Here is a 268678-nt window from a genome sequence, read left to right as displayed (position 1 = left end):
TCCGTCTTCGCCTATCTGCAGCAAGATGAATCCAACAGCGATATTGGAAGTATCGACTGCTAGAATGACTTCGCGCTCGCTATCATAGTCGATGCGCCTTAGCGCGGGCGATTCTAGAATTGAGTCCTTGAGGGTCTGCATGGCTTCGCACTGTTCAGGTCCAAATATAAATGGCGCGTCTTTCCTGGTAAGGTTAATTAGTGGGCGCACGATGCACGAGAAATCGCGAATGAATATGCGCAGGACACCGCAAGTTCCCAAAAATCCGCGCACTTGCGACTGATTGGTGGGTTCTGGCTAGTCGCGAATCTTCTGTACCTTGGATTCTTCTGGTATGCGCCCTTCAAACGTGCATTTGTGTCCAACGATAATTGCCGTAGGCACGGCTAGAACAAACTTTGATGCGGATACGGTTGCGCCTACGTTCTCTAGGCGCTGTAGGATGCGATTGACAATGATGCAATGCTCCCAGATGAAGCGCCGGATTCCTGCATTTTCGGGTATTGTCTCGTATGAACCGTCTTCGCGCTGATAGCGCGTTCGCACTGATTTGATCGGAACATCATCCACGAATGGCGACGTGAATTCTGGAATCTCGTGTTGCAGGATAAACGCGGTATCGCCTTGGTAAACCTGTACAGCATTAGCATGTCCTTGAGGAAGAGTGGTTAGCCGATGGGGACCCAAAGGCGTTCCAAAGGTCGTCAAGTCGCGCGAGTCTACATGAAGTGCGCGCTGGTCATAACCTGAATATAAGTCCAATATTGCGTACACCGCGTAACCAGTGAACGCTTCCGCGAGAAGTTCAACAAAAGGCGGAAGCGACGCGTCGCAAATTGTTACCGCATTGAGCGGCTGCAAGTCATGAACTAGGCGCAAGGATTTTCCATCTTTCTTTACTACGCAAAACCAGCGCGAGCGATACGCGGCCGTTGATGGCTCATATACTCCCGATGAGATCTTCTCCTTGATGATGCGTACTACTTCATCTAAGGTGGCTGGCAGGATCGGAATATTGCGCTGAGACCATGGCGTGTGCGGGACCACAGGAATCTTGTATGGCGGGAAGTAGGTCTCGTTGAGGCGCCCACGCTCTGAGGTGTCCCATGCGAATGCGAGTTCGTGTACGCGCACAAGCCAGCGCACTAACTTGAGTTCTTCTGGCCATAGCCAATTTGCTGGGTCAAGGTCTAGATTATCTGCGCGCGCCTGCGTAAAGCGCGCGCCCGGCGTGAATTCTGGGGGATGGGTGGGTAAGTCGGGTAATCCTGCTAACGGATCATCTGGCAATTGGCGCACTACCCTATACTCTGTGGGCATAGTGGTAGGTACCATGCGCACTTTCTTCGCGACTGGTTTATAGACCAGCACGTGAAGTACGTGATCATAATAATAAAAGGAATTAAAGGCGTCGATAGTCGCCTGATCTATAATGGTCTGTGTGGATGTTAGATGCACGTAACGCGCTGAATACTGCGGAAGCGAGGATGAAGAAAATTGATGCATAGAAACTAAAGGCGATGCGTTGTTGCTCCTTAAGAGCGAAGAATGGGATGCGCTATCCGTGCGCGCTATGCGTGGCGCGTTAGGCGTGATGCGAAAATGCGAAACTTGATGTGATAAGGAAGATATTTGGGAAGACAAATGCGTATGGGCTTCTCCCCGCGAATGTTGCAGATCATCGATACTTAAAAACCCTGTTCCTCCTCCTTGAGCGCGTGACTCGCGCACTTCGCGTCTCTTGCGAGCTGTCGCTTGACCCAAGGTAGGGTTGGAATGCGCAGTTCTTTGCGCGCATTAGGATCAGTTAGTATGAGATCCTGCTCTCCGTCGGGCAGATCAAATGTGCGACATGAGGTAAGCTTAAAGAATGGGTGCCCTAGTAAAACTTCAAAGGTTGCGCGCTCGATGACCTGGACTTGGAAGTATAAGGGTCCTGCGCCAAAATCAAGCGGGACATTCTCTATGACTCCTAGCGTTGTGTCGCGTGATGTGTTCACCGATTCCATATTGAGGCTATGGTCTGACCTGAGTGGTATGCCGAGCTCTTTCCATACTTCCCTTGGCATGACTACTACTTCTGCACCTTGATCTAAGACGCAGGTGAGAGTGCGCCCTTCCAATGTCTTAGCGCGAATACAGCGCAAGGGCGCGAAGTGATCCGCGACAATTTTACCGTCGTCGCTTCGCATGCGCACATCCTCGTATTGCTTTAGCCATTGGTCGGTTGCGGGATGCCCTGATAATTCGTGCACCGATACTGCGCCTACTGTGACGCGCTTCTTGGTTGTAAGTTCGCGGAAATGTTGGCGAACATCGGGAGATACAGCTAATAATTCCCTTACTGGGATATTGAGATTGGAATCGAGAAGGCGCTCGACAATGCGTTTGTCGGCCTCTTTGTCTTCAAGCACGAATGCATAACGATATGATGGTGACTGTGCTGGTGCTTGGGTTGGTGTTGATGACGACGATGGTGGCAATGCTGAAGATTGGGATGGGGATGACGATGACGACGATACTGGCGTGGACGATGATGGTGTTGACGATGAGGGTGAGGCGCCCTTAGGAGGCGCCTTGGCGCTTGTTGGTGTGCTTATTGGCGCGCTTAACGGCACTACTTTCGCTATCTCCTTTCCTTGACCTTTGTCAGATGAAGCTTGTATTTCGGGAGAGATTATCTCCTCCTCTACTGTGGCTTGCTTAGATGCAGGTCTCGGGCGTGCGCGCGTTTCGCTGGGTATTTCTACACCGTCGAAGCGCACATTTTTACCTTTGGCATTGCACTTCTGGTCGCGCCTTGCAGCTACATAGGCTATCGCTTCAGTCATGAGATCCACCGTCTCGTCGTCCTCATCGAGTTCTGTTTGCGCGACTGTGTGCACGAACACAGATGAGCCTACTTCAATTACCGCGTTGATCTCGTCGGACGCGCGATAGAATAGTCCCGCTGTCGCGCCTGTACTGGTGGTCATATCCGGTGTCGTGCGACTTGCATGATGTCGATCTAGTCGTTCCTTGAGTAATCCTCGGCCTGGAATCCAGTCACCATTTGGCAAGACAAGCTTGTGCATCTCTTCGCTAACCTTACATTTACCCACGTCAATATACCTTTGTTTCTCCACGCAACGAGGGTAGTAATGTTCGAGACTGCCGCAAAAGGCGCAGTCATTGAACATTGGCACTTCGCGCTTATATTCGCGCTTGGTTACTGTACCTTGCGCAGGTGATTGCGCTGATATGGTAGCTGTGACTAAGTTAGTGAATGACGTTGCCGTAGGCGCGCTAGGCGTCGCGCTAGCTGCAGGCGCATTCGTGGGCAGAACGAAATGTCCAGCTGTAAAGACGTCCATGAACAGGTATGGATCCTGCGGGTAGTGATCAGGAAATTTGATCATGAGGCGTGTGCGTATTAGCGCCTGAGTATCCTTGGGAATCCCTTCCATGAATATGCGATCGCGCTTGGCTTTACCAATGCGATCTTCTGCCAATAGCGGTTGCATGACCTTCTTGAATGCGCGAAGGTAGTTGCTTAACTCCTGGTACGAGGACATTGTCTTGTTCGCGTATTCGCGCGCGATGGCTTGTAGATCCGAAAGCGCGCAGCGCCTTTTGCCATCCCGTCCGGGATACATTACCTTAACCTCTTTCATGAACGCGTTGTAATCGCTTACTTGCGCCTCCGGCATTCCGCCCCATAGTTCTCGGTCATTGCGCTCAAGGTAGCGGATGATACCCTTAATACAATCGAGACCTTGTAGACCTACATCGTCTGCGAGCTGCTTGTATAGGTCGATAAAGTCGGCGAGGTTGTCGGTTGTGCCATCAAATTTAGGCGTGTCCGTTGTTCCACAGACAGGCATTCTGGTTCTTACTGTGGACATGACGGGCGGTTGGGAATTTGCAGGCGCGGGGATCTTGTGACTGACAGGTGCTTGGCGCGCGTACGCGAAGGGAAGGTTTGTTATAACGGTACCGCCTGGAATTGAGAATGGTGCGCGTGGGGTTTCTAAGGCTTCTTGCTTGATCTTTGGTATTCCCGTTGTAGGAAGCGCGTTCTCGCACGCGGGTACTACTGGCGCGTTAAGTGGAGTGTCGCTAGAGTCGTCAAGCTCAGTTAGCGTGCTTAGTGCTGACAGATTAGAAGTATTAAAAGGAGGTTGATTGGGTGTGTGGAGGAATGCTCCGGGAAGTTGGCTTCTTGGGTTATCTATTGCTTCGAAGCCGTCGGACGACTCTTCCTTGACGGATTCTTCAGGCGAGGGCGTGACTGGCGATATCAGTTGTCTAGGCGCGCGCGCGAAGAGTGCTGGATCTGGTCGCGGTGGTTCTGATATATTGCGCGAACGACCGCGCATGTGTTGAATGAATAAGGGTCCTGGTATAATGGATTCTACCGCTCTGTCGAATGCGGCGATGGCTTCTTCTCTGGCTATGCGGCGACTGTTGGGTCTGAGGCGCCGACCTTCTATCTCAGAAGTGTCCCTCACGGTGGGCTCCAGTTGTAGATGAGGAATCTTGACTAGACATGAAAACACTTAAAACAAAAGGGTGCTCAACAGCAAGACCAGGATACGAGACAATGACTCGACCCAAGGGACAACCACTGAGAGAAGTTCCTCGAAATAAAGTGGAGGGAAACTCTATGAGCTAGGCGGGCGCTAACAGGCACGAGAAGATAATGCACTGAAGGTACAACAATTCAGATGGTGAGTCTGAACAATGTTGGGTCTTGCAGAACCTAGCTGCTATTCGACCCTAAAGGGTTTCAGGACTAGGCTTAAGGCTCAGAGGAGAGGAAATATCATAGAAACTTGCTCAGCACTCAGACTCATACTGGTAACTGGTGAAAAGATTGCTTGCTTATGTAAGCTACAAAAGTGCCAACATAAGGTAAGGTAAAAACAGTCTCTACAAGCCCAGCCAGAAATGAATCCCTACAGCGCGCGAGATGCGCACGTGAGCGGGAGGTTCGAGAATGCGTGCGCACGAAGCGAAGGCGCGCCTTGAGCATTAAGGGAAAGGTCCTATTGAGGAGTGAACACCCAGATGGATGATTGACAGGAGAATAAGATCTTATAACAAGTGAGGAGGTGATCTATACACTTTCCAGTACACAAAGATAAGGGGAAAGTAAGTACCAGAACCAAAGGAAACCCTTCTGTATTTAAGAATGGAGATTGCGCTAAGCGGTGCGCTTCCGAGCACGCTCCCGAACCGAGTAACCATATCAACTCTAATTATAACTAAGTTTAAATAGACTTTCTATATGTAGCGTGGACGTCGGACCGAAGATTTTATTAGTTCAATGGACAAGATAGGAATAACGCACCAGCGAATCAGTAAGGACATGGGACGAATGGACGGACAATAGCATGAAGACCTAGGAGAAGGCGCGCCTAAGTGCGCGCGAGTACGGATAAGGCGCGCGCGAGTGCGCGCGAGACTGGTCCTTAGGATTAGAGCTGTCGCATATAGGAATGTATGGGTAAAGGCCAGATATTCGGCATTGAGACGTGCGAGTCTCTACACCAGAGACTTCGGCAAGGTACGCATCTACAACATCTATAACCCTTGTGACCACAATCGCACTATCCATTTCCTGGAACACCATATGACAACTGAAAACCAAAACAGAACACTTAGAAGCTCTAACGGGGCCGAGTCAGAACCACCTACTGTTATAAGTAACATCAGCTACATGGCCCCCCTATCATTTTTCCCTTCGTCCTCGCCCTCGTATGCCTCTGGCTCATACTTCTCTACCGACTATCTGTTGACCAGATCCTTGGGACCGTTCCCGTCCCTCATCCCCCTCCTATCGCACCAACGTGCGCACGTGCCTTCGGGCTATGACTCGTTCTGACTCGTGCCACCAATGTGGCTTTCCTTATCTTGTCTTATCTTTCCTCTGACTCATGCGTGCTGCGCATTGTATCATTTACCGTTGGCTCGTTCCAATGTTTCTCGGTCTCATTCCGCATTTGACCTCACATCACTAATCAGGCTCTGCTACCAGCGTACCTATACCTTTTCCATTTCCCCTTTGCCCTTACCTACAGTATGGTAGCCTTGCCCTTAACCCTTTCCACTTAGTATAAGTAGTCGGTCACTCTGTACTAGATTCCCTAACTTGAATCTACTCAATCTTCCCTCGAACATACTTCCCTCTGAAGCCCCCTCAGCTTCAGTCTCTAGTATCTTTTCTTAGGTGCTCATCGCGCCTAAGTCTACCTTGATCGACTACTCATTGTTCGGACAAGACTGTCCTTACTTTGAGAATGTCAGTGACTTTGAAGACATCTGTCTTAGAAGTCACGTGACACGCACGTCTCTGATATCTGCCGACTCGTCGTCGCCAGTCTCAGTCACTACACCGGACCCTTCCGGTTACGTCACGAATGTTAGTGGACGACGCCCCTCTTAGGGCTCCGCATAACAGATCTATTTGAGTGCGTAACAAAAGATTCAAGTTTCCTTTTTGCGCCCTGCCATCTGCACGGCCCATTAACCAACAGACACCACGACTACCTGGATCCCGAAGTACCCTTGGGAACGTGATCCCAACACTCCAGACTCCGAAGAAGAAGAATCGGAAGAAGACCACACGTCCTCCGACGAGTTTCCCGACGAACAACCGTACGGCAACCTCAACTCGAACCCTGGAACAAGAATGTCCGGAGGCCCCACCCAACAACCGACAGTGGTTGTATCCAGGCCTGAACTAAAGGCTGGAGTACCACAGAACTATGATGGAAGCATCGATGATTCCGAGCGCTGGATGTACTTGGTGGAGACATACTTCCTCATCAACCCGACGATCTATAACTCCGACCAAACCAAGGTCGCTGTTGCACTCCAGTATATGAACGATGGAGACGCCCGCGTCTGGGCCGACACCTTCTACAGAACAGCCTTTGACAAACCTACCATCGACTTCAGTACCTGGAAGGACTTCAAGAAGGCTTTCATCGAATCCTTCCACCCGATCGACCGGATGACCGAGGCTCTAACCAAGCTTCATGGTTTGAGTCAAACCGGCGACGTGATGCCTTACATTGCGACGTTCAAAACCCTGTCATCCACTGCTAGTCTCAAGCAGGACGTCGCCCTCATCCACTTCTTCGAACGAGGGTTGAAACCAGGACTTCGAACCGCCATCTACGGGAAGGAGGTCGTCCCCACCACCATCGACAAATGGTACACTGCCGCGACACAGTTGGAAGCCAACTACAAGCGATCAAGAGCAGTTGTGTCCAACAACAGATCGGTACGCCCTTCCGGCCACCGGCACGTCCCCAAGCCTCAGGTCCGCCAACACGATCCTGATGCTATGGACGTCAATCGTTCCCTCACGCCTGAGGAACGACAGAAATGCTTCGATAAAGGCCTTTGCTTCAAATGCAAGGAGAAGGGCCATCGAGCAAACAACTCCCGGTTCCACCCGAAGGTGTTCTGAGGAGACAAGAACGACGAAGAAGACAAAGGCAAGAAGCCAAGCAAGTCTGGCGTCCGCCAGCTTGACGAGGAAGACATGGAAGTCAACCTTGTCAAAAGAAAGGATTTTTAAAGAGAGGGCTTGTCGAACGGTCAATTCCCTCTATCTGCACATTGTATACTAAAGCTGTTGGTAAATCCAACGAGTTTTGTGTCCCAGTGACACTTTTCTCTTCTTGCAGTGCCAAAACCATTCAGTCGACCGCAATCATCGACTCAGGGGCAGGTGGGACTTTCATTAGCTATGACTTCGTCAAGCGAAATGGGATCCGGACCCACCTACTCAAGAAACCCTTCCGGATCACCACAGTAGACGGAAGCACGTCCTCGGCAGGACAGGTAACCCAATACTGCATGCTATTCATTCGTCTCGATCGGAGACTTATGTATGGAAAGTTCAACGTAACGAAACTTTCCAAGCATGATGATCTACTTTTTGGAAAACCTTGGCTTAGTGCCATGATGCCCAATATCAACTGGAAGGCCAACATGATCTCCCTGCCTGCGACCAATAGGTCAAAGGAGGTGGAGAGGGAACTCAACGCCTCTCGACGAGAAAGCAAGGCCAAGCCATATCTCTTTCGTGGAGAAAAGGCTGTCCTAGAAGAACTCGACGACGAGGACTTTTCACCCCTCAAACGACTCCCCGAAGGCACTCAACATTGCCTCGAAGAAATCAAGAAACACAAGAAGCGTAACAAGAAGACGGTGCCAATCATTGTGCCCTTCGAAGACACCGACTTCAACACTATGGACGATGTCTGGGTCGGACAGACCCATCTCGCAGATAAAGTTGAGGAGATCTCCACTTATCCCCTCACTGATGATGAAGTTCTAGTGGAATATGCTTCGGACAGAACATCTGTCTGGATCATCGAGAACATCTCTTTTGACACCCCGCTCACCAAGGACGGGACCTCGAAGAAAGAAATCTGGAAGGCTCTCCACAGATGAGCAAAACCTCTCCAGAACCTCTGGATCCTCGCTTCTCAGCAGGACTACACGAAGACCTCCAACAAAGCTCAAGAATTTGCTATGGAGGACACACAGGAGAAGAAGAAGAAATCATTTGAAGAACTGGTACCTTCCTATCTTCATGATTTCGCTGACATCTTTGCAAAGGACAGTCTGAACAAACTCCCCCCCTCATGGCCGGGAGTAGACCACAAAATTGAAACGAAGGAAGGCTTCATTCCGAAGTCTTCTCGAGCCTACCCGCTCTCACCAAAGGAAACCGACGCTGTCAAAGCATTTTTGGATGAACACCTCACCAAAGATTTCATCCAACCCTCGAAGTCTCCTCAAGCTGCTGGATTCTTCTTTGTCGGCAAGAAGGACGGATCTCTGCGCCCCTGCCAGGACTATCGATACATCAACGAATGGACGATCAAGAACGCGTACCCACTTCCTTTGATACCACCCTTGCTTGCGAAACTCAACAAGGCGCAATGGTTCACAAAAGTCGATGTACGCTCAGGATACAACAATATCCTCATTCATCCCGACGACAGGTGGAAAGCCGCATTCTCCACCTCATATGGGCTCTTCGAGCCCAAGGTAATGTTCTTTGGATTGTGCAATTCGTCCGCTACCTTCCAAGCTTACATGAACCAGACGTTTTCAGAAGAACTGAACGAAGGATGGTTAATCGTCTATATGGACGACATCCTAATCTTTTCAGATAACCTGGACGAACACCGGCAGAGGACCCGCCGAGTGTTGGAGAAACTCCGCAAAGAGTCTCTCTTCCTCAAACCCGAGAAATGTACCTTCGACACTCAAGAAGTCAAGTACCTCGGTATGATCATTCGACCCGGATAGGTCGCTATGGACACTGCCAAGCTGAAAGGCATCAGCAAATGGCAACAACCTTCTTCGGTCAAAGACGTGCGGTCTTTCTTTGGATTCTGCAACTTCTACCGTCATTTCATTCCCCACTATTCCGACATCGCACGCCCTCTCCTAGACCTAACCAAGAAGGAGGTCCCCTTCTCTTGGTCCGATTCCACCGAAGCTTCTTTCCAGCATCTGAAGAAGCTATTCACCACCAAACCGGTTCTGCGGAACCCCGATTCCTCGCGACAGTTTGCACTTGCAACTGACGCCTCGCTCTTTGCGACCGGAGCAGTCCTGCTCCAGACAGATAGCAATGGGGATTATCACCCCTGCGGCTATCTCTCCCAGTCCCTCAATGCGGCCGAATGGAACTACGAGATCTACGACCGGGAACTCCTCGCCATCATCCACGCCCTTCAGGCTTGGAGGCATTTCCTGGAAGGAAACCCCCATCCGGTTGTCGTTTTCACCGATCACAAGAACCTGATCTATTTCCAATCGGCGCAATGATTCACCCGACGACAGGCCCGGTGGCACCTCACGCTCACCAACTTTGATCTGGAACTTCACCATGTTCCTGGAACAAAGCTCGCTGCACCGGATGCCTTGTCCCGCCGTCCGGACCACGCTATAGCTGGTCAGGATAACGAAGATCGTATCCTCCTCCCCGACGCCCTGTTCACCCGTCTCATTGACGCCGAACTCGCAGATGAGTTTCAACGACTCTCTGATGACCCCTCCGACCAGACTGTGAAAACAGCCTTGGACGCTCTCTCTGGGGTGTGCGCACCCCTCATGAAGTCTGCACTTTCCGATTGGAGGTTCACCGATGGTGTTCTCTTCTATAAAGATCGTGCCTACGTTCCCCCCAACCTCAGGCATCGCGTGCTGTCTCTGCATCACGATCACCCAACTGCCGGGCACCCCGGGCATTCGGGTACCGAATGGAACATCAAGAAATCCTACTGGTGGCCCGGCATGGGCTCCTTCATTAGGAAATATGTCGATGGCTGCGCCATGTGCCAGCAGATGAAGGTTAACACCCACCCCAAGACACCTCCCCTCACCCCAATACCCTCCTCAGCCCTCCGGCCCTTTGCCCAGGTTTCGGTTGACTTAATCACCGACCTCCCCGAGAGCGCCGGCTACGACTCTGTCATGGTCGTGGTAGACCATGGGCTTATGAAGGGGGTAATTCTCTGCCCTTGCAGAAAAACCATCACAGCGGAAGGAGTAGCCAAACTTTTCTTCAAGAAAGTGTTCATGCGCTTCGGACTCTATGACAAGATCATCTCAGACTGAGGCCCCCAATTCGCCTCGAAGCTAGCAAAAGAGCTAGGATGACTCCTCGACTACCAAGTCGCACTTTCCACTGCCTACCACCCTCAGACAGATGGCCAGACCGAACGGCTCAACCAAGAGCTCGAAACCTACCTCCGGATCTACTGCCGGATGACTCCCTCCGAATGGGCAAAGCACTTGCCTATGGCCGAATTCGTTCATAACTCCCGATGACACTCCGCCAGAAATGCCTCCCCCTTCTACCTCATGATGGGCTATGAACCACGAGGCATCCCCCATCTCTTCCCCGACTCTACCCTACCAACCGCCGAAGACCAAGTCAAGTCACTCGCCAAGATCCGTGAAGAAGCCCTTGCATGCCACAGCCTCGCGCAGCAACGCATGGCTGATCGTTCCTATGGCCAGCGTTACAAGCCATGGAACATTGGTGATAAAGTATGGCTATCCGCCACGAACCTAATCACCGGATTCCCTTCTAGGAAACTCGCCCCGAAACGATATGGACCCTTCCCAATCCAGAAGGTCCTCTCCCCATCACGTTCCAGCTAAAGCTGCCTGCCAGCTGGTGTATCCACCCCACGTTCCATGCCTCGGAACTTTCCTCCTATCAGGAAACAGACGTGCATGGACCGAATTTCACCGAACCTCCTCCTGATCTTATCGATGGAGAGGAACACTACAAAGTGGAAGCTATCCTCCAACACAAGGGTACCGGATCGCGTCACCGGTACCTCATGTCTTGGGTTGGCTATCCTGCCTCCGAACAAACGTGGCTCCCCGAAACAAAATTGAAGTCCGCAGCGGAGCTCCTGAAGGCATATAAGAAGCGACTCAAGATCACTTCAATCGCCATCTCATGTTGATCAACAAACACCACTGCAACTTCTCCTACCGCCCTCACTACACGAGGGCTGATCCCACCGAAGAACCCATCCACACCAACACCAAAACCTTCCATCGCCAATGAATCCGCAATCGCCACCGCCCCACAAAACCCAAACCCATCGACAAACAGAGACCCGTTACCCAATACCCCACCTATGCCACTACCCAAGGAAAGACGCTTCACTATGTCGGTCTCAGCGTCGTCTGTTTCCTCGCACCGATCCGCTACCTCTTGTACAAGCTCTCCCACCATTCATAGCCACACTCGAAGCATCCAACACAAAAAATCACACAAGGCCAGACAATGTATTCTGCTCCGCAGAAATTATAGATATGTTCACCCAATGCTCTGTTGAATACCAACTACGCCCTGTTATCACTGACCATTTCCCAATTATCAGCACCCTAGACCTCAGCCCCGAACGCATAACCTCCACCCCGAAGTTCAACTATCGCGAAACCGACTGGAAGAAATTCAACACAAAACTATCAACAAAACTCGAACCCAACCTGCAACCCCAAGAAATCACGACTCAAGCCCAATTCGAAGAAGCCTGCACCCAACTCACCAATGCGATTGCCGAAACTGCGAAGGAAGAAGTCCCAATTGCAAAACAATCACCCTATGCAAAACACTGGTGGACAAAGGAACTCGACATCAAATGCAAGCACATCAAGAAGCTCAGACACAAAGCCAGACAAAAGCTCCCACACAGAAACAACCCAATCCATGAGGAACTCAGAATAGCAAGGAACAAACTCTTGGAACACATCAAGAATGCAAAGAAGGACCATTGGGAAGAATGGCTCGAGACACTGACACTCACAGGTACATGGGACTTCCACCGCTACGCCTCAAGCTGCCCCGATGACCAGTTCCACACATGAATCACGATGCTACAAGACCCAGAAGCAAACACCGCCAACCCCAGAAATGTGACTCAAGACAATGCACGAAAGAGTGAACTTCTCTACAGCACCTTCTTCCAACAACAACCAGAGAATGACTATGTCGACCCAGACACTAACTACCCTCCCCCCATTTGTGTTACAGTCACTACGTGAGCCCCCAGCTACACGACCAGCCCTCTGCCACCTCGCACGGCAACGACACGATAACCGGGCCTTTAGGCCTTGATGATAGATGATGAATAGAAGAGAAGTCCGGAAGATGCCGGATTAGGTAAGCGATCTGGATCGCTTACATGATATGACGACATAGGTCTAGAAGACCTATATATGTTATCAAGATAGAAGGCAAGCCTCGTGTTGCCTCATGTACTGATAGAAGGACGCCTCGCGGTCCTTATCCTAGATAGAAGCCTGCCTCATGCATGGTATCTCTGACTCGATAGATAAGCAGATTAGAACCCAGCTTCAAGCTGAGCTTAGATACGATAGAGTAGCCTTATATAAGGTCGACGATTAAAGTAGATGTTCCTTACTTTAATCCTACTGGGTTTTACCTCGAACTCCTTGTCCTGCTAAAGCTACCTGCTTGACATCAGATCCGCACCTTCGGAAGGACTTGAGACCCCTTCCGCCTGTAAACCGCTATCATCGTTCACCTCCGTGAACGTACGCAACTTCCGCTCTTCTGTGGAAGCCGACCTCGGACTCTCAGCACGAGATATCACTGTCGTGATCGTCGCTGTTAGATCATCCCAGTCCGCACGCGACACACGTCGTAACAATTTGCTCATTCGAGAACATCACTGACGCGCAGATCTACAGAGCCATAGTAAAGCTTTCCCCCTTCAAAGCCCCAGGACTCAATGGAGTAAGTAACTGCATTTTCACAAAATGTGCTGACACTATCATCCCTTTCATGGGCCCAATATTCCGAGCCACATTCGCATTAGGTATCTACCCAGAGGATTGGAAGAAGTCCTCGACCATAGTATTACGCAAACCCGGATGTCCCAACTACAGCCTCCCCAAAGCCTACCACCCCATCACGTTACTAGACACCATGGCAAAGATCCTCTCATCCTGCATTGCTGACGACCTAGTCTATATAGCCGAACAACACAACCTCCTCCCCCCAATGCACTTTGGCGGATGCCCAGGCAGATCAACTGTAGACTCAATTCACTTGCTAACCAAATTCACAGCTGATGCATGGGCCTCGAAAGACAACCACATATCAATGCTCTTCCTGGATGTGAAAGCAGCTTTCCCCAGCGTAGTTGTCACGCGACTCCTCCACAACATGCGAATGAAAGGATTCCCAGAAGAATATGTCTCATGGTACCAGCACCGTCTCAACAACCGCTCAACAACCCTTGTATTCAACGACTATGTATCAGCAACATTCAATGTTGAGAATGGAGTAGACCAAGGATGCCCCCTCTCAGTAATCGCTTTCCTCATATACAACTCTGATGTACTCGAAGTTGCAGATCCCAAACCATCCCGTGGAGAACTCAGCCTAGGCTCTATAGACGACATAGCACTAGTAGCTAAAGGTAAAACATTCGAGGAAGCTAACGAGAAGCTCAAGCATATGATGGAGAAGCCGGGCGGCGCCCTAGACTGGAGCAGAGCCCACAACGCAGAATTCAAGCTAGACAAGACTGCCCTAATCTGCGTCTCAAGAAAATGCACATCAGATCCCTCAAACTGAATGAAGACTATTCCCATAGCGCGCCCTGCAATCACCATATGCCAACACACCATTCAGCCCTCCAAATCCCACAAGTTCCTCGGAGTGATAGTAGATGAAGAGTTGCGCTTCAAGGAATACGCGTCATACGCATTAGCGAAAGGGACTAAGTATATGTTGGCCTGTAGCAGAATGACTAGACCCACCAAGGGTATCCATGGATGGCTCCTCAAGAAGTTATATGAAGGTGTAGTCATACCAAAGATGTTATACGCAGCTGATGTCTGGTCTTAGAACGATCTGCTACTGCACCACGCTCCGCATGGCAACACCCCTGCCACACCATCCGCTATTCAAGGGAATCAAATCAGCACATGCAAACTGCACCACCCACAACTTCGAATCAACCAGGAAGTTCCCCTCACCGATACATTCTCTGCTGAGAGCATTCTGAACCAACCCAAACAGAATGGAGAAGATCTTACCAGTGAGGCACTACACTAAGTGGCATCCTGACGTGATGACGGAGATAGCTGAAGACTCAGAAACCACACTCAGCGCAGATGAACACGCACAGGAAGACATACACGTCTACTCAGATGGATCAGCGATAGACGACGGAGTAGGAGCAGCAGCAGTCCTAATGAGAGGAGGGGTAGAAGTTGAGGCTCTAAGATTCCATCTCGGTTCAGTAAAGAACCACACCGTATACGAAGGAGAGCTCATAGGGATGATCCTAGTGGTAGAGCTGCTAAGGAGAGAGGCGGGAAGAAGGAACTCAATGGCTTTAGGCGCAGACAATCAGGCAGCTATCCGAGCAATGCAAGCCTTCAACTCGAAATCAGGGCACTACCTTATGGACATTTTTCACGATGACCTCCACACCATTATTCCAGAATTCAACCAATGAAAACTCACCGTACGCTGGACCCCAGGACACTGCTGCATCCCAGGGAATGAAGCAGCCGACATACACATGAAATGCGCTGCAAGGGAAGAGACATCAGACATCGGCAGCCTCCCTAGATCCCTCAGACTATACACCACGCCCATATCACTCCCCCGCAGCAAGGCAGCAGCCAAACAGCAGTTCAACGATAGAATAAAGAATGAAGCTGCCATGGTGATGAAGAAATCCCTGCACTATGAACGTCTCTACAAGATCGTCCCATCCGTCCCATCCAAACACTTCGCCTCCCTGACTGCCAAACTCCCCAGACGCCATAGTTCACTCATTTTCCAGCTATGAACCGGTTACACTCCGCTGAACAAGCACCTCAATAGAATCAACAGATCCCCCACTCTGAAGTGCCCAAATTGCAAAAAGAAGAAACCACGCACCATTTCTTAATAGCATGCCCTGCATATGAAGGACACAGAACCGCACTCATTGACAAGATCGGAACACAAGCGTGAAACCTGAAGTACCTCCTCAACCACCCCAAGTGTATCAAACCCATGCTCAGTTTCATAGCCAAATCCAGACGCCTAGAAACCATCTTTGGAGACATGACTCCACCCGCCGATGACAAAGAAGAAGAGGAAGAGGAATAGAGAAATAGAGGAAAAGAGAACAAGAACGAGACAAAACCACCCCCACTCCATATCGCCTTCAGTTGGCCTTAATGCACCCCAAGAGGGAGCCAATACATAGTACATATATCATTTCAAGCTACATACATACATACAGACTGACGCAGCATGTACTGTCTACCATAGGGCACGGCCCCAGTGGACAATAAACAATGATCCAAAAAAAAAAAAAATTCCAGTCACTCTGCCGATGGATCCCTCTATTCCCTTCGGTCATCCAACAGATGTTCACCCTCACATTGACAACGTCCAGACAGAATACTAAAAACTTGTCAGGGAACTCCTCTATTTAACGATGTACACATGTCCTGATATTGCGCTGACAGTCATGCACCTTGCCCAGAACAACATCTCTGCAGGCCCAGAGCATTATGCCGCAGCCAAACATGTCCTATGTTATCTTGCTGGAATCATCCACATCCATGTTCACTATGGAGGTGACGGTGTCAATCCTGAACTCCATGGCTTCAGTGACTCCAATTGGGCAACATGCCCCAAGGACCAGATCTCTATCACCGGTGTAGAAACAACAATACAGTGAGGTGCGAACGAGGCTCCTGACTGTATCTATAATAGTTATAAGGTCGCACGTTGCCTAGTCTGCCATACTTGAGACAATAAGTGTGTTTGACCCTAAAGGGGAAGCGAGTACAGCAAGAATCTAGAGGTATGCACAGTGCAGGTGCGTGCAAGGCATGAAGGCGCAGGAACGTGCGTGTATTGCATGAAGTGCAGGAAAGTGTGCACATGTATGCAGAGACGAGAGAGAGTAACACATCGGGGTGAACGATATTTAAAAGAGGTTTATATGTTGTACAAAATGTGAAGACAATATTTAATATTTAAACTAACATAAAGATGGGTGCACGACTTCAAATTTTGGTGGTGTTTTGTGTGTAATCCAAAATATCAAATATTCACAACCATATTCCCACAGACAATATGTCAACAAACATAAGAAATATAGTCAGATTTTTCATGTCTGCTTCAACTTAAAGTTCAATTTCCATGTAAAACTTTGGAGAAAACTTGAAGTTTTACAGATGACATGACATTAAAACTCGATTTAAATGTCAAGCTTTGGCAAAACTTCAAGTTTTCTCCAAAGTTTTATGTAAGAATCAAACTTTAAATTGAAGCAGACATGGAAAATCTGATTATATTTATTATATTTGTTGACATATTGTCTGTGGGAATATGGTTGTGAATATTTGATATTTTGGATGACACACAAAACACCACCAAAATTTGAAGTCATGCACCCATCTTTATGTCAGTTTAAATATTAAATATTGTCTTCACATTTTGTACAACATATAAACCTCTTTTAAATATCGTTCACCCTGATGTGTAAGAATAAGCTTGCTTAAGTGATGATATGATGCCAGACAAGAGATGAGAGATGCGATGTGCCAAGGAATAGATTTCTACTATGTTCTGCTAGGTAGATAGTGGGTGGAAAGTCAAGTCAACCAAAAGGTACCTAATAGTATGTACTGCTGGCGCTGATATAGGGTGCCTAAGCGCTGTCATGCGGAGCTGAAGCGCTACCAAGTAAGGTATGTAAAGATATATATAAGTAAGGGTCCATGATAAAAATAAAAGTGGAATGATATGCAATTAAGGGAAATGGAAATATACGCACTAGAGAGCTTGGTGGACAGTGGATGGATGCATCTGGATGGCTGGCGCTATAGGGTGCTCAAGCGCAGGAAAGCATGTACACATATATGTACATCGTGAAGTGCGGGAAGTGTGTGCGCATGGCGTGCATTGCACAGGAAAGCTGTGCCTCATATAGGAATAGTTGTGGATAGCACACAGAGTGGTGCTGCAAGTTCGTGCCATGTACTTTCTAGTGAAACTGCCATATCAAGCAATGAGAGGCACAAGTCTCTATACCGGGTATGTCTGGTTTCTGAATGGAGGACCTGTGTCGCACTCTGTGAAGAAACAGACCACACACACCCTCTCCTTAACCAAAGCTGAGTATATGGCACTCACTGGCACTATTCAAGATGGCCTTTGGCTGCAGTCCTTCCTAGGCTGCCTTTCCATCCCACTGCTGCTCCCTGTCCATCTCTTCGCTGACAATGCTGGGGCCATTGTGCTGTCAAAGGAGGCCACTAATTATATTCACATGAAACATATTGATTTATACTACCATTTTATTCGTCATCACATCAAATCAAATACATTCATTTCAGTCTGGGTGTCAACTCACCAAAATACCGCAGATATCTTTAATACACATGAAGATAGTGGAGTATTACATTTGATTCTGGTCTCCATGCCTGAGCCCATGTCTGGAGATGCACTGAATGTACAAGAGTCTTTTCCACTCTTATCATAGATACAGCACTTGTCTCTGCACTTTAGGTCTTTAATGTTGAGAATCAGCAGTGCAAAACACATAGAACAGGAGTGAAAAGACTAACAGTGAAGACAAAAAACTCTTGTTCACCTTTTGGCTGTAGTTTACTTAGTGCTACCAAAGTCTGGTTCAGTCTGGTTCTTGGGCCAAATTTTCTGAGCACCAAACTGAACTATACATTTGGTTTAGCTGTTTGGTCGAACCCTAGACCAAATATGTTCAGGAGGTCTGGTTTGTGTTCGAACTGGGTTTGACCAGGCTTGCAGACAATGGGCTGGAGCTCCATTACACCATTCCCAACACCACAAACACCTAGTACACATCAGCAACTGTTGACATGGCTCAAATGAGTGTGGACAACAGATGCGAGTAGGAGGAGGAAAGAAGATGAGGAGATCTCATGAAGGGTAAGTGGGCATTAGGAACATGGCAGTGTCAGGATGGTGCTCTAGGGGACTTGACCTGATCTTGTCACTGAGATGTCAGACAGATGACAACAAGGGAATAGCTGATAGACATAGTGTTGGAGTCTGAGTTTGGGTCAATATCAGCAGGTTCAGGGTTTCTCTCTTGATAGAAAAGAAATTCCTGAAAAGCATTTAGTTATGACAAATAATAGACATAAGGTAAGTATTCCTAAGGATGCTTACTGATCTACAAGCTGTAAGTCTTAATATAGATGACAGCATAGTGTTGTCATTTCTCCAGTTGCCCAAAGCTTCACTGAGGGCATCAGCCTTTGCGGGATGCTTTATAAGCATTCTGATGTGCCAAGTATCTGTTGATCCCCATAACATAAATCATTATTGAAATATCATCAACAAAAAATTGTCATGAGCAGCAGATAAACACACATATGGTTTGCATGAGACTGCACAGTGCATGAATATTCTCAGTGTTCTCTAAGTCCTCTGTCAGCTTGAAGACTATCTTCGCAGTATATTTCTGCTAAATGCTTAGTGGTCCATTGTGAGGGATTTGATAATCTGATGATAGACCTTGCACAGAATATACTTATATATTCTCTTCCTAATTAGACCCTTGCAAATATATATATTAAACAGACCTTGTTAGTGACAAACTTGAGGCTCTTGAACAGAAACAACGGTGCCAGTAGTGTCATGTGGATGTTGATTCATCTACCAGAGATGATGGTGCATCCACATGGCAAGGATTGCAAGAATCAAGACCTAAAAACTATACATGAGTATATATGTTGAGTATTGTTAGTAGGAACACATAGCAGGATGTGTATACATATACTCATACAACATGTTATGGTAAGAGTACCAGAGTGAAGAACATCAATGCTTGGTCAAAAAGGGTATTTGATATATTGATGCGCCTGGAAGATCAATGTGAAGATATTTACTACTGTATGATGTTAAAAGATAAGGAATGAATTGTTTTTTTAGGATCATCTCAATGATTTGAGCACATAAATGACGCACTAATCTGCATTTAGACACAACCCATTACTCTGTATTGGAGTCTGCATGTGATAGCATCCACACAACAGACTTAATTCCAGATCTCCCTTAGTATCTGAGCTAATCCTCATCCTGATGTTGAGATGAGGGAGTTAAAGGTCTAATGAGACATATGAGAAAACGTGAGGTTGCTCATGATTAGTGGTCACACAACTCTTGGTTGGGCTGGATGAGTGGCAGTATATGTCAAATTAGAATGTTATTGAGTCTATGAAAGTCTATAAAATTGATATTAATGAGGGACAAAAAGCCTTGGCTTGAGCTGCTGAGCTTTTTAACACCTCAAGCTGAACCCTAGGCCATAGTTAGGCCCTGACTTGGGCTTGGCTCAGCTCAGCATAATTAGGCTTGGCTTTGGCCGGCCTACAGCCCATCTATACTATTTGATCCACTCTCTTTGCAAGTACTTTGGCTTCAGTTCATATTGAGTCTTAACTACAGTACACCTCAACTTTATACATAAGTGAATAGTGGTCAGATGGCTCTTTTGAATCTTAGCCTTGGAAAATGTGTATTCTTCCTTATTCCCCAGGTTATTAGGATCAAACTTGAAAGTTTGATGTAGAATCTGCTCTTCTGCTTCAATCAAGTTAAGACCTTTGGACAGAATTAAATTGCCCTTGTACTTATCATTCCAAGTTTGCATCAAGAATAAAAAAAATCAACAGTGACCATGCTATTGAAAGAACTGACAAAATGCAAATGAATGTGCCGCGAGGATTCACTTCTGAATGAATTCATTGGAAGTGCATCTCACTGGTCTTAGCCAAGCAGTTGATATGACAGAATCTAAATCTGTCTGTGTGGGTTCAAAACCTACCAAAGATCAAATTGCCAAGTAATTACCAGAGTCAAAATCTGTTTCTCTTGGATTGTGCGGGTTTAAAACCTGCCAATAATAACATATTTATTCTATGAAATTGCACCTTAGCATTTCCTTATAATATATATATATATTTGCCAGTTAGAGCACACCTTTACATCAACTCATGTGTACTTTCCTGAGAGCTTCTTATCACTGGTCTTAGCCAAGTAGATGTTACAACAAAATCAAAATCTGTTTCTTTTAAACCATGCAGGTTCGAAACCTGCTTGAAAAATCTTAGACCCAAGTGCAAGAAAATAGGGACAGTTAGACATTTTGACGTATTCATCAAAGTGATGTCATTCATGTCTGTTTTATCTTTTTCAATGCAGCCCAAGTGTGACTACTTTATACTAGTTTTGCAGCAGAATGTAGCAAGAATGCTTCTCTTGCATCTATACATTGTGGTCTGTAGATGGTAGTATCCTTCACCATAACATAAAAATACAATGATGAAAATATACCAGCAGTGTTGGATTGGACAATAGATGGATATGTAATATAGGGTGCACACAAAAATACAGTGCTTGGTATAGGACAGGATGTGATTTCATGAAATAAAAATATTATCATTAGCAGGTTTCAAACCTGCACAGTCCAAGAGACACATATTTTGACTCTGAGAATTACTTGTGATTGCATCTTTGACAGGTTTTAAACCTGCACAGACACAGACAGATTTGGATTCTGTCATATTAACTGCTTGGCTAAGACTAGTTAGATGTGCTCCCAATGAATCCATTCAGAAGTGAATCCTCAAAGTACATTTATCCTGCCTTTTGTCAGTTTGCAACATTTTTTTTCTATAAAACCACACTCTGAAATATGCTTATGTTTGGTTTGCTTGCAAGCTGATCAAAGTTGTGTTTAGCCAAGTGATTATTATAACAGAATCAAAATCTGTTTCTATTGGAATGCAGCAGGTTTTCAACCTGCTGAATGTCACATTTTTTCTATGAGAATGTGCCTTGAATGTTTGCTCATAAACAGTATCTTAGACATTGATCTTCATTGGTCTTAGTCAAGTTGTCGCCAGAGTTAAAATCTGTCTCTTGAATTTTGCAGATTTGAAACCTGCTGATGATGATATTTTCATTCTATGAAATTAAACCATAATATTTGCTCATGGATAGTTTTCTTCAAAACCCATCATAACTGCTCTTTTCCATATTATTGCCACAATAGATTCAAAATATATTTCAAACAAAGCCTACAGGTTTGCAATCAGTCAAATGATACATATCTTTTTCACATTGCAACATGCTCAATTAACTATTTACTCATAAACAATTTCTTAGACTTTGATCTTCATTGTTGCTAGTTCAGGAGTTATAAAAGTCAAAATCTGATTTTCCTGGACTGAGCAGGTCAAAAACATGTATCACTCAGTGTATTTCAAGCATGCACAGTCTAAGATAAACAGACTTTAATTCTGTTGTAACAACCACTTGACTAAGACTGATTATAATGAGTTTTTGAGACAACAATCCATGAGCAAATGTTTGAGGTATATTTCAATGAACAAAAAAAAATGCAATTATATAGGTTTTGAACCTGCTTAGTCCAGGATAATCAGATTTTGAATCTATTGTGGTAATAACATGGCTAACACCATTTAAGATGAGTTTTTGAGAAAACTCTTCACAAGGTCATTACCACACATACTGCTCGCTTTCCCAACAATTACTACCAGTCCTCATCATAGTTTCCCATAACCCACAAACCTAATGCCCACTGATCCGCTAATCCAAGAATATTAGATCCAACACTTTGGTGTCAGACATCATAGTTATATCTTTGGACATTGCTTCATACTTCTAAATTATTGACCATCCATCATATCACTAACATTCAGACTGCTTCCAAACAGCAAAATCCTTGGGTCAAATGCACTTGTCTCTGAAGTATAGCAGACTAGGCTGGTAAGATTATTATATTATATTTGATTGGGTGCTTACTTTATGTAGTGTGCAGCTATTGTTGTATTTTTATAACAAGTTGGATGCACTCCCAATGAATCCATTTAGAAGTGAATCCTCAAGGTACATTTATCTGCACTGGGTTCAGATGCATGTATAGGCTTAGTGACATGCGTGGGCCCATGATGTTTGTGATGCCTTGGTATTAATGACTGGGTCTGTGAGTGACAATTAACAGTGGAAGGACCATATGGATCAGCCTAGTAAGTGGAATGCACCCATGTCTCTCTTGAGTCAATTCAAGTGCTTAGTGTTAAGAAGTGGTTATTGCATAGCAGAATTTAGACTTAGAGTTGGAAGATCTATAAGATGGTGGTGGAAACTTGTTAAGAGGTAAAGAATATATGCATCAGGAAAAAGAATTATTGCTATATTAGCTCATATAGTGCTATATATGGATATATAGCATCTATAGACATCATAGGATTCAAAGCAATCCTCCTCTCTATAGAGAGAACATATAGTCACATATATTTAACTGCCAAAGTTTGGAGGCACCTTAATTTTTTTCCTCCAGTGCACTATATTTGCATTTATATTCTTAGTCAAAACACCAAAAAGGTGAAAATTCAAGTAATATTTCAAGTAACTACTACAACAGATGTAAACTAATAACTACAAAAGAGGCAAAATGCAAAAATTAAGAGAGGAGGAGGAGAAGGGCAGAAGGCTACTACTATAAGAGAGAGTCAGAGAGGAAAGATAGGAAAATAAAAGGGACTTACTAAATAGCCAAAAATGCGAAAATTGGAGAGAATGAGCCTATAGTAGGAGGAGCAGGAGAATAGGAGAGCAAGAGCAAGAGAGTAGGAGAGCAGACCAGGAGAGCAGAACAGACTCACCAAAAAGGGCCAAAAAGCAGAAATATAATCAGAGAAGAGAAGAGAAGAGAGGTAGAATGCTCACCAGGACTAATCCCAAGCCTTACTCAGCCCTACACCAGCACCAGCACCAGCACCAGCACCAGCACCAGCACCAGCACCAGCACCAGCACCAGCACCAGCACCAGCACCAGCACTAGCACCAACATCAACCCCAGCATCTAACTTGAATTAAAAGAGAAGGAAAAATATCAACAAGGAAGTTGAAGAGTGAAGGCAGAGACAAAGAGAAAGAAAGAAAGACTTATGGTTGAAGTTGGGTGAGTTTTTGCTTATGTAAGCTCAAAAGTGCGAAAATCCTTCTAAGTCCATTTGCTAGTAACACAACATTAGTTATACTTCTATTGACTCAAGAGTATATATATATATAGCATTATAATAGAACATAATAGATGATTGATTTGATATATATTCAATCCAATGGCTGAACAGATTCAAGAGATATCACAATTTTGATGTTTTCAAAGTATTTAATAAAAATTAGCTTATATCTCAAACAATTTTTTGAGCAGTTTTTTGCTTTCTATTACATCTGGTGCAGAGCAATCAGAGCTACAATCTGATCTAATTTTTGTACAATTTGGTCCACAGGGTCAAGGGATATCACACTTTTATGATTGTATATTCCTTTCTACTATTATTCTTTTGTTCAAGTTCAGATTAGATTATTATTACTTTTAATAAGGTCAATTGTTGTCAAGATTGAGATACATTAAATGAGAAAATACCCTTTTTTCTAAAGAGTCTGACTATATATCATTCAAGTTGCAACTATAGCATTATGACATATATTCAAATATAGCTCATTGTGGCTCTATTTGAATATAAAGCCAAAAATGGTAAAATCCCTTTTTTCTGATGTGGTGTTATATAAGTAATTCTAAGCATGCTCACAAGACATGGAAGCAAGTCAGAAGCAAAGCAAGTATATAAGTAAGGATTGTCACTCACAATGTTTTCCCTCAGCCGAACAGATAAATTAAATACAGACTGCAACACAACACTTTCAAAAAGCAAGAGAAGAGCAACACAATGATAAAAGGTCTCAAATACAGTACACTTCAACCTTGTACATAAGTGAATGGTAGCCTGATTGCTCTTTTGAGTCTTTGCCTTGAATCTCAGCCTTTACAGATGTGTATTCTTCCTCATTCCCCAGGTCATTAGGATCAAACTTGAAAGTTTGATGTATAATCTGCTCTTCTTCTTCATATGAAGCAGGTGTTTGGGAGTGCATCTCACTGGTCTTAGCCAAGCAGTTGATCCTACAGAATCTAAATCTGTCCGCATGTATTCAAAACCTACTGAAGATGAAATTATCAAGTGATCACCAGAGTCAAAATCTGTTTCTCTTGGAATGTGCAGGTTTGAAACTGGCCAATGATGAAATTTATTTTCTATGAAAACACATCTTGACATTGTCCCATGAATGATTTTTTCAACAACTCATCTCAACTGATGTTAGCCATGTCATTGCTACAATAGATTTGAAATCTGTTTCCTTTGAAGTCTATGGGTTTGAAGCCTGTTGAGTGACACATTTTGTGCATTAGAACATGTCTTGGATATCTGCTCATATACAGCATTTCAAATGTTGATCTTCATTGATCTTAGTCAAATTGTCACCAGAGTCAAAATCTGTTTCTCTTGAACTGTGCAGGTTTGAAACCTGTCAATGATAACATTTTTATTTTTATTCTATGAAATCACACCTTCACATTTTCCACATGAATCTTAAAATGAATTGGAAGACCTCAAATTTCTGGTGGCATTATGACTTTCTTGGAAGAGAAACCAAAAAAACTCAAAGCTGGTGTATCGAACCATGTTCCACTGCTATCCTTGCAGTAACTTGTTTTATGATCCATGTCAACTGTTGAACATTGTCCGAGTCACTCTCTATCAATGATATCAGAGACTGTCTATGATTCAATCTTCAAGGCATGTTCTAATACAAAAAATGCAGCATTCAATGGGTTTCAGACTGTCAATGTGCATTTTTATAAAATAAAAATATTATCATCAGCAGGTTTCAAACCTGCACTGTCCAAGAGAAACAGATTTTGACTCTGATGATTACTTGACAATTTCATCTTTAGCAGGTTTTGAACCTATGCAGACAGATTTAGATTCTGTCATATCAACTGCTTGGCTAAGACCAATAAGATGCACTGCCAATGAACTCATTCAACGGTAAGTACTTAAGGTGCATTTATCTGCATTTTATCAGCTCTTTCAATAGCATGGCCAGTGTTGATTTTTTATCCTACTCTTATTGCAAAAGACACAGACTTTCTGCTAGGGCTCTTGACTTTAAGACCTGTTTATCTAACAATTTCCCTGAAAAAGTGCTGATGGAAGACCACCATGGTGGTTCATGAGTGAAAACTGACAATGAAAGGATCACATAGTGTATTTTTGACAGAGTTCAATATATGACCGAAGTCTTGATGCAAACTCAGAAGGATAAGTACAATAATAATATAATTCTTTCTAAAGGTCTTGACTTGGTTGAAGAAGAAAAAAAGCAGATTACACATCAAAATTTCAAGTTTGATCCTAATAACCTGGGGAATTAGGAAAAACACAAATCCATTAAGGCTAAGATTCTTTATTGTGCTTATTCAAGTAATTGCCAGAGTCAAAATATATTTCTCTTAAACTAAGCAGGTTTGTAATCTATATAATGATGTGTCTTTTGCATTAACTCATGATTCATCACATTCCACCATTCTGTATTTCATAGAATAAAATGTTGTTATCGGCAGGTTTTAAACCTGCACAGTCAAAGAGACACAGATTTTAAATCTGGTGACAACTTGACCAAGACCAATGAAGATCCATTTCTGAGATGCTGTCTATGAGCAAATATTCAAGACACATTCTTAGAGGAAAAATATGACATTCAACAAGTTTCAAACTTGTGGCACTCTGATGGAAACAGATTTGGATTCTGTCATGACAGCCACTTAGCTAAACACAACTGTAATCAGCTGGCAAGCTAACTGACCATAAGCAAATTTTTCAAGGTGTGTTTTCATAGAAAATAAAATTTATCACTGGCAGGTTTCAAACCTGAGTAGTCCAAGAGAAACAGATTTTGACTCTGATGATCACTTGACAAATCCATCTTTAGGAGGTTTTGAACCCATGCAGGCAGATTTAGATTCTGTTGCATCAACTGCTTGGCTAATACCAGTTATACACTCCCAATGAACCCATTCAGAAGTGACTTACATATTTTGCCTATTTGCTGCACTTCTGACTTGCTTCAATGCTCCAAGTGCTACCACCGGAGTTTCACCATTCTTCGCCAATAAGGGTTATCACCTGAACATTTTCATACATAGATTCAAGGCAAAGATTCAAAAGAGCCATCTGACCACTATTTGCTCATGTATAAGATTGAGGTGCACTGTGTTTGAGACCCTTTCATCATTATGTTGCTCTCCTCTTGCTTTTGAAAGTGCCATATTGCAGTCTATATTTAATTCATCTGTTCAGCTGAGGGAAAACATTATGAGCAACAGAGAATGGTGGACTTGCCTTATGAATTCACATCTGAATGTTTTCTTGAAAGATGCTTCTGACTTTTCTTCTTGATTCTTCTGTCAACTTCTTGATTATTATATTCCAATAGCTACTATCTATGGCTCATAATGATGAACCATACAGTCATAGTGCACTGTAGAAAGCTAAGTTACAAAAACCAGAAACAGAGGCACATATGCCTCACTAAACATGCTCCTACAAGGCACATATCATTCAGGACAAAATGTCAAGGTGTGATTTCATGAAATAAAAATGCTATCACTGGCAGGTTTCAAACCTACGCAGTCCAAGACACACAGATTTTAACTCTGATAATCACTTGACAATGTCATCTTTAGCAGGTTTTGAACCCATGCAGACAGATTTGGATTCTGTCACATCAACTGCTTGGCTAAGACCAGTCAGATGCACTCCTAATGAATCCAGTCAGAAGTGAATCCTCAATGTATATGTTAAGGTGCATTTTCATCAAATAAAAATGTTATCATCAGCAGGTTTCAAACCTGCACTGTCCAAGAGAAACAGATTTTGACTCTGGTGATCACTTGAAAATTTCATCTTTAGTGGGTTTTTGTTAAGACCATGCACAAAGGGTAGGACTGATTCTGAGGGGCTTGGCTTCAGCTCGTGCGCTGCACCTCTTATCTGAGTATGTGCCCTTAATTTCAGATTGGTGTCCGAAGAATGTCCGAAGACATCCGAAGAATGTCCGAAGGTGCAGAAACTTCGGAAGGACTTTCTGGACGGGTGCAAGTAACTTCCGGATGAGTGTGGGAAAGTTCCAGAAATTATAATGAGGTTTTGTTCTAATACAGATACATGTAATGGTTACTTGGGACTTGTCCTGAGTAGATGCAAACAGAGGAGAGGCTGCAAGGACAAAGTCCGAAGCAGAATAGGTCTGGAGGACCGCAGGACCGCAGGAAAGATCTGGATAGACTTTCAGAAACTTCAGATGAGTGGAGGATCGAAGCTCTGGCCTACGGAGAAACTCCCTAGGCTTAAGACAGATAATGACTAAGTTGAAGGACTGGAACTTGATACGAGGATTTAGTGTGAAGACTAGTGCGAGGACTAATATGATATTCAGACTGAGGAACTACAAGACATATACAAGAGTTTATATACTAAGTGACTATCGGAAAGATCAATAAGCAAAGGTCCGAGGCTATGTACAAAGCATAAGCAAAGTTATCAAACATGAGTCGGAGATGAAGCATAGGTTAATGGATCAGTAAGCATACTGGTAGTAAGTATAACTGAGATACCAGAAACAAAGAATACCGGATAGGCTGTGTTAACGTTATATGCACAGGAAATGAATTAAGGAGCTTATCGTATATCAGATAGAAAACGGATCTATACATCGGATCAGATCAGATTGGATATGGTCCAGACAAGATGCGTGGATATGTGAGATATGGTATTAGGGTGATAGGATAAAGGATGAATGATGTAGGCTAGCTGCAAAGGTAAAGGGATCTGGACGTAGATGTGCAGAGGTGCAGGGATCCGGATGGGTAGAGGACTGGAGACATGGATAGGACATCCAAAGGTCCGGATGAGGCATGGGAATATTATCGGATGTAGGTCCGGAATACGGGATATGACAGTTTTGAACCTATGCAGACAGATTTAGATTCTGTTGTATCGACTGCTTTGCTAAGACCAGTGAGATTCACTTCCACTGAACTCATTCAGAAGTGAACCCTCAAGGCACATTTATCTGCATTTTGTCAGTTCTTAAATCACATGGTCGCTGTTGATTCTTTTATCCTGCTTTTATTGCAAAAGATATCAGACTTCCTCTGGGACTCTTGACCTCTTGACCTGTTTATCTAGCAATTGCTCTGAAAAAGTGCAGATGACAGACCACCATGGTGTAGAGACTGACATCTCTGTGGCCTCATAGAGGTCTTATTCCCTAATGTTCCAATCACCTTTCAAGTACAGCGCAACTCATATCTCATTTCCATGCTCTTGGCACTTCATCGGCCACCTGCACATACAAGCGCTTCTGATGCGCATCAGCACATGCATCCTCAGTTCCATCACTTGTCCTCCATCTATCCATTCCATGTCTGTTCAGTTCGTTGGTGCATATTCTTATCATATTTCTGTTTATTCTGACATATCTCTGGCACTTGCATATGTTGTGTTATGGACCCTTATATTACATGCTATCATGTACTCGCTTCACTTTAGCACTACTTGGATAGAATATATATACTCCTGTCTCGCTGTATGATGATTATCTTTTTCTCCCACACATCATTGGAGTCTAGGTCTAAATTCTCCATAATAAACCACCGACCGACACTAAGCACCTGAATATATATATATGAGCGCCAGTTGTGCATCTCACTAGAACCTCTGTTTACTTGTCTTTTAATTTAGTTAGAGTTGCTGCACTCCAACCACCCAATGAGCGCTATTACACTTCATCGCTCAGCAGTGCTTCACAGTGCTCTCACTCTTTTGCATGCCTTACCAGGCTCGACTAAACCGGTTGAGTGTTTTCCCTCCATTATATACATAGAGGAACCTTCTCAGTAGCAATCCCCTTGGGCCGACATTAGCTCATGCACAGAGGACCATCTGAGTGTATCTCATATCACCCATTTACCTATCCTTCACATTCCTCATCTACAATGGTAAGTCCATGAGTGAAAACTGACAATGAAAGGATTACACAGTGTATTTTTGACACAGAGTTTAATATATGAACAAAGTCCAGATGCAAACTCAGAAGGATGAGTACAATAAGAATATAATTCTTTCTAAAGGTTTGGAAAATAAAAAGAGCAGATTACACATTGAACTTTCAAGTTTGATCCTAATAACCTGAGGAATTAGGAAAACATTACAAGTAAAAGGTAATGGTAGACTTGCCTTGCAGATTCACTTCTTAATGGTCTCTTTAAAGATGCATCTAACTGGTGTTAGTCATATATATATCAAGGTGCATTTTCATCAAATAAAAATGTTATCATCAGCAGGTTTCAAACCTGCGCTGTCCAAGAGAAACAGATTTTGACTATGATGATCACTTGATAATTTCATCTTTAGCAGGTTTTGAACCCACACAGACAGATTTGGATTCTGTCACATCAACTGCTTGGCTAAGAACAGTTAGAAGCATCTTTCAAGAAAGCATTTAGATGTGAATTCATAAGGCAAGTCCACTATTCTCTGTTGCTCACAATGTTTTCCCTCAGTTGAACAGATAAATTAAATATAGACTGCAATACAGCACTTTCAAAAGCAAAAGAAGAGTAACATAATGATGAAAGGGTCTCAAACACAGTGCACCTCAACCTTATACATGAGCAAATAGTGGTCAGATGGCGCTTTTGAATTTTTGCCTTGAATCTCAGCCTTTACAGATGTGTATTTCTTCCTTATTACCCAGGTCATTGGGATCAAACTTAAAAGTTTGATATGTCTGCTCTTTTTCTTCAACCAAGTAAAGACCTTTGGAGAAAATTAAATTGCTCTTGTGCTTATCATTCTGAATTTGCATCAAGGATAAAAGAATAAACAGTGACCATGCTATTGAAAGAACTGACAAAATGCAGATAAATGTGCCTTGAGGATTCACTTCTGAATGAGTTCGTTAGAAGTGTATCTCACCGGTCTTAGTCAAGCAGTTCATGTGACAGAATCTAAATCTATCTGTGTGGGTTCAAAACCTACCAAGGATCAAATTTCCAAGTGATTTCCAGAATCAGAATGTATTTCTCTTGGAATGTGCAAGTTTAAAACCTGCCAATGATATCATTTTTATTCTATAAAATCACACCTTGACATTTCCTCATGATTGATATATGTTTTTTTCCTGTTAGAACACACCTTAACATCAACTCATGTATACCTTCCTGAGAGCTTCATATCACTTGTCTTAGCCAAGTAGATGTTGCAACAGAGTCAAAATCTGTTTCTTTTAAACCATGCAGATTCAAAACTTGCTTGCAAAATATTTTGCAGTGTATAGATTCTCAGAGACCCAAGTGCAAGAAAATAGGGGCAGTTAGATATTTTGAAGTATTCATCAAAGTGATATCATTCATGTCTATTTTATCTTTTTCAATGCAGCCCAGGTGTGACTGCTTTATACTAGTTTTGCAGCAGAATGTAGCAAGAATGCTTCTCTTGCATCTATACATTGTGGTCTGTAGATGGCAGTATCCTTCACCATAACATAAAAATACAATGATGAAAATATACCAGCAGTGTTGGATTGGACAATAGATGAACGTGTAATGTAGGGTGCACATAAAAATACAGTGCTTGGTATGGGACAGGGTGTGATTTCATAAAATAAAAATGTCATCATTGGTAGGTTTCAAACCTGCCCAGTCCAAGAGAAACAGATTTTGACTCTGATGATCACTTGCAATTTCATCTTTGACAGGTTTTTAACCTGCACAGACAGATTTGGATTTGGTCGGATTAACTGCTTGGCTAAGACCAATTAGATGTGCTCCCAATGAATCCACTCAGAAGTGAATCCCCAAGGTATATTTATCCTGCATTTTGTCAGTTTTAACATTAATTTCTAACATCCCCCTTGAGTAGTGTTGCTGCGGTTCCGGCTTATGTCTGGCTCTAGCCATGAGCGGAGCTGTAGTTAGTGGAGCTATGTAACTAGTTATAGCTTATGTCATTTATGGTCTGGGCCAGTCCATGGAGCCATGTTTATGGCCTTCAAGCTGGCTCTGGCCATATTTATAAATTACAAGCAATCCAATGATGTGTTGAACATTGTAGCATAAGCTTGACAAGAGGAGGTAGGCATCATTGGATGATAATGCAAATGTATGTATGACCAGTCAGGGCATAAACCTGCTCACCCTTGCATAAGTCATATACATAAATTTTGTTGTCTAATGCACCAATATAAAGGTTCAGCCCATCCGCACTCTATGCGACACATGTTGCTGGACATCTGAGTTCAAACACTACAATGCTGCTCTTCAAACCATCTTTGCCACCCTCCCACACACATACTACAGTTCCATCGTCCGAGGTGGTAGCAATGAGCTTGGATATCTTGCATGGCATTGCTCTTGCATAGCTTTTCGGGAGTGATATAGCAAATGTCGTGTTTTTGCTGGCTTTGAAGGCAACATATGACATCCTGCGAGTTGTCTACAATTCTTAGACAGTCAACATTAATGTGCTTCTCTCGCAAGGATGCCACTTAATTGGCAATGAGTGCAACAAGTGGTAATATGACAAATGTTACTCACTGGGTCCTATCATTCTTACAGACTGCCAGAAGTTGACAACAAAGACTTTTCTCACCACCGGTGGGTGTTACGACGAAGACATTTTTTCCATCCAGTATGGCGTTGATAACTTCAAGTTGGTTTTGCCTAAAGGAAGACAGCCCAAATATGCTCTTCAAGACTGAAACTACCTCAGCATAATAAGGGGTTGATGTATCTGCACAATTGAGCATCAGAGTAGTAGAGGTTAAGGTATCCAGTTGCAATGTTGAGGGCTTGTCAAGGCCAGATCATTGCTGACAGGTACAATTAGGATCTCAGCCAATACAGCAGTATCTTCTGGCTCAAGCGGGGGCCATTGACATCGATACTTTCTGGTTTGAGGACACTTTTAAACTCAGTAGGCACAGACAGCACAAGAATAGATATGGATGGAGCTAAAGCTGGCTCGCTGATAGGGTTGAAGTGAGTCAAGTGTTCTTGGAAAGCTTGAATGTAACCTTTGATGTGAACCCTACATAGATTGAGCAGGGAAGTTCACAAAGTACAGTACACTCACAATTTCGAAAATGTCTAACAGTTTGTTCCTGTGTTCTGATACCAGCAGCTAAAAAGATGGTAAGTTGCACGCAAGAAGTCAAATGGGATGACACTAACCTTGTACAATGCATGCCCACTCTTGATGTCCCAAACACACACCATCCAATCCGCACCACCAACCGCGATCCATTGTCCCCCATCTGTTCTCCAAACCAGCTGAAGCACCTGCGATGTATCCTCATTGGCGAGGGCAAAAATGGGCGTACATCATGAATAATGATATGAGAGGTGAGACACAAGCTCATGGTGGTAGCTAAAAAAAGAGGAGTGAGATAGGGCATGACAGTCATTGTATGGGCAATACCATGTGGAGTCTGGACCAATCAACCAATCGATCAACACAGCCAACTACGAGGGTAGCGAATCTACCACAATGTATGAGACCCACTTGTAGACTGAGGTAGCAGGGAATTGCCAAAGGAGGGGTAGAGTGACACTGAGATGAGTATGATATGATCCACAAGTCAGAAAAGTGTGAGAGAGATCACCAATGAGAGACGCACAATTTTCACAGGTCCAGATCTCATATCAGTGGGTGTTACAATCGCTCTACTTTCTTTACTTCTCACGTATCTGCCATTACGCCTTACATTCTTAGCAGCTTAGCTTTCCTTTCTTGGTCTTACTTCCGTATTCGACCTTTGTACTATTATCTCACCGTAGCCTTGGTCCGTGCGCATATAGTTTCCTATTTAAGCACGTGTACTTTACTTAGAAACGTCACTTCAATCTTACTAGGTTTTACCCTGAAAACTTCCTTCGCTTAAGACCACCAATCTTAAGACGTCTGAACCGATCTCTTTGTCAAAGCACTCCTTTGACTAAAGTCCACGAACCTCTTCTTATCTGAAGAGCTATACAAGATCTCAACAACGTGAACGCTCTGTCGAGCCTTTGTTGTTAAGAACTATCCTAGTTCGTAACAAAAGATTGAAGTCCAGAAAGACACCTATATCCATACGTGTCAAAGAAACTTCGAAACCAGAACAGAAAGATCCTGACTGAGCAAGACAGCTAGTGCAGGCGAAGAAAAAAAGGCGACAACCTGACTTCACTCACCCCTACCTTCCAAGCCCTGAACCTTGGTACTCCTGTACCACCATTGAACATGTCGGCCTCATCCAAGACAACAGAATTCAAGATCAACCATCCTCCTACATTTGATGGCGACAGAGACAAGTCCAAGTCATTCATGCTCTCATGCAATGCTTACATTGATATCAACTCGGAAATCTATAAAACCGACACTCAGAAAGTGATCTTTATCTCCTCGTTCATGAACGAAGGAAATGCTAGGTCATGGAAAGAAGAATTCCTCGCAGAAGCCCAATTCATCGACTCAACGGGACAAAAGAAGGGCTATGGAACCTTGAAAGAGTTTAACGAAAGCTTTGACAAAGCCTTCGGACCGATTGACCCATCCGGGACCGCATTGGCACGACTCCTGGAATTAAAACAAGGCCCAGAAGGCCTGCAGACGTACATTGCAGACTTCAAAAGGTTGCTTGCCCAAGCAAAGATCAAAGAAGAACATATGATGATCTATCATTTCGAAAACGGCCTCAACGGAGGACTTCTAACCAAAATGTTCAACGCGGGAGGGGTACCCAAGAACCTCGATGACTACATCGCTGCGGTAGTCGATCTGGATAATTGCTACGCAAGATTGCTAGCTCGGAGAAGCAGGTTTCCTTCCCGACAAATCCAGAAGAAGAACGGTCGCGGAGATCAAAGATATATCCCAGCCAGAGATAGGGATGCCATGGTTATTGATCGGATCACCGACGAAGCCAAGCAAGAATACATGAGGACAGGAAAATGTTTCAACTGTCACCAGATCGGACATCGGGCACGGGAATGTCCGCAGAAGAAGAAAGCCCCCTACCCAGCAGTGAGGAAGGTAGAGGAAGAAGAAGAAGCTAGAAGAATTGATGAGGATTTTTAAACAGGAGACCTATATCGACAATAGCATCTCCAGCAAAACCTGTACGCCTAATACGAACAGTTGGTGAAAAGAAAGAACTTCGTGTCCCCATAACCCTCGTATCCCGAACGCGTCAGAAAAATGTCGAAACCACCGCAGTAATTGACTCCGGAGCATCGGGAACCTATATCTCCGAGGACTTCGTGAAGAAACATAACATTGGAACCAAGAAACTCGAAAACCCTTTTTACATTAAAACCGCCGATGGAAGCTACTTCAGCAGCGGACCAGTAGAACGGTACTGCACGCTAATCGTCCAAATCGACCAAAGGATGATGATAGGAAAATTCAACATTACCAAGTTAGGAGACAAGGACCAGATCCTACTAGGGATCCCCTGGCTTCGAGCCATGAACCCCGCTATAGACTGGACCAAACAAACGGTATCCCTTCCAGCAACAGAAAAATCTGCCGAAATTGAAAAATATGTCAAGCAAACCTCTCGACCACAGAAAACCTTCTTCACTAAGAAGTTCAATACAAAAGAAGACGCTTGGAGTACGTCACCATCATCCCTAACCGAACTTACGGACGAAGGAGAATATCTCCGACAAGTCGAAAAATCTTCCAAGTTTAGTAACAAAGCACAGGAGTTCGCCTCTGAAGAAAAAGAGAAGAAGAAAAAAACTTTTGAAGAATTGGTACCGAAGTATCTCCATAATTTCTCTGACGTATTCGCAAAAAACGGCTTGAACGAACTACCCCCCAAGAGACCCGGTATCGACCATCGTATCGAAACGAAGCCCGGATTTATTCCCAAGACGTCCAAAATTTACCCCCTTTCCTACAACGAACGAAGCGCAGTAAAAAGATTTATCGAAGAAAACCTTGCCAAAGGGTTCATCACGAAATCTAAATCCCCTCAAGCAAGCGGATTCTTTTTTGTAGGAAAGAAAAGCGGAGAACTTAGACCATGCCAGGACTACCGCTTCTTGAATGACCAGACTATCAAAAACGCGTACCCCCTGCCACTCCCATCATCTTTGGTTGAACGGTTACATGGCGCAAAGATATTCACAAAAATTGATATTCGATCCGGATACAATAACATTCGGATTCATCCGGATGACAGGTGGAAAGCCGCGTTCATCACGGAAGAAGGACTGTTTGAACCCACGGTCATGTTCTTCGGATTATGCAATTCCCCCGCCACTTTCCAAGCGTATATGAACGATACGTTCAGAGCTGAACTCAACGAAGGATGGCTCGTCATCTACATGGACGATATGCTCATCTTCTCCGAAACAACCACTGAACACCAACAACGAACCTGCATCATTCTAGACAAACTTCGAAAAGAAAAATTATTTGTTAAACCGGAGAAATGCACGTTCGATGCGGAAGAAGTGGAATACCTTGGAATGATTATCAAACCAGGAAGCGTAGAAATGGATAAAGGGAAGACGGCAGGCATCAAGGACTGGCCCACCCCTGAAACAGTAAAAGATGTTCGATCTTTTTTGGGCTTTTGCAACTTCTACCGAACCTTCGTTTCCCACTACTCGGATATAGCTCGACCCCTTATCGACCTAACGAAGAAGGATGTCTCATTCTCTTGGACGCCCCTGTGCCAGCAAACGTTCGAGAAGCTAAAAGAATGCTTCACTTCACACCCTGTTCTTCAGAACCCTGATCCCCACCATCAATTCGCCATCGCTACGGATGCTTCTCTTGTCGCATCAGGAGGAGTATTGCTGCAGACTGACACTAATGGCGTCTATCACCCGTGTGCATACCTATCGCAGTCGTTCAGTCCTGCTGAAAGGAATTACCCCATTCATGATCGCGAGCTGTTGGCTATTATCCGCGCCCTCACCCATTGGCGACACTACCTCGAAGGACATCCACAACCGGTTATTGTGTTTACTGATCATATGAACCTCCTCTATTTCGCAAAAGCAGAACGCCTATCTAGAAGGCAGGCCAGATGGCAACTACTCCTCACTTCTTTCGACTTAAAGTTATATCACGTTCCCGGTACGAAATTAGCAGTTCCGGATGCCCTTTCTCGCCGGCCGGACCATGGCGACGGATCAGGAGATAATGCTGACGCCGTCCTCCTTCCTGATTCCATGTTTATCCGGCTAATCGATGATGAATTACGAGCAGCTATTGCTTCCACCGCACCCCTTGCCGACCCCCTCTTCTCTGCCGCACAAGATGCCCTTAATGGCCTATGTTTGCCTCCTATGAAATCATCGCTTAGCGACTGGCGTATCGCCGATGGTATTCTATTCTACAAAGATAGAGCTTATATCCCTCCCGCACATCGCCCGCAATTACTCCGGAAGCATCATGATCACCCTTCGGCAGGACATCCCGGACGCTTTAAAACCGAAGAACTCGTCAAGCGGGAAGCCTGGTGGCCCAGTATGGGCACTTATATCCGCAATTACGTCGATGGCTGCGCTACGTGCCAACAGATGAAGGTGGACACTCACCCTGTAACTCCACCTCTACACCCTATCAGTACTATGGCTACTCGCCCCTTTTCCCAAATCTCTGTCGATCTCATTACTGATCTCCCCGTTTCATCTGGCTTTGATAGTGTCATGGTCGTGGTAGACCACGGACTTAGTAAGGGGGTGATCATTACTCCTTGCCATAAAACAATTACCTCGGAAGGAGTGGCAAAGCTATTTTTAAAACACGTTTTCAAAAGATTTGGTCTCCATGACAAAGTAATCTCCGATCGTGGACCACAGTTCTTATCCAGATTCTCGATCGAACTTGCACGACTCCTAGATTATTCTTTAGCCCCCTCCACTGCCTACCACCCACAAACCGACGGACAGACCGAACGGTTAAACCAGGAACTCGAGACGTATCTTCGAATGTATTGCCAGAACAATCCTTCTGAATGGGTGGAACATCTCCCTATGGCAGAATTTGTTCACAATCACAGAAGACACTCCGCAAAAGATGCATCCCCTTTCTTTATCATGATGGGATACGAGCCGAAAGCTCTCCCATACTTACTTCCGGAATCGGACGTTCCCGCTGCTGAGGAACGAGTCAGAATTCTTCAAAAGATAAGAGAAGAAGCCGTCTCCTGTCATAACATTGCTATGCAACGCATGGCGGAAAGATCCTTCGGACAGAAGTACGAACCATGGAAAGTCGGAGATAAGGTATGGCTGTCCGCTGCCAATCTGAGACTAAAGCTCCCATCCCGGAAACTGGCACCCAAGAGATACGGCCCGTTCGCTATCACGGCTGTACTATCCGCTATCACGTTTACACTCCAGTTACCACCGCAATGGAAGATCCACCCTACGTTCCACGCTTCGCAACTATCCTCCTATCGCGAAAATGACGTACACGGTCCGAACTTCCTAGAACCACCACCTGATATTCTCGAAGAAGAAGAAGAATATGAAATAGAAGCAATCCTCGCACATAAAGGAAACGGAAATCGCCGTCGATATCTCGTATCATGGAAAGGGTATTCTTCGGCTAGCAACGAGTGGATCCCCGAAAAGAATCTGGAAAATGCCGAAGAGACCCTTAGAGCCTATAAAGCCAGAAACGCGCTTTGAGGTTACTCAGTACCTCGACGACATCATTCTTACCCAAATACAAAACCTACAAACAGAATGCCCTTCCCCACATCCACCTACACGCTCCCATACCACTCCACCTTCGATACCGCCCCCCTTGATTCCAACGACGAACGATACGAGACCTTCATCACCCAAGCTGAAGACCTCACCCTCATCGAGGCAGCACTCCTCTGCCCCCAACATGCTATTGAACTCACCAGAGTTCTCTTCGGAAGAAACGCCCATTCCATTAACCTCCTCATCAACATCATCCGAGCCACTGAAATCATCGAACGAGTCTGCCGCCTCGTCGAAGACAACACAGTTCGCCACAGCCTCATGCATATGCAGAGGCGCATACGCAACTTTGCTTTGCGTCTTATTCCTGAGGAAGTTAAGGATGATATTAGAACAGTCATCCACATTGTCGCAGAGCAGACCGCAGGGGTTGCTCGCCCGCCTTCTCCTACGAACCCCGCAACCACAGATGGAATCCCTCCTCCCTCTTATCAAGACGCCGTACCTACTCTTCCCGCTAACGTTCCTAATGAGCTATTGGCTGCGGTCAATAATCTTGCGCAGACAACGGAAGCCATAATGGCATCCCTAAGAGAAGAAAGTCCCCAAGCAATTCCCGTCCCAGCTCCCGCCGTAGAAACCATCGAACATCCTCCTCATCTTTATACTGCATTTTCCGCCACCCGCGAAGAAATCGCTGCTGACCCAAATCATCAGTACCTCTCACACTACGAGGTGCAAGATCTAGCCGACGCACTGGCTACACTCCATATTCATCCCCCGCTCGTCATCCCGAACTCATTATCTTCGCATACCTTTACGGATGGGATCGTACCGATACAAGCGTTGGGAAGAACCCAACCTGCCACTTCCGCTGAGCTAATCGCGGAGGCAGAACGACAAGATGTTGCCGTCCACCATCCTATACAACGAACCGCCCCATCCAGAAAAAGAGTACGAGGCCAGCGTTCCCGTACTGATAAAGGGAAGAAACGCGCCACCAGCGCCGATGAAGCACTTAGCCCTAAACCGGGTCCATCGCCCTTACGAGCAACCTCCTCTAACCCCGATGAGAATCGCGTTTGCAGATACTGCAAGACGCTCGGGCATAGGCAAGTTCATTGTCCCGAATACTACTGCCGCGTCTGTCGAGAATTATCTCCAGGCCATCTTTCGCTCTACTGCCCGCACTACACTGGGGAATCCCCCACTTCCTTAACCTGGAAGGACGATGGATTCTACCGAACCCTCGCACTCTGGGAGAATGATTTGGATGACGCATATGCCGCCCAATGTAGGGAAGAAGAAGCGCTCTATGAGTTAGAACGCATGAAAGCCGGACCAGACGAAGGTCCAGATGCCCTCGATTACTCGGACGATCCTATCTACTACGCTAACCAGGATGATTGAATCCGGTGGCTTCAGCCCTAGTAAGGGGGTAATGTTACAATCGCTCTACTTTCTTTACTTCTCACGTATCTGCCATTACGCCTTACATTCTTAGCAGCTTAGCTTTCCTTTCTTGGTCTTACTTCCGTATTCGACCTTTGTACTATTATCTCACCGTAGCCTTGGTCCGTGCGCATATAGTTTCCTATTTAAGCACGTGTACTTTACTTAGAAACGTCACTTCAATCTTACTAGGTTTTACCCTGAAAACTTCCTTCGCTTAAGACCACCAATCTTAAGACGTCTGAACCGATCTCTTTGTCAAAGCACTCCTTTGACTAAAGTCCACGAACCTCTTCTTATCTGAAGAGCTATACAAGATCTCAACAACGTGAACGCTCTGTCGAGCCTTTGTTGTTAAGAACTATCCTAGTTCGTAACAGTGGGACTGGTCAATTGTAGTTATAATCTGAGAGATTCAGAAATGGCAGTCAATCACCAAGCAGGAGGGCCACCTGTTTTTCACGTCCAAAGCTACAGACAGTGAGGAAAATGTAAGAGACAACTGTAAGCTACTTTGAGACACAAATATAAACATACAACTCAAAAGCTCTGGGGCGATCAAGCTTGACTCGAAACTAGCCAGAGTCCTGGGATACTCTAAAATCATTATCAAACGGATATCAACAATTAACATCAATCGCAAGTCAGTATGAGTCCACAAGCAAATGTAGGTGAAATTCTCAAACCAACGTTCAGAAAGCTAAGTTGAAATAGCTATACAGCAGCACTTATCATGGCCACAAGCTTCGAGAAGAACAAGACAAAATTAAGAGAAGGATGAAGGCTTTCACAGCCAAAGACCAGGGAAGACAGAGGTTGCAGGTGTCAAATGGCCGATAAAGAAATGGCTAGGTGTGGTGTTGAAGAAGTTGGGTTGGAAGCAAAAGCGGAAGTGGGAACAGGAGCAAGAGGAATAGCATGGTGAGTATCTGCATCTTTGCTTGGTTTACAATGAATACTTACATTTACCAGGAGTCAGATGTAAACATGAAGTACGGGTTGCAGTTGTGTGGTAGTTGTAGCACTGCGCACTGCCTGTAAACACAAAATTAGTATATGTTCAAAGTATAACCCCTCCTGAAAGCCCCTCCAATCAAAATATAATTGAAGTTACCAATGATTCTCCTACTGCCTGTACCTAATCCCATGCCTGCAGTAACAGTAGCAGTCACAGTGATGCTTGGGCCTGTACTCCAACCCGAAATTACACTAGTACCAGCACCCTTAACTGAATTTGCAGCAGTGGCAGCAGATCCCAACATCAAGCAAAGTGGAACCAAGCCTATTGTGCACAAACTCTGGTACAGGGTGATGGGCCATGCTTGACCGCAGATTGGTGCATCATCAGTATGCTCAAATTATTGAGACAATCCTAACAAGCCATTTCTCACTGTCAAAAAATGACCTCTTCATACGTGCATTGAGGCTCGGTCATTGAAGCACTGGTAGTAAACTGACAATCTTCCAATTAGTGTGAGTCTCACAAAGACAAAGACAAGGTAGCTGGTGCTTATGAATATATAGTTATAGTTAGTAGAAGGAGTGAGCTTGAAGAGTGAAGTCAGGTAGTTGGTTAGGGGCAGGAGATAGGGGTAAGAAGTGTGAAAAGTTCACACAGGTTAAAAATAGACGGTAAAGAATAGTTTACGATTGAAATGGTAATATGAGAAGATGTCAGGCAGCCAGAATAAAGGTAGTGAAACAAGGAACAAAAAATTGAGCAGGGAAAGCACATCACAAATTGTAGGTAGTAGAAACATTGTCGACATCATCGCACTCCTCCTCTGCGATAGCCCTGAGAAGAGTATCACATACATCACCTGTAACCTCACTGCTGGAAAATGTCAAAAGATTGTGAGTTTTATCTCCTTCGTCCACCATATTATTCTCCATGTCCTTTTGCGATGCTGCCCAACCTTTCATAAAGTCAAGTCGCTCTTTTTCAGCAGGAACTTTACCATCTGCAGGGCCTCCATCAAGACCGGGCTCATGTGATTATGTTTCTTCGTGTCAGTTTCACCACTGGACGAAAATACCCGCTTACACAGAATGGCAGAGGCCTCTATTGGGATATAGTCCATTGCAATACCATAAATTGTCACAAATGAGGTCTGTGAGACCTGGTCAACATGGTCAATGATGAAGATTCAACTTGTAGGGATGTGGGATGCTCACCACCCAGAATGTGAGTATATTTGTTCCCTTGGGGCTAAGATTAGCCATAGTGTAGGCCTTGAACTCTTGCTTGACTGTTTGGGCATCACCATTGTGATGTGGCAAGATGACAACATCAGGAAGTCCATAAAGGTGAGCCTAGCATGTGTGGTTGTTGTTGAGGTATTGCTCCATTAGCTAGAGGCTCTGCAGATGCTGAGCCATCTGTAGTTCACTTTTCATGCATCTACGTGCGATAATATCAGTTCAAATTTGCATTGTTATGTGTTTAATAAACGTACCAGATCAATTATATGTTTCTCCACATCTTTGACAGTCAGTTCCTCCCAATGAATCCAAGCCCATAACATTTGGATTGCAGGATCAACAACTATAAATGCAATCATGAGCAACCAAACATTGCTAAAAGATACTATACTCACACATGCTGACTGCATAGGCTTTTGTAGCACCCATCTTCTTGTTGTACTGATCTGCCCAAGTTAAATCTCTCTGAACGAGAGGCTCACAGTGTGGGACATGTTTTGCCAAAAACTTCCACCACTCAATCAATGTTTCGAATGCTGGAAATGCACCACTCAGGCTGGGAGTACGTTCACTTGATATGCATTGTTGGGCAGCATGGGGCACCTAATACAAAATGATGAAATGAAAGATGAGTTTTGAATATGATAAAACTTACTTCCAGGATTACTTTGACATCCTGTAGAAACTGTCACTCCATCAGACTCAGTTGATGGGGTGTTGAGTGAGAGAGTCAAAGAATAAATATATTGCCTAGATGACTATCAGTTTATGGCAGATGTTTAGTAAGTAATGCCCTACCTGGCGAAGGGTTTGTAAATGATTGAGCATTATATAGATCAAATCCTAACAAGTTGCCTCATCAAGCAGGAGTTCAACAATGGGGAGCTGCAGTTTCTCACCCGTATCATCTTGAAACCACTCCTTCTCATTACCAGTGATAATAGTGTCCCTGAAGGAATTGTGTCACTGGTTTGATGCACGAAGTGTGTGCACAGCATACCTAGCTCTGTTGAGAGCTTTCCCTGTTATGGCTTTGACATACTCCACCTTGATCACAGTGCAATTACTGATTAGCCAATGTTCATCCACAAGTGAAAAGTCAGCTTTATGATAATCATCAATAATGTGTTTCACACATATATTGATGATGTGAGGAAAACATGGTATTCTGCGGTTAATGGGGTGGAAATTGATCTCATGAGACTCCAGTTTCTGTGGAAGTTCTCACATAGCAACCTGATTATTGGTAGTGTTGTCCAAGGTGAAATGACTAGTCTAAACAAAGTTAGAGCATATTACATGGTGCATTTAAATGCTGACCTTTTCGGTCACACCAGCATGATCAAGAAGATGCAATATTACCGATGCTAACAATTTACCTGTATGACTTCCTGGAACATAGTGAAAGCCTATTAGGGCTGCCCTCAAAATGAGTGTTGAACTACGGTCTGCCCTAGCAATCCAGTGGGCAGTAAGGGCCATGAATGGGCAAAGGTTCAAATCTGACCAGAGGTCAGATGTGAATGAGACTTTTCCCTGGGCGGCCTGAAGATATCAGGCATTTGTAGGGCTCTGGACAACTGTAGACCTACTGCAAGATCCCTCTTCAAAGCATTGAAGTACTCATGGAAAGCATCAATGATCAATTCACAAGCTTTAGTACGATGGAATATATTGGTCTCATTTACCGATGGTCGCAGAAGACAGATTAAGTGGTGAAATTCCGGGCATTCAATGATATTGATTGCCTGAAGATGATTATTAACCATAGCACATAGAAAGTGTGAATCAACTCACCTGATCATCAGCAATAATAAATTTCACAATGTGTTTGTGCATCTTGTCCAAAGTGAATGCAGGCAATACATTGTCTGGAGCTGACATGCTGGTTCTAGGGTGTAAGCCAGGACTGGGAGGAGTACAAAGTGAGTCTAGTGTGTAAGCTGAATACTTCAGCCTTTGATGCATGGTTGTGATTGTCCAGCCTTCATCCAGAAAAGTGTTCAATTGTGATGATTTATGGAGGACATGCCAGTGCTGATGCTCTGCCTCCTCCAAGTAAATGTCAGTATGCTCAGTGAAGGCATGTGCACGACAAGTTGAAGTCCTTGTACTAGAAATGTATGATGCAATATGGTAAGTATCATCAAGATCGTGAATTTTTCTGGCAAAGGATGTTAGAAAAAAAGATAGACTTTAGACAAGTACTCACTCGCAGGCTTTGCAGATGTTGCAATGAGTGGTAGGGTCCTGTCTCAAGAAGAAGTGAATATCGGCAGAGAATTTCACGGTTTTACCCGGCCACCAGTGGCCAGAGGGTTGGTTATGGAAGTAGTCATGGCCGTATTCATAGCAGTCTGCAGTGGGCTATGGCTTGCAGCAGGTCTAACTATGGGTGCAGGTGAGACGACCACCTCATCTTCTTCATCCCCAGAGACGTTCTCAAGGTCAAAGAATTTCCCTTCATCTCCATTGTCCTGCCTGAATCTGAGGGAAAGCTGATGGTACCTTTGAGGATTATGAAGGATAGTTGCATTCACTGCAGCAGCAACAGCAGGAGTGGGAACAATAGCGGGAGTGAGAGTAACAGTGGGAGTGGGAGCAACAGAAGCAGCGACAGGGACAGGAGAAACAGGTGTAGCAATGGGAGTAGCACCAGTAGCTCTGGCTACAACCCGGGAATTGTTCTTGTGTCAAGGAGGCATATTGGTGGTACTGGCGATGAAAATGATCTAATATATTATATATCTTCATCTGTGGAAACCCCAGAACATGCTGATGCTGTAGTGATCCTAAGTCCTTGATGGAAAAGCCCCAAGAATGATTAGCATGAGACTCGCAATCACAACTCACAACTCATAAATGCTTCATGCAAGGCTTGGCACTGAGTAACTGATTGATTGATTCCTGACTCCCAAACCACAAGCGAAATGAGAGCAGCATGTTGGCACAACCCTTTCAACTTCAAGTATGATTGAATAGTTGAGTGAATCAAAAGTCAGGTCGTCAATAAGTATTCGTTGAGTCATGTAAATAGAGATTCTGATGGTTGAGGAAGTTGCCATGGCCCATGGGTGCCTCATGAATTGTGAAGGGTGTTGCATGGGAATTGGAGAAAACTTAATATTAATAGAAGGTGCTGCACTATTATTATGTCGCATACCATGTACAAATAATAAATAATGTTGTACAGTGTCATTAGTGTACAGGTACTCAACAGCGTCACAATCTAGTGACTAGTCTTTTTACGGTGTGGAGTTGAAGAAGTAGTTGCATGCAATGGGAGGCCATTATGTGGGTGTAAACTTGCAATTATGGTTCATAAAGTAGCAACATGAACAGACTACTCACATGTGAGTTGATCTGCAAGGCAGTGGGCATGGAGACACTGCCTTGATTACCTAGGATTTACTGGAAGATGGAGTTATAACAGGTACATCAGGCTGGTTTAAATCCAGTATGCATGCAGTTGGTGCAGAACAAAGGATATGAAGCAATGAATGGGGGTGATTATAATCAGGACCTTCTGAGAATGCGAGAGAGCGGGTATAAATGAGAATCATTGTGAATTCAATAGGAATGCCACAGCACAAATTTTCAATGGTTGTATCCACTTTGTACTTGAGTATGGAAGAGCTGGAAAGTTTTTCTTCATTGTTGGTTAACCATGGAAGGGAGCCCTGCAAGAAGTATATCAACATGTAAGTAAGTGACTCAAGATCGTCATGACGACCTGGTTCAACTCCTAAGTGTGTATTAATAGAAGCAAATGCCAGAGTGCCAGTGAGACATTGCCCTTGGCAAAATGGTATATGGAGACTGGCTGCTGTGTTCCAAAATTCCTTTGCAATGCCAAAATCTATAATGAAGGCAGTGTCTTTCAAATCACCAAGCCCCACAATAACATTCTGTGGTTTAATATCACCATGAACATAATTATGGGAGTGGATATATTTGAGACGCGAAAGCTAGGAAAAGGATTAGCATTATGCAAATGCGATGGCCTACACACTGAGTAACTAACTGGTCTCCTATATTTACAACCATGTTAAGGCTGAATTTTCAGTTATGGGCGAGGAAGAGATTCTGAAGTGATGGCTCAAGGAGGTTGAGAACAAGAGCATAATACATTGATTCCCTACTGAACCAGATGACACGGGGAATACCAACACCGCCTTCAAGGTGTTTTAGAATATGGTATTCGCGCTGCACAGAAGATGAGTGGGTGATGGGTTCCAGTTTAACGGCAACTACAACATCCTTGATGATGTTCTGTGCATGATACACGACAGCTAAATAGGGTCCAAATGTTGAATCAGAATCAATATGTAGCCAGTACTTACTACGTGAATAACATACTGTATGAACCAGATCCCAAAATGTTTCCTAAACTAAATCTTCCATCAACTTGAACAGGGACCTTATCCATGGTGTATACAATAGTAGAAAAATATAAGTACACTGAGAGTTTGAGACAAGTGAGACACGACAAGAAAGCACCTAACTACCACATTTGTATTTCAGGTTGAACTGGCTTAAGCTGGCTTAAAGAGGTTCGAACTGTGGTTCATAAATTTTTGGCTTATGAAAGTTGCAACTGATTTATATGGCTAATGAGTTGAACCAAGTGATGAATCAATGGTTTGGTTCACAGGGATTGCCGAACTTCCGGCATAGCCATAAATACCAAACCAGAGAAAACTGTAGCCAAGCTGTGGCACTACTACCCTTGAGCCCAACCATACACAATCCTTCCATTGTCAGTTGTCACTTAACCCGCTGATGATGATATTTTTATTCTATGAAATTAAACCCTGATATATCCTCATGGATAGTTTTCTTCAAAACCCATCATAAATGCTCTTTTCCACATCATTGCCACAATAGATTCAAAATATGTTTCAATCAAAGCCTACAGGTTTGCAATCAGTCCTAGTTCAGGAGTTATAAAAGTCAAAATCTGATTTTCCTGGACTGAGCAGGTCAAAAACATGTATCACTCAGCATATTTCAAGCATGCATGGTCCAAGAGAAACAGACTTTAATTCTGTTGTAACAACCACTTGGCTAAGACTGATTATAATGAGTTTTTGAGACAATCATCTATGAGCAAAGGTTTGAGGTATATTTCAATGAACAACAAAAAATGCAATTATATAGGTTTCAAACCTGCTTAGTCCAGGATAATCAGATTTTGAATCTATTATGACAATAACATGGCTAAGACCATTTAAGATGAGTTTTTAAGAAAAATCTTCACAAGAAAATGTCAAGGTGTGATTTCATAGGATAAAAACTTTAAGATGAGTTTGTCAAAATCTGTTTCTCTTTGAACTGTGCAGGTTTGAAACCTGCTGATGATAATATTTTTATCCTATGAAATCACACCTTGACATTTCCTTGTGAAGAGTTTTCTCAAAAACTTATCTTAAATAGTCATAGCCATGTTACTACTATAACATCCTGCGCAACACTTGTAAACCTTTAACACCTACTAGTACTTCCCATCATGTAGCTTACCTTTTCAGCCACAGTCAAACAATTTATCAAAATGACTGGGAAGGCCAAAGCTGCTCTAGAAGAGCAGACTATCAGAACTTTGTCAAAGAAGCATAAAAACAATAGCAATGGAGATAGTGGGAACATGAACCTAAAAAGGCCAAAAAAAACCCTACTGCCTGGTAACACTCCCACCAATGGTGCAGGATCTATGAATGAAGATGAGCCAGTTGACAAAAATAGGCCTGTAACAGCACCATTATCTCCATGTCCAGAGTTGATTTCTAGTCAGTAGGCTGTTGTGCGTACTAAGGAAGAAGAGAATGCATTGTACAAAGATGATGATATGGCAGAAGATGAGCTCTGTATGTGCAATAACCTTAATGCAAATATCATATTAATCAAGTACAAAACAGACCTTATGAGAGATTTGAACTCACCAGTCTACACATTTTTTGATCCAACACCACAGATTATTGAAATGAATGGCCGCTGTGCTCATTATTTCAAGTGCCAATGGCAAAGAGAAAGTTATGTACTCCAACCATCAACATTCAAGGATGATAGATGAGGCATATAATGAAGACAGATTTGTTGACAAGGCTGAGTTGTTGGATGAGGGTAAGTATGTTGCATCACACTGAACAAAGGGATTCAAGCAGTCAAGTTAGTGCTTGTCAAGGTAAGTGCATGCAAGAAAAAGAAAACTCACCATTGAATTCAACTGATTCCTCAGGTGCACAAGCTTGCATAAAAAAACAAAAAAAAATAACAAAAAAAAATCAATATCTGAGATACTGTCTGTGAGCAAATCTGAAAGCCATGTGCTTATAGAAAAAATGTGATGTTCAACAAGTTTTGAACTTGTTGCACTGCAATAGAAACAGATTTTGACTCTGTTATAACAGCCATATGGCTAAACATGACTTTGATCATCTTGCAAACAAACCGACCATAAGCAAATTTCAAGGTGTGTTTTCATAGAAAATGAATTTTATGATTGGCAGGTTTGAAACCTGCACGGTCCAAGAGAAACAGATTTTGACTCTGGCAATCACTTGGCTATTTAACATTAGGTAGGTTTTGAACCTACACAGACAGATTTAGATTCTATTGTAATGACTGCTTGGCTAAGACCAGTGAGATGCACTTCCAATGGACTCAATCAGAAGTGAACCCTCAAGGCACATTTATCCACCACACAAAATGGTGGGATGCAATGACTCATGAGCTTGCATTCAAGACAAGTTTTAATGGCAAAAGAAAAACCATGTTATTATACAGGTTTTAAGCCTGCTTGTGTTACAGTAACATGACGTGAGCCCCTAGCTACAGATATGCCCTCTGCCACCTTGCACAGCAATAATACGATACCTGGGCCTTTAGGCCTCGATGATAGATGATGATTAGAAGAGAAGCCCGGAAGATGCCGGCTTAGATAAGCGGTCTGGACCACATATGATGACATAGGTCTAGAAGACCTATTCTTGTTATCAAGATAGAAGGCAAGCCTCATGGTTGCCTCATGTACTGATAGAAGGACGCCTCACGGTCCTTATCATAGATAGAAGCCTGCCTCATGCATGGTATCTCTAACTCGATAGATAAGCAGATTAGAACCCAGCTTCAAGCTGAGCTTAGATATGATAGAGTAGCTTTATATAAGGTCGAAGATTAAAGTAGATGTTCCTTACTTTAATCTTACTGGGTTTAACCTTGAACTCCTTGTCTTGCTAAAGCTACTTGCTTGACATCCGACCCGCACCTTCAGAAGGACTTGAGACCCCTTCTGCCTGTAACCGCTATTATTGCTCGCCTTCACAAGCGTACGCAACTCCTGCTTGTCTGTAGGAGCCAACCTTGGACTCTCAGCATGAGGTATCACTGTTGTGATCGTCGCTGTTAGATCATCCCAGTCCGCACACGACGTACCGTCATAACAGCTTGGTTTAACAGAAATAGATATAGAAAATGTCCATGGGCAAATGATTACTCAGAGGGATTTAGGATCGACAAAGACAGACCTTCAAAGTGTGTAGAGTTCAAAAAGTGTGCAGACCAGAGTTATGGCGATGACATGGCTAAGATCATTTAAGATGAGTTTCTTAGAAAACCAGATGGGTTTTTATAGAAAATAAAATCTATCATTGACAGGTTTTGCACCTGCATAGTCTAAGAGAAACAGATTTTGACTCTAATTATCACTTGGCAAATTCATCTTTAGCAGGTTTTGAACCCATGCAGACAGATTTATATTCTGTCATATCAACTGCTTGGCTAATACCAGTTGAATGCACTTGCAATGAACCCAATCAAAAGTCAAGGCAGTTCTTTCAATAGTATGGTTGCCATGATTGATTATTTATTTATTTCACAATTATTGCAAAAGACATCAGACTTCTTCTGGGGCTCTTGACTTCAAGACCTGTTTATCTAGAAATTGTCGAGAGTAGAGTCGTCGGACACGCCGGAGTGAAAGGTACGAGCGCATCCGTCATGCGGACGTTTGTGACATCGGCCGAGTACAATGTCTTAAAGTCATTTAGTTTTTCTTTCCTCGTTCTTCCGATTCTCCCGCATGATAAAATAGCGCGTCGTTTGCAGAAACATCTCAGTGCTTGTCCCCAAGACTGAGATGTAAGTTACTTGATGTTTTCGTACTGTTTACCAAGCTCACAAGTATCAATAGCATTTGTCCTATCTAGGTACATATCTAATATACCAGAGTGCTTGTCCCCAAGACTGAGATCATTTGTCCTATCTAGTCGTTGCTCTCTTGTCCCGCTCGCACCAAAAGTCTACAGGTTATGAGCCCTGACATGGCTACTGACTCCACGCTCCCCGGCACCACGTCCGCACTATTCAACATTCCAAAGTTAGCCGAAGATGGCAGCAATTGGATAACCTACAAGGAACGCATGTTGACGGCGATAGGTGCGAGAGGCTTGATGCGTTATGTCGACAGCCGTGCCAAACGACCCATCCCCTACAAGGTGGATGCAAAGACGGGCGTTGCGTTGAAGCCAGATGGCTCCATAGCTACCCAGGCGGAGGTCGACGATCTAGACAAGAAGATAGATGAGTACTTCCAAAAGGACGTGCTCGTAAAGCAGCAGATGTTCAGTACGATCACGGATCGACTGTTGCTGCACATGCAGAAGCTCGAGGGCGCTGCATTAATATGGGAGGAGATTTGGAACATCCACGAAGGGAAGACCGAACTCGTCCAAATAGACTTGAGGCGCCAACTCCAGGATCTGCGATGTGAAGAGGGTGGGGATGCGAAGTCTCACCTGAGCGAGCTCCTATGCTTGCGCGAATCATTGGCTGGAATGGGCGCAGATGTCGAGGATCGCGACTTCTACGCCATTATCATCGGCTCCCTCCCAGAGTCCTATAGGCTGCTGCTGTCGTCGATAAATGCAGCAGCGAGAGTCACACAGACACCCATTACCCCCTACGAACTCATCAGTGTCGTCAGCGAGGAATACGAGCATAGAATGCTCACTGAACGTCGTCCCACTAAGAAGGGAGGAAACTCTGCCCTAGCAGCAAGGTCAACGAGCACTAAACCTCACACCTCGAACAACTCCACCGCGGCCAATCCAGACATCACCTGCTTTAATTGCGACCGCAAGGGTCATTATAAGCAGGATTGTTGGAGGAAGGGAGGTGGGAAGGAGGGACAGGGTCCCAGGCAGAACCAAAGGAAGGGAGGACGCGGTCCAAAGGAAGGTGCTAATGCTGCCAAGCAGACCAGCGCGCAGGATGAATACGCATTCGCGACGTCAGACTTAGCTGCAATAGCGAAGGATCTCGATGTACCTGTAAGCCGGCGCGGAGCCATCATCGACTCCAGCGCTACCTCGCATTTCTGCCCGGACCGTACCAAATTCTCCAATTTTGTCTCCATCCCACCGCAGGACATACACACCGCTGATGGATCAACCGTCAGTGCTATAGGACGTGGGGATGTCCAAATAGACTTACCCCTGGGAGCCACACACACCTCCGTGACGCTGAAAAGTGCCCTCTATGCGCCCAACATGGCGTTTACTCTCATTTCCACCAATAGAATCACTGCTGCAGGGTTAGCAGTCCATTTTGAAGGGAATAAGTGCAAGATACTCTCACCTGGCCCCAAACGAAAGCTCATTGCGGAAATCCCACAAGTGGATGGTCTCTACAGTGTTAAGACGCGTCAGCAGGAGTGCGCAAACGTAGCGAAGGGAAAACTTACGCTATACGAAGCCCATCGTGTACTAGGGCACATCTCCCAACCGGCCGTCCAGCATCTTGTGAAGGAGGGTCTTGTGGAGGGCTTGGATGTGGACATATCCACTGATCCAACTTTCTGCGATACCTGCGCTAAAGCAAAGTCAGCGCGAGCCCCTTTTCCCAAAGAGGCTACCAGGAGGGCAAAAGGATACAGCGAAGTCGTACATACCGACCTCTGGGGCCCTGCGCAGACTGAGAGCATTGCTGGCTCACGGTATTACATGAGCTTCACCGATGACTACTCCCGGGAGACTGTCATCACGTTCCTGAAGAGCAAGGGTGAGGCACTGAACGCGTATCGGCAGTACCAGGCCCAACTCACCACGCAGCATGACGTGCGTATCAAAACGCTATGTTCGGACAGGGGAGGAGAGTACCTCAGCGCGGACTTCGACGCCCTCTTGAAGGAAAACGGCACCAGAAGGGAGCTAACTGTACACGACTCTCCTCAGAAAAATGGCGTGGCCGAAAGGTTAAATTGTACCTTGGTAGAGCATGCACGTGCCATGCTGATAGCACGAGGACTGCCGAAATATCTCTGGGCCGAAGCCATCAGTCACGCAACATGGCTCAAAAACCGCCTACCTTTGAAGGCGATCCCAGGCCATACTCCATATTCCCTGGTACATGGCGAGAAGCCAGACCTGTCTGTGGCGAAAGAGTTTGGGGTGCCGTGCTACGTCCATGTTGGCGACGTTGGGAAGCTGGATGCGAAGGCAGGAGAGGCCATATTCATGGGAGTGAATGCCCAGAGCAAGGTGTTCCAGGTATACTGGCCGGGGAGGAGAAAGGTATCCGTCGAGCATAATGTTACCTTCCCACCTTCGAATGTTGAGGTGGCTGCTGATGTACCAGCCGAGGGGGAGTCCAGACCTGCCCAACCTCAGCTTCCTAGTGGCCAGACACCAGCACCACAACCCCCATCTACTCCACCAAGAGCCTCCCACCAACAAGAGATGCCACCGGCACCTAGAGCCACAAGGATGCGGCCACCGCCAGGGTACTACTCGGCGCTAAATGAGGGGGAGATAGCCACACTGGCAGCCCAATCAGCAGGATACGAGGAACAGATTACTCACCTATATGCGCAGGCAGCTGTACAACCCGAGCTGACCCTCCAACAAGCTCTATCCGGTCCGGATGCTGAAGAATGGAGAGAGGCAATACAGTATGAGTTGAGTCAGTTGGAGAAGTTAGGAATGTGGGAGCTTGTCAACGCACCTGACCGTGTGAATTTGATCCCGTGCCACTATGTACTGGCGACAAAGCGTGGCCCAAGCGGAGAGAAGTTGAAACTCTGTGCACGACTGGTGGCAAACGGACAGCGCCAGAAATTCGGCGTCGATTATTTCGACACTTTCGCGCCAACCTCCAACATGACGACAATAAGAGCCGTACTCACCATGGCAGCCAAACTCGATTGGGAAGTCCACCAAGTGGATATTAAGAGTGCGTATTTGTACGCTGAACTGAAAGAGGACATTTACATGCGCCCCCGCCTGGATACTTAAAGAGTGGTGATGAAGGCAAGGTCTTGAAGCTGCGGAGGAGTCTGCCCGGCCTGAAACAGGCGGGCTATGAGTGGTCTGAGGAGTTAGCATCCGCATTCACCAAGATGGAGTTTACCCGTTCCCAAGTCGACCAAGCCGTATTCTATCGACACATCGAAGACGAGCACACTGTCATGACCGTCTCCGTCGATGATATGGCCGTTACGTCGAAGCACTTGCACCATATCATCAAGTTCAAGGACGATCTCACGCAGTACTTTGAGATTTCGGACTTAGGTGAATTGAATTGGTTGCTGGGTCTAAAAGTAGAATGAAACCGTGCTATGCGCACCATCCTGCTCTCTCAGAAAGCTTACGTCAAAACCATCCTGGAACCCTTCAATCTCACTAACGCTAACACTGCTGCCACGCCCATGGATACGGGCACAGCACTCAGACTCACATTCTCCCTCTACTCATGCTCAAGCCAAAGCAATGGAGAACGTCCCTTACCAGTGTGGTATCGGCTCGCTCATGTATGCTGCTACCAGCACGCGTCCGGACATTGCATTCGCAGTCTCCATCCTATCTCAGTTCATGTGCAACCCAGGACCTGCACATTGGGAGGCCACCAAAAGAGTGATGAGGTATCTTAAGGGTACGTCGGACTATGGGATCACGCTCGGCAGGCTGGATACAGGCTTAGAAGCCTACATTGACACTGACTGGGCGTCCCAAGCTCATAGGCACTCAATGACTGGCTACATCGTGCTACTAGCAGATGGTCCGGTTGCCTGGAGTGCCTGCAAGCAACCACTCATAGCTCTATCTACCACCGAAGCCGAATACATCGCCCTGACCACCGTAGGTCGCAAGATCATGTACCTACAGCTGCTCATTGAAGAGCTGTACAAGTCCCCATCCCCTCCTACACCAGTGTACTGCGACAATCAGGCCGCGATAGCCCTCGCGTCTAACAACAAATTCCATTCGCACACCAAACACATCGACCTATGCTATCATTTTGTCCGGTTCCATGTTCAGAACGGCACCTTCGCGCTCACCTACTGCCCTACTGAGGAGAATGTCGCGGACGCCCTCACCAAAGCCCTACCACGTCTCAGACTCGAGAAGTTAAGAGGATTGATGAAGCTGGAATGCGCTCGAGGGGGAGTGTCGAGAGTAGAGTCATCAGACACGCCGGAGTGAAAGGTACGAGCGCATCCGTCATGCGGACGTTTGTGACATCGGCCGAGTACAATGTCTTAAAGTCATTTAGTTTTTCTTTCCTCGTTCTTCCGATTCTCCCGCATGATAAAATAGCGCGTCGTTTGCAGAAACATCTCAGTGCTTGTCCCCAAGACTGAGATGTAAGTTACTTAATGTTTTCGTACTGTTTACCAAGCTCACAAGTACCAATAGCATTTGTCCTATCTAGGTACATATCTAATATACCAGAGTGCTTGTCCCCAAGACTGAGATCATTTGTCCTATCTAGTCGTTGCTCTCTTGTCCCGCTCGCACCAAAAGTCTACAGAAATTGCTTTGAAAAAGTGCTGATGACAGACTGCCATAGTGGGCCAATGATGTTTGTGATGTCTTGGGATATTAACAGCTGGGTCATGAGTAAAAACCAATAATGGAAGGATCACATATGATTGGACTCAAGGAGGATATTAGAAGCTAATACTAGAACTGACAACATGCAGTCAAATGTACCTTAAGGATCCACTTCTGAATGGGCTCATTAGTAGTGCATCTAACTGGTCTTAGCCAAGCAGTTGATACGACAGAATATAAATCTGTCTGTGTAGGTTCAAAACCTGCTAAAGATGAATTTGCCAAGTGATCATCAGAGTCAAAATCTGTTTCTCTTGGACTGCTCAGGTTTACAACCTGCCAGTGATAAATTTTATTTTCTATGAAAACACACCTTGAAAAATTTGCTTGTAGTCGATTTGCTTGCAAGCTGATCACAGTTGTGTTTAGCTAAGTGACTGTCATAACAGAATCAAAATCTGTTTCCATCAGAATGCAACAAGTTTGAAACTTGAACTTGTCGAATGTCGCATTTTTTCTCTAAGAACATGTCTTGAATATTTGCTCATAGACAGCATCTCAGAAATTGATCTTCATTGGTCTTGGTCAAGTTGTCATCAGATTTAAAATCTGTTTCTCTTTGACTGTACAGGTTTAAAACCCGCCAATAACAACATTTTTATTCTATGAAATCCAAAATGGTAGAATGTGATGCTGCACAGTTCAAGAGAAACAGATTTTGACTCTGGTGACAACTTGACTAAGACCAATGAAGATCAACATTTGAAATGCTATATGAGCAGATATCCAGGACATGTTCTAATACAAAAAGTGTGTCACTCAATAGGCTTCAAACCTGTAGACTTCAAAGGAAACAGATTTTGAATCTATTGCAGCAATAACATGGCTAACATCAGTTGAAATGAGTTGTTGAGAAAATCATTCATGAGACAATATCAAGATGTGTTTTCATAGAAAATAAATTTCATCATTGGCAGGTTTCAAACCTACACATTCCAAGAGAAACAGATTTTGACTCTGGTGATCACTTGATAATTTCATCTTTAGCAGGTTTTGAACTCACGCAGACAGATTTAGATTCTGTAGAATCAACTGCTTGGCTAAGACCAGTGAGATGCACTTCCAAAGGACCCATTCACAAGTGAATCCTAAAGGCAGTTCTTTCAATAGCATGAAGGATCACATATGATTGGACTCAAGGAGGATGTTAGAAATTAATGTTAGACCTGACAAAATGCAGATAAATGTACATTGAGAATTCACTTCTGAATAGATTCATTAGGAGTGCATCTAACTGGCCTTATCTAAGCAGTTGATGTGACAGAATTCAAATCTCTCTGTATGAGTTCAAAACCTGCTAAAGATGAAATTGTCCAGTAATCATCAGAGTCAAAATCTGTTTTTCTTGGACTGTGCTGGTTTGAAACCTGCCATTGATAACATTTTTATTTTATGAAATCGCACCTTGACATTGACTCATGTGTACTTTCACATTGTAGCTCATTGTCTTGCTGGAAAATGATGTCTTCTTCATCAACACCTAACTCCTGCATGCTTCTGAGCAGACACTCCTCTAGAATGGAGACATACTACTCTGCATTCATCCTCCCCTCCACCTCACACAAAATCCCCACTCCATTCCATCCCATACAGCCCCATATCATCAAGTTTCCCCCTCCAAACTTTAGTGTGCCTTTCACCTCTCTTTCTCCTAGTGGTTCTCCTGCCTTTTTCCATACATATTCCTGACCATCTGACCCTAGTCTATTGATTTTGGTCTCATCTGACCAAATAACCCTCTTCCAGTCCTCAATAGTCCAGTGTTGGTGCTTTAGAGCAAAGGCTAGTCTCTTCTTCCTATGAGCTGGTGAAAGAAGTGGTTTCTTCTTCTTAGTTACAGTTTTTAGGTTAGCTGCCTTGAGAGTATTTCTTACTGTTTGGGTGGAGACAGTGGAGGGGATGATAGAATTAATGAGTTTGGTGGCTTGAACAGCATTTGAAGCTTCTCCAGATAGAATAGAATGGACAATAGCTCTTTTGTCATGAGGGGTGAGCTTAGAGGGATGTCTCATATTGATATTTTCTTTGTTTGGAATAGACTTCTTGATGACTCTAGCAATAGTAGCCCTGCTAAGACCAGTTTTGGAAGCAATCTGTCTAGTAGATAGACCAGAGGAGGTATAGATTTCATGAGGATTATGAAGGATTTCATGGTTTAGCTTGTACTTACAGTGGCTCAAAAAAGTGTCCCAATGTTTGTAGGTTTTTATGTAATTGTGTTATTGCGAGCCAGGGTGTGAGAATCTGACTAAGTCAAAGGGAGGTCCCAAAACGCTCCACTTCTCGGCTACAATTATGTCCCCTATAGTGTGAGAATCCATTGACGCCGTGCGAAGATATGGCTATTTTAATTAGGTGACTCATTAGGACACTTTTTTGAGTTTCTATTAAAATATGAAAATCAGATCATTTAGATATGACACCATTTACAAATATATATATAAATGATCCCATATTGACAATATGGTCTCATTTTAATATCCTGTACATATATAAACCCTTCCAATAACATCATGTCTCTCATAATCAGCATGAAGTCTATTTCCTCTTCTCAAAGAGATAATATCATTTTTCTCTCCACCTCTGGTCTATCTATCAGGCAGATTGCCTCCAAAACTGGTCTGGGGAAGTCAACTATTGCCAGGGTTATCAACCAGAATATTCCCAACAAAGAAAATGTCAAAATGGGTCGTCCTTCTAAACTTACTCTGCATGACAAAAGAGCTCTTGTTCATCATATTATATCTGGAAAGGCCTCTACTGCTGTTCAAGCCACAAAATACATCAATTCCATCATCACTACCACTGTCTCCACTCAAACAGTCAGGAACATCCTCAAGGAAGCCAATCTTAAAGCTGTAGTCAAGAAGAAGAAACTCCTACTGTCACCAGCCCATAGGAAAAGGAGACTAGCGCTTTAAAGCACTAGCACTGGACTATAGAGGACTGGAAGAGAGTTATTTGGTCAGATGAAACTAAAATCAATAGGATGGGGTCAGATGGTCAAGAGTATGTTTGGAAAAAGGCAGGAGATCCACTTGGAGAAAAAGAAGTGAAAGGTACTCTTAAGTTTGGAGGAGGAAATATGATGGTGTGAGGCTACATGGGGTGGCATGGGGTGGGAATTCTATGTGAGGTGGAGGGGAGGATGAATGCAGAGCAGTATGTCTCCATTCTGGAGGAGTGTCTGCTCAAAAGCATGCAAGAATCAGGTTTTGATGAAGAAGACATTATCTTCCAACAAGATAATGACCCCAAGCATACCTCAAAGTTGGCCACCAAATGGTTTGAGGACCATGATATTACTGTCCTATCATGGCCAGCACAGTCTCCAGACCTCAATCCCATTGAACATCTTTGGGAATTACTCAAGAGAATGCTTGCTGCCTATCAAGACCCACCTAATGAACTATTTCAGTTATGGGAGAGAGTTGTAGTAGAGTGGGGAAAGATTGCTAAGGAGGAGTGTCAGAAATTGATAGAAAGTATGCCTAGGAGGGTAGCAGCAGTCATTAAAGCTAAGGGAGGAAACACTAAGTACTAGAATTATAGAGATTATATATAATTGATTCAAACTCAAAAAAGTGTCCCAATGAGTCACCTAATTAAAATAGCCATATCTTCGCACGGCGTCAATGGATTCTCACGCTATAGGGGACATAATTGTAGCCGAGAAGCGGAGCGTTTTGGGACCTCCCTTTGACTTAGTCAGATTCTCACACCCTGGCTCGCAATAACACAATTACATAAAAACCTACAAACATTGGGACACTTTTTTGAGCCACTGTAATTTTGTGGAAAATGACATAAATGGGGAGCACCATATCATAAGTGCATGAATTCACTAAATGCTGAGCTCTGATATTTTTGTAATCACATTAGGAAATGTCAGGGTGTAATTACATAGAATAAAAATATTACTACTGGCAGGTTTGAAATCTGAAAACTGCAAAAGAAACAGATTTTGACTCTGGTGACAACTTGACTAAGGCTAATGAAGATAAATGTTTGAGATACTGTCTATCAGCAGATATTCAAGACATGTTCTCATGGAAAAAATGTGTTATTTGATAGGTTTCAAACCTGTTGACCTCCAATGAAAATAATTTTGGTTCTATCAGAAAGACCACTTGGCCAAGAGAAACAGATTTGGACTCTGATAATCACTAGGAATTTCATCTTCAGTGGGTTTTGAACCAACACATGCAGATTTGAAACAGATTTATATTTTATTACAGCAACTGTTTGACTAATACCATTTGGATGCATGTTTAAAGAAAAAATTCAAAAGTGTGTCTGCAAGGCAAGTCTACTATTCCCTGTCATTCACATTTTCTCTTAGCTGAACAGATGAATTGAATACAGACTGCAACACAACACTTTCAAAAAGTGAGAGGAAAGCAACATGATGATGAAAGGGTCTCAATACAGTACACTTCAACCTTATACATAAGTGAATGGTGGCCAGATGGCTCTTTTGAATCTTTGCCTTGAATCTCAGCCTTGACAGATGTGTATTCTTCCTCATTCCCCAGGTCATTAGGATCAAACTTGAAAGTTTGATGTAGAATCTGTTCTTCTTCTTCAACCAAGTCATGACCATTGAAGAAATCTGTTTGTGTTCAGATGCACATTCAGTTTTGGTCAGCACTACAATCACACTGCTGGCATCACTTTCCTAACCCTCTTAAGCAGTGAGTACTTTTGGATAGTATAAAGTTTTCTCAGAGTGCATCAACAAAGCCTTGTGGATCAAAGATGGAAAACACATTTGCACCATGTGGTAGTGGGATGAAAGCTATACAACCCCAAAGCATGATTTGAGGCATTTGTGCTCAGGATGTAGAGCCACATCACATGGAGCCCAGAGATGTTCTTGAACACATAAAAGTGCATCCACAAACATCATATAAAGTAGTTGTTTGAGAGATTGAGCTATAACATGAAAATATGCATGAGTCAATGTCAAGGTGTGTTCTAACAAGGAAAAACCATATATCATTCATGAGGAAATGTCAAGGTGGGATTTTATGAAATAAAAATGCTATCACTGGCAGGTTTCAAACCTGCACAGTCCAAGAGAACCATATTTTGACTCTGATGATCACTTAATAATTTCATTTTCAGCAGGTTTTGAACACATTTCCACATGAATCTTAAAATGAATTGGAAGACCTCAAATTTCTGGTGGTATTATGACTTTGATAACCACTGAACCAGGACCAATGAAGATCAAAGTCTGAGAAATTGTCCATGAGCAAATATTCAATTGAGCTACAAAAAATGCAGCATTCAATGGATTTCTGACTATCAAGGTGCATTTTCATAAAATGAAAAATGTTATGATAACATTGGCAGGTTTCAAACCTGCACTGTCCAAAAGAAACAGATTTTGACTCTGATGATCACTCAACAATTTCATCTGTAGCAGATTTTGAACTCACACAGACAGATTTGGATTCTGTCATATCAACTGCTTGGCTAAGACCAGTCAGATGCACTAGCAATGAATCCATTCAAAAGTGAATTCTCAAGGTATTTTTTTCAGTTCTAACATCAATTTCTGCCATCCCCCTTAAGCCCAATCAAACGATACATTTCTTTTTCAAATGTCAGGGTGTGATTTCATAGAATAAAAACATTAGAGGAAGTCAAACTTGGCGATTCACGCACCGATTCGGACGGCGATTCGGATGTCGATTTTCGAGCGTCAGAATCGTGCAGAATCATGAATCACCCGGAATCGTTGAAGTGGCTCCAGAGCCGCTTCAACGATTCGTTTCACCTTGTTTCACCGCTGATATATCTACATTGGGATTTTTTTTATAAATTAAATACATAGTGATGAAAAACATATGATGAAAATAAAACTACAAACGAACAACGACGCCCGTCACTGATATCCCAGTTCTCATGGCAAAAGCAAGTAAAAACACACCTGCAAAATCCACTAGCGAAGGCAAGAAGAACTCGAAGATCACCAAGACCGGTAGTAAGAGAGGGTTGAAGGGTCGTGAAAATAGCGCGAGAGAAGAGGATGGTGATGCTGTGAGCCTCGAGCCACCCGAAATCGAGTGCGTGGATTCTAGTAGTGTCAATCAGTGTATTCTAGTCTTGCAACAGCCGTTGGGCATGTTGCTGACGTGGGGTGTAGCGAGCCATGATGTCACTAGTAGTGACTAGACATTTCATTGCATACTTATCTACATATATTTGATTATTTAAGTGCTGTCGACTCAGATGAGAATCATTCGAGAAACGAGTTGAATCAGTGATGAGAATCGGGGGTAGTCAACCTTACAATCGATTCATGGTCGATTCAGGTTGAAGAATCGTGTCGAAAATCGGAGTCAGAATCGAGGCGTGAATCACCAAGTTTGACTCCCACTATTATCATCTGCAGGTTTCAAATCTGCACAGTCCAAGAGAAACAGATTTTGACTCTGGTGACAACTTGACTAAAGACCAATGAAAACAAATGTCTGAGATGCCGTCTATGAGCAAATATTTGAGGCATGTTCTTATAGAAAAAAACAAAGTGATGTTTCACTGGTTTCAAACCTGTTGCACTCCAATTGAAACAGATTTGGATTCTGTCATGACAACTATTTGGCTAAATACAGCTATGATCAGCTTGCAAGCTGACCAACCATAAGCATATGTCAAGGTGTGCTTTCATAGAATAAAATTAAAAATGGTATCATTGGCAAGTTTCAAACCTGCACAGTTCAAGAGCAACAGATTTTGACTCTGGTGATCACTTGAAAATTTCATCTTTAGCAGGTTTTGAACCCACACAGACAGATTGAAATTCTGTTGTATTCACTGCTTGGATAAGACCAGTTAGATTCACTTCCAATGAATCCATTCAGAAGCTTTATCTGCATTGTGTTAGCTCTTTCAATAGCATGGTCACTGTTGATTTGTTATCCTACTCTTATTGCAAAAGACACAGACTCCTGCTAGTGCTATTGACTTCAAGACTGGTTTATCTAACAATTTCCCTAACAAAGTGCTGATGAAAGACCACCATAGTGGGTCCATGAGTGAAAACAGACAATGAAAGGATCTGTTAAGACCATGCACAAAGGGTAGGACTGATTCTGAGGGGCTTGGCTTCAGCTTGTGCGCTGCACCCCTTACCTGAGTATGTGCCCTTAATTCAGATTGGTGTCCGAAGAAAGTCCGAGGACATCTGAAGACGTCTGAAGGCGCAGGAAACTTTGGAAGGACTTTTCGGACAGGTGCAAGTAACTTCTGGATGAGTGCAGGAAAGTTCCAGAGGAACTTCCGGAAATTACAATGAGGTTTCATCCTAATATAGATACATGTAATGGCTACTCGGGACTTGTCCTGAGTAGAAGCAAACAGAGGAAAGGCTGCAAGGACAAAGTATGAAGCAGAATAGGTCCAGAGGACCGCAGGAAAGATCCGGATAGACTTCCGGAAACTTTGGAGAATCGGATGAGTGGATAAGTGGATGAGCAGAGCATTGGAGGATTGGAACTCCGGCCTAGGGAATTCCTCCCTAGGCCTGAGACGGATAATGACTAAGTTGAAGGACTGGAACTTGATACGAGGATTTAGTGTGAAGACTAGTGCGAGGACTAATACGATATTCAGACTGAGGAACTACAAGACATATACAAGAGTCAAAGTTATCAAACATGAGTCGGAGATGAAGCATAGGTTAATGGATCAGTAAGCATACCGGTAGTAAGTATAACTGAGGTACCGGAAACAAGGAATACCGGATAGGCTGTGTTAACGTTATATGCACAGGAAATGAATTAAGGAGCTTATCGTATATCGGATAGAAAATGGATCTATACATCAGATCAGATCAGATCGGATATGGTCCGGACAAGATGTGTGGATATGTGAGACATGGTATTAGGGTGATAGGACAAAGGATGAATGATGCAGACTAGCTGCGAAGGTAAAGGAATCTGGACATGGATGTGCAGAGGTGCAGGGATCCGGATGGGTAGAGGACTGGAGACATGGATAGGACATCTGAAGGTCCAGACGAGGTGTGGGAATATTATAAGATGTAGGTCCGGAATATGGGATATGACAGGATCATACAGTATGTTTTTGACACAAAGTTCAATATAAGACCAAAGTCCTGATGCAAACTTGGAAGGATAAGTACAATAACAATATAATTATTTCTGAAGGTCTTGAGAAGACAAAGAGCAGATTACACATTGAACTTTCAAGTTTGATCCTCATGACCTGAGGAATTAGGATATTAAGACTAAGATTCTATATTATGCTTATTCAAGTGATTGCCAGAGTCAAAATAGATTTCTCTTGAACTAAGCAGGTTTGTAATCTGTATAATGATGTGTCTTTTGCATTAACTCATGATTCATCACATTCTACTATTTTGGATTTCATAGAATAAAAATGTTGTTATTGGATCAACGAAGATCAATGTCTGAGATGCTGTCTATGAGGACACATGATTAGATAAAAAATGTGACATTCAACAAGTTTGAAACTTGTTGCACTCTGATGGAAACAGATTTTGATTCTGTTATGACAGCCACTTAGCTAAAAACAACTGTGATGAGCTGGCAAACCAACCGACCATGAGAATATGTTGAATTTTATCATTGGCAGGTTTCAAACCCACACATTCAAAGAGAAACAGATTTTGACTCTGATAATCACTGGGAATTTCATCTTTAGCAGGTTTTGAACCCACACTTATGGATTTAAAACAGATTCCAATTCTATTCCAGCAACTGCTTGACTAACACTAGTTATTAAGATGTGAATATGCAAGGCAAGTCTACCATTCCCTGTTACTCACAATGGTTTTTCTCAGCTAAATAGATGAATTGAATACAGAATGCAGTACAATACTTTCAAAAAGTGAGAGGAGAGCAACAAGATGATGAAAGGTCTCAAATACAGCTTGAATCTTTGCCTTGAATCTCAGCCTTGATAGATGTGTATTCTTCCTCATTCCTTGGGTCATTAGAATCAAACTTGATGTCATCTGCTCTTGTCCTTCAACCAAGTTGAGACCTTTGGAGAGAATTAAATTGTTTTTGTACATATCATTCCGAGTTTTCATCAAGACTTTGGCCATACATTGAACTTTGCATCAAAAATGCACCTTGATATATGCTCATGGTTGGTGTCATATCCTGTATTCCAAACCTACATCTGATAATATTCCCATGCCTCATCTGGACCCCCGGACCTCCTGTCCATGTCTCCAGACCCAATCCTCTATCCGTCCAGATCCCTATACTCCTGCATCTGATATTCGGACACCAGATCTGATATCCACATCTCCGGATCTCCGGATCCAACCTATGCTTCATATCCAAACACCAGAGTCAAAATCTGTTTCTCTTGAACTGCATAGGTTTGAAACCCACCAATGATAATATTTTTATTTTATGAAATTACACCACCAGTGAGATGGAGCACTCAGGAAAGTGCACACAAGTCCATGTCGAGGTGTGTTCTAACAGGAAAAAAAAACATATATCATTCATGAGCAAGTGTCAAGGTGTGATTTCATGGAATAAAAATGTTGTCATTGGCAGGTTTCAAACCCATAAAGTCCAAGAGAAACAGATTTTGACTCTGATGACAATTTGACTAAGACCAATGAAGATCCAGTGAATACAACAGAATTTCAATCTGTCTGTGTGGGTTCAAAACCTGCTAAAGATGAAATTTTCAAGTGATCACCAGAGTCAAAATCTGTTGCTCTTGAACTGTGCAGGTTTGAAACTTGCCAATGATACCATTTTTAATTTTATTCTATGAAAGCACACCTTGACATATGCTTATGGTTGGTCAGCTTGCAAGCTGATCATAGCTGTATTTAGCCAAATAGTTGTCATGACAGAATCCAAATCTGTTTCAATTGGAGTGCAACAGGTTTGAAACCAGTGAAACATCACTTTGTTTTTTTCTATAAGAACATGCCTCAAATATTTGCTCATAGACGGCATCTCAGACATTTGTTTTCATTGGTCTTTAGTCAAGTTGTCACCAGAGTCAAAATCTGTTTCTCTTGGACTGTGCAGATTTGAAACCTGCAGATGATAATAGTGGGAGTCAAACTTGGTGATTCACGCCTCGATTCTGACTCCGATTTTCGACACGATTCTTCAACCTGAATCGACCATGAATCGATTGTAAGGTTGACTACCCCCGATTCTCATCACTGATTCAACTCGTTTCTCGAATGATTCTCATCTGAGTCGACAGCACTTAAATAATCAAATATATGTAGATAAGTATGCAATGAAATGTCTAGTCACTACTAGTGACATCATGGCTCGCTACACCCCACGTCAGCAACATGCCCAACGGCTGTTGCAAGACTAGAATACACTGATTGACACTACTAGAATCCACGCACTCGATTTCGGGTGGCTCGAGGCTCACAGCATCACCATCCTCTTCTCTCGCGCTATTTTCACGACCCTTCAACCCTCTCTTACTACCGGTCTTGGTGATCTTCGAGTTCTTCTTGCCTTCGCTAGTGGATTTTGCAGGTGTGTTTTTACTTGCTTTTGCCATGAGAACTGGGATATCAGTGACGGGCGTCGTTGTTCGTTTGTAGTTTTATTTTCATCATATGTTTTTCATCACTATGTATTTAATTTATAAAAAAAATCCCAATGTAGATATATCAGCGGTGAAACAAGGTGAAACGAATCGTTGAAGCGGCTCTGGAGCCACTTCAACGATTCCGGGTGATTCATGATTCTGCACGATTCTGACGCTCGAAAATCGACATCCGAATCGCCGTCCGAATCGGTGCGTGAATCGCCAAGTTTGACTTCCTCTAATGTTTTTATTCTATGAAATCACACCCTGACATTTGAAAAAGAAATGTATCGTTTGATTGGGCTTAAGGGGGATGGCAGAAATTGATGTTAGAACTGAAAAAAATACCTTGAGAATTCACTTTTGAATGGATTCATTGCTAGTGCATCTGACTGGTCTTAGCCAAGCAGTTGATATGACAGAATCCAAATCTGTCTGTGTGAGTTCAAAATCTGCTACAGATGAAATTGTTGAGTGATCATCAGAGTCAAAATCTGTTTCTTTTGGACAGTGCAGGTTTGAAACCTGCCAATGTTATCATAACATTTTTCATTTTATGAAAATGCACCTTGACAGTCAGAAACTATCACCATCAGCAGCTTTCCTTTGACAGTAAATACTGTATTGACAACTTGACCCATCAATGTCATGGCCTATCCATGTACCACTGATGTCTGCCATCAAACATTGCACCTTTGTTGAAGTCTATAATATTGATGCACCAGCAGATGGTGATTATATTCCACTCTTGGTGCAAACATGCTTCTGTTGTCCAGGTGTGGAGATGGAGGAGTAAGATAAAGTGGCACTGGTGTTGCCTAGACACATGTATGAGCTGATGGAGAGAAGGCAAAACCCAGCACTGTTTCTGTGACCTGATTCCTGAGTTCGATTGAGATTGGGGCTTTTGGTCCTAAAAATAATGAATGATATGAGGTAAGGTAGGGCTACTACAAAATCAACCAACCTCATGTGACAAATTTATGGAAAGCATGACAGAATTGCAAAACTGATGAAGGTTCTGGGATAACATGGAGGAGAGAAAATCAGAAACTTGTGGATGATGGGGCACACTATATAGTACAGTTCACAGGGAGCCAATTCCTTGAAAAGTGCATGTAGTGTAACTTATGGACATTAGATGGGATTGTGGCATTATCAGAGTAAGATTGCCAAGAATTTTGCACCACCATTGGCCATTGATTACCTCATCTGGATTCCAGTTCTGTTACTCTCACCAAGATCAGCAAGAGGAACCATGCAAGCATTGTAAATATTCAATGCAGACATCAAGAGCTGGGTCTACGCGAGGCAAACAAAGAGAAGAAAGGTTTAAACAGAAAGCAAGTAGCGTGGGCACACAGAAAATATCAAGGTCACCGCACTCTTCCGGACAGTATTTTACAAGAACTTGGTGACAACCACTGATCACATATACTCAACTTGACTTGGAATGACATAGTTAATAGCTAAAAAGTACCACCTGGTTAGCCCAATTAGTAAGCCTTATTAGGCTTAATGATCTTGTGCCTCGCCAACTATACTTAGGCTTGGGTGTAGTAATATCCTGACACCAGCATTAAACCTTGCCCCAAATCATCTCCTATATTCTCTATACCACTACGATAGCTAGTGCCTATCCCGCCCCTGCCTTTGATTCCGGCACTTTCCGCAGGTGCACCCGCCTTTGTCATGGCTGTTGATCTGGTGGGTTCTCACGCTTCCTTCCTCACTGCGGACCATCGCTCCTGCCTCTATAACCTAGTAGCCACTATTCTGGCCCTCACCGTGCTCTATAACGACCACTCCCTTCAAAACTCTGGCACTCAAGTGGTCTGTGTGCCCTCACAAGTTGCCCCCAGGCACTGCCTGCCTGCCTCCATCATCATTCTCACCTCTGCCTCCTTGTCCCACCAGTTCCATTGCTCAAGTAGTCTGTACGCCCTCATAAGTCACCCCCAGGCACTGCCTGCCTGCCTCCATCATCATTCTCACCTCCGCCTCCTTGTCCCACCAGTTCCGTTGCTCAAATGGTCCGTGCACCCTCGTAAGTCACCCCCAGGCACTGCCTGCCTGCCTCCATAATTGTTCTCACCTCCACCTCCTTGTCCCACCAGTTCTGTCACTCAAGTGGTCTGTGCACCCTCACAAGTTACCCCCAAGCACTGCCTCCCTCCCTCCATCATTGTTCTCATCTCTGCCTCCTTGTCCCACCAGTTCCTCATGTCTCATAGGTGAAATCACTTCAAGCTCAAGGGCCTTTCCCATTCAGTCATCACACACAACTTTTGAGGGCAACAGCGCCAATCCCGTTTCTTGGCAGCTAGCCAGCAGTTTCAATGCAAAGAAGCTGTGGATGCAAGCCATCAGGCTGAAATCCTAGGTATTTCTTTACATTCTGACTTTGCTCACTTCTAACCAACCATATATTACTCATGTTAGAGATGACAAACAAGGATCGTCAGTTTGTGGAGGATATGATGGCTGACTGTGGAATGGATGTCGATGGACTACCATGCACTGCACCTCCAGGAGAGGAAGGGATGCACATGAGTCATGCAGGTGGAGAATACAAAGCCTTTGAAGGACTCGCTGAGCAAATAGCGCACGTCAGTGGCTAGTATGTATCATTTTCCTATCTCTACACCTTCTTGCTCATGCCATCCACCAGTCACTATATTGATCTCCGCACTCAACAGGACCGAACAGAAAATCAAACCAAACACTGGCATCTTCAGCTGAACTTGCTTGTGAATGCTTACCTCAACTACCGTTCTCGTGATTCTGGAGACAACATGCCAACCTTGGACGATGAGCTTCTGGAACCACCTTTAGATGATTCTCCCAGTGTTTCACTGACTAACATAGAACTCGTCAATGTCTTCAGTATGTAAAATAAATTTTCCACTTCTATATGCCCTAATTTATTTGCAGAACAAAGCTACTCCTCACTTCAATCACGGTCCCTGCACAAATACCCCAACAAGACATTGATATATCACAGCTACATCAGGTGTGCACCAATCTATCCAACAGTTGCTGTATTGCTGCGCACTCTTGCCACCTACCGTCAAATCCATCGCTCTTGTCCTAGGTTCAGCATTCAAGCACAAGTCAAATCTCTATGTTTCCTTCATGATGTACATCCACACAACTCTTTTCAGCTTAGCTAATGATGTTGTCATAAGATTCCCTACCAACCGTACCTCAGTGTACAACTCTCAATTGCTTATGACATTCATTTAGAAATCCTTCACCATGTGGATCAGCAGCTTCACATGGCGCTCAAACATGACATGCCACATTGATACATGCTCAATTCATGCCCAGCTTGCTTCTATACACTGCGGGCATTTTCTCATTTTCCTCCACCAAACATCCAAAAAACATTGAATTAGAAGATAGAAATTTCTTTTTATTGTGTGTATCAAAACATTGAAAAAAAATAATGAATGTATTGAAGATTTTCTGTATGCAAGACATAATCTAAAAATGAGTCATTTTCCCTCAAGAAACAGTCTATATTTTTCATTCATCATTCCTCAAATAACAATTTACAATCATGTCAATTTTTTGGCCTCTGTTTTTCCAATGTTCTGTGTATCAAAAATCTCAATTACTTCATCCTGTTCACCATATGTTTGATCCAAGAACATTGAAAAATCATATAACAAATAATAATAAATATTTTGACAATGTTTTGTTAAGGAAAAGCAAAGAAACTTTCAAACTTTCATTTGTATATTTGATCAGAGGAAATTTATGAAACATGCCCCATGTTTTGTAAGAATAAATACATAATGTTTGCAGTATATTCCTCCTGCACAACACTTAAAAAACATTTATTATGTTCAGAGAAAAAAAATGAAACATGATTGCAGGATACTCTGCCTCAGAACATGCACAAATTATACATTGTTTTCTGCACACAATAGGTGGAAAATACAGCATTATCCTTGAAGGAACATGATGAATTTTTGCATCATGTCCCACACACAGAAAATCATTGAAACATAAATTATTATTTTTTCAATGTTTTGACAGACAAAATGAAGGTACACTGGTCCAAGTAGTGCTGCTAAGAACCAAGAACCATTCGGCGGGGAAATGAGAACAAAATGGTGTGACAATATAGAAGGGTTTTTTGAGAAGATTTTTAGTAATGGTGAAGCGATGAGTATAGAGGCAAGGTTGAGAGTAGGGGTGCAAGTGTGAAGACGAAACATTTCGAGAGGCTAAGACTTTCTGTAGAGCAAAGTTTGCTTTGAGCAGGGAACCAACATATGATTCTGCTGTTGTTATGAGTGTACATGAGCAGTATAAATACATTTTCAAGTACTTTACTAGGCTGAAATAAGAATGGGGAGCATATGGCGAGGTGAAAATACTTTGGTGAAACAAGGGTATCGTGAAGTTTGAGCACAAGGTAAGATAACGGAAAAAGAGAGAATGGAGAAGTGAGAGAATGTATCCACATAACTCGGATGCAAAGTGTAGAGCTTTCTCGCATCCGTGAGTCACGTGGACTTTGTGAATGACAGTTCTCAGATTTCCTTTTTGAGGTGCGGGCCGTGTGTAGAGGATAGACAATCCTTACACATGTCATGGCCCATGGGACACAGAAAATTGATGAATCCTTTAAGTCAGCCTTTCTTATGCACAACCAGCTGCTTTTGCTCCTTGACATCACTTGGCATTAATTTGCATTTCTTTCTGCCTGTGAAACTGCAGTTGGTGTATTTAGTACATGACTGCCTCAGTGCTGCACCAAGCAGTCCAGTTGTTGGCTTGTGACATGGATGGTTCACATTTGAACCCCAAAAAAACCAAACATGACCACTCTGAACAGTTTGCAAAGGTTCAATCCAGGGTTTGTCGACTCTGGTAGAACTGGACCCAGGTTTGGCACTTGCGCCCCCACTCTCAACCTTGCCTCTATACTCATCGCTTCACCATTACTAAAAATCTTCTCAAAAAACCCTTCTATATTGTCACACCATTTTGTTCTCATTTCCCCGCCGAATGGTTCTTGGTTCTTAGCAGCACTACTTGGACCAGTGTACCTTCATTTTGTCTGTCAAAACATTGAAAAAATAATAATTTATGTTTCAATGATTTTCTGTGTGTGGGACATGATGCAAAAATTCATCATGTTCCTTCAAGGATAATGCTGTATTTTCCACCTATTGTGTGCAGAAAACAATGTATAATTTGTGCATGTTCTGAGGCAGAGTATCCTGCAATCATGTTTCATTTTTTTTCTCTGAACATAATAAATGTTTTTTAAGTGTTGTGCAGGAGGAATATACTGCAAACATTATGTATTTATTCTTACAAAACATGGGGCATGTTTCATAAATTTCCTCTGATCAAATATACAAATGAAAGTTTGAAAGTTTCTTTGCTTTTCCTTAACAAAACATTGTCAAAATATTTATTATTATTTGTTATATGATTTTTCAATGTTCTTGGATCAAACATATGGTGAACAGGATGAAGTAATTGAGATTTTTGATACACAGAACATTGGAAAAACAGAGGCCAAAAAATTGACATGATTGTAAATTGTTATTTGAGGAATGATGAATAAAAAATATAGACTGTTTCTTGAGGGAAAATGACTCATTTTTAGATTATGTCTTGCATACAGAAAATCTTCAATACATTCATTATTTTTTTTCAATGTTTTGATACACACAATAAAAAGAAATTTCTATCTTCTAATTCAATGTTTTTTGGATGTTTGGTGGAGGAAAATGAGAAAATGCCCGCAGTGATAAGCTGGAGGATGAGCCAGCACTGGAATTTGAATGGCTGGTATCTATTGATGGCAATAACAGTTTGAAACGGTGGGACTCAACAATTTACAGCTCAAAAAGGCGCCTGGATTCTCGTAAGGCATGGTCTAACTACTGGCTTGATGCCTGCGATGTAGACAAGTTCAAGGATGAAGTAAGGACACGAGAAGTAAGATGTTTCTCTTCATGCAACTACAGTCTGACAATGCCCTGCAGAGGGAGTCGAACAATGATAACTGGATGGACGATACAGTTGGAACTGAAGCCGGTGGGACATTCATGTGCGTCAACCGCTGGCGCAATGCTGGACCCAAGACTCATAAAAAATGTATTCAGTATTTGGCGAATCTGGCATTTTTATCGCAGCATGTCGTCACTGGTTTGTTCTTCTAGCCTGTGACATGATCCGGAGCGGGGAATTGTTGAGTTATTTCTCAATTCATCTTTGCTGCTACTGAGCTAATTTAACAGGGCAAAATATCCACTAGCCATAATCGAAAAACTCCTTGCAGTATATGGGAAGAGTGGAGGATGTGCCTATGACATTGAATGCACATTTTCGAAGACACTAAGTAATAGTTCCTTGGGTCCACAAGCATGCAAATTGGACTTTCGGCTCATGGTGGTGTGTTTCATGGACATGCTCATAATCGTAGATGCCAGCTCGACTGGCATCCCATGTACATTCCGGGAATTGGACACACTGAGTACAAAGGGTGTGAGCATATTTTCTCATCATCAAATGAGCTTGCTCATAGTATGAGACACGCAAGTCCATTCCACCGGCGCCAGACTATTGAGGAGCATTTTTCATTCTGGGATGCTGATAAGTATGCCACACTCAGTGTGTATTTTTTTCTCAAGTCTTTCTATTATGCAAATAATGATTTGTTTAGGCACTTTTATTTGGAATCATTATCGAGAAGCATTGAAAGCGATTCAGACACTCACTGCTGAGCTCGTGACCATCAAGGCTGAGTTATCTCTGATGGATGAAGACTTCCATCAATTTTACAACAAAGAATATGATCACTTGGACAGTTTGAAGCTGCCACCAGTTAGAGACCAACTCTGCATATGCTATGTTGAGGTCCTCAACGAGCCCACAGAACGACGGTAAGTAAAGCTTCCATACCATAATTAAGGATTTGATAATTTGATTGATCTAGAACCGATTGGGATGCAGCCCACGAAGTTGGCAACAATGCCCTCACTAGTATTCCCACTGGTAGCTTGGAGCAGATCAATAGCGCCCTCACACAAGCTCACATTCAAGTTGACACTTCCTACACTAAGTTACAGAATGCTGAGGCACTTGTTGCGCACATTGAGGTCCAATTGGCTGTTGATCAGCGGTGGGAGATTGGCGGACCGGAGTACCAGCATTTCAAGGAGGAAGTGACCCTGGGCAAGTATCACACTGCCCTAGATGAGCTAGAGCGCCTCATTGTGATGAGGCTGTTTGAACTCTCAAAACTATCATTATCAGGAACAGGCAAGTTTGTTTATATCAAAATACGTACACTAAAAATAATTTTTGATAGGGTACAAGCTACGGCAGCAGATTAGAAAAACTCTACAACATCGTTTGGATGCAATCCATAATGCAATTAATCGCTACAACACTCAAGCTGTAGCACTCAAGCCACCGCGACCAAAGATTTCGTGGAAAGATATTGCTGACTATGGTTTTCTAGGCGAATTCGATCTTCTGCAATATTCTCGCAATGATATTCAAACCAGTGATTGGTCGAAGCCGGGTCATCGAGAAGCAAGCAACTACCAAATTCTTCAAGCATTGCCAAGCCCATGAGGAAATCACTCATCTGAATGTTGAAGTTCGATGCCTGTGCACCTCCATGCATGATGAAGAGCTCAGGATGTCTGCCATTGTACAGGACATTCTCATCTCAGATCCACAGCTTGCCCATGAGCTCCAGCACCAATACCATTCATGCACAGCCATCAATGCAGTGCATCACTACCGATTGGATCGCATTGAGAAACTTGCAGGTTTTTCCGGAGTGAGGGGTGTTGGTATATGCCTTGCTCATGATGTTGATGTTGCCCACAGTGGTACGTTTTTTTGGAGCACATGGATTCAATACTGATGTATCTCATAGGGCGACCTGACAATCTTGTGAATCTCCAGGCCATTGTTAATCCTGAGTATACTGATGTTGATGCTGATGTTGACGCTGAAGAACAAGAGACATTAACGGAGGACATGGCTGATTATTTACAGTCGATTATCAACTAACTGGAGCACCACTTACTACTGAACTTGGGCACAACCTACTACCGCACTTGGATACCTCTTACTTACCTTTAGATCATTAGTGTTGTATTTTTGTATGTCTGGTTGTAATTAATCCATTGTTCCATGAATGATGTTGGAAACTTGGCGGAAACGTGATAATGTAGTGTACAACTGCTGATGCGGATGGAACTGTGCATACACTTGTAGTATATACAGAAATTGCGGTAATGTAACATACACTCATAGATATAGAAATGGCAGTAATGTAACATACACTCGTAGATATAGAAATGGTGGTAATGTAACATACACTCATAGATATAGAAATGTGATAATGTAACATACACTTGTAGATATCTACATATAGTGTCGCCGACCGGTGTACATAATAATACCATGACTAGTAGTCATTATGCATTAATAGACCCTTCAACTGCAACTTACCCGCACTTCCTTTTTCTGCTGCACCTAGCATCAAGAAATTTGCGCCCATGAAACCAACCTCCTCTTCACTGCCCTTCAAACCTCCAGGTGCCAAACTGGTGGAATTCAGCCGCTTCACTACATCAGGTCTTGCCGCTTTGTATACTCCTACCTTTGCACCAGGTTTCAGCAATAATGAGCGGCAAGCTGCCACACAGGCTCTACTTAGGCACGATGCTCATATTGACAGCACACATTACCAGATGAGGACCACAGGGGGTCTTCACCCATCATACATTGGTTTCAATCGGTCAATCAATGGGAATGAGATGGAGAGGACCCTTACTCACAGTGAGCTAGTTGACACAGCCCTCCAAGACGTCTTTGATGCAGTCAGTTGTTCCCATATTTCTTTTCTTAAACCTCACAATATGTTTCAGATCACTTTGCAAGACCGCCTGTATGGTGGAATATCCCTCATCATTTGATGTGCTGGTGGTGAAGCGACCCTGAATATCTCACCCGAACAAATTCCTATCGACATCTATATCACACCCCATGAGCTACAATAAACAGTGCAGAGAATTAGTGGAGATGTCGCTGTCTTGGTGCAGGCATTTGCACAGGAGTTTGTGGTACCTCACCTCCAGCACTTTGCTGCATGCTGCGCTGTTGAAAATATGAAACCCTGTAGGAACTGTAAGTAATTCATCATTTATCTCATTGTTTCATTGCTAACACAGCTCTGAAGTCCCTGCAGCTCATATTAGTGTTAATGGGCCACAACACCTTCCTGCACCTATGGTTGCCACAGGAACTCACATCCAGTGCTCTGCACAAGCCCCCAAGGTCTTTTCCACCAGTATGCAGTCCTCTCTGGATTCTTCGAGCTCTGCAGCCATTTGTCATGGAGGAGAATTGGCTGCTGGATCTGCAAAAAAAACTACACCATTGACCTTATGCTCTGAGATCCATCAATGCTGTCCAGCCGATACATATGTTTGCAAAGTCTAGCCCACTGGTGGCGACACACACACAGAGTCAAGTTGCTAGTGATCCCACAACTTTTGGGATGCCGCTTATTAGCATTGGGCCTCACACAGATGCCGCACTTGATCGGCTGAACTTGGGTGACGAAAATGTGTTGAAGCTCCAAACTTTGATTGGAACCGTATGCAGTAGCCGTTGGGAGGCCATATTAAGGTCACTGGCATGGGACCTTAAGTACAAAAAAGCGGCCATTTTGTCCAGTGCTCTTCTTGCAGACCTACAAGTGGGTATAAATCCTGAGTCCACCGCTAGCTTGAAAGTTAATTGTCTTCCATTCTCAAATTTTGAAGCAAATTGTATTAATGTCCACATAGCACCGATCATCATGGCTTACCTCCATTTTCAAGCTTCTCAGCATTCTCGTGTTGCTGTGTGTGCTTTACCTTTTTGGTTTGTTATTACTGTAGATCTTAAATGTTTTGCCCTTGCTTAGTATGGAATAATGAGTCATTTTGCCTTACACTCGAGAATGCCAGTCTTCAAAAAATTATATCCTTGGTGCATTGTAAAGATACAACAATGCTTGATACTATACGAAGTAAGTGTCAGCAATAAAAATGTTGTAGTGGTCTTGCACAAGGGGTTTGCTTTTGAAATAAGTCTATAGTTAGTCAATCAATAAACTATCAAAAGTCCAAGCATGAGAAACAGAATCCGAAGGTATAATTACGAGTCCAATGTCAAAGTGTCGGCCGATGTTTTCAGGTTTAGTGGGTCAGCAGGTTTTGGGTGCGGGTTCAGCGGGTTAGCGTCGGGTTTGAGAAATGAATGTCGGGTATAGCGAGCGGTATGTGGAATATCAATAAGGACAGGTGTTTCGGATAGAAAGTGCGGTAATATTCACAATGTCAACTAAGAACTACGAATTATCGGATTTGACCACAAGGCATTGGGAAACAGCTCCCTACTACTTGGATGATCAATGTGCTATGTGGAAACCAATATATATATAAGTACGTAGAAATATGGTGTAGAAACAATTATTCAGATGGTGGTATTCTGAACTATGTGTTGGGTCTGCTTGCCTAAGCTGCTATGCTTGTAGTGACAAGTGCATTCGACCCTAAAGGGGAAGCAAGTGCAGCAGAGATCTAGGGGTTGGTGCAAAGGGGTGCTGTTCGTCGGCCGACGTAGAGCGCGGGAAAGCGCCAGAGGTGCGAGCGCAAGAACAAAGCGCTTAGGGCAGCTGATGCGCGGGAAGGTAGCGCTTGAGCGGTGCGAAGCGCGGGAAAAGCGCAAGGTGGGTTTACATGCAGAGGTTCGTAATAGACGTTAAGGATGTTCTTATTGCCAATAGATACTGACTATGGCATGTGACGGATGAGCTTTTACACTGATAGTGAGGTGCAGGGAGCTTCTATATGATTCGATGATGTAAAATATGAACTACAGGCGCTTATATATGTCTAAAAATGCGCCCTTGAAGCGGAGCCAAAGCGAGTAGGTAAGGTATGTAATAAGAGTCTATGACATGAGAATTGAGCAATCATTAAAATAGAATATGGTCTGATATGGAGAAAATGATATGAACACGTACCAGTGAGGTTAGTTTGGACAATGGATGGACGTGCGACATAGGGCGCTTCGAGCGCGCCTAATGCATGCGCGAGAATGCTGCGCTTGGGGCGGCCGATGCGCGGGAAGGTAGCGCGCGCTTGGTGCGGGAGAGTTTCACTTCACATAGGGAATGATTGGAAAGGTATTGGCACAAGTTGTGCATCAAACTGTACTCTGAGACAGGTCACATATATAGCCTCTGCAAGGCCACAGAGATATCAGTCTCTACACTGGAACCCTATAGGTGAAAGTAGCAGCCAAAGAATTTCGGGTCCAATGTACATGTAAATAAACATGAGGCGCTGCAGACTATGGGAAAACATGTAATAGCGCTGGCTACGACGTGAGTAATGTGTGAAATGATCAACTACGCACCTAGTGGGGCTAGCTGACAAGACAAGACATGGATAGGACAAGTGTGCGGGGTGTGTTGGGTCCAATGCGGCCAATGTGTTGGGTCCATTGGTCGAAGTGTCGGGTTCGGCAGATATGTGTCGGGTTGCATCAGGAAGTGAATATCGAGTGACAAACATTTGACGTGATGCGTGAGATGGCTGAATACGAGCCTAGCGTGAGCTCGAGTGCTACAGTGTTAAATAGCTGAATCAAAACTTAACCATTCATCGCTAACTAGTCTCTACTGCTTCCCTTGTAGCAAATGGTTATGCAGTCCTTTTATTCTCAGAAACGAGGTTCAAGCACAAGGCGTGTTCAGCCACCCATTCATCAACATCCCAAGGTTGTGCTTAGCAAGGAAGCTCGCACCGCTCTTAGGCTCAACTGATGTGCTAAGTCCCTTCAATTCAAGAACACTTTAGACGATGCTTGGAAGCAACTGGACAACGCTACGAAAAATATTGCTACTTCCCATCATAAAAATATCTACCGTGTTCAAAATGATTTATACATAGGTCGTGGACTTATTCGGTCAAAATGCTCAAAGCTCAATCTATGGAATGCATTCTGTTGGAAGAAGAACAAGGACAAAGAGAACCATGAGTTTATTTTATTATCACACTGTCATGCCTCATTGTGCTCACAGATGATTTTTTTTCAGATAGCCTAGGTAAAGCTGCACTCCAATCATTTGTATGCGATAACAAGGACGAATACTTTGCCCTCTCAAAGGAGGAACAAGACAAACTGCTTACTGAGTTCGTTGAATTCAAGGAGACAAAGACTACTAGTGTTTATACCTCAATGAAATTGAAGATTAATGATGTCATGCACACTTTAAAGGTGGTGGAAAATGAGGTGTGTTCTGAGTCTGTTTGTTTTTCTTTCTGTTTCTCTGACACAGCCCCATGAATACTAGCTCAACAGTTTACATTGTCATATGGGCACAGAGACTATTCTCTACACCACCCATGGCTCTACAGACCTTCCTCTCTGTGGTCTTGTATTTGCCACCGAAGGCATCAAAAACTTCATGGGTACTGTCATGGGGGTTGATAATCAAGATTTAGTCAACAAAATGGAAGGCTTTGCAGTCCAAGGGATGAAAGGTTAGTGTCCTGCTTACTATTGTGTTCTCAGGCTAATTTCATTCAGGTGCTGCAAAAAACCACAAGCAACATGTCTCTGACACATTCAGAAATCTGCAACATTATCAACCGCAAGCTTCATGAGTAGTTTTTATTTGGGCTTGACAATGGTTTAAATAAATTTTTTCTATAGAACAGATCACTGGTGATGATTGTGCAAAGATGCAATGGGTCTACTATTACTGTAATGTTATCCAATGCTACCAGGTCATCATGGAAGAGTGGCCCAAGAAGATTCCTTTTACAAACCTTAGTCAGGTATCGAGCGCACTTCCAGACCTTCAAATGCTTTTGTGCAAGTGGGAGTCTGGTGCAACGTACTGGAAGTCCTTGAGTGATGAAGAATTCGAGGAACTCTGTAAGGAGCACAAAGAGAAGCTTGAGAGCGGCGAGCTAGCTGACCAGCGTCATCAACCTCAATCAGACAAAGAAAAGAAACATGCAGAGATGAGGAAGTCTACTGCTCAGTGCAAGCAGTTCAAGAGCGCAGAGACCATTAGTGATGACAACAGTGATGCGGAGGGAGACAAGGCCATTTGCGAGCCAGCAGCACCATCTGGCGAGGCCATTCGTGAGTCAGCAGCGCCATCTGATGAGGCCATCCATGAGTCAGCAGCGCCATCTGTGGTTGCTACTGCTTCTGCCTCTCCAGATACCACATCTCCTCAGCCTTTGGTCAGTGATTTCAGTGCTTCTGGGTCCTTTGATCAGGATATAAACCTCAACACCCTTGACTGCAATGCCATGTTGGCCGACTTTGAAAGATTGTTCGGCCCCGCACCTAGTACACTGTTGGAGTAAGATCTCCCTCACTTCTATAGTTTCAATTTGCAGTTATGTGTCATTCATTTTGCAAAGGTAGTATGAAGGTAGCATGTTAATAGACTTGTGTGTATGTAGTTCTTAAGTACCTGAAAATATATGGTTGCCCTGCATACTCATATGCTGGTTCAATATTCCGCCCCCCGCCCCTCCAACATGTCCCAATAGAAACCTAAGTAGAATGGTGCATTGATTGACATCATCATATGGCGTCTGTACATCATTGGAAGTGATAGATAGTAAAATATATAGGACTTACCTTAAAATGGGTGCTGTCGCCCTCGAAAGTTGTGTGCGATGACTGAATGGGAAAGGCCCTTGAGCTTGAAGTGACTTCGCCCACGAGACATGAGGAACTGGTGGGACAAGGAGGCAGAGATGAGAACAATGATGGAGGGAGGGAGGCAGTGCTTGGGGGTAACTTGTGAGGGTGCACAGACCACTTGAGTGACGGAACTGGTGGGACAAGGAGGTGGAGGTGAGAATGATTATGGAGGCAGGCAGGCAGGCAGTGCCTGGGGGCGACTTATGAGGGCGCACAGACTACTTGAGCGACGGAACTGGTGGGACAAGGAGGCAGAGGTGAGAACGATGATGGAGGCAGGCAGGTAGTGCCTGGGGGCAACTTGCGAGGGTGCACAGACCACTTGAGTGCCAGAGTTTTGAAGGGAGTGGTCATTATAGAGCACGGTGAGGGCCAGGATAGTGGCTACTAGGTTGTAGAGGCAGGAGCGATGGTCTGCAGTGAGCAGCAGTGAGGAAGGAGGCATGAGAACCCACCAGATCAACAGCCATGACAAAGGTGGGCACACCTGCAGAAAGTGCCGGAATCAAAGGCGGGGGCATCAGGAAACCTGGATTTTCCCTGATTTAACTGACATACCTGTATGACCTGACTGGTCTGATTTCAAACCTATTATAATCCCAGATTGTCAAAATCACAGTCAGACAGTAGTGTCAGACACAACATACTCTCAGTTCATCAGAACATCATGATGCTCAAGTATTTCAGACACAGCAGGATATCATTATTACAGGATGACATGCTTCTCAAACATAACAGGCTTTACAGGATATCAGCCTTTCAGGATCACATGGCTCTCAAGCATATCAACCCACACAGGATTGCAGTTCTGTCAGGACTTCATAACCATCAGCTTCATCAGACAAATCATAAACACAGATATGCAGCCTAATTGGTCAGTCAGATACATCAGTAAGATCAAACATTCAGATATCCAGCCTATCTGATCATGCAGACACTCCACAGCTACAGAGCTGTGTCATTGCCATGTAGTAGGTCAGATAATCTAAGTATTCAACTTTTGCAAAACTTCAGAATTTCTATTCAAAACTCACTAATGTTTCATATTCATTTTGCTTATATCTTGCTTAAATGACTACCAATTGGCAAGGTAAGCTAGCCACAGACTCATTTCAACTAGGACTACAACTTTCATTAAGACATGCAAGGATTTTATTCATTTTTAATTTTTGCATTTTGACAAATTCGCCGATGTTTCATTTTCATTTTGCTTATATCTTGCTCAAATGACTACCAATTGACAAGCCAAGACTTGCCATAGACTTGTCTCCACTAGGACTACAACTTTCATTAAGACATGGAACAAAAATAACAATGTTGTCAAAGAAGTGAAATAAAAATATTTCCAAGTCTAGTAAATATGGTATATATATGAATTCTAACTTAGAAATGTATGTGTTCTCATAGCCTAGTGGTTATGCTGCACTTGAAATGTGCATGTTGTCATGTGACCTGATGTGCACATGTATGGTTCAAACCTTTATTTTTATCTTTATCATGAGAGCCACGATAAGCTGAGATTTCTGAGCACCTGTCAATCTGATCAGCTGAGGTGTCTGATCAGCATGATGATTTAGATGAAATGCATGTCTGAACAACTAACTGTCTGATGGACCTGAATGGTCTGATTTCAGAATGGGACCTGCCTGAAATCAGACAAAATCTGATGAGCTGATTGTTTGATTTTCCTGGTGGGCCTGCTATCAGACATATCAGCCAAATCATGGAAAATCCAGGTTTCCTGATGGGCAGGATAGGCACTAGCTATTGTAGTGGTGTAGAGAATGTAGGAGATGATTTGGGGCAAGGTTTAATGCTGGTGTCAGGATATTACTACACCCAAGCCTAAGTATAGTTGGCGAGGCACAAGATCATTAAGCCTAATAAGGCTTACTAATTGGGCTAACCAGGTGAAAAGTACATACATCAGCTGTCACACCATGTCACAGTTGGTTGATTTTGTAGTAGCCCTACCTTAGCGGGAAGCAATCAGTGGGTGCGGATAGCAGCACGAAGTAGTTGAAACACATTTTATGCACGCCTCCGTGGCCTGACTGTGTCACTGAGAGCATGTGTAATGATCGGTGGGTCAAACCATTGAACAATGCTTTGTCGAAGACTTGATATGTCACTTAGCAAAAACACTCTAATCCATACATCCTTCCATCATCATCGCTCTCAGCTTCGCAACCTCGACCCGCGGAATGACGTCGATTTCAAATGGCGCTGCATGGGAAACGACTGCGTCACTGAAAGCCTGAGTGTTGATCGGTGCATCAGGTCGTTGAACAATGCGGAAAGACCACAAGAGAAGTGCGAGGGTAATGTACAACGAGCGGTTTGCGAGGTGCAGGCCGGGACATGCACTTTAATGACAAATAAAATTCGTTAATCGACATCCGAAAACCGATGTCGGCGCGACTTACCGCCTACCAAAGCCATACGTGATGAACTTCATATTATTTTCCTTAAGGCGGCCTTCTGAATCAAGCCAGCGCTGGGGATTGAATATTTCAGGATCTGGGAAGACAATAGGATCGCGAGAAAGAGTCCTGAAAACACGGTCAATGAAACAATGTACATCGTGAGGCAACACCATACCAGTGGCAGCCGTACACTGTTGCGCCCTTGGGAATGCAGTATCCTCGCTGATTGCACGCGGACTAGGATGAGAACGTAGGTTACAGCAAATTAAGACACCGACCCATAAAATATCCTTTGTGGCACAGTGGGGAACTCCTGAGGCACATGTCAGCATCGTGCAAGAACGTGCCGAAATTCAAATTTACCTATGCGAACGATGGGTCTCCATCTCAGAGTTTCCAACAAAAACGCATGTAATTGCGGGAGGGAGCTTGAGTCATCAAATGTCGGCGCTACAACGAGTGATCAAATAATTGAGAAATCAAAATCTTTGGACCCCTTACCTCTGTCTAACCCGATCACCATATCTAGCTCCTCATGCACCTTTGCCTGAGCCAGTGGGTGGCATGCTGCAGCCATAACAGTAGCAGTAATTCCAACAGCAGTCTGAACCAGGAGTCAGTTCGCAGAGATAAATAAGTTTCATGGCTTGCCGTATCAGATCCCGCCCTAAAGAGTGATCCGGCAAGATACGACATCTCATCTGTAGAGAGTTTGTGTTCTTCAGTATTTTCCAATAGTGCCTTGGTGAAAGAGAGGCCAGCTTTGTTTTGATCCTGCGTACAACAAGATATAAGTGACATACATTAAAATCAAAACAAAGAGCCCTTCACCATTTCACTCTTGACGCGCCTTAGCTGATGCCTAAATAGCTCAACCTCCTCACGATGCCATTCGTAAAGTTGCTTTCCGTAACCAGGCAAGTAGCGCAAAAGGGGCACACGATCAACGAGATAAGCTCCTGGGCGAATCGTGGCTTGAAAATGCTTGGCGACTTTGTAGATACGGACAACTTCGGGATCGGTGTTGGCAGTAGGCGTAGATTTCCCATAAGCTACTCGAAGAATGACTGATGCTGCATACCTGGAGATACCATATCTATGAAAGTATCACGAAGGGCCTTGGTAGTGACATACCGCTGTGCGTGCTTCTGGTGGGCCGTCGGGTCATTTAGCATATCCAATATGAATTTCATCGCGTTCTCGCGCTGCATATCTTGGTATTCCTCTGCCGCCTTTGGCTGCAAATGAGGATGTACTGCTTTTCGGAGGCGCCGGAAGCGTTCTCCGTAACGAGCCATGGAGAGACTCAGTCCATTTGAGAGTATCTCACTCGCGGCAATGGCACGAGGTCGATCTACTAGTGATCCACCCTCTTTCTCCATAATGTCTACAGCTGCCTGTTACATGGGTCATTGTCGGAGAAAGCTCAAGGTTTGCAGATTACCTCCACGCTGCCAATGGCAATTATCACTTGGCTGCCTTGTCGGAACGACACAACAGGCCCATACTCTCGAACTAAATTGGTCAGTGCATAGGCGATGCTGAGCAGACGATCTAAGTCAACCTCTAACATTCTGTATGATACTGCCAAAACTCACTTCACAGCAGGCAAAGCGTTGCTCCAGAACCAACGGGCGGGAGGTCCAGGCGGAAGTAGGGCGCCCTTCCTCCCCGCAAACGAGAATCTCGTGTATAACACAGCGAGCACCGCTACGACTGTGATGATGCCAACTGCATAGTGGTCGGTACTCCCAGTAAGAGCTTCCAGTATCATGATGTAATGTGGGCTGGAATAAGATGGACGTGCAACTCCAATATCTGAATCGATGTAGAATGTGCGTCTAATAAGCCGTATGTGTGTAAGCTCGCTGCTTACCTGAGTTCCCATAAGAGTCAGTGATCAAGTGTGAGCTTTGATTATCACTGCCTTTTGACCTAACGATTGATCGGCGTAACGGTCGAGGGACGACAGTCTCGGCTAATTACAATGTGTCCAACATCTTATAGCACCTCGCACTCTGCCTGGTATTTGACAAGCAATTGAAATGCACCACACTGCGATGACACGGCGTGGTGAGGGTAAGTCAGTCTAAGAAGCGAGTCAGAGTCCCACAAACACGGATGCAAAGTAGAATCGCCAATCATTAAACTCTCCGACATGGCTAGTTGTTCTCGAACAAATCCGGTCCGGTAGCATTCGAGGTGGAAGCATGGCTAGCCTGCTACAACATCTCGATGATGTACTGAACAGACTCGGAAGTCAAAACAAACTTCAAGTGCTTAGCTAAGCTGGTGTCCCCAGTGGCAGTGCATGTCGAGTGCTCCTGTAGGAATTATCTTTCTATATTCCAGGGTCCACTGGTGTTCCCCCGCGAGGTGAGTGCTTACGTTGTTTGTCGCAACTGCACCAACGTCGGCGGTGTCAGAGAGGGTTGGTTCGGCATGTTGATGATACGTTTCAGTTCAGTGATCTGATTGAATCATCATCATTAATGGTGCTCTGAAAAAGCACTTCCAGCTACCTGTGTCAACTGACAACCACAAAATTTTATTTCTGCAAGTTACCGTCACGTTCTTAGATTAATTGCATAAATCAAAGCGAGGAGCGGCGACAAATAATTCTATGGCGTGCAAGTTGCCAAAGAACAAGACGTGGCACGCGCCGATTGATAACGAAGGATTCAGAACGCTAGCCACGCCGTATCCTCCCGTATCGCGCTGGCCATTTCCAAATTACAGCCTGTGGTTTGTCGTGCCAGTAGCTCAGACTCGGATTCCACTGCTTAGGAAATCGTTGTTAGTGAACTTCGTATCCCACCAGTCGAACAAACGAGGGTTTTCAAATTAATAAGTGAGGCAAAGCAAGCAAAGTGGCCACCTTTTCCAAGGGGCTGTGCCAAATTTTGAAATACCGGACGTAGCAGTTGCTCAAGAGGACCATCCGATGAAAACCGATGAAACTCGTCACGAGTGACAACGCATACTTACCACAGTCCGCGCTGACCCCGCGGAGAGGCGGAGAACCCACGACTTAAAACGGGAACGAGGAAATATCATCATGTGGGGAGCATATTTATTTCGGGCGTTCTCGATGATCACGATACGATCATGGCGAGAAAAATGACCTTCCTGGTGAATCCGAGTATTTGCCAGCAATACAAGCTGGTAACTGCTGGCGAGTGTTGATTTTAGCGGTATTGATCGCCGAATACATGGTACCCCATAGCAATAGATCTGCAAGAAGACCTATTCAAGTTCTTGCTAAAAAAAAGTTACACGAGCTCTTCAGGCAACAGATTCGGATACCCCAGGAGATCCTTTAATTGGAGACCTGAATGGAGAGCAATGGAGATCCGCGGAGGCTGGGGCTCCCCGGGTTCAGCGGTCTGTCCTGGATGTTCAATTCATAGAGCTCCGTAGAGCGCCGCACCGGTGAGCGCCAGATGTCTTACTAGGTTTTACTTCGGAGCAAAACATGTCAACTGCCAGTGAGGGTGCTCATTCACATTAATATTATTCAATTTATTATTCCATCTCCATATTCACCACTAGGGTGCATGTTTTGTGGAACAATGTAATACAGCGTGTCAAATATCGAGTGCATAGAAATATGTGCGCCATCCATCGATGGTCATTAAGCTTTTCCCTCATCGTCGAAGAGCTCGTGACTGCTCTTTTCGTTGTCAGATCCGCCTTTGCGTTGGCCAAATGCGGTCAAACCAATACGGTCCGCGATGGCGTTCTGGCGTTGTTCATCCGCAACAGCAAGACCGTTACGGTCTCCAAATACATCGTCCATTTCTTCCAAAGTGAGTCCCTTGGTCTCGGGTACGAAAAACATGATGAAGAAGCCGCCGAGGAGGGCGAAGGACTGTTAATTTTCGTGAGATACTGAAAGAAGTAAATGAACAGACAACTCACGCCAAAGAACACGAATGTCCCAAAGCCAATATGAGTTAGCATTGATGGCGTTACTTGGCCGACAATGAAATTGTTCATCTGTTTGCCATGACGATCAGTGAACTTTCCTACGAATATGCCTAGAACGAACCCAATTGGACGATGAAGCAATAGAAATACCCTTGCCACGTATACTCAACGGCCAAATCTCAGCAACAAGGATCCAGCTGCACGGACCCCAACTGTAACCAAAGGCGACTGAGAATACCCAAACGCAAGCGCAAGCCACCCAACCAGCAGTAGGGTGTCTGGTGAGATGTTAAGTGCAAGGGAGATAATGAATTTGGATGAGACGCACGATGCCCAAGAATCGTGGTACAACGCGGTCAGTACTGCAACGACGAGATGGCATCTATTGTAAAATGTTTAGAATGGCAAATTTCATGCGCAAGAATATAATACTAACATAGCCATGATGAAAGCACCAGAGATCAACACTGGCTTACGGCCGACCTTATCGATCCAAATGACGGCAGGGATAGTTGCGAGGAACATGCTGATTGGGGTGTGTCAATTATGTACGTGCAAGTATGTGGTGAGGCATACACAACACCGACAACACCCGTGGCAAGAAGACTAGTTGCGTTGCCCGTCAAACCCAAATCAGCGAAGATGCTGGGCGCGTAGTACAAGATGGCATTAACGCCGGTCCATTGCTGGAAGAACATGGTCCTGAAAATTCATTGGGATGAGTCCTACCGATGGAAAATAGCGACTCACATTGAGCCAACAGCGACACGGTAGAAGAGAGCTGGCGAGAGTAACATTAGCGTTCATAATTGATACCAATGCGACCAATTCGTACTGCGCGAGGTAAGTAAGCTCATATAGGCATGAAGACCGAGCTTGAAATTCGATGAGAACGACCCATCCTGGAATTGAGGGAACTTCAAAGCATTCATTTCCTTTTCAAAGAGGTACTGGGCCTTGATTTCCCTACGGAAGACTATGATCAGGAGTATCAAGAGAGCAATGATCTTATAACCCACAAGAACTCGATTTGGACCAGGTCAGAGTCCGGAGGAAGGCGGCGAGCCCTGCCAAGGACGGCGACAGCCTCTTCATCGCGACCTTGATTGACAAGCCACCTGGACACCATAAGTTTTGTGACGTGTCGTAGCAGGAGTTGAGACATGCCTTGGAGAGAAAGGCATGAAAATCACACCAACGCCTAGAATGATAGCAGGAACAAGCTGCATAGCCAATGGAACGCGCCATGCAATCTCGCTCTGCCCACTTCCAGTACCACCAATATAGTTGGTACCGTAGTCGATCCAGAAGGAGATCAAAATACCGAAGGTGATAGCAAGTTGTTGCAGGGCAACCAGACTACCACGGACTTCAGGAGGAGAAAGTTCGGCGCTGGTAAAGTGTCAGTAAAGACATACAAAGGGAATGCTATAGCATACTTGTACAGAGGAACCGCCATACTGAGCGATCCGACACCAAGACCAGTGATAAAACGCCCTGAGATGAGATTTAGATGCCAATTTTTGGACAGACTCTGAGAGCATACCACCATATATCGACGAGGGCTGGAATGCCGCAGTTTGAACGACGACACCGACACAGAATACACCGACAGCTGCATGAATCAATCAGCTACACTCCCTCAAAAAAGCGAAGCACACTAACAAAGCATGATGGTGTATTTGCGGGAGAGCTTGTCAGCCAAGTACCCGGCAGAGAGAACACCGACCCAAGCTCCGAGTTCTAAAATAGATACAAGCCAACCCTTGGTTCCAGGATTTGTGATGGCGTCCGCCATCCGCTGGTCGAATGAAAACATACTGAAACAATTTGAGGATCACAATTTCCGAATAAAAGGTGGCATGAAAGCTCACCTCAAGACGCCGGAAAATACACCCTGGTTATAACCTGCAGCGTGTTAGTACGAGATTGAAGAAGAACATAGTGACAGGGTCGCACCATAGAGCAAACCACCCAGAGAAGCGAAGACTGCGTTGGCAAAAATTCTGCGATTGTGGACAAGACCTGCCTGCGTAATGTGTTGAGTACGCAGCACTAGATAGGATTATTCAAGGGAAATTACCCATCCTGACTGGCCCTGCAGTGCTTGACGATGTTTTGCAGCATAAGGGCTTGCGCCTCCAGCGTGGCCTCCACCCATTGTTGTTGAGAAAAAAGGATTGCTCACTGGACTCAATCACAGATGCAGCTCTCCTTTATAGTGTCTGCATGTCCACTATTGATTTCTCATGTCACGGGATAAGTTCGGGAAAGATCTTGATGGAGCAATCAAAAGCCTGACAAAGGATGTAAATGGAGAACCTGTCCGGGGTGTGGGGCGGTGCGGGGGATCCTGGCCGTCCACGCAACAAACCCGAGAGGTAGGGTCCGGAACAAAATGAGTGATGATATGGATACGCTTCCGAAATTGCCACAAACCCGTTTATGGGTCCGCATGATAGTATTGCTGTCAGCAAAACCTTTATCCTCATGGTTGAGCGCTCTGATATCAATCCAACAAGATGAATAACTGGTTGAGACTGCGATAGTAAGTGAACAGAACTATCGACCAATGGCACAAGTTGAAGGTCCGCTAGCCCCGGAAACAGTCGGACCATCCTTTTCGATGTCGGTAATCCAACGTTGCATTATGCTCGATTTGAATCATTTGACAGTTGGTTATTCGAAAGGGAGTTTGTTGTAGCGTGCTTAGCAACGGAGTCGCGTCAGATCATTGAATTGACCACGTTGCAGTGTGGATAATCGGATATATCAGACTCTGGGCAAATTGAGCGACAGCGTTTAGTTTCTTCAGCAGTTACACTGCAAAAGGAAAAACTCGGTCTGATCGGACATACCTCGATAAAGCACGCTCGGTGAGAAAGATTGAGTCTTGTCTTGATAGAGGAACCAAGTTATCGATGATCCTCTGAACTTTCATCTTACTCCTCACGGCGGTCATTATACTCCAAGTGGATTTACTGAGCCTCCAGCAAGAGTTAACAACGTTAACAGCCCAGGATATCAAACACTTGTGATGATTCATGTGCCAATAATCGGAACGAGTTCGACGTAGAAGCTAAACATGGACAAGCGCGCAGTGGCAGTGCACAAGAATGCTATGGGCGCAGCCTGAGTGTGAGTCAGGTTTGTTGCCGCCGTCTTGAATCCAAGTTTCTCTGATCTCTCACAATTCACTTGTCGAGTCACTCATAAATCGTCATCCAGCATGTGGTCAGGGCATTCCGGTTATCCGACCAGTAACAATCAGAGTGGTACTAACGGCGCCCCACTTCAGTAAGCACGTCGATAACGCCTTCTAGAGAGCCGCTGAATCCAATTTACGATCGCATCTTTCCTCGTCAGCTTCCCAAACCCGTATGTCAATTGTAGTGAATAGTTAGCTGAGCTGAGTTGATACGCTGATTGTTACAGTAATCATCGTGTTCATCCTCCCAATCCACCTGTACACAACCCTACGTATGCTGTCCCACCGCCGTTTCCTTCGCACGGTTCCCAGCTGGCACCCAGAGGGTAGGTAACCGGTAAAACATGCTTTGTGTGTCTCACCTAATATTGACATCATCGATCCACAGCTTTGGACCACCACCACCAGTATCAAGAGATAACTATCCTGGACACCACCATAATAGTGGTCATCCAGGTCACTTTACTGGCAACTATCCGCCCCCTCAAGGTCCTCCCACCCATTACGCACTGCCGCCTGGCCTTCCACCCTCATCATATGGTGCACCCCTCGCGCCTCCTCCGGGTAGGCAAGGCCCTCCACAACACCTGCCACCCCCAGGTCCTCCTGGTAATTATCCACCGCCGCCTGGACCCCCTCGTGGTTACGGTCCACCTCCTCCCCAGTGCGTTGTTCCCAAGATCTTTATATTGATAGATACCTTAACATCCATCAGAGTGAGCGGTGGCTACGCATATGCTCCTCCAAGTGGGTTGATCGATGAAACATACAAAGTCGCTTCACATCATGATCTTTTAAACAGGCGGACCTCCACAGCGGCCACCCTATGATCAGCAGTTTTATGGCCCTCAAATGCAAGGACCCAATCAGATGCAGCAATCCTCTTTCCAATATTCTCAGTGTAACGGCAAGAAGAAAGCCTTATGTGTATGTTGTGCGCATGGACTGACACTCATTCACATCTGATGGCTATCTTCAAAATAGATTGGAATCAATTACCTCGGCCAGTCAGAAGAATTACATGGCTGCATTAATGATGCAAATAATATCAAGCGTTTCTTGGCTAGTAAGTCTATTCGCTACGGAATGCACGTAGTATGTCATGAATTATTTCCAGCTCAGTTTGGGTATAAGGAGGAGGATATGGTCATACTCACTGACGATGCGAGAGACCAACGCCAACTTCCTACTCAGCAAAACATAGTGAGTAAGCTGCTTACAGAGCTGTACTAGTGCTAACTAATGTGGGCCGATAGTTACGCGCAATGGAATGGCTCGTTCGCGATGCCCGCCCTCATGACTCGCTCTTCTTCCATTGTACGTGCACGTTTCACTGTCAACTACCTGATTGTCACTCACACCACATAGATTCCGGGCACGGAGGACAGACGGAGGACCTCGATGGCGATGAAGAAGATGGATATGATGAAGGTAACGATTACATGACACTCATCTTACAGGCAGCATATGCTAATCGTTTGTGGGATAGTCATTTACCCAGTTGATTTCAAAGAGAATGGTCATATTGTTGATGATGTGTGTCCACGTTGTAGTCCTCCCTCTCCACTTTCCACTAATGACCACCTTTCAGTTGATGCACGACATCATGGTGAAGCGGCTTCCTCCGGGTTGTCGTCTCACCGCTATCTTCGATGTAAGTTCTTCTCGCTAGGAACCTGAAATGATAGCCATGTACTAATATTCTCGCAGTCCTGCCACTCTGGGTCAGCTCTGGGTATGAATGGATCTCTTATTTCCTTCCAGTGCTCATGTTAATTCCAATCTAATTGATATCTAGATCTCCCATTCGTCGTGCGTCACCCTTACTCTCCACCCTCATCGTAATCTTACTTTTGTGCATTAGTATTCCACGGAAGGCAAGATCAAAGAACCAAATCTCGCTGCAGAGGCCGGCCAAAGTCTAATGTCCGCTGTGACTTCATACGCTCGCGGCGACATGAGCGGCGTGTACAGCTCCGTTACAGGATTGATCAAAACTGCCAGAGTAGATAAACACAAAGCCGAGACGATCTGTATGACTACAAAGACGAGTCCTGCCGACTGCGTGCGTGAATTTTTAGTTGCTTTGCATCACGCTCACCTTGAATGTAGATTTCATGGAGTGGCTGCAAGGATTCACAGACCAGCTCGGACACAGAAGAAGCGGGAAGAGCCACAGGCGCTATGAGCTATGTAAATTCCTTCATCCGCGCTTCTCACTTCAGCCTCTCACGCATCTTTCAAATGTAGGCTTTCATCAAGGCACTCAGTAAGTAATCTTGGAGCGTCATAATCAGCTCCTAATTGGACACGTTTTCCGCAGGGGACAACCCGCAACAAAGTTATCAGCAGCTGCTGAATTCCATCCGGTGAGTGCCTCATCTTTCGGGATCGATTATCCGGCTTCTGATGAACTTGTCGGCAGTGATATTTTAAGGGCAAAGTACAGTCAGAAACCACAGGTTTGTCTGTAGCTGTGCATGATGCTGCGCTTTTCTGACTATTTTGAAATAGCTATCTAGTTCTCACCCGATGGTCAGTATCTTTTTCTACGAGCTCCTCAGTCTCTTACCACCTACCATACAGGACACAAACATACTTTTCATAGCCTGAATCATATCTGTACCATGTATATTATATCATGTATGTTGACTGAGTGTGGTATCCAAGATTACGTGGAAATACAAGATTATCTTGTCCTAAGTTTGCATATTGCGCGCGAAGGAAAGATCAAGATACTGGTGTTACATAACAGTAATACTAGCGCGGGTTTCGTGATGGACCTGGAATGCAAAGATAACAAGAAAGCAACGTCTAAAGGGCCGAGGAACGTCGATAATCTCGTTCCCGGCCACGAGCATCGGCAAAATGTCAATTTACGTTAGGATCTGATACCGAGATTACGAATATGCCGCAATATGCGACGAATATGGCGAATGATTAATGACATTTGACGCTGATTATGCGGGCTTCCCCTGCGTGGTCAAACTTGATTCGAAGATCAGTTGCACTGGACGGGGAGTCGAACGTATGGTTTGTTACAGCCCCTGGTAATGAAGGCTCTGCATGCAACTGATCGGTTGTTGCCTCGGACGGGAAATCAAATGCGTGATCCCCTGAAGCCCCTGAAGAGAATGACCTTCCATCAAGTACTAGTGCTGAAAGCTTTCGGCCGTAAAACTGTGCAAAGACGATCAGTGCATGTCCTATTTTCGAGGAAGTCAACATACGCAGCCGGAATCTAAGCCGACGGACCACCTCTTGACATCTAGACCACGACCTGCCGCATGGCCATACACGACAGTCGACGGATAACAAGGGAGATCAGCGAGTTGACTCTCCTGGTAGCCTATGAGTCGTGTATTGGAACCAAACTGAGTCTTGGAAGTACGAAAACCAGAGCATTTGTTCATAACGTCATTCCAAAGGTCAGAGAACGGGGTCCCTTTGCTGCTGCTGCGCGTGGGTTTACCCTTTTTGCGCACGCTCCTTATGTTTTGGACGACCCATGGATCTTGATTCTGTGGAATATCTGAGAGTAACGCGAGCTCCTGTGCTTTGCGTATAGCAGGAATGTTATGCTCGCGTTGCTCTATGTATGGCCAGTGCGACAGTGGTTGTTTATAATGCGTGAGTTTCCGGCTAGGATCCGCTGCGAGTAAACCAGCATGAACGAAGAAGACATGTCCTGCTGGTGCGTAAAGGACAAGAGGGAGAGATCGCAAGTAACTGTATTGTGAGGGGGACATCGCTCGCGCAACCTGGTAGTGGTCCCCCAAAGGCTTCCAACCCTCGGGGACCTTCTTTCCCCAATTATGTTTCTCCATCAACGGAGGCTGTGAGTCGAATGCAAACATGTTTCCTTTCCCGAACGGGAGTTCATAATCAGGCCAACGATCATCGACTTCTACCAGCCAGTCTCTGCCCCCCGGCTGAGAAAGAATCCAATCCATCCAAGCACGCCATTCAAGAACTTGTTGGTCGTTGTTTCCACGAACGCCCAGAATGTTGTTGCTCTCCATAAACGATAAAACTGCCAACGAGTCTTCCACAGGTCCCTTTGTCGTAAGGTCGCCGAGGTGTATTAAAATATCCTTCTGCGTATCATAGGATATTCGATTTAACAAAGCGCTGAAAAAGCGTGAGCGTCGAACATGATGTGAATTTTTTTAGAGCGCATACGTTAAAGATTCATTCATGCCATGCACGTCGCCTATCACGATTATCCTCCTGTCTTTGTCATCTGCCATACATTGGAGATCGTCTTCGATCGATAAAGAAAAGTCGACAACTCACTAGTAGGGAATTGTTCATCAGATAGGGTATGTGTGAAATTGTCGTAATGGCTGAAATCAGGGAATTCTGTAGGTCTAGGTGAGCTTATCTATAGAACCAAGGCTCTCAGGCTGGACTCACTGGAGTTGGGGTTCGGCCAGAAACTAACCCTGTTTCGTAGATCGCCTGCAACACTCCAAAAGATGGAGATAACGAGAACTATGCCCAATAAGTAAGCATATAAGTTGCCTTTGTGCCTGGCCATGGCCTGAGTGGAGGAGACGGTGTTAATATTAATGAAAGTTGACCGCATTTTCTCGTCATCTTACGTAACATTAATATATCCGTCATTTGGTTCACAGGTTAAAGTCAAGCGACCAATTATGTAAACGCTCATACGTACTCTATATCCCTTTCCTGCGATAAAACGTTGATGAGTTATGCAAAGACTATGTTTACCACATCGGCTACGCTTCAAGTTTCGAAGCTCGACAGTGCTGATTCGGATCATGGTACAATGGCACAGAGTGCGATGCAAGAACCGTATCTGCTAACTCTGCAGATCATATGGAAGACATGATCTCTTGATCTGTCACAGAACAAGCCGAGGTATGTGTATGGAAACCTGACTCCGTCCTCAACAAGCTATTGCATGCTTCGTGAAGACACGCACATGATTATTAAATTATCATTGTCTTGCGGTGGAATCATAAAGTGTGAAATTATAAATCTATTCTGCATTATAAATACAATCCCAATGTTTCGAGATTCGAATGACTTACCTTCGTCAAGGAAGAAAGCTGGATGAAGGATTGGTACGATAATTATGCACATGATACACTAACAATGCGCGCTTGTCCATTGTCTCCGAAAATGATCTCTTGTGATTGGGGGAATTGTGCATGTATATTGTCTCCGAACTGGTGTGTAGCAGAAGAGAAAGAGCTTCCATCGAGGACTACAGCTGATAACTGACGGCCGTACGACTGCACATGATATTAGTCGAATTATGTGTGTAGAATTTTTATTTCGCTCACACAACCAGTGTCCAGACCAATCGACCATCGCTTGATATCTAACCCACGGCCTGCAGCATGTCCGTAGATAACAGTAAACGGATAACATGGAAGCGAGGTTGGCTGGTATGATTTGCCCGCATTGGTACCCGAATTTCCCGAACATTTTGACATTGTATCATCCCACAATTGGGACCAGGGAGTTCCCTTCTTGGGACTGGTAGACACAATTCCTGTATCCATAACACTTTTGATGTTCGTCACGGTCCATGGATCTTTGTTTTCGGGAATCTCTGTGAGGACTGCAAGCTCCTGCTGTTTACGCAGTTTTGCAATATCATGTTGGTCATGTATGGTAGGCCAATGGGAAAGAGGTTGTTTAGGGTCGGAAGCCTGGAGCTTCGGGTGGGAAGATAACAAACCGGCGTGGACGAAAACCACATGGGCAGTGGGAGAATGAAGCACAAGGGGAAGCGAACTTAGATATTCGAAGTGTCCAGGAGACATGGCGCGAGCGACCCTGTAATGTTTGCCCAATGGATGCCAGCCAGTAGGCACCATCTTCTTCCAACTTGCGTACTTGCTCGTCTCGACCCAGTTTTCAAGCTCTGTTCTCTGGAGTCGCTTGTCTCCGTCGAGGTTAGGCCATCGCTTGTCCATGACAGAAAGCCACTCCCGACCTCCCGGATGAGATAGTATCCAGTTCATCCAAGCGCGCCATTCGATCACTTTTTGGTCATTGTTTCCTCTGACGCCCAAGATGTTGTTGGATGACATGAACGACAATACGTCAATGGAGTCGTGTATAGTCGCCCTTGTCTCCAGGTCCCCGACGTGAATGAGCGAATCTCTTTTCGGGTCGTAGTGCATCTCGTCAAGTAAATCCCTGTCACAATGAAACGATGTTGATGAGTTGTTTGATCATTAGACAGCAAGTACTCACGTCAACGAGCTATTCATGCCATGTATGTCTCCGATTGCGATTATGCGTTTCCTCTGGTCGCCTGGCTACAATTGTAAGTCTCTTGTACTTGATGACATGAAGCAATGAAAGACCTATTGGAAGCACACTATGGGGAATGTTCTTCATAAAATTTCCATTATAGTGGCCAAAATCCGGGAAGTCTTTGATCGAAGTGAGTCTACGTGGACAGTAGTGGTTGACTCAGACCAAGGACCTACCAATCTTTTGATCGAAAGCACGATTTTTTTTGACCTCTTGGAGGACTCCGGTAATCAACACAAAAGCCAGAAAGAAGGTGAGAACTACGAATGAAAAACAAGTCCTGAGACTGTCCCCTGACCATATGGACATCTTGTCCACTGTCAAATTCAAATCATGAACGTTAGTTTGTCTAGCAACCGTGAGAGTTTTCAATGTATCATAATTGCGGGTTTGACCGACTACATATATCTGACTGCTTGTGCGGGAAAGCTTAACCTCTCGCATCAATATATATACCCTCCATAGCGTTTCTTCTATCCACTTCATCATAGTACTTGTTGTCAGTTGACCCGATCCACTTCCACGCGTTAAAATTCACAAATTCTTCAAACGTCCACAGTTGTGCCCGGAGGTCTGAAGAGGGAAAGCACCATACGTAGGTATTTACCTCTACAGGGTTCGCCAATTCAGATGGCACAGGGATCGGGTGAGGCGTCGTGGGCAACAGAGACTTCACCTCGATCGGTGGTATGTCCCGTATGTTGGCCAGCGGTCCTAGTGGGTATACAGACACTAACTCTCTTGTATATTGCTGCGAGGAGTGATTGATTTGTGTCAACGGTTATCGAAGTGACTTGCAGGACTCACGTCGCCTTCAAAGATATCAAGGAGTTGGACATCTGCGTCCGATAGACCGGTTACCAGAGAACCTCGCACCGATTTCTCTTCCGAATTGAGGTCGTGATCAAACATCGCTCGACTTTGCGAGTACGGCAGGATACCGGGATAATCCTCATTCTTTCGGTGTGTTAGATCAAGGTGCTAGCGGGAGGAAACATCATCATTCACCTTGAGCTGGTGTCTAGTGTAGTCCTGGAACGGGGATGTGTCAGGGTGAGGATCGGTAAGATTTCCTGGCAGACTAACCGGCAAGAGAGCAGGACACATTTGAAGTTGGCTGCCGTCGTTTCCAATGACTCGTTTCAATATTTCTGGATGCATCAACGTGCCATAGAAAAATGCGGATACCATTCTCAGAGGAATAAAGGTCAAGACAGAGGTCGATCTTCACGTTAGGAAGAGATCAGTCAATAAGGACTGGATCGATGAATGGGCCGACCGCCTGCACGATTCAACTGATAAGTTAGAAGCGTTAGGGTTGTCATGTGGCTAGAGCTGCTGATAAGATATACTTAAAATATACTTGATAGGTAGAAGCCATGACCCATGGGCTATGTCGTCGCTCGTCTGACTATGAGGACACTTTCTCGTCGTCAGTAAGGCAAGCGAGTTGAGTGAAACCAGTCAACAAGTCAAGGTTAACCTTGCTCGGTGCGATAAATTGTCAAACATGCCAGGTTGGTGCCAGGTGATAGTTCTGATTGCAGGTAATTTGATTAGATCTGCCCCATATCGGATGAGAATTTGTTGATATTTGGCAATATTGGTTATGCAACTTCTTAGTCTGACTTCAAATCTACGTCCTTGGGAGAGGTTAACGTCTCGTCTATGCTACAAGCCAGGCTGGTCTCGAGCCTACTGTCTACCCGCAGGACCAGTTTGTTTGATTCTAATTCTGACACTAGAAGTCTGAACCAATTGCAGGCTCGCTCGTGGAGATTCCACCGCTAACAACACCAACGCCGCTACCAGTGACCCATCATCGAGCATGGAAACATCAGCACCTTTATCTACGGGAGTTATCGTCCAGCCTGGCAAGAAGAAAAGAACGCCGACGAATCCCAACAACATCTTCAAGCCCAGTTCGGACTCGACGACGGCTCGTAATCTCTGTGGTATTGAATGGCAAGCCGAGCACAAGACAGGTACTATTGCCGAGTTCGCCGCGCACTGGAACAGCCTTACAGCGAAACAGAAGGAGTCTTATGCCTCCCGCTCTAAGCTTGTCGATGCTGCAAGTTGTTTGCCGTCGTGTTGAGCATCGTGCTTATCTCAATTGTGCAGGCCAAGGCAAACGTGCTTGAGTTCATAGCCAACTTGGAAGGCCTCAGCGCATGACTCACCTGCGTCAACTCGCTTCACTGCTACTTGCCCGTCTCTTCTCGCATGTTTATCGTTGCTTTCGTTTTATCGTTCCAACTTGGTCTCAACTGCTTAGTTATCGTGACACGTTGTTTTCCATACTGTCCTGCTTGTTACTCGGTTGTATGTTGTACGCTAATTTGTGCAAGCTCCTGCATTAAGTTCCCATTCGATTTTTTTTATTAGTGCCGCACTGTATGCTATGCAATTTAATCACGTTCTTATGGAAAGCGGGAGTGATCAGCTTCGTAACAGCTTCGCTAAGCGTGTTTGTTTGGCTTTTACCTGTCAGACCCCCAACCACTGCTTGAGAGAGACTTAATATTAATGTTTCTAGTGATATATTCAAGATGTATTGCTTGTCAAATTATGAGTCCTCCAATGGTTACGAGTGACCAGTCCCCTGTTACTCGTCCGAAAAATTTCGGCTCTCAGAAGCCGCGTCACTTCAAGGTACGAGCAATCACCGTTCAAACTGCGTGTACAGCCATTCAATGACCCCCGTCACCTCGAATGATGCATCAAAATTTTATTGACACATAGGATATATATCATGGCCGCTATTCACGCTCTACAGTGCGGGATATGCATTCGAAGTACCGTCGCAACAAAATACCTTCCACAGTGGTCACATCTTTCGAAAAGCCCGTCCCAGTCCCAGACACTTACACCTGTCTCACCGGAGAGGTCAGCAAGAAGACCTGTTTCATAGGCCTGAGAGCCTGTTCATCACAACCATGCCACTGTCTTGTCCGAGCGGGAGACGTGTGGATACACGTTGTCCACGACGAGCCGCCATTGACAACTGACTAGCAGCAGCACCTTGAATAGATCCTTTGTATTAATTAGTTTTTGAATGATACTCTATAAATTGTGCTACAACTCACCAGCACGACGATGAACTAGTCGGATAAATGGACGTGGATTTGCTGAGGGTGCACCAACTAAACCACGGAGTTGTCGAAAGTCGGGCCAAACTGAGACATGGGATCCGAGATAGCCATGGAAGTAGGGCGCAATGTCATGCTCATTAGGAGCAAGCTGGTGGAAGGCATCATGAACTGGATTCATGTTAGGTTGGGGGTTTGCAACTATGAGCAGACCATTAATACTGACACCTGCATCTAGGTAACAGTAAATACATACCGAGTGTTGGCAGTTCTTCGTAACTAGAGGTAAAAAAAGATGTGTGATAAATATCTGTGATGTTGGCTGTCGTGAAATCGTGAAAATCGTGTCAGTACAAAGGACGTGATCACCAGTGCAACATGCTAACCTCTAAATCCGCACTGCTCATTAGCACACTGCATCAAGACATGCCCATTCACGGCAGAGTCCACAATCCTGGTGGAACAAGGTGTGTCTGAGAGCATGCCGCAGAAACATTCTATGAAAAGCCCTCGACGCTGCAAGTAATCTGCCAAGCCATAAGGACGAATGCGGAAACGACCCGACTTTGGGCTGCAAACATAACTTTAAGTCAGTGGTTGGCAGTAAGTCAAAGTGAGCTACACACTATGCAACAGTGACAAGTTGCTTCACCTCACGTGAAAAGATGACGAGTTCTGTGCTTCCACGCTGGTACTCGATACACGGGCGAAAAATTGAATCCATGATGGCTAGCCTGGCCTACTGTACTATATCATGAGCGAGATGCTGACCTTTATACAGAGAGCCTTGCTGAATCCCTTGGCCATGTTATGCGAGGTAAATTTTGAATGCAAGTGTCCGTTCAATGAACTGCAAGAGCCCGAAATTAGTGGGTTCCTAAGTGTGCGGGTGCATCGGTGCCCATTTGCAAGTCATTGATGAACTGTCCAACTGTCACATATACAGGCAATTATTTGAATTCAATGCTAGTATCTGCCCCCCATTTTTCCTTCTGTCTAATTCTCAATGAGTCTTACCTGTTCACAACTTGAAGCACTTGAAAAAGTGCAACAGATATTGGACAGTGCAGGATTGTCCCCTATCTCAGTCACAAGCTCAGTTGTGTCATCGCCGTCATCACACCAAAATACACCAGACGTGGATTCAACCCTCGACACCATCTCCACTCCCCCATATCCAAGATATCAGTCTCCCGCTCCATATTATTTTACCACCGAGGAAATTTCACGGAGAGCCAACTATGTGAATCGAGCCACCAAAGTCAGCGCAATTGTTGATCACCCTGTTCATGCTATCCTCGAGTATCCCATAACAGCACCTGGCAGCATTGCACACCGTTTTGTTGTTGATCCCATATCCTTCGTGCAGCCTCAATCAGCATTCCAATATTCTCTTGGTGGAGGTCATGGTGGGCGTGAAAATGCAGTGTGCCTGCTTCTCCGAGATGATGCAGGCAAAGGTGTTCGTTGTCGCCAGCTTAAGTCATCGTGTATGTACATTAATGATGTCTGAGACTATTGATTTTATCATACTAATAAGAACGAGAACATACAGGCAATGGCCTCAAGGTATGTACATTCAATGAGGCCAGTTTCAGCAGTAATTATGCTGCATCTCCGACTTGGAGTCTGTCTCAGGCTGGATACAGTGATGATTCTGCAGAGGCAGAGGTTTTCAACAAGACTCTAGCATTTTTTTGTGCTGTCTCTGAACGGGGATGTGGCTTCGATGCAAACTTGGATTTAAGTCCTGAGATAGTACTAGACAGCTTTGATCTTCACTCCGAGTCAGAGTCCAGGGGGTGTGGGGCTCCCCTCATGTTATCTGTGAATAATCTTGGCCGTCCATATATTCAGTCAGTTCAACTTAAACGGCTAGAGTGTGTACTACATAGACTAATGATCCATTGCAGCTGCAAAAATTTCAATGCTTCTGTTTCTCGAGCTCGCACCCATCTTGTCCTCCGGAATTTGGACGAATTCAATACTGATTACTTGCGGGCACTTATAGAGAACGACCTGAAGGCAATTTCCTTTCATGAAACACGAGCAAAAAATGATGGATATGGTCCTCTCATGCCGTGCACATTTGTTGCCTCCCCTGCTGAGCAGAAGCAATGTTGTCGTGAGTTACTTTCTGTCATTTGAAGTAGCATATATCCTAATCTGTTGGGCAGCATATTGGCATCGAAATCATGAAGGAAAATTGGCTCGTGGAACACTTCGTAGCTGGCCAGTTCCATGCAAGGCAAAGTTCGACATATATACACCATACAATCTCACTGCCTGCCCACAAGTCCTCGTTATCTGCACCAACAATCACAGCCACCCTCCGCCTGCACCTGTCAAAACTCCAGAAGCTATTAAAGCCATTTTCTACGAGTTGCTGCTCACACTCAGCTGGAAACTTGCTGATGCAACACCACGTCGGATTTTACTTGATTCTGCATTCATACAAGCTTTACAAGCTCACCTCAGTTGGAAGGAAACCCGCAATCCCACACTGTCAGACCTTCACCCGTCTCTTGGGAACTCTGACCATGCTCGGCGCCTCATCAACACTTTGCGGTTTAATGAATTTCCAAGTGGAACAGGATTCGCAGGTGCTATTCACTTGGCAACAAAACACGATCTTTTGCCCATTGACGAGCGCTATATTCGTTGTGCGGAGTCACATCAGCTATCCACCAAATCAGCATCAAATCCACCTGCGGCCACCACATCAACTTCGATTAGTAGTCTGCGGCTGGTCATTTGTATGACAAAGCGGATGTCATGGCGTCTGATGCAAGCAAAACGGCTCTCGATCGACACTTCATTCAAACGTGTACATGGCTGGCAGGAATTTGAATTTGAGTCTTGGGACGTTGCCCACATGAAATGTAAGTTCAATACCAAATTGCTCAACTCAGCTGATGGCCATGACCATGTATTGTAGCTGTTATTGGTGCTCGAGCATTCACGACATCTCAATCAGCACAAGCACACTTCATCCTCTTCCAACGAATATTCGAGATTGCCAGTGCGGACACAGGTTGTGCTGTTCAGTTTCAATACATGCATAGAGAAGGGATTCAAACCATCATTGCTGATGGACATAAAGGTCAAGGTCTTGGTAAGTATATTTTCTTGGAATCCGAGTCAACGTGAATTGCAATTTGAATATATTCAATAATTCCACAGGCCTAGGTATGTATTGCGTATACCTGTGTAAAGACTCAATACAGGCTTGCCGCTATGACACCACTGCTCTACTTCGTGACCTGGATCCATATGACCATCTGCGCCGCTTCTACCGTCTATGTCTTGCGCACTATAAACGGAATATCCGTAGTCTCCGTGGTCAAATTCCCAAAGATGTGGAAATTGCCATGTTGACGATCGCATCAGCGGAGCCTCATCCTGATCTACAGGGAACATTGAAGAAGATAAAGAAAGGTGGAAAAAAGGCTGCAGGTTTGTGATATTTTCTAATTCATGTTTTGAAGTATTTCTAAGGCAAGATTACTACCGGCAGCATGGCTTAAAGATAAAATTGAGGGCACGAAGTTTGTGCTACCAGCACTCTATCAGCCAAACAGTCTCATCCTGCTCGAAATTTGGAAGGCCTCACCAACTACTACCAATGGAAACGAGCAAGCACACAGGAATATCAATCGTGATGGTGTGGGTCTTACGCTATTGGGAGGAATCATGCGAGGATTTCACTACGACACAAACATCAGCGCTAGTTTGGACCTTTTCGATGCATTTGGCATCAACTCCAGCGACCGTTTATCTACCCATGCTTACCGTGCAAAACATGCTCTTGCTCGACAAGGTAAGCAATACTAGTATATTCATGTTATTATCTAGAACACTTAAATGGTTTTCAGTCAGATATACAAGGTCTTCGCCCTCGGAGGGCAACACAAGCTTCGCATGTGTTCATCTCACTCCTCCACCTGTTGAGCCCCAACCTGAACTCATTCCCAACTCGTCTCTGATGACCGGTTCCACCGGCGGCGCCATCCCAGTATCGACATTCAGCACTCTCACTTATGCACTAACTGCAGGTGCACACGTTATGGATCATCGAGCTCGTTCCCCATCGTTTAGTGCTGCACCTCCCACTGTATGCGCAGTACATCACCATATCTATCCCACTCGAGATCAACTGAGCACTTTCAGTACATTGCAAGGTGCTGTAGAGTAGATTATACAATGCCCGGCGGTGCAATTTTTATTAATGGTGCAAAGATTACATGTATGATGCGATGAGATAAGTATTTGGGGGGCAGGAATCAGAATCAAGAGCGCGCGCGACCTTAAACTCGACGTCGGTCGCGGCCTTCATAAGATGAGGTGAGAATGTCAGAGAACCGCGAGCCTGGAACTGAGCGGCCAAGCAAGCGAGAGAGATGAGATGAGAGAAGGCCGCAATTCCAGGTCGAACGTGACAGAGACGGCAAGACAGCCGATGAATGAGGACATGGTGCAGTGGGTGTGAGAGAGTGAGGACAACGAGCGAGCGAGTGGGAGCAGTGAAAAGCCGGTGGAGGATCATAACTGTCTAGGAAGATGTAGTTAAACATATGTCAGTTGGTGAGAGTCTTCAGAGTTGGATTAGTTAGTACGTACATTTCAAAAGGCTAAAGGCAGCCTCATTAACTGACGAGGACACCAACGACGTACATCGATATTTGGAGCATCGAGCAGCGTGCGCAGGTTTGGCCGTGGAGGCAAGATAATAATGAACAGCCACGTCAGCGCTATTGTAAAGTCAACAGGCATTAGTAACGAAGATGGGCTCCTCGGGGTCTTGCATAGGCTTGAAGGAGCAATTGCTCGTACCTTGAACTGACGCAATCCCAGGGAGCCGAAAATTTTCGGACGAGTAACAGGGGACGGTAGACTCAATGGTTACAGATAGTAAATCAGGTGCTGATCGTACCTTAATGCAATGACAGCGCAATCTGTGACGGAATTCAAAACAACTCGAACGTTCAAGTTGACGAGTGCAGGATTGTGCTCCCAACATTATGACTGATCGTTCAAAGTATGTCATCCATGACTGCAGCTCAACACTACTTACTCTTCTCAAGGTTCCAGTGCCAAGTGCACTCTTTGACGAGGTTGAAGCAATTTATGCTCCCTCTGATCATCCTGTCTTCGATCTTGTCCCACCTTCATTCGAGCAACGCGCACAATACCTCTATACCTCACTCGGCAAACCGCAAGTATCGTCGGATTCATTCTGGAATGTGTATCAGATGTTACTGGCGCAGTTCCTTGCAATTGAAGGTGAAGATGACCTGACAGTCCTGCTTTCACAGGGAGTTATGGAACCTGAAGATGATGATGTTCTATTGCTTCCGAGCTTGCAGGACCTCCCTCAAAATGCTGGCTTAGTAGGACCTGCTGGCTATCAGTATATGGGAGGCATGGTGAACCCGCCAACACAAGCACTTCATGGTGTTCAGGACTGGGGACCACAAGGGGAGGATCAGGATGATGAAGATCAACCAGAGTTTGCAGAGTTCACGGATTCTGAGTCCGAGTCTGACAGTGGAAGGGACTGTAGCAGAAATGCCTAGATATACTTTTGGTAATACATTAAGGTTGTCAGCATCTCTCCACTGTAGTGCTGCCGCTGTCGAGGTGAGTCCAACTCGAGCTAAATCTCCCACGGAAGCTTTAAACTCCGCTGGGAGTGGTGTCCTAGACTGGCGAAAAGACTTAGTACCATCTATGTACATGTATGAATGTACAACTTGTTCAGCTCCGAACTGGAGGTGATACATACAGTGCAGCTTGGAAGCTGGCACGGACGCCAATGGTTCGGGAGTAGCAAGTTGTACTAGTACTGTGAGACGTACAAGTTCTCCAACTTGCCCCCCCCCAAAATTCGTGCAGGTGCAAACTCCCAACCCTAACCCTAAGCTTGATGGCCCGGTTGAATCATTGGTAAGTCCATCACGCTCTTGTTCCTTCGTTCACTCCTTTTCATTATTTATTCATCACACTAACAGACACTTCACCCCAGCCGAAGCTCTCACTCATTGGACCATTCGCGTGACCCTTTGCGAAACTCGCACAGGAACTTGCACCACCGTCAACGCCTCCGCGCTCAGCAGTACTCACTGCAGCCACCATGCCAACTCTTCCGGCACCCATTTCAGCACACGCGTCACCCATCGGATATTTGGAATCTTGAAGGGAGGTGTGCTGCGAGTCACTAGTTCCGTGGCAATATATTGCTGAACCCGGTCCATGAGTGCTCCTGCCCATATGCTGCATCTAATCTCTGGCTGCAGCAGCTGTAGTTGCCGAGAATCGGGATAAGGAAACCGCTTGGATTTGTCGGTCTGGTAGTAGCACTGCTTTAAGCAGATGCGAGTTGAATCAGATCCAGACGGTCCAAGGATAGCTTTGTCTAGAAAGCCGAATTGTGCTGCTTTGAATGCTCCATATTTCGGTTTGCTTCGTGGATCGAAAAAAAGAGTAGCCTGCATTGGGGGGGCAGTAGTATTTGTTATGTCAGAAGTGGTTGGATCAGTAATCAGAGCAGATAGTGATATGGGGGGGATTATCCGCAGTAGTGCCTTGAACGTGCGAAGAGTGAGAAAGGGTAAGTTTGGTTGGGATATGGGAATAGCTTGCGCTTGAAGTGCACGGCAAAGTGCACTAACATCTGGAGATACTGCAGCATCCAAAGTCCGAGGCTTTTGAGGGGGCGTGGATGGGACAGGAGGCTGTGTGTGATGCTAATGAGCATAAGGCTGGTACTAGAGTTCGAAAGAATGACTGACCGATGATAATTTGCGCTTGACAGGGTGAGGCGAACATTGGACGCCATTTTGCAAATTTTTTGATGGGGACACCGCAGATAGTACTAATGCAGGACTTGAAAGATGTTGGATGTCAGATGAACTTGCCGCTGTTGCATGAGGTGTATCCTGGTTGATGTATGCTGTCAGTCATGTAAGGTACCAATAGTCCATGTCGAAAACGAACATCGCGAGACTTGGACTCAGCTACTTCCTCACCATTTCGCCTTTGCTCAGCGGCAAGGAACTTTGTATGTGGAATAATGAGGTGAAGTTCAATCCCCTTGCCAGCGTTGAACTGCTGCTTCATGTTCCTGGTCTTGAGGAAGTGGGATGCTATGGCATTGATGTCTTCTCCAGATGGACGGGGAAGAATCTCCTCGAAACTACTAACAAGACGCAAACGTGCCTCTTCAAACGTAAAAGTAAGACCCATGGACCACTTGATGAACATGGGAAGTAGGGTGAGGTACACCAAAGTTTTAAGGTCATTGGCACCAATATGGTAAGGGATGTTGCTGATCGACTCGACTATATCCTATAGAAGATTCAGCGAAGTCGGTGAAGTTGAATTTGGAATTGTAGAGAGCAACACTTACAGATATTAGAGTTGGTTTTTTAGCCCGTGGAATCATCACTGCAAGGTATGCCTTGACGCATACCACTTCGGGAACACTCGAAGCATAGGCCTGTCGAGCAAGCCGGTCTCGCATCTCTTCATAAATTTTATGCGCATCTTGATAACCAGGCTTGAGTGGCAGAGTTCGAAGAAGGTCTGAGTACACAATAAACTGAGGGTCCCGACCATAAATAGATATGTTGGGCCCTAATGGATTTGCACGGCGGATGTCTGAGGGGCCAGGAGCTGCAGGCCAGTTGGGTAAAGGAACAAATTGATGATTTGCTGAGGCGCGCCTCGGGTGAACAGGACCTGGGATGAATGCAGGTGGAGGCATCCCACATGATACACTAAGCCCCACTGCACGAACAGGAAGTTGGGATTCTACAAAAATAAATGAAGGTTTGTATTCAATATAAAATGCAACTGTACTGGGCGACTCACTTCCACGCTGCGCCTCTGCAGTCTGCTTGTGAACTGCAGCACCATCATATTCAGACTGGCCGAAACCATGCTTCGAGGTATTTGGAATTACTAAAGAAAATTATTGTCAGACTGTAATGTGACAAAGTCTGCACACCGAGCAATTATTTTACCTGCATCACTTATTTTCTTGGTAGTGAACTTGGAGCGCTGGTATCGGCTGCATTTTTCACAAAGCCATTTACCGGGCTTGCTTGGATCTTTGTGCTCAATATAGGTGATAGCAGGTACAGTGCCAGGATGACCGCTAAAACAGTTGGCATACTCACAATAGTGCTGGTCAGCATTTGTGGTGAACTCTGCAGCATACATGATGATGGTGGATTTTTGGGGGGTTTGGATTTAAATTTCTGAACCGTCAGATTCAAATATTAGTGCTACTAGAGGCTCGTCGAAGCAAGCAAGGGCCTTTGATATCACCATTTGATGCAAGTCTATGTGCGAGTGATGATTTCTCATGTCAAATTTGCAAGGCAAGAGATCTTAGGCACCACGTCAATACAATGTCTTAACCTCATTCTGTACGCACAGCCACATTTATGAGTGTAGTCGGTAAATCCTTCATCGCGTTCAGTGGGTGATTGGGGGTCTGGCAGGAGAAGAGCCAAACAAATGCCTTTTTAGTCCAGCTGATCACTCTCGCCGAAGCTGATCACTCCCGCTTTCCATACGTTCTTAGCATGAGCTCACGGCCGCGATCCCCCGACACAGCAACTTCGGGGTTTCGGCGACTCAAGTACTCACATTTGGCTCGCGGTGATCCTTATCCGCTCGTTTCTATGTAGGTCTGGCGCTCTCACGCTGAGTCACCTGAAGTCACCTTCAGCACCAGGCTTGACTACGGTACCGTAGGCTCCCTACTTACTTGCTAAGCGCTGAGCATTGGCGTCTACGGACGCAATGACTAACACGTTGTCCTCCGAGTTAGCCCCTAGCACTGATCCCGCAGAGCTAGCCAATCAGGCTCCGCCTTCATTTGGGCACGCAATGCACAAACTCTTTGAGTTTGACCCATCTTATGTCAACCTCAACCATGGTGAGTTCTACCGCAATCATGTTTCAAACTTTATGCCGTACCTTGATTCGTGGCTGACGCATCGAAGGTTCATATGGTTCATTACCCATACCCGTTAGAGTTGCATGCGATAAACTTTCCGCTCGCGTCGAAGCCAACCCAGACAGATTCTTGCGCATAGAGTGCATTCACCATTGGAATGAAGCTCGGACTCGAGTGGCCAAGTTGATAGGCGCAGAAACCGATGAGTGTGTCTTGGTGAATAATACGTCACACGGCGTAAATACGGTTCTCCGCAATTTTGACTGGAATGAAGGGGATATCATCATTGGGAGTAGGTCAAGAATCACTGTATTGAAATTCTCCAACTCATGTTACTCTTTTCCCTAAAAAAAACAGCTACCACGACTTATGGTGCTGTGTCCCGAGCGATTAGGTATATTGGAGATACCCCACCACACCCACAAGTGTCCACATTCGATCTTAGCTTCCCTATCTCACACGCGGAGATACTGGAGAATTGGCGAGAACATCTCCGCCAAGTGACCTCGGAAGGGGGCGATCTCAAACAGACTCGCAAGGTTGTTGCTGTCATAGATGCCATCGTAGCCAATCCTGGCGCACGTCTTCCTTGGAAAGAAATGGTGGCCATTTGCAAGGATGCAGATGTTTGGTCGGTAGTCGATGCTGCGCATGCCATTGGTCAAGAAGTAGATATTAACTTGTCGGAGGCGAAGCCCGACTTTTGGGTATCAGTCAGTCCATTTCTCTCCCTCATGATATACATTCCTGACTAATTGAGCCAAACAGAATTGTCACAAATGGCTCTTTGCGAAAAGAAGTTGTGCAGTCCTTTATGTTCCCAGACGGTATATTTCCACCTTGCTCGACTATCGACGTCTAATGAGACGTTCTAGGAATCATCATGTTATCAAATCTCCTTTTCCCACTCCACACACTTATCACTCACCTGAAGACGAACACTACAATGGCCCAGAAGATTTTGTGAAGCTTTTTCAATGTCAGTTCTCTCGACTATATAGCTTCAAACGTTCATGTCTCGTTGATTTTTAGGGACAGGAACCATAGATTATATTCCATTCCTAAGTATCAATGCAGGTTGGTGCGAAGTCATCATTAGCATCATTGTTCTGACTCGATTAGCCTTGGATTTTAGACAGTGGCTTGGCGGCGAGCACAAGATAAACGAATACACTCACAATCTTGCTATCGCCGGCGGAAAACACCTAGCAAGTCTTCTGGGAACCAGCGTGATGGACCCTGAGGGTGACCTCACTTTGAACATGGTGCGTAAATGCGTTGTTCTACTTCTTTTTCCCGCGTTTCATGTTCCCTGCGAGTCAGGTCAACGTGGAACTGCCCATTCCTGGTGACATTAAATATTCAGATGAAGTCAATTCTCTGGTACTGAATACATTGTTGCTTGAGTGGAACACGTACGCCGCTCATTACTACCACAATGGGAAATGGTGGACAAGGTGTAGCGCGCAGGTGTGGAACGAGGTGAGAACCTGTTCATAAAGATAGTGTGATCTTCTTGGTTCTTATCGATGACATCAGATTTCGGATTTCGAAGTTCTCGCCAATGCTTTGAAGGATGCGTGTCAGAAAGTAGTGAAGTTTTCGAAGCAATAAGTAGTTGGTTCATCACGTAGTAGGAAAGTATTCCCCAAGGCAGAGATCGAACAAATATAATATTATAGACTGAATGGAAGTATGCGAAGAGCCCGCGTTTTGGAAATAACTATACTCGCTGACTAATTCATGGGACATCCCGAAAATATGGGCATCAGCCACGACGAATTACGGACGACTCTAATAATTTGAGCGTGGTAAGGCCTGGTATTGCTGTCCTGTCATGTTAACTGTACGTATCACGTATAAAGTGAATATGGCATGGTGGGAGAGGTCGACGAGAGGTCGATTACGAGTCCAACATTATGGTTCATCTAAACACGTGACCATCACAGACGCGTCTCATGTTCAGTGACTTTGTCCACTCCGCACGCGTTATACACTCCTATATTGGACATGCTCACTCATGCTCAGCTGCTCACACGCTAAAGAAACCTTCTACATTCTTCAGTAAAGAACCAAAGATGGCAGAAGACCTTTTGAAATATCTTAACTCTGCTCAGACTAGATGTGTGTTTCAAGTTGCTTCTTGTAGCATTATTCGCGCATTAATTTATCGAACAGGCGTGACTCATCGTCCAGACTTCCCGCTCCAGATTTTAGCAGGTCCGGGAAGTGGCAAGACGAAAGTTTTGACATCACGAATTGCCTACATGATATTGCACCATGGGATGGACCCATCGTCTATATGCGCTGTTACGTTCACCAACAAGGCAGCCAACGAAATGCGGGCGCGTCTCGTAAAGCTTATTGGTAAAGATAGCGTTAATAAAGTGAAATTGGGAACGTTCCATGCGATCTGCGCCCTCTTTCTGCGGAAATATGGGACATCAGTGGGTCTCGACGGGAACTTCACTATATGCGATTCCGATGAGAGGTACGTTGCGGAAATGACGCAGTCATATTGTACTGAACTCTATTGTAGCAAGCGAATTGTGACGAAATTGTTGAAGCCCTACGACGATTTCCTCTCGTCCAAAGACATTCAAGTGAATGCCGCTACTCTCTGTTCATTGATTTCTCGAGCCAAATCCAAAGGAGAAACTCCAGAAGATGTCGTGCCACGCAAAGGAAGTCGACATGTTTTAAGCAAAGCTCTCTCCTCAAATTCAACGAACGAAGAATTTCAGCGTGTTTTTGCCGAGATATACTGTGACTATGAGAAGACTTTGCGCAAAAGTAATAGTTTAGACTTTGACGACCTCCTTCTCTTTGGCGTTAGGCTTTTCTCTCAACACCCGAGATATGCTGCATGGTGTCAGCACATACTTGTCGACGAATTGTGAGCTTCGTTTCTTATTGATGATCAAGACTCACCCGAAGTTACACCAGCCAAGACACGAATGCAGTTCAATACAAGCTCATGTGTTGTATCGCTGATGCTAGTCGTTGTGCGACGGTTGTTGGGGATCCAGATCAGTCAAGTACGCTCTGGTTATCAATACTGCCTGACCTTGATCTAACTCACAACTACATAGTATACGGTTGGCGATCTGCAGATATTACAAATCTTGGCAAGATGCAAAATGGTAAGATAGAGGCAACGCATATAGCCGTGCATTGGATGAATTTGACTGGACTTCCAGACTTTCCGAACGTAGCACAAATCATGCTTGAGCAAAATTACCGTTCAGCCGGATCTATCCTTGCAACGAGCCTCGCCATTATATCGCAAGGTGAGTTGTACAGACGTATCAAATATGTTTACCGACACTTGCAAAGATACATCGCGGATTGCAAAGACCCTACATACAGATCATCCACTTGGGCCTCTTCCGATGCTCCGTTCGTTCCCTACAGAACATGACGAAGCCGCTTTCATTGCATGGGAGATAAACCGCATGATAGCGCAGTCGGGAGGGATGTTAGGTTTTGGAGACTTTGCGGTGCTCCGTACGTCTCTCCTTCATAACGTTCAAACTATTTACAAATAATTTGCAGTACGTTTCAATGCCATATCCAGAACAATTGAGAACGCGCTTCGAATGGAAGGTATCCCCAATCGAATGCTCGGTGGACACCAGTTCTTCGAACGGGCAGAAGTAAGTGATCAGCTACGCGTTCTTTTAGATCACGACACGATATCCTTTTGCTCAGATTAAAGATACCTTGGCATACCTCCAGCTCGCGGACAATCCACACTTTGAGCCAGCGTTTTCTCGCGCTATTAACATTCCTCCACGGGGAATTGGAGACAAGGTGGCGATCGATTATAATCATTTACTGCCTCTTCGGCTTATCTACTGCACTTTTCGGTAGTCCCTTGGGGAAATTCTTTCACGAGCACAGAAACTCGGAATCTCATCGCTGACTCTTGTCGAACGCATCAACGACTCTATAATTCCGGATCTGAAACCGTCTGTAAAGCGCAAGGTCCAATCCTTCGTGAATGTTATACGGTCGCTGAGGTCGTCTGCCACTGATGGAATGGAACCAGCCCAGTTGATTGGCAAGTTGGTCGAACTCGTCGGGTACCAAGAATATCTGAAGAAGTCGCAACCTGATTGGGACACACGATGGGAGAACATTCAAGAACTGATCAATTTCGCGAGCGATGCCACTGCTGACGCTCTAAACGTTCCTGTCGTTGATGAAGATGAGTCATCGTTGCAGTAATTTATCTTTATTCATTTCCTTTTGGACATAACTTTAACCAGCTGCACAGAGATACCCCGCTAAGGCAGTTCTTGCAAGCATCAATGCTGTCGTCTGCAGGTGATCAGTCGAACGAAAACGATGACGAGGTTTGTCTTTCGAGGTCAAATTTCCGATTACTCATCATTTGCAACAGAAGGTGTCTATTGCAACTTGTCACGCTGCGAAGGGCCTTGAATGGCCAGTTGTCTTTGTCCCAGCAGGTTTGTACCATCCCTTCTGCTGTTCCATCCTGTACATATATATAATCATATTATTAGTGGAACATGGAACATTCCCTTTCTACCGGTCAGACGACATTCACGAAGAAAGGCAAGCATATCCTTTTATACATTCATCTGCTCTGACCAGATCAATCAGACGCCTTCTATATGTTGCATGTACCCGAGCGCAGACATCACTTTACCTAACGCACACCTCAAAGCGCAAGGTCGCTGGCGTTTTCAAATCCAGAGACTTGTCTGAATTCATCTCTAAAATCTGTTCCAACTCTCCGGTAAGATATGTCTGAAACAAGTAAACGACACTGCCTAGAACTGGTTTCTTTTCTCTGCAGCCGTTGTTCTCCGACATACCTCACACGCACTCCACTCAAGACCTCCGTCTTATAGCAAAAATTCTGGACAGAAAGTCACGCATGCCTGATGAACTGGAAGTAAAGCGGCGAATGTCAATGTTGTGTGTCATCACTTGTTTGACAAGTCTGAAGATTGCAACTAATTCCTTCTTTAGTAATTCGACCGCAAGACAGATTCACCTGAGCCATACGAACGTCGATGGGAATCCAGAGAACCAACTCGCTCCTCCGCTTCCTATTACCAGAGACATCCCTCCTGGTTACGTGCCTGCGTTTCAGAGTCAGTCCCCCGCATGGCTATTTGATTAGGGCTCACGTCATGATCCCGTAGGTGTACGAACTGGCTTGGGCGGGGATGAAGCGTCAACTGCTGTCAAGGTTCCCCGTCTAGTGCCCTTTGTGGAGCAACTCAAGTTAATACCAGCAAACCCGACGAAGGGTCTCCAGTCAGTTGGATTCTGTCATCAAGCCGAAGTGGAATCTTCGGCCCAACTGGCTGTACACCCTCGATCAGATCGTCCACGGTTATGCGCAACGGAAGCCACTGAAGCCACTATAGCTGAAACCAAGCGATCGGATCGAGCTACAACCGGGCCGCAATTAAAACCAAAACTGACGCCAGTAGATCTGACACGTGGTTCTATCAACCACTCAGTTTCATTCGTTACATCCCATCGCCCAGCCAAGGTAGAATCTTCGGCCCAACTGGCTGTACATTCTCAATCAGATTGTCTGCAGTCACCAGTACCAAGGGATGCCGGACCAATTGTGACTGGAATCAAGCGGAAAAGATTGGGAATGGGTCGAGGTGGGACCGGGTATTCTAATAAGAAATTCAAAGTCCCTGCGCCACCGTGATATCCGCGGGGTGATAGTCTATTTACTTGCAGCGCTGATCGATTATCAGTCTTTGCTCCTGTGGCGTCATCACACTAATACAAGACCAGAACATTCACTGCCAGACATGCAGACATTAAATCCGCGTAGCATCTTTGGAAGAGACTCATGCGTGTTGAACGTTGAGGTTTCAATGTATACGTCACGAGAGGGCCTTGTTTGAAGACAACTGATTGCTGCATATATCTGGATAATATCGTATATGTAGTCTTCAAGACCATCCGGATAACGCGAGTGTTAACGTTGGGGCCCCATTATGACGATTCACCGCATTTTCACTATTTTTCCGTGTTCATCCGATTCATCTCTCTCAAGAAGACTCACTGGTATCAACTTTGAGTCATCACATGCACAGCGCTCGAAAAGCGTGGCCGGTGAGGGGGAGGTGCCATCGATGAAGTTGGAACCTACTAGTGCAGCTCACTCGCTTCGTATGGTCAAGGTTTGGTTTAGCCAGCTTGGCAGTCGGCTATGGCAGATGTGGCCAGAGAACTGCCAGTCAGATTAGTAGATACTACTAGTACTGGCGGCAGTCAGAAATGTCACCTGCCCCGTTCCTGCGAACGTGTGGCATGAGGCAACCTCATTTTCTCCACAAATGAATCGGGGTTTACAGCATGGAAGCGTCAAGCGAACAAGATGAGTGCTGTAAATGGACCCTTGTATTACAGCAGGGCTGTCACGGCATTAGCCAGGTACTTGTAAAATACTACTACTACCTGGAACGCCCCCGCTCAGCTACACTGGCATCTGGCATCTGCCAAGTTTCACCCTGCCAACATGAGGTGAAAATAATTGTTATGGATCCTGCCAGCCGTTTTGTTTCCTCCAATTCTATCGGCCGCGATCAGGTCAAGGTCCGCTGCTTTTAGCAACCTCGTGTCAATCAGCCAGCTATCCGCACGTCTTCCTGATAATAACCAACCTCGAAACGCACATCAAATCACATCCCCCCCTCTTCACTTCAATTAATCCCAGGTCCAATACATATTTACTCTCTAGCCGCTACACAGCATCCCCAGATCGTTTTTTTCTTACGTCGTCTGCCACCTAGCATGGCCAAGTTTGACGCCCGAGATCAGTCCACTGCGATGGACTCATTCTGCAGCTATGACGGCGTCGACTGGGTCTATCAACAGAAGTTACAGAACCAGCCCCGTCCGAATCCGATGCGTGCTAGACACTCATCGTCCTCGACAATTCTTGATCGCCACGCAGCTGCCGCAAAAGCTCCGCCCATCCCCAGACGCTCATCCGAGGATTCGGGCGGTGCGGCTACCAAAGACATCAATTCTATCAACGAGCTGTGGAACACCCTCAGGCAACAGAAGCAGCGCCAAATGGCCAAGGAACCTCCAAAAGTCAGCTCCTTAAAGGCGCCGACGCCTAGCGTACATTCCCCTCCCCCATCACGTACGCCAGATCCTGTGGGGGTGAGAAAAGTGACGTCGCCTCAACCTCTCAAGAGGCGCAAGTCAAAGTGAGCTACTTTTTTTATTTATTTTTTTGGCGATTCACTTGGATTTCTCACGGATCATCTTATTCAGTGTCTCGTTTCGAGAGTCCCGTGATGGTCGTACTGTACGTGTGATTACTGTACGTTGCGCACGCCTTACCTCCACTGATCACAGGTCACGGCCACGTTTAACCTACCGGGCATCAAAAAACACAATGCCCATGTTAGCTATCGCGGCAGTCATCTGACTGTAACATGGGAAACAGTCAAGATCACTGAGATCGATGAAGGAGGAACGCTAGTGAGGGAACGAGAAAAAAAGGAGTTTTCTAGAACTATTCCTCTTCCAGAGGGAACCAAGGTGAGCCCCTAACGTTCGCATACCGTTGCTCCTCGATGAGCCTCATCGGTGAAGGCTATGGTCGGCTAATATTATAACGGCAGTTTGAAGAAGTTGGCGCACGTATGGACGATCGTTATTTGATCCTGACGTACCCAAACATGCGGTCAGTACGAGTGGAGCCTCGACAAATGGGTCATCGGCAGGTTGAGCCTCGTCGCATAGAACCCACGGAGATCGAAGCTTCAGATGTATATGAATATTAGTTAGACGCACATATTCATTCACGCCTACGGAGTTTTAGTTTATGGTCCTTGTGCTTTGTTGTCGATACACTGTATATATACCGCATCCACATTTGCCACGTTGTACCCCTACTCTCTGTATGGAATCAATGACCTGCTTGCTCGACTGGAGATAGTAACACGTGGCAACGGGGCAAGCCAACAGCTATCAAGCACGTCAAGGTGCCCTCCGACTCACAGACCACGCTGACGGATTATCTGCCAATAGCTTACCACCAGGCAGTTCACGTGGTTTCAAAGGGCAGGTCTCGTGGTATCTCGACCAAGGAGAATAATCGGTAACCTTATCTAAAACGCCACAAATGTCAAAAACAGCGCCTTGAACTAGAAGTCGAGCATACAAGGATAGCTGCAGCCACCAAAATGGACGGCATTACATGTCATCCACGCTCCATTCATAACTTGCTGCTGTGTTCCGCTTTCTCTCATTATGTCGCTGGAAATACTTCTGCTCGAAGCCATTGCCGCGATCTGTCAGCAATGTGAGGAATTGCTAGTAAAATGGAGAGGGTTGTGACAACGTACCTACACCATCCCATCTATACCCTGGCTTTATGCCAAAACGGTTTGGTGGAGGCGGTGGTCCGGTATATTCGGGTTTGCGGGGACCCTTAGATCTACTTTTCTGATGGACCATACGCTATCAGCAACGAAAAGTCATGGGCGTAAAGGGACTTACTGTGAGGAAAGCGGCGGCTGGATCATTCCAACGGTCTTTAGCCTTCAGTTCTTCATTTAGATCCTTATCGTCTGCATGCCTGGCGAACGGAAGTGATTTGTTCTTCTCAAGTTGACGTTTTCTCTCATCATTTTCTTGTCTTTGGACCAAGCCTTTGCCCCATTCCATTTTCTTTGCTTCCTTTTCCTCCCTTTCTCGTTTCTTCCTAGCAGCTTCCGCACGAGCGGCCTTTGTATCAATCTTCCGGCCAGACGCATCGCGATAAACAGTCTCTTGAGCAGCCTCCTCCTCTTCTTTAGTCAATTCCTCTTGTTTCTGCTGAGAATTGGGAAGAGCTTTCCGGAGTTGTGCTGTGGTCAACAGTCCACCAGTAAACGGTTGTTCGGACTCCTCCTCGACGAAGACGGTAGGCTGTTCATCCGCAGGTATCGGCGGACTTGTCTCCTTCTCACCAGCACGAATGGTTGCCCAGCCAGAACCTTCTTCGACACGGCGCTTCTTGAAGCTACGGTCCTTTGCGACAGCGGCCTCTGCAAAATCTTCTTCTTCATCGTTGCGCTTGGAACTTTCGCCTACCCACCCGGGGTCGTCGTCTACTAACATTGAAGATGCTGTGGTTGTGGTGTCGGCTTTGCGTTTCTTCTTTTTCTTTTCGGTTGTTCGAGATAGGATAGCATCTGCTTTAGGCCCTGACATGTATTTTTCCGCGAGGTATGCTTGCATGGTAGCTATAGGCTGTGTTCTGAATGAATGGAAGAAATTCAAACACTACCGGATAATACGTGAGCTGAGTACATAAACAACAGCACACAAATCGAAGCTCTAATTCAAATTGGCCTGACTTTTCTTGCTATTGCATATCCTTCACGCGTTTATTTGAGCTATTCTTGAAACACGCGTCATGAGCAGATATCGGATGATTGTGCATATGAGTGAAAGCGCAACATATATAACAGGTCGACGCCGTCGCCGCACGCAGTACTGTGGCGCAGCATTTTCATACATAGTGCCTGGTTCCAAAACAAGTTACAACCGGTGCCCAACTATAATGTAGGCGACCCCTTTGAGTGTCCAGTTATGCAGGAGCCTCTCATCCACACATCGAAAACAGATGAGTCCCCAGTATCAATTATTTGAAGCTGGCCTTGACCTTAGGCTTTGTTTCGAACCGGTGTCGTTCTTCGATCAGTAGCACGCCCGCAAGATACTTGAAACGTCGTACGTGTATTTCGTCATTTATCAGATTTTCTCGGACGGAAATTTTGCCCCTTCGATTTGTGATGGCGGTCGCAATGTTCTGACGACTCATTGATTAGATCGATCATCCGTCGGCATACTAACTGAATAGTAATTGACACCATCACTGCCTCCTTGAGTTTGCATAAAAGGGCTGACTGCTACTGAAGCAAGTATCATTCCCTAATTTGCAAGAATGCAGCTTTCCTTCTCAACCGTAATCGCCACCCTTGGTGCTGTATTTGCTGTAGCCACTCCAGCAGCTGCCCTGTTTTGTGCCGAGGCTGAGAGGTTTGGCGTTGTTACAGTCAGTCCTACCACGCTCTCTCCCGGTGAAGTGAGTCGTCTTCGTAATTTATCTTGGCTCCTGCCGAGTCTGATCTTTTTTTTACCATTCAAGACCTTTACTGTGACAGCAAATTTTAGCTGCGCTGCCCAACTTGGTGTGAATCCCGAATACATTGACTACTACATCGAAGTCCCTGTGAATAACAACGGCTTCGAACCTCCTATCCTACTTGCTCGTCGTACTCTCGATGCGAGCTCGGCAACTCCTCTCCTCGATTCATTCACAACTCAGGTCAGTTTTGGCCGTTACATATGCATTCCATGTGTGGTAGTTGATTTTTTTCGCCCTAGCTTCCTTATGCAAATTACTTCAATTCCTCTTACGTGGTGATCCTGGACACTACTTATCCGGTGAACGGAACAAATGGCACTCCATACTCTGTCGTTGGAGGCGTTGAGATTCCCATCACCATCCTCTAAATGACAAGGGGGTGGTGTAAATAAGAGCTGCCCAGATTGTTTTTAGCACGCGTGCTTCGTAGACCGCAATCTTTACATATGACTTCTGATAACTACTGGTACACTTCACATCATGAGTACATGGACAATGATACAACTTCAATTAAAGCTTCTTCTCTAGTTCCCCGACTTCTCTAGCAAGACAAGTTCAGCCTGAGCAACTGCCCGCCACCGCGAATGTCTCCCCGTCCGCTAGCCGCCTGCTGTTGCGACCAAAAGTAAGTATTACAAAGTAGAGTAGTTCGTCCATCGTGCGAGTTCTAAATGCCTTTTGTTGTTCTGAGAAGGTGCAACTAGTTCCGTTGTGATTGTAGAGGGCAGATTGTTCGTCATGGAAGGAAATCGCCAAAGGTTCGTTTCGGTCCGACATGGGAGATTATAAGTTCAAGAAGCCCCTGTCACGGTGTCAAGAGCATCTGTCGGGCCTGTCCATCGAGCATCCCTATCTGCCCTGGAAGAAGACAACTCACTCTTAGCGGTATGTGCAGCTTTCGCTTCGTGTGCGGGAACAAACTTCAAAGGAGGACAGCCAGGACGGTAGGAGGTAGGCCGTGGTTGTAGAGAGCGTCTGCTGTGCCATTTTCGGAACGTCCCTATCTGTGCTGGAAGAAGATGACTCACGGAAACATCGCAGCATATGCAGCCTCTGCTTCGTGTGCAGGAACAAACTTCAAAGGAACCCTCCCATGACGGTCGGGAATGGGCCGTCGTTTTGGAGGGCGCCTGGTGGGCCATCTATCGAACGTCCCTATCTGTTCTGAAAGAAGATAACTCACGGAACTTTTGCATTTGCGGCCTCTGCTTCGTGTGCGGGAACAAATTTCAAAGGAGGACAGCCAGGACGGTAGGAAGTAGGCCGTCGTTTTGGAGGGCGTCTGTTGGGCCATGTTTCGAACGTCCCTATCTGGTCTGAAAGAAGATAACTCACGGCAACTTTGCAGCAGTTGTGGCCTCTGCTTCATGAGCTGGAACAAACTTCAAAGGAGGACAGCCAGGACGGTTGGTAATTTGTTGTCGTTTTGGCCTCTTGTGTCGACTACTGTCAAGCACGTCTGCGGAAGTCCCAGAATGAGACCGCGCTCCAGAGGCACCTGCGGCCTGCGCTTCATGTGAGGGAACCAAGTTCAGAGGATGACAACCAGGATGTTCTAAAGTAGGTTGTACTTTTGCCCTCTGGCGTCGATTATTGCGCAGCATGACCGCAGAAGACTCAGAACCAGGAAAAGCCGACCGTGCAGTATGTTTCTTCCTCGGCGAAGGAGGCGTTGCGAATTTCGGGAATGAAACAAAGTTGAGAGGACGACGAGAGGAGGATATACCGTCGGCAGGAGACTCCTTTGTTTCCACGTGGGAGAGGATGGCAGCACGCGCCAGCCTCTGTGCCAGAGTCGTCGGTTTCCCGTCCCCGACGGGCTTCTTAGTGACTGACTGAATATTTGCATCGCCCGTAGAAATGGATGCATCTTGCAACTTTACGGTCCGTAGTTGCCGTTTTCGCTGCGGCCCGGGCCCCTTCGTCATGACTTGACGAATGAAGCTGTCCACCGTCACAGCCTTCTGATGTGGATTGATCAAGCTGTGTTCAATTTTGATGGTAAAAGCTGTACCTTTGTCGCAGCAGTGTCCCTAGCTGGAGGAAGGGTGACAATAGGAGGTAAGGAAGGTTCGCGCATGTCCATCGAAGTTTCGGAATGAAGCAAATCGAGCGCCTCATCGCCTTGGGAGTCGTAAGCCGGTCTCTTTCGTTTCCTTGTCATCTTTTTCGAGATTCGAATGTGATAGATATCAGTGAACGGCAACGCAAAAATAAGTCTTGCTTACAACATATTGAACGCTCGTGTCCATGATTTGATCAGAAGCCATACGATAGTTGCTCAGGTGTTCTTCTGAAGTTGGGTTTGAAGCCAGACAAGCTGCTGCTACCTGTAGTTTATGTAGGTGAGGTAAACAAAGAGAAAGCCTGTGGCTGCCACCACCATCGATTTCTTCCACGGAACCACAATGCGTATTATACTTTCCACAACAAGTTTCCAAAGGGCGCCGTGAAAATGCCGCACCACTATTGCGACTACTGCGGTGCTCCCAAATGGTGTCGGTGAGTGCGCATCAATTACACTCACTGGAACCTCCCAGTGCTTTGAAACCCTCTAAACGAGCCTGGATTCGAGTGTGCTTCGATTCCTTATATGGTATATCCACTGCGCTCCCAGAGTTACGGTCAGGCGGTATCGATTCACAGAGGTAACCCTGGCCAGTCTGCAAGTCAGGTCTTCCATATACTGTTTCAACAACCATCTTCCTCGTTGCTAAACAATCTTTCATAATGCATTGTAGTCTGATTCCTCCACATACAATGCTATTTTTATGTCTTCTTAACGAGTGACTGCGCAGTTGCGTGCATTATCTCAAGACGCGGTCAGTGCCACCTTTCTTCGCTTCCAAGGTCCTGGCATCCGTTGCTCGACACCTGTTGTTGCTGTCACTGGACCTGGCCCGCGCTAAGCTGATTGTTAATAGGATCGTCTCGAAAGTCAGAAAGCGTAGTACCTCAAATTTAATATGATTGCATCATAATCACAGCTCTGCCTAGAGGCCGTCAACATTGTAAAGAACAGAAGATATTTCGGGGACTGATGGCTGAGGTCCTATCAGTCCAGCAACAACACCCGTGTACAGCCTGCAACTCGGGCATGAGGATTGGCAGCTACGACAGACTCAAAAGATCTTTTCCGTAGTCACAGGAAGCGTGCAGTTGACTGGTAATTTTGCGTGTGGCAGGGCGTGTGATGATTTAGCAAGGCTCGTTACAAACAATGATTCCAAGACACGTACGTCACGCGTCATGTTCGAAACCATCTTGCCAAATCTCAGCGCTCAGCAACGTCGCTTCGTCTCTTGGTTCCCGTTGGCCTAGCGTTCCATTAAGAAATCTGTCTGATGGGCACTCTCCCAAGAAAACAGGCGAGCATAACTTCCATCAGGCCAACCATCCAGATCTCGAAGAAATTAATATTGGCATCTTTCACCTGAACTTGGCGCGGGTAGTGATAGGTGCCTTGTTCTGTGTGAGTGGGTTCTTTGGGGCGGCAGGTTACAGGTACCTTGGTTTCTGGAAATTGATGACGACGTATGTATATGAGTCGCGGTCATCATGGTCCTCGCGGTCACCTCTTGCCATATTTGGGGTGCTGCAATGTTACTGTGCCCGCGATGACCGCGACAAGGTACTGCAACGCTATACTTACTTGCTGGAAATAAACTCAACTTGTATAATACCTGGTCTTCTAGCAGTCATTTTGCGCATCACTTGCATCGTAATAAACACTAGTGATGGATTTTCGGATCATCATCCGAGAAACCAGAAAGCCGAAGTCTGAAATGGGACGCATTAGAAATTTAGTCTTTGCAAGACAAAAATAACAGAGTCAGTTTATATTAATCATGTAGTAAAGTCCCTCAAGGCACTGATGCAGAGTTCAGAGTATGTGGCCAGCAACAAGCAAGTTGCAGTAGTAGGTCGCGTCGCGGCAAATACCGCTCCAATCGCAGCAGTACTGTGGCGCAGCATTCCAAAACAAGTTACAGCCGACGCCCAACTATAATGCAGGTGACCCCAGGAGATTTGGAAGTGTCCAGTTTTGCAGGAGCCTCTCATCCACACACATCGAAAACAAATGTCCGCAGTATTAATTATTTGAAGCTGGCCTTGGCCTTAGGCTTTATCTCGAACTGGTGTCGTTCTTCGATCATTAGTACGCCCGCAAGATACTTGAAATGTTGTACGTCTATTTCGTCATTTTCTCGGACGGCAATTTTGCCCCTTCAATTTGTGATGCGGGTCGCAATGTTCTAACGACTCATCCGTCGGGATACTAATAGTAATTGACACCATCACTGCCTTCTTGAGTTTGCATAAAAGGGCTAACTGCTACTGAAGCAAGTATCATTCCCTACTTTTGCAAGAATGCAGCTTTCCTTCCCAACCGTAATTGCTACCCTTGCAGCTGTCTTTGCTGTAGCCACTCCAGCAGCTGCCCAGGCTTGTGCCGAGGCTGATAGGTTTGGCGTTGTTACAATCAGTCCTACCACGCTCTCTCCCGGTGAAGTGAGTCTCTTCGTAATTTATCTTGGCTCCTGCCGAGTCTCATTTTTTTATCATCCAAGACCTTTACTGTGGCAGCAAATTTTAGCTGCGCTGTTCAATTTGGCGTGAATCCCGAATTCACTGACTACTACATCGAAGTCCCTGTGGGTAACAACGGCTTCGAACCTCCTATCCTACTTGCTCGTCGTACCCTCAATCCGAGCTCGGCAACTCCTCTCCTCGATTCATTCACAACTCAGGTTAGTTTTGGCAGTTACGTCTTCCACGTGTGGTAGTTGATTTTTTTTGGCCCTAGCTTCCTTTTGCACTCTACTTCAATGCCTCTTACGTGATTGTACTGGACACTACTTATCCGGTGAATGGAACGAATGGCTCTCCATATTCTGTTGTTGGAAGCGTTGACAATCCCATCACCATCCTCTGAATGACAAGGGGGTAGTGCAAATAAGAGCCGCGCAGATCGTTTTTAGCACGCGTGCTTCGTAGACGCAATCTTTACATATGACTTCTGATAACTACTGGTACACTTTACATTATGAGTACAGGGACAATGATACAATTTCAATTAGAGCTTCTTCTCTGCGCAGCCGAGTTCCCTGACTTCTATAGCAAGACAAGTTCAGCCTTGAGTCTTTTCAGTTCCGTTACTGCAGCATCTATATACGACATGTTCCTTGTTCTTCTTCACCCCACGAACAACTTGTCCGTGTTCCAAATCTTTCCAAAGCAATGAATTCAAGCGATTTCGGCCCACAGACCGCCGCACCATTAGTGTTGCCGCCGGTGTGAGTTGGAATCGAGTTAACATCGACTCGACTCGGAAATTTACGCAACTCGTGGCAACTGCCCCATGCGGTGTAAACATCGAGTTGCACTGCGAGTTGGTGATTGACATATCGAGAAGACTTTCCCATAAGCTTCCCTGGTATCTTATCAATGTTACTGTAAGTCTCTATAATCTTGCCGACTGTAGCTCGAGTATTTCATGCAATCTTGAGCACTTCTCCAGTGCTTTACACCTCGCCGTTATACCTTGTCAATATGTCTGCCCTACTTACTTCGTCGGTCCATAAAAAATCAAAAAATTTCTACTTTTTTACACATGAGTTTTGTACTACCATGTACATGCCCATAAGTCTCGCACTCATTGTTTTCACACATGGCGCTAATCGTGATTAGGATGCGGAACGAGTATATCCACTCTCATACAAAGTCGCCCTCGACATCTTACCCATACAGGCTTCCTCCGTGCCGTGCGAGCGAGCCTTCTCATCAAGCGTTCACGATATTGTAGCCATGATGAGTCATGACTGTAGAAATATATAATTCTGTTTCTACCAAATATAACTATTTATGCGCCAATAAATTTGACTTGCTAAACCAGAAAGAGATAGATCTGAGCCCGTTGATTGGTGGACTTAATTCCCGAACAACATCTCGGCGAACTCGCTAGTTGCACTGGTGTGTAACTCGATACAACTCGAATCGTTTACTTGTTCGAGTTCGCTAGCACCGCATCACACCGCGTCGACTTGCGGCAACACTACGCACCATTCTGGCAAGCTGGAATGAATATTGTCAAAAATAAGGTTTATCGAGGCGGTCCGCCCAACTCGCCGTGGCCTCCGCCATGACTGTGAAAGTCATCGACTCTGGGATATTCTATCATGGCGATGCGTACGCACCCGAGCCCCAGTCCTCTACACCGCGATTGTATTTAATTCCTCCAACAACGATAAGGGTCAAAGCAGAAACAGACAAACTGCAAATTTTCTTCATAGCGTAACGAAACCACGATGGTTCATCATGCGAATGCAAGCTGCATATGAGGCAGCGCCAAGACCTTCTGGTACCGGCGGAGGTAGACTAAATGCTGGAAAGATAGAACAGTGAGCGTAACTGTCAGATTCAAAGTGTCCACGGCTGAACAGCCTGCGCTGGCCCTCGATATCAACACAAACGAAGAGATCATCAAACGTAACAGATACATCTGAGCAACACATACAACATGTCAGACGACGAAAACGACAAGGACTTAGCACATTCTCTAACCGCGAACAGAAGTGGTGAAAGAGACATAGATAGACAGGTGCAGTTCAGAAAAGTACATGCACCCATAGTAGAATTGGTAGGTCTCAACAGCGTAAACAACATACAACATTATGAGGTGGACAATCACGGGATTCCAAAACGCATATGACCACACACGGTTTCATGGTCAGGAACACAGGCATCGACGTCTGGTTGTGAAGGAGCGCGAATCAGCGAACGTCTGGACGAAACCGAAAACTCGGAAGACAAAAAAGGTACCAGGCAATGTCCAGCGAGCAGGTGGAGAACAGAGCAAGATGGACCGAATAAAACAGAAAGAGGAGATGAGGTTATGATGTCTGGGTGCAAAGGAGCACGCGTCAGCGAACGTTAGACTGCAATGAGAACTCACCGAGCAATCAATCAGAAACTCTGAAGGCAAGAAACAGCAATGTCCAGCAAGCAAGTAAAGAGCAAAAAGGAAGGAATAAAAAATTGACAACCACATGAGTCAACTTATGACACTGCGAATGTCTCACAAGGCAAGGCAATAACATGGTTTCCAGCAACGTAAAGCAAGGGGACGGTCCAGTCTACAGAGTGGGAGTCGGGCGGAGTTCAAAGCAGTTCAAACATCGCTCAACTTCATCACCACCGCGAATGTCTCCCCGTCCACTCGCTGCCTGCTGTTGGAATGCTGCATTTGTGCGCCACTCAGAATGCACACACCTGGCGAATCACTCCCCTTTACATGCCTGGCATGCATACATTGCCGTCTCAGCTTCCTTGGCGAGTTTATCAGATCAGTGGAGGAGAAGCGCATCAGCACCTACAGGATAGTACTTGACGAGACGGAGTTCAAGGTTGGCGACAGAGTCTTGATGCGCTCAAGCTGCTCCACATACAATCCGGAGAATCCGACTCAATGATGCTTTTTGACTTCGGTGACGCAGTCCCACAGATGCTACTTCGATCTTGGCTGCACTAGAGCCATATGTTGAACGTGTTGTACGGTCAGCAGTATCTTACCCTCATCAGCACTACCATCGCCCGTTGTATCTCTTCGTCCTTGATCAGTGGGACAATGCTTATTCCGCTTACCTCGTCCAAGCCAACTAAACCGAGGTCTTTGTCGTTCGACCAGATGGTGTGATTTGGTTGGGACATTTGTTCATGGTTGAAAAGGGTGAGAAAATATTTATCCAGAATATTCTGTGATATATAGAATGATTCAAATTCAATTCATTCCTTGCCTACAACGACTTCAACTGAACATGCAAATAACCGTACCCGCTCTGGCCTTCCTGATCGTACCTTGAAGATTCCCTCACGCACACTGTTTTTGTGATTGACATATCCACACAGAATTTCTGCATTCCACCACTTTTACGCCTTCAAGGCACTCAGAGGAATGTGCCCCTTCCCTCCGAGCCCATATGACTGCGTATTTGTCATTGCTGTATCAGGCTTTCCCGACTGCTGGCAAGATGAATCTTCCCCCTTAGCAGCCGATAACGGTGCCACAACGAAGATAAGCCGCCAAAATTCCTCAGTTTATTCTCGAATGCCTCCCACGAGGAAGGGAAGGACAAATTGACAAGGATTTATCCGTTGTTCCGCTGCCGGCTCTTCGATCGGAAGAGTTGGCACCCATTAAACGTTGATGTGAGGTCCAGAGAGGGAAGAACAGAAAAACAATCATTGGCCAATGTAGCTACTTGTATCCCAAGGATGAATAAAATATCAAAGGAATGGTCATAAACCCGTGCAGCTTGATCAGTAACTCGGTGTCCGACATTCTCCAAACACTACCAGACAAAGTGCCATATTGCGTGATCATGTAACCATTTCGTACAGTCCCACATCCTGAATCTACCTCGACAGACCATTCAAGAAGCCCACAGTCACAGTCACAGTATCTCAGCTCCACTCCGAACTGGAACGTTGTGTTGCATCGCCCGACATTAAGGTCTCGCTGAAGACAAGCAGATCAGCGGGATGGCTGCCACAACATGATGGCCGGTGAGACATACGCAGGCGATGATTTAAAGTGATTTCAAGAACAGCCTTCATCAACTCCGCCTTTGCCTGAGAGCACGAAGATTCTTTCTCCTCCTCCTTGGAGCGTGCAAAGGATTGCTGAGAACGTTCAAAAGATTGCCGAGAATGTTCAATAGATTGCTGAGAATGTTCAATAGCTTCTTTTGCCTTCCTCTTGAAGGGCTTAAACGGTAATTTGGCCATCCAAGCAGTGTAGTGGGACACCTTGGCAGGTGTAGGCAGAGCAGCGCTGGCTTGTCCAGCAGGCAAGTTTCCTTGATATGGGTAGACAAAAGTTTTTACAGCTTCTTCATATGCGTGGGCGGCAGTAGTCATGGCTTCTTCATACGCCTGGACAGCAGCGCTCACACCTTCCCTGACAGCGGCTGCATGCGGAGATGCCATGTACTGCTCGAGAGCGACATAAAACGAGGGAACAGACTCTTCCTCGCCCTGAAGATGGTGTCGCTTGTCGAAAACGTAGAAAGAGTTTTCGAAGATAATGACAGCGGCTAAATGATCGATAATAAGTAGATTTATCGCGATGTAGCCTTGAAATTCACCAGAACCCAGTTGAACAATGTTCTCCAAGGGTGATGAGCTAGAGATCTGGCACATTCATAACATGAGATATGTGTTACAATCTGCGACCAATTGGACATACCACAGAGAGTAACCTAGACTGTATCTCTACAGCGTGATGGTTTTCAAGCTGGTCGAACCACGATGGAAAGTTGAATATCGCCCACTCCTGCTGAGGATCCATACACTCACATCCTGCCAATGTGTGCCATCTTCGGTCAGCATGGCCCGAAGTCGAAGAAGGATGAAGAAACTAACGTCCTATTGATGGATCAGCGATGTCGTTCACGAGAAAGACTCCGATATAAACACTCACAGTCTGTTAAGGGATGTGCGATTTCGGTCGTAAGCAAAGCTCGACGGATGATCAGCATACTGACTTTCTGTCGGTGGATGAGCAATGTCATTTTTGTGAACAAGGCTAGAGCTCGATTGGGGATGAAAAGACTTGCCGACTGTCAACGGATCAAGGATGTCGTCAGTAGCAACGCTCGAGCTCAATGGCAGATGGATACACTCACGACCTGTCAACGGGGATCGACAATGTAATTGGTCAGTGATGCTCAAATTCAAACGCGGATCGATGCGCTTACGTCCTGTAAATGGATAGGCGATGTCTACAGTCAGTATGGCTGGAGTTCGATAGTGGATCATCAACTCACAATCTTTTAACGGAGTAGCAATGTTTTCGGTCAGTACAGCGCGAGGGCGACGGAGAATCAAGACACTCACAGCCTAACAAAGTTCAGCATTGCATCAGTGAGGAAGGCAGGAAGTCGACAGAGGATGATACTCACAAGCTGCCAACGGATAGACAATGTGTTCGATCAGTGACTCGATGTTAGTAGCAGATCAAAGTACTGACCTCCTGCCGAAAGATCATCAATTGCTTTGGTCAGGAATTTTTCAACTAAAAAAAGGACCAATGCGCTCACGGCCTATCAACAGATGGGCAATAGCCTAATTCAGGGAGGCTCAAGCTCGAAGGAAGATCAACACTTACACGCTACAAACAGTGGGAAATGACTTTAATGAGCATGGCTGGAGCTCGAAGGAGGATCAACACACTCACACGCTACGAACGGCGGGCAACGATTTCGATCAGCATGGCTCGAGCTCGAAGGAGGATCGACACACTCACAGCCTGCGAACGGTGGGCAACGACTTCGATCAGCATGGCTCGAGCTCGAAGGAGGATCGACACACTCACAGCCTGCGAACGGCGGGCAACGACTTCGATCAGCATGGCTCGAGCTCGAAGGAGGATCGACACACTCACATACTGCGAACGGTGGGCAACGACTTCGATCAGCATGGCTCGAGCTCGAAGGAGGATCGACACACTCACATCCTGCGAACGGTGGGCAACGACTTCGATCAGCATGGCTCGAGCTCGAAGGAGGATCGACACACTCACAGCCTGCGAACGGCGGGCAACGACTTCGATCAGCATGGCTCGAGCTCGAAGGAGGATCGACACACTCACACGCTACGAACGGCGGGCAACGACTTCGATCAGCATGGCTCGAGCTCGAAGGAGGATCGACACACTCACATACTGCGAACGGTGGGCAACGACCTCGATCAGCATGGCTCGAGCTCGAAGGAGGATCGACACACTCACATTCTGCGAGCGGTGGGCAACGACTTCGATCAGCATGGCTCGAGCTCGAAGGAGGATCGACACACTCACACGCTGCGAACGGTGGGCAACGACTTCGATCAGCATGGCTCGAGCTCGAAGGAGGATCGACACACTCACATCCTGCGAACGGTGGGCAACGACTTCGATCAGCATGGCTCGAGCTCGAAGGAGGATCGACACACTCACAGCCTGCGAACGGCGGGCAACGACTTCGATCAGCATGGCTCGAGCTCGAAGGAGGATCGACACACTCACACGCTGCGAACGGTGGGCAACGACTTCGATCAGCATGGCTCGAGCTCGAAGGAGGATCGACACACTCACATACTGCGAACGGCGGGCAACGACTTCGATCAGCATGGCTCGAGCTCGAAGGAGGATTAACAGACGTACTGCCTGCAAGTAAACAGCCAATATAAATGAGAGCAACCTTTGAACTTTCTGATAATCTTACCCAAATATGTGGAAACCATGCGCCCAATACCCTTATCATCTTCTTATGACCGTCGGATGTTGTTGTCTCAGCAGAGCCCATAAGATTCAGAAGTGATCTGGACAATATCAATCGTTAATGCTCGCAGCAGGTAAATGAGACCATGGGTAGTTACATCTCAACCGCATATTTCATGCAGATCTCCAAGTTGGTCTGCTGGGTCGAGACAAATAATTGTTTCAGTACTTCGTTGTCCAAAGTTCCAGCTGTGCGTTCGATTAGTAACCCGCAATCTGCATCATCACTGTCCATGTCTGATAGATCGGCGTCAAAAAAATATCAGATTCACAAGTCGACGATCAAAAACTTACTAGGAAGGCATATATGACATTTTGGAGGGTGTCGAATGTCCTTGGAGTATAGAAACTTCAATTGCGACCCGGTCGCAAATGAGTCTTCGGCATGCTTCGGCGCCAGTCGTCCAGCCTCCTTCATGGATACTCCCTCTGATTTCAGCCGGGCGTATGCTTCGTCGTAGAGAGCATCGAATTTTGTGAACAATACTATCACTGGAACTGAGGATCGTGATTCTGCGCATCAGTCGAACATCAACGACGATTGGATGTGAAAGCTTACTGTTTCCAGTATCGCACTGAGAGAAGAACTTTGTTTCGCCTTTGGTGAATGACCGGCATGCCTCATCCATCGGGATGCAGTACCTATGTTGAAATCGTGAGGTAATGCGTGTTGCGATTGATCAGTTACAGTTACCAGATAACGTGTAGTTGATCTTTTAATCTGGGTTCCTTGGAACGGCTTGCGATAAAAGCCTTTACCTTGTCAAATTCAGATTCGCCGCCTGCTTCAAACCCGCGTGAATCATGAAAGATGAAACCTGGGTTGCTTTCAAACGTCATTTCGTTCTCAATGTCGTGCAATCCGCGCTAAGAGCACGTCAGTTCATGTCATCAACCAAGAGCACGCCTTACGTCTCTGGATGCCTCTAAAACTGCAGGATCTATCTGACGTCCATAGGTTAGTCATCACTACTAGCCTCTTACCAGCATCAAGAGATGTACCTTTTCTCCAGCGCTATTATATATCACTGGGTTTTCTCGTGTGTTACAGACTCTTTGTAGTATGGTGGTTTTTCCTGCGTTCGCTCTTCCTACGACGAGGATTCGAAAACGGCCGATTTTTTCTCTTATCTTTGAAGGATCCATGGGAGAAGGTAAATGTGACGGAGACTTGGAAGCGTTGGTGTAGCCTTATAATCCTTGAAGTGTGTGAACTTGGTGAATTCTAACCGAATTGAAGTCAGTATCTAGACGATCCAGATTCACTGGGCAATGGGTATACGCAACTGTATGCCACATGAGGCATGCACGAGGAGTCAGATTGATCATCGGAAGTGACGGAATATCTGTGTTGGGTCATAAGGATCCGTAAGAGTGGGAACACGCAGACCATCTCTTATCAAGCGCCTAAGTACTAGCCATCGATCGAGGCAATCAGTAAGACTGCGAAAATTCAGAACATAAAATGAAAAGCAAGCACTTTGTCAATCTTGGTCGTTTTGTTTAGAAGAGACAGGTTCTGTCACCTATCCTCGCTAATTTCATCGAGAAACAGTGAACTATGAACGTTCAACATCCGGCAGTGCGAATGGGCGTGTGCAATGAAAGCACGTGCATGATGTGTGATAATGGTAATGATTTCACGGATGCTGTTAGCGTAACTGTTTCGCCTGCTCCACTGATAACAGCCGCCACTTATCAGAAATCTCCTAGATGCCGAGATGCATTCCGAACCTCAACCAATCCATGAAAAGTACAGCTAGTTGCCATATAGAACTGCTGAACGCCAAGGATGAATGAGAATTCTAGTGAGATCGTGCGTCAACGCTGCAGAGTGTGATGGGGTGGACACGAACTGCTGGAAATGCTTGCTTATATATGTTAGATCTATGGTATAAGGCTTTGGAAGGAAGGGAGATACCTAGCTGACGCGAATCTTCCATTGATCGACCAATATCCTCGATGACTCGAATTTGATGGATCACTTGGCGTCTATGCCAAGTCGTCAGTCGCGGACAGCCTACTTCAGTTCTGTTCGCATTGCCACAACCATCAATTGGAGTCATGTATGCGTGTTTAATAGCCTACGAGATTCGACGAGACCTGGTGGACCGGTTGGCTGCAACTTGCAATTTTTCATTTCCCATGCAGCTTGAGGCGCTGCCAGTGAAACAGTTGTCTTTTCAATGATGGCATGCCTCGAGGAAGCGTTTACGAGCTCTCTGATGGGTCAGCCTACGGCCTCATGCCACGGCTGATGCACATATGCCATTGCCTCCAAGCGTCTTGGAGCCGACGGCGAAGTTATGAACAAGTTGAGCCACCCCGTTTTTCAGGGCGTAGAGACAAAGTACAGAGGCGAATAGTACTCACGTTTCTGGAAATCAACCAATTACTTGATTCCATATGGAGAAATACCTCGGCCGGTTGTTCCACGAGGAGGACACGAGGAAAACCCCATGCGGCCGGCATGGATACGGCGATAGTCTCAGGCTGTACAGACCCGAATCCTAACAAGCTTTTCATCAACTTTCTATTGGCCTCATGGTTCAAGCGCTCAAAGATCTATGTTCGCGGCAGGGCCCTAGCCTACTAAGTGATAACGATTTGTGCATAGCCGGCCCGCTGGAATCTGGACTACGATATTGTTAGCCTGTATGATATCTAAGCACCTCGATGTCAGTGATTGCGGATTGTGCATGTGGCCTTTATACATGTCACACATCCGTAAGCATCAGGTCGTGTGCTATGCGTGTGCTAGTCTCAGTGCTGCTAGCAACGTGCCGCATTCCCACTAATTATAAATAGCGCTTATTTCATTTTCATCCACTCCCAATGCCATTCCGCCCCGCACTCGACTTTCCGTAGTTGTCGTTTACCATGCCGCTCGACAGAATAACCACGGATCCAATCATATCGACGGAGAACATTGTGTTCTCTCCGTCGCGCTCACCACCGCCCGTCGACCACTACCTAACGCCGGTACTGGAGCCCGCCGCAGTCCCAACGGAACGCGACCCATTGATAGGGACTGCACAGAAAGTCAAGAAGCCATTCTATCGTGCCCGCCCATTATGGTGAGCAAGTGTTCGCTGAGCTTATCGGTGTCCGTAATCCGGCTGACGGAGTCTCGGGCAGGCTGGTACCATTTGCACTAATTGCATCTCTTACTGTACGTTCTGACTTGTCATCACACGGAGAAATATGCTGACTATCATCGTGCACTTGTGTAGCGCGGCATGACGCTGGCGTCCCGTGTGGAAGTCTTTACACAACTATCATGCCACAGTGTATACGAGCACTATAATCACACCCGCGTGGTACCGAGCTACTCTTCGTTCAACTCAAGCCATTACGTAGTCCATCTCGTAGAACCCCATTCGATCTCCGTGCATTTAGCATCATCACCTATCCACACTTCAGGCAAAATCCACGCAAAGCGCGATGTCGATGACTCAGATGAAGATCCCCGTGTGCTACCAGGCAAAAAGTGTGTTTCAGATCCCGCCGTTCAAGCAGGTGCTGCACGCCTGCAGACTATGATGACCACAACGATGGGCGCACTCTCGGCTCTTACAACCGGCTGGTGGGGCCAGTTTGGGGAAAGGCACGGCCGCATACCCATTCTCGCTATCTCCACCTTCGGACTCTTGCTTATGTACGTTTCATATTTCGCTTCTTTCCGAGGCATCTTACTGATAGTCGAATCATAAAGGGACCTCACATTTATTCTTGTATCAACACCTCACAGCCCCCTGGCTGTACACTCGCATAAGCTGCTCATCCTTGCACCTATCATCGAAGGCTCTCTTGGAGGATGGTCGACCTTGACCGGTGCTAATACGGCCTACATTGCCGATTGCACATCTCCTGGTTCCCGCGCAACTATTTTCGCTCGTTTTACTGGCGTCCTTTCTATCGGACTTGCTCTCGGACCCGTAATCGGTGCATGGTTGATCAGGAATCCGATACCTTTCCTGAGTGCTGGAAATAGTACGTTAGGTTACTATTTGATCGGCTGAATGCTTAAATCTCAGTGAAAGTCGATCACCCACTACAAAGCGTCACATCTGTCTTTTGGGTGGCGATTACTTGTTCTTTCGTGAACTTGATTTTAGTGCTCTTTGTGTTCCCCGAATCTCTTCCCGCGTCTCGCAGAGCATCAAATAGGAAAGGTAAGGGTCGAGCTGTTGAAAGTGATCCAGAATTCCCTAGCGGTACGTGTATCATTGAGTTGGCTACCTTGTCTCGTACTTAATTTGAAGCGTTTTTATAGGTAAGGTCGACGAGCTCTCCAATGGATGGATTGCAACTCGCATCATCCGAAGCTTTCTATCGCCCCTCGCTGTCTTCCTTCCGTCCCATGTACCTGTACCTGTAGCTGCCAGCGCCACTGGAGACTCAGTTGTGTCCTCTCGCACGCGGAAAGACTGGGGTCTGACGTTCATCAGCATGTCGCTCTTCTCGCACATGCTGGCATCAGGGATATTCCAGCTCAAGTATTTATATGCTGAGCATATCTATGACTGGGCAGCCGAACAACTAAGCTACTATATCTCCTTCATGGGAGCCTGCCGTGCTTGGCACTTACTCGTCTTCCTGCCATGTGAGTCAACCTATTGGATGACATCTCCCGGTCCTGATATTAGCAGTCCTTCTTCTAAAGTTCAAGCCCGTTCGTGCTCCGGTTTCCTCTACAGACACACCCACGAATCCCACGTCAAAGCCCAAACCCACAAAGTCTCACCTATTCAATGAAATGCGATTCGATCTGCGCGTCGTGCGGTACTCCATGCTTATGGACTTCCTTTCGCATGCGCTTGTTGTCATTGCGCCTCTGCCCTCTCCCGATGGGAGTGATGTTTGGTGGTCGCAGGCCATGTTTGTTGGTGCAACATCACTCTCGTCCATTGGTGCGGGGGTGATGCCAGCCATGCAAAGCCTCGCATTGTGCACCCTCCAGGGTCGTGCGCTTGCTGCTAAGGAAGCTGCTGCCCGTACAGGCGAGGCTCAGGAGCACGATAATGATGTTGAGTTGGAGCCTGGAAAGCTTTTTGGCGCTCTCGCTGTCCTGCAAGCCATCGGCCAGACTATTCTTGGAGTGAGTGATATCCTTCTAGGCAAAGATGTATTCTCATATAGGCTCTGTAGCCCATGATTTTTGGTCTCATCTACAGCAGCACTGTAGCCTCCTTCCCAAAGGCCATTTTCGCAACGGCCGGTGGCCTGGTACTGTTATCAATCATGTTCACTCTCCTCGTCAGGCCAGATATCAGTCTTTCCGTGATGAAACCCAAGAAGGTCAAAGGCAAAGGCAAAAGCGCCGTTCGCCCTTCCGGGGTCAAGCCAAAACGCAGATATCAGGAGCAGGCCCGTGGTCGATCACGAGTGAGCAAGGATCTTAGGGGCGGCGCTGCACGAGCAGACTATGACGTTTCAAGATTTGATGCTGGTGAGGCCAGCGGTTCTGGCTCGGGCTCGTCCGTTTGAGTGTTCTTGGTGTGCTCGCAGTATATCGTGGAAGGATTAGTTAATAAATATCATAGCATTCAAGTCGCTTGCTGCGGCGGTGGGATAGGTCACAGAATATACTATAGTTTTATATATGTAGTAGTTCATCGGAAGTTATGTTTGACTCAGCTGTAGTCTTTAGCGATACCTGTACACTAGTGTGGTCCGAATCGAAACTCGGAAACTCGAACGGAACGGGATTTTGAAATGATTCAATATTCTTGGTGTGGTAAGTCCAAGCAAATGGATGTTCATTTCTGTTTGATCGATCAACAGCGCTCAGTAAATGATCTTGACCAAGCTTACGAAGTTGATTATCTCGAGGTCGAACACAAACACCACCTTCTGAGCACCAGTCTCCTTCGGAGGCGTGCTTTGAATGACATTTGACACGTTCTCGAAAGCTACTCGTGGAACTTTGTCAGGTAATATAGCTGGTAAGTGATTCTGAACAACAAACCTTTACGCGGACGTGGTGTGAGAAGATTCCGTGCTCTTGTCTTGTCAGCTTCTTCGCATGAGTAGGTGATCGCGTCATCTTGGGATCCGTTTCAATTGAAGAGTTAGGAATGAGACCGTGTAAGATGTTGCACGCCTCCCCTACATGGTATGACACGGTCGAAGTCATTAGTAACCCTGCGCTACGATACGCGAAGAAGCTCAACCAAAGATGCATCGATGAACCGCTACGGTGTGGTGTGAGTGGAATACCACAAAGGCGGAGTCGTGCTCGAGGCCCTGAAATGGAAAATATATAACATACAGTTGCAGAACTGAGGCAAAGAAATACCTCAACAATGAACAAGTTCACCCAGGTGCTCCGCGGTCCAGGAAGTTTCTCCATCGTTAGCATTCCTATCCTTGTACAAGAGCTCCATGCATTTCAAGAGGACTCTAGCCCTGCGCAATGGAAGAACGGTAGCCTTGTGCACTGATGGAGCATCTCGCAACAGCCCGCACACAATAGTCTGCACACTAGAAAGCGATGCGGTGGTTGGAAGGCTTCAAGCTTCAAGCTTCAAGAACGGTACTTGAACAAACATTACTATATATGGAAGTGACAGGTATGCGGCGGGAATCCCGACCGTGCGGATGTCTACTTGGTGGAGAATGTTAATGAAGCTTGAAGCTCGTGACCAGTCTGTCTAGTGAGGCAAGCTGTCGATTAGACACAACGGCTTGCCTGACTATCAAAAATGAAATTACAAAGAATTGTTTAGGTACCAGCAGATGCATACTGGTAGTGTGGACGCAAACTGTAAATTTGGTGAGAAGTGAATACAGCACTATAGAGCCTGTACGCAGGCAGACACTCAAGTGCTCATATGTTGATCATTAACTAGGATTCAAAGTGTTTGGAATAACATATGAAGTTGTTTGAAAATTCTAGTTTGTTGAAGTGCCGTGTAGGAATTGTGTATAGATACATATCAATGAAAAATACAATATAAAAATCATCAGACCTTCGCCACCGCGCCGGTCATGTCTGCGGAAGTACTACTAGATGCCAGATCGTGAGTAAAAACAGACTGAATTTTAATTTTAGTTAGTAGGGGGATGCCATAAATAGATGGTGCTTACCGAATACGCGGGTGGATAGTCCATACCGGCGAGAGTAAATTCTTGGGGTAGATGGCGAGGAAAGCAGTCCCTGATGGCTGTTAACACATCTCCCACCCACTCCAATGCTTCGACGACGATCTGCTTCACAGGGGCCAGACAACTTGTCACACGGTCAAGACAACCTGGTACTAATACTTAAATATTCGTTAGTAAGATCCAATCTGAAGAATGCGTGCTTACCCATCAACAAGTTACCCCATTTGAGTGCAATCCAGTCATGGATCTCCCCATAGACGTGGAGATGAACCTTCTCTTTCCCACTACCTACCAGGATCCAGAATACGAGTTCCATGGCAGGGAAGAGGATCAGGAGTAACACAGCTACCATGGGAACGCTGAAAATTTGTAGGCCGGCTAATAATATTTAGAGTTAAACGACATCAGGGACTGATTGTGAAACTTACACATTGAGATCATGTACGTGAGGTGAACCACCCAATTGAAGAACTGAATGGCACAGCCCCAATCATGCGACAATAATCCCTGTGCGATGAGTTCATTACAAGTCCTCGCAAATATATCTGATAAAGACCTACAAACCAACAGGGAGCCCAAGAGATCAGGTAGTACAGGTTCGCAATGATGATAATCGTTATCAATCCGGCGAGATTAAAAAGAAGATCAGTGCTGTGAGATCTTGATTTCAGAATTGATGGCAGAAGCGCCACTGCATAGGGGAGAAGCAGAAAGAACAGTAGGATGATGGGTTTCAGGGATTCCGCCAGGGGACTTGGTGCCATGATGTTGAGGTAGTTGGGTGGTTGAAAAGAAAAGGGGATTCACTGGCTGACTACCTTTTGTACGGGGCTGACTTACATAACAACGACGTGCGGGGCCCAATCATAATTAGCGGCCGCTCAGTCTCGTCAATCATAGATTATTTTTTGTACAATTAATATGGCCTTTTATTACCTAGTACTCGAACCGCCATACCCCGTACTTGTCCTCATCGCACCCAAACCAGACGACCCCTCTCCTCTATCCTGACTATCATACCCAGGCACAGGTCTGCTCCTCGAGATACTACCCTGCAGTCGCCTCTCCCGCTCCCAGTCATACTCCCGCGACCCCGACGGACGATTCAAAAGGTGATTTCCCAGCGCCCCCAGTGCAGCGCCACTCCAAAACCCTGGCTGCCACTGCGAGCTGTTGCCTGAACCCGCGTCTTTGGTGTATGGTGGGGGTGGGCTAGTATAATAAGAGCCGGGGAATCCTCCTGATCCTGACCTGCCTTGCCTATCGCCGGGATACGAGGGAGGGCTGGTGTGGTTGGCATCTGACGTATTGCGCCGCAAGCAAGGTTGGATAAAGCTGTACATTATCATGCCCAGGACTACGATCCATACGAGCATGAAGAAGATACCGGAATAATCGAGGTCTGGGTATGCAGGGAATAAGTAAGCGTTGATAGACGAGCGTGCGCAAGACTTACTGTTGAACCATGGTCGGGTGTAGAAGCGAGACCAGCTTGAGTCAGAGTCGGCGCGAAGGGCATCAGGGAGTTGAACGAGGTTGTATTCGAGGGAACAGGATCCTGTGTGATTATAATGAGGCTTCGTATTTCGAGTACTCGATGGTGAATCAGAATCAGACCTTTCATGACGTATGGATCGCCAGGGCCATTCCATCCCTCGCAAGAGACCTCGACTCGGCCGAAACGTAAAGAGGACGGTAGGTCCGCCTCGCACTGCAAATATTGTGTCAAACTCACTATACAAGAGCTTACTACGTAGTAGAGTCTAGCAGTCTCTCAAATCCTAATTATCAAGTTAACAGTGAACACTCACCTTCCAATCAACGTCCGTACCCGACCCTCCAATATTACTGCAGCGCACGACATCTGGCTGATACAACCCGCACGCTTTCCCAATGCATACCAGTTGAGCAATAGGACTGGTCCGTCGCGCAGCTGTAAGCGCGTTTTTGTAGAATGTGAGACCAGGGATGCTCTCCAAAGCGATGCGGGACATGAAATATGGTTGAATGAGCCTTGTCCGCTCAAAATACAAGCACGAGTTTTAACGCCTTGTGCGGTGCATACACGACGTGGAGGTGAAACGTGTTGTGATGATGATATGAGTAGCGCACAATAACCGGTTCGGAATTTCAAACCGTTCGATCGGTGGCTGTGTATGAACTATTGTACCGCGGCCTAGTGGACAACTATGATACCAGGACAACAAAGTTTCCTAATTGCAACATCGCAGGTATAGCTAAGTAGAGGTTTGAAGTAGCTCCAACTGTAAATGCTGAACGGTCAGTGTTGAAATATTCAGCAAACATTTGATTTTAAGATTGGCCACAAACATTTCGGCAGCGTACAGACTCGTACTTTGTCAATTCGGCTAATCAAGCTACCACAATTACAGGCTGCCATCTCGTTCTCGGTACGCGATCAATCGTGATGCGGAAAAGAAAATACTGACAATGAATATCTGAATGCTTGGCTCCAGCTTCCTCACGACTGAAGCTGGTCATTGATCATGTCCGACACAGGGTCTACGATCCAAAAGACTTCACTCTGAAGTAATATATATCTAAATAGCTCCAATTGAATTGTACTACATATACAGTGCGTGAGGGGTAAACAGGGCGACTGGAGAAAGCAATGATTAATGAACCGTCGTACTACTACTAATCAGAAGTGATATGACTGCGTCATTCCTGTCGGGGCCGGCAGCACGACCTGATACAGCAGATGAAAAAACAAACGCAAGCAATTGGCAAGTCCCGCCAAACGATGTACAGGAGTTCATACATCCTGAGAGTCACGGCTGAACGTTTGCGGCACTATCTCCATATCTAATGCAATACGCGGACTGAATAAAATTTGCCGCGACCGATATCGATCATGTATTGTGATGACCGAACACAGAAATAGTCCGTGAAGTTGGCCCCTCGAATCCGGCCAGGATGATGATATGCGGTCCACGACCTCATTTTCAGAGAGCCCATTGAATAGGAAGATGTAGTCTCGAAGAGGTCGAACCGATTCGTCATTCTTATCAAGACTGAGTTCGAGCACAAGTCGTTCTCGATCTTTCGGATATTCGCACCGTGCAGCGGCGAACAATCTCAGAATATTGTCCCACTTGCGTTGGATATGGCCCACTTCTAGACCGGCTAGCAGACGCAGACTGCGTTTCATGCGTTGCGGTGTCGACGACCCTGGGTACATTGTCAGTGGAAACAATGCGCATATCTATCAAGAAGACTTACCGACAGCTGCCTTTAAAAAATTACAGCTCAACCTATGGTGATTGTGCCAGGAATCACGCTGGCATCGCTTTGAGCAATACCGCACAACTTGACATCCCGCACATTGCCTGAAGCGGATGTCTTCTGCAGTACCATCGCAGCGACACTGGTAGTGTTAAGTTGACGAATCAGCAGGGATGAAGCAATGAAGTCTGTGACTGACCTGTAGAACCCGGCCCATTTTACTCGGTGATGGCCACCATATCGTTTCTGCCTTGGACCTAAGTGTTGCATATGTTCGAATGGTCTGCTCTACACCGGACCAAATATCCAAGAGGTATTTCTCTTCTCTCACGATTGGTCCGAGATTATTAGACCAAGCGTCCACATGTTTACAGACGTAGGATAAGATTTTGTCGTCAAGACTGTATTTGAATAAGGTCCTAAAAAACGCCTCGTTGATCCTACGAGGATCCGTCTCCACTAGCTTTGACTCCTCCAGGGGTCCGGAAGGACTTATATGTACCATTGTTTCGAAGGCGTGTGCGCAAAGAGCTTGATGGAGTGCTGAGGCAGGGTCGTCGGCACATTTAAGGAGAAAGTCGAGGTACGTAAAACTTGGGGCAAGGGCTTGCGCCATGCTCTCTTTGCCCAGAAAAAGGGACTGAAGAACACGGAGAGCCCCAAAAATTTCTTTGACGGACTGCCGGAGGAGGTATGCTTCCCGTATCGCCGCATCGAGCGTGCTCGTCGTTGCGATAATTTTAACACAGTGCGAAAACACTAGGACAAGCAGCTCGAGCTTGAAATTATCGGAAGCTATATCAGGGGTTTTAGCCATCGATCGTAAGCTCTTGACATATTTCAGAGCTGCAGAAGTGACGGCGTCAATACCACCTGACACTTCGAGTAGTATGGTGACAAAGGATTCGTCCTGAATGCATGATGAAACCACCAAGGAGCCGAAAACTCGAAAAGAAGTGATGTGAGCGGGGCCGGGCGACGACGACAAGCACACTACATATTTGTCTTTGGTTTTCAGGGCTAACAACCACAACTCTGCGATCGGGCGATAAAGGGCAGGAGTGGTAAGCAATGTAGTTCCGCCGCGCTTGCCACTAACCATTACAACATGCAGTAGTAAGCTAGCAACAATCCTGATGGCAACCATCTTGTCGACGGGTCGATAGTTGGCTCTGCACATGATGAATTGGTCATGAAAGAAGATAAGCCAGGGAGCGACACGGTTCCAGGCGGAAATAAGATATTGCTTTTCCGAACCCGCCGAGCCAATACCAGAACCATCGATATAACCCAAAGTTGTAACAATCACGAGAAGTGACTTGTAGACGAGCTCTATATCAGTGGCAACGGCTGGGGTTGACTTTGCAGGAATGCGGTCTGGATCGAGATACATGTAGAGCACTGGCTGCAGTATACATAGTTCGGATGCGGAGCAATCTGGAAGTCGATTGCACAACTTCTCAAAGTCTGCGACCGAACGATCCATGTACACTCTCCGAACCAGTTTCTGAGTGACACATCTGCATCAGTTATGGCAACAACAAATTAAGGATCGATGGCAAAACACTCACCCGCACATCCTGGGGGAGCTGCGACAGTTGCGTCGCTGGGATCATTCTCAGTCACGGTGGTTTGTAATCGATCTGATCACTAGCACCCGCTGACTCAGACTGAGACCGTTGGAAAGACCATATATAGAAAGTTCGATCATTCTCTGACATTCAGAAAAAATACGGATGCCTACTCGAGCCTTGTGCAGTGCATACACGACGTGGAGGTGAAACGTGTGATGATGATATGAGTTAGTAGCGCACAATAACCGGTTCGGAATTTCAAACCGTTCGATCAGTGGCTGTGTATGAACTAATATTGTACCGCGGCCTAGTTGACAATACCTGTTAACTCCGTCATCCACCAGTGTATGACGACCAACAAACCGAAAGCACTCAAGATACATGTTTGACTGGACCTCATTGGCTTCCAAGGCTTTGTTACTCCTCATACTCATTTACTCGTCATCATTCATGTTTTCGTCGAAAAAATGGAGTCCAAAGGGGTTGGTGAGCCAACAAGTCTTCCTCGATGATCTAGTGATTCACGCGCACGGCCCCAGCACGTCTATATCACAGGCGGCAGTCAAGGTCTCGGACTTGCACTCGCCAAACTCGTCGCGCGGAAAGGTGCCCACGTTTCTATAGTAGCAAGAACCCAAAGCAAACTCGACGATGCTTTAAAAGAGCTTGAGGTTCGTATCCGACATGAAATCCTCTGTTCGTTCTGAATGTCGTACACAGGCCAATCGCCAAAGCCCAGACCAAGTATTCAAAGCCTTTTCCTTCTCCCTCGACACTGCAGAGGAGTCTACTGCCGCTCTCCAAGCTGCTAGCGATGCCCACGGCGGCAAAGTCCCAGATGCAGTTTTTGCATGCGCAGGTGCTGCAAAGCCGATGTACCTCCTCGAAATGCAGCCAGAGGACCTCTCACGCGGAATGACGAACGGGTACTGGATACAGGCGTGGACCGCATTCGTGAGTCGATCGTTCAACTCTTTCAGATCACGGACAAGAACATGACGTTTAGCACACAATGAACAGGCTGCTGCTAAACAAATGGTGCGCGAGAATAAGAAGGGGAAGATCGTGCTGGTGTCTTCGACGCTTGGATATATGTCTTTGATTGGATATTCTTCGTATTCGCCTGCAAAGCACGCTCTGCGTGGTGAGTGATGGCTGTCTGCTTTACTCTGGGTGATGCTGATGATACGGCTTGATAGGACTGGCTGATTCGTTGCATTCAGAACTAATGCTGTATGACATCGATACTCATATCTTTTTCCCTCCGACAATGTATACCCCTGGGTTTGAAGAAGAAAATAAGACGAAGCCGGCTATCACTAGAACGATTGAGTCGACGGATGAAGGTCTGACAGCGGAGCAGGCTGCTGCTGGATTACTCTCAGGTACGTCGTCTCGTGAAACTACAACCATCACTTTAAACCAACTTTTGGCCTGATCAGGTGTTGAGAAAGGTCACGCACACATCACCGCTGATCTGATTACGAGCTTGTTCCGAGCTTCAACGCGTGGTTCTGCGCCTAGAAGCAACGCTGCTCTCGATTTCGTGTTAGATTTAGTCGCTCTTGTATGTCCCTACCTTATCATAATAAGGTTGAACTCGTGATTAACGCTTGGCTGTAGGTTGGCATACCAATCTGGAGACGCTCGGTCGACAAGCAAGTGCTTGCACATCGCGCTGAACATAGGGAGTACTTGAGGACAAAGGGATTGATTGATTGAGGCTGCATTGTTGAGTTTGCGGATATACCCCATCGCTTTGCTTTCGTATTGCCATCGACTGCGTACGCGTATATACCGACATTACCACCCGCTACCCTTACCTCATATTTCTGTGAATATCTACGTTCATCAACTATTCCTATAGTCACGTGCTTGATATTCTTATGAGATGACCACCACCAGGTTTGGTCGAGAACTTTGTAGCTAAACGCTAAAGCTCTAACAGATATCCATTCTAGTGCCAAACTCTTAAAGCTCGCGCTTCCGCTTATCAAAACCCATGGATTCACCCGAGAAGCGCTTTCCTTGTCGGCGTTGTCGCTACCCACGCCACTAGCTAATCCTCTCCCAGACGCGAGCGTGACTGCGCTGTTTGGCCCAGGAGACGATGCATGTAGGACGCTCGTGCATGCGTGGCTTGATGATGCAAGACGTAGGATGAAGGAAGAGGCGACAGGAAAGATGGGAATGGGAGATGTGTTGAAGGCAAGGCTGAAGAGCAACGAACCAGTGCTGGAGCACCTTCCAGAGGTAATTTGATGGTCGTTTTTCGCTGTCACGCAAATTACTTATGCTTGGTGCTTTTAGGCATTTGCACTCCTCGCTTCCTCTCCCTTATTACCTCTACCTCTGCTCCCGGTGGACCCTGCGCCGATAATCAAACACGCCGCTCAAGTATCTAACCAGGCGTGCTGGATCGCTCATAGCGATGCGCGAGAGGTTTGACACTTTTTTTCACGTGTGTTTAACTAATCTATAACCAATTTCACCCCACCAGTCATCTTGGTACACCCACCGAGCAACCATCTCCGCCATCTACCTCGCCGCCGAACTTCACCAACTGACTTCCCCAAAGACAGCACAGGCATTCTTGGATTCGCTCCTCGAGAATGCCGAGCATGCGGGAAAGGCTTTGGACGAGACGGCTTTGTTTGCGAGTTATATTTGGAAGAGCTGGAGAGGGATTGTAAGGAGTTCTGGGGTGTTGGTTTGATTCTGAGGGGTGCGGGGCGTCGTTCACGCGCGAGACATATGCATACTCGTATAGCTATAGTGCGTTTCTAAAACTACATTTCGTTGATGCATGACGCGAATGTCGTTTCTAATTAAGCAGGTTTAGTACTGAACCATATCGTTTACATTATACTTGATCCGATTATGGGGCAGAAGAGGGTACTAGTTTAGGCTGGTAGAGGTAACCAATTGTATCGACTCTGAAGCTGCTAGTGAAAGGACAATGATTCGTCGATTAGGGGCTAACGTACGTGGAACGATGTCTTCATTTACAGCTTATACCAGTCGAAGCTTACTCGGTTTCTTAGTGCTTCGTAATTGACTTCATTGACCTTGATAGACTTCACTGGTGCACCTCCTTGTCTTGTCATCGAATGTTTCAACAGTGGTACTTAAGCATGTCTATAAGGCTGATAAAGAGTTCGGAAGGGAATGTGTTCGAGACAAGATAGGTATAGGACGTGTTGTTTATTGAAATTTACGAGCTCCGATATTAATTGAGGACAGACTTTTCAGATGGACGTCTAGTAGAAGAGCCTCGGGCTGATGCCGGCGAGGTGCAAAGTATGTACCGTAAAAGGGAATCTTAGAACGGATACGAACGGTGCTAGTAAATAGTGGTACATACTAGTGAAGCTGCCTATCCTTTTTGCGATGCTGAAGCATAGGTGTAAAGGACCAGTACTTACGTAGTTTGGTTGAGCCTGGACCCAGACCTCGCTTACGGGGTCCCACTTCGGAATGTTCATTTCCGAAATGTGCGATGATCGCTCACCACACGAATTTCGAGCTCATATACACATCCATATTGCCCGGTCCACAAATCGCGTAGTGTGATACACGAACAATCTCCGCACCCGTCGCCTGCGAATGCCAGTAGGTACGGTGGACGCAGTCGGTCCTTTCATTTACGATCATGGGCTTCCACATCATGGGATAAAACGGTATGCGTGTGGGGAGACGGGAGAGAACCGTTCAAAGCGGGCAACATGGCATACTCGGTGTCGTACTCCCCGGATGCCGCTGACACCGAAAATCACAGCCTACCCAACAACCTGACTTCAATAATGATGGGATTCTTCCGGTTAGCAGGGCGAGTAAGTACTAGTAATACCTCAATGACCACATCGCCGCTGCTCTGCTTCCTCGCTTCAAGTCCCGGTCTAGGAGATCTCATCCTACGTATAGTCTGTTCAAGTGGCGTAATTCTCATCTCGTTAGGGCGCTGTGGATTCGAGGATCATCAATGAGTCAAATTCGAAGTTAGTCCTGCAATAGCGTCGTTTTATGGCACGCTGGTCACTAGCTGGCGTTTTCGAATACGGCCCACCCTTCAATGCTTGTCAGTACAGCAACATGGATTCTTCACAAATAAGAACCATGACTGTGTAGTTATCGTTTACGTACCCCGTCGCAAGAAAATTGTTTGACGCATTCCCCCGATTTGATAGATTGACCGGCGGCCAATCCAGTCTTACATATATGTCGAGCAGCCCCTTTACAAAAGTTCGCGTCCGAAATTCGGTTCAGGACTGCATAGTGGCAACACTAAGTCACTGCACAAAAGGTATTTAAGCGGTTACTGATCCCCATTCACAACTTATATGGGTTTGTTGCAAACTAACTATTGCGGCATGGACGTTTGGCTTGCTTTCAAGGACCTCTGCCTCGCACGGCCCCTGCCAGTCTTAACAACATGCATCCTTGTCCTTATACTGGCGACACTCTATCTTCTGCGAGTGTGTCGCCGAACACAACGAACGACACGCATACGAGGACCTCAGGGTACAAGTTTGATCTTTGGCCTCGCCAAGACAGTGGTAGATTCCAACATTACCAATGAACTGTACGAACCCTGGGCCAAGGAGTACGGACCAGTGTACAAGATCCCGCACGCCTTGGGAAAATCTAGGCTCATGCTATGGGACCAAAAAGCAATCTCTCACTTCTATGCCAGAGACACATCATTATATCACCATACTCCGTTTAACAAGATCATCCTTCCGATTGCAGTATGTCCCTTTGCCTTATGTCACAGCTCCAAGATGATAATTCGCTTCTGCGACTGACAGATAGGGAGAGGAGTGATGGGGGCTGATGGTGAAAGTCACAAAAGGTAAGAGTTTAGTCTGACATTCAGGTCATGCCTAACTGAATACACCTCTTTTATAAGGCAACGCAAGAACATCAACCCTACTTTTAACGCAGCTGCTGTTCGCAGCTTGTCTTCTATCTTCCAAGATGTCGCCCACAAGGTGAGGCATTCGTAGTCCACTCGTCGCTGCATTCGTAATAGGGCACAGGCAGTGATCGCTTGGGACGCTGAGATAGAATCAAACAAAGGAGATGATTGCGCTGTAATTGATGTTCAACAATGGTATTTGTCTTCTCCAGAATTTTTTGTTCGCCCACTCAGACATTCTGTAGGATGAATCACATCTCGTACGTATATCCTTTCCTCTCCAGGCTGCCGTCTAATTCAACACCCACTACGTAGACTCGACAGTGCAGGCATAGGCATTCTGTCCCACGACTTCGGCGCACTCGATGGAAATGGCTCCGATGTCGAGCACGTCCTGAATGCGTTTAGCGCATCCGTCGACCCTTCCCACAGCTTGTTTATCCTCGGGCAGACTTTTCCTTCCATTATGAAGCTACCATGGCCTCGCACAAAGTTCTCCCAGAAGTTGCACCTGACCGTCGGCCAAATATGCCAGGAGATGCTATCGCGGAGGCGCAAGGAAAAAGAGACTGGCGGCATTGACGAGAGAGATAAATCATGTCTGGGTTTGCTCCGTGAGTTTGTTCTTTGTCTTCCAAAATTGCGAACACTACAATTGTTTTGTAGTGAAAGCGGAAGAATCTGGCGAGACCGTAGGACTGACTCAGCGAGAAGTACTAGACGAGGTATACAGATCATTGAGTGCTTCTGAACGATACGACACTAATCTCCATCTCCGTCAGGCGCGGATTCTACTTCTTGGCGCCTTTGAGACCACGGCAGGTAATATATATTCGTATAGCAAAAGACCCGTATACTCACCATTCCTTATATGTTATCAGTCAGCCTTACAGTAAGTTTCGAACTATTGATTGCTCCAACCGTGTTTCTAAATTCCACAGTGGGCTTTTATAGAACTCGGGCGGAATCCAGACATCCAAACGAAGCTTCGTGACGAATGTCTAGGTTTCGGGTCAACCCCCTCATACGACGACCTCACGAATAAGCTTCCCTACTTGAACGCTGTGGTGAATGAAGTTCTTCGCCTCCACTCACCAGTTGTAGAAGTCCCTCGAGCGGTTCGTATTCGACAGAAATCAACACAAACATTCGAACTAACCTATGACAGGTTACGGAAGACGACGTCATTCCGCTCAGCGAGCCCCTGTACACAGCTGACGGTAAAGTTACCGACCATATATGCATTGCGAAAGGGACAGAGGTCGTGATCCCGCTCGCCGCGCTCAATCGCTCGGTTAGCATGTGGGGGCCTGATGCAAAGGATGTTCAGACCTTCCCGATGGCTCAAAGAGGACGAAGGCACGCATGGGGCTGGAGATATTCCGCATGGCTATCGTCATCTGATGACCTTCGGCAACGGCGCGCGGATGTGCCCGGGGAGGCTGTTTGCGTTGACCCAGTTCAAGGTAAGCAGCTGCGCAAGGGTATTGGTCCTAATTCGTTTTACCTGGGCGTCATTGCTTTCTAGACTGTGTTGTTTATCCTTGTGCGACACTTCGTGTTTGAGATGGCAGATGGGGCTGATGTGCAGATCGTGAAGAGTTTAGGGCTTTTACCAAGACCGAGCGTGGTTGGAAGCACTGAGGCTGGATGTAGTGTACCCCTCCGGGTGCGCCGCTATGAGGTATGATTGTACTCCGGGATGATATAATGACGCCATAAGAACCGTACACTAACACTGGATTGTTAATTGATCTCGGAAAATGTCTGTATACATAAATATTGTAAAGGGTTTATTTTCTTAGTACGAATCTAGTATTGTGTCACTGGGACTGCGCTTGATCATGTTCTTGCAATAGCTGACTCCCATGCAGGAACCGGGCACGACTTCAATTGCTTTCCAGGACCATGTACATGCGTCATCCGCCAGTCTTGTGTACACTCAATGTGTTGAGCTATTGCGCACGGAGCAAGAAAAACTAGGTTCAGAGCGTCGTCGATCACACTACTCGCAACATTGCATATGCTTTTTGTGTGCACCAAAGTAAAATTAAATCCAAAAAAATAATGCATGTCAAGCGTCGCAAAGTGATACGGGAGCTACAGAAAACCGACTGCCTACCCAACACAAAGCCACTTGCGATCACGATCAATCTGATATCCGCGCCTCCGGATTTTGCAACGCGCTTGTGATACATAAATTCGATGATCCCGCCGGTCAGAGTGCTAAAGAAAAAGAAGGCGGGTTGAGAAAGCCAATAGAAAATGCAATGCCGGAAGGGGTCCATTTTGTATATGGGTGGCTGCGTTGTGCAACCATGACCTTGACACCTGCGATGACATGCAAATAGCGAGGCGCTACTACTCTTAAGGTGGGAGTCAGGCCATAATGTAAGAATGATAAATTAAATACCTACAATTATAGATGAAATGGGATACAACGGTAAAGAGCAGGTGCCTACCAGAAGAAGAGAGACAGTCTGTCTCAAATCTACATATCCTCGTACACCCCCACTTTGGCGACACTTGTTCGTGCAAGACGGCAGGTTTCTCGGGGTGCATCCCCGCGACATTTTGTTGCCATTGATCAAGGAAATACCGATGGAGGGAAGCCACTTGAATGTGTAACTGCCGAGCTAGCCGTTGTCGCCCAGCGTCTCGCGCCCTTCGTATTGTCCTTCACGGGGCTCGAGGACAGCGACGCAATGGTCAAGGGTGCATTTGACGCCCTGAACTATAAGCAATGGCTTCACCTGGCCTGCCACGGAATGCCTAATCGACGATGACCATTTGAATCTTCCTTCGCAATGCGTGATGGGCCGTTGATGATCAAGGACATCATCCGATTCGACTGGCAGAACCCATAGTTTGCATCCCTATCGGCTTGCCGCACTAACGTGGGTGATGAGAAGAGTCCAGATGAATCGATCCATCTCGCTGCGGCAATGCAATTCTCCGGACTTCGCAGTGCGATTGGTTTCATGTGGTCTGTCGAGGATGAAGCTTCGAAGACCTACAGTTGGTTGAGTGCGATAATCTTGTGCCTGTCCTTCAAGAGCGTAAAGCAAGGATTCGACATAGGTCGATTGGTGTGGAGTCCGAGGAACCCAGTTGAGTGAGAAGTTGAGAAGGGTAGTGCCTTATCGTTCACTCGGCTGTATGAGTGACTTGTCTGCATCGATGTGGTTGGGACGCCACGAGCTCCGAAATCTCTGGAACAGAGTTCACCTAGACAGCTCCGACCTTATTAATAACCCAGATGACAAACGAAGATAGATCATGGATCTGAACGACACAATACTTCCTGCGATGCTACTTCTGGGAGCTAACTTGAAGGAAAGGTTGAAGGGATTGTGCAAAGAGACAGTCCCAAGCAGCAGACACATTGTCATCAAGCTCGGTCTAGATAAAGAGCGATAACTGAGCTGAGCTTGCACAATCCAACATGGCGTGGGTAAGGGAGCGCACACTAGTACTGATAGTGGATCGAAGGGGCTAGATATTTCCATTCGGATCGATGACTGGTCGAGAACGAAAATTGCGATGAAGCAGAGCTCATGCACAGGGATCGCTGGTCAGAATCGTTTGTTGATTTGGAGAGCGAAGAGTGTAGCTGCTGCAGTACTTATTGGTACTATTGAGGACCGCATTACTGCAGGAGCCAAGTAGCCTGACATCAACGGTCTTGAGCTTGAACTTGGTTGGTTGTGCTTTGGCGTGATTCCTAAACCGATCCATTATTTGAGCAGAAGGACATCTACATACCAGAGGGCGCTATCGTCTTTGGCAACCACTGGTACCTAACGATGTGCATTCTAGGATAAATGTGTGCTGATCACCCTTTGACAGGGCTATCCGGCACGACCCGAACGTCTATTCCGACTCTGACGAGGGCATCCAGAAAATGGACACTCTGAGTAGACTCGTAACCAGTCTTGACTACGTCTGAGATGTTAAGCAATGATAAGCAATGAGCATAAACGTAAGCGGAAGTCCAACGTTGGTTCAACTTTGAGCTCCCCTAAAAGTTTAGTATCTCACCGTTTCCTGCAGTCACGTGCTTGATATTCTGGTCGTAGCTAAACGTTAAAGCTCTGACACAGATCTGCATTCTAGTGCCAAACTTGCGCTTCCGCTCATCAAAACCCATGGATTCATCCGAGAAGCTCTATCGTTGTCGGCGTTGTCCCTACCCACACCAATAACTCATCCTCTCCCAGACGTGAACGTGACTGCGCTGTTTGGCCCAGGAGATGATGCATATAGGAGGCCTGTGCATGCGTGGCTTGATGATGCAAGGCATAGGATGAAGGAAGAGGCGACAGAAAAGATGTGAATGGGAGATGTGCTGAAGGCGAGGGCTGAAGAGCAACGAATCAGTGCTGGAGCACCTTCCAGAGGTAATTCATATTTTATTCGTCGAAGATATTCAAGATGATGTTTTCCCTCGCTATCATGCAAATCACTTACGCTTGGTACTCTAGGCATTTGCACTCCTCGCTTCCTCTCCCTTATTACCTCTACCTCTGCTCCCGGTGGACCCTGCGCCGATAATCAAACACGCTGCCCAAGTATCTAACCAGGCGTGCTGGATCGCTCGTAGCGATGCGCGAGAGGTTTGACACTTTTTCACATGTGTTTAACAACCAATTCCGCCCCCACCAGTCATCTTGGTACACCCGCCGAGCAACCATCTCCGCCATCTACCTCGCCGCTGAACTGCACCAGCTGACTTCCCCAAAAACAGCACCGGTATTCTTGGATTCGCTCCTTGAGAATACTAAGCACGCGGGAAAGGTCTTGGACGAGACGGCTTTGTTTGCGAGTTATATTTGGAAGAGCTGGAAAGGGATCGTAAGGAGTTCTGGAGTGCTGAATTGACTCTGAGGGGTGTGTTTAGTGTGTCATTCATATAGTGCGTTCCTGACCGCTACATCCCCGAAGTTGACCCATGACGCGAATGTTGTTTTTAAGCAGGTTTATTACTGACCAATGTTACCATTAATATGGTTTACATTATACTTTATCGGATGATAGGGCAGAAGATAGCTGAGGTAGAGGCCGGTAGAGTTTTCCGATTGTACCGACTATGATGAAGTTGCGAATGCAAGGACAATGATTCGTCGATTGGGGGTCGGCGTTCGAAAATCGGAGCAAGGTTTGCTTCATTTACAGCTTACTAGTACCAGTAAGCCTCGCGGCGAGGTAGAGTGTGACCTGCTGCCAAGCCGTGGCGAAAACAAGGTACCAGTGTCCTAATTTGCTAGTTTCAAAGTATTAACATTTGGCCTCATTCAATACTGAACTTATATATATACTACCTATATTAGAGGGAGTGCAGCTACAATGCTCTGTACATCATTTCCAAGAAAAAGTGCAATGGACTTATTATGCAAGGACGGTGCGGTGAGCGAGTACCTTGCTGCCAGTGTGGGAGCCGGAGTGATAACCCGGGCAGGCACAAAGTATTAATTCCGTATAAGGGAATTTCAGAAATTGTATCCGCGTGTTTCGGATACGAAGAGCTCTTCGGTGACATGCTGCTATTCCTACTTCGGATGGCAAGTTCAATGTTCATTTCATTACGGATCCACTCCACCACATGACCTCCCCTCCAAGCCAATTGCAAGCTATGCACATACAGTTTGGTCCTTTTGTTGTGTCGTCGTTATCTTAATTTGAATTATGCAATTCTAGCTCAGCAAACGACTCGGAAGTATGTGTTAGCAGGGAGGGAGACGTCAGGCCTCAATGACCACGGAAGACACTCCGTCCTGCATTCCAAGCACGATGGTCACTGGTGCTTTCAAATACGACTACAGTCGACGCCCTCCTAACCCATACCAGGTATAACCCATACTCCCTGATATGACATACATTTTTGGATTTCCCAAGTTATCTTGCAGGGCTCTTGCTCTTTTGAATACCCCATACTCCCTAATAAGCTATACCTCTGGGGTTATCCCAAGAGGCATGCGTTAGTCGACTGTAGCCACGTACCCTTCAATGCTTATCAGCACAGCAATATGGATTCTCCACAAATATCAATCAGCTACAACTTACGTACCCCATCCCAGGCCATCTTTGACAGATTGATCAGACCCATGGCCAGTCCGGGTAGGGTTTAAGTCTTGCATCATGGCCACCGCTCATATGTTTGGCCTCCGACTGAACGGCGGCCCCATTTACAAAAGTTTGCATCCCAAATTCGGTTCAGGACTACATGGCGGCGAACTTAGTAACTGCTCAAATGATATTTAAGCAGTTATCCATTGTTCATAACCACGGGTCTATCGCAAACCAACTACAATTTGCGGCATGGACGTTTGGCTTGCCTTCAAGGACCTCTGCCTCGCACGGCCCCTGCCAGTCTTAACAACATGCATCCTTGTCCTTATACTGGCGACACTCTATCTTCTGCGAGTGTGTCGCCGAAACACAACGAACGACACGCATACGAGGGCCTCAGGGTACAAGTTTGATCTTTGGCCTCGCCAAGACAGTGGTAGATTCCAACATTACCAATGAACTGTACGAACCCTGGGCCAAGGAGTACGGACCAGTGTACAAGATCCCGCACGCCTTGGGAAAATATAGGCTCATGCTATGGGACCAAAAAGCAATCTCTCACTTCTATGCCAGAGACACGTGGTTATATCACCATACTCCGTTTAACAAGATCATCCTTCCGATTGCAGTATGTCCCTTTGCCTTATGTCACAACTCCAAGATGATAATTCGCTTCTGCAACTGACAGATAGGGAGAGGAGTGATGGGGGCCGATGGTGAAAGTCACAAAAGGTAAGAATTTAGTATGACCTTCAGGTCGTGCCGAACTAAATGCATCTCTTTTTATAAGGCAACGCAAGAACCTCAACCCTGCTTTTAGCGCAGCTGCTGTTCGCAGCTTGACTTCTGTATTCCAAGATGTCGCCCACAAGGTGAGGCATTCGTAGTTCACTCGTCGCTGTGCTCGTAATAGGTCACAGGCAGTGATCGCTTGGGATATTGAGATAGAATCAAACAGAGGAACCGATTGCGCTGTAATTGATGTTCAACAATGGTATTTGTCTTCTCCAAAATATCTTGTTCACGCACTCAGACATTCTGTAGGATGAATCACATCTCGTACGTATATCCTTTCCTCTCCAGGCTGCCGTCTAATCCAACACCCACTACGTAGGCTCGACAGTGCAGGCATAGGCATTCTGTCCCACGACTTCGGCGCACTCGATGGAAATGGCTCTGACGTCGAGCACGTCCTGAATGCGTTTAGCGCATCCGTCGACCCTTCCCACAGCTTGTTTATCCTCGGACAAACCTTTCCTCCCATCATGAAGCTACCATGGCCTCGCACAAAGTTCTCCCAGAAGTTGCACCTGACCGTCGGCCAAATATGCCAGGAGATGCTATCGCGGAGGCGCAAGGAAAAAGAGACTGGCGGCATTGACGAGAGAGATAAATCATGTCTGGGTTTGCTCCGTGAGTTTGTTCTTTTTCTCCAAAATTGCGAACGCTACAATTGTTTTGTAGTGAAAGCGGAAGAATCTGGCGAGACCGTAGGATTGACTCAGCAAGAGGTACTAGACGAGGTATGCAAATCATTGAGTTCTTCTGAACGATACGACACTAATCTCCATCTCCGTCAGGCGCGGATTCTACTTCTTGGCAGCTTTGAGACCACGGCAGGTAATATATATTCGTTTAGCAAAAGACCCGTATACTCACCATTCCTTACATTTTATCAGTCAGCCTTACAGTAGGTTTTGAACTATTTATTGCTCCAACTGCATTTCTAAATTCCACAGTGGGCTTTTATAGAACTCGGGCGGAATCCAGACATCCAAACGAAGCTTCGTGACGAGTGTCTAGGGTTCGGGTCAACCCCCTCGTACGACGACCTCGCGAATAAGCTTCCCTACTTGAACGCTGTGGTGAATGAAGTTCTTCGCCTCCACTCGCCCGTCGTAGAAGTCCCTCGAGCGGTTCGTATTCGACAGAAATCAACACAAACATTCGAACTAACCTATGACAGGTTACGGAAGACGACGTCATTCCACTCAGCGAGCCCCTGTACACAGCTGACGGTAAAGTTACCGACCATGTATGCATTGCGAAAGGGACAGAGGTCGTGATCCCGCTCGCCGCGCTCAATCGCTCGGTTAGCATGTGGGGGCCTGACGCAAAGGTATTCAAACCTTCCCGATGGATCAATGAGGACGAAGGCACGCATGGGGCTGGAGATATACCGCATGGCTATCGTCATCTAATGACCTTCGGCAATGGCGCGCGGATGTGCCCGGGGAGGCTTTTTGCTCTGGCACAGTTCAAGGTAAGCAGCTGCGCAAGGGTATTGGTCTTAATTCGTTTTAACTGGGCGTCATCTCTTCCCAGACTGTGCTGTTCATCCTTGTGCGGCACTTCGTGTTTGAGATGGCAGATGGGGCTGAGGTGCAGATCGTGAAGAGTTTAGGGCTTTTACCAAGACCGAGCGTGGTTGGAAGCACTGAGGCTGGATGTAGTGTACCCCTCCGGGTGCGCCGCTATGAGGTATGATTGTACTCTAGGATGATATAATGCCCCCGTAAGAACTGCACACTAACATTAGATTGTCGATCTCGAAAGGTGTTTGTAGATCTGTATACGTAAATTGTAGGGTTTTTTTTCATAGGAGGAATCTAGCATTGTGTCACTGGGATTGTGCTTAATCATCCGCGTTCGAGAATGTCACGTTAGGCTCTTGCAAAGTTGCAATAGCTGACTGCCATGCAGGAACTGGGCATGACTTCAATTGCTTTCCAGCCTGGAGCGTGTACATATGTCACCCGCCAGTTCTGTGTATACTCGATGTGTCGGGCATTGTGCATGGAGCAAGAAAATCTGGTTCAAAGCGTCGTCGATCATATTATAATAATCGCAACATTGCATATGATTTTTGGTGCACCGAAGTAAACTTAAATCCAAAAAAACAAAGCATGTCGAACGTTGCAGTGATACGAAAGCTACAAAAACAACTGCCCGCCCTTGCGCCCATCCGCACCTAGTCTAGATCCTATGCAGGGCAGCCAGCACAGACGCCTCCAGAACACCCCCAACAACTTACCACGCCCACTCCATATGTTTTCAGCACCAGCGAAATTACGCTGATCACTCCTTCGCCCAACACAAAGCCACTTGCAATCACGATCAATCTGATATCCGCGCCGCCTCCGGATTTTGCAACGCGCTTGTGATACACGAATTCGATGATCCCGCCGATCAGACGTGCCAAAGAAAAAGAAGGCGTGTTGAGAAAGCCAATGGCGAATGCAATCCCGGAAGGGATCCACTTTGTATATGGGTGGTTGCGTTGTGCAGCCATGACTTTGACACCTGCAATGACACCGAAGATTGTTGCAAATAGCACCATATAAGAGGCGCTATTTTGAGGAAGTCGCCCGTTACCTGCCAAAAGTAATATATCAGCGGCCCGAACCAGCCAGCAACGATATAACCTCACGAAGGAGGCGAGCCAGGCTGAGCCAGACATACGCAGTCGGTGCAGGAAAAGAAGGTCCGGGTATTGTATATGCTCGTTGGTACAGGGTGTAGGCAGTCGCTGAAACAATAATTGATAATGATGATCCGATAAGTTGGCCATAGAATTGGGCTCTCGGAGAAGCACGTATCAAATGACCAGTCTTGAGGTCCTGCATAAGGTCTCCAGCTCTGCGGTTACTCTTCAGCGCATATCTAACATAGTGAAGGAGAACCATACTGTTGAGCGCCAGCTTCTGCGACACCTCCGGCAATGATGTTTGCAACCACGTTACCAGGTTGTATCCAAGCAAAGAGAAGTTGAGAGATCTTCCCCAGTCCGCTTACAGGATTCAAATCAGTCTCTCCCAGCGCCCGCACCCTAGTGGAGTGATCAGTTGGAGATATACCATCGGGTCGAAAAACGTACCCCAGGATACTGAGTAATCCACCCATCATGAAACCAATCAGGGTTGCCCATGGTTTGATACCATCATTTCCGAACACGATCCAAACCAAAATTGTCCCCACACATATGCTGCCTATAAGACCGTACATAACCCACTTCGTTGGTACAAGTCGGTCAGCAGTTTCTACTTCAAGATCTTCGTGCGTTTCTGTATCGTCACCAGGCTTTGTTGGTCTATACCAAGCCACTATTTTGATACAATACTCATAGACAACCGGAAGGAGAGAAATGAAGGAGTCGGCACACATAATGGCCAGAGATACCCATAGGATCCAACCGCGCGCACCCGTAGACATGTCACCGACTGGACCAGGAGCCCACCCAAAGTACTTGGACAGGGGTGATAAGATACCCCAACCCACAAGCATGCCCTGACGTGGATAATTAACGGCGGCTACGTAAGTGGAGAATCAGACTTACCAGATTCATGCTCAAGGTAGTTGGGAAACCCATGATAATGCCTTCGTGAAGTCTTAGTAAACTCTTGACTAGACAAAGACACACACACCTTGACCGACATATGATAAACTAGGAGTAAAAGACCAAAGCCATTCTCGGGCTAGGTACTTCCCGAATAGCGGAATCGCGAAGACAATCGGGAAAAAGTACGCAGCAAGCTTTGAAGATAGACATGAGTTGAATATAGCGAGCAAAAGGCACTGCATACAGTCATTGCCCCGGAAGCAAGAAAGCTCATTAGCAGATCTTCCCAGCCTTCTCGCTGAACAACCCCTCTTTCGTCAAAGTCGTCTTCTGCGGAGGCTTCTTGATGATTGCCAGGTTCGTCCGTGCTCGCAGTTTGTGCCAAGTCTTCTGTATCAATCGCCCTATAGCCGGAACGGCGTCGCAAGGTAGTATCTGGAGGGGGCATTCGATGTAGGACAGAAATTAGTTGAGCGGTCGCTGTGCCAGATGGAAATGCCAGTTGCTCTTTGATGATCTTTTCAGCGTCAGACTGGCCTTCAATGAAGAAGAGTTACAATACGCACAACTTGCTTTCTTATGGGAGGTGACAAGAATACTCCGAAAAATGCGACTGAGAATGACCATCCTACGGCAGCAAGCCAAGAGAGACGAATTGGTGGGCTTCCATCCTTTTCCTCCTCGAGTAGACCTAACGCAGGTAAAATTCCAACAAACCCCGCTGCTAATGGCATCTGTAAAGGAAGTGGTTAGCTGAATATGAAGGAGATTGGAATACGACCCACCGTGCCAGTAGCAACTGCAGTAGTCTGCACTACAATAATTTCTTGTGGAGAAAGTGGGGTCGGGAGCATCTTAGACAGCAAGAAACCAATCAAGGCGGACTGAAGTGACATCCTTCGTGAGTAAAGTATCAGTTATTTTGTCTTGTGGGTTACTTGGCGACACTCACATGCTAATCCATCCTGTCTGCAATCCAAAGTACAAGTTCGTAAAGCACAGCAAGCAGCCTATTAGCAGGCCTATAGCGACTGCTTGGAACTGTTGAAGACGGTATGTAGATACACAAAGGACTCTCGTGATATGCACCACGCACAGTGAATTCGGCCTGGTTTGAACGTGGCTCTGTCTCTCCACAATGTCGAGGTTCCTGCAACCTACTGAAGTTTCGTGTAGTAAGTATTAGAAGAAAACCCCATAGCAGATTGAATTGGGCCCGACCTCATCCAGGTCCATATACTACGCATGGTATCTTTCACTGAATAGTCAGGACTCAGTAATCTCTAGTAAGAGCAATGCGGCCGCACAATGGTCATAAGACTGGTCAAGGTGTGGGAATCGCTGATTTTGGCTAATTGACCCCTGTGCAGCTAGGACAAGTTGTCACTAGAATTGCGGTCATCATGTGACTATCACTACAGGCCCAGAAACTTAAGGGGCTGACTATTCAATTTGTTCTTTTACACTATCCCAGGTAATGATTTTCTGATTTGTAGGTGGACTTGATATTGATGTTGCATTACTAGCCACGCCCGTAACGTATTACGGCGGAAGGTGAAATCGCTAGATCTCTATCACCTATCACTCTTCACAAGACGATGGACCCTACTACTGCGTCCGACAGCCCCGTTGCACCAATATTTGTCTATGGGACGTTAATGGCCGCCCCTCTCCTGGCCTGGGCAATAAAGGGCGACTCGTCGAAAGCGGGAGACGTCCTCTCTCAGCGTAAACCTGGGACAATAACGGGTTTCGAAAGGCGCCGCGTCCATCGCCGTGATTATCCTGCGCTCATCCGTAGCAATGACACTCGCACTGTTGATGGATATGTAATCTTTCCCACCAGCCCCTCGGAGTGGAAGAAATTGGATAATTACGAGGGTAGTTCGTACGAACGAACCCCAGTTGTAGTGGATATGGCCGATGGAAGCAAGTTGGATGCATACACATACGTGTGGAAGGGGGAAGCAGAGACTTTAGCAGATGAGGATTGGGTTTGCGTATTTGAGACCGAGAGGCTGGACGCCTGGCTCAAGCGCTTTGGTGGAATGGTGCTTGCCGGTTGATCGATGTCGATGTCTCGTCCCTGCACTGTCATCTGCGCTCAAGGTCGTCGAGTTCTCTTGACAAACAAATCCTCCGGGACCTTCCATCAGAACATCGGTCATATTATCTCCAACTGCCAGTTTGTTCAGGTACGGATAGTATCCAGCACTTATCATATAAATCTGTACTAGTGTTAATCAGGAATACACGTTGAATCGCATGGTCTTGCACCCGACCGTGACATTATGGAGGCTGCGGCACATTGCGTCGTATTGCATGCCTCCCATCTCGTATCCACCAAGTTTTTCATGGCAGTTCATGCGCGGTTCCAAGCGCATATCTTTAGTCCTCCCGATTTCTGTGTATCGTTTAGCGAGGTCATCATGAATCTACTGCGAAAGTTAGTATCCATGTATGTGTATCATGTGCTGGCAGTAAACAAGAATAAGGCTTACCTTAGTCCACAAATGTCGCAGTCCACAAGGCCCGCGAGATTCTACTTAGTCTTAGATATAGACGTTGTTGCCCCCAAGGTGATAATATCGATTCAAAACTTCGTTCCCGCCAACACCGTGACCACGTGTTGCTGACTAATCTTTGCCGATTCATATTCTCTTAAACTTGTCGGATCCCCTTGTCCCTGCCATCGACGACGACGGCGACCAACAGTCTTTGCTCATCGTCGGTAATTACGGCGACATCCGCGAGCAAGCTGCTTTTCTGATCTGTGGCGCTGCCTCGGATAACTTAGGCAGCCTACGACCTACGCGCTTTCAGAGTGTGATTCTGATCTCCGCTCGTTCACCTCGCTATTCGACATGGACGTCGAGGACGACGTAAATCAGAACGCCGTGGCAGGCCCGTCAACGATAACTCAAGACTATAACTTCGTATTTCTACCACCACCAGCTGGTACGGGCATCACTAGTTGTTTTCATTCTTATAGCGTTTGATTACTACTTTTCACACCCGACTAATCTCACAAATTACAGCACATCCTCCTCCACGAACATTCCTTGCAAGCACACAGGACATTCTTGGTCGCTTTAATCTTCATCCCGCTTATGACAAGCATGTCCGCCCATCCATTCCCTCCCAGATGCCATTGTCACACGCTTCTGTACCACCACTCACACCGGGCGCCCTGCTTCCAGACAGTGATGACAAAATGAAAAAGAATTCCTACCGATTCCTCATAAAGAGCGTCCCGGGGAAGCACTCGATGAAGAAAGACGACTACCTTACTACGATGATGCAGGTTCCACCGAAGCAACGCATACCAATCACAGAGTTCGATGAACGGACACAAAGGGAAGCGTTCACTGTCAGTGCAGAAGGTCTGAAAGGGGTGCGCTCTTCTCTCTCTATACCATACTCGTATCTTGATGATATTGCACCAGTGGAATGTGGGTACTTTGGTCGTGGAGTCTGCACAGGCAAAGGAAGACAGGAGAAAACGTGTACGTGCGGCTTTCTCATCTCTACAGGCTTTGATATTTAGATATCATGTTTTTGCTGCTCCCAGAAAGAGCTCAAAAAACTCGCGCGTGCTCAAGCCCAAGGTCTTGTACCAGGAGGCATACCCGGCGCACCCGGCACACTCCCCCCGCCACAAGTGGCGCCATCAAATCCAAGTCAACCATCCGCACAACAACCGCCTGCAGCATCACAAGTGCAACCCATTCATTCAAAGCCTCATGCTCCTGCTGTAACCATACCGCCTCCTACAGCATCAACTCGGACAACTACACCGACAAGCGCTGCACCGCGATCAGCTGTGCAGAGCAGTGCCGCGTCGCAACGGATAGATACGTCCGCCCTCGGCGGCATGCGAGGAAAGAAGCGTGAACTCGAGGATGGTCCTGCGTTACCACCCAACCCGAGCGTAAATGGTGCGAGCATGTCGATAGGCGTGGCTGGTGTCCGTGCGGGGTCGAATGGTGTCCGTCCAAGACCCGTTAAAAGGCCAAGGATGGTGAGTCTCTAATTTGGCTGATCTCGATTTCTTGATTGTGCGCCCATGAGGCTGCCATGATCGTGGTTTTCATAAAGAAGAGAATTATGATCTCATGCGCTTCTTGCAGGACATTCAAGGTCAGGCAAGAGAAATGCCGATGCAGCAGCCCACGCCACAGGGTGCATGAGGCTTTCGACTCTTGCAAATGCCTAATTAGTATTCCATGCTACTCTCCTATCTTGACGGACGCAGCTGTCATACACGTCAAGCGGCTTCATCCCACTATCTCCTACCCACATTCGCTGGCAACGGGTTACCGACTTTCCCGCGCTCAACGGGACTGCTAATGGCATCATCCTGGGTATCATGATTGGAACATCATCATATCATTTGCATAGTCCAGAATCACATCATTACCCGCATGACGGGGCCCTTCAGACTGTTCATCCCCGGACGGGGACGGTGCAGTCATAGCACGTAGTGATTATCTATCGTTGCTATGTTCATTGACCATGCCTTCGTTCCGTTTACCCCCACGCACACCTCTGCACTGCACGCACAATACACTTATACTTACTTACTTGTCTAATGTTGCAGTTTGGTCTCGACGTTGCAGCTGCGAGAAGTTCATGGTGTCGTCAATGGTCACCTCCAAGCTTGAAAGATATTGAGTCATAAACATTCATCTTATAAAGTAATTGAACTTCATTTGGCTTACAACTCGGCTTCAAATGTTTCTCAGGATGAAGCTTGATAAGATCTAGGCCCCATCGATATCATGATAAGCGCGTTATAGTCTGAATAAGAAGAAACGGTCATCTTTCTTCTATTTCCTACAGGAGATTAGACCACAACTCTTGACAGTGCGCAGTGATCACCCGTTTTAAGTGACGATGATCTCAGCGGAGTCGCTTTTATTACAGCTGCCCCAGGATATACTTGTGAGTGTTTTGAGATCGACCTTTGATTTGTTATCGCCGCTTACCGGTATATTGCTCAGACATTGGCCCGGGGTGTGTTGGACCGTTCAGTTACAGACTTTCAGCAGCTCTGCGATCGAATTACAGATTGCTCTGTAACTGATTTATGGGTACTGCAGCCTGTATTTTACATGCACCTCGACACAGATCACGTTCCTTCACAGTCAACTCCAGCCGTTACCACCGATATTGAGCTCGCCCAGTGGTCCCTTATCGGGATTGTCACAACTTTGAGCAACATCGATGTTCATGCGGAGAAACGATGTCTCCTTTCCGCTTGGAACTGTATTGCTCCCTGGCTCCTCTTCTTTCATAACCAGTTCATTATGTGCGGGGCCAACTATAGACCCATCGACAGGACGCCTGCCATCAAGCTTGTTGCCAGCATGCTCTTTCACGGCTTGATTGCTGGCCGCGACTCTGACGGGAACTCAAAACTCGCCACTACACCCATCCTTTTCCGCCCGATCGCAGAGTTGTGGATGTTAGCGATTGAAACAAAAGATGAAGATGTGTTGAACATTCAAATGCCATTACATGACCTCGGTCGCATCACTTCTCTTCGACTTGTCACCATCTTCTTGGTTGGCGAATGCATGCGCAGCGAATCCTTTGTGAACACACTAGTGGAAGTGTCAGGTGGCATTGGCCCCTTCACTTCTGCAGCTCTGAAGTATGTCAAGGCCATAGCATCAGTGACCAATTTGAAGGACCCTGATATAACCTCCGAGGCCGTCCGGATCGAGTTGATTCAAGTCGTAACAATGTTTTCGACCTGTGTTGGATTTATCACAGGAACGAGCATGCAAAGTGGTGCAATACGGGAAGGATTCATCGTCCGACACTCCATCAGACATATTTTCTCAACTCTCCGTATTCTGCAGCCTCTTATCCCTGGCAGAGGGAGCACCGAGAAAGCCCTCGCCTCGAGTTTCCAGTACCTCTTCTTTCTCCTTGAACGTGCCGACGTCCCTGTCTCAGTGTTCCACGAAGCTCTCCGCGCACGTGCCCTTGAAATAGCGGTTCGTATGGCTCCCTTCGAACCCGCGAAGATGGAAGCGAATCTTCATAATATCAGCGCAGATTTTTTCGAGATATTATACCATTATCTTGTTCACGACAAAATCTTGACCTACACCTGCAAACATGTGAACACCTGGTCAAACACTCTCGGACCGATCGCGAGACAAGACGAAAACCTCTGGAAGGATTGGTCCGCAATGGAGCGGACGATACGATCGTATGTCAGTCTCAGGTCTAAGGAGGAAATGATAAGGCGGCCATTGTCCAATGAAAAGGGCTGGTTTCTAAAAGTAGGTCACAAACCTCGTTGTTTCGTTCCTGCTGATCATTCAACTTGTTTTTCAAAATAGTGTTATTGTAGTGGCATTACAAAAGACATTCAGCTGAGGCAATGCGCGGGATGTCAAGTTGTGCGGTACTGCTCAAAGCAATGCCAGCGTGATTCATGGTATAGTCACCATAGGTTGAGCTGCAAATTTCTCAAGGCAGCTGTCGGTAAGTCTTTTCGATGTTTCAGAGACATTGTTCCACTCACAATCTATTCAGGCTCATCGACACCGCACTACGTGAAGCGTAGTCTCCGCCTTCTAGCTGCCCTAGAAGACAGACAGATGTCATGCCAAGGGGACGACGACATTCCGAAGTTAGTCGCCGCTGCGCAACAACAATATCCGACAGACCAGGAACGGCTGGTGGTCGAGCTCGGTGTAGATAAGCTTGATGTATCAGTTCGGCCTCTTCGACACTATCTCTTCCTGTTCAATGGGCTCTCTGAAAACGACATCGTGGAAAGCTTATCGTCCTGGAACTTGAAAGAACCAAGGGTCCATCGATCATTCTTGTGTTCGGTGATTGCGATAAACGATCAATATTATTCACGACAAATCTTATTCAGCCCACGTACTGCATTAAACATGGAGATGAAGTTGGGCCGTAAGCGTCAGTAATGTGCGTGAATTTCTGTTGCTCCGGTGTTGCTTGTGCTTGTTCATTGATCTTCCCTAGTATTGCGTCAGGTGGATCTGGTCTGAAGGGACCGGTCGATCCCCGATAGGGACGACGCAGTCGTAGCACGTACTGATCATCCAAAATAATTGTTAGTGGTACATCCATTGTTCTCTCATAGTGCACATACTTATTTCAACACTGACCGCACAACATTTGCAATTGGAGTCACTTACCTGCAATGTTGCAATTAGGAGGCTTTGTTGTTAATTGGTATCATAGGATGTAAAAATGTACTCAACTTGACTTCGCGTTAACCTCGAGTAGGCATCCGAATGTTTTTTGAATGTCAGAGAAGGATCGAACTTTCTATAAATGGTCTTACCAACGGTCTCAGGCTGAGTCAGCGGGTGCTAGTGATCAGGATCGATTAGTATGAACCACCGTGACTGAGAATGATCCCAGCGACGCAACTGTCGCAGCTCCCCCAGGATGTGCGAGTGAGTGTTTTGCGATCGATCCTTAATTTGTTGTCGCCATAACTGATGCAGATGTGTCACTCAGGAACTGGTTCGGAGAGTGTACATGAATCGTTCGGTTGCAGACTTTGAGAAGTTGTGCAATCGACTTCCACGTTGCTCCGCATCCGAACTATGTATACTGCAGCCAGTGCTCTACATGTATCTCGATCCAGACCGCATTCCTGCAAAGTCAACCCCAGCCGTTGCCACTGATATAGAGCTCGTCTACAAGTCACTTCTCGTGATTGTTACAACTTTGGGTTATATCGATGGTTCTGGTATTGGCTCGGCGGGTTCGGAAAAGCAATATCTTATTTCCTGCCTGGAACCGTGTCGCTCCCTGGCTTATCTTCTTTCATGACCAATTCATCATGTGCAGAGCCAACTATCGACCCGTCGACAAGATGGTTGCCATCAGGATTGTTGCTAGCTTACTACTGCATGTTGTAATGGTTAGTGGCAAGCGCGGCGGAACTACATTGCTTACCACTCCTGCCCTTTATCGCCCGATCGCAGAGTTGTGGTTGTTAGCCCTGAAAACCAAAGACAAATATGTAGTGTGCTTGTCGTCGTCGCCCGGCCCCGCTCACATCACTTCTTTTCGAGTTTTCGGCTCCTTGGTGGTTTCATCATGCATTCAGGACGAATCCTTTGTCACCATACTACTCGAAGTGTCAGGTGGTATTGACGCCGTCACTTCTGCAGCTCTGAAATATGTCAAGAGCTTACGATCGATGGCTAAAACCCCTGATATAGCTTCCGATAATTTCAAGCTCGAGCTGCTTGTCCTAGTGTTTTCGCACTGTGTTAAAATTATCGCAACGACGAGCACGCTCGATGCGGCGATACGGGAAGCATACCTCCTCCGGCAGTCCGTCAAAGAAATTTTTGGGGCTCTCCGTGTTCTTCAGTCTCTTTTTCTGGGCAAAGAGAGCATGGCGCAAGCCCTTGCCCCAAGTTTTACGTACCTCGACTTTCTCCTTAAATGTGCTGACGACCCTGCCTCAGCACTCCATCAAGCTCTTTGCGCACACGCCTTCGAAACAATGGTACATATAAGTCCTTCCGGACCCCTGGAGGAGTCAAAGCTAGTGGAGACGGATCCTCGTAGGATCAACGAGGCGTTTTTTAGGACCTTATTCAAATACAGTCTTGACGACAAAATCTTATCCTACGTCTGTAAACATGTGGACGCTTGGTCTAATAATCTCGGACCAATCGTGAGAGAAGAGAAATACCTCTTGGATATCTGGTCCGGTGTAGAGCAGACCATTCGAACATATGCAACACTTAGGTCCAAGGCAGAGACGATATGGTGGCCATCACCGAGTAAAATGGGCCGGGTTCTACAGGTCAGTCACAGACTTCATTGCTTCATCCCTGCTGATTCGTCAACTTAACACTACCAGTGTCGCTGCGATGGTACTGCAGAAGACATCCGCTTCAGGCAATGTGCGGGATGTCAAGTTGTGCGGTATTGCTCAAAGCGATGCCAGCGTGATTCCTGGCACAGTCACCATAGGTTGAGCTGTATTTTTTTAAAGGCAGCTGTCGGTAAGTCTTCTCGATAGATATGCGCATTGTTTCCACTGACAATGTACCCAGGGTCATCGACACCGCACCGCATCAAACGTAGTCTGCGTCTGCTAGCCGCTCTAGAAGTGGGCCATATCCAACGCAAGTGGGACAATATTCTGAGATTGTTCGCCGCTGCACGGTGCGAATATCCAAAAGATCGAGAACGACTTGTGCTCGAACTCAGTCTTGATAAGAATGACGAATCAGTTCGACCTCTTCGAGACTACATCTTCCTGTTCAATGGGCTCTCTGAAAATGAGGTCGTGGACCGCATATCATCATCCTGGCCGAATTCGAGGGGCCAACTTCACGGACTATTTCTTTGTTCAGCCATCACAATACATGATCGATATTGGTCGCGGCAAATTTTATTCAGTCCGCGTATTGCATTAGATATGGAGATAGTGCGGCAAACGCTCAGCCGTAACTCTCAGGATGTATGAATTCCTGTACATCGTCTGGCGGGACTTGCTTGCGTTTTTTTTTCCATCTGCTGTATCAGGTCGTGCTGCCGGTCCCGACAGGAATGACGCAGTCATATCACTTCTGATTAGTAGTAGTACGACAATTCATTAATCATTGCTTTCTCCAGTCGCCCTGTTTACCCCTCACGCACTGTATATGTAGTACAATTCAATTGGAGCTATTTAGATATATATTACTTCAGAGTGAAGTCTTTTGGATCGTAGACCCTGTGTCAGACATGATCAATGACCAGCTTCAGTCGTGAGGAAGCTGCAGCCAAGCATTCAAATATTCATTGTCAAAATTTTCTTTTCCGCATCACGATTGATCGCGTACCGAGAACGAGATGGCAGCGCCAGCCTGATAGCCGAATTGACAAAGTACGAGTCTGTACGCTGCCGAAATGTTTGTGGCCAATCTTGAAGTCAATTGTTTGCTGAATATTTCAACACTGACCGCACAGCATTTACAATTGGAGCTACTTCAAACCTCTACTTACCTGCGATGTTGCAATTAGGAAACTTTGTTGTCCTGGTATCATAGCCCGCCGCCAGGAGTGTCTGCCCTGACTATCACAAAATTTGTTCACACGTTCTTGCCTTGTTCCTCGAACTTATTTTCACGACTTTGATCATTCCGAGTCTCTGATACACAATTGAAAGTCTCAGTGCTTGTTAGGAGCACCTATTTTTGACTTCAGGACAAGTTGAACAGACTGGAAAATACAACAGGCTGCACGCAGCCACAGTCGAATGCTACGGTAAGATTGTCTCGGGTTGGTTTGGATATGGCGCTAACTGTGAAGGATTTAGTATGGTGCATTTTGCATCAGTTTCTATCGGGGTTTCACCGACAAAGGAGATCAAGCAAGTACACATCAGTGATCACTCGGCGACTGATCCCTGGAGTACTGTCCTGGACAGAGGACTTGCGACATGGGAGGAAGGCGAAGCGTTGAGGTGTACCGTACGTTGACTGTCCGGACTCCAGGGAAGTAAGTTGTGCCATTTCACTTGTTTCATTTCTCAAGTATGTACAAAACTCTAACAGTGATATAAATGAGGACATCGACTCCGAATCATACTCGTTCATGGGGTTGTATTATAGGCAAGCACTTTCCTAGTCTATACCACTTCTCCCACCCATTGAAAACGTCCACTAGTACGTTGAGTTTGCATCAGTCACCCCAGGCCCTTACCATATTCTCGCATTCGCTACGCTCCCAGGCTCGAGCCCTCAGAGGAAGGAAGCGAGGCAGAGACGCTGCTGATATTCATTTCGGAAATTATATGGCCATCAGTTTGCCATCGACTACACAATGAGCGTCAGACTTTGTTTTCTCCCAGTGCTCTATTGTATTTGCATCAATCTATCATCCTGCACGCCCCCTGAAACGAGATGTCCACTATCTATCTTCCCATCGAACTGCATCACCCCTCTGCACAACCTGTGCATTCTGAGATCCGCTCGCCGCGCATTCTCGGCGTTCTCAGATTTTGATCCTTCAACAGTCGGAGTCCTGAGGTGTCGGTGTAGTCTCGGGCGTCGTTATGGTAGCCGGTTCATGCGAAATATGGACGGCGTTTCCAATCCACGTTCCCACTCAGGCTACCCTGCGAATGTGAGTCAACAGGAGGGCATCAACTGCATGATGGATTCGGTGTGGCACGGTGTGGATCGGGTTTCATTGGAATGAGCGTTGATAGTGTGCATTGGCAGATGTATGGCCTGGTGAGTTATTGCCTCAACTTCTTCAAATCTCCCACTTTCTGATCGTGTGCCAACAGGATGTTGCCGCCTTCAACCATTGTGCATCTGAGCATGATTTTCTTTTATCTCCTTTCTCAACGCTCTCTTGATAATATGGGTGTTGTTGTATCTTCATCATACTCATCAATCACGGAATCTCACGTCTCTCGTGAACCTCTTACCACCGCATCAACTCCAAGATACAAATCAAACATTCTGGGCTCACCATTTCTGGCATTCAGATGATACAATAACTCTATTTTCGAGGCAGAGAGCGAGAGGGAGCACATGAAGCGATAGATCACCTAAGGGTGGGATGAGACACTGAGATGTATGCTCGCTGAGAGGTATTGGTAGCCAGAGCAGGACGCGAATCTATTTCGTCATGCGAATCTCCCTATTTTTGACGGCTGACTTTTCTGGTCCGGTGTCATGCCGGCGCAATGTGCATTTGCTGAGTGACCTTGGATGAGCTGTTATGCTCTCCGGGCCTGTGCTGGAGAGGCGAAGAGAGATGAGATGACGAGCTTTCCGATGGTCATACCGTGATCAGTATGTATCAAACAGATGAAGTAATACTTGGTTGCTGATGCACATGTAGCAAAAAGATCTCGAGAATAGCATCGGAAACAAGGGGACAAGATCACAAACAGTTCTTGATGTTGTTTGACCTTTTGTGGAGTTCAAGTGTTTTGCTGGTTCAAATGTTTTACGACCTACATCCTCGATGATCCCCTGGATTAATTTATCTTTCCTCATGCAAAAAAAATCCACTTCGACCAATCGAAGCAGGAACGGTCATCATCGAATTCCCCGATCTCGTTTCGCTGATCTCCGTACCGGATTGTGGTATAACTAGCACGAATGCCATCGTCTTACGTCCATCAAGTTCGCCTCTCACCCACTTCCATTCTCTATCAATATGATCATAGTCTCAAATGATCCCGCTTGGTGGTCGGTCATCAATGCAGATCGTTTGGGCAGCTATTTTGTAGGTTCGTGGAGAGCAGTCAGATGTTGAAGCTGACTCAGTCTACCTCGGTTGTGGTTTCGCAGTCGCCACCTTGGTTGCAGTGATGTATGATTGGGGTGAGCATGATAACATTAAAAGACTGCTGACGTCTTACAATTATTTTCAGCACTTACATTCGGACAAGAGGTATGTCGATGGTATGACCGGAGCAGCCATCTCGCTGAGAATGACTTCATAGGTGGAATTGATATGGGTGAGTAGGGTCTGGTGTCAGAGGAACACACATGAAAATAAACTTGATTCCAGAGACAACGATGGTCTGTAATGACAGTTATGTATCTCGGTGTATGTAGTTCATTTGTCGCAGTGCTATGTTTTGCTGACTCAAAAGTATCCTAGGCACGTTACCTTGGAATCTTATACGCTGCGTATGTCCGGAAGACTACACAATCGGTGTTGTGCTAATCGTCTATCTCTCATAACCAGCCTGATCTTTCTGGGCATGTCCCCTTAGTACATTCGCTGTCTTTGCTTCTTCTGACCAACGGCATTCAGACAGTGTTCCGACCATCTGGATGACAGATACAGTGAGTCTTCTTCACAGATACCTATTACTATTCCCCTCCAATTAACTGTAGCGCCTTGTAGCAGTGGGTGTGGTTCTTTACTAACTTCTTGGTTCACTAATGACTGCCACGCTATACTGCAACAGATGTGAGTCTGTTTGGAGTTTGCTACCCCAGGCTGGTCGCTGACTGGATTCGTCAGGCAAAATTGTCTACGTCGTATGTGTTTGGACGGGTGTTGTGGTATTTGCGATGCTGTGGGGTGAGGTTTGCACTTGCGATACCCGAGTGATATTGACTTGACTGAAACATGGTGCAAGTCATCATCATCACTCGGTTGCATGCGATGTATCAAGGATCCAGAAAGATCCTGATGTTTCTCATTGTCACCTTCCTGGCTGTCAACACTCTCGATGCAGTGGTCGCCATAATGACAACGATGCATACTTCAGGGGGTACGTTTAATTGTTAATGAAAATAAACGTGCACGAGACTGATTGATACCAGAGGAACTCATTCTCTACGGTACTTATCGGTGCCAGATTAACTATACGGAAGATGTCGTATTTATAATTGCCATTGCTTGGATACTCACCACCGTGTGGGAGGCCATCGCACTATGTCTCGCAGCCCGGATTGTGGTGAAACACTTCCGTGAATTGCGAAAACATTCGACAGGAGGGATTATCGAGGACTGTTTCACGGTGTTGATGAAAACTCACGTCGTTTACTTTGCGAGGTAAGCTCATTGTGATCATTGTTCCTTCTTTCCACTGAAGGGTCGGATGTGGCAGCTTTGTTACTGTTTCTTGCTTCCAGCTCATTCTTGGTTTCTATCCAACATTCATCACAGTATGTCAATCTTTCACTTGCCTATGCACGCTACCACAATTTATCGTTTCTACAGAGCAATTCCCTGCCCTCTCAGATTATTTCTGGGTTTCTTCAGATTTCGCAGGTCGTGCAGCTGTCTGTGTTGGGACCGCGCCTGATCCTTGGTGTTCGAGAATACCACGCTAAGCTCGTGGCCGATTCTGACGTAGCAACTGGTATGACCTCAATCGCTTTCCAGGAGCGAGTGGAAATATCGACTGGAAGTGGTGTGTGATAATCGGTGGAGTTCACGGTTGTCTAGTGCCCTCCAAAGAGCAGGAAAATTTGCTTTTCTTTATTACCACTTTCTTGAAAGTATTGATCGAAGTTCCGAAGTAGATTTCAAGGAGACATACAAAGTTTTTGTTGTATTATTTAGTCAAGTGATTTGCTATACCGTTACTGACACTGTTAAAATGAATATCCTGAATATCTATACTGGCACTAGCTATCCACACACACTTGCACCAACCATTAATATTGGTTCTTCTTTCCTGTCTGATAATGATCATTCACGCAATTGCTTAACCAAATGAGGGCGCGAGAGCCAAGTTGAGCAACAGTGCACAGCCTTGGTTCCTCAATAACCTGTCCTCGATTTATCTTCTCGCCTCGCTCATTCAACGTCTTTCTCAGCTGATTCATGTCAAATGGCTCAATCGTGTCCAGGATTATTACAGAAGTGTTATCGGGGGATACATGTATCATCGTGATATAAAAACCACAAGTAGTAAGTTTGAATGCCCCTGCGTGCTTTCTGTAGCCGAGACCCAGCGCCTCTGGGGAGTCAAGGGAATCCAGGGTACTCAAGTCTGAGCATGGTACACCAAACATAAAATGGCTCGTTGATGTGACGCACCTGTGACCTAGGAACGGACATGCAGGCACCAGCACCAGCGATAGTGCAGGAGTCGAGCATCTGTTGTTTGATTTCAAGTAGTGGATGTGATAGCGAGTTTGAGACAGCGAACGGTCGATCTCTCGAAGTAGCTGAGTGGCGGGAGATACCGTCTCTGGGATGTAGCAGGGCTTGGAAAGCGATTATGTGGATGCGGCCAAGATGTCTTCAGAATGACATCGACGATATCATGGGACCTTGATTTAGGTTTTCGTATTTGGAAAGTGCGTGCGTTAGGTTGTGAGTGGTACTCTGGGAGATTTGAGGGTATCGAACTCGAAGGGAATGTTCCATGATCTTTGAATTGTGTTGCATCGTGAATTGTCATAAGAACCATGTGTGTGCATAGGCCTGACTTCAGGCACGCGGCGAGACTGTAAATTTCAAACTCCGTACTTCGCTTGAATGTCGGAGAACGATCGAACTTTATGGTCTTTCCAACGGTCTGAGTGAGCGGGGACCGGGGTGCTAAGTAGTTGACCACTGTGACTCAATTTTACCGAGAATGATACCAGCAACGCAACTGTCGCAGCTGCCCCAGGATGTGCGGGTGAATGTTTTACAATCGATCCTTAGTTTGTTATCGCCATAACTGATGTGTCACTCAGAAACTGGTTCAGAGAGTGTACATGAATCGTTCGGTTGCAGACTTTGAGAAGCTGTGCAATCGACTTCCACATTGTTCCGCATTTGAGCTATGTATCCTGCAGCCAGTGCTCTACATACATCTCGATCCAGAACGCATTCCTGCAAAATCAACTCCAGCCGCTGCCACTGATATAGAGCTCGTCTACAGGTCGCTTCACGCGATCATTACAACTCTGGGCCGTATCGATGGTGGTACGGCAGGTTCGGAAAAACAACTTCTTATTTCCGCCTGGAACCATGTCGCTCCCTGGCTTATCTTCTTTCATGACCAATTCATTATGTGCAGAGCCAACTATCGACTCGTCGACAAAACGGCTGCCATCAGACTTGTTACTACCTTACTATTTTATGTCTCGACTCTTGGCGACGAGCGCAGCATAACCATATTGCTTACCACTCCTGCCCTTTATCGCCCGATCGCAGAGTTGTGGTTGTTGGCCCTGAAAACCAAAGACAAAGATGTAGTGTGCCTGTCGTCGCCGTCCGGCCCCGCTCGCACTACTTCCTTTCGAGTTTGCGGCGTCATGTTGGTTTCAGTATGCGTTCAGGATGAATCCTTTGTGACCATACTACTCGAATTGTCAGGTGGCATTGGCGCCGTCACTTCTGCAGCTCTGAAATATCTCAAGAGCTTACGGTCGATGGCTAAGGACCTTGACATAGTTTCCAATGCTTTCAAGTTCGAGCTGCTTGTACCAGTGTTTTCGTGCTGTATTGGAATTATTGCAACGACGAGCATGCTCGATGCGGCGATACGGGAAGCATACCTCCTCCGGCAGTCCGTCAAAGACATTTTTGGGGCTCTCCGTGTTCTTCAGTCTCTTCCTCTGGCTAGAGAGGCCATGGCGGAGGCCCTTGCCTCAAGTTTTACGTACCTGGACATTCTCCTTAAACGTGGCGACGACCCTGTATCAGCACTCCATCAAGCTCTTTGTGCACACGCCTTCGAAACAATGGTACATATAAGTCCTTACGGACCCCTGGAGGAGAAGGTAGCGGAGATGGATCCTCGTTGGATCAACGAGGCGTTTTTTAGGATCTTATTCAAATACAGTCTTCACGACAAAATCTTATCCTACATCTGTAAACATGTGGACGCTTGGTCTAATAATCTCGGATCAATCGTGAGACAAGATGAACGCCTCTTGGATCTCTGGTCCAATGTAGAGCAGGCCCTTCGAGTATATGGGACACTTAGGTTCAAGGCAGAAACGATATGGTGGCCATCACCGAGTAAAAAGGGCTTGGTTCTACAGGTCAGTCTCAGACTTCATTGCTTCATCCCTGCTGATTCGTCGACTTGACACTACCAGTGTCACTGCGATGGTACTGCAGAAGACATTCGCTTCAGGCAATGTGCGGGGTGTCAAGTTGTGCGGTATTGCTCAAAGCGATGCCAGCGTGATTCCTGGCACAGTCACCATAGGCTGAGCTGTAATTTTTTAAAGGCAGCTGTCGGTAAGTCTTCTCGATAGATATGCGCATTGTTTCCACCGACAATCTACCCAGGGCCATCGACACCGCAACGCATCAAACGTAGTCTGCGTCTGCTAGCCGCTCTAGAAGTGACCCATAAGCAGCGCAAGTGGGACAATATTCTGAGATTGTTCGCCGCTGCACGGTGTGAATATCCGGAAGATCAGGAACGGCTCGTGGTCGAGCTAGCTCTTGATAAGTTCGAAGAATCGGTTCGACCTCTTCGAGACTACCTCTTCCTGTTCAATGGGCTCTCTGAAAATGAGGTCGTGGACCGCTTATCGTCTTGGTCAGATCCTAGGGAAGTTCAAGGACTTCAAGGACCATTCCTTTTTTCGGTCATCACGATACACGATCGATATGAATCACGACAAATTTTATTCAGTCCGTGTATGGCATTGAATATGGAGATATTTGGAAACAGTGTCGCAAACGCTCAACCGTAACCTTCAGGATGTGTGAAGTCCTGTACATTGTTTGGCGGGACTTGCATGCGTTTGTTCTTTGATCTGCTGCATCGGGTCGTGCTGGCCCCGACAAGGGATGACGCAGTCAGATCACTTCTGATTGATAGTAGCAAGAAGATTCATTAATCATTGCTTTCTCCAGTCGCCCTGTTTACACCTCACGCACTGTATATGTAGTACAATTCAACTGGAGCTATTTAGATACATATTACCTCAGAGTGAAGTCTTTTCAGATCGATTAATGACCAGCTTCAGTCGTGAGGAAACCGCAACCAAGCATCCATTGTCAATCTTTTCTTTTCCTACGTACCAACGTACACCGAATCTATACACACATCTGGAGCTGTTTTACAGACTTGTGGTGAATTCAAGTTTGTTTGGGATCCGTCGGAGTCTCAGAGAACAGTCGTAGTAAAATTAAAGCCCAACAAAAATTACAGGAGTACTAATCCATGTTCAGAACTTCCCACTGATTTCAGTCTCATCCGCGCTATGACGATGCAATGTAGGATCAGCTTTGTATGCGAGTGCTGCGTAGAGCGAAGACATACATCCATTGGTGATTCATATTTCTTCCTTCGCGATTCTAGATCTGACCCAATATAGAATATCAATATCGATGAACAAGTGCAAGCAAGACCTGAGCAACATGAGCTCACATACATTGCTGGTTACGGCTGAGCGTTGGTACTGTCTCCATATCTAATGCAGTATGTGGACTGAATAAGATCTGTGACGAATATTTATCATGTATCGCGATAACCGAACAAAAGAATGATCGTCGAAGATGGCCCCTTGGATCTGGCCATGACGATAAGCGGTCCACGACCTCATTTTCAGAGAGACCATTGAACACGAAGAGGTACTGTCGTAGAGGTTGAACTGATATCTCTTCCTTATCTATAGTGATCTTGACAACGAGTCGATCCTGATCTTCTGGATACTTGCATCGCGCAGCGGCTACCTGGTCCTGAATATCCGACCACCTGCACAATACCATGTGAGCCTCTATGCCAGATAGCAGGCAGAGACTACGTTTCATGTAGTGCGATGTCGATGAACCTGGACAGATTGTCAATGAAAATGATGTGAGCCGAATAATCGAAGACTTGCCAACAGCTGCCTTCAAAAATTTGCAGCTCCATTTGTGATGACTATACCAGGAATCACGCTGGCATCGCTTTGAGCAGTACCGCACAACCTGACATTCCGAGCATTGCCTAAGCTGAGTATCTTCTGTGGTATCACCACAGTAACACTGTTCTTTGGGTAAGTTGACCTGCAGGAACGAAACAACAAAGTCAGTCACTAACTCGTAGAATCCAGCCCTTTTTATCAGGTGATGGCCGCCTTATCTTTTCCTCCCTAGACTTGAGACTGGCATATAGTCGTATCTTCGTCTCAACTGCAGACCAACGCTTTCGGATAGTTTCGTCTGGTAACACATCTGGTCCAAGAGCATTAGACCAGGCATCCACATGTTTGTACGCGTAGGTCAAGATTTTGTCGTAGACGAGGAAAATGTCTAAGATCACAAGAAAACTTTTCTTGTAATCACGAAGATCCACCTCCACAGCGGGTCCTTGGATGCCCATGGCTATTTCGAAGGCATATGAGTGAAGAGCTTGATGTAACACTGGGACAGTGTTATTCGCACGTAAAAGGAGAGCAATGAGGTACAAGAAACTCTGGACGAGTGTGGATTTGCCAAACGTGGGATCCATGCTCTCTCCAGAAGAAAAAAGAAGTTGGATAATGCGACAAATCAAGAAAATCTTCTTAACGGATAGTCGTAGGATGAATTCTTCCCGCATTGCGGCGCTGTGCTTGCTTAGTTCAATAATGACAATAACGCAATTTGAAAACGTGTGTGTAAGCATGCCGAGTGATGTTGGAAGGCTTGTGACTTTATTAGGGTCCTGGGCCATTAATCCCATGTGCATGACATATTCCAGAGCTGTAGAAACGACCGTGCCAATGTCACCTGACACTTCGAGCACGGTTGTCATAAAGGCTTTGTAGTTCGTGCAGTCTGAAAACACCAATGGGATGACAATTTCAAGAGAAGCGAATTGAGGGCCATAGATCGATTGATTACACGGATGCTGGGGAATGATCAGCACATCCTCGTCTTTTATTTTGAGGGCGAGTAACCATAACTCTACGAGCAGATGGTAAATGGAGGGTGTGGTGATCAATACTGTGTCCCCGCCGCTTGTGATCATGTTATTGGCATGCTGCAGAATACAGCCAACCACGTCGACGGCTAGCCTCCTGCTAATTGGCCTATGGTTGGCTCTGCGCATGATAAACTGGCTATGAAAGAAGACAAGCCAGGGAGTAACACGGTTCCAGGCAGAAAACAGATATCTTTCTGGCTCAGCGCCAGGACACATGTTAAATGTTTTCATGATCCCAACAAGTGACCACTTTGCGAGCTCAATATCGGTGATGGCGGCTGGAGTAGACTTTTCAGGAATGAAATCTGGGTCGAGGTGTATGTAGAACACTGGCTGCAGCATACATAGCTCGGGTGCGGAGCAGTCTGTAAGTCGATCACAGAGCTGCTCAAAGTCAGCTACCGAACGATTCGACACTCCCTGCACCAGCTTCTGTATAATATATCAGTATGCAGCGATACCAACAACCTAGTAAGGATAGATCGCAAAACACTCGCCTGTATGTCCTGGGGCAGCTGTGATAGTAGTATCGCTGAGATCATTCTCAGTAGAAATGGGGGATGACAGGTGGTGACCGAGTCTCTCGTAGCTAAAGGACTTGAGATCTAATGCGGCAATCTTCGGCCCTCGAGGCCTCATGTTCATACGCTGGATTGGATATGCGCGAAGCGCTTATCGATATCAAGAAGTATAAGTGTAAACAAATATAAATAGTGTTTGCGTCCGAGTCAGTCGCGCATTGAAAGATATTTACACGACCATCCCAAACCCTACTACAGACGATAGATGAAGCTAAGCTGATGACAGGCCACATAGCCCTAATGTAATTGTACTACATATACAGTGCGTGAGGGGTAAACAGAGCGACTGGAGAAAGCAATGAACGTTGACATTCGTACCAGAATCAGAAGTGATATGACTGCGTCATCCCTTTCGGGGCTGGCAGCCAGAACCGATACAGCAGATCAAAGAACAAACACAAGCGAGACCTGCCGAAAAATGTACAGTAATTCACACATCCTGAACGTTACCGTTGAACGTTTGCGGCACTATCTCCATATCTAATGCAATACACGGACTGAATAAAATTTGCCGTGCCGCATATCGATCGTGTATCGTGATAACTGAACAAAGGAATAGTCCTTGAAGTTGGCCCCTCGAATCTGGCCAAGATGATAAGCGGTCCACGACCTCATTTTCAGAGAGGCCATCGAACAGGAAGAGGTAGTTTCGAAGAGGTCGAACTAATTCTTCGTTCTTATCAAGAGCTAGCTCGACCACGAGTCGTTCCCGATCTTCCGGATATTCATACCGTGCAGCGACGACCAATCTCAAAATATTGTCCCACTTGCGCTGCTTATGGCCAACTTCTAGAGCGGCTAGCAGACGCAGACTACGTTTCACGTGGTGTGGTATCGATGAGCCTGGGTACATTGTCAGTGAAAATAATACGCATATCTTAACATCGAAAAGACTCGCCGACAGCTGCCTTTAAAAATTCACAGCTTAACCTATGGTGACTATACCAGGAATTACGCTGGCATCGCTTTGAGCAGTACCGTACAACCTGACATCCCGCACATTGCCTGAGACGAATGTCTTCCGCAGTACTACCGCAGTGACACTGGTAGTTCTGAGTCGACGAATCAGCAGGAACGAAGCTGAAGAAATGAAGTCTATGACTGACTTGTAGAACCCAGCCCTTTTTACTTAGTGATGGCCACACTATCATTTCTGCCCTGGACCTAAGTATCCCATATGATCGTATTTTCTGCTCTAGTTCGGACCAGACATCCCAGAGGGGTTTGTCTTGTCTCATGATTGGTCCGAGATCATCAGACCAGGTGTCCACATGTTCAGAGACGTAGGACAAGATTTTGTCGTGAAGAGTGTAATCGGTTAAGATCCTAAGAAAAGCCTCATTGGCCATATGAGGTTTCCCCGGTCCCACTATATCCACTGACAGGTGTTCAGAAGGACTTATATGTATCATGGTCTCGACAGCGTGTGCACGAAGGGCTTGATGGAATACTGAAACAGGGTCGTCGGCATTTTCAAGGAGAAGGCGGATGTACGGAATAGTTGAGCGGAGGGCCCCCGTCATGCTCCCTCTGCCCGGAGGAAGAGACTGGAGAACACGGAGAGTCGAGAAAACCTCTTTGAGGGACTGCCGGAGGATGTATGCTTCCCGCATCGCAGCATCGTGCATGCTCGTCGATAAGATAATTGCAACACAGCACGAAAACATTGATACAACCAGCTTGAGCTTGAAAGCGTCAGAGGCTATATCGGGGTTTTTAGCCATCGACCGTATGTTTTTGACATACTTCAGAGCTGCAGAGGCGACGGCGTCGACGCCACCTGATACTTCGGCTAGTATGGTCAAAAAAGATTTGTCGCAAATACATTCTGCAATCACAAAGGTGCCGAAAATGCGAAAAGAAGTGGTGCGAGCGCCGGCCCGCGATGACAAGCACACTACATCTCTGTCTTTGGTGTTCACGGCTAACAACCACAACTCCGCGATTGGGCAATAAAGGACGGGAGTGCTAAGCACTGATATTTCGGTGCTGTCGCTCTCAATGACAGAAACATGAAATAGCAAACTAGCGACAAGCCTGATGGCAGCCATCTTGTCGACAGGTCGATAGTTGGCTCTGCACATAATGAATTGGTCATGAAAGAAGACAAGCCAGGGAACAACACGTTTCCAGGAGGAAACGAGATGATACTTTTCTGAACCTGCCGAGTCTGAGTCAATGCCAGAACCATTGGTATGCAAAGTTGCAACAATCGCGAGAAGTGACTGGTAGGCGAGCTGGATATCAGCGGTAGCGGCTGGGGTCGACTGTGCAGGAATGCGGTCTGGGTCGAGATACACGTAGAACACTGGCTGCAGGATAGATAGCTCAGATGTGGAGCAATCTGGAAGTCGATTGCACAGCTTCTTAAAGTCTGCAACCGAACGATTCAACACTCTTCGGACCAGCCTCTGGGTGACATCGGTTACGGCGGCAAAATAAGGGCCGATCGCAAAACACACCTGCACATCATGGGGCAGCTGTGACAGTAGTGTCGCTGGGATCATTCTCGCAGTGGGTTTATGATCGATTGATCGCTAAACTGATTTACTGAGGGGCTGCTGACTCAGACCAAGTCTGCCAAATATAGAAGATTCTTTTCGTTCGTTCCTCTTCATGATGTTTACAGAAAATACGGATGCCTTCCTTAGTACCGACTTTCCCGCCCATACGATGCCACACAAACATCCTAGAGCGCTTCCTAATATACCGTAGAAGGGAACTTACTCGACAACTGGACTCATGAGATCAAAGGCGTGTTCGGCCATCCAGACAATCATCTGGATTGTGCGGAGCGACTCTTTGACACCCACTTTTGAGGGGCTCACATAAATGGTAGGAGTGAAGTCCCTTGGGGTCGTAGACTCGGACACGATCTTGTTATAAGCTTCATCTATCGTCTATAGTAGAGTTTGGGGTGTAAATACCTTTGCCCGACTGATGCAAACGCTATTTATACCCGTCTAATGTTGGAGGTCTTTATTTATACTCTCGACCTCCAGTCGGCTTTCTATTCTGAATGCGAACCTCGGTAAGGCGATATCATTGATAAGCGTTTCGTGGCGTAGTATGAATCTAGTGAAACCTTGAAGCTTGCATTTCAAACTTGAGGGTCAATGGGTCAATTCGGCCAGTCGGCAGGAATGACACAACAAAGTCTGTTACTCGTAGATTCAACCCTTTTCATCAGGTGATAATCGTCTTCTTAGTTCCCCCCTAGACTTGAGACTTGCATATGATCGCATCGTCATCGTGATCTCGACTGCGGACCAGCGCTCCTAGATGGTTTTGTCTTGCATTGCGATTGGTTCGACAGCATTAGACCAGGAGTCCACGTGTTGCCACGCATAAGTCAAGCCTTTGTTCTGAATGAGGTAATTGTGCAATCTCGTGAAAATACTTACCTATGCAGATGGCACCCCCGGGGGTCTCGAAGGACCCAGCGCTGTTTCAAGGGCGCATGAGCGGAGAGTTTGGCAATAATGTAGCACTCGTAGCACCAAGATAGTGTTAGTGTCAATGTCATCGGATAGCCAAGGAAATCCGAGTCAGCGAGGTACTACCTCAAAACCCCAGAAGATTGACGGTTAGAGTCTCTGCTCCATGATCCCTGCAGAAGACAGAGGATGACACGTGAGGCTGAGTAAATTTCTTCGATGAACTGTCGGATCCTCGGAGGATGTATTCTTCCCGCATTACGATGCTGTTACTCCGAGTACTCAGTACTCATTTCCCGACCTGCGTCATGTTTGAAACATTTGATGCATAACAAAAATAGGCTACTTAACGGCTTGAAGAACAGGCACCCAAGTCTGAGTCTTTAGTTGCTGTTCTGATGCATCAGAATGATATTGTAGCATGGGATTTAGGGACAACGAGACCAGGGACATGGACGAGCTGGAACTGAAATTGACCGAGAACTGAATTTTGGTTCGCTATACTTTTCCCACATACTATCGCTGATCGGGTTGGCCCTGTACCCGTTAGCACTTGGCAGGCAACCTTCACAGCAAACTTGGATAGACTGAAACTTTGAAGTCGGTGCCTGCCCATCCCCTCTCGAATGGATTTCTCTCTTACGTCGAGACGGTCGAGCGCACCATATACTACTGGTGACTGCGCGGCGTTCGCGATAGAGGTGGTCTACACACCACTGTCACATCCTTCGTGCATTCACTCAGAGTCACTCTTGGCTGGCCACACGGTAGAAAAGACACCGGAATGCAGAATGTCAGACCCCAGGAATCAGAAGGCGGTACCGTGCAGTATCGATGATCACGAACAGCCTTGACAGGTTCATGTCATTGTCTAACGCTATATAATGATGATTCTCGGCGTGTCAGCGTTATCTAGGATGCAATCTCCCCACCTCGAATCTGCCCCATTCCTCTTTTGCAAGGTATCACTCGACTGCATTTGCGTCTCTTCTTGACATCTTTCGCTTGTCTTCCTCATTTCTCGAGTATGCACTTCGTTCGCTTCTTTACCTGTATTGCTTCTTGTCTCTCTGTTGCTCGTGCTTTCAGTGTGACTGTTGGGACTCCCACTCAGTGTGGCCCTCTCAACATTTCATGGACTGGTAAGCGCATATCTAGTACACTTTATACGCTCCCGCTGAATGTTATCGGGGTCGTCAGGTGGGCAAGCACCATTTGAAATACTCTTAGCTCCCGTTCGTCGGCGCTATTGTCTCAAGCGCGTCAATTGTGCACTAACCTCTGTGCTTTCCAGTCTTTACAAACGTATCAGAATTATACCGTACCAGCATCGGGCTTCAGCAATGGCAAAGGCTCTTTTTCGATACTGCAATTGCCATTGCCGACGGGAACTACGTTTCTACTCGTCATGTCTGACGCTACTCGGTTTGGTTCGGGGGGGACGACAAACATATTAACTGTCGGGAGTTCAGTTGGAGATAACGTTTGCAGCACTGCAGTTTTGTCACCTCCTTACACGTTCCAGTTGGATCCACTTCCGCCGATACAATGCAGGTAAGTTTGGTTCGCCTACTTTTTGTGGCACTGACCTACCACTACTGCAGTCCATTTACCATCCTGGCTCAAAGTACTGCAGTCCTGCCCATTACTATTGTGGTCAGATCATCACGAATTCTATGGAAATAATCTACTTATCTTGCCACAGCAACTTATTCCTGGCGGACAATTGACTGTATTCTATTCCAATAACAACAGTTTTACTTCAGTCACAGATGTTACTGGAGGGACAAACCTCATGTATTTTGTTACCGACTCCTTGGGCAGACAAGGTGGGATCTCTGGGTTCGAACAGGTGGTAGGAACGGGTAATTTCTCGTGCATAAGCACCACCTCGCCATCAATCACTGCAGGCATATCATCCACGACCACAACTCCATCTACTTCAAGCAGTTCAGCAAGCAGTTCGGCTACAACTGGCACATCAAGCAACGATGTTGCTATTATCGCGGGCACAGTGGGCGGCAGTGCGGCGGTCCTTATAGGATCGATCATACTCGGCATGTGCTTGTGGCGTAAACGGAGAGCATCTCGCCCTGCGGACGTTCGGTCTCCCACACAAAGATATCCAGGTCAACTGCAGCGTACAGATCCAAATTACAAAGTCAGCCCTCACGGCGACATTCCGTCGTCATTCCCTTTCCCATCCGAAACACAAACCTACTATGTCCGACCCATTCAACACAGCCTGGGAGCCCAGTCAGATATGACCAATCCGTCCGCCGGCAACTTCGCTCTTGGTGCACATGCCTCATCATTCAACCAGACACAATATTCGCGCCAGAGCTCTAACACAGACTCTCCTGTCTACGGTGATGTTCGTTCGACTGTGTCATCCGCTTACAACCGTCAATCACCCCCGTCTTTCGGAAACTTCACTACCAACGATCCTCGCACACCATTCAATCAGACATCGCATTCACGCCAGGGCTCAAACGCAGACTCTGCTGCGTATGGAGACACTCGAAATTTGGCTATGTCATCTGTTGACAGACGAATGACTACCGTCGCTGAAAGTCCATCACAATTATCACAGGAGGCAGATCCTGTTAGCTACCTTGGTCCACCCATCCAATCCGGATTGCAATCAAGCCCCCTTAATGCGCTTGCCACCAACTTGGCGGCTAGGGACCATCATGCGCCCTTCAATCAGGCACAACCTTGGCACCAGAGCTCTAACACAGACTTCGCTCCATATGGAGACGCTCAAATGTCGGATGTGGCACCCGTCGAGTATATGGCTGTGGGGGCTGGACCAACACCACCATCGCCACGGAAGACAGTTCCTGTATACCTCACTCCACCCGTTCAACCTGGAATCCAATCAATTGCTACCTCTGCGGACAATATCGCAGTTAAGAACTCCCTCACACCCTTTAATCAGACACAAAATTTCTCTCAGAGCCCTGACACAGACAGCTTAGCTGTGCACGAAGCATCTGGAGGTCAAACTATGGCGTCGGCTAACGCGCAAACTGGCGCTGATAATGTTGTACCAGGCAACAATAGTTCGGTTGAACCCCCGCCGCAGTATTCAGATGGTCGGGAAGTACGTGTCTTGTAATCTGAGTCTGTGTCATGGCTACGTCCTCATACTCTTGAGTCTTCGGAAATGGATGGGTATGCCTATTAACGCGTTCGTTTGCACATGATTTTATTTCGTTCGAGTGTTTCAAGCCTGTCTTCAGTAATGAAGTACAAGGCCTACTTTGATTTGGTCCCTATGTATGATATTTTTCTTGAGCGTCCTATGATATATAATGACATGTACTTTAGTGACACTAGGAAATATGGTGTCATTTCCAAGATATCGATACTGTAGATAATCACGGGTCAATTCGAGCAATGGTTAATCGATTAATCTTTCAACTCCAGTGACGATGCCTAGTTCTTAACATAATGGTAACTGACCCTGTAATTTTAGCTGGTCTTCAAGTTTCCGTTCTGCGACAGGTCCCAAACAAACTTGGATTTACGGTACAGCAAGTTTGTAAACAGCTCAAGATGTGTGTATAGATTCGGTCTACGTTAGTACGCCGGGAAAGAAAAGTCAATTGACAACGAATGCTTGGCTGCGACTTCCTCATGACTGAAGTTGGTCATTCTCCGTCAACGCCCCATCAACGTCTACATGCACATCGACCGTTTCGTCTCTGACAGCAACCTTGACGTCCCATTCCTTGATACCAACTTTCCCGCCCATGCGATGCCACACTACGAACATACTAGAGCGCCTTTCCTCGCATAGTTTCACAAGCGCTTCCCAATATACGCAATGGGAGTACGTAAACTGTTGTGAGCCATTCCAACCCTCCTGGATAAGCTGGTCCGGCTCAAATACTCGTGATATGCTGTCGGCGTCCCAAGCTTCCGCATCTGCAGTTGTCCTAAACAGACCATTCTCGTTGATGACAGGGTTGAAGACCAACTTCTGCCGGGTATAGGGATCCATGAATGGCATGAGTAGTGCAATAAATGCGTTCAAAAGCCAGGGAAGATGTGCAACGAGCGCAAGGCCGAGGCGTTCTGGATAGTGTGTTTGAATGATGTCCAGCGTCGTGCGACACAAGCCAAATGACGGGTTCTTGGTGCTGTCTGCATAATCCACCAACAATGCAAGGGTCCTACATGGTGCTGAGATAAGTTCTGAAAGAAATGTGATGCGCAGAAGGGAACTTACTCGACACCTGGACCCATGAGGTCAAAAGCGCGTTCGGCCATCCAGACCATAAGCTGCATTGTGCGGAGCGACTCTTCGGCACCCACTTTTGAGGGGCTCACATAGATCGCAGGTCGTCCGCGAGTATCATAGCCAAAGAGAAACGCTTTTCCGGTAGTTGCCTTCAAACGATTCGCATTAATCGTGAACTTGAAGAACTCGCTCCCTCGTACCTCTGGTTCAACACATTCAGGAGTGATTTTGTCATAAATCCCAAATTCACGTCTCCACTTGAGCGTGTCTTCTAAGCGCTTGATGGTCGTATCTGCGTTCCAGTTGGTAGCACGTAGAAATCTCAGAAGACATTCATATGACTGTTGGTCACCATAAGGCAGGGTAACGCGGGTCAATCGAATGCACGAAATCGAAGAGTGCGATAAGGTGCACCGACCAGCCAAAATTTTTCATCCACTGTCAGTGCAGCCTTCTCCTGGTCGACATTCGGAAGCGTATAGTCTACGGCAGTGAAGTGCTCGAGGACACAGTCATATGAAGTCTGGTTCTTCTCGGAAAGTGCTGAAGGTGGTGCAATCTCGTGCGAGCGAGTCGGGACTGGGAGTGGGAGGTGAACTGACATCGTAGTCGTTGGATAGCGCTGTTCTGGGGTGTCCTAGTTTCACATTATATATACGTTAGTTAGAGGCTTATAGAGCTTTTTCGGGAGTCTTAAACGAACAAGTGAAACAGCTTGAAGCACAAAGAGTACTAGTGACTTGCTAGGCAGATCGGCGGGGTTTTCCTAGACCTGATAAAGAAGGCAGAAGAGAAGAGAATACGCGCCAATTCATTGAAGCTGCCCTTAGAAGTCAAAAGCAGAAATGGCTTGGTTTCAAACTATTAAAAGGCTCGGTTTGGGCTCGGTCACCTGTCCTGTGACGTTAATTCCAAGGTTCATCTGAGCAATCTTACATTATCCATCTTGCTTTCACGACCGCATGGATTCGAGGCTGGCGCTCCGCCCAATGCGTCACTATGTCTTGTCTTGCTCCTGGCACTACTTTTCATGGATATTGCGTACACCGTTTGTTACAGTGACACCTATTACTCCCAGTCTCCCACACCTCTCAGCCAAGAAAGTGTTAGTACATCGACATGTTTCTAACAATTTCGCAAGCACAGGGTCTTGCAGTCGGGATTGCTTCAAATGCTTCCACATATGAACTACGATGAACATTGAAAGGAGGTATGATCGGGGACTGTTTCATGGTGTTCATCAAACCCACTGATACAGTCTAATTTGTGAGTGAGCTCATAATGTGAATGTAGGCTAATTCTCTTTTCCATTGAAGTTCTACAAGTTGTTGCTTACTGATTACTTGTTCTCTCCAACACTCTGAATGGCAGTATGCCGATCTGTCACTGACCTCATGCGATGAAGCGTCATAGGATACATCGTGCATGGGAACTCAAGTTTTGTTAGTCGTGTAGATGTCTGTGCTGGGACCACTTGATTCTTAGCGTTCAGAAATAGTATTGAGCTAGGCTCCTGAGTCCTGGTCGAATTTAATATGGGAAGTAGTGGAATGACTTCAATCAGTGCTTTCCAGCATAATGTGCATCTGTCGACTAGCAGTCATGTGGGCTCATGGGATTGATCATGAGACTTTTTGGCTGCTGGGCAGGGAGCTCCGTATGCGTTATTTGAATCGGAGTTGCCAGCGTAGCTGGTGTCGTGTTCACTGCCGGAGGCCTCTAGCTGTCGTACGATTGATCCTAAATATAATGTTTAATTAGAAATCCAAGGCACGAAGTTCCTGGCTTGGTGTAGCTTAGACGAGATACGCTCCAGCACATACCAACTTGTTACTCTGGGAAGTCTGTAAGCGACAGCCCCGGGTATATGTATTGACATGGCACGCGTGTACATCTTCATCCACCACTCCGGGGTATAATCACATTAGCGTGTCAGTAGAGAAAATGCTACTGCCTAGGGTTGAGGCTGGTACCGTCATTCTCCGTTAATCCCTTTTATAGTCTCGTCTTTGATAGCGATTTTTACATCCCATTCCTTGATACCAACTTTCCCGCCCATGCAATGCCACGCTGCAACCATCCTAGACCGCCTCTCCTCGCATAGCGTCACTAGCGCTTCCCAGTAATCGTCATGAGAATAGACAAATGGCTGGGTACCGTTCCAACCATCCTGGATAAGCTGGTCCGGTTCGAATACTCGAGATGTGTTGTCAGCCTGAGCTTCCCATACTTCAGCGTCTGCAGTCGTCCGAAAAACACCATTCTCATTGATGACAGGGTTGAAGACCAGCTTCTGCCGGGTGTAGGGATCCATGAATGCCATGAGTAGTTTAAAAAATGTGTTCAAAAGCCAGGGAAGATGTGCGATGAGCACAAGGCCGAGGCGTTCTGGATAGTGTGTTTGGACGATGTCCACTATTGTTCGGACCATACCAAATGATGGATTTCTGGTGTTGCCTGCATAATCTGCCAGTGCCGCAAGCGTCCTAGAAAACGCCAAAATAAGTTATTATCATGATGTGTAGAAGGGCATTTACTCAACACCTGGCCCCATAAGGTCAACGGCGCGTTCGACCATCCAGATAATGAACTGTATTGTACGGAATGACTCTTCGGCACTTAGCTTCGAGGGGCTCATGCAGATGGCGGGTCGACCGTGAGTATCGCAGCCGAAGATAAACGCCTTGCCATTTCTTGCCTTCAAATCATTCGTATTAAACGTGAACCCCGAAGAACGCGCTCCTTCGTACCTCTGGTTCAACATATTCAGGAGTGATTTTGTCATAGATTCCAAATTCACGTCTCCATTTGAGCGTATCTTCTAAGCGCTTGATGGCCGCATCCGCGTTCCAGTTGGTAGCACGTAGAAATCTCAGAAGACATTCATATGACTGTTTGCGTATCGATCCTTGATCAACCAGATGCGCAACAATGAAGATTGCAATAAGATGCACCGACCAGCCAAAATTTCTCATCCACTGTTAGTGCAGCACCCTCCTGGTTGATACTCGGAAGCGTATAGTCTGCTGCAGAGAAGTGTTCGAGGACACAGTCATACAAAGTTTGCTCCTTTTCGGGAAGCGTTGAAGGTGGCACAGCATCGTGTGAGTTCGTCGGGATAGGGAGTGGGACGCAAATCGACATCGCAGTTGTTGAACAGAGCTATTCTGACGTGTCATAATAGCTTCATGTCAAGTGATTATACTCCCGAGCTTTTTCGGGAGCGTCAAGCGGAGCCGAAAGCCCGAATTGAGAACGCTAGTGAACGGTTCAACCTGTGGAATTTCCATGTACCTGCAAGTCGCCGCATATCAGGAGTGCGTGCTCAGCGCTCAAACAGTATAAACTCCCAGAAGCCTCGAGGCCGATAAAGATAGCTTACTTTCAGACTTGTCCTGTCGCGTGCGTACATTTTCATCCACGGCTCCACGCTCCATCGGAATTTATAGATTTAGTTGAGATTAGCGCGTCAGTAAAGCACAGCAAACAGGCAATAGTGTTTACTGTCTCCTCAGGACTGCAACTGGTCATTCTTCGCCAGCACGTTTTCCGCATCTACCTGCACATTCATCGCCTCGTCCCTAACGGCAATTTTAACTTCCCACTCCTTCGTACCGACCTTCCCCCCAATACAATGCCACGCCGCAACCATCCTAGACCGCCTCTCCTCACATAGCTTCACTAACGCTTCCCAGTAAATGGTATGGGAGTAGACAAACGGCTGGGAGCCATTCCAACCCTCCTGCACAAGCTGGTCCGGCTCAAATACCCGTGATTCACTATTGGCACTCCAGGCTTCAGCGTCCACAGCCGTCCGAAAAAGACCATTGTTAGTGATAACGGGGTTGAATACCATCTTCAGCCGAGTGAGGGGATCAATAAACGGCGTTATTAGTTTATAGAATGCGTGTAAAAGCCAAGGAAGATGTGCAATGAGTGCAAGACCGAGACGTTCTGGATAGTGTGTCTGAAGAATGTTGAGCACTGTGCGAGCCGTGCCGATTGAGGGGTTTTTGGCTTTATCCGCATAATCTATCATCAACGCAAGGGTCCTAGATAGTGCCGGAATAAATTTCAAAAATGCGATGGGTAGGAAGGGCATTTACTCAACACCTGGACCCATAAGGTCGATGCCGCGTTCGAGCATCCAGACAGTATAATGGATTTGACGTGGTGACTCCTCGGTATTTTGCTTTGAGGGGCACATGTAGAGGGCAGGTCGACCCCGAGTATCATAACCAAAGAGGAACTCTTTGCCAGTCGTTGCCTTCATTGATTATATTAACCGAGTGAAATTGAAGGAATTCGTGCTCTCATACCTCTGGTTCAACATGTTGAGGTGTGATGGTATCGTAAATCCCAAAATCGCGTCTCCATTTTAGCGTGTCTTCCAAGCGCTTGATGGCCTCATTCGAATCCCACTTTGTGGCACGTAGGAATCTCAGCAGACATTCGTATGACTATCATCGGTCAGGATAACACTGGTCAACCAATTACACGAGATTGAAGAGTGATGAGAAGGTGCACTGACTAGCCAAAACTTTTCATCCACTACTAGTGCGGCCTTTTCCTTGTTGACATCTGGAAGCGTATAATCTGCGGCAGAGAAGTGTTCGAGGACAACGTCATATAAAGCCTGCTCCTTCTCCGAAAGTGCTGATGGTGACGAAGCCTCTGGGTGAGTTGGGATAGGGAGTGAGATGTGAATCGACATCGCAGGCGTCGAACAGAGCAGTCTTGAGGTATCTTAGGTATCTTTGATGGTAGTCGAATAACTTGAAACCTGAGTTGTAACATAATTAATTGGTTTTGTGATCGCGAGCTTTTTCGGGAGCCCCATTGCCAACCGTCAAGCTAAGTTCAAGAGCGCTTCTCACTTGTGAGCACATTTGAATTTCGCGCGGTTTTCCTTGCCAGCTCATGTAATTTCAGATGGCCTCATGATCATCGATCAGGTGCTACTGCAAAGCCGGCTCATTCAGCTTATCTACTCCCAGGAGTTTTAGGCCGATTCCAAGGATAACTTCACGGCGCCACTGTCTCCCACCTTCAAGTTGTGCTCACAACCTACATCTTCGTCCGCCACTTTGTCGAAACCTGCAGCAATGTATCCTCCCATCAAGCCCTACGAGTCTGGTTTTTTCCAGGGCGCAAATTCAGAGAAGCATCAGCTTTAGTATGTCTTCTGATCATCTATTGTAACATCGATGATAATCGATCGAAAGTTATGAAGTGAGTGGAAACAAGGAAGGCGATCCGGGTATGTGCTCTGATGATATTTCATGCAGTTCAGAAACTCCAGATCGAGGTTATTAACTGTTGACTAGTTGTCTTTCTCCACGGGGGTCCAGGAGGTGGAACAGATCCGAAGGATAGACAGTTCTTTAACCCCGAGAAATACAAGGTAAGCAACAGTCATTTGATAGAAGGCATCTTCCTATTAACATGAATTGCACTCTCTCGATGTTGTAGATCGTGCTATTTGATCAACGGGGTGCAGGAAAGTCTATTCCGTAAGTCCCATCAATTCTTTGACATGCGCTCCTGCATGAAGTTGTGTAGGAGCGCGGAATTAGAGAACAATACTACGTGGGACCTCGTCAAAGACATCGAGGTCCTTCGACAGAAACTAGATGTCACGAAATGGCATGTATTTGGTGGTAGCTGGGTCTGTGCTAGTGCGTTTTCTTCTGGACTTCATCACTGATACAGACGTACAGGGTTCTACGCTCTCCCTTGCATACGCCCAGGTCTGTGATCAGATTCCTTCTATACAATATCTTGTCCGAGCAGTCAATTCGTTACATAGACACATCCAGACAGAGTCAAGTCCCTCGTACTCCGGTGAGCCTCGATGATGTTGGTTACATACCAGGCAGTTCTAAACAACCAATTCTTTCAAAGTGGAATCTTCACGTTAAGACAAAGGTATGGGTTACTCGATGAGCTAAAGTAGAGCATGCTAACCACTTCCTACCTCTTTCAGCGAATTGCGATTCTTCTATCAAGATGGCGCTTCCCATCTTTTCCCAGAACAATGGTAATTTAACATAGCAACGACAAACTTTCATTGTCGGGTGACCCAGTTGTATAGGGAAGAATACCTTGCCCCAATTCCAGAGGCTGAACAGCACGACATGATGAAGGCGTACCACAGCCGCTTGAACTCTCCAGATGAAAATATCAGACTGGCCGCTGCAAAGGCGTGGGCGAAGTGGGAGTAAGTAGAATGCCCTCCACTCCGTTGGTGCTATGCTCGTTGCTGACATCATGTTACAAGGATGGCTACATCGAGGTTGATCGTAAGTGCGGATGCTGTCGCCCAAGCGGAGAAAGATGACTTCGCAAAGTACGTGGACCCAGTGGCGAGTTCTATTTTCTGCTGAATGAACATTCAGCGCATTTGCTCGGATCGAAAACCATTATTTCGTCAATGAGGTTTGTCTGTTAAAAAATTGGCTGGATTGCGATTTATAGCGGCGACTGTGCAGGGCTTCATGCGTAATGGTCAATTGCTTGAGAAGCAGGAAATCGATAAGATGTACGTGTGTTCTACGCGTGTCCTCGATCCCTTCTCACTGTTCCTAGTCGTCACATTCCAACTATCGTGGTTCAAGGAAGATATGATGTTGTATGCCCCGTATGCAGATTTTCATGTCTCCATAGACGCCCTTACTAAACACGCTTGGACTCTCAGGCGACTACTGCTTGGGCTCTGAAACGGACCTGGCCAGAAATTACTCTGCACATCATCCCAGATGCAGGGCACTCTTCGCGCGAGCCTGGCATCGAGAAGAAGCTTGTAGAGGCAGCTGATATCATGGCTTCCAAGGGTTTGTAGTAACACGAGGTCTATGATCAGAAGAAAGATTTTGAGATGATTTATGTAAGATACTCAACATATCATGATGAAGCTTTGAGTTGTACATGATGCGGTAGCATTACACGTTGTTTGTAGTGCTGCCGTGGTTCGGTCCAGAACCACGGTCAGGTTCTTCCTTGGTTCGGTCCGTAGTCCACGAATTGGGGCGGACCGGACCTGAGTGAGGTTCGCAGTCCACCATTGCCCGAACGGTTCTAAGGTAGACTTCATGCGAATCCATCAAATGTCATGTGATTGTGACTGCTTGTGACACTTCGAACTTATCCCCACCTGGGTTGCCCTATTAATAAGCCTTATTATACTTGGTAGTTACGTGTCTCGCCAACTATAATTAGGCTTGGTTTCATCAAATCCCTACACCAGCGTTAAATAGTGCCCCAGCTCCTCAAAATACCTTCAAAAAAACTATGTACACCTCACTATGGTGGGCGCGCGCGCGCGCGCATAGGCTATATTCGGTAAGCATCCCGCCCCGCCTCAATTGCGTCATATTCCTATTTTAATTCAGCACGCTCGGCAACGCCTGCTACGCTTCCTAATTCAAACCAAGGGGCCCTTCTCACGCTTCCTAGCTCTCCTCATCACTGTGCTCATCGTCCCTGCCGTTCCCCGCCTCCATCGTGCCCCCATTGTTCCGCCTTTGTCGTCGTTGTCGTCAACCTCCTTCGTTCCTGCTGTTTCCCACCTCCCTCGTGCCTTCATCGTCAACCTCCTTCGTACCTTCGTCGTTGACCTCCTTCGTACCTGCCGTTTCCCAACTCCCTCGTGCTTTCGTCGTTGCCCTCCTTTGTGCCTTCATCGTCGTTGTCCTTCATACCTGCCGTTTCCCAACTCCCTCGTGCTTTCGTCGTTGCCCTCCTTTGTGCCTTTGTCATTGCCCTCCTTCGTATCTGCCGTTTCCCGCCTCCCTTGTGCTTTCGTTGTCGCCCTCCTTTGTGCCTTTGTCGTTGCCCTCCTTCGTATCTGCCGTTTCCTGCCTCCCTCGTGCTTTCGTTGTCGCCCTCCTTTGTGCCTTTGTCGTTGCCCTCCTTTGTACCTGCCGTTTCCCGCCTCCCTCGTGCTTTCGTCGCCGCCCTCCTTTGTAGCTTTGTTGTTCTCCTTTGTCCCTTTGTAGTTTGTCGCACCTCATTTCACTGGGTTATGTCATATTCTACTTGCACTGTGATATTGTAGATCAAACTAAGATGTCATTGCACTTTTATAAAAACAAACTAAGTCTATCACGAGCGATTCCATCAAGAAATGAGTTATAGCGCAGGAATAATGAAACTAGGGACATTGCTCAAAGGGGACAGGATGGCTGAGTCTGGGATATTGTTATGGTACTGGGGTGCTGCTCGAAGGGGAAAGGATGATTGAGTCTGGGGGAATTGACATTACTGGGTGCTCAGCAGTACACCCACTCATGTTAGAGTTCGAGTTGGCGTTTGGAGTGGTGTTGACATCCTCCGAACCATCTGGTGTCTGTCCAGCTGTACACCCAGTTGTATTAGAGTTCGAGTTGGTGTTCGGAGTGGTGCTGACATCCTCTGAACCGTCTGGTGTCTGTCCAGCAGTACACCCAGTTGTATTAGAGTTCGAGTTGGTGTTCGGAGTGGTGCTGACATCCTCCGAACTGTCTGGTGTCTGTCCAGCAGTACACCTGGTCGTATTAGAGTTCGAGTTGGCGTTTGGAGTGGTGTTGACATCCTCTGAACTGTCTGGTGTCCGTCCATGACTCTGGGTATCTTCGTCGTCACTGGACTCAATGGTCTCCGCACTCTTGTGCTTCTTGCTACATCTGGGGTCAGCTATTGCATGTCGTACTCGCTTCTTACCCTTGTCGGACCGTGTCCTGCGGCAGGACTCGATAATGTCACCACTGTCAATTTTTTCATTGCGCTCGCGACGGAGTTGCTCGAGTTCCTCGTCATTCAACACTTCCCACCTCGTATCGCCCAACTTCCAACAGTCTAAAAGAGTATGGAGGTCCGGAAGCGCGTTGGTCACACTGCTGAGGTTTGTGAATGGGATATGCTCCGGCCATCCTTTGATGGCGACCTGATAGCGGTTGACCACGTTACGAAAGTAGTCTGCCCACTGCATCCTGGCATTGCTTTCTCCGGTCACCTTCCCTATGAATAAAATGAATTCTGTGCTGTCAAAAGATGGGAAAGACTTACTCAATTTCTGGGTGATGATTGCTCGAATGTCTCCGTGAACCTTAGAGACCTCTTTTTGATGGTTGCTTGCGGCACCTAGTACAAATAGAAATTAACTTGAGAATGTAATAACAATGGAAAAACTGTACCTTGTATCCCTTGGATAGCGAAACCTTCCATCTTGCTGAGGAAGTCCTGAGTATCGATGCCGATGACAGAGTCCATAAAGTGATTGACACCCGGCGTTGTGAAGGTGATTGCACGGAGAGGTAGATCAGTAGTACCGCGTGTCATATACAACATGACCTCAGCGCCAGTGCGAGAATTTAAACTATTGAGCTAGTAACGAGACACTTAGTAACATTGTATTGCAATTCGAGGGTGCATACCTCGTTTTCTACCGCCTTCAGGGTTTGAGTGATGTCGTTGATCTTCGACTTCGTTGAGACACGTAACCCAGAGACCTTGGTCTCCTTCTGGTCGGCGAATTCCTGGAGCAACTCTTGTTGTTCTTCCTGTGTGAGAGCGTGGTATTCGTCCTTGTGGTCGTGGACCAGTGACTGGAGTGCTTCCTTTCCGTGGCCATTGCCTGTTAATTCAACATTGAGTCATGAAAATGCATATGATACAAATCAACAGACTTACAGTTCTCTTTCTTCGCTTCCTGAGATTTCTTCCAGCAAAATGTGTTCCAAACGCTGGGCTTTGAATGCTTCGAACGGAGTGATCCCCGACCCATGTATAAATAGTGCTGTACACGACGGAAGCTCTTGCGATGGGTAGCAGCAATGGTTGTTGTAACATCGTCAATTTGGCCCCATGCAAGATCAAGCGCATCCTTGAATTGATGCGACTTCTCGGTTCGCTGAAACTTGAGTGCCGCGTGAGCTTCTTTGCTGAGGGTGACCTTAGGACGACTACGAGGTGGTGCTTGAATGTGCTTCGCAGCATAGAAGGACTGGGAGACCATCACCCACAGAAGGATGGCAAAAATCAGCAAAGGGCCTTTGTAGTTGAATACGAATATTTTATACACACCAATGCATTTATTTTTTCTAACCCACGGCAAAAAAACAGGACACATGGCTCATAACTAAGACTCAAAAGGGGAAAGTGATCTACAGCCAAAATAATAAGATGCCGAAAAAGTATAGGCCGCATAAGAAAATCAATATACCAATAAGCTTCAAAATGGACATGAGGACAGATGACAGCTGCTATGGACATTCAATTAAGTTAGTATGACAGCAGCAGCCAAAATAATATCACTGACCTTTACAACATCAGGGCTACATGGCATGCCCTGAAGGTCAGCCAGGAGCGCCCTAGACAGAATGGAAGCATGTTCATATGAGAGATCCCATTTTGGAGACCTGAACACTGCCTCCCATCGGCTGCTACGCACAGTTTGAACTAGAACACGGAGCTTAGGTAAAACTTCATCCCCCAACTTAATCCAATCCAGAGCGGCGTCAGTATTCAGTCCAATACTAATGAGTGGCGGTCCACATGCAGTATCCTGCTCCAGTCTTGGTACCAAAAAATTGGGCCATCATTAGTTACCTTGCCGGGTGTGAAAATTTCTGCGTGCCTGCGTCGGCGAACTCGTGTGTGTTGGGTGGTCAGCTGTGGTGAAATGTTCTCGCCAATACCTTCGCTCATTTCTGCACCCCCACGGATAGCTGCAGAAGGAGCATCGTGCACCGCAGTTGCTTTCAATTCTTGCTTGAAGGTATGGGCCGGTTGAGCAGAACATTGTATATGCGCTCCAGTAGCAACCACTGGGCCAGGTAGATACTGTGGGCCCTTGACATTGATATGAGCCGCAGAAACTGTTGAATTTGAGTCAGTTGTGTGAACAGTGAAGCTGAAAATGATATACTACTTACAGCATGGTGGCGGTTGGATGTTTTCGATGACACAACATTGATTGAACCGCTCGAGGTGTGGCATTGCAAACTTCTGGGCAAATACCTGCACCCAGACGGCAAGGTCTCCGCCAATTCGCTCGGGAGTTTCTTGTAGTTCACGGGGTGTAATGTAGAGGTCGACAGGGAGGTTTTTGGGTGAAGCGACTGCTTCAGACCCAGCACATCGAATGAGGACAGAAATTCCGCCATCAAGGCGATCTTGCATACTCAGCTGGGAAACAAGTGAGACATAAATAAGATGCGGACACTGACTTGAATGACTCACGGCGTCGAAGACGTCTTGCAGCGATGCCTCCAGAAGCTCCTTGTGGGTAAGGGATTTTTCACTGGTTCGTTTAGCAGTGCTGCTAAAGGCAAAGTATGACGGGTGAAGGCCACCAGGCAGTCTAGCCTGATAGTGTGTCCCGTCAATGTGAACGTCGTGTCTCAGTAAAGCCCTGGCGGCCGCTTGACGTTCGTTATTGCTGAATCCTTGAGCGAACATTGAGTTGTGTAGATTGGCAAGACTGGGGATGGCGAATTTTTTAGTGGCTGATTCCGTGGTTTGACTTGAGGGCTGAACGGAGGTGATAGATGCAGTGGCTCTGAGGCTAGAGATTGGAGTGACCATTGTGGAACCGGTGATGTAGTCTGTAGTTGTGAAGCAAGGTTAAAAGCACGGATAAGCGCCAAAACGTAAAATGTAATACTCACTTTTGCAGGCCATGCAATTCTGGAATGAGTTCCAGAAGCACAGATCAAGCACGAAATAGCAGTGGTCGTAAACCATGAAGAAAATGAAAGGCTGGCGACTTCAAGTTGCTGCTATAGAATTCAGCTGAATACATGTGTTCAGCAGCATATTGCATTGTCCGTGATTTGACACTCAATACAGCACGTGAGCTCACTTTGCAAGATCAGATATCACACAACTACATAGTACAAAATAGTATACAATGCATATTCATACAGGAATGACAAAGGACTATGCTATGAACGGCATGACACTTCAGATAGCCGCATAATCCTCCGAGTCAGGCAAAGAGTCTCCCTAACATTCAAGAAAGCCTACCAGGGGTCGCCAAACTAGCCTATCTGAATATCATCGCGATGAGGTCACCACAGGAGAAAGCTTGAGATTGCCAACTAACCTATCCAAACATCATCAGCATTCAAGTTGGTCCACCTATCCGAACATCATCGGCATTCAAGTTGGATCAAGGTGGGATCGCCAACTCACCTATCCAAACATCATCGACATTCAAGTTGGATCAAGGAATCGCAACGAGGTCACCATGCAGAAAGCTCGGGGTCGCCAACTAACCTATCTGAACATCATAGGTATTCAAGTTGTTCAATTCTTTCTTATATCACCCACACAATCACTTATACAATCGTCTACCTACTCTTTCTTATATCACCGATCGAACCAGAAAACTTCTCATATATGTAGTCCTATGTGGTACATGAAAAAAAACAATTACAAAGCAGAGATGGTGTCAGTCGTTTATTGAGTACAAAAAATCAGCCATGTCTTCGGTGACCACTTCGTGCTCTTCACGGTCAAGGGCTTCAATATCATGGAATTCCGACGCAGAAGAATCAGGATTCTCTGCTTGTGCTGTGGCGAGAATTAATGCGATATAGGTAGTTAAAGATCCACACTCACCGGAACTAGCACCATTGGTATTGACTGGTCTGCTGAACGCAGGATTCGCAAGGCGAGTTCCAATGCCACTAATACCAGAGAATCCAAATAGTCTCTCAATCTGATCTAACCGATATGTGTGCACAGCGTTGATAGCCGCCCGTGAGTGCCACTGGTGTTTCAACTTGGCAGCAAGCAAAGGGTTAGCTACAAGAAGTTTGTCGATAACGGCAGACGTGTCAATGGTTTCATCGTGGATAGCAGTTCGGAGCCGGCGAATTTCAATATTGAGTCGAATAATTTCTTCGCGAGCTCAGCAGAGCTTGAAGTACTTTGTAGTCACCTCACGGTGAGCTGGCCTTGCCCAATCCTTGTCTTGGATGTCAGTATGAGAGTCACGCAGAAGGTCAAACTCACCAAGGAAACTGTATTTGGCAATGTCTTTCCATGCGATCGTTTGTCTCGGTGGGATGAGGGAAGCAGCCTGGATATTGTAGCAATTGATCGCATTGCGAATAGTGTCTGAGCGCCACTGTAAAGCTTTACTAATCTGTTGACGTAGTTTGTATCCTAAACAATTTGTAAACGAATCAGTCATAGTACAAGCGCTTACTAGTAGTGGAAATCTCAAACCTGTGCCCGATAACGAGAGCTTTGAGAGTTCAAACAATCTCATGACGACCAAACGTTCGAGTTCATCCAATGCAGTATGATACTTGCCGAGTGTCGCTTCCTCCTTGAAATGTTTGTATTCGTCACCGCCAATCAACCATCTCTCATCGACAGATAAGAGTGTTTCACAATGAGCAACAAGCCCCTCGGCATGCTGTAATTTGGTGTATGAAGAATTAACTCGGATGCGAGCTTGCTTCAGGGCGTCATGCATCTGTTCCAAGCTGCCGATATGTACTCCATTAAGAGCGTTATTGCCAGATTCACGGGCGAGATCCCATTCAGCTCTATTAAAATTCATATCAGGGGATGGGTGGTAGTTAGTAGTTGATGGCACGATACCTTCTTTCAGCGAGTTCATCTAGTACTTCAACGTAACGTATAGAGAGTCGATCTCGTGGAGCTGGCTGCTTCAAACCATCCAGATATATGCGTTCCTGATCAAAGAATCCAGGGAAGTCGTTGTCGCTAAGGCGTAGCTCGGCCTTGATAGTTTCTAGCTCGGCTGTCAGCAACTGAACAGATTTCAACGCTTTGCGATAATGAGTCCACAAATAATTACCTGACACTGCGGCATCAGTATTACAATTACAGCTTGATTTTTTGACTTACTAAGTGCAGCATACTTATTGGCATCCCAAAAAGCGAAATGTTCCTCGATGGCTTGGTGGCGATGAAAACGGTTAGCATGCCTTGTGCTACGCGCAAGATCGTTAGATGCAGAGAAGATATGCTCACAACCCTCGCCCTCAGTATGGCCAGTTCCAGAGATATACATTGGGTGCCAGTCAAGCTGACACCTTCGATTGTGTGCATGGCCATGGAAGGCGCCAACCATCATCCGAAAGCCAAGATCGTGTGCACGAGGGCCCAATGTACTATTAGCTAACGTCTTCGAGAATGCACAACCGATATCGTACGCGCAACCTCCATTTTTTCCATATACCATAAGGAGTTTGTCGATGATCGCTATCGGATATTTCGCACTGCCAGAATACATTAGTAATATAAAAATTAGATCAAAATGCGGTCTTACAGTTCTCCGCTTCAGATCATATCACACACGAGAAGCACAAAGCGATGGCGGCATGAAGCGATAAAAATACCTGACTCTTGGAATACAGCAAACATCTTCTTACGTGAGTCTGGGCCAGTGTTTCTCCATCGATTGATGCATGTGAATGCTCCCGGATGATCTGGGTCTGTAGGCTCATCCTCCCAGTCGTCATCATTCCTCAAGTCTGTCTAAAAGATAATGTTAGAACATAGTTGTATACATAGTAAACACTTACTTGTCGGGATTTGACTTCATTCTCAAACTTGTCAACAGCGTCAGCATAAATCCAATAATCCGAATGAGCTGTGCGAGAATCAGATCGGGCAGTGGTACCATAGATGGACGAGTTCCATCGCTTCAGGCTATTGTTACCGTCAATTGATACCAGCCATTCAAAATTGAGGGCAGGTTCATCGTCGAGCTTGTAAAAGCATGCAGGGCATGTGTTTAACATACGCCAGTTGACGGTATCCCGTTTGAGCGCCTGACGCAGATGCTGGTTGATGCGATGGAGGATTTCTAGAAAAATGTCATAGGCTGCCGAGAATTGCATTTTTAAGTATGGCCGATATGGAATCTACAAACTCAATGTAAATAAACAAACCTCAATGTGAGGAATGTACGTACATCGTGAAGGTAACATAAAGTCTTGCATTGTGATTGGATACTGAACCGGGGACACGTTCGGTGCGACTGACGGTAGGCAGCGAGTGTACGAAGCGAGATGGCAACAGAAGGATACATCGGGGCACACCCAATGTACCCATAGTAGATGAGGGTTTCATTCGGGTATTGATGAGACGGTAATGGTCGTAGATGCGAGCACCTTCGTGCTGCAAAGAAAAAATAAGTACAAGATATCAAGGAACGTTTCAGACTTACTGAATGTATCAATGAGTTCAATCTCATTAATTGAGAATGAAGCATCGACACCTGACAGGACCTGATCTGAAATATCAGGCATACCATCCCCGGAATCTCGACTGCGATAGTTTAAGTAGGCGTCAATGAGACGATCTATCTGAAGGCCCCAATGAGCGGTTTGAGTATCGATGCGTTCTCCCCGAATTCGTGGATCAATGTGATGACTACAATGGGTGTTAATATTTGAAGAGTTGTACACAGTGGTGAATACGTACTATCCAGTTAGATCCGCCAGTTGATGAGCAAGGTCTTCAAATGCCTCATGCTCCCCACCTGCGTGACTGAGGTCAAAGGCCTCTTCACCTGGAGGCACTGTATGGGTGAACACCTCCACGTCCATTCCAAAATCTGCCATCATATTTTCAACGTGGCTTTGGTCCTCTGCTGACATTTCTAATACAACAATAAGCGTTAATGATAAAAAAAGAAAATAGTACATACCTTGTATAGCAGCCTGGCGGCTGGAATCTGCCTCTGCCATACGCTGGCTTTGTTTGCCGGCTGCCAGGACTTTGGAATAGCGATGACCCCCTCTAAAACCATGGGAAATGATGGATTTCGAGAGCCCTTTGACCCTCCCGACACCTGAGGCACGAGGCATTACTGGGTTGGGGCGACGAAAGCACGAGGGAGGCGGGAAATGGCAGATACGAAGGAGGGCAATGACGAAAGCACGAGGGAGTTGGGAAACGGCAGGTACGAAGGAGGTCAACGACGAAGGTACGAAGGAGGTTGACGATGAAGGCACGAGGGAGGTGGGAAACAGCAGGAACGAAGGAGGTTGACGACAACGACGACAAAGGCGGAACAATGGGGGCACGATGGAGGCGGGGAACGGCAGGGACGATGAGCACAGTGATGAGGAGAGCTAGGAAGCGTGAGAAGGGCCCCTTGGTTTGAATTAGGAAGCGTAGCAGGCGTTGCCGAGCGTGCTGAATTAAAATAGGAATATGACGCAATTGAGGCGGGGCGGGATGCTTACCGAATATAGCCTATGCGTGCGCGCGCCCACCATAGTGAGGTGTACATAGTTTTTTTGAAGGTATTTTGAGGAGCTGGGGCACTATTTAACGCTGGTGTAGGGATTTGATGAAACCAAGCCTAATTATAGTTGGCGAGACACGTAACTACCAAGTATAATAAGGCTTATTAATAGGGCAACCCAGGTGCTTATCCCAGGATACTGTAGACTTTGCGTTTGCTGTCGTGGAGCGGTCTTAGTAGCGGTAACAAGAATGAAAGAAATGTTTGCTTTATTGAAGCAGATAGTTTTTCGGGTGGAAGCCCCGAAGGGGCAACACGGCCCCGATGGTGGCCCCAACCTGTGCGAGAGAGAGCTGAGGTGAACTGCGAGGGCGGGTGGGCATCCTCGCAGCCTCAAACTCAGCAGGTCTAGATACCAGCCATCCGGACCCCTGGAAGAGGGATGTAGTACTAGTATGTAGTTTAAAGTTGACTACCTTTAGGTACCAGTAGCAATGTAGGCTGTGAGGATAAGGGAGTGATGGGTGGGGAAAAGAAAAGCAGAAGGCAGCAGGCTGGTTTGAGCCTGCTGGAGCGTGGCGCGAGCACTGCGTGGTGCGGAGACAAGAGAGGCCATGTGCTGCACTGCCGCTGCCACAAAGTCCTAATTCTAACCCTACGCTTGTTCCTCGCTTCGGGGTATAATATCAATATTTCACTCGATTCGGCACCACCTGTGACATGTGACACACTACATCATTTCATCACCTCGGCATTTGAGGGTATGACACATGACAATGCAGAAATTTTTGGCAAAAGTTAATTTCAGCCATGTCAATTTCGACTGCACAACAGCACAACAGAGCATACTGAGATAAAGACAAAAGCATAGAATTTTCTGCCGTCTGTGACACTTTATAGGAATTCGTCAATCCTTGATGTGACCCATGACAAGCGTCAAATTTCGACCCGGCAGAATGGCTTGTGACATGTGACAGATGAATCAAGTGAAATACTACAGTATACTCAGACTGCTACTGCAAATTCAGACCTCACCTACTAACAGCACCCAGACACTTAACAATAAAAACTCAATTCCAAACTCGACTCTTTGATTTATGCATTTTTTACAATGCTTAATTATGCGAGACAGTGTTCTACATGTTTTAGCATTAACATATTGACTTGATGTTCCGTCTTCGAATAGAAATTGATTTTTTGGTGTTCTGTCACGAAATTGTAATGATTTATCATGTGACATTTGATGGATTCACATGAAGTCTACCTTATGTTGGTTCGAATCTTCCCCAAACCGGTCCGAACCCTGAACTGCAAGAAGTTCTGTCACATTGTCGAAACGTGTTTTGACACTCCCTTCAATGATCCACCTCGGCCTCAGGGAGTCCTGTTCTCACTATGAGCATTAGTCTCTCTCTTCCCTATTCTGTTTCATGCCATGGCTTTATTCTATTCCACTCAGGTACAATTTCAAAACTTAGGAATCCTTGCCGTATGACTCAATTTATAAGTGGTGTTTTCGTCAGCATTAAGGTTTGCCTTGGGTGTGGAAAAACCTGCGGTGTTAGGGTTAGGGGTTGCATGGGTTAGGGTAAAGCACCATATTTGGTACACCGAGGCCAAACCGTGTACACAAACTGCGGTATCATGGGTAGTAGCAGGTTTTCTTGTTGTGTTGCGCCCATCTAGTTCACTCAACTTAAAGCTTGAATATCACTCTGATTTAATTGTTGAAGGCTTGACTTGGCAGCATGTTGATAACACTCCCAGGCTGCTAATTGTTGCTTCCCATGACTCGGACACACACACACCACTAGCATGGTCGGAGTACTGGCACACTACCGCTCAAATCGGACCAACGGTGAAGAGTCAAAGGGTCAATATATTGAAAACTGGCTTCAGAATACTATAAAACGGACACTGGTACACCAGGTAAGTCATTGGAACTTCCTCTCAGTATGGCAAAGCCAACTGATACATCCTCCACAAAGTCTTTGACTATCTCCCAAAAGACAGCACCTATCAAGAACCTTGCACAGAAGAGTGTCCAGGCCATTTCACAACCACTTAAAAAATCCAAGAAATCCATCTCTACAACGTCTTCTCGAGTTTCTACCAGATCTTGCTCATCAACAACGACGCTCCCACACGGTGATGAGAATGATGATGATAATGATGAAGAAAGTCAGGCGGTTGATCATAGCGAGCCCGAGAGCACTGAGCTGAGTTCTGAACAAGAACTTGGTATGTTTATGTGTCATTCCTTTCACTTCAATGCTAATACCTACTAGAACAACTTAAAAAAAACCTGGTGTTCACCAATCTACGCTTTCTTCAAACCTACTGTCATCTTTCAGTACCACGATACACAACCATGTCACTTTTTCACCTGTGCTGCTCCCACATGCAAATTGCATGCTGGTGGTGTTCGCCAATTTCAGAATTCAAAGGACAAGTCTTCAACAGCTAATCTGAAGCATTACACCATTCGTTGCTTTGGTGAAGATTCCATCAATGCTGCCATCAGTGGTAAGGCAGCCTCTGAACGCAATGGCTCAGTTTTTGCCCTCTTTGCACGAAACGGCAAACAGCTAGTCAAGTATTTGCATCATGTTCACACTAACCCAGAATTATGGTATGTTCTTCTTTTCAGTGTACTTTCACATTGGAATACTTACTGTAACAGATAGCGCCCATCTTGTGCGATGGATCACCGAAAACAACCGACCTGTCAACATCATCAATGACCGGGAATTGTGCAATCTTTTGACAGCTGGCCGACCAAATGTTACCCTTCCTTCCAACCAAACCATCTCTCGTGACATCAACATATCTTTTGAAAAGTGCCGGGTGCGCATTGCAAAGTTGCTTCAAGTGTGTCATGCATCTGCTATGTAGTCTTCAGCATTTTGACTAACCTCACAATTACAGGAGCACCCTGGTCGCATTCATTTTGGAACAGATGCCTGGACAGCTACCAATCATCACGCATTTGTGGCATGGACTGCTCATATTGAGTATGAAGGTATCATGCTCGCATTTCTACTTGATATAGTTGAGATTCCTGAAGTGAGTCAATAATATCTAATCATTCTCTCAACTCACCCTTGTTTTTCAGTCTCACACAGGTCCTACATTGGCACGCGCATTTCAAAAGATGCTTGAAGATTTTGGACTGACTCAGAAGATTCTCGCCTTCAATGGGGACAATGCCACGTCCAATGACATGCAGACAATGAAACTTGACCAATTGCCCAACTCGTTTGCCAAAGAAAATCGTGCCTGCTGCTTCAATCACACGCTCCAACTTTCTGCCAAGACTCTCCTACGACAATTCATTACAGCACTCTCTGGCAAGGACGACAACGACAATGCACCAGAAAACCTTGAAGGTGAAGTTGATGAATACGCAATGCTTGAATATGACGAAGGCCAGGGTGAAGAAGATGAGCAGGGTGAAGATGAGCAGGGTGAAGACGAGAGCAACAATGAGGATGACGAAATTGATGAGCTGCAGGAGCTGGGCGAGGTTGAGCAGGCCAGACTGCTGGAAGACACTGCTGCTGTCCGTGACATGGTCACCAAGGTAACATATGTTTTCTTTGCCAACTCTGTCATACACTAACTACAATAGCTCTCCCAGCATGGCGGAAGGTTTGCCATGAGCTCAACCTCAAGGAACGACTTATCCCACACAATGTTGTCACATGCTGGAACTCGACATACAACATGATGAAGTTTGTGCTTGCTTATAAGAGTGTGATTGACAGGATTATGGCTGATAAGTCATTGAAATTGCGCAAGTACGAGCTTGACAATGAGGACTGGGGCATCATCAAAGATCTTGTTGCTGTTCTTGAGGTGCACATGCTTATTTGTTTTGGATTCGTTTAGCTACTGATTCTTCTTTGCATATAGACATACAAAAAAGCAACTCTTTTCTTCTCTCAAGATTCAGCGAGCATTGCCGCTGTGATACCTGCAATGGACAAGCTCGACTGCCGTCTCAACCCTCATACCAGGAACCCATACCATCCAGCCATCAAGGCTGCTATGAAGCTCGCATGCAAGAAGATCAACCGCTACTATTCGATGACTGATCTTTCTTCCTTATACTGAATTGCAATGGGTAAGCATCCGATCTATTTTTATTATCACAGACAACTCACCTTTACTTAGTTCTACATCCTGGTCTCAAGCTTGAATACTTTCGGCAGCAAGAATGGAATGATGAATGGATTAGCCATGCGAAGGAGATCACGAGCAAAGTATATGTCAAACAATATGAGGGAAAATCAAATCCTGTGCAAGTGCTCTATTCCGGCACAACAAATGACTTAGTAAGTTTCCTACTGCAATATATTATATGTTTTTGATACTTATTATCCAGGTCGACGATGACGACTTCACATCCTTCACAAATATTTCAGTGACTGCTGGTATTGGATCTCGGACTAGTACCTCCGCAAACCAGTCGAGAACGTCAAGGAGCCTCTTAAGTAGTGGGTTTCTAACCATCACGGCTATCCAAATCTCTTTCGAATGGCATTGGACTATCTGAGTATTCCAGGTACTGTTTTTTTAACTTTGCATTATAAATTTGCAACTCATTTATTTAAAAACATAGCTACGTCTACCGCAGTCAAATGGGTCTTCTCACAGGGTCACCACTTGCTGTCTTTCACTCGCAACCGCCTTCAGGGTTCATCTATTCGAGCATTTCTCTGTCTCGGCTCCTGGGCTCGTCATGATCTCATCTTATTTGAAGACCTTGTAGCTGCTGTGAAGGCTAATTCTAAGAGGAAACAAGAGTCATCGGATGTCGAGTTGATTGAATAAGCATATTTCTAGCATTTAGTTATCCTTTGTAACCACAGGTTTCAATGACACTGCGGGTTTCATGTGACACCGCTGTTTTGATGGTTTGATTTATACCCCTATTGACTGCAGGTTTCATGTGACACCGTTGTTTTGATGGTTCGGTTTATACCCCTACCCCTGATGGGTGGGGTGTGCAAGGGTATGGGTAGGGTGTGTGAAAATAAAACCCTAGGGTTACCCATAGAAAACCTTATGTATGGAAGCATTCACCTGCTTGCTCACCGGAAGAGGCAAATTCACTGTGTTACTGCCGGTGGCAGTTTGTCTGCCGACTTCTGGGGCAGCCCATCCACAGTCATATGGATCATCCCCTGCCGATCCTCCATCTTTGGATGCAACTATGCCAACATATTCCTCCTCACATTTGAAGAGGCTTCCATCGCATTCATAGGGTTGTCCCATCCACAGTAATAGGGATCTTCAACAGACCCATCCACATGACCAATAACTGGCTCATCGTTCAAAATGGAATGCCATCCACAGTCATGAACATTTGCCGCTGACTCACCCGATTGTTGGATGCCTTGATCATCCATCGGATGATCCCATCCGCAATCATAGGCATCTGCTGCTGGCTCACCCGATTGCAGGATGGCTTGGTCATCCATCAGATGATCCCATCCACAATCATAGGCATCTTCCGCCGACTCACCCAGTTGCAGGATGGCTTGATCATCCATAGGATGATTCCAACCGCAGTCATAAGCATCTTCCACTGACCCACATGATTGCGGGATGCCTTGATCATCCATAGGATGATCCCACCCACAATCATAGGGATCTTCCGCTGACTTGGCTGAACTAGGATCGTCCCATCCGCAGTCGTAGGAATTGTCATACCTTGTTCCGGGTGCTGTCTCCGCATACATAGGTGGAACATTCCCCTCTGGGTACAGTTACTTGTGGAGTCTGGGCAGCATTTCTGAATGTTTGCCGGCATTCCATAGCATACATGTCTTGCACCATTTGTTGAGTGAGGAAAGAACCTTTGGGCTAATGGGAGACTCACCGGCCAGCATACTCCCTATCTCGTCGAAGTGGCTGTTGAAACAAAGGTTGTATACTATGATGCATTGTCCGGTGAGTGAAGGTCATTGCTCTCGAATGAACGAGCTCACCTTGATCCCTTTGTGCGAACAAATCATTAATCTTTTCGTGGTCGGTAGGAAACTCTTGTGTCAAGTCGTATTCTGTTGTTGCACCGTTGTTAGTATTCCGGCTAAGAAACAGCTGTTCTTACTTTTAAACTTTGGATAGTTTTCCAATCCGACAACTCCTTTCATCCTGGGTTTCCTCGACAATGCAGGAGGAGTCCACAACTCCAATGGGATGTAAGAGCCCAACCATTCAATCAGACCCTTATCAGAAGCATGCCCTAGTGCTACTGGACCATCTTTGCTGGCGTGGCTGCTGTAGGTAGAGCAGGTGGAGGGATATCGCCAAGATATGGCTGTTCGGGAGTAAGAAACCTAACTTTTTGAAGGTCATGATAGTCTGGTTCAATGAAGGGAGTCGATGATGATTGCAATACAAATCAACTGGTGCCACTGTGGTAACTCAATGTAGTGGAACAATGGTAGATGTGGCATACTATTACATCATAATGAAATCCATGGGTTGTGCATCAACAGCACTCAGAAAGAGCCACAACCGACTCATGAATATAAATCCTGACCTGTGTGCAAGTTTTTCAAAGTCCACTTTTTGTTCCTTCCATTATACCATAACACCCGTTAACCTACAACACTTTATTTTTTTAATTTCATCATGACACCTGCTGATACAGCTACCGAAGCACTGGATACTATGCTGGCGGCCATGTAATTGCTGATCAAGCGGTGCACGTTGTTGGAGTCTGGTGATCCAGAGGTCCTCAGAATCTCGGATGAGATTGCCAGACATGTGGTGAGTACTTTTTCTTGCTTGCACTTCATTATGTCATCGATATTAACACATTTGCCATAGGCAAAAGACTTAAAACCTCATGGAGGGAATGCGACATCCTTTTCCCTGCAGCTACTGTCATGCACTGCCATTGTGTGAGAGTGCTCAAAGGCTGGTGTTTTTCAGACAATGCCGGATTGGACATCCATGATAGACAATGATCCGAGAATCAAGGGTCACCCGCGGTTCAACAAGATGCTAAACTACCGCTCTCGCGCAGCAGATGAGATTCCCATTCTTTTGGATTCTGAACTGGTAACATCGTCCAGAACTCTTGTGGCCGTCCATTTTGCACCGTTGGCCATAGCGACTCCACCCACCTTGTCTCCTCTTCCCATAGATAGGGACTTTGTCAATAGTCCTTCACAGGCAATTGCACCGCCGTCGCCTTCTCCCACCTCAATGGTGCTGGAACCTCTGACCCCGCTTCCCATGTCTGCAGTTTCTATCCCCTCCAAATATAACCTATTTGTGCCAGGGACAAAGAACGCAAAGACAGCACAAAAGGCCGGAAACAGGAAGAAGAAGAAGGTGGAAGATAACGGTGTGGAAGAGGTGAAATTGGGGAACATACTGAGTGCTCCATCTCGGTTGGGCAAGTCGAGTCAGAAGAGAAGCAAGCATGTATCAGGTGACGAGCGGAATGAGCATACTGACATCGCCTCTGTCATAGAGGTAAGTCTCATTATCCTAGCTCAGGCACTGGTAACCCACGATTCTTAATGTTCCTGCCAATAAGAATGTGGCACCGGAACATTCAGATTCGACCGAGATGGCCAATGAGAGAGGTTTCTGGGATGCAGAGACCAGGGTGTGTTGACTTCATTCCACCTACCACCTACCACTGATTCTGACTTTGATATTGACAGCCCGTTGAATGGGGTAGGGATTCAGCTATCACCATGGCAGCAGAGGTAAGCCAGTCAGTTTGTGCATACCAATCTAAGCTAAAACATGCAAAATTTTCTGTTTGTCACCACCCACAGAACTGTGATAAGTGTAGCAAATTGGGGGTGGCCTGTCTTGTCCTTTTGGACAAGAAATTCAGATGCATTCAACTTGCCTGCGCTAATTGTGATGAAATGAAGGTCACATGTGCGATCAACGGAGTTGGTGTCCAGGAGAGAATGCAAGCGAAAGCCAAGGCCATGGCAGCTGAGGCAGTTGCCAATCCTACCAGATGCTCCAAGTTGCATGCTCCGAAGTCCCGAGTTATTAACAAGATGGTGGTTAATACCAGGTCCTGGAAGACGCCCATGCCATCCAATTGGTCATTGTCTGTAGTTGAGGATGATATAGTAGAACGTGAAGGTGAGTGTTGCTGTGCCACCGATGGTACAGAAAACTTAAGCAGCTTCAGATTTGGCCTTGGCAGGTGAGCCAAAGTACATGGATGTCGCGCTGGCTCAAACAGAGGTTCTGCCAATCCCAACAATGGGCTCATCCGTGTCCGTCGAGCCCCAAGGACAATCAGTAGCACTTGTGAATCCTGCAGAATGTGAGCCGACTGCAAGGGACATCCTGCAGAGCATTCAAGACCTGGGCAGGCGACTTGATGGTCTCGCTACTAATGACAGGGTCAATAATTTGGAAGAACAACTCGATTTGGTGGAAGAGGTGGTTGGGTGGTGGTTGGACGTACTGGAGCGAAAACTCAGATACTCAGATTTGGAATGGAAAGCAACATTGTCATCACTTGGACATTTAACCATGTCCCTTCGGGATCATATGGATGATCTGACTGCACACTGTCTGTTATGCACTCAAATAGATCTGTTATGCGGAGCCTTGAGAGGGGCGTCGTCCGCTAACGTTCATGACGTAACCGAAAGGATACGGTGTAGCAACTGAGACTGGCGATGTCGAGTCGGCAGATATCAAAGACGCGCATGTCACATGACTTCTAAGACAGATGTCTTCAAAGTAAGGACAGTCTTGTCCGAACAGTGAGAGTCAATTGAAGTAGACTTTAAGCACGAAGAGCACTTAAGAAAAGATACTAGAGACTGAAGCTGAGAGACTTCAGAGAGAAGTATGTTCCAGGGAAGATTGAGTAGATTCAAGTTAGAGAATCTTAGTACAGGGTGACCGACTACTTATACTAAGTGGAAAGGGTTGAGGGCAAGGTTACCGTACTGTAGGTAAGGGTAAAGGGGAATCGGAAAGGGTATAGGTACGCTGGCAACAGAGCCGGATTAGTGGTGAGTGGTCGAATGCGGAATGAGACCGAGAAACGTTGGAACAAGTCAACGGTAAGTGATACAATGCGCAGCACGCATGAGTCAGAGGAAAGATAAGACAAGATAAGGAGACCACATTGGTGACATGAGTCAGGACGAGTCATAGCCCGAAGGCACGTGCTCACGTTGGTGTGAGAGAGGGGAGATGAGGGACTGGAACGGTGTAGAAACAACAATACTGAGAGGAACAAAAGAAATGCTCCTGACTGTATCTAAAAAGTTGTAGGTCGTGCGTTGCCTAGTCTGCGATACTTGAGATGGCAAGTGCATTTGACCCTAAAGGGGAAGCAGGTGCAGCGGAGATCTAGGGGTACGCGTTTCAGCGAAGCGCGAGAAAGCACAGGTGCGCGCAAGGTACGAAGGCGCGGGAACGCGCGCGCGTATTAGCGCGAAGCGCGGGAAAGCGCGCGCGTGTAAGCGGAAATAAGAGAGACTAAACTTATGTGAAGATATAAGCAAGATAAAGGATGTGAGATGTGTTGTGCTAATGAATAGATTTCTACTGCGACTTTCTAAGTAGTAAGTACTAGGTAAAGTTGGGTGAAAAGTAAGGTGTGAAAGGTAAGTAAGTAATAGTATGTACTGCTGGCGCTTATATAGCGCGCCTAAGCGCGGTCATGCGGAGCCAAAGCGCTACCGAGTAGGTATGTAAAGATATATATAAGTGAGAATTCATGATAAAAATAAAGGTGGAATGATATGCTAATAAAAGAAATGGAAATATAAGCACTAGGGAGCTTGGTGGACAGTGGATGGATGCATCTGGATGGCTGGCGCTATAGGGCGCGCAAGCGCGGGAACGCGCGCGCGCGTATACATCGTGAAGCGCGGGAATGGTGCGCGCATGGCGCGCGTTGCGCGGGAAAGCTGCGCCTTATATAGGAATCACTGTAGATAGCACACAGAATGATGCTGCGAGTTGGTGCTGTATACTCCCTAGTGGAAACTGCCATATCACGCCATGAGAGGCATGATTCTCTACAATGGTCCCAAGGATCCAGTCAATGGATAATCGGTAAAGGAGGACGAGCCAGTAGCAGGTAAGGACGAGGATGAGGGAAAAAATGATAGGGGGCCAGGTAGCCGATGTTACTTGTAACATTACCCCCATTTCAAGGGATGAACTCCATGAGTTCAATCATCCTGGTTGGCATCCCAGATTGGGTCGAAGTCAAGGTCTTCGAGCCAAGCAGCGGCTTTGATCGCATTCTTGCTTGAGGCGAGCAGCGTCCTGGTCATACGCAGCTTCAAGCTGGCGCATGTCCATATAGAACCTTTCAGAAGAGGTTCCACGGCGAAGGATTTTCTTGCCATCGAGTCGAGGGCAGAAGGGGGTGAGGTGTTTCAGGGCAAATTGCCCACAAATGCGGCAGAAGTATTGCGAGCAGTACTTTTGTTTGTGTCCATAGACATGGCACTGGCGGCAGACAACATTGCTGCAGTAAACTTGGGTGGTCTTGGTGGCATCATGACGTGCGTCGTTGATAGCATCTTCCTGGGCCTCTTCGCGGGAGTAGTGCCTAGTGAAGTTCTGGGTGCGCAGACGACACACATGAGAGAGGGGTAGTCCCAAGGACAGAATGGATCTTGCACAAGCATGGTGGTTTTGGCATTGCGGAGTGGGGAGAGGTTCCAGAGAACCAATGGAAAGATGTGGGACCACATCAGTGGGTACCCAGTTGTCAGGGTTGAGGACTGGTGGTTCAGGGGTGCACTCATCCAGTTCAGGGATGGTGATCGAGATGGTGTCAACATCAAGGATGGGGGAGGGGTTACGTGGAGCATAGAGCTCGCGTTCATATTCCTCATAAAGATGGTCGATCTCGGGGTTCGTCAACTGAGTGACATTGGGGATATGCTCTGGTGATTCGGAGTGGGGCTGTTGGGGAATGAAGGGGGTCGGAGCTCTGTCATAGACAGCACGCTCAATGACTGCAAGTGGGTCGGGAGGGGGATTAAATGCCCGCTCCTCCTCGACGGCCATGACAGCGGCATGGAAGTTCCTAAGCTCTAACAGATTCAGTAAGGTGTGTTTAATCTTGCCTTGGTTATATCTGGTTGAGACAGTGGATAGGGAAGTATCCCTAGCCAGATCAATCCTGGCAATGTCGCCAGTGAGGGCATCAGTAGCCCTGAAGGCATTGACGAGATTCATGGTGATATTGTCGTTGGTGCGGCTGAGGTTGTTGTCGAGTCGAAGTGCATACTGGAGGTCGCAGATAACTGCTTCCCAATAGGCCCGTTGCTTATCTTGGACAACGGAACGGAGAGAGGGTCATCGCCAGATGGCGTACATTGGAGGTGGGGTCTGGTGAGGAGACCAGTCCTGTGGGCCACTATGGCCAGGCAGTGGCTGGTTTGTCAGGTCGTGGGTGGAGGATGACACATGAGAGGTACCGGATCAGCGCGAGGAAACAGACAATGCTGAAGCCGGCATATCAAAGGGGTTTTCCTTGGGTGTTGGCGTAGGTCTGGTGTTGGGTGATGGGTCATTTCTTGTCAAGGGGTTTGGGTTTTGTGGGGCAGTGGTGATTGCAGATCTGTTGGCGATGGAAGGTTTCAGGAGTCGTAGAAATGGGTGTGTCGGTGGGGTCAGCCCTGGTGCAGTGAGGGCAGTATGCAAAGTTGCAGTGGTGTTTGTTGATCAGCATGAGGTGGCAATTGAAGCGATCTTGAGTCGCTTCTTATACGCCTTCAGGAGCTCTGCTGCGGACTTCAATTCTGTTTCGGGGAGCCACGTTCGTTCAGAGGCAGGATAGCCAACCCAAGACACGAGGTACTGGCAACGTGATCCGGTACCCTTGTGTTGGAGGATAGCTTCCATTTCGTAGTGTTCCTCTCCATCGATAAGATTGGGAGGAGGTTCGGTGAAATTTGGTCCATGCACATCTGTCTCCTGATAGGAGGGAAGCTCCGAGGCATGGAACGTGGGGTGAATACGCCAGCTGGCAGGCATTTTCAGCTGGAACATGATGGGGGAGAGGACCTTCTGGATTGGGAAGGGTCCGTATCGTTTTGGGGCAAGTTTCCTAGAAGGGAATTCAGTGATCAGGTTCGTGGCAGATAGCCATACCTTATCACCAACGTTCCATGGCTTGTAACACTGGCCATAGGAACGATCAGCCATGCGCTGTTGGGCGAGGCTATGACATGCAAGGGCTTCTTCACGGATCTTTGCGAGGGATTTGACTCGCTCTTCAGTGGTTGGGAGGGTAGAATCGGGAAAGAGATGAGGGATGCCACGCGGTTCATACCCCATCATCAGGAAGAAGGGTGATGTGTTTCGGGCACTGTGTCGTCGGGAGTTGTGGACAAATTTGGCCATGGGAAGGTGTTTTGCCCATCCAGAGGGGGTTGTCCAGCAGTAGATCCAGAGGTAGATTTCTAGCTCTTGGTTGAGCCATTCGGTCTGTCCATCTGTCTGTGGGTGATAGGCAGTGGAAAGTGTGACTTGGTAGTCGAGGAGTCGTCCTAGCTCTTTTGCTAGCTTCGAGGTGAATTGTGGGCCTCGGTCTGAGATGATTTTATCATAGAGTCCAAAGCGCATGAATACTTTCTTGAAGAAAAGTTCAGCTACTCCTTCTGCAGTGATAGTTTTTCTGCAAGGGCAGAGAATTACCCCCTTCATAAGCCCATGGTCTACCACGACCATGATGGAGTCGTAGCCGGCGCTCTCCGGGAGGTCAGTGATAAGGTCAACGGAGACCTGAGCGAAGGGACGAAGGGCCGAGGAGGGTATCGGGGTAAGGGGAGGGGTCGTCGGGTGAGTGTTGACCTTCATCTGCTGGCACATGGCGCAGCCGTCAACATATTTCCGGATAAAGGAGCCCATTCCAGGCCACCAGTAAGATTTCTTGACATTCCATTCAGTGACAGAACAGCTGGGGTGTCCTGCAGTAGGGTGGTCATGGTGCAAGGAGAGCACCCGGTGCTGGAGGTCAGGGGGGACATAAGCATGATCTTTATAGAAGAGTACACCATCGGTGAACCTCCAGTCAGAAAGTGCGGACTTCATCGGAGGTGTGCACACCCTGGAGAGGGTGTCCAGAGCTGTTTTCACACTCTGATCAGAGGGGTCGTCCGAGAGCCGCTGGAATTTTTCAGCAAGCTCAGTGTCGATGAGGTGAGAGAACATCATGTCGGGGAGAAGGACATGGTCTTCATTGTCGTGACCCAAATCATTATGATCGGGTCGTCGGGATAAGGCATCAGGGGCTGCAAGCTTTGTTCCTGGAACATGGTGGAGTTCCAGATCAAAGTTAGTGAGTGTCAGGTGCCACCTAGCCTGTTGTCGGGTGAGGCGTTGCATGGAGCGGAAGTAGATCAGGTTCTTGTGATCAGTGAAGACAATGACCGGTGTAGAAACAACAATACAACGAGGAACAAAAGAGGCTCCTAGCTGTATCTATAAATGTTGTGAGGTCGCGCGTTGCCTAGTCTGCTATTCTTGAGACAACAAGTGTGTTTGACCCTAGGGGAAGCGAGTGCAGCAAGGATCTAGAAGTGTGCGCTGAAGCGAAGCATGAGAAAGCGCAGGTGCACGCAAGGTGCAGGAACATGCGCGAAGCGCGGGAAAGCACGGGCGCGTATGCAGAAATAATAGAGAAGTTAGACTCAAGTGCTAATATGATGCAATATAAGAGAAGAGAGATGCGAAGTGTAGACAAATAGACTTCTACTATGTTCTGCTAAGTAAAATGGTGGGTGGTAACTAGTAAGTTAAAGGGAAAGTAAGTGAAAAGTAAGTGGAAAACTCCCTCTCGTAGTATGTACTGCTGGCGCTTATATAGCGCGCCTAAGCGCAGTCATGCGGAGCCAAAGCGCTACCGAGTAGGTATGTAAAGATATATATAAGTAAGGGTCCATTATAAAAATAGAGGTGGAATGATATGCTAATAAAAGAAATGGAAATATACGCAATAGAGGGCTTGGTGGACAGTGGATGGATGCTTCTGGATGGCTGGCGCTATAGGGCGCTCAAGCGTGGGAACGCACGCGCGCATACATCGTGAAGCGTGGGAATGGCGCGTGTTGCGCGGGAAAGCTGCGCCTCATAGTGGAATATCTGTGGATAGCACACAGAGTGATGCTGCAAGTTTGTGCTATGTACTCCTAGTGTAACGCGCCATATCACACCATGAGAGGCATGAGTCTCTACATTGCGCATACATACCCCCTGACCACTGACATCATATCTTACAGAAACATCACGACCATCCTACCGCAGGTCATGCCGGCCATTTTAAAACTGAGGAGTTAGTCAAGTGGGAAGCTTGGTGGCCTGGTATGGGTAGCTTTATCAGGAAATATGTTGACAGATGCACCACTTGTCAGCAAATGAAAGTGAATACTCATTAGTGCTGCCGCAGTCTGGTTCCGAACCTCGGTTCGAACCTGAACCTTTCCGAACCGGACGCATGGTCCGGTCCAAGGTTTGGCCAAGACTCAGAACCGAACCTTTCCAGAGGTTCGGGGTTCGGGCTGGTAGTGAATAGGTTCGAACGGGTTCGAACCTCTCAATTTTTGTACGCTTTACACTTTTTTAAAAAGATGTAAGTATTTACTATGTGTCAATATATGCAAATGCATGTGTCTGCAACCCGCGCAGGTTTGAGCCGGGTGAAATTGACGCGGTCCTCTGTCGCGCCTGCCGCAGTCGTGACGCGCTGTGACACAGTACTGCACCGTCACAACATGTTCAAACACTAGGTATCTTATGTCGCTATATGAATTCCAAACACTTTGAACTCTTGCTAATGATTAATATAGGTAAGTACTACTTGGGAATGTTATGAGCCATGCTGATCAAAGTCGTTGCTTATTGTTCGCAGGAAGTGAGTATGTCAAGATTTTCGAGCTCGAACCATTCTGATCCAAATCGTTGGCGGACCAGGCCACCGTTCCTCGTTCGAACAAGAGCCGTGCTGATCCAAGACGTTGGCCACCGTTCGCAGGTCGTGAGTGTGTCGATCCTCGTTCGAGCAACAGCCATGCTGATACAAGTCGTTGCCCACCGTTCGCAGTTCGTGAGTCTGTCGGTCTTCGTTCGAGCTCAAGCTATGCCGCAAGTTACCGTGTTCATCCTCGAGGGTCTCAGGTGGAGACCTGTCAGGGGTAGCTGATGGGATTAGTGTCACAGTGGCTGCTATTGGAGGTACGTCTTATTTCAGTTGTGATGATGCGATAATGGACGACCACCTTTCACTACAGGCTTTGCGCATCGCGCGACGATGCAGGTCGTGTGCGCGGTGATCACTGATCTCAAGTTTTTCACTTTTGGTTTTGGCCGCCGGTGAGTGGTATCGTTCATCTTTCCACCTTTTCTCATGCCTTACTTGAAAATACTAGAGTGTGTCCTGGTCAACATGTCGCGAATCGGTCCATCTTCATCAATACGGCTGTTATTCTCTGGGCTTTCCGCCTTTCAGAGAATCCTGCAGCGAAGATTGACACGCTTGCAATCTCGAATACTGCAACCGTACATGCTGCTGCGTTTGAGATATGTTTAGAGAAGAGGATCGATGAGAATGTGATCAGGGAACTATGTGCACCGGGCAAATAAAATGTGTTTATTTTAGAAACTTGAATTCAATCTTTGTACAAAGAAGTTCTCCTTGCGTTAGAGTCTTTTCGTTGTCTGTCCGACTCGAATTACATGACAACTCATGGTCTCGAGCCTATACAACCACAGATGGTCCAAGCTTAGTCGAACCTGGTTCGAACGCGAACCGGACCCTCCCGAACGCGTTCGGTGACGTTCGGTCCAGGGTTCGACCAAATGGCTGAACCGAACCTATGGTTCGGTTCGGCGTTCAGAAAATTTGCCCCAAGAACCGAACCGAACCGAACCGGACTTCGGCAGCACTAATACTCATCCCACTACTCCTCCGCTGACACCTATCGCTACCACTGCCACTCGACCATTCGCACAACTATCCATTGATCTTATCACTGATCTCCCAGTATCCTCTGGCTTCGACAGTATCATGGTCATGGTAGACCATGGACTTAGTAAGGGGGTGATTATTACTCCTTGTCATAAAACAATCTTGTCTGAAGGAGTAGTGAAGCTCTTTTTGAAACATGTTTTCAAACGCTTCGGACTCCATGATAAGGTGATCTCCGATAGAGGACCCCAATTCCTCTCCAAATTCTCGCTAGAATTGGCATGACTTCTTAATTATACTATCGCTCCCTCCACTGCATATCATCCACAAACCAACAGACAAACAGAACGGCTGAATCAAGAATTAGAAACCTATCTCTGGATATATTGCCAGAACAACCTGTTGGAATGGGTAGAACATCTTCCTATCGCTGAATTTGTTCACAATCACCGTAAACACACTACAAAGGATGCCTCTCCCTTCTTCATCATGATGGGATACGAGCCAAAAGCTCTCTCACACATCCTCCCCGAATCAAAAGTACCTGCAGCAGAAGAACGAGTAAAGCATCTTCAGAAGATAAGAGAAGAAGCAGTGGCTTGCCATAATATTGCTATGCAACGAATGACAGAAAGATCCTTCAGACAGAAGTATCAACCATGGAAAGTTGGAGATAAGGTATGGCTATCCTCTGCCAATCTTAGACTGAAACTTCCATCATGGAAACTTGCTCCGAAACGATACAGGCCATTTGTCACCTCTGCAGTACTATCCCCTATCACTTTCACACTCCAATTACCTCCACAATGGAAGATCCATCCCACGTTCCATGCTTCTCAGTTATCGTCCTATAGAGAAAACGACGTACACGGCCCAAATTTCCTAGAACCACCGCCTGATGTTCTAGAAGAAGAAGAAGAATAATAATAATAATATGAAATTGAAGCCATCCTCGCACATAAAGGAAATGGGAAGCAATGCCATTATCTAGTATCTTGGAAAGGATATTCTTCCGCCAGCAACGAGTGGATACCCGAAGAAAATCTGGGAAATGCCGCAGAGACCCTTAACACCTATAAAACCAGAAACTTGCTTTGAAATCAGGAATTATATCGACGACATACTCTTCACTCAGATCCAAAACCTTCAGCAAGAATGCCATTCTTCACCTCCTTCACACTTCCCTACAAATCCACCTTCTCGAACGCCACATACTCCAGTGATGAAGACTGATATGAAGCTTTCATCTCCCATGCCGAAGACCTCACCCTCATTGAGGCAGCCATACTCTGCCCCCAACATGCCATTGAACTTAACAGAATCCTCTTTGCAAGAAACACTTACTCCATCAACCTCCTCATCAATATTGTCAGAGCCACTGACCTCATTGAGAGGCTTACACGCCTTGTTGAGGACAAATCAGTCCGACACAGTCTTATGCATCTTCAGAGGCGCATACGCAACTTTACTTTGTGTCTTATTCCTGATGAGGTTAAAGACAATATTAGGATTGTCACCCACATTGTCGCAGAACGATCGGCAGGCATTGCTCGCCCGCCTTCTCCATCCCCTGTCAATAGAACAACTGACAACCCGCCCCCATCTTACCAAGACGCAGTACCTGTACCTCCTCCTCATATTCCTAACGAACTGTTGGCTGCTGTCAATAGTCTCACGCAGGCCATGGTGGCCATGATAGCAAGTTTAAATGAGGAAAGTCAATCTTCCCCAGCAGCACACCAATCCACACCACCGACTAGTACCTCCGCCAAAGTTACACCTCCACCTGATGTCTCTGTCAACACTCAGGAACACCCCGTAAACCTTTATAAAGCATTCTCCGCTACTCATGAAGAAATAGAGGCAAATCCTAACAAACAGTACCTTTCACACCAAGAAATCCTAGACCTCTCTGTCACACTTGAAGCGCTTCACATTCATCCTCCTATGACTATCCCCAAGTCGTTATCTACGCATACATTTAAAGATGGAATTGTTCCTATAGAAACACTTGGAGCGACTACTGCTGCCACTCCCGCTGAGCTAATCATGGAGGCAGAACAAGCCGCTGCACTCCCCATCGAACGAATGCAACCTATTGCTAGATAGAGGATGCATGGACAATCCTATAAAGGAAAAGGAAAGAAACGAGCCACTAGCATGGATGAAGTGCTAAGTCCACGACCCGGTCCATCACCATTACACTCCACTTCATCTAACCCAGATGAAAATCGAGTCTGCCGATACTGCAAAACTATTGGGCACCGCCAAGTTCATTGCCCGGATTATTACTTCAGAGTGTGCAGAGAATTGAGCCTCAGACATCTTTCATTTTATTGTCCAAAGTATACTGGCACCGCCCCTACTACCCTTACTTGGAAGGACAAAGGGTTCTATTTAGAACTTGGTCTTTGGGAAAACACCAGAGACGAAGAATATATTATGCAATGCCAGGAGGAGGAGGCTCTTTACCATGTAGAGCAAATGAAGGGAGGTTTTGATGACCTTGACTATTCTGACGACCCCATGTATTACGCTAATCAGGATGATCAAAGTCAGTGACTTTATGCTTAGTAAGGGGGTAATGTTACAATGAGTGTCTATGTCCCTTTCCTATTCTTGTTATGCTTCCCTTTTGCCTACACTTGTTTACCTTTCTTGTATACTGTACTTATATCTCACGACTATCCTGGTCCGTGCACACATACTGACTTATTTAAGCACGTGTATTAGCTATGTAGAACTTCACTTGAATCTTACTAGGTTTTACCCAGAACTTCCTTCGCTTAAGATCCCCAATCTTAAGTCGACTGAACCCGTATTCTTAGTCGAGGCACTCCTTTGATTAAGTCTAAGAACTCCTTCTTTTCTGAAGGACTTTTACGAATCTCAACAGCCAGAAACTCTGTTGAGTCTCTGTTGTTAGAACTATCCTAGTTCGTAACAAGATCTGTTTCCTATCCAATATATGATAAGCTTCTTGATTTAATTCCTGTGCATATAATGTTAACACGGCCTATTCGGTATTCCTTGTTCCCGGTATCTCAGTTATACTTACTACCGGTATACTTAGTGATCCATTAACCTATGCTTCATTTCTGACTCACGTTTGTAAACTGTGCTTATGCTTTGTACATAGCCTCGGACCTTTGCTTATTGATCTTTCTGATAGTCACTTAGTATATAAACTCTTGTATATGTCTTGTAGTCCCTCAGTCTGAATATCATATTAGTCCTCGCACTAGTCTTCACTCTAAGTCCTCATATCAGTTCTAGTCCTTCAACTTAGTCAATATCCATCTCAGGCCTAGGGAGGAATTCCCTAGGCCAAAGTTCTGATCCTCTGATCATCCACTCATCCACTCATCTGATCCTCTGAAGTTTCCAGAAGTCTAACTGGATCTTTCCCATGGTCCTCCGGACCTATTCTGCTTCGGACTTTGTCCTTGCAGCCTTTCCTCTGTTTGCTTCTACTCAGGACAAGTCCCGAGTAGCCATTACACATATCTGTATCAGGATGAAACCTCATTGTAATTTCCAGAAGTTCCTCCGGAACTTTCTTACACTCATCCGGAAGTTACTTGCACCCATCTGGAAAGTCCTTCCGAAGTTTCCCGCACCTTCGGACGTCTTTGGACTTTCTTCAGACACCAATCTGAAATTAAGGGCACATACTCAGGTAAGGGGCGCAGCACACGAGCTGAAGCCAAGCCCCTCAGAATCAGTCCTACCCTTTGTGCATGGTCTTAATAGTCGTTGTTGGACGCATTATCACAAGTCATGCTCAGGATCTGTGCATGACACATTTAGCTGCAGGTATGTTTTTTTTTGGTTTAAAAATTACCTTTTCTGATATGTCAAATTCGTCTAGCATCTTTGCAAATGTGTCTGCAAGCTCTTCGCCAGTGTGGGACTGTTGTCTCATCAGTTGATAAGTACGTGCTCCCTTTATAAATTTTACCTTTGCAACTTCAATCACATCTAACAGAATACTCAGTGGCTCCCCTTTATACTTGAAGTGCACCAAAAGCGCGACCAGTGTGCGATGGTTGGGCAATGTCCAACCATCCATAGTGAAATTAATCTTGCCTTTGTATTCCTGGTACATTTTTAATACTTAATTGTTTTCTGATAAAAAAAACACTGACACGCAACATGCTAGCCACTCGTTTTCGAGTCCATGCAAAGACCAGTCGCACATTGCAAGAAACTGTGGATGGGGAAGGTATGTAGTATTCAGGTCTCCCTGTTTTTATCAGTGACTGAAAAGCACGGTCCTTGACTATATTGAATGGATGTAGGCTCTTGGCCACCCAACGAACAATTTCCGCCCTGAATGCATTGTTAGACTTGGACTCCCAGGACCATACTAGGGCCATACCTGGTTTCAGCGCGAGTGTGTTGACGGTGCAAGTACATTATTTTTCCTTTGCCTTTCTGTTCAAAGGATGCAATAATGGATCCATTTCGCAGAATACTTCCTACAATCTTGTGGCACACTTTGTTCACATCCTTCGCACTATCTGCAGCTTTCAAGACTTTGTCTCCCCAGCACAAGCGCACATGCTTCCACATGTTACCTGTGGATCGTGCATCGCCCTTTTTGAGGAACTGTCGTACTTTGACCTTGCAACCCCTTGCTTGGCACTTGAACTCATGCGCACCGCAGTCACCGATCTCAACAATGTGTGATGTGGGATCGAAAAATGCATAAACAGGTGAGTTCCATTCTTTCATTAGCTGCTCTGTATAATCAATTAATCTGATATTGATGTATGGGTTGCTGGACTCACTCAGCTCATCTTCAGGATCATCATCAGCATCATCAACCTCATCACCATTTGCGGGCTCATTATTGTCCAGGTCGATATATTCATGCAATGCCTCCTCCTCCTCCTCTGTGCACACAATGGTGCACCTACTCACGACTGGTGGTGGAGTCGGTGACGGTGATAATATCCTATCTTTGTCTGTGGATGTGTTATTGGCCAGAGTCATGCTCCCCGCTGGTACATTTATTTTGGCCTTTTTGGGTAGCAGTGGATTAATGTTATCTCCACCACCATCAGGTTTACACTTCTTTGAAGAAGCTTTATCTTCCAGTGCAGCTTTAGCTTTACCAGTCATCTTGATGACACATTTTTCTGGAGCTGCAAGGGCTTTGTTGAGTTGCATGGTGGGCAGTGGTTGGGCGATGAAAATTTGCAAGGCCGGAGCCATCACACCAGTAATGTATTATAGCACTATATCATTGATTGTTTAAAGTTTGACTGTTACAGTACACTACGTGAGCCCCCAGCTACTGCCCTGCCCTCTGCCACCTTGCACAGCAACGACACGATACCCGGGCCTTTAGGCCTTGATGACAGATGATAGAAGAAGAGAAGCCCGGAAGATGCCAGCTTAGATAAGCGGTCTGGACCGCATATGATGAAATAGGTCTAAAAGACCTATTTACAATATCAAGATAGAAGGCAAGCCTCATGTTGCCTCATGCACTGATAGAAGGATGCCTCATGCATGGTATCTCTGACTCGATAGATAAGCAGATTAGAACCCAGCTTCAAGCTGAGCTTAGATATGATAGAGTAACCTTATATAAAGGCGAAGATTAAAGTAGATGTTCCTTACTTTAATCTTACTGGGTTTTACCTTGAACTCCTTGTCCTGCTAAAGCTACTTGCTCAGCATTCGATCTGTACCGTCAGAAGGACCCTATCAGGACCCTTCTGTCTGTAACCACTATCATCATCCATAATCCCTTGCTATTCACCACGAGCTACACAAGTGTATGCAACTCCTGCTTGTCTGTGGGAGCCGACAGAACCTCAGCACTTGGTACCACTGTCGTGGTTGTCGCTGATTAGATTATCCCAGTCTACACATGACTCACTGTCATAACATTGACTGTTTGTAACTGTACAGTACTGCTGTTTGTAGCTAGTTTGATATGATATTATTTGTTGCAAGGCACTATGTTTTGATCAACGGCACTCTGTTTTGATCGAAACCCAGCGCAAGGGTACGGGTACGGGTAATGCAATATCAAACCCATACCCATACCCCGCACCCGCACGGGTATACCCATACCCGTGCAGTTCCCTATCAACATCTTACCCACACTACAGGCTTCCTCCATGCCATGCAAGCAAGCCTTCTCATCAAGCGGGGAAACATGCACCCTTTGGCATAGCCAAATCCTCCCAGATCTTCTCAGCAAGTTACAGGTGCTCAAACACATTCACAAAGGAGAACAGCTGGATTTCACAGCAGACATCAGCAAAACCCTCCTGGGCTAAATATACATGATTATCAAAAATTATTTGCTAATTTCTCAAAAAAATGTCTGGTTAGAAGGATCACATGGATTATGTTACCCCAAATAACTTTGACAGAATTGGTTACAATCATTAGTTATTTGACAAATTTGTCGTGCATTTGAGAGACCATCCATTCAAACTTAGAAGAGCATCATTCACAAATCTAAACATCATCAGACAATATTACATGAAAGAATTAGTTTTTTTATTTAGAAAATGGTATGTAAAGTAGCAACACAGCTAGTAATGACTGACATGGACACTTGTAGAATATAGACACAAAAGTAATTACTGTATAGCTACAATTGACCGCAAATACCTAATCCCTGGCTTAGATGAAGCAAAGCCGTACCTGTTGCAGCAAGAACGAGTGCGGACAAGCACATACAGGTGTGAATGTGTGGATGAGTGTAAGCTAATGAAGCTACATTAGTAAAACATGTGAGTGGATTTATAGAAAGGATGTATGGTGACCCCTGGAAGGAGGATCAACATGCTGTGAATGGTGGACAACAACAATGATCAGCATGGCTCAAGCTCAAAGGAGAATCAACACACTCACCCGCTGCGAATGGCAGACAATGAGTTGGATCAGTATGGCGGTTGGGCAGTTGCTTGAATGACGATTGATGCACTCACTACCTGTGAACAGCAGACAACAACTTGGATCAGTGTGACTCTGGCTGGAACAAGGATTGACACACTCACTTCAAACAGATCCAAGCAAAGTTGATACGAACTTGATACCTATTTTGTAGTTGTAAATGTTAGATAGAACTTTTTAAAAAACCTAAGACATACCTATCAGCTTGATGATTGAGGCTGACAATGTTAAACGTTGAGGAATGAGGGATCAATGTTGGAAGTTCAAAAAGTTTTCAAACCAAAGTCATGCGAGCCAAACAAATACATGCAAATGGTTCAATATCAACAAACAGTCACATGAGCGAAACAAATATGTGCAAATGAACTTCAACAAAATTTTACTCAGTTGTTCACCGCTTGTTCTAGTCAGTAGTAGGTGCGCATGTTTTTTTCTCTCGTTTACTACTATCTTTAACCTTGCAGCGTGCTACTACGACCACCACTTGCACCCTACACTACATCCTACCCTCTATCTCGTGCTTCCTGTCTCGGCCCTCTTTCCACTCTTCTGGCGCTCTCCAGTGTCCTCCGCACATGTTCAAGCCATGTCAGCATTCGCTGATGTGCACTGGGCATGTGCACTGGTGGCTGCTGGGGTTGGGTGGGGCATCCCACTGTTCTGAATGACTGTAACAATTTTTGATTGAACTTGTATTTAGATAGACACACTTCTTGTATATTCAAGTAATTCTTGACATTCTGTGATACAGTTGACATTCTCATAATGCATAATGTTGGTCCCCCACCTAGCTTATGCATTATGAGACCTTATGCAGTGACATATGGGTCACACTTTGTAACATATTTTCCCACCAAGCAGTGATTTTGTCAAATCATTTTCGAAATGTTCTACTATGACATTAATACATCTATTTAATCGACGAAGCAACCCATTGATCAAGAGTGGTCTGAACATGAGATCTAACATCAAGATGACGGAGATGTGCCCGCAGTTTTTGCAGTTGTTTCTGCATCTCGAGCAGTGATACACCATCAGCATCAGAATAATCAACACAGACCTTTTCCATGTGTTCGCACAAATCCAGGGCCTCCTTTGGTGGTATTGGCTCCCATAAGTCATCAACTTCATCCTCAAGATCCTCTTCAGTATTATCCATCATTTGCCAAGTTGCTTCTGCAATAATCTCGTCGTCTCCACCAGGGAACTCGAGGCCAGTATGGCCAATCACATCTTCTTTGATCGGGTTCAACAAATCCTCCAAAGTAGGTGCAGTACCACAGATTCGTTTACGATGCTGCAGATCTTCAATAGTGTTCATAAGTTCAGTCTCAAGCTGAGACAACTGTGGCAAAGATGGTTGTAAGGGATGAGTTGGAGGTTTGGGGAGACCTTCTTGATGATGTGGGGCAGCTGCTGCGGGGTAGAGTGATTTGGAGGCAAGGTGATCAATGGCAGTTGCAGCAGCCATTTCATCATCCTCGGCCGCGAATATTGCATCAAAGGCAGGTTTCCAATCATTATAGTGATATTTTAAACCTAGACGTGCTGCCAGCTGCTCCTGCGCATTCAGAAGGGTTTCAATAATACCAGTCGCAAAATTCTTTACGATTTGCCATGCCTCAGGATCCGCAAGAGGGGACTGAGTGTTGGGAGTGGAGCAAATCAGATTTGATGAAGCAGGAGTGTCTGGGATAGCCCTATGAAGACCAACGAGTCGTTGTTTCGATATCAGACTTCGTACTAGATAGTAGATATGCACTCTGTGATTTTTGTATGCTTCCAGCAATTCCTAATTGTCTCTGGAGTGACAGCGTCCCAAGCATCCCTTACCATCAACATGACTTCGAGGAGATTTATCTTATAGATGTCATCCTCTCCTGCATCATCTAACTCCACTGCACGCAAACAGAAAGCTTTCCGGTAATGAGCTTTCACACAACGAATGATACCAGCATCCAAGGGTTGCATGTATGGTGTGAGATTTGGTTCAAAATAGATGAGTTCGATATTCGTTGGCTTGTATGAAATTTCATGACCAGAAAATTTGTCAATTGTCAATGCTGTTACGAACTAGGATAGTTCTTAACAACAAAGGCTCGATAGAGCGTTCACGTTGTTGAGATCTGTATAGCTCTTCAGATAAGAAGAGGTTTGTAGACTTAGTCAAAGGAGTGCTTCGACTAAGAGATCGATTCAGATGTCTTAAGATTGGTGGTCTTAAGCGAAGGAAGTTTCAGGGTAAAACCTAGTAAGATTGAAGTGACGTTCCTAAGTAAAGTACACATGCTTAAATAGGAAACTATATGCGCACGGACCAGGGCTACGGTGAGATGATAGTACAAGAGCCGAATACGGAAGTAAGACCAAGAAAGGAAAGTTAAGTCGCTAAGGAAAATGTAGGGCATAATGGCAGATACGCGAGAAGTAAAGGAAGTAGAGTGATTGTAACATTACCCCCTCACTAGGGTTGAAGCCACCGGATTCAATCATCCTGGTTAGCGTAGTAAATGGGATCATCCGAGTAATCTAGGGCATCTGGACCTTCGTCTGGTCCGGCTTTCATGCGTTCTAACTCGTAGAGCGCTTCTTCTTCCTTGCATTGGGCGGCATATGTGTCATCCAAATCATTCTCCCAGAGTGCGAGTACTCAGTAGAATCTGTCGTCCTTCCAGGTTAAGGAGGTGGGGGATTCCCCAGTGTAGTGCGGGCAGTAGAGCGAAAGATGGCCTGGAGATAATTCTCGACAGACACGGCAGTAGTATTCGGGACAATGAACTTGCCTATGCCCGAGCGTTTTGCAGTATCTGCAAACACGATTCTCATCGGGGTTAGAGGAGGTCGCTCGTAAGGGCGATGGACCCGGTTTCGGGCTAAGTGCTTCATCTGCGCTGGTAGCGCGTTTCTTCCCTTTATCAGTATGGGAACGCTGGCCTCGTACTCTCTTTCTAGATGGGGCGGTTCGTCGTATAGGATGGTGGACGGCGACATCTTGTCGCTCTGCCTCCGTGATTAGCTCAGCGGGAGTGGCAGGTTGGGTTCTTCCCAACGCTTGTATCGGTACGATCCCATCTGTAAAGGTATGCGAAGATAATGAGTCCGGGATGACGAGCGGGGGATGAATATGGAGTGTAGCCAGTGCGTCGGCTAGATCTTGCACCTCGTAGTGCGAAAGGCACTGATGGTTTGGGTCAGCAGCGATTTCTTCGTGGGTGGCGGAAAATGCAGTATAAAGATGGGGAGGGTGTTCGATGGTTTCTACGGCGGGAGCGGGGACGGGAATTGCTTGGGGATTTTCTTCTCTTAGGGACGCCATTATGGCTTCCGTTGTCTGCGCAAGATTATTGACCGCAGCCAATAGCTCATTAGGAATGTTAGCGGGAAGAGTAGGTACGGCGTCTTGATAAGAGGGAGGAGGGACTCCATCTGTGGTTGCGGGGTTCGTAGGAGAAGGCGGGCGAGCAACTCCTGCGGTTTGCTCTGCGACGATGTGGATGACTGTTCTAATATCATCTTTAACTTCCTCAGGAATAAGACGCAAAGCAAAGTTGCGTATGCGCCTCTGCATATGCATGAGGCTGTGGCGAACTGTGTTGTCTTCGACGAGGCGGCAGACTCGCTCGATGATTTCAGTGGCTCGGACGATGTTGATAAGGATGTTAATGGAGTGGGCGTTTCTTCCGAAGAGAACTCTAGTGAGCTCAATAGCATGTTGGGGGCAGAGGAGTGCTGCCTCGATGAGGGTGAGGTCTTCAGCTTGGGTGATGAAGGTTTCGTATCAGTTCGTCGTTGGAGTCGAGGGCGGTAGTTTCGAAGGTAGAGTGGTAGGGGAGTGTGTAGGTAGATGTGGGGAATGGCATATCGGTTGCAGGTCTTGTATCTGGGTGAAAACGATGTCGTCGAGGTATTGGGTGATTTCAAATTGCGCTTCTGACTTTATAGGCTCTAAGGGTCTCTTCGGCATTTTCCAGATTCTTTTCGGGGATCCACTCGTTGCTAGCCGAAGAATACCCTTTCCACGATACGAGATATCGACGGCGATTTCCATTTCCTTTATGTGCGAGGATTGCTTCTATTTCATATTCTTCTTCTTCTTCGAGAACATCAGGTGGTGGTTCTAGAAAGTTCGGACCGTGTACGTTATTTTCGCGATAGGAGGATAGCTGCGAAGCGTGGAATGTAGGGTGGATCCTCCATTGCGGCGGTAATTGGAGCGTAAACGTAATAGGGGATAGCACGGCCGTGATAGTGAACGGGCCGTATCTTTTGGGTGCCAGTTTCCGGGATGGGAGTTTTAGTCTTAAATTGGCAGCTGACAACCATACCTTATCTCCGACTTTCCATGGTTCGTACTTCTGTCCGAAGGATCTTTCCGCCATGCGTTGCATAGCAATGTTATGACAGGAGACGGCTTCTTCTCTTATCTTTTGAAGAATTCTGACTCGTTCCTCAACAGCGGGAACGTCTGATTCCGGAAGTAAGTGTGGGAGAGCTTTCGGCTCGTACCCCATCATGATAAAGAAAGGGGATGCATCCTTTGCGGAGTGTCTTCTGTGATTGTGAACAAATTCTGCCATAGGGAGATGTTCCACCCATTCAGAAGGATTGTTCTGGCAATACATTCGAAGATACGTTTCGAGCTCCTGGTTTAATCGTTTGGTCTGTCCGTCGGTTTGTGGGTGGTAGGCAGTGGAGGGGGCTAAAGAATAATCTAGGAGTCGTGCAAGTTCGATCGAGAATCTGGATAGGAACTGTGGTCCACGATCGGAGATTACTTTGTCATGGAGACCAAATCTTTTGAAAACGTGTTTTAAAAATAGCTTCGCCACTCCTTCCGAGGTAATTGTTTTATGGCAAGGGGTAATGATCACCCCCTTACTAAGCCCGTGGTCTACCACGACCATGACACTATCAAAGCCAGAAGAAACGGGCAGATCAGTAATGAGATCGACGGAGATCTGGGAAAAGGGGCGAGTAGCCATAGTGCTGATAGGGTGTAGGGGTGGGGTTACAGGGTGAGTGTCCACCTTCATCTGTTGGCAAGTAGCGCAGCCATCGACGTAATGGCGGATGTAGGTGCCCATACTGGGCCACCAAGCTTCCCGCTTGACGAGTTCTTCGGTTTTAAAACGTCCGGGATGCCCAGCAGAAGGGTGATCATGATGCTTCCGTAGCAACTGCGGACAATGCGCGGGAGGAATATAAGCTCTATTTTTGTAAAACAGAATATCATCGGCAATACGCCAGTTGCTAAGTGATGATTTCATAGGAGGCAAACATAGGCCATTAAGGGCATCTTGCGCGGCAGAGAAGAGGGGGTCGTCAAGGGGTGCGGCGGAAGCAATAGCTGCTTGTAATTCATCGTCGATTAGGCGGATAAACATGGAATCAGGAAGGAGGACGGCGTCGGCATTATCTCCCGATCCGTCGCCGTGGTCTGGCCGGCGAGAAAGGGCATCCGGAACTGCTAATTTTGTACCGGGGACGTGATATAACTTTAAGTCGAAAGAAGTGAGGAGTAGTTGCCATCTGGCCTGCCTTCTGGATAGGCGTTCTGCTTTTGCGAAATAGAGGAGGTTCATATGATCAGTAAACACAATGACCGGTTGTGGATGTCCTTCGAGGTAGTGTCGCCAATGGGTGAGGGCGCGGATAATAGCTAACAGCTCGCGATCATGAATGGGGTAATTCCTCTCAGCAGGGCTGAATGACTGCGATAGGTATGCACACGGGTGATAAACGCCATTGGTGTCAGTTTGCAGCAATACCCCTCCTGACGCGACAAGAGAAGCATCCGTAGCGATGGCGAATTGATGGTGGGGGTCGGGGTTCTGAAGAACAGGGTGCGAAGTGAAGCATTCTTTGAGCTTCTCGAACGTTTGCTGGCACAGGGGCGTCCAAGAGAACGATACATTCTTCTTTGTTAGGTCGATAAGGGGTCGAGCAATATCCGAGTAGTGGGAAACGAAGGTTCGGTAGAAGTTACAAAAACCCAAAAAGGATCGAACATCTTTAACTGTTTCAGGGATGGGCCAGTCCTTGATGCCTGCCGTCTTCCCTTTATCCATTTCTACACTTCCTGGTTTGATAATCATTCCAAGGTATTCCACTTCCTCCGCGTCGAACGTGCATTTCTCCGGTTTGACAAATAACTTTTCTTTTCGAAGTTTGTCTAGAATAATGCAGGTTCGTTGTTGGTGTTCGGTGGTTGTTTCGGAGAAGATGAGCATATCGTCCATGTAAATGACGAGCCATCCTTCGTTGAGTTCAGCTCTGAACGTATCGTTCATATACGCTTGGAAAGTGGCTGGGGAATTGCATAATCCGAAGAACATGACCGTGGGTTCAAAAAGTCCTTCTTCCGTGATGAACGCGGCTTTCCACCTGTCATCCGGATGAATCCGAATGTTATTGTATCCGGATTGAATATCAATTTTTGTGAATATTTTTGCGCCATGTAACCGTTCGACCAAAGATGATGGGAGTGGCAGGGGATACGCGTTTTTGATAGTCTGGTCATTCAAGAAGCGATAGTCCTGGCATGGTCTGAGTTCTCCGCTTTTCTTTCCTACGAAAAAGAATCCGCTTGCTTGAGGGGATTTAGATTTCGTGATGAACCCTTTGGCAAGATTTTCCTCAATAAATCTTTTTACTGCGTTTCGTTCGTTGTAGGAAAGGGGGTAAATTTTGGACGTTTTGGGAATGAATCCGGGCTTCGTTTCAATATGATGGTCGATACCGGGTCTTTCGGGGGGTAGTTCGTTCAAGCCGTTTTTTGCAAATACGTCAGAGAAATCATGGAGATACTCCGGTACCAATTCTTCAAAAGTTTTTTTTCTCTTTTCTTTTTCTTCTGAGGCGAACTCCTGTGCTTTGTTACTAAACTTGGATGACTCTTCGATTTGTCGGAGATATTCTCCTTCGTCTGTAAGTTCGGTTAGAGATGATGGTGACGTACTCCAAGCGTCTTCTTTTGTATTGAATTTCTTAGTGAAGAAGGTTTTCTGTGGCCGAGAGGTTTGCTTGACATATTTCTCGATTTCGGCAGATTTTTCTGTTGCCGGAAGGGATACCGTCTGTTTGATCCAGTCTATAGCGGGGTTCATGGCTCGGAGCCAGGGGATCCCTAGTAGGATCTGGTCCTTTTCTCCTAGTTTGGTAATGTTGAATTTTCCTATCATCATCCTTTGGTCGATTTGGACGATCAGCGTGCAATACCGTTCTACCGGTCCGCTACTGAAGTAGCTTCCATCGGCGGTTTTAATGTAAAAAGGGTTTTCGAGTTTCTTGGTTCCGATGTTATGCTTTTTTACGAAGTCCTCAGAGATATAGGTTCCTGATGCTCCGGAGTCAATTACTGCGGTGGTTTCGACGTTTTTCTGACGCGTTCGGGATACGAGGGTTATGGGGACACGAAGTTCTTTCTTTTCACCAACTGTTCGTATTAGGCGTACAGGTTTTGCTGGAGATGCTATCGTCGATATAGGTCTCCGGTTTAAAAATCCTCATCAATTCTTCTAGCTTCTTCTTCCTCTACCTTCCTCACTGCTGGGTAGGGGGCTTTCTTCTTCTGCGGACATTCCCGTGCCCGATGTCCGATCTGGTGACAGTTGAAGCATTTTCCCGTCCTCATGTATTCTTGTTTGGCTTCGTCGGTGATCCGATCAATAACCATGGCATCCCTATCTCTGGCAGGGATGTATCTTTGATCTCCGCGACCGTTCTTCTTCTGGATTTGTTGCGAAGGAAACCTGTTTCTCCGAGCTAACAATCTTGCGTAGCAATTATCCAGATCGACTACTGCAGCGATGTAGTCATCAAGGCTCTTGGGTACCCCTCCTGCGTTGAACATCTTGGTTAGAAGTCCTCCATTGAGGCCGTTCTCGAAATGATAGATCTTCATATGTTCTTCTTTGATTTTTGCTTGGGTAAGCAACCTTTGGAAGTCTGCAATGTACGTCTGCAGGCCTTCTGGGCCTTGTCTTAGTTCCAGGAGTCGTGCCAACGCGGTCCCAGATGGGTCAATCGGTCCGAAGGCTTTGTCAAAGCTTTCGTTAAATTCTTTCAAGGTTCCATAGCCCTTCTTCTGTCCGGTTGAGTCGATGTATTGGGCCTCTGCGAGGAATTCTTCTTTCCATGACCTAGCATTTCCTTCGTTCATGAACGAGGAGATGAAGATCACTTTCTGAGCGTCGGTTTTATAGATTTCCGAGTTGATATCAATGTAAGCATTGCATGAGAGCATGAATGACTTGGACTTGTCTCTGTCGCCATCGAATGTAGGAGGATGGTTGATCTTGAATTCTGTTGTCTTGGATGAGGCCGACATGTTTAATGGTGGTACAGGAGTACCAAGGTTCAGGGCTTGGAAGGTAGGGGTGAGTGAAGTCAGATTGTCGACCTTTTCTTCGCCTGCACTAGCTGTCTTGCTCAGTCAGGATTTTTCTGTTCTGGTTTCGAAGTTTCTTTGACACGTATGGATATAGGTGTCTTTTTCGACTTCAATCTTTTGTTACGAACTAGGATAGTTCTTAACAACAAAGGCTCGATAGAGCGTTCACGTTGTTGAGATCTGTATAGCTCTTCAGATAAGAAGAGGTTTGTAGACTTAGTCAAAGGAGTGCTTCGACTAAGAGATCGATTCAGACGTCTTAAGATTGGTGGTCTTAAGCAAAGGAAGTTTCAGGGTAAAACCTAGTAAGATTGAAGTGATGTTCCTAAGTAAAGTACACGTGCTTAAATAGGAAACTATATGCGCACGGACCAGGGCTACGGTGAGATGATAGTACAAGAGCCGAATACGGAAGTAAGACCAAGAAAGGAAAGTTAAGTCGCTAAGGAAAATGTAGGGCATAATGGCAGATACGCGAGAAGTAAAGGAAGTAGAGTGATTGTAACAAATGCTATGTGCCGATTTTGACTTTTGAAATGCAGGTCTTGAAGTTTGATCCACCTCGAGTACAAAATAAGCAGCTTGTTGAACATAATAACAGAAATACTGACTCTTCAAAATATGCAGATGTCATCCAGGCAGTTTTGTTGTTACAATAATAGAAACCATAGGATGCAGGTGTCTTTTTGCCGAAGCAGCAAGGTTGCTTTGCCTTGCCTATATAAAAAATTGGCCGTTTCTCGCTTCCATCAGCATTGCATGCAAAGGCAACTGTGATATGAAATCTATTTGATTTCTTTCCAGACATTTGCTTTGATGCCAATCCACGGTCTGGTGGAGCACTATGAAACAGTATGTCAGAGCTATAATATGAAGTTTCACGATTGCCTACAATCCAAACAGTCCACTTTCGTCCATATTCCACTGGTCTTTTGGCATGTATTTTTCGAGACATTTCGAGATTCTTTGGCGCTCCGCTGCAACTGCTGCTAAATTAACAGATGCTGCCTCTCCATGTCGACGATATTCTTTCATATTGTACCTAAGAAATAGAAAGTCAATATGCTGTAAAATATTATCTCTTGGCTCACATTTGCAGGAAATTTTGTACCCAACCACCACTTTTTAACCTCTCATCCTCTGGTATGTCCATGGCTTCCTCAAATTTTGCACATTTTGCCATAAGCATTGGGCCTGTAACAGTTTCACATTTCTGCTCCATATGACCAACCCACAAAACGAGTGCCTTTTCAACATCTGGCCAGGTAATGATCCGGGCCCTTTTCCCTGAAAGAGCTGTTGGATTTGATGACAAACGGGCCTGATCATTGCTACGTCCTTTTGCTGTGATGTGACGAGAGAGTGATGATTGAGTAAATATCAAAGCACCCTGAGGAAGATTCTTGAAATGCTTAACAACATCTTCCTGTGATATAGGCTGGTTATCATCATAATATCTGACTACAGTTAGCCAGTCACTGAGTGTTAGATTGTGTCATGCATGGGCTGGAGGCTGGGGTAATGCAGATGTCTTGGGTAAGTCTTTGACCTTGGGTTTCATGACATGAACATAGGGTTTATGGTTGTGACGAGGTTTACACTTTGGGGGGTCTGCAGGTGCCATTGAAAAGCAGGAAAAATTATGCCCTGCTTGATTTTATTTGTTACACACGAGCAGCAAAGGTTTAGCGTCAGTTTGTGGCAGGGTCCCTAGTGAGCAAAGGCTCCGCATTACTCGATGTAGTATATATAATGATGCATAAGTCTATAAAGCTCTATGCATTATTCAATAGTAGATTTTGTGCATAAATACATAGGAACGAAGTTGGTTCCCACCATTTGTCATGCATTACGAGATCTTATGCATAGTCATCTTATGCATTATGAGCATTTCAACTGTATTTGCATCCCACATTATCATCTTCTAGCTATTGCGAAGACTCGGTTACAAATGATCTCAAAGGTGCATGATTCAGTGCCAGCCGTCTGATTGTTACTCAAGGACTCGCTGCTCACTGACTCATTAGGTTTCAGTGTGGGTCAAGTTCGAGTTATATTCTCCTTGCCCCCAAAGTCTTTACAATTGCTCTTTCCACCCACTGTCAACATTCCTCCTCACCTCGCATATATTGAATGGTTCACTCCCTTCCCATCTGCTCCAGACCGAAACAATGGACTTTATAAACTGTCAAGATTGATGCGAGGTAGTGACAGAGTGGCTAGTATTGTGCCAGTGGGTTATATCGTGTGCAGTATCCACCTTATACCAAAGTTTGGAGACTCGGCTCCACGAGAATGGACGAGCGAGACTAGTACTGTTCTTGAGGACTGTAACACATTTTGGGTCAACTCATACATTGATAGACATACTTTTTCAATATTCAGATAATCCTTACTAATTATCTTCTGTTGTGAAACAATTTCATATTGCCGCTACATTGTTATCAACTTTGTTTCTAAACACGAGTAATTAGGAAAAATTATACAAACTTTCAAGATTACACGAAATTTAGCCCAGGAGGGTTTTGCTGATGGATTGGATTGCAACAGAAGCTGACTATGTTATTGAGGGAGACTGTAGAAATATATAATTCTGTTTCTGCCAAATATAGCTATTTATGCGCCAATAAATTTGACTTGCTAAACCAGAAAGAGATAGATCTGAGCTCGTTGATTGGTGGACTTAATTCCCAAACAACATCTCCGAACTCGCTAGTTGCACTGGTGTGTAACTCGATACAACTCGAATCGTTTACTTGTTCGAGTTCGCTAGCACCGCATCACACCGCATCGACTTGCGGCAACACTAAACCTGATGTACGATTTGGGTCTGGTTTAATTGATCTCACGGGTCTATAAGGTTGAAAAATCCGCCAGGTCGAATTTGGGTCTGGAAATAGTACTCCGTACTTTCTACGTCGGGTTAGACCTGGAAAGTCGATCGAGTTAGGGTAGAGTTATTTTCTCGTTTCCGCAGTGACTGTCTCCCACTGCCTTCAAGTTGTGCTCACAACCTACATCTCCGTCCGCCACTTTGTCGAAACCTGCAGCAATGTATCCTCCCATCAAGCCCTACGAGTCTGGTTTTTTCCAGGGCGCGAATTCAGAGAAACATCAGCTTTAGTATGTCTTCTGATCATCTGTTGTAACATCGATGATAATCGATTGGAAGTTATGAAGTGAGTGGAAACAAGGAAGGCGATCCAGGTATGTGCTCTGATGATATTTCATGCAGTTCAGAAACTCCAGATCGAGGTTATTAACTGTTGATTAGTTGTCTTTCTCCACGGGGGTCCAGGAGGTGGAACAGATCCGGAGGATAGACAGTTCTTTAACCCCGAGAAATACAAGGTAAGAAACAGTCATTTGATAGAGGGCATCTTCCTATCAATATGAATTGTACTCTCTCGATGTTGTAGATCGTGCTATTTGATCAACGGGGTGCAGGAAAGTCCATTCCGTAAGTCCCGTCAATTCTTTGACATCGCTCCTGCATGAAATTGCGTAGGAGCGCGGAATTAGAGAACAATACAACGTGGGACCTCGTAAAAGACATCGAGGTCCTTCGGCAGAAACTGGATGTCACGAAATGGCACGTATTTGGTGGTAGCTGGGTTTGTGTTAGTGCATTTTCTTCTAGACTCCATCACTGATGGAGATGTACAGGGCTCTACGCTCTCCCTTGCATACGCTCAGGTCTGTGATCGTATTCCTTCTATACAATATCTTGTCTGAGCAGTCAATTCGTTACACAGACACATCCAGACAGAGTCAAGTCCCTCGTACTCCGGTGAGTCTCGATGATGTTGGTTACATACCAGGCAGTCCTAAACAACCAATTCTTTCAAAGTGGAATCCTCACGCTAAGACGAAGGTATGGGTTACTCGATTAGTTAAAGTAGAGCATGCTAACCACTTCCTACCTCTTTCAGCGAACTGCGATTCTTCTATCAGGATGGCACTTCCCATCTTTTCCCAGAACAATGGTAATTTAACATAGTAATGACAAACCTTCATTGTCGGGTGACCCAGTTGTGTAGGGAAGAATACCTTGCCCCAATTCCAGAGGCTGAACAGCACGACATGATAAGGCAGTACCACAGCCGCTTGCACTCTCCAGACGAAAATATCAGACTGGCCGCTGCAAAGGCGTGGGTGAAGTGGGAGTAAGTAGAATGCCCTCCACTCCGTTGGCACTATGCTTGTTGCTGACATCATGTTACAAGGATGGCTACATCGAGGTTGATCGTAAGTGCGGATGCTGTCGCCCAAGCGGAGAAAGATGACTTCGCAAAGTACGTGGACCCAGTGGCGAGTTCTATTTTCTGCTGAATGAACATTCAGCACATCTGCTCGGATCGAAAATCATTATTTCGTCAATGAGGTTTGTCTGTTAAAGAATTGGCTCGATTGCGATTTATAGTGGCGACTGTGCAGGGCTTCATGCGTGATGGTCAATTGCTTGAGAAGCAGGAAATCGATAAGATGTACGTGTGTTCTACGCGTGTCCTCAATCCCTTCTTACTGTTCCTAGTCGTCACATTCCAACTATCGTGGTTCAAGGAAGATACGATGTTATATGCACTGTATGCAGATTTTTCATGTTTTCAGAGACGCCCTTACTAAAGTCGCTTGGACCAGGCGACTACTGCTTGGGCTCTGAAACGGACCTGGCCAGAAATTACGCTGCACATCATCCCAGATGCAGGGCACTCTTCGCGCGAGCCTGGCATCGAGAAGAAGCTTGTAGAGGCAGCTGATATCATGGCTTCCAAGGGTTTGTAGTAACACGAGGTCTATGATCAGAAGAAAGATTTTGAGATGATTTATGTAAGATACTCAACATATCATGATGAAGCTTTAAGTTGTACATGATGCGGTAGCATTACACGTTGTTTGGAATACAGAGCAATAAGTATACAAGTGCGTGCAGGAAATCATCGACGATCGTCTATTATTGTGGCCATCATCGTTGTGTGAGTTGTCGCTGTGACCGTGCTTGTCATCGTGGCCGATGTCCGAGTCCTCGTCGACAAGTTGTATCACGTGATCACGTGAACCAGTAAAGTATTCATGAAGTCCGTGTATGTTTTGCAGGTTATCATCGACATGCTGGATTGCAAGACACGGATCACCTTGGTGCACAGACCATTCTTGCTATATTGATTTTTTTTTCATTTCTCCCGTCCTGGCCAACACGCCTCTTGGAACCGACTTGGACCAGAAACCATTAAGCTGCGGCTGCGAGGGCACGCCTCTTGGAGACGAACATGAGCGTTCCGAGGAGTCATGCTTGACGGCTTTGTTAATTCCAACTGTACCGCCCAGGTGAACACTAAACGAGGTCGCCCGGAATATCTTGCGCGGGAAACTTGGCAAGGACTTTTCTCTTGTACGCACCCTCTGCGCCGTCTGCGGCATGCCACTAAGCCGTCCTGATTAAATCGACACTGCCCTACGCTGTACCGGACATCTTGATCTTTTTCCCATCCTCTCAACGTCAAACATGCGACGAATCTTCCGCACACTATACCCATCTCCAATATTTTGGATGATGACTCGCAATGGAGAAAGCTAGCCATATAACATCTTTAACTTGAGTCCTTTCCACCAATTTGGATTGCGTTTGTAACGTGCAACGCAATCTGTTCTTAATCCCGGTCACATCAGTAAGGGGCAACTACCCGAGTTTTTACCCATTCACTGCAAATACGACGTGCCTCGAGATCATGTTATAGGCTGTCCAGTGTCTCTACCCAAAACAGTAAACGGAGTTTCATTTGGCTTGCGCCCCATCAAAATCAATCACCTGTAAGGCTGAGCTATCCATGATCTTCACCTGGCTGTTGGCCCGAAAAGGCACACTATCTACGTCGAGGCCATGATCTTGGCATGATACTCACCGTGTCATTCCAGTAGGACGGGGACCTCTTTACCTGCATAGGAAAACTTTTTCGAGTTTTGAGCTTGCTCACTCCGGTCCTGCCGTCAGGAAGCAAGTGTACGCATGTACTTTTCAATTTACAGAATGGCCATACTCTCCGCGAGCTTCTATGTATTGGCTCCGTGCTGTTTCCTCCTTGCGTTTTCCAGGCCTTCTCCTTGCTCACCTAATGTGATCTAGACTCGTCGCTCACACAAGTGCAAGGCATACAAGCGCAGCGACTGGCTTCTACCATGATTTAAGGACGAGGATTCCAACTGTCTCAACAGAACAACGCTCCTCTCTAGCTCTTCAACTCTCACCACCTAGCTACTTTCAATACCAACATGACTGACGTTCTTGGTGTTCTTGTCATCGCCCGTAATGGTGACCGCACAGAGTACTACCAAGACCCTAAGACCTACGAGAGCTCCTACACCGAAAGCACTGCCCTTGGTGCTGTAAGTCCCTGATACTACGCGGCCTGTAACTTCCCTAGCTAATGCAGCCTCACCACAGGCCGAGTCTCACCAGCTCGGAACCTTCCTTCGCTCGACCTACATGTCCTCGTCTTCTCCTTCATACATCGAGAGGTTGAAAACCGACCTGGTGGACACCCATGAGGTCCACGTCCATGTCAAGGCTGGCGGTGAGGGTACCGTAATCTTTGACTCTGCTATTGCCCTCCTCCAGGGTCTTTTCCCTCCCAACCCTGCCAACAAGATTGTTCTTGCCAATGGGACCACCGTCATTGCCCCCCTTGGTGGTTACCAGTACGTTCCCATCGAGACTGTCGAGCCCTTCAACGACAGGTCCCTTGAGCCATGGACCGACTGTCCTGTAAGCAATACAAAAGTTCAAACCTGGAGAACCGCAATCTCACCTTGACCTGCAGGCTTTCGAGCAACATATCTCCAATGTTTACTCGTCTCCCGAGTTCAAGGCGACCGCACGGGCTGCTGATCCTTTCTTCGGTGCTGTCAGGGACTACGTTTTCGGCCGCTCTGCTACTCTCGAGAATGCTGTGGGTTACACCATTCATTTGTTGATACATATGCTGATTACCTCCATTTAGTGGAATGTGTGTCGCCATGTAACCTGGATTGCTAATGTTGGGTTGAACTTTTTCTAGATTTACGACTACGTCTCAACTGAGCTCTCTCACAACAAGACATATGCTCATCGTCTCCCCCCCACCTTGGTTGAGCAGGCTCGTGGTTTGGCTGACTACCACGAAAATGCCATCTTCTCGGACAAGGATGTTGGTGGTATTGGTAACTGTGAGCCGATTTCGATTCATGTACGCTGTCCACTATTAATCTTGTTGTTCAGTGGCTGGCCGCACAGTCCTCCACACGGTCTTGGAATCCCTCCAACGGATTGCATTCAACGGCGACCCTCTGCAGTTCCTCCTCGTTGAGACCTCCTACCAGCCTTTTATCTCCCTGTTCCACATGCTTGAGATGACCAACGAGAACCCTGAGCTTGCCGCTATCCGTGCGTATGACCTCACTTTAATGCATCCAGCCGATTAACGCAAAGACTACAGCGAACTACGCTTCTGCTCTTGCCTTCGAGCTCCGCCGCGGACCTCCCCCTGAAGACCGTGACTTCGTCAGGATCAAGTTCAAGAATGGTACCAACGGCGACTTCGAGACCTATCACGCTTTCGGCCACAAGGCTGACATTTCTGCAACGGAATTCATCTACAAGATCAGGGCAAGCACACACGCTAGTTTTTGAATTTGCTCTTCTTAATACCACTGTTCCAGAACTACGCTATTACCAGCCAGAAACAATGGGCCGCTGCTTGCACCTCAGGTCTTCAGGATGACCTGTTCCACATTGGTTCCCAGAACGCGACCTCCAGCACCTGTCTTTGCCATTCTCGCTGTTGTGTTACTCCTCGGCATGTTTATTCTCTCCAAATTCGTCAAGAGCGCCCGTGCCAAGGCTCAGAGCACTCGCATCCGCCTTGCTGACGACGAGGTGAGTCAGTCGCACCTACCTCAGAGCCAGCATCCCAATTATGGAACCGTTTTCAACGTCGGTTCTGGCATCGTGCCTTTCTGAATCGTACCGACAAACTTTCATTTCCTCTTGTTCATGACAGAACGTCGTCGCTCAGTCCGTTTCTATGAATGAGAAGCAGCGCCTTCCCTTGTAAACGTCGGTTAGCAGGAGTCGGAGGGGTTGAAAAATATCTGCACTACGTTCTTCAGCGGGGTGGGTTTCTTGTTTGATTGGTACTTGGACCACATGGCATTGCTTCATGGACTCTTACCACATTGTTTCTTCTCGTTTGCAATATGACTGCTGTATAATTTATTATCAGACTGGATTTCCATAGCTTTGAAATTTCACGCATTTTCTCGGATCTTTGCTATGACATTGTGAATCGGCTTGCTGATGAAATAAAACCAAGGTGAACCATCGGATCTCAGGGAATCCAACGACGGCTGTTCTGGGACTTCTGCTGATTCGCCGCTCAACATGTACAAAACCTGGACATCGTTTAGCGTAACCCGTAACCTCCGCGATTCCCTGTGTCGCCGCCAGACCTTGCTATTATGGTGTAGTCCTATCCGAACGCTCATGTCAAGTAGTATTTTGCAGGATGCATGTCATCGGTTACGGAAGGAAATTATTTTCAGGACATATGATAGGTGAAGCTTTGAAGTTTTGAATACTCATACACACCATGACACACAATGTACACTTTCGAATCGAAGCCGTCACTTTGACTTACCAGCGATGTCATTCTGAGCGACCAAAACCGCACGGTACCTCACTTCTCCGTTTTCAAGCTTCTGTATCGCTTCCTCTATGCCAGCCTCAGTCAATGGGAACTCCTCGATGATGGGTTTGATGTGGTGAAGTGCTGCAAACCGTAGCATCTTGATATGCGTTCCACGCGAGGGGCAGATACTGCCCTGGAGCGTGATGCCATTAACGACGAGCTGCATATACGGCAGACTGAGGGCGTCAGCGGACACAGTGAGCGGGTATATCTTGGCATGTGGTGCGAGAGTATTGAGGTAGCTGCAAATGATACGACACTTATCAAAGAATGCAGTCACAAAATCACAGAAGGCACATACCAATTCCAGTCAGGCTGCTGGGATGTTGTGACGAAGAGGTGCTTGAGGGGTGCCCCTATCTCGAGCGCCTGCATGTCCTTCGTCTCGTAGAACTCACTTGCGCCGAGTTTCTTCGCCTCATTCTCTTTACCCTTTGTTCCGGAGAATACCACGACTTGGCAGCCCATTTTCGCAGCGAACTGGATGGCGAGATGACCGAGGCCGCCGACGCCGATGATACCTACCCGATCGGTAGGTATCATACCATAGAGGTGCATAGCGTTGAAAACGGTCGCGCCGGCACACATAAGTGGAGCTGCTTCGGAAGAAGAGATTTCATCGGGGATATGGAAGAGGAAGCCAGCTTTCCAGATAGCGTGCGAGGCGAACCCGCCTTGGTCTTTGTCGGCTTCCCCGTACATTGCACGTTCTGAGCAGAATATTTCATTTCCACTGAGGCACTCGTCACAGTGCCCACAGGAGTTATGCAAGTATCCCCAGCCAGCGCGATCGCCTCTGCATATGCTGTTAATTTTTGACTCTCTGGAATTTTGAAGGTGCATACATTTTGAAGTTGGTGACCTCGGGGCCAATCTGCTGCACGATGCCGACACCCTCATGGCTGAGAACGATACCAGATGTCTTGTAGTGTAGATCTGTGCCACAAAGGCCGGCGTGAGTGATTTTTAGGAGGACCTCGTCAGGCTTGAGACTGTCTTTGTGGGTTGTTGACGCAACGATCTTCCCGCTGGGGGAACCTTTGAAGACAGTGATATCGAAACCGTTATCTGTCATGCATGTCATTGTGTATGTTCAAGTTGTGAAGAAGTGATAGGCGGGATGAAAGAGAGAGGAGATATTAAGCCTGCTAATCAGGGGTGCTGACTCATGACTCTAACTCATGGTATTCTGAATCAAGCTGAGCAGCTTGAGCCAGGCCGACTTCAAACGTAGACGTCGGTTTTTTAACTAATTTTTGAGCACAAGTACAAGTCTTAGACTCCGAGGCTGTTGTATTCACCATCATTTGGGGAATCGGAAGAAGCATGAACTTCCATGACGCGTGAAAGGGCGCGTCAAGGTCACGTGCACCAAAAATCAAGAGCATATACCCGGTTTATCGGGAGATGATTTGTGTTCACTGACACCGAGAAACCAGATACTCGGGGAAATGCTTTGATTTCAACGTAGACCATACGACAAATAAAAGAGATAAAATAGTAACCATAGCACAAGTAACGACTCCAAAAAAAATAAAAGACCGATTATATCATATGTACACCACAATCGCTCACTTCTAAGTCATCACTGTCATGAGTTTTCAGTAGGGAACGGTAATGAGCCACCTCCAGGGCGTTCACCGTGTACGCGGAAGCGGTACAAACACGTATACCCGTCTTTGCCCCAGTTATTTTTCATCACAAGCGCCACGATACCGAAATCCAGAGAGAGATCGCGGACTTCCTGGCGCACAGGGAAGGTTTGGATGTTTGAAGGCGCGTAAATATCATACGTGAACGATGCAAGGCGGATGAACGAGACGTCACTGGGGAGCGTAGCCGGATGGTCGTCCTCAAGATCCGCTTCAGAGACAGCCTCACCAGCCTCATTTGCAGCCTCTCGTCGCGCAGCTTGTTCTGCTGCGCCATGCTGCAACTTTTTCTAGATTATCCTTGCCCTCTACTTGGCCCCATACCTCCATGTCTTTTGGAGCCGTGCTAAGATCGAACGCGACTTCCTTGGCAACGTGGTCAATGGTGATATCAGAGATGATGGTAGGGAATGCCAGCATCACGCCCAATTGACCGTAAGGCCCGGCCATCGGGCCAGCAGTTCCCGCTATGCAAATCCTGATGCAAAGCGGTTATTGGTGATCGGCCAACTTCATACCCATGCCCGGTAATAAGACCCAGTATCTGCCCTCGCAGTGTGCTTGGTCGCAACTCAAGCGTACCACTCGTAAGATGAGGAATTGGACGTGCACCACCCGAATGGAGCGCGAAATCAGGACGAGAGATGATATCCTGAGTCCCATACCGCGCAACGGCGTTGTCGACGAGCTGGGAGATGAGCGAAGTGACATCAGAGCCATCCGTGGACTTGATGGTAAGACCAGCACCGGTGCCAACAGTGGATGCCAGTTTGGACCACCAAGCTGGGCCAGCGGGTTCGCTGGACTGGAGCACGTGCAGCGTTTTTGGCTTGCTCCAGGGTGTCCTTTACGCCACCCTCGATGCCTCCAAGCCGCTCCTCCAGAATTCTCAACTTAGCCCGCGCTTCTTCGTCGTTGACAGGAGATGGCATCGTAATCGCAGTCTCCCTGGGCGCATGTTCCACAGCACTTAGCTGAGAATGCAGGGCTTCAACTTCCCGTCTAAGGTCAACGAGACCTTGACTCGAAGATGTTTCGAGATGAACTTCAGTGTCGGAAATACGCTTGGCCTCGTCACGAATGCGGGCCTCGAGAGCAAAGATTCGGTTGACGACGTCTCCATGTGCACGAGCCTCGAGATCTTGCTGCGCACGAGCGCGTTGTTGGTCAAGGGAAAGACCAGACAGAGCAACTTCGATATTTTGAAGCCTAGCACTAAGTTCATCAAGGTTCGTGATCGGCGTGTCGGGTGCGTAATATTGGCGCTGCGGTGAGCGAATGGGTAGCATTTGAAGGATGGGGTCGTAGAACTGATGCCAAGTGGCATAGAGAGCAGCAGCGACGAAAAGATATCTGGCAAGGGTGATGAATGGTCCCGCCTTGATACGTGAGAAAAAGGAGGCTGGACGCATGAAGATGATGTCGAATATCGACCCAAACATGCGGCCAAGAATGAGGGCCAGGAGGGTGATAATGCGTATGGCCCAAGCGAAGGATACCCAGAAGGAGCCGTACAATACGGTTCACAGCCAGGCCTAAGAGACCTCCGACCGAGAATGATCGTGATGGGATGTCAGATGTGTTGGAGAAGCCGTCCACAACTGGAGGCTCATCCATCTCAGGAATGGAGTCAAGCCCCACTTCGAGGTCAGTTGGATCATCGGAATGGGGAGGGACAGATCCGCGAGGTATCGAGGACCTTGAAGGCGGAGGCACAGAGCGGGTGGCTGACCCATGCTGAGCCGAAGAGCGCTATGAACGATAATGAGCAAAAAAGCCGAAATCAGATATCTTCACCCTTACCTGCTCACTTCCGCTACTACTGTCGTCTTCTTCACCCTCAACATTAGTCTTGCTGCCCCTCTTCTTCTTCCGTCGCTTGTCGTAGCCTGCCACTGGCAGCGTCGTCAGAGGACCTCCACCTAAATCCTTTTTCTTAAATTTCTCTTTCTTTTCCGCCCGTCGTCGGAAACATCGTCAGAGTCCCCTTCCATATCAGATTGTGAGGGCTGATACGCCTTGTTATCAGCGGACATTCGGTTCCGCTTGTGGCTGAGTGCGGGCCTCTTGGAAGCGGACTGCTCTTGTTGCTCACGAGCTAGCTTTTGCCGCATTGTCTCTTGATACTCTTGCTCCTCTGATGCGTAGTCATAACTGGAGTCTCTGCCATTTGTTGTTGTATTGGCAGCTGAGATATCCGCTGGCTCGGTTGAGCGGGGACGCATGTAAAAGGAAGTTGCGGACGTCAGGGCGCGCTTAGAAACGTCGACGACCTGCTCAAAAGGGCTCTTCCCGCGAGCACTGCGGTCACGTTCTTGGGACTCTTGATTGTCTTCGCCTTCGGAGTCGGACACATGGGTCATATTGGAGTCCTGCTTTGAGAGAGTCTTGCGCATATTGCGCTGTGAAAGACGATTCGAAGGTGCTGCTAGTCGGCGACTGCTGGTAGAGTGGGTCTCTTTCTCATAGTCGACAGATGTGCTTCGAGGTACGTTGAGGTTTGTTTGGGATCCAGAGGCCCATGCGTTATTGGGATTGCTGGAATGCATCTCGAGTAATGTAGATGCGGCTTGATTGAATGCGCTTGCAATGTTAACAGAAGTGTCCTTTACGCTCCACGTCTCGGGAGCGAGCGTTGGTTGGGACTGCTGAAGTGACCGCTCGCGCTTTAGGCGGGCGTAGCGGACGAGAGCTGTCTCGTCGTCTGCTGCGTCAGCCGTGGATGCAGATGATGTGGGTTTATTCGGTGATTTGGACCCTGCTGTTGGGGCTCTGGTATATGTGAATATATGATGAGGGTACTGTTGTAAGATGTGATATGATAGTGCTCACCCGTACGCGTACGAGGTTGTTGTTATTGAACGCGGTGGACTTGGGGGAGGATTGACGGGTCTAGCAGATGGATTATTGTGAACTTTAGCAAGATTTGTCTTGTTGAGGAATGTGTGGTGATCTAGACGTCTGCCTTGACCGAGAGGTGTGCCCGCGAATGACATATGTAAGCCCGTGCGAGGCTGCTTCGAGGCGTGTTAACCTTGATTAAGAGCACGCTCCAAACACGTTTCCACAGTGCGGTTAAGCGTAACTCAGTTGGCGTGTTGCGATTAGTGCCAACCTAGTAATTAAAATGAGTTTCGGTGCAGGTAAAAATCTGCAACTTTTATCAGTTAGCACGTTAAAAACGAGGATGATGAGGATGTTGTTTCAAGAGCGTTCCGTGGCGGCATTAAACATAAAACGCGACCAAAGCGTGCTCCTCAAATCACACTTGTTTACTCTTCTTTGTACACTATCCATTCCCAAAAAAAAAGAAACCATAGTACAATGACTTTGCTTGTCCAACTGGCAAACCGTCGCGACGTAGACAAAAGCTCGAAATCTGGTCGTATTCACATTAATGGAACAGTATATGACAACCGTTGCTGGCTGACGGTCCGACCACTGGAACCAATTACCACAACTCATTGTTTGACTTTCAGCTGGGCATTTACTTGTTCTTGTGATGCGAAACTCGTGCACGCTCAAAGTTGAACAAACAGCCTTTTTTGCTTTGTTAAGGAAGAGTCACCCTGCATGTTTACAGCAAGGAAGGCTGGTCATCACCACGTTCTCGAAGCACTGCGACGTAAACAACGGGGTCAATGCTATCCGCGGCGGCGACAAAGCGTGGCACTTGCCCTCCAAATGGGCAGTACCGGTCGTTACGAGACCATTGGAAGTCGTTGGTAAGTAGAACGTAGCTTCCATAGGACACTACATGTGTCCAAAGCGGGACGTGTTTCTTGTGACGGCTGAACACGCGCGGACGGTCTTCTTTTGTTGAATAGTCTATGCTAAGCAAGGAATGCCCTCTGGTCCGTCATAACATCCCTCGCACACTAGTAGACTCATAGTACAACAAACACCGTCTACTAGTACACAACACCTTCTCTCACTGCAAGGACAAAGCCAGGATTTCATTCCACAATCATACTTTCACCTAAAAAAGACACTCGTGACACCTCTGATCGCCACTGCCACATCTACCACATCATCACGCACCATCCGGGTCCTACCCCATCAGGCGTCAAACTCAATCTGAACCCCATGCCAGAGTAGCGATACGAACATAAAGCGATCAATGGTCTTCGAGAAGGTACGATTACAGGAAGGATGCTCGTCGCAAAGCTGCCCACACGAACTGTTGGCCACATGCAGAACGTATATATGGCATCATTGCACAAGTGCCACTCGTCCGAGAATAATGCGCAGTATAATTTCCGAGCCTGAAGGATCCATGCACTTACTGTACTGCGAGCCCAGGGGAGCGACTCCGACATGATACCGGATGTCACGGATGGAGGTCAGGCGGATGGCGAATTAAAAAGCCCTCGGCGACATGGCCAAGGATCGTGTTTTGAGAAGCGACATAGCTGTGTTAGCAATGTACCACATACCGACATGAGAGTTTGTCGAAAACGAGGTGCGCCAGGTATGTATTGAAGATTATTTCGGTTTGTACCTATAATTAATCATTGTCATTGTAGCATCAACATCTATTATTGACATGGACTTATCGACCGTATCGACTTAGTAAAAAAGAATTGGTTTCATGTATCTCATACTAAGGGCATGACGATCGCCGTCGACGACTACTCTATTCACGAATCTCTTCGCCTTCCTTAACTGCGAAGTCACAGAGCGCGTTGTAAACTTGATAAACGATAAATTCAGCTCGAGCACTTAGAATACCAGATACAGTAACACATGGATACCAAAAAAAGATCACTCGTTCTCTGCACAGTCCCAACAAGTGTTAATCATGGCGAGCATTTCCCGTCATACACGCGCTCCTCGAAAACCATTGAAGTCATGCCAGTTGCTACATCTGAGTCGGTCACAAGCCTAGCGTGATACTCTCGAACACCAAGGATCAGGCGTGGTCCCAGCACAAACTTCCCCGCCAGTGAGCAAATTTGAAGAAAACCAATATAAATGTGACATTTCGTGGAATATAGTTCCTATAGGATGGTGAACCGTGCACACATGCAGAGTTCAGTGAAAGATTGACATACCACTGGGGTTTTCGGGGACAGATAAGCAAGGTTGAAGCAAGAAATGGGAATAAAGCTAGTATCGGCAAAACTTCAGCAGTCAAAAGAATCACATTCACATCATGAACTCACCCCGCAAAGTAAAGCACATGAGTTTTAATCAACACCGTGAAACAGTCCCCGATAAAACCCCCTGCCGATGAGCGCCGTAATTCACGGAAGTGTATCGTAGCGATCCAGACTGCGAAACACAGTGTGATAACTTCCCATACAGTGACCAGTACCCAAGTCGTGGAATACAGGAGTACGCTGTCTCCTACAAAGCTAACGTTGCACTGATACATGCCTGAGAGAACGACTACATCTGGTATTTGTCGATGAGCCTGGTACACCTGTATTTCACCCGCAATCAAGCTTACCCCCTGAAACATTCTTCATTATTATTCCCGTGAGCACCCCGTTGGCGACGTTGACAATCAGGAAGATGACAACAAGAAATGCCAGCACTTTTCTGGATCGCTGATACATGGCATGTAAACGAGCAATCATGATGACTTGTGTAATGTTTCAGTCAATTCAATACCACGGAAGTATTGCAACAGCGCTGCTTACTGCCCAGTATAGCATTTGTGATGACACACATCCAATCTAGTGCGAGGTACCCACCAGGGCCTGATAAATTCAGTAACGTTATGGGGGATCGTACGCCCGAATAAAAACTCACAGCTATGGCAATCGTTATGTTGAACTAAGAATTCGGTCAAGAAGCTCACTCACCCCTACATGGGAGTGCAGATGATTGATCAAGAATGCAGGCATAGAAACAGAATACTCACTGCAGCTGTCGCTGGACTAAACACTGTATGTTGCCGGTCAGAAGAAATGAAAACAGTATGTGCAAAGAGACATACGCAATACTCTGATGCTGATCATGACAGATGACAGATTAGCACAACACCGATTGCTTAACCTTCCCAACATACACGGAATATATTAGTCCAACATAGCGCACCTAAGATCCTTTCAAGTCAACACAACTTGCCCGCCACATTGATAACACAAACCACATACACTTATATACGATGCCGTCATGAGGGACCAAGGTCTATTCTGCCACGAATGATTAGTTGCGTTTTCTCGTCGTGTTATTGATGCTCACCCAGATCAATTCCACCTATGACAGCATTCTTAGTCAGATGGCTGCTTCAGTAATATCATCGACCTACCTCTTGACCGAATGTAAGTGCTGGAAAACGCCATGAGGATATCAGTGCCTTTCATGCTTAGTCGTGCTCACCCCAATCATACATCAACCCAACAGCGGAGGCGACTGCAAAACCGCAGCCAAAGTCAGATTGACACATCACCATCATTAGACTCGTTCTCCACGAACCTGCAAAGTAGCTGTCGACACGACTCGTCTTGATGAACGGTCCTAAAAAGAGAATATTTGAGACCAAGGTCATGGTAGTAGAGGATGAGTGAAGGCCTTGGTTAACGTATCGTTTATGCCGGATATAATACCGTTACCCGGCGCTGGACCGCCGAAGCGAGATTGAGAAATGATTGTCCCAATCTTGATTTGGTGAGGTAAGTGTCTCAGAATGAAAGTGCCGACATCCAGCATTATGCCAGTGGTCAGACGCGACGCCACACTCAACATCTAGCGCCTTCGGGATTCTGAAATCTCGGTTTAGTCGTGAAACAGCTAGAAGCGTGCCTAGATAGGTGTAGCTAACGTTATAGAACAATATAGGTTGCCCACTCGTCCAATGGGCGCAATCTCCGTGGTAGAAGTCTGCCAGGCCTCTCGCCAATTTTCACCCTGCCGCCGCCGTCTCGTACTGCCCGGGCCCTTAAGCATTGTACTACGGCCCACACGTGAGCGTCGATTCACCAAGCTAAGTGACACGAAATACACGTATCTCTCTTTGACGCAGCTGGTAAGCTCCACCATAATATACGTCAATATATTGCACACCACTATTGCAACTCAAAGTCAGGATTTCATCTCGCTCTCATCCAAGGAAGAAACTTGCAATACGTCCATCCAGGACTGTTACAACTACCACGCTGTCAGAATGGTCTTCGAGAAGGTATGGTAATAGAAAGGGTGCTCATCGCAAAGCTACCCGCACACGAACCATTGGTCGTGCAGGCAGAGCCCATACACGATACCCCTTGCGCAAGTACCGCTCGTGCAGAATGATGCGCAATGGGATTGCCTAGTATAGATGATCGAAGCCGTTGTGAGCCAAAAGAGGGACTTCAGCACGATCCTGGAGTTCACAAATGAATGGATGACAATATGCAACGCGCCGGTTCGAGGCATTTAGTCCTTCCCAGCTTTTACGCACGACTCTCTATGGTAAGCGAACGGCCGGCTGCTTTTATTGTAGATATACAACTGGAAACCGCGTATAGGGCAAGAAGTAAAGAAAATCACTCAAGTGTGCTGAGCTTAGCCCAACCCTCTGAACCTGTAAATTTAGATAGAACGGCATCGAGATCTGGGTCCTGGGCGTTGGGCTGCTGGCCTTCTCCTGAGCTCGACGACCGTTTAAGGCGAAGATAGTATAGCTCGTCGGCATCTCTTTTAAGCACCAAAAAAGAGTCCACGAGGAAATCCCATGTGACTCCGTCTATGTCCGATTCGGAGGGTGCGGAAGCCGTCATATTATTGAGAAAGAATAATTTTTTCTTGCCGCATGCCACAGCACTCAAGGTTGCCCACTCGTCCAATGGGCGCAATCTCCGTGGTAGAAGGACTCCATTCTCGTAATGCAAGGAAATCCAGGCGAAGCACCACATGAACGACTCCAGATCATGACGATATAGGTGTTTGACTTCACCTAGTTGACCCTCTTTGGTGAGAAGATCGAGTGCCATGAACGGCACCGTGCCTGTGCGTTCGTTGCCCCGAGGACCTGGGTCATCCGCCAATGAGGATAGATCGTAGTCGTTTAGAATGCCTATCCGTTTGCTGTCTTTCCAGTACCACATCAGATTTCCAGGGCTGACATCTCGATGGTGGGACCCCTTCCTTCCAAAGAGTAAGGTGGCCTGCATGCTATGTCGACAAGGAGACACGTAAATTTAATGAAACACGTACATGAGATACACTGACGCCAGACATCAAAAAGCTCTTTTCCCTGAAGCTTCGTGATGGGGAGGAGCTTGCGGGATACAAGAATATAGAGCACGCAACCTCCCGTAGTGGGTTCAGGAACGCCGAGCGCTTCTTGAACGGCGGACGTGGGATTCATGAACTTGTGGTGCCAGAGCAGCTGGGGAACATGGTCTTTGACGGTATCGTGCGCCTCAGCGATCTCTTTAACCTTGTACAAGATGTCCGGCTCGCTGGTGCGATTCGCCTCTCCCAAAAAAAATCTTGACCATCCCATCCTGAAAGTTACCGTATTTCTTCGTGAGCGTTTCGCTGGTGACAGGAACCACATTGGTGGCCCGTCCTTGCAATCCGTAGTGCGTCACTCTTTCGTCGTGACTGGTGTGAAGCAGCAGATCCACCTCTCCAAGTTTTTCATCCTTGATTTTAAATGTGTGGTATCGCTTCCCCTGAACGTGAACTGGGAGGAATCCTTTGTCTCGGCCCCAATTGTGAAGATCGAATCGTTGTAGAGTATACAAAAGCACCATGAATCGAGGCTTGCCTTATATCTGGTCGACCAGTGTGGTGCAAATGTGGTGAACTATCCGTCAATCTGGCGTGTCATGTGGGCTGATCAATGACCTACAGTTCGACTCCGACGACGCGTTCCTAACAACACGCGCACGTGACCCTGACTTATTTGATTCTTTTTTTTTCTTGCACAAGCGATGTGTATTTGTGCAACTGACAAAATGTAGTTCTACAAGTACGCGCTATAGCGGGGTTCATTGAACTCCGGTCCGAGAGGAAAATGCACTTACGCACTCCCACTTTCGTGGGGTGTGTGGGACTCTATTACTACCTGGTTGCCTCGTTCAAAGAGGGCCTGGGTAGTGTGATACCCACTAAAACCTCGAGGGCGATGGCCCAGTTTTTGGGTATGGGACCGTTAGTTGTTATCACTTCTGACCATGTAGCGGTAATTATCTTTTCAAAGTTTTTGGTGCGGTTTCTTCCTATCATTCTACCTAGTTGTAGGCTTTGATTTATTTTTGACATCCAGCGGTTTTTGATGGCTCGTTCAGTGTGGTTTGTACCGTTTATCGTCGTGTCACAGAGTCTCAGGACCCCAATCAGGTGAGCCGACTCGGAAATTAAGATCCTTAGGAGTCTGGATGCTCCTTTCTCTTGTGCTTCCCATTGTTGAAACACAAGAGAAAGGAGCATCCAGACTTATTTGATTCAGTCAACTGTTGTAGTCAGTAGTACTAGTAAGATTCATCTAGATTCTATACTCTAGCACCTTGTCAATTAGAAGTAAGATAAATAGCAGTGCGTCAGATGGTTCATGTTTTTCATAGTGAGGGGACTCAGCTGTCTACCACGTAAATTCTGTTCTGCACTAGCGTTCTGTACTCAATCAATCATGACACTCCGAGTCACTCCGAGCCCCTCACTGCAGGAGGCATTCCAAAGTTCATGCCATGGTTCACAGAAAGAAGACAGATGTGGCACAACTTAGTCGAAACACCGTCTATACGTCGCACTCCATCACAAGTTGCAACTCAGAGCCAGGATTTGGATGGAAGATACATAGTACTTGTTGAATTCGAGATATTGACTCCCTCCCAGCATTCACCCACGACTCTATGGGAAATGAACAGTCGACCACTTGTATTGTGAATCTACAACTGAAAGTTACGAGTATCGATACGCAGAGAACCGAATATTGGGTATGTACAAGTAAAAAAAAATCACTCAAGCTTGCTGAGCTTGGTCCAACCCTCTAAACTCGTAAATCTAGATAGAAAAGCATCGGGTTCTGGGTCATGAGCATTGGGCTGCTGGCCTTCTCCTGAGCTCGACGACCGTTTAAGGCGAAGATAGTATCGCTCGTCGGCATCTTTTTTAAGCACCAAAAAAGAGTCCACCAGGAAATCCCATGTGACTCCGTCTATGCCCGATCCGGAGGGTGCGGAAGCTGTCATATGACCCTGAAAAACGTACTTCTTCTCGCCACATGCCACGGCGTCTAAAGTCGCCCATTCATCCAAGGGGCGCAATCTCCGTGGTAGTGGAGCTCCATTCTTGTAACGCAAAGAGATCCAGGCGAAGCACCACATGAACGACTCCAGATCATGACGATATAGGTGTTTGACTTCACCTCGTTGACCCTCTTTGGTGAGAAGATCGAGTGCCATGAACGGCACCGTGCCTGTGCGTTCGTTGCCCCTAGGACCTGGGTCATCCGCCAATGAGGATAGATCGTAGTCGTTCAAAACGCCTATCCGCTTGTCGCCCCTCCAGTACCACATCAGATTTCCAGGGCTGACATCTCGATGATAGACCCCTTCCTTCCAAAGGGTAACGTGGCCTGCACGCCATGTCAATGAAAGCCACGTAAATTCAATGAAACACGCACATAGAATGCATTGACGCCATACGTCAAAAAGCTCTTTGCCGTGAAGCTGAGTAATGGGGAAGAGCTTGCGGAACACAAGAATGTAGAGCACGCGACTGCCCGTAGTAGGTTCCGGAACGTCAAGCGCTTCTCGAATTGCGGACGTGGGATTCGTGAACGTGTGGTGCCAAAGCAGCTCAGGAACGTGGCCTTGGACAGTTGCGTGCCTCTTGGCGATCTCCTCAACCTTTTTCAGAATCTCCGGCTCGCTAGTGCGACTCGCCTCTCCCCAAAAGATCTTGGCCACCATCCCATCCTCGAACTTGCCGTATTTCTTCGTGAGCGCTTCGCTGGTGACAGGGACCACATTGGTCGCCCGCCCTTGCAGTCCGTAGTGCGTCACTCTTTCGTCGTGGCTGGTGTGAAGCAGCAGATCCACCTCTCCAAGTTTTTCATCATTGATTCTGAATTCGTGGCATAGTTTCCCCTCAACTTCAATTGGGAGGAAGTCTTTGTTTCGGCCCCAATCGTGAAGGTCGAAGCGTTGTAAAGCATACAACAGCACCATAAATCGCGGGAGATCTTGAATGAAGTTGATGCCTGAACATTGAATGATCCCTTGTCGATCATAATACCAGATCCACGCGACATCATCTGAAAAAGCTTTAATAAGAGCGCAGCCAATCTCAACAGACGAACGAACTCACCGACGACAATAATATTCAGCAGATAGTTGGCTGCAAGATTCGCTGCGAACATTTCGGCGGCGTACAGACCCGTCTGAACGGTCACATCTAGATCCGCGTCCGCATCCGCGTCCACGGCAGCGTCCGCGTCAGCGTCTTTGTCGTCGTGGTTCCCCTTGGATTTTTTCGCAGCAGATTCCAAAGTGTCTGTGGCCTTGCGTTTGGAGCTGGACCCGCCCCGCGAAGGCTGGGCGGCAGTAAGGCCAGAAGATTGAGCTGCGACTTGGCCAATTTAGTTCGATCCTAGAATCGCAAATATCATCACTTACATGCAGTGTCGATTGCAGTTTGTGTTGCTGGGGTCTGAGGAGCGGCTGGAGCTGGGTTTGCAGTTCTAAGATGATCGACCGGCAGATATTCTGGCTTGGTAGGGGCATAGTCTGTCAATGTATACGAAGAGGGGGGCGCCTTAATCCCTTTCGTCTTTCTCTTGAACTCGATGCAAGCTAGAACATCTTTCCATGGGAGATTTTGCGGCTTTGCCGTTGCATTCATGTCCATATGAGCCTTGCGCCTCGTCTGGCGCTGCCCGTCATCATTCTCGTTGTGCTTTCCGTCGTCCTTCTCGTTGTTTTTCTCGTCGTCCTTTTCGTCGTTCTTCTGCCTGTCCTTCTGTTTACTCTTCTGTTTACCAGTCTGTTTACCCTTCTTGCTGCCCTTCTCATCCTGGAAGGGAGCGCATGCGCTATTCAATGGAAGAATCACGACGTCGGGCTTCCGAATTGATTTCTTGGTCTGGTGCATCTGGTGCATGGGCATATCGTTCTGCTGGCAGATCATGTCCACGGCAGGGACAGGAGCACGCATCCCATCAACCTCGATCTCTTCGAGACAAGCGAGGGCAATGTTAGTGGCTCTTATAAAAGGGCTATAGAAGTGGTTCTCTACCCCTGGACATACGCTTGCGATGGTTATGAGTTTGAAAACGTCCAATCAGCGCACTTAGAAAAATCACTCACTATTCGTTGAGGGCTGTCTGGATGTCAGAAGACTTTACGAGGGCAGTAGAAGTCTGTCCATTGCAAACAGGCAGAACAGCCTTGAGACACTTTTGCAGAAGCTCGGGCTGTTTAGTCTTGGGAGCAGAAGAAGCGCGCTGAAGGAGGGCTTGCAGCATGGCATCTGCCTTGCACTCCTTGACCTGCTCTATATCCCGTTGAATCCATGGGCCGACCTTCCTAACCCTCGATGGAATGTCAGGCTCTACTCGATGAAGACAGGAAATGTACGCACTTGACACCAAGCACGCCGATGTTCTCGCTGATGACGGAGGCCCCGCGGCTGTTTGGGGTGGATTCTATTTTACCAGCACCTGGAGCTGATGCATTGGCGCGTGGAGGGGTAGACAAAGTGCCAGTCTCGCCGGCAGGGGACATGTCACTAGACGTTCAGTGTCAATGATTACGCTGATTGAGTGTTATGAGCAGAGTTGGTGAGGAGGAAAAATTAAGAAGACAACATAAAAGACTGCCTGCCTTATATCTGGTCGACCAGTGTGGCGCAAATGTTGTGGACCATTGATGATTCTGATGCGTCAGATATGGATTGATGTGGCCTACAATTCGACTCCGACAACGCGTTCCCATCAACACGCGCACGTGATCCTAACTTATTTGAATAGAATTTGATTTTTGAAAGTCAAATCCGGACTCCGTACTGGTGAGTATAGTTCAACTACTCTACTAGCCTTATTCACTCTGTCAATTCGTCGGGAATAAGATCATAACAGTGCGCCAGCTAGTTCAACCTTTCCACGGTGAAATGCACTCCACTTTCTACTACATCAATCATCATACATTTCGTTCTCGGTGCCCAATTAATGATACTCGCTCCGAGTCCCTGAGAAGTTCTTCTAAGAATCTTGATTCTGAGATTCGTGTTCTCAGAGTAGAACAGAGTCCGACGCTCGCGCCATGGTCCACAAAAAGAAGACAGATGGACGACCCAGCCGCAGTTCTCTCCTAGTATTCTGTTGTCCTCCTACACACAATGGTTACCCCCTTTTAGATTCCTGTGTTGCATGTTGCTCTTGATAAACATTCCCGTGTTTCCCAGGTGATGTCGGATAATCAGTACATCTGATCCCTCATAGGAAAACCTTCTTGTCTCAGCGTCTCGTATCCTCGCTCATACACTCAGTTCAAAGTTGACGTTGATCTGGCGACCTTGAGGTAGAGTGATCCATCGGGTGCTTTTGCGCCCTCCAATTCTGTACCCTCGAAGTAGCCAAGTTGGTCTGTGTCTCTTAATGTGAGCAGAAATGCACGAAGGCGCGCTGACCATTCAATACACGACTAAACCATGTCGAGGGATGGCTTAGCGGCATTACAGCCGTCGAAACAGCATTGAATGTTCAGTCCATGGAAGCCAGGTCACGGTGATCCACCGCCCAAGAGTCGGTGCAAAGTATATGCGAAGCGAAACAACTTGCGAGGGTTGCAACAGGTACGGGCAGAGATTCGAGGTGATGAGACGCCAGCATTCAAAGATTAGCATTTCTTTTTGCAGATGCGACACTCAGCCTTTTGCCCACTTTCTTATCTCAAGCGCGCCGTGAATAGCACCGTGCCCGTGCGCTCGTTGCACTCAACTTGAAGCTTAAGTGAAGGCTCGCCGCAGTCGGCAGATCGTAGTTGCAAAAAATGCCCACCCTTTGAATCTGTAATACAGTATGTTGCCAAGGATGATATCTTCTCGACGACTGACCGCTGCATTCAAGAGATCATGGTGATCTGCAACGTGACCTTTAAACAGCGAATCACATAGACGCGATGAGCTACACACATGAAATGGATCGACTCTGCACATACGTTGAAAAGGTCTTCACCATGGAGCGCCATAATGGGTCGAAACTTGCGGAATTAAGGATGCAGAGCAGGCGACTACCCTTGGTTGTGTCTAGAACCCAACGAGGAACAGGGCCTTTGGTGATCTTTTGTTTCGCGATCTCGGAAACCTTTTCTGATATGTCCGGCTCACAAGCGCGTTGCTGCTTGATGTAGGGATGATTCAGGAACCCTGTTAGACAGGTGTCTTCGCAAACATACCACGGGTAGAAACCTCGGGGTTGAAGGAGATGACCTGCTGAAACATGAATCATTGACTGAGGACGCCGTGAACAAAAATCCTTGGTGGTTTGATCAAGGCACAAACTGTGGGACTCCACGACTTGCACTGAGTGAGTCAAGTGGCAAGTGGGTCTGTCTGCTGTTCTTCGCGACTATCGCGACCTGTAAGGGTGAAGTGTATATTCCTGTATTTGCTCGGACCTGGTAATAATAGCGCGCTGCAGTTGGAAATCAGCCGTCATCTACTAAACATGACACAATTTCTGTTCGTTTCATTCTGTGTAATGGCGAGCCACCATCTATTCAATTGGTTTATCTACTGGAAATGGATCAAACACGGGCAATCGATGCAAGTATCAGAGCTAGCAAACCCAAACCGTAGGTAGTGTAATGGATAAAGAAAATCACTGTGAAGATTTTGATAGAAGTTTGCTGAGCGCAGCCCAACCCTTGGTATTTTCGAATGACTGTAGAAAAGCATCGATATCTGAATCTGATTCTTCGCAGTTCGTCGGCGTGTCTGCTTCCCATCGATTGAAGTGGTGCCTGTTAAGCATACCGACACAATCCACAAGGAATGCCCATAGGGACGAATCTATGTGGGAGGGTGCAGCAAGTTTCTTCATACGGCCCTGGAAATATAACTTGTCCCTGCCACATGTTGTAGCGCCTAAAGTCGCCCAGTCATCCAAGGGGCGCAATCCCCGTGGTAGAAGGGCTCCATTCTTGTAACGCAAGGAAATCCAGGCGATGCACCACATGAACGACTCCAGATCATGACGATATAGATGTTTGACTTCACCTCGTTGACCCTCTTCGGTGAGAAGATCGAGCGCCATGAACGGCACCGTGCCCGTGCGCTCATTGCCCCGAGGACCCGAGTCATCCGCCAAAGAGGATAGATCGTAGTCGTTTAGAACGCCTATCCGCTTGTCGTCTTTCCAGTACCACATCAGATTTCCAGGACTGACATCTCGATGGTGAACCCCTTCCTTCCACAGAGTAAGATGGCCTGCATGTTACGTCAACAAAGAGACATGTAAACGCAATGAAACACGTACATGAAATACACTGCCGCCAGACGTCAAAAAGCTCTTTGCCGTGAAGCTGGGTGATGGGGAAGAGCTTGCGGAACACAAGAATGTAGAGCACGCGACTGCCCGTAGTGGGTTCCGGAACGTCAAGCGCTTCTCGAATTGCGGACGTGGAATTCGTGAACGTGTGGTGCCAAAGCAGCTCAGGAACGTGGCCTTGGACAGTTGCGTGCCTCTTGGCGATCTCCTCAACCTTTTTCAGGATCTCTGGCTCGCTAGTGCGACTCGCCTCTCCCCAATAGAGCTTGGCCACCATCCCATCCTTGAACTTGCCGTATTTCTTCGTGAGCGCTTCGCTAGTGACAGGGACCACGTTGGTGGCCCGTCCTTGCAATCCGTAGTGCGTCACTCTCTCGTCGTGGCTGGTGTGAAGCAGCAGATCTACCTCTCCAAGTTTTTCGTCCTTGATTTTGACTTCGTGGCATAGTTTCCCCTCAACTTCAATTGGGAGGAAGTTTTTGTTTCGGCCCCAATCGTGAAGGTCGAAGCGTTGTAAAGCATACAACAGCACCAGGAATCGCGGGAGATCTTGAATGAAGTTGATACCTGAGCATTGAATGATCCCTTGCCGATCATAATACCAGATCCACATTACATCGTCTGGAAAAGCTGTGGTAAGAGCGCGACGAATCTCGATAGACGAACGAACTCACCGACGACGATAATATTCAGCAAATAATTGACTCCAAGATTCGCCGCGAACATCTCGGCGGCGTACAGACCCGTCTGAACGGTCACATCTGGATCCGCGTCTGCGTCAGCGTCAGCGTCTTTGTCGTCGTGGTTCCCCTTGGATCTTTTCGCAGCGGATTCTTCCAACGTGTCTGCGGCCTTGCGCTTGGAGCTAGACCTGCCCTTGGAATGTTGTGCAGTAGTAAGGCCGGAAGATTGAACTGCTGCTGGGCCGATTTAGTTTGATCTTGAAATCGAAAATGAAATTACTTACGTGCAGTGTCAGACGCAGGTTGTGTTGCTGGGGTATGCGAAGGGCCTGACGCAGGTACTTCAGCCTTAAGATGATCCACCGGCAGATACTCTGGTTTGGTAGGGACATGGTCTGTCACTGTATACGTAGGGGATGGTGACTTAATCCCTTTCGTCCTCCCAGCTGTCTTTCTCTTGAACTCGATGCAGGCTAGAACATCTTTCCATGGGAGTTTTTTCGGCTTAGCTGTTGCATTCGTGTCCATATGAGCCTTGCGCTTCTTCTTGCGCCGTTCGTCATCCTTCTCGTCGTTTTTTTGTGCGCCCTTCTGTTTGTTGCTCTGTTTGCCCTTCTTGTTGCCCGTCTCATCCTGGAAGGGAGCGCATGCGCTATTCAAAGGAAGAATCACGAGGTCGGGCTTCCGAATCGATTTCCTGGTCTGGTGCATCTGGTGCATGGGCATATCGTTCTGCTGGCAGATCATGTCCACGGCAGGGACAGGAGCACGCATCCCATCAATCTTGATCTCTTCAAGACAAGCGAGGGCGATGTTAGTGGCTCTTATAAAAGGGCCGTAGAAGTTGTTCTCCACTCCTGGACATACGCTTGCGATTATTTTGAGCATCAGAACGTTTGATCAACGAACTTAGAGAAAATCACTCACTATTCGTTGAGGGCTGTCTCGATGTCAGAAGACTTTACGAGGGCAGTAGAAGCCTGCCCATTGCAAACAGGCAGAACCGCCTTGAGACACTTTTGCAGAAGCTCGGGCTGTTCGGTCTCGGGAGCAGAAGAAGCGCGCTGAAGGAGGGCTTGCAGCATGGCATCTGCCTTGCACTCCTTGACCTGCTCTATATCCCGTTGAATCCATGGGCCGACCTTCTTGACTCTTGATGGAAAGTCAGGTTCTACTCAATAAAGACAGGAAATGTGCGCACTTGACACCGAGCACCCCGATGTTCTCGCTGACAACAGAAGCCCCACGGCTGTTTGGGGTTGATTCTATTTTGCTAGCACCATAAGCTGGTGCATTGGTGCGTGGAGGAGTAGACTCAGTTTCGCCGGCAGGGGACATGATACTAGGTGTTCAGCGATTACGCTGATTGAGTGTTACGAGCGGAATTGGTGAAGAGGAAGAGTCAAGAAGACAACAGAAACAGCTGCCTTCCTTATATCTGGTCGACCAGTGTGGCGCAAATGTTGTGGACCATCAATCATTAAATCTCAGATGTGGATTGATGTGGCGGTTGGTCGAAGACGCGTTCCCATCAACACGTTCACGTGACCCTGTCATGAATCCGTAGTCACGGTGTTAGTACTACTAAATCGGATCCATCTATACTCAGTGCATCAATCCATCACAAACAAGGTCGATAGCATCGCACCAGGCCCATCAGTTTATATTTTTCATGGTACTTTACCATACAGATGGTGCTCTGTAAGATGCAACTCGTCGCTCGAATTATTTATGATATCGATCCGGGCTTATTATGCTACATCTGCAAACCAGAATGATCTGTACAGAGCTGTACAGAGCTGTACAGCGCACAAGCTCTACAGCTCGGTCCCTACTAGCCAGTTTGTCACAGTAGCTCCTTACTTCGTGGATCTCTGTACAGATACTCACAGACCACCCAGTAAATAACAACTACCTGTGAAATTGCACATTCATCAGTAAATTCCCACATTTCTTAACTTCCTTTTTCGAGACTTGCCGCCGGTCAAAATCCCAAAAAGGAGCGGAAAAGTCACTCGCAAAAATGGCGACACCCACTTGCCATCCACTTGCCACAAGGCATATAAGTTGGATAAGTAGATGCCTCCTCTTGAATTTTACTTTTCTACCTTTATTTTCGCTTTTTGAGCAATTATTTTCAATTATTCCTACAATACAAGCAGTGCAAGTCGTGCAAGTAGTGTAAATTGTAGCAACTTATTTCACTTATTTCACTTATTGTGCACTTGTTCAAGACAAAAATAACCGTATATCATTGCATTTGTATATTAAGCGAGACAAAAAGGAGAGAAAGCAATATGAAAGTACTGGTAAGTAGCGAAAACGAGACATTTAACATGCGCGCGGCGGGCAACAGTGAACAAACAAGCAGGGAACAGCGATGATGAATGACGAGAGGAAGGGGCAGTACAACTCTATAAAACAGAAAGTAGCACCGAAATCCGTCAGTTGGGACACTAGAAAGTGACAGAAAAGGACAGTACCAGGTATCAAAGATGAGTGCGCGCTCATCCTCAGAATCTTCTTCCACAGTGGGGGGCGCACCACGCCTCCTCGCAGCGATCTCCTTCGTGCGGCCCCAGATGTCCTGGAGGATCGACTCGTCGAGGCGATTGATGGACTTCATATAGCCCCTGGTTGCCGCACCAAAGTTGGTGTCGGAAAAGGCCTTTCGAGAGTTGCTGATCTTGCCTGAGGCTTTGTTCATACTGTGGGGGACTTTGACAGCATTGCCTTTACTGTTGACCTCCAGTTCACTGATGAGCGTCTTGTCACGGCCGATAATCTTGAGGGCGCGTTCCATCTGATAAATACGTCAGTCACGATATGATGAGGGGGTAAATGTACATGCCGCCGCAGTGGCGAGGCTAAGAGCGCCCTTCGCATGCGTGACCTTCCTGTGGCTCTCAATGGCGCCCCAGGTAGCACACCTGTGCTGTACGAGGACTTGAACAAGGAGTTCCGACTGAAAGGGTTTCTTGAATTGTCCGTCCTCCGTGATGCTACCATATAAGAACCCTAGTTTGAAAAGTAAGTTGTTTGCGAAATCTTCGCGGTCTTGGTCGGTCTGGACATCATCCTGTAATGACATGAAGTGTGTGAGTGCGGTGACAGCGGTAGTGCCCATGCCATTGCGCCATTCTGATAGCCGCTGGGTGGCCTAAGAAGAAACAAGAACGATCAGATACGAATTGCATCAAAGATCACTTACTAATGCCATGACAGGCCCATCAGTAGTCACCTTGTGCGGTATGTCCTTGTACACCGCGTCCCAGGTGTCCTGCACAGTAGTGCAGAGAACTGCCTCCAACTTGGGAAGAGCCCAAGCCCAGACCTCATCTTGATCTCCGATCGCAAAAATGAGAGTGGGGATGAATACTGCACTCCATCTAGCCACTGCCCGAGCACCTCCAGGAAGGTTCTTGATCCTGTAAGCAGAACGGGGGAGAATCTCCACCTCGACAGAGTTCGACACGGCGCCAGAAGTAGCACTCGAGATACTGGAAAGACTGCGAGTATGTGTGACGGAAGACTTTGTCCGCTTAGCCGCAGGAGCTTTGTGCTTGACGCCAACATTAGTCTACATGATTCGTAGTTAGTATGATTTGAATATTAATAACCGAAGCTTACTACCGCAGATGTGACCCGCAAGGACACTGGTTCAGATTTGGTCTTGACCACCACAGGTTTGCTGTGCCCCACAAATTCAACATCGGATGAAGGTGTATCTTCCTCGATGACGAAGTCATCATCGACCATGAAGTCGTCCCCAATCTGGTCGTCCTCGATCACGTCGTCCTCGATCACGTCGTCCTCGAGCAAGTCGTCCTCAGGCAGGGCATCCTCAATCGCGTCATCATCGGTCAGGCCATCCTCCATATCTGCGAGTTTGCGCTTGACACTCGTCGCCAGAATGGTAGAGTGGGATGTTGAAGTTCGAGCGAGAGCTGCAGCTCGACGGATATCAGCATCGTAATATCCTCGGGGGACCTGTGTAGAAGGAGGAGGCTCGAGATCAGATTCCATGTCAGTGTCGGATCCATAGTTAACGAGGGAAGCTACTACTGGGGGGGTCGCCTCAACATTCATTTCATCGTCGGAAACGTCAGGCTGAATTGCGTTGATCTGTCGAGGAGTCAAATTGGCATTGCGATGGGATTGATTTGTTCGTACTGAAGTATCAGGGACCTTAGAATAAATCTTGACGCCCTGGTGATGCGCTGCGTTGCTTGAGGAGACAAGTGCGTTCGACCCTAAAGGGGAGGTGAGTACAGCAAAGATCTAGAGGTATGCGCGGCAACGCGAAGCGCGAGAAAGCGCAAGTGCGCGCAAGGTACGAAGGCGCGGGAATGCGCGCGCGTATTAGCGCGAAGCGCGGGAAAGCGCGCGCGTGTAAGCGGAAATAAAAGAGACTAAGCTTAAGTGATGATATAAAGCAATATAAGAAAAGATAGATGCAAAGTGTAGACCAATAGACTTCTACTATGTACTGCTAAGTAAATAGTGGGTGATAACTAGTAAGTTCAAGGGAAAAGTAAGGTGTGAAAGGTAAGTAAGTAATAGTATGTACTGCTGGCGCTTATATAGCGCGCCTAAGCGCGGTCATGCGGAGCCGAAGCGCTACCGAGTAGGTATGTAAAGATATATATAAGTGAGAATTCATGATAAAAATAAAGGTGGAATGATATGCTAATAAAAGAAATGGAAATATACGCACTAGATACATAAGAAAGAACTAGATAATTAAACTCACCTGAGCAGCTATTGGTTTGGACATACGGGCAAGGGCTTGAGAGCGCTCAACTGATTCAGCCAGATCATCGTCTGCAAACAGGGTCGTAAAACGATCTGCCACGTTGTCAGCCCCAGCATCGGCGATAGTATTGATGGGCGTGAGTGGGGCACCACCGCTACTGATAGTACTCCCCATGGTAAGTTTGGAAGAGGGAGCAGTACTGGAGAAGTCGGAAGGCATCGTAGATGGTCTTTTCCTCAATGCGTTGGAGGATGGCTTAGAACCAACACTGGCAGCGGGAACTTCCGTCCTCCAACCCGGGATACGCTGGACAGCAAAACCAAATTTTTGAGGACCTGATGTAGTGCTATCATCATCATGCACCATTAAATTGAAGAAGAAAAGAGCCGTTTCAGTGAGATGGTGCAACATAGTTGAGAAGCAAACGTCTTACACATCAGCAGACTTCTTATCGTCATCACGTGCCATCGTTGATTCATCGATAAGACCCGCTGCTTCGATTGCATCTCTTACTGGCGTCTTCACTGGTAACACTTTCCTCTTCTCCTTCTTCTTGCGTGACCCCGGCACTCGCACCTCTTCCTCTGCATCACTCCCAGGATGGTCGACGTTAGCACCGGCTGCTAATTTACCTCTAGCCCCACCACCCTTGCCATTAGCGCTAACGGCCTTATCTTCGGCCATAGTCAAGTTGGAGGTCTCCATGACTTTTACAGCCTTTTTTACGGGGCGTGGGCGTGGGCGGGGACGAGTAGGCTTTGGCGCATCAACACGTGCGGCTGCTTGGTCTGTCTCCATTTTTTTCTGAAATACAGCAATGCGGTTATGTCCTTCATGAACAGCCATTTCACTTGCCCTCTTTTCCTCCTCTACACGCTGATCGTCAGCGGCCTTTTGAGCTTTGGTACGTCTCTTTGTGTGGCCTTCGCCCCCAGTCAGGATATATCCTGGGTGCTGAGTTGCATTTTTAGCTCGAGTCGCCACACGCCTCGGAACCGCGCTGGCAAGCTGAGACATGGTATTGATGGAAGGTTTGGGAGGCTGGAGAACGAGAATACCCAACCAGTGGTGGCGGACGACAAGGTAAGTTTCGTCACAATTCTTCAAAATTGTAGCCTAAGCTGACTCTGAATTCATACATATGACCCTACTTTGCTCTGACGTACCCACTAATATACTAGCGCGATCTTTTGCAGTCGCCGTTAATATTGGGAGTCTCTACCATTTTTCAGGCACTCCGGATAATATCAGTCCAACGCTTTGCCTGTGAGACATCAATGTCATGGTTCTTTGACACCTTTCCGACGAGGAGATAGTCTACTAACACTCCCCGCACCGTTAGTACTAGTTTTTGTTTGTTGGCGCAGTGAGACTGAGGTATACCACCGCTTTTCCAGTGTAGAAAGCTTTTTCGGTACAGTTTGCTCGTGTCCGAGCCCCAAATCTGGCCTCCATTATCAAATTTGTCACATTGGTACCGGTGATTATGGACGGTTGCACCCCAAACCTTGAATCTAACGGTTAGCCTTCAGAACCTTCGTCAACATCCAGCATAGCACACATGCCTCCCCGTCGTGCTCACCACCTGCTTCAGCTTCCATGCCCAGTTCCAGGATGTTCACGCTGGTTTCGAAACCAGTCAGGTCTTACACAACACAGGCGCTCGCTTCACCCAACTTTACCTGTTTCAGCACCGTCCCCTCAGGATCATCCCCGGCCATCTTGTTCACCCTCCCGCCCTCGAGATTTCTCACTGCCCCCTCCGGATTTTTCACCTCCACCCCGGTGTAGAGACTCGTGTGTCTCATGGTGTGATATGGCAGGTTTCACTAGGAAGTATACAGCACAAACTCGCAGCGTCATTCTGTGCGCTACCCACAGCTATCTCTATATGACGCGCAGCTTTCCCACGCAACGCGCGCCATGCGCGCACCATTCCCGCGCTTCGCGATGTATACGCGCGCGCGCGTTCCTGCGCTTGCGCGCCCTATGGCGCCAGCCATCCAGAAGCATCCATCCACTGTCCACCAAGCTCCCTAGTGCGTATATTTCCATTTCCTTTATTAGCATAGTTCCACCTTTTTTTTATCATGCATTCTCACTCATATATATATTACATACCTACTCGGTAGCGCTTCGGCTCCGCTTGACCGCGCTTAGGCGCGCTATATAAGCGCCAGCAGTACATACTATTACGAACCTACTTTTCCTACTTTTCACTTACTAGTTACTACCCACTTACTACTTAGCAGAATATAGTAGAAAGCTATTCCTTTACATTTTGCACTCTTATATCTCCTATCTTGCTTTATATCACTACTTAAGCTTAGTTTCTCATTTCCGCATACTCGCGCGCGCTTTCCCGCGCTTCGCGCTAATACGCGCGCGCGTTCCCGCGCCTTTGTACCTTGCGCACACCTGCGCTTTCTCGCGCTTCGCTTAAGCGCACACTTCTAGATCCTTGCTGCACTCACTTCCCCTATAGGGTCGAACGCACTTGCTTCTCAAGTAACGCAGACTAGGCAGCGCGCGACCTTACAACTTTTACAGATACAGTCAGGAGCTTCTTTTGTTCCTCATTGTATTGTTGTTTCTACAACTGGAGCCCACTGCGAGGGGAGCAGTCAGCAAGATCTAGTTCCGCGCATTTCGCGCATACAGGTCAATATCTTTGCATTTCAAAAGCTAATCATTTTCTAGTCATGCATTCTCGCGCCTTGCGCGCGCGCAATATTAGCACGCCTGTGCGCCTCGCGCGCGCACCTTTCTCGCACTTCACACTATTTAACGCATAAAGGTCAATCTCTTTGCATATTCAAAAGCTAACCAATTTCTAGTCACGCATTCTCGCGCTTTCCCACCCCTGTGCGCCTTGCGCGCGCACCTTTCACGCGCTTCAATGCCCTTCAGAATGCCCATCCGCGGCACAGCAAACGCGCCCAAGTTCGATGGCACTACAGACAACCTCGCCGAGTTTATTGACACCTATGAGCAGCTCGCTGATGATGCAGGACTCCAAGGACTCGACCGCATCAAAGGTATTATCCGCTACCTTGAGCGCGACGATCAAGAACTATGGGGCGGAATGCCCGAGGCGCAAGTAAGCGATTACGACGCCTTCTTAGATGAGGTGAAGGTAATGTATCCTGGATGGGACGGTAAAAGGCGCTACGCGCTCGCAGCGACTTGCGCGCCATCGCGCGCGAATACGCTAACAAACCAATGCTCTCTTGCACAGAACTAAGCAATTACCTGCGCGCATTCAGGAAGATTATGCAGCCACTCATGGACGAAGACCGTATTGGAAAGGCCGAACGCGACCACTTATTCATGGAAGGAATCCCTAGCGATGCTCAGGCGCAAATCCGCTTGCGCCTTATGATCAAGTTCCCTGACCACCACCCATACGACCCATACCCATTCATGGACGTCTTCGCAGCTGCGCAGTTCCTATTACCTGCGCACGCTTTTCCCGCGCCAAGCGCGCCAGTTAGCGCGCCCATAGTAGCACCAATTGCCACCTTAGTCACAGCAACTGTGCCAGTGCAAGCTAAAGTGGCTAAGTACAAAGATCAATACCACGCGAGTCGCGCAACGCAGGATACGACCATTAGCGCTAACGCAACAGCTGGACTCTTCTATCGCGCACCCTCAGAAGCTGTACTTGACAAAAGGCCACCAGTTCCTATTCACGCGCCTCACGCGCGCGCCTTTCCCGCGCCTTCGCGCGAATCACGCGCACCTCAACCATTAACTGCACCAGCATGCAAAGCCATACCAGAATGCACCACCTTAGATCACGAACTCGAGCGCGCGCTTGCTAAGCGCAACCAGAAGCACACCACAGGCGCCTCTTCACCTTCACCATCAGCATCATCTCCTTCGCAATCTCCATCATCACCAATCGCATCGCTAGTCAGGGATGACTCTAAACATCTATTGCACACTAACGCGCCAGTTGAAACACGCGCGCCTATCGCTATCGCATCGCGCGCGCCTATCGCCATCACCTCGCCAGCAGTCAGGGATGACTCTAATCATCCATTGCACACTAACGCACCACTAGAAACATGCTCGCCCCTCGCTATTGCATCGCTTACGGAAGAAACCTCGCCAATCGCACCATCGCCATCACCGCTATCACCACTCGCATCATTAGAGGTCAGGGATGACCCTAAACATCAATTGCGCCTTAGCGCGCCTATAGAGGAGCCTCCTACCGCATCAGAGGCTCAAGTTGCACCTTGCATCAACCAGAGTTTGCCTCTGGTAACTCCAATTGTCACTAACGATTGCGCGCATGTCGCGCTTTTTGCTTCCAGTGACTATCGCTTGCCAGTACCGTAAGCATCCGTGCATCATGCTGCACATCCACCAAGCGGAGCATGTCTCAGGCGACCCTGGCGCAACTCAGGCGCACCATATTGCGCCTGAGGACGCGCAATGCGCGCGCCTCGAGGTATTGTATATTTACCCTCATCTCATTTCGCGTTTTCTGTCTCTTTCATGTTTGAAGCTCTTAAGGAGCTATATGATGATTCCAAACACTTTAATTTCATCTTCTCACCACCCCTTGTTCACGCGCCATGATCACGCGCATCGCGCAATACGCGCGCGCGTTCCCGCGCCTCGCGCATTCATAATTGTAGCAGAGTTTTCATGCTATGTGTTTCTATCACTTCTCCCCTTTTAAATTGCATTTCTTTCATTCAACACAAGGTATATTACAATCAGTCATCCAGGCGCGACTTAGGCGCGCGCCTGACACATACATACGCGCCTAACACCCCTATCATCACCTTTAACTTCGCACTTCCCACATTTATTCACATTCTTCGCGCTTTTGCTTACCATGTCAATTTCATTCCTGCGCGCCTTGATGCGCACTATTCCTTTCACCTATGCGCCTATTGCGCCTTGATATACCACCCTTACAGCCCATTTGCGCGACATTTGCGCCTAATTCCACACTATATACATTTCTCGCTAACACATTTGCAGAGAAATGGCCATTCCTCGCGTGTTCGGCCAATATAATCAAATTCGCGCGAAATCGCCCCAAGGCGCGCACATCGCGCGCACCCTATCAGCTTGTAGGGCGCCCTACACCCCTTGCAGCGCCTCCCATTGGCGCGCCTTCAACCTGCAGCGCGTTGTGCAGGAATTCATTCTGCCAGTCACAAGCCCCCCCCAAATACGCCAGCCTTGCGCATTCCAACCCTACCTTGGGTAAAGCGTCAGCTCGCAAGAGACGCGAAGCGCGCTAGTCACGCGCGCTCGCACGCGCTCAAGGAGGAGGATCGAGCGCTTCAGCGGCGCATCAAAGGAGGAACATATACCAACACTGTTTCATAGGATATTGTTTGTTTTACCCTGGGTTTCGTCCAGTGCTCTTTCATTTCATTTTCTCTCATTATAACACTGTCCAAAAGACTAATAACACACTGATATATGCATATAGGAATCACCTAGAAGAAAAACAACCATAGATCGTGCCCACCTAGCTCAATAGTATATTTCCTCTTCGCACGCATGACGCGGCACCATGCTCCTTTTTACCTTAGAACGCGCACATATGCGCGCAGTCTTCCCACGCTCACGCGCATATACGCGCAATCTTCCCGCGCACATACGCTTCATGCGCGCGCGGTGCGCGCTTCCCGCGCCTTTCTCATAGGAAGGTGTAGATGTTGACAGCTGCACGAAGAAGACAAGTCGGATAGGACATCCGCAAAGTTTACCATTTTCCCTTCATATTTTCACTTATAGTTTTACTCATGCTGTTCAAACCTTTAGCAACTAATATTTAGCACGCCTAGTAGGACTTGGTTTGGACATGGATTGGATTGCTCCTGGACTGCGCCACTTCGCACCATCCCCACAGAATACAACACATGCGACACTCATGCGCGTTCTCGCGCCTTGCGCGCGCGCACTTTCCCGCGCTATATGGATATGCGCGCATCTCGCCCACGCTTTGCGCGCCACATCCATATCACCCTTGCATCATCGCCCCACACCCATGGCACATTAATCACATCAGAGTCACCCTCGCAATCCACCATGCTACACTTCATTCCCGCGCCTTCACGCATAGCGTGCGCACATTCTCGCGCCTCGCGCGTAACATGCGCGCAACTTCCTGCGCTTCACACATACCATTCTTATGATCACGCATTCATCGCCCAACAACCAAAGCATCGTACATGCATCGCACATGCATACTATCACGCGAAACCCTCACCACACACGCGCTGAGTGGGGACACTCAGAATTTAAGTCCCTGGGAGATGTAGAGACTCGTGTCTCATGGTGATATGGCAGCTTTCACTAGGAAGTATACAGCACAAACCGCAGCGTCATTCTGTGCGCTACCCACAGCTATCTCTATATGACGCGCAGCTTTCCCACGCAACGCGCGCCATGCGCGCACCATTCCCGCGCTTCGCGATGTATACGCGCGCGCGCGTTCCGCGCTTGCGCGCCCTATGGCGCCAGCCATCCAGAAGCATCCATCCACTGTCCACCAAGCTCCCTAGTG

The 268678-nt window shown here is 46.5% G+C and overlaps 71 protein-coding genes across 71 annotated transcripts; 34 read left to right on the top strand and 37 right to left on the bottom strand.

The window, feature by feature from the left end:
• Positions 1-23337: 23337 nt before the first annotated feature.
• On the bottom strand, positions 23338-24544 carry F5891DRAFT_1194281 (uncharacterized protein; the record flags this gene model as incomplete). Its single annotated transcript, XM_041367904.1, has 2 exons — positions 23338-23468; positions 24361-24544. 2 exons carry the CDS (start codon positions 24542-24544, stop codon positions 23338-23340), a joined length of 315 nt encoding a protein of 104 aa, XP_041220973.1.
• Positions 24545-32107: 7563 nt separating this feature from the next.
• Positions 32108-32323, bottom strand: F5891DRAFT_960224 (uncharacterized protein; the record flags this gene model as incomplete). Its single annotated transcript, XM_041375707.1, has 1 exon — positions 32108-32323. The coding sequence occupies one exon, from the start codon at positions 32321-32323 to the stop codon at positions 32108-32110; it is 216 nt and encodes a 71-aa protein (XP_041220972.1).
• A 12966-nt stretch (positions 32324-45289) lies between these two features.
• On the bottom strand, positions 45290-46317 carry F5891DRAFT_1130660 (kinase-like domain-containing protein; the record flags this gene model as incomplete). Its single annotated transcript, XM_041364560.1, has 4 exons — positions 45290-45524; positions 45555-45856; positions 46005-46180; positions 46248-46317. The coding sequence occupies 4 exons, from the start codon at positions 46315-46317 to the stop codon at positions 45290-45292; spliced, it is 783 nt and encodes a 260-aa protein (XP_041220971.1).
• Positions 46318-47439: 1122 nt separating this feature from the next.
• On the top strand, positions 47440-48141 carry F5891DRAFT_984322 (uncharacterized protein; the record flags this gene model as incomplete). The annotated part of the gene is made up of 5 exons (XM_041377421.1): positions 47440-47634; positions 47683-47752; positions 47955-48008; positions 48038-48069; positions 48124-48141. 5 exons carry the CDS (start codon positions 47440-47442, stop codon positions 48139-48141), a joined length of 369 nt encoding a protein of 122 aa, XP_041220970.1.
• Positions 48142-67839: 19698 nt separating this feature from the next.
• Positions 67840-68535, top strand: F5891DRAFT_960225 (uncharacterized protein; the record flags this gene model as incomplete). The annotated part of the gene is made up of 3 exons (XM_041375708.1): positions 67840-67982; positions 68034-68248; positions 68297-68535. 3 exons carry the CDS (start codon positions 67840-67842, stop codon positions 68533-68535), a joined length of 597 nt encoding a protein of 198 aa, XP_041220969.1.
• Positions 68536-77108: 8573 nt separating this feature from the next.
• Positions 77109-78795, top strand: F5891DRAFT_1130659 (uncharacterized protein; the record flags this gene model as incomplete). Its single annotated transcript, XM_041364559.1, has 8 exons — positions 77109-77189; positions 77244-77449; positions 77512-77704; positions 77766-77955; positions 78128-78165; positions 78202-78247; positions 78272-78669; positions 78706-78795. 8 exons carry the CDS (start codon positions 77109-77111, stop codon positions 78793-78795), a joined length of 1242 nt encoding a protein of 413 aa, XP_041220968.1.
• Positions 78796-81287: 2492 nt separating this feature from the next.
• F5891DRAFT_1165942 (cytochrome P450) lies at positions 81288-83808 on the bottom strand (the record flags this gene model as incomplete). The annotated part of the gene is made up of 12 exons (XM_041365410.1): positions 83444-83808; positions 83166-83385; positions 83012-83108; positions 82702-82964; positions 82399-82648; positions 82219-82341; positions 82069-82171; positions 81931-82017; positions 81846-81880; positions 81743-81789; positions 81568-81693; positions 81288-81507 (listed from the first exon to the last, which is right to left on the bottom strand). The coding sequence occupies exons 2-12, from the start codon at positions 83339-83341 to the stop codon at positions 81288-81290; spliced, it is 1527 nt and encodes a 508-aa protein (XP_041220967.1). The 5' UTR covers positions 83342-83385; positions 83444-83808.
• A 1248-nt stretch (positions 83809-85056) lies between these two features.
• On the bottom strand, positions 85057-87658 carry F5891DRAFT_1165941 (general substrate transporter; the record flags this gene model as incomplete). Its single annotated transcript, XM_041365409.1, has 16 exons — positions 85057-85438; positions 85489-85566; positions 85619-85775; positions 85826-85879; positions 85934-86023; positions 86074-86199; positions 86248-86278; positions 86333-86463; positions 86517-86615; positions 86665-86889; positions 86937-86994; positions 87044-87112; positions 87163-87317; positions 87372-87405; positions 87457-87526; positions 87581-87658. The coding sequence occupies 16 exons, from the start codon at positions 87656-87658 to the stop codon at positions 85202-85204; spliced, it is 1692 nt and encodes a 563-aa protein (XP_041220966.1). The 3' UTR covers positions 85057-85201.
• Positions 87659-88726: 1068 nt separating this feature from the next.
• On the top strand, positions 88727-91318 carry F5891DRAFT_1194267 (metacaspase-1; the record flags this gene model as incomplete). The annotated part of the gene is made up of 20 exons (XM_041367903.1): positions 88727-88794; positions 88864-88875; positions 88933-89031; positions 89094-89369; positions 89421-89452; positions 89508-89632; positions 89690-89771; positions 89823-89908; positions 89962-90022; positions 90074-90136; positions 90195-90241; positions 90297-90359; positions 90416-90440; positions 90504-90517; positions 90570-90770; positions 90818-90898; positions 90956-90974; positions 91029-91074; positions 91131-91167; positions 91220-91318. 20 exons carry the CDS (start codon positions 88727-88729, stop codon positions 91316-91318), a joined length of 1536 nt encoding a protein of 511 aa, XP_041220965.1.
• A 102-nt stretch (positions 91319-91420) lies between these two features.
• F5891DRAFT_1059177 (Metallo-dependent phosphatase-like protein) lies at positions 91421-93284 on the bottom strand. Its single transcript, XM_041362825.1, has 5 exons — positions 93122-93284; positions 93002-93067; positions 92888-92948; positions 91936-92836; positions 91421-91885 (listed from the first exon to the last, which is right to left on the bottom strand). Exons 1-5 carry the CDS (start codon positions 93243-93245, stop codon positions 91646-91648), a joined length of 1392 nt encoding a protein of 463 aa, XP_041220964.1. The 5' UTR covers positions 93246-93284; the 3' UTR covers positions 91421-91645.
• A 109-nt stretch (positions 93285-93393) lies between these two features.
• On the bottom strand, positions 93394-95350 carry F5891DRAFT_1059175 (Metallo-dependent phosphatase-like protein). Its single transcript, XM_041362824.1, has 6 exons — positions 95179-95350; positions 95053-95121; positions 94940-95000; positions 94018-94882; positions 93763-93966; positions 93394-93710 (listed from the first exon to the last, which is right to left on the bottom strand). The coding sequence occupies exons 1-5, from the start codon at positions 95309-95311 to the stop codon at positions 93805-93807; spliced, it is 1290 nt and encodes a 429-aa protein (XP_041220963.1). The 5' UTR covers positions 95312-95350; the 3' UTR covers positions 93394-93710; positions 93763-93804.
• A 75-nt stretch (positions 95351-95425) lies between these two features.
• On the bottom strand, positions 95426-96531 carry F5891DRAFT_1059173 (uncharacterized protein). The gene is made up of 5 exons (XM_041362823.1): positions 96355-96531; positions 96089-96297; positions 96011-96034; positions 95810-95959; positions 95426-95753 (listed from the first exon to the last, which is right to left on the bottom strand). The coding sequence occupies exons 2-5, from the start codon at positions 96191-96193 to the stop codon at positions 95433-95435; spliced, it is 600 nt and encodes a 199-aa protein (XP_041220962.1). The 5' UTR covers positions 96194-96297; positions 96355-96531; the 3' UTR covers positions 95426-95432.
• A 1379-nt stretch (positions 96532-97910) lies between these two features.
• Positions 97911-98818, bottom strand: F5891DRAFT_1194264 (uncharacterized protein; the record flags this gene model as incomplete). The annotated part of the gene is made up of 5 exons (XM_041367902.1): positions 97911-98038; positions 98092-98295; positions 98351-98416; positions 98481-98665; positions 98721-98818. 5 exons carry the CDS (start codon positions 98816-98818, stop codon positions 97911-97913), a joined length of 681 nt encoding a protein of 226 aa, XP_041220961.1.
• A 282-nt stretch (positions 98819-99100) lies between these two features.
• On the top strand, positions 99101-101928 carry F5891DRAFT_960328 (uncharacterized protein; the record flags this gene model as incomplete). The annotated part of the gene is made up of 7 exons (XM_041375718.1): positions 99101-99584; positions 99650-99950; positions 100008-100219; positions 100272-100976; positions 101033-101209; positions 101278-101550; positions 101612-101928. 7 exons carry the CDS (start codon positions 99101-99103, stop codon positions 101926-101928), a joined length of 2469 nt encoding a protein of 822 aa, XP_041220960.1.
• Positions 101929-104213: 2285 nt separating this feature from the next.
• On the bottom strand, positions 104214-106317 carry F5891DRAFT_1194262 (uncharacterized protein; the record flags this gene model as incomplete). The annotated part of the gene is made up of 6 exons (XM_041367901.1): positions 104214-104828; positions 104886-105032; positions 105091-105441; positions 105503-105906; positions 105967-106056; positions 106119-106317. The coding sequence occupies 6 exons, from the start codon at positions 106315-106317 to the stop codon at positions 104214-104216; spliced, it is 1806 nt and encodes a 601-aa protein (XP_041220959.1).
• A 164-nt stretch (positions 106318-106481) lies between these two features.
• Positions 106482-108783, top strand: F5891DRAFT_1059162 (pyridoxal phosphate-dependent transferase). Its single transcript, XM_041362822.1, has 10 exons — positions 106482-106786; positions 106838-107041; positions 107109-107354; positions 107420-107775; positions 107831-107889; positions 107938-108041; positions 108095-108139; positions 108185-108327; positions 108386-108544; positions 108602-108783. The coding sequence occupies exons 2-10, from the start codon at positions 106906-106908 to the stop codon at positions 108674-108676; spliced, it is 1323 nt and encodes a 440-aa protein (XP_041220958.1). The 5' UTR covers positions 106482-106786; positions 106838-106905; the 3' UTR covers positions 108677-108783.
• A 357-nt stretch (positions 108784-109140) lies between these two features.
• F5891DRAFT_960256 (P-loop containing nucleoside triphosphate hydrolase protein) lies at positions 109141-111842 on the top strand (the record flags this gene model as incomplete). The annotated part of the gene is made up of 12 exons (XM_041375712.1): positions 109141-109553; positions 109602-109958; positions 110009-110100; positions 110155-110205; positions 110263-110367; positions 110399-110569; positions 110618-110718; positions 110774-110875; positions 110936-111288; positions 111342-111420; positions 111468-111534; positions 111592-111842. The coding sequence occupies 12 exons, from the start codon at positions 109141-109143 to the stop codon at positions 111840-111842; spliced, it is 2142 nt and encodes a 713-aa protein (XP_041220957.1).
• Positions 111843-111855: 13 nt separating this feature from the next.
• F5891DRAFT_671849 (uncharacterized protein) lies at positions 111856-112914 on the top strand. Its single transcript, XM_041372730.1, has 3 exons — positions 111856-112188; positions 112240-112595; positions 112647-112914. Exons 1-3 carry the CDS (start codon positions 111969-111971, stop codon positions 112764-112766), a joined length of 696 nt encoding a protein of 231 aa, XP_041220956.1. The 5' UTR covers positions 111856-111968; the 3' UTR covers positions 112767-112914.
• Positions 112915-114088: 1174 nt separating this feature from the next.
• Positions 114089-114789, top strand: F5891DRAFT_898102 (uncharacterized protein; the record flags this gene model as incomplete). Its single annotated transcript, XM_041373404.1, has 4 exons — positions 114089-114285; positions 114353-114386; positions 114437-114622; positions 114706-114789. Coding segments are annotated over 4 exons (501 nt in total), but the record flags the coding sequence as incomplete, so codon positions are not given.
• A 490-nt stretch (positions 114790-115279) lies between these two features.
• Positions 115280-116308, bottom strand: F5891DRAFT_1194259 (Pre-mRNA-splicing factor of RES complex-domain-containing protein; the record flags this gene model as incomplete). Its single annotated transcript, XM_041367900.1, has 3 exons — positions 115280-115377; positions 115432-115531; positions 115586-116308. The coding sequence occupies 3 exons, from the start codon at positions 116306-116308 to the stop codon at positions 115280-115282; spliced, it is 921 nt and encodes a 306-aa protein (XP_041220954.1).
• Positions 116309-117016: 708 nt separating this feature from the next.
• On the top strand, positions 117017-117589 carry F5891DRAFT_1151611 (uncharacterized protein; the record flags this gene model as incomplete). The annotated part of the gene is made up of 3 exons (XM_041365150.1): positions 117017-117158; positions 117222-117401; positions 117461-117589. Coding segments are annotated over 3 exons (451 nt in total), but the record flags the coding sequence as incomplete, so codon positions are not given.
• Positions 117590-117753: 164 nt separating this feature from the next.
• F5891DRAFT_1059124 (uncharacterized protein) lies at positions 117754-119187 on the bottom strand. Its single transcript, XM_041362821.1, has 4 exons — positions 118580-119187; positions 118405-118424; positions 118250-118351; positions 117754-118199 (listed from the first exon to the last, which is right to left on the bottom strand). The coding sequence occupies exons 1-4, from the start codon at positions 119147-119149 to the stop codon at positions 118013-118015; spliced, it is 879 nt and encodes a 292-aa protein (XP_041220952.1). The 5' UTR covers positions 119150-119187; the 3' UTR covers positions 117754-118012.
• A 2397-nt stretch (positions 119188-121584) lies between these two features.
• F5891DRAFT_1059115 (uncharacterized protein) lies at positions 121585-122565 on the top strand. Its single transcript, XM_041362820.1, has 3 exons — positions 121585-121733; positions 121793-121972; positions 122029-122565. The coding sequence occupies exons 1-3, from the start codon at positions 121593-121595 to the stop codon at positions 122155-122157; spliced, it is 450 nt and encodes a 149-aa protein (XP_041220951.1). The 5' UTR covers positions 121585-121592; the 3' UTR covers positions 122158-122565.
• A 2957-nt stretch (positions 122566-125522) lies between these two features.
• F5891DRAFT_671461 (uncharacterized protein) lies at positions 125523-126824 on the bottom strand. The gene is made up of 4 exons (XM_041372729.1): positions 126703-126824; positions 126469-126647; positions 126368-126413; positions 125523-126316 (listed from the first exon to the last, which is right to left on the bottom strand). Exons 2-4 carry the CDS (start codon positions 126568-126570, stop codon positions 125685-125687), a joined length of 780 nt encoding a protein of 259 aa, XP_041220950.1. The 5' UTR covers positions 126571-126647; positions 126703-126824; the 3' UTR covers positions 125523-125684.
• A 1811-nt stretch (positions 126825-128635) lies between these two features.
• On the bottom strand, positions 128636-129687 carry F5891DRAFT_960333 (GTP-binding protein; the record flags this gene model as incomplete). Its single annotated transcript, XM_041375719.1, has 6 exons — positions 128636-128778; positions 128836-129039; positions 129101-129183; positions 129236-129408; positions 129454-129486; positions 129544-129687. The coding sequence occupies 6 exons, from the start codon at positions 129685-129687 to the stop codon at positions 128636-128638; spliced, it is 780 nt and encodes a 259-aa protein (XP_041220949.1).
• Positions 129688-131427: 1740 nt separating this feature from the next.
• On the top strand, positions 131428-133803 carry F5891DRAFT_911844 (uncharacterized protein; the record flags this gene model as incomplete). The annotated part of the gene is made up of 8 exons (XM_041373638.1): positions 131428-131618; positions 131680-131713; positions 131775-132199; positions 132257-132534; positions 132585-132786; positions 132807-133147; positions 133194-133642; positions 133693-133803. Coding segments are annotated over 8 exons (2031 nt in total), but the record flags the coding sequence as incomplete, so codon positions are not given.
• A 261-nt stretch (positions 133804-134064) lies between these two features.
• F5891DRAFT_1059087 (uncharacterized protein) lies at positions 134065-135053 on the bottom strand. Its single transcript, XM_041362819.1, has 3 exons — positions 134513-135053; positions 134359-134456; positions 134065-134309 (listed from the first exon to the last, which is right to left on the bottom strand). The coding sequence occupies exons 1-2, from the start codon at positions 134903-134905 to the stop codon at positions 134367-134369; spliced, it is 483 nt and encodes a 160-aa protein (XP_041220947.1). The 5' UTR covers positions 134906-135053; the 3' UTR covers positions 134065-134309; positions 134359-134366.
• Positions 135054-135342: 289 nt separating this feature from the next.
• F5891DRAFT_671061 (uncharacterized protein) lies at positions 135343-136499 on the bottom strand. The gene is made up of 5 exons (XM_041372728.1): positions 136212-136499; positions 136080-136158; positions 135856-136029; positions 135634-135803; positions 135343-135581 (listed from the first exon to the last, which is right to left on the bottom strand). Exons 1-5 carry the CDS (start codon positions 136413-136415, stop codon positions 135510-135512), a joined length of 699 nt encoding a protein of 232 aa, XP_041220946.1. The 5' UTR covers positions 136416-136499; the 3' UTR covers positions 135343-135509.
• Positions 136500-136583: 84 nt separating this feature from the next.
• On the bottom strand, positions 136584-137645 carry F5891DRAFT_1130647 (DUF1183-domain-containing protein; the record flags this gene model as incomplete). Its single annotated transcript, XM_041364558.1, has 3 exons — positions 136584-137209; positions 137269-137362; positions 137463-137645. 3 exons carry the CDS (start codon positions 137643-137645, stop codon positions 136584-136586), a joined length of 903 nt encoding a protein of 300 aa, XP_041220945.1.
• Positions 137646-138427: 782 nt separating this feature from the next.
• F5891DRAFT_984301 (uncharacterized protein) lies at positions 138428-140513 on the bottom strand (the record flags this gene model as incomplete). The annotated part of the gene is made up of 4 exons (XM_041377420.1): positions 138428-138843; positions 138895-139039; positions 139097-140404; positions 140469-140513. 4 exons carry the CDS (start codon positions 140511-140513, stop codon positions 138428-138430), a joined length of 1914 nt encoding a protein of 637 aa, XP_041220944.1.
• A 408-nt stretch (positions 140514-140921) lies between these two features.
• F5891DRAFT_1130646 (uncharacterized protein) lies at positions 140922-142193 on the top strand (the record flags this gene model as incomplete). The annotated part of the gene is made up of 7 exons (XM_041364557.1): positions 140922-140957; positions 141011-141142; positions 141192-141425; positions 141492-141615; positions 141671-141856; positions 141914-142038; positions 142095-142193. The coding sequence occupies 7 exons, from the start codon at positions 140922-140924 to the stop codon at positions 142191-142193; spliced, it is 936 nt and encodes a 311-aa protein (XP_041220943.1).
• Positions 142194-142278: 85 nt separating this feature from the next.
• F5891DRAFT_670976 (uncharacterized protein) lies at positions 142279-143309 on the top strand. Its single transcript, XM_041372727.1, has 4 exons — positions 142279-142376; positions 142433-142724; positions 142782-142913; positions 142972-143309. Exons 1-4 carry the CDS (start codon positions 142363-142365, stop codon positions 143185-143187), a joined length of 654 nt encoding a protein of 217 aa, XP_041220942.1. The 5' UTR covers positions 142279-142362; the 3' UTR covers positions 143188-143309.
• Positions 143310-144841: 1532 nt separating this feature from the next.
• Positions 144842-146917, top strand: F5891DRAFT_1194250 (cytochrome P450; the record flags this gene model as incomplete). Its single annotated transcript, XM_041367899.1, has 11 exons — positions 144842-145219; positions 145280-145323; positions 145381-145462; positions 145511-145584; positions 145635-145649; positions 145705-146003; positions 146056-146114; positions 146172-146211; positions 146271-146281; positions 146331-146507; positions 146558-146917. 11 exons carry the CDS (start codon positions 144842-144844, stop codon positions 146915-146917), a joined length of 1539 nt encoding a protein of 512 aa, XP_041220941.1.
• A 608-nt stretch (positions 146918-147525) lies between these two features.
• F5891DRAFT_1059063 (uncharacterized protein) lies at positions 147526-147981 on the bottom strand. The gene is made up of 2 exons (XM_041362818.1): positions 147852-147981; positions 147526-147802 (listed from the first exon to the last, which is right to left on the bottom strand). The coding sequence occupies exons 1-2, from the start codon at positions 147960-147962 to the stop codon at positions 147608-147610; spliced, it is 306 nt and encodes a 101-aa protein (XP_041220940.1). The 5' UTR covers positions 147963-147981; the 3' UTR covers positions 147526-147607.
• Positions 147982-148265: 284 nt separating this feature from the next.
• F5891DRAFT_960302 (uncharacterized protein) lies at positions 148266-148508 on the top strand (the record flags this gene model as incomplete). Its single annotated transcript, XM_041375715.1, has 1 exon — positions 148266-148508. A coding segment is annotated over one exon (243 nt), but the record flags the coding sequence as incomplete, so codon positions are not given.
• A 1001-nt stretch (positions 148509-149509) lies between these two features.
• Positions 149510-150270, top strand: F5891DRAFT_960299 (uncharacterized protein; the record flags this gene model as incomplete). Its single annotated transcript, XM_041375714.1, has 4 exons — positions 149510-149721; positions 149744-149789; positions 149874-150005; positions 150055-150270. Coding segments are annotated over 4 exons (606 nt in total), but the record flags the coding sequence as incomplete, so codon positions are not given.
• A 1499-nt stretch (positions 150271-151769) lies between these two features.
• F5891DRAFT_984297 (cytochrome P450) lies at positions 151770-154024 on the top strand (the record flags this gene model as incomplete). Its single annotated transcript, XM_041377419.1, has 14 exons — positions 151770-151812; positions 151851-152086; positions 152147-152190; positions 152249-152330; positions 152379-152452; positions 152503-152517; positions 152573-152871; positions 152923-152981; positions 153039-153078; positions 153138-153148; positions 153198-153374; positions 153425-153721; positions 153784-153939; positions 153998-154024. The coding sequence occupies 14 exons, from the start codon at positions 151770-151772 to the stop codon at positions 154022-154024; spliced, it is 1560 nt and encodes a 519-aa protein (XP_041220937.1).
• Positions 154025-154273: 249 nt separating this feature from the next.
• F5891DRAFT_1059052 (OPT oligopeptide transporter protein-domain-containing protein) lies at positions 154274-157129 on the bottom strand. The gene is made up of 12 exons (XM_041362817.1): positions 157019-157129; positions 156894-156957; positions 156750-156838; positions 156583-156694; positions 156364-156531; positions 156042-156314; positions 155883-155991; positions 155795-155835; positions 155336-155745; positions 155147-155287; positions 154889-155097; positions 154274-154833 (listed from the first exon to the last, which is right to left on the bottom strand). Exons 1-12 carry the CDS (start codon positions 157042-157044, stop codon positions 154442-154444), a joined length of 2034 nt encoding a protein of 677 aa, XP_041220936.1. The 5' UTR covers positions 157045-157129; the 3' UTR covers positions 154274-154441.
• A 119-nt stretch (positions 157130-157248) lies between these two features.
• F5891DRAFT_1059050 (AIG2-like family-domain-containing protein) lies at positions 157249-158321 on the top strand. Its single transcript, XM_041362816.1, has one exon. It carries the CDS (start codon positions 157396-157398, stop codon positions 157861-157863), a length of 468 nt encoding a protein of 155 aa, XP_041220935.1. The 5' UTR covers positions 157249-157395; the 3' UTR covers positions 157864-158321.
• Positions 158322-158661: 340 nt separating this feature from the next.
• On the top strand, positions 158662-159987 carry F5891DRAFT_1130642 (uncharacterized protein; the record flags this gene model as incomplete). Its single annotated transcript, XM_041364556.1, has 5 exons — positions 158662-158755; positions 158836-159191; positions 159244-159303; positions 159369-159818; positions 159928-159987. The coding sequence occupies 5 exons, from the start codon at positions 158662-158664 to the stop codon at positions 159985-159987; spliced, it is 1020 nt and encodes a 339-aa protein (XP_041220934.1).
• A 924-nt stretch (positions 159988-160911) lies between these two features.
• On the top strand, positions 160912-162750 carry F5891DRAFT_1194245 (uncharacterized protein; the record flags this gene model as incomplete). Its single annotated transcript, XM_041367898.1, has 3 exons — positions 160912-162093; positions 162154-162298; positions 162350-162750. The coding sequence occupies 3 exons, from the start codon at positions 160912-160914 to the stop codon at positions 162748-162750; spliced, it is 1728 nt and encodes a 575-aa protein (XP_041220933.1).
• Positions 162751-163640: 890 nt separating this feature from the next.
• Positions 163641-165582, top strand: F5891DRAFT_1252112 (uncharacterized protein; the record flags this gene model as incomplete). The annotated part of the gene is made up of 3 exons (XM_041369910.1): positions 163641-164621; positions 164679-164823; positions 164875-165582. 3 exons carry the CDS (start codon positions 163641-163643, stop codon positions 165288-165290), a joined length of 1542 nt encoding a protein of 513 aa, XP_041220932.1. The 3' UTR covers positions 165291-165582.
• Positions 165583-168594: 3012 nt separating this feature from the next.
• On the top strand, positions 168595-169708 carry F5891DRAFT_1281193 (uncharacterized protein; the record flags this gene model as incomplete). The annotated part of the gene is made up of 7 exons (XM_041370455.1): positions 168595-168621; positions 168683-168748; positions 168803-168862; positions 168921-169055; positions 169108-169339; positions 169395-169452; positions 169508-169708. The coding sequence occupies exons 2-7, from the start codon at positions 168721-168723 to the stop codon at positions 169706-169708; spliced, it is 714 nt and encodes a 237-aa protein (XP_041220931.1). The 5' UTR covers positions 168595-168621; positions 168683-168720.
• Positions 169709-171214: 1506 nt separating this feature from the next.
• Positions 171215-173155, top strand: F5891DRAFT_1058989 (uncharacterized protein). The gene is made up of 3 exons (XM_041362815.1): positions 171215-172275; positions 172333-172477; positions 172529-173155. The coding sequence occupies exons 1-3, from the start codon at positions 171298-171300 to the stop codon at positions 172939-172941; spliced, it is 1536 nt and encodes a 511-aa protein (XP_041220930.1). The 5' UTR covers positions 171215-171297; the 3' UTR covers positions 172942-173155.
• A 127-nt stretch (positions 173156-173282) lies between these two features.
• F5891DRAFT_1058987 (uncharacterized protein) lies at positions 173283-175806 on the bottom strand. Its single transcript, XM_041362814.1, has 6 exons — positions 175640-175806; positions 174276-175574; positions 174076-174220; positions 173626-174024; positions 173514-173554; positions 173283-173452 (listed from the first exon to the last, which is right to left on the bottom strand). Exons 1-6 carry the CDS (start codon positions 175682-175684, stop codon positions 173444-173446), a joined length of 1938 nt encoding a protein of 645 aa, XP_041220929.1. The 5' UTR covers positions 175685-175806; the 3' UTR covers positions 173283-173443.
• A 4366-nt stretch (positions 175807-180172) lies between these two features.
• On the top strand, positions 180173-182591 carry F5891DRAFT_1058979 (uncharacterized protein). The gene is made up of 5 exons (XM_041362813.1): positions 180173-180302; positions 180361-180395; positions 180455-180714; positions 180765-180816; positions 180866-182591. The coding sequence occupies exons 1-5, from the start codon at positions 180188-180190 to the stop codon at positions 182279-182281; spliced, it is 1878 nt and encodes a 625-aa protein (XP_041220928.1). The 5' UTR covers positions 180173-180187; the 3' UTR covers positions 182282-182591.
• Positions 182592-182665: 74 nt separating this feature from the next.
• Positions 182666-184307, bottom strand: F5891DRAFT_1058977 (CRAL TRIO domain-containing protein). The gene is made up of 5 exons (XM_041362812.1): positions 184169-184307; positions 183828-184046; positions 183610-183750; positions 183398-183558; positions 182666-183341 (listed from the first exon to the last, which is right to left on the bottom strand). Exons 2-5 carry the CDS (start codon positions 184011-184013, stop codon positions 182801-182803), a joined length of 1029 nt encoding a protein of 342 aa, XP_041220927.1. The 5' UTR covers positions 184014-184046; positions 184169-184307; the 3' UTR covers positions 182666-182800.
• A 1014-nt stretch (positions 184308-185321) lies between these two features.
• On the bottom strand, positions 185322-186711 carry F5891DRAFT_670528 (CRAL TRIO domain-containing protein). The gene is made up of 4 exons (XM_041372725.1): positions 186368-186711; positions 186160-186300; positions 185947-186107; positions 185322-185895 (listed from the first exon to the last, which is right to left on the bottom strand). Exons 1-4 carry the CDS (start codon positions 186551-186553, stop codon positions 185385-185387), a joined length of 999 nt encoding a protein of 332 aa, XP_041220926.1. The 5' UTR covers positions 186554-186711; the 3' UTR covers positions 185322-185384.
• On the bottom strand, positions 186712-188284 carry F5891DRAFT_670506 (CRAL-TRIO domain-containing protein). The gene is made up of 5 exons (XM_041372724.1): positions 187941-188284; positions 187729-187869; positions 187516-187676; positions 186792-187461; positions 186712-186740 (listed from the first exon to the last, which is right to left on the bottom strand). Exons 1-4 carry the CDS (start codon positions 188121-188123, stop codon positions 186921-186923), a joined length of 1026 nt encoding a protein of 341 aa, XP_041220925.1. The 5' UTR covers positions 188124-188284; the 3' UTR covers positions 186712-186740; positions 186792-186920.
• Positions 188285-188485: 201 nt separating this feature from the next.
• F5891DRAFT_1058968 (proline iminopeptidase) lies at positions 188486-190364 on the top strand. Its single transcript, XM_041362811.1, has 15 exons — positions 188486-188585; positions 188635-188669; positions 188737-188813; positions 188882-188922; positions 188972-189077; positions 189130-189159; positions 189219-189253; positions 189314-189337; positions 189396-189449; positions 189504-189629; positions 189690-189758; positions 189808-189847; positions 189901-189950; positions 189998-190049; positions 190107-190364. The coding sequence occupies exons 1-15, from the start codon at positions 188515-188517 to the stop codon at positions 190248-190250; spliced, it is 954 nt and encodes a 317-aa protein (XP_041220924.1). The 5' UTR covers positions 188486-188514; the 3' UTR covers positions 190251-190364.
• Positions 190365-192017: 1653 nt separating this feature from the next.
• Positions 192018-193349, bottom strand: F5891DRAFT_912997 (uncharacterized protein; the record flags this gene model as incomplete). Its single annotated transcript, XM_041373656.1, has 5 exons — positions 192018-192406; positions 192455-192529; positions 192583-192772; positions 192823-193022; positions 193079-193349. Coding segments are annotated over 5 exons (1125 nt in total), but the record flags the coding sequence as incomplete, so codon positions are not given.
• A 1070-nt stretch (positions 193350-194419) lies between these two features.
• On the bottom strand, positions 194420-194890 carry F5891DRAFT_914056 (uncharacterized protein; the record flags this gene model as incomplete). The annotated part of the gene is made up of 2 exons (XM_041373674.1): positions 194420-194575; positions 194630-194890. Coding segments are annotated over 2 exons (417 nt in total), but the record flags the coding sequence as incomplete, so codon positions are not given.
• Positions 194891-196304: 1414 nt separating this feature from the next.
• Positions 196305-197501, bottom strand: F5891DRAFT_960315 (uncharacterized protein; the record flags this gene model as incomplete). Its single annotated transcript, XM_041375717.1, has 3 exons — positions 196305-196950; positions 197006-197225; positions 197276-197501. The coding sequence occupies 3 exons, from the start codon at positions 197499-197501 to the stop codon at positions 196305-196307; spliced, it is 1092 nt and encodes a 363-aa protein (XP_041220921.1).
• A 209-nt stretch (positions 197502-197710) lies between these two features.
• F5891DRAFT_960255 (uncharacterized protein) lies at positions 197711-198984 on the bottom strand (the record flags this gene model as incomplete). Its single annotated transcript, XM_041375711.1, has 5 exons — positions 197711-197908; positions 197956-198297; positions 198348-198546; positions 198590-198808; positions 198860-198984. 5 exons carry the CDS (start codon positions 198982-198984, stop codon positions 197711-197713), a joined length of 1083 nt encoding a protein of 360 aa, XP_041220920.1.
• Positions 198985-202030: 3046 nt separating this feature from the next.
• F5891DRAFT_960254 (uncharacterized protein) lies at positions 202031-202706 on the top strand (the record flags this gene model as incomplete). The annotated part of the gene is made up of 3 exons (XM_041375710.1): positions 202031-202277; positions 202399-202499; positions 202557-202706. Coding segments are annotated over 3 exons (498 nt in total), but the record flags the coding sequence as incomplete, so codon positions are not given.
• A 55-nt stretch (positions 202707-202761) lies between these two features.
• F5891DRAFT_907859 (uncharacterized protein) lies at positions 202762-202935 on the top strand (the record flags this gene model as incomplete). Its single annotated transcript, XM_041373578.1, has 1 exon — positions 202762-202935. A coding segment is annotated over one exon (174 nt), but the record flags the coding sequence as incomplete, so codon positions are not given.
• Positions 202936-203249: 314 nt separating this feature from the next.
• On the top strand, positions 203250-203744 carry F5891DRAFT_960282 (uncharacterized protein; the record flags this gene model as incomplete). The annotated part of the gene is made up of 2 exons (XM_041375713.1): positions 203250-203477; positions 203544-203744. Coding segments are annotated over 2 exons (429 nt in total), but the record flags the coding sequence as incomplete, so codon positions are not given.
• Positions 203745-204844: 1100 nt separating this feature from the next.
• Positions 204845-205789, bottom strand: F5891DRAFT_984284 (uncharacterized protein; the record flags this gene model as incomplete). The annotated part of the gene is made up of 4 exons (XM_041377417.1): positions 204845-205392; positions 205516-205569; positions 205625-205696; positions 205747-205789. 4 exons carry the CDS (start codon positions 205787-205789, stop codon positions 204845-204847), a joined length of 717 nt encoding a protein of 238 aa, XP_041220916.1.
• Positions 205790-206579: 790 nt separating this feature from the next.
• On the top strand, positions 206580-208301 carry F5891DRAFT_1194231 (uncharacterized protein; the record flags this gene model as incomplete). Its single annotated transcript, XM_041367897.1, has 5 exons — positions 206580-207125; positions 207190-207261; positions 207320-207364; positions 207437-207761; positions 207811-208301. 5 exons carry the CDS (start codon positions 206580-206582, stop codon positions 208299-208301), a joined length of 1479 nt encoding a protein of 492 aa, XP_041220915.1.
• A 6623-nt stretch (positions 208302-214924) lies between these two features.
• Positions 214925-215220, top strand: F5891DRAFT_1058964 (uncharacterized protein; the record flags this gene model as incomplete). The annotated part of the gene is given in 3 exon segments (XM_041362810.1): positions 214925-214979; positions 214993-214994; positions 215038-215220. Coding segments are annotated over 3 exon segments (184 nt in total), but the record flags the coding sequence as incomplete, so codon positions are not given.
• Positions 215221-219361: 4141 nt separating this feature from the next.
• Positions 219362-220575, bottom strand: F5891DRAFT_960313 (uncharacterized protein; the record flags this gene model as incomplete). Its single annotated transcript, XM_041375716.1, has 4 exons — positions 219362-219490; positions 219539-219676; positions 219726-219839; positions 219943-220575. The coding sequence occupies 4 exons, from the start codon at positions 220573-220575 to the stop codon at positions 219362-219364; spliced, it is 1014 nt and encodes a 337-aa protein (XP_041220913.1).
• A 1751-nt stretch (positions 220576-222326) lies between these two features.
• On the bottom strand, positions 222327-223822 carry F5891DRAFT_984280 (uncharacterized protein; the record flags this gene model as incomplete). The annotated part of the gene is made up of 7 exons (XM_041377416.1): positions 222327-222393; positions 222537-222539; positions 222606-222644; positions 222699-222719; positions 223009-223169; positions 223212-223241; positions 223562-223822. The coding sequence occupies 7 exons, from the start codon at positions 223820-223822 to the stop codon at positions 222327-222329; spliced, it is 582 nt and encodes a 193-aa protein (XP_041220912.1).
• Positions 223823-233012: 9190 nt separating this feature from the next.
• On the top strand, positions 233013-233282 carry F5891DRAFT_960240 (uncharacterized protein; the record flags this gene model as incomplete). The annotated part of the gene is made up of 1 exon (XM_041375709.1): positions 233013-233282. A coding segment is annotated over one exon (270 nt), but the record flags the coding sequence as incomplete, so codon positions are not given.
• A 634-nt stretch (positions 233283-233916) lies between these two features.
• Positions 233917-235853, top strand: F5891DRAFT_1058959 (Alpha/Beta hydrolase protein). The gene is made up of 14 exons (XM_041362809.1): positions 233917-234016; positions 234066-234100; positions 234168-234254; positions 234341-234344; positions 234402-234513; positions 234649-234683; positions 234744-234767; positions 234826-234879; positions 234934-235059; positions 235120-235188; positions 235238-235277; positions 235331-235380; positions 235428-235479; positions 235535-235853. The coding sequence occupies exons 1-14, from the start codon at positions 233946-233948 to the stop codon at positions 235676-235678; spliced, it is 903 nt and encodes a 300-aa protein (XP_041220910.1). The 5' UTR covers positions 233917-233945; the 3' UTR covers positions 235679-235853.
• Positions 235854-237163: 1310 nt separating this feature from the next.
• On the top strand, positions 237164-238889 carry F5891DRAFT_1165922 (histidine phosphatase superfamily; the record flags this gene model as incomplete). Its single annotated transcript, XM_041365408.1, has 8 exons — positions 237164-237277; positions 237336-237656; positions 237712-237840; positions 237949-238096; positions 238149-238313; positions 238366-238535; positions 238589-238664; positions 238687-238889. The coding sequence occupies 8 exons, from the start codon at positions 237164-237166 to the stop codon at positions 238887-238889; spliced, it is 1326 nt and encodes a 441-aa protein (XP_041220909.1).
• A 662-nt stretch (positions 238890-239551) lies between these two features.
• F5891DRAFT_1175665 (chaperonin 10-like protein) lies at positions 239552-240747 on the bottom strand (the record flags this gene model as incomplete). The annotated part of the gene is made up of 3 exons (XM_041365729.1): positions 240462-240747; positions 239918-240412; positions 239552-239858 (listed from the first exon to the last, which is right to left on the bottom strand). The coding sequence occupies exons 1-3, from the start codon at positions 240698-240700 to the stop codon at positions 239552-239554; spliced, it is 1041 nt and encodes a 346-aa protein (XP_041220908.1). The 5' UTR covers positions 240701-240747.
• Positions 240748-241056: 309 nt separating this feature from the next.
• F5891DRAFT_1058950 (uncharacterized protein) lies at positions 241057-244486 on the bottom strand. The gene is made up of 8 exons (XM_041362808.1): positions 244101-244486; positions 243242-244040; positions 243072-243218; positions 242768-243020; positions 242083-242670; positions 241787-242051; positions 241554-241746; positions 241057-241513 (listed from the first exon to the last, which is right to left on the bottom strand). Exons 1-8 carry the CDS (start codon positions 244262-244264, stop codon positions 241208-241210), a joined length of 2715 nt encoding a protein of 904 aa, XP_041220907.1. The 5' UTR covers positions 244265-244486; the 3' UTR covers positions 241057-241207.
• A 4257-nt stretch (positions 244487-248743) lies between these two features.
• F5891DRAFT_1175662 (uncharacterized protein) lies at positions 248744-250042 on the bottom strand (the record flags this gene model as incomplete). The annotated part of the gene is made up of 2 exons (XM_041365728.1): positions 249425-250042; positions 248744-249371 (listed from the first exon to the last, which is right to left on the bottom strand). The coding sequence occupies exons 1-2, from the start codon at positions 249757-249759 to the stop codon at positions 248744-248746; spliced, it is 963 nt and encodes a 320-aa protein (XP_041220906.1). The 5' UTR covers positions 249760-250042.
• A 1122-nt stretch (positions 250043-251164) lies between these two features.
• Positions 251165-253933, bottom strand: F5891DRAFT_984273 (uncharacterized protein; the record flags this gene model as incomplete). The annotated part of the gene is made up of 6 exons (XM_041377415.1): positions 251165-251784; positions 251833-252465; positions 252519-252773; positions 252827-253458; positions 253517-253735; positions 253791-253933. The coding sequence occupies 6 exons, from the start codon at positions 253931-253933 to the stop codon at positions 251165-251167; spliced, it is 2502 nt and encodes an 833-aa protein (XP_041220905.1).
• Positions 253934-255750: 1817 nt separating this feature from the next.
• Positions 255751-258901, bottom strand: F5891DRAFT_670030 (uncharacterized protein). The gene is made up of 6 exons (XM_041372723.1): positions 258583-258901; positions 258309-258533; positions 257666-258249; positions 257373-257612; positions 256687-257319; positions 255751-256637 (listed from the first exon to the last, which is right to left on the bottom strand). The coding sequence occupies exons 1-6, from the start codon at positions 258717-258719 to the stop codon at positions 256030-256032; spliced, it is 2427 nt and encodes an 808-aa protein (XP_041220904.1). The 5' UTR covers positions 258720-258901; the 3' UTR covers positions 255751-256029.
• A 974-nt stretch (positions 258902-259875) lies between these two features.
• Positions 259876-260184, bottom strand: F5891DRAFT_916755 (uncharacterized protein; the record flags this gene model as incomplete). Its single annotated transcript, XM_041373722.1, has 1 exon — positions 259876-260184. A coding segment is annotated over one exon (309 nt), but the record flags the coding sequence as incomplete, so codon positions are not given.
• Positions 260185-268678: the final 8494 nt, after the last annotated feature.

Source organism: Suillus fuscotomentosus (assembly GCF_016647785.1).
Source record: "Suillus fuscotomentosus strain FC203 chromosome Unknown F5891scaffold_67, whole genome shotgun sequence".
Taxonomy (NCBI): Eukaryota; Fungi; Basidiomycota; class Agaricomycetes; order Boletales; family Suillaceae; genus Suillus; species Suillus fuscotomentosus.
Note: the sequence above shows the minus strand (reverse complement) of the source record. Positions and strands in the feature narration are given on the sequence as shown.

Excerpts from the sequence above, each read along its gene's own strand:
- F5891DRAFT_1059177 (XM_041362825.1), bottom strand. The coding sequence starts at position 93,245 with ATGGCCAGGCACAAAGGCAACTTATATGCTTACTTATTGGGCATAGTT. Across the intron at positions 92,949-93,001 it reads TGATGAACAATTCCCTACTA|ATGACAAAGACAGGAGGATA; the intron begins GTGAGTTGTCGA and ends AATGTATGGCAG. Across the intron at positions 91,886-91,935 it reads TCGGCTTAGATTCCGGCTGC|TTTTACGGCCGAAAGCTTTC; the intron begins GTATGTTGACTT and ends GTCTTTGCACAG.
- F5891DRAFT_1059175 (XM_041362824.1), bottom strand. The coding sequence starts at position 95,311 with ATGTCCATATGGTCAGGGGACAGTCTCAGGACTTGTTTTTCATTCGTA. Across the intron at positions 94,883-94,939 it reads GGCATGAATAGCTCGTTGAC|GGATTTACTTGACGAGATGC; the intron begins GTGAGTACTTGC and ends TCATTGTGACAG. Across the intron at positions 93,967-94,017 it reads TTGGTCTGGACACTGGTTGT|TCGTACGGCCGTCAGTTATC; the intron begins GTGAGCGAAATA and ends TATCATGTGCAG.
- F5891DRAFT_1059173 (XM_041362823.1), bottom strand. The coding sequence starts at position 96,193 with ATGGTATCCGCATTTTTCTATGGCACGTTGATGCATCCAGAAATATTG. Across the intron at positions 96,035-96,088 it reads TGTGTCCTGCTCTCTTGCCG|GACTACACTAGACACCAGCT; the intron begins GTTAGTCTGCCA and ends TCCCCGTTCCAG. Across the intron at positions 95,754-95,809 it reads TTGATATCTTTGAAGGCGAC|CAATATACAAGAGAGTTAGT; the intron begins GTGAGTCCTGCA and ends CACTCCTCGCAG.
- F5891DRAFT_1059162 (XM_041362822.1), top strand. The coding sequence starts at position 106,906 with ATGACTAACACGTTGTCCTCCGAGTTAGCCCCTAGCACTGATCCCGCA. Across the intron at positions 107,776-107,830 it reads AGCCCGACTTTTGGGTATCA|AATTGTCACAAATGGCTCTT; the intron begins GTCAGTCCATTT and ends TGAGCCAAACAG. Across the intron at positions 108,140-108,184 it reads ATTCCTAAGTATCAATGCAG|CCTTGGATTTTAGACAGTGG; the intron begins GTTGGTGCGAAG and ends TGACTCGATTAG.
- F5891DRAFT_671849 (XM_041372730.1), top strand. The coding sequence starts at position 111,969 with ATGCCTGATGAACTGGAAGTAAAGCGGCGAATGTCAATGTTGTGTGTC. Across the intron at positions 112,189-112,239 it reads TTACGTGCCTGCGTTTCAGA|GTGTACGAACTGGCTTGGGC; the intron begins GTCAGTCCCCCG and ends ATGATCCCGTAG. Across the intron at positions 112,596-112,646 it reads CATCCCATCGCCCAGCCAAG|TCACCAGTACCAAGGGATGC; the intron begins GTAGAATCTTCG and ends GATTGTCTGCAG.
- F5891DRAFT_1059124 (XM_041362821.1), bottom strand. The coding sequence starts at position 119,149 with ATGACGAAGGGGCCCGGGCCGCAGCGAAAACGGCAACTACGGACCGTA. Across the intron at positions 118,425-118,579 it reads TTCCAGCTCATGAAGCAGAG|GCCGCAAATGCAAAAGTTCC; the intron begins GCCACAACTGCT and ends CACGAAGCAGAG. Across the intron at positions 118,352-118,404 it reads GCCGCAAATGCAAAAGTTCC|GCGCCCTCCAAAACGACGGC; the intron begins GTGAGTTATCTT and ends ATGGCCCACCAG.
- F5891DRAFT_1059115 (XM_041362820.1), top strand. The coding sequence starts at position 121,593 with ATGCAGCTTTCCTTCCCAACCGTAATTGCTACCCTTGCAGCTGTCTTT. Across the intron at positions 121,734-121,792 it reads CCACGCTCTCTCCCGGTGAA|ACCTTTACTGTGGCAGCAAA; the intron begins GTGAGTCTCTTC and ends TTATCATCCAAG. Across the intron at positions 121,973-122,028 it reads TCGATTCATTCACAACTCAG|CTTCCTTTTGCACTCTACTT; the intron begins GTTAGTTTTGGC and ends TTTTGGCCCTAG.
- F5891DRAFT_671461 (XM_041372729.1), bottom strand. The coding sequence starts at position 126,570 with ATGGATCCTCAGCAGGAGTGGGCGATATTCAACTTTCCATCGTGGTTC. Across the intron at positions 126,414-126,468 it reads AGTCTAGGTTACTCTCTGTG|ATCTCTAGCTCATCACCCTT; the intron begins GTATGTCCAATT and ends TGAATGTGCCAG. Across the intron at positions 126,317-126,367 it reads CATTGTTCAACTGGGTTCTG|CCGCTGTCATTATCTTCGAA; the intron begins GTGAATTTCAAG and ends TCGATCATTTAG.
- F5891DRAFT_1059087 (XM_041362819.1), bottom strand. The coding sequence starts at position 134,905 with ATGCTAACGATGGAGAAACTTCCTGGACCGCGGAGCACCTGGGTGAAC. Across the intron at positions 134,457-134,512 it reads CACACCACGTCCGCGTAAAG|CTTTCGAGAACGTGTCAAAT; the intron begins GTTTGTTGTTCA and ends TTCCACGAGTAG.
- F5891DRAFT_671061 (XM_041372728.1), bottom strand. The coding sequence starts at position 136,415 with ATGGCACCAAGTCCCCTGGCGGAATCCCTGAAACCCATCATCCTACTG. Across the intron at positions 136,159-136,211 it reads CTTGGGCTCCCTGTTGGTTT|GGATTATTGTCGCATGATTG; the intron begins GTAGGTCTTTAT and ends CTCATCGCACAG. Across the intron at positions 135,582-135,633 it reads ACTATCCACCCGCGTATTCG|TCTGTTTTTACTCACGATCT; the intron begins GTAAGCACCATC and ends ATTAAAATTCAG.
- F5891DRAFT_670976 (XM_041372727.1), top strand. Across the intron at positions 142,725-142,781 it reads TGCTGGAGCACCTTCCAGAG|GCATTTGCACTCCTCGCTTC; the intron begins GTAATTTGATGG and ends TGGTGCTTTTAG. Across the intron at positions 142,914-142,971 it reads CTCATAGCGATGCGCGAGAG|TCATCTTGGTACACCCACCG; the intron begins GTTTGACACTTT and ends TCACCCCACCAG.
- F5891DRAFT_1059063 (XM_041362818.1), bottom strand. The coding sequence starts at position 147,962 with ATGTCGCGGGGATGCACCCCGAGAAACCTGCCGTCTTGCACGAACAAG. Across the intron at positions 147,803-147,851 it reads AGACTGTCTCTCTTCTTCTG|GTATTTAATTTATCATTCTT; the intron begins GTAGGCACCTGC and ends CTATAATTGTAG.
- F5891DRAFT_1059052 (XM_041362817.1), bottom strand. The coding sequence starts at position 157,044 with ATGCGTAGTATATGGACCTGGATGAG. Across the intron at positions 156,958-157,018 it reads AGTATATGGACCTGGATGAG|TAGGTTGCAGGAACCTCGAC; the intron begins GTCGGGCCCAAT and ends ACGAAACTTCAG. Across the intron at positions 156,695-156,749 it reads CAGACAGGATGGATTAGCAT|GATGTCACTTCAGTCCGCCT; the intron begins GTGAGTGTCGCC and ends TTACTCACGAAG.
- F5891DRAFT_1059050 (XM_041362816.1), top strand. The coding sequence starts at position 157,396 with ATGGACCCTACTACTGCGTCCGACAGCCCCGTTGCACCAATATTTGTC.
- F5891DRAFT_1058989 (XM_041362815.1), top strand. The coding sequence starts at position 171,298 with ATGTGCAGAGCCAACTATCGACTCGTCGACAAAACGGCTGCCATCAGA. Across the intron at positions 172,276-172,332 it reads AAAAGGGCTTGGTTCTACAG|TGTCACTGCGATGGTACTGC; the intron begins GTCAGTCTCAGA and ends TGACACTACCAG. Across the intron at positions 172,478-172,528 it reads TTTTTTAAAGGCAGCTGTCG|GGCCATCGACACCGCAACGC; the intron begins GTAAGTCTTCTC and ends CAATCTACCCAG.
- F5891DRAFT_1058987 (XM_041362814.1), bottom strand. The coding sequence starts at position 175,684 with ATGATCTCAGCGATACTACTATCACAGCTGCCCCAGGACATACAG. Across the intron at positions 175,575-175,639 it reads AGCTGCCCCAGGACATACAG|AAGCTGGTGCAGGGAGTGTC; the intron begins GCGAGTGTTTTG and ends TATATTATACAG. Across the intron at positions 173,555-173,625 it reads GCTCAGCCGTAACCAGCAAT|ATCTAGAATCGCGAAGGAAG; the intron begins GTATGTGAGCTC and ends ATATTGGGTCAG.
- F5891DRAFT_1058979 (XM_041362813.1), top strand. The coding sequence starts at position 180,188 with ATGCACTTCGTTCGCTTCTTTACCTGTATTGCTTCTTGTCTCTCTGTT. Across the intron at positions 180,303-180,360 it reads TCTCAACATTTCATGGACTG|GTGGGCAAGCACCATTTGAA; the intron begins GTAAGCGCATAT and ends CGGGGTCGTCAG. Across the intron at positions 180,715-180,764 it reads CTTCCGCCGATACAATGCAG|TCCATTTACCATCCTGGCTC; the intron begins GTAAGTTTGGTT and ends CCACTACTGCAG.
- F5891DRAFT_1058977 (XM_041362812.1), bottom strand. The coding sequence starts at position 184,013 with ATGTCAGTTCACCTCCCACTCCCAGTCCCGACTCGCTCGCACGAGATT. Across the intron at positions 183,751-183,827 it reads TGGATGAAAAATTTTGGCTG|TCATATGAATGTCTTCTGAG; the intron begins GTCGGTGCACCT and ends GGTGACCAACAG. Across the intron at positions 183,559-183,609 it reads CTGAATGTGTTGAACCAGAG|GCAACTACCGGAAAAGCGTT; the intron begins GTACGAGGGAGC and ends AATCGTTTGAAG.
- F5891DRAFT_670528 (XM_041372725.1), bottom strand. The coding sequence starts at position 186,553 with ATGTCGATTTGCGTCCCACTCCCTATCCCGACGAACTCACACGATGCT. Across the intron at positions 186,108-186,159 it reads CTGAATATGTTGAACCAGAG|GCAAGAAATGGCAAGGCGTT; the intron begins GTACGAAGGAGC and ends AATGATTTGAAG. Across the intron at positions 185,896-185,946 it reads CTTATGGGGCCAGGTGTTGA|GACGCTTGCGGCACTGGCAG; the intron begins GTAAATGCCCTT and ends GGCGTTTTCTAG.
- F5891DRAFT_670506 (XM_041372724.1), bottom strand. The coding sequence starts at position 188,123 with ATGTCGATTCACATCTCACTCCCTATCCCAACTCACCCAGAGGCTTCG. Across the intron at positions 187,870-187,940 it reads TGGATGAAAAGTTTTGGCTA|TCATACGAATGTCTGCTGAG; the intron begins GTCAGTGCACCT and ends GACCGATGATAG. Across the intron at positions 187,677-187,728 it reads CTCAACATGTTGAACCAGAG|GCAACGACTGGCAAAGAGTT; the intron begins GTATGAGAGCAC and ends TAATCAATGAAG.
- F5891DRAFT_1058968 (XM_041362811.1), top strand. The coding sequence starts at position 188,515 with ATGTATCCTCCCATCAAGCCCTACGAGTCTGGTTTTTTCCAGGGCGCA. Across the intron at positions 189,630-189,689 it reads AAGGCGTGGGCGAAGTGGGA|GATGGCTACATCGAGGTTGA; the intron begins GTAAGTAGAATG and ends TCATGTTACAAG. Across the intron at positions 190,050-190,106 it reads GATATGATGTTGTATGCCCC|GCGACTACTGCTTGGGCTCT; the intron begins GTATGCAGATTT and ends TTGGACTCTCAG.
- F5891DRAFT_1058959 (XM_041362809.1), top strand. The coding sequence starts at position 233,946 with ATGTATCCTCCCATCAAGCCCTACGAGTCTGGTTTTTTCCAGGGCGCG. Across the intron at positions 234,684-234,743 it reads GTCAAGTCCCTCGTACTCCG|TGGAATCCTCACGCTAAGAC; the intron begins GTGAGTCTCGAT and ends ATTCTTTCAAAG. Across the intron at positions 235,480-235,534 it reads GATACGATGTTATATGCACT|GCGACTACTGCTTGGGCTCT; the intron begins GTATGCAGATTT and ends CGCTTGGACCAG.
- F5891DRAFT_1058950 (XM_041362808.1), bottom strand. The coding sequence starts at position 244,264 with ATGTCATTCGCGGGCACACCTCTCGGTCAAGGCAGACGTCTAGATCAC. Across the intron at positions 242,671-242,767 it reads TATTGTACGGCTCCTTCTGG|CCTCCTTTTTCTCACGTATC; the intron begins GTATCCTTCGCT and ends TCATGCGTCCAG. Across the intron at positions 241,514-241,553 it reads GCAAGGATAATCTAGAAAAA|GCTGCAAATGAGGCTGGTGA; the intron begins GTTGCAGCATGG and ends GCGCGACGAGAG.
- F5891DRAFT_670030 (XM_041372723.1), bottom strand. The coding sequence starts at position 258,719 with ATGTCCCCTGCCGGCGAAACTGAGTCTACTCCTCCACGCACCAATGCA. Across the intron at positions 258,250-258,308 it reads GAGACAGCCCTCAACGAATA|CGTATGTCCAGGAGTGGAGA; the intron begins GTGAGTGATTTT and ends AATAATCGCAAG. Across the intron at positions 256,638-256,686 it reads CTGGCGGCAGTGTATTTCAT|GCCATCTTACTCTGTGGAAG; the intron begins GTACGTGTTTCA and ends CGTAACATGCAG.